The sequence below is a fragment of the Alligator mississippiensis genome, chromosome 13 (assembly GCF_030867095.1).
Source record: "Alligator mississippiensis isolate rAllMis1 chromosome 13, rAllMis1, whole genome shotgun sequence".
Classification (NCBI taxonomy): domain Eukaryota; kingdom Metazoa; phylum Chordata; order Crocodylia; family Alligatoridae; genus Alligator; species Alligator mississippiensis.
This window is the reverse complement of record NC_081836.1, coordinates 13,983,569-14,227,361: the sequence shown is the minus strand read 5'-3', so window position 1 is coordinate 14,227,361 and position 243,793 is coordinate 13,983,569. Positions and strand designations below refer to the sequence as shown.

At 43.7% G+C, this 243,793-nt stretch overlaps 2 protein-coding genes across 4 annotated transcripts; one reads left to right on the top strand and one right to left on the bottom strand.

Moving 5' to 3' along the window:
- Positions 1–1,024: 1,024 nt before the first annotated feature.
- RER1 (retention in endoplasmic reticulum sorting receptor 1) lies at positions 1,025–11,909 on the bottom strand. 2 transcript variants are annotated; one of them, XM_006268003.4, is made up of 7 exons: positions 11,817–11,909; positions 7,893–7,978; positions 7,003–7,107; positions 5,710–5,809; positions 3,771–3,849; positions 3,530–3,665; positions 1,025–2,126 (listed from the first exon to the last, which is right to left on the bottom strand). In XM_006268003.4, exons 2-7 carry the CDS (start codon positions 7,971–7,973, stop codon positions 2,037–2,039), a joined length of 591 nt encoding a protein of 196 aa, XP_006268065.1. In that variant the 5' UTR covers positions 7,974–7,978; positions 11,817–11,909; the 3' UTR covers positions 1,025–2,036. The 2 variants fall into 2 exon arrangements, with proteins under 2 accessions (XP_006268065.1, XP_014465914.1); XM_014610428.3 differs by lacking the exon at positions 11,817–11,909 and adding an exon at positions 11,717–11,807.
- Positions 11,910–12,074: 165 nt separating this feature from the next.
- MORN1 (MORN repeat containing 1) lies at positions 12,075–171,176 on the top strand. Of its 2 annotated transcripts, XM_006268004.4 has the most exons (14): positions 12,075–12,238; positions 14,309–14,380; positions 18,122–18,220; positions 19,520–19,630; positions 21,260–21,350; positions 24,145–24,232; positions 42,991–43,087; positions 48,268–48,378; positions 51,227–51,350; positions 53,358–53,548; positions 94,403–94,536; positions 98,605–98,690; positions 150,329–150,402; positions 170,068–171,176. In XM_006268004.4, the coding sequence occupies exons 1-14, from the start codon at positions 12,181–12,183 to the stop codon at positions 170,193–170,195; spliced, it is 1,464 nt and encodes a 487-aa protein (XP_006268066.3). In that variant the 5' UTR covers positions 12,075–12,180; the 3' UTR covers positions 170,196–171,176. The 2 variants fall into 2 exon arrangements, with proteins under 2 accessions (XP_006268066.3, XP_059572700.1); XM_059716717.1 differs by lacking the exon at positions 150,329–150,402 and having other exon boundaries at positions 170,068–170,180.
- Positions 171,177–243,793: the final 72,617 nt, after the last annotated feature.

Below are 243,793 nucleotides of genomic sequence, written 5' to 3'. Positions count from 1 at the left end.
CCCCCACACAGCACCCCCGCCTGCCCCCCCACACCACCCCCTCCCACCCCCCCCACACACAGCGCCCCCTCCAACCCCCACCCCCACACACACACCACCCCCGCCCCGGCTACCACCTATTGGAAGCAGCAGCTGCTGCAGCCAGAGCAGTGTGGGGGGCCTGACTCCCTGCCCTGGGGCAGCAATCAGAGCACAGCCCATTGGGGGTGCAGGGAAGGGAGGGGGATGCAGGCTGCCTGCTGCAGCCTTGGGGCTCCCTGCCTTCCTCAGGGCTCCATGGCCCAGCAGCCAGGACCTGGAGTGAGAGACAATGCCACGCTGCCATGGCCACCAACCTGAGGCACCCCCTACCTGCCCAGCAGCAGTGGGGACACAATTCACCACTGCTGCTGCTGTACCTCATGTTGGTGGCCATGATGGTGCGGCACTCCATCCTGCGCTGGGTCCTGCCTGCTGGGCTGCAGAGGCAACTCCTGCCTGAAGCTGGTCCAGCCCTGTTGTAACCCCACACTCTGCTGTGGGGCACAAAAAAAATTCCACAATCCCAACCGCTGATGCTGTGACCCCATTTAGGGTTGCAACCCAGTTTGGGAACTGCTGCTCTACCATTTGTATGAAACTTAAAGTTTCATGCTAGAAAGCACTAAAATTTCCATAAAACTAGTTGAAAAGTATAAGACTTTAAAATAAAAAAAAGAAACGAACTGGAATTACCTTTCAGTTTTCTACACTAAATACTGAATCTAATTCCTGATGTGCAGAATGAAAAGTTGCTAGAAGCCAGGCAGAAGCCAAGAACAAGGGTTCCTTTGAATATTTTAAATAGTGGCAGTTTTAACAGACGGTTGCTAAGTTTTACATAGTCCATTCAGGTGACCAGTCTTGTCTTTGCTGCTGAAATATACACTGACTGCTCTCTTAAGAGCTAAGTTATCAAGTTGTCTGAAGATGAAAGTGGAAATGTGACCACTATTTTATGATCCATAAATACTATTAGCTCAATATAAAAACTACTAGAACAAGATAGGGGACACTCTTTTAATAAATTCTGGAATTAAAAAGTCACTTAATAAAATTGTTTATAGCTGTATCACATCAAAAAGTTTTTACATGCAGGTCATTTATTTCTCTATTTTTTTTCATAGAAAATGAAAAGCTGTGTTAAAACCCACAAAATCTGTCTGTTATAGCCAGTTTGGGTATGTTTAAGGGGCTGCATGAAGTAAACTTAAATCAAAAAACTTTAAGTATCAAAGAAATGAGTCAAAATCTTCTTCAACTAATAACAATTAAAATATATATATATTTATAATTCCAGGCCCTCAAAAGAAATCATGATAGTTTAAGAACAAAGTTTTGAGTCATTATGAAAAAGCCCAATGTCAGCATCTGCTATAAGATGCAATAGTGAAACTGGCATTAAAACCTAACATAAATGAGTTCCCTTAGGAATCTACATTAATGTTCTCCTGCAAAACTCAGAATGAAAGGCAGTTTATTTTCCTTCCAATTCCTATCTATGCTAGCTTGTTTAAATCCTAGAAATACCATGCATGTGCCTAGTCAGCTTGAGTTCTATGTCTGTAAACTTGGCACATAATTATGAAGCAGAAAATAGCATCATGTGTGCCACATTACATTTTTCCTCCACAGCACTACAAGGCCATACTGAGCAGAACTAGAGTTTTCTTTTTGTTTAAAAACAAAACCATAACCCTAATATGTAGCCATTAACCTCCCAAGTGCCACAGTAGCTGCAATGGACTTTGAAAAGAATACATTATCTCACTGGATATCAAAGATTCTCCAACACCTTATTATCAAAAATAATAAATGCAATGCAGTTTGGTTAGAATGCCAGTTCCTTCATGAAACTGATACTTCAAATACAAATAGCAAGATAGTCTTAAATGAAAATTCAACGGCTTTGTCACCTCCCTCTTATTTACTTTATATGAAGAAAAAAGGCATTGTTACAATGGCTCAAAACTTCTTTTAGTTACATGTAGAGTCAGTCAACAGGCTCAGTTCAACTTCTAGCTAGCGAAGGTCTTTCCCATATCTTCCTTCCCTTTATATTTCCTCTTGCCGTGTGTGAAGGGTATATACCTGTACTTTATCATATGCTGCAAGGAAAAAAAAAACAAAAAAAACAAAACCATCGGTTTTATAAGGTAAAAACTAAACTGCATGATAAAGTTTATTCTATCAAGACACCATAAAACCCAGTTCAAGTCCAAGTTCTTTGCTACAGACAGTGCTTCTGTCATTTAAAATAAGTAAAATACCTACTATTCATTTAACTTTTGTAGCATTACATTTTTAAAAATTACAAATGGATTTGATCAGTTTTACTGCAACATATTAGTATATAGTGCTAAATACTTTAAAATGGGTTTGTTTGAGAGTTTCAATAACTAAGGTTTGGTTTTCTTAAAGCATATGTAATTTGATTTTCATGATAGTTTACACTGACAAAAATAAAGCAGACTAAAATCACTTGTAACCCCCCCAGGTGCATCTATATAAGATGCTTACTCCAGTTGCCTAATTAGCTCCATGATAAAGCATCTCAGTCTACACGTGCAGAGCTATTAATTTCAATGTAGGTTAGTACTGCTCAATACAAGTACTAACCTATAGCAGAGTTATTTACTCCACCGCAACACATGCGTAAAAGATGACCAGGGCTGGCTGGGGCACAAGGATGCTACAGGGCGGCAGACTGCCTGCCAGCTAGCCCCACACTGTAAGACCCATGTATCCTAGCCAGCCCCTCTGCAGGACATTGAGTCAAGTGAGAGCAGTCCTGGGCTGGCAGGTTGAACCTCCAGAGTCCCCTGCCAGCTGGGGCTGCTCTGCCCTGGCTCAACGTACGGTGGTCCTAGGTGTACATGATGATGCTGCACCTGGAGGCAAAAAATTCCAGCAAAATCTGCACCAGAGTTTATTTAGCCAACCTAATTTCATGTATAGATGTGCTCCCTGACCTTCATTTACAATCCTGATTCAACGTATCACATTCAAAATTTTGTAGTAAATTTGTACATAAATTGCTTTTCCTTTTATAAGGAAAAAGAATAGTAGAAATAATTTATCAAAACTATTTAAAATTACTTGGCTCTATTCTTTTTATTAAATATAAAGCTTTTGACTGCTACCCTGATCAAGATAAGATCTAAAAACCCAATCTGTTAATATATCCGTGTATGCAGAGAGGTCACATGCAGCTCAAATTCTTTCATAAAAATGGAGCTATTACATAAAAAGATTATGCTGATAAAACTACAGCCTTGGAAGAATGACTATAAAGTTAAATTTTGAAACTTAGGTGTCTACAGTAATTTGATTTTTATGACTGTTGAAGAAACTCCATTACCACCAGAAGATACAAGTATATCAATAAAGTGGCATGCACATTAGAAAACCTCGGTAGTGAAGATTGTAAGATAAATGTCTGAACTACTCATCTGGCAGAATGACTCTTAAGACAATGGTATTGTCTTCCAACAGTTTCAACGCAAATTACCTTGATTTGTCTCTTCATAGTGATACAGAACAGCATAATGAAGTACATCACAAGGATTGGCCAAAATACTGGAACGTTGAAAGCTTCAAAGAATGTACAAGTCATTGCAACCAGGATACCTTTAGTAGCAGAGTGCCTTTAGAATAAATTAAACAATTAATACCTTCCACAATACCAGGTTCTAATTAGATATAGTTGCTTAAATGCTTTTAAAACAGTAGTGGCTTATGGATGTACTAACCAGAACTTAAACTCTGGCAGCCTCCTAATGAAGGGACGAAATTCCTCGTTTTGTTTTGTGGGTAATGAAGGACCATCATCTGGAAAGCGCAACACAGATATTTTAAGTCATTTCTTAATTCTCAGACTAAGACAGTTTATTTTCTTTCCTACTGCTAGTCTTAAACATTGACTCAAGTTTTTTAACTTAGAAAAGTTAAAAAAACAAAACAAAACAAAAAAAACCCCCAACACTTCTACCATTTTCCCCTAATAGGAAACTAGTTATGTCTCCCTTCTTTGTGTCAGGCCAAATAACTTGCTTATTTTGTGAGCTAAGCTACATGAGAGGCCAGATCTTTAGAAATTTCCTACTTTGAGAAATAGGAGAAAGTTTAATATCTGAAAACAGATTTCTCTCTCAAAGTCAAGATACGAGGGCAAACTAAAGCCAGACCACACATTTGCTTGGAAATTTCAGTGGGTTTATTATAGCTGCCACCATTGGTTAATTGTCAGAGATGTCCAACAGTTAGAGTGGGAATCTATTATTTCTTTATAATCTTAGCAGAATACAACATAATTGGTTTCAAGCCATAGGCCACACTGATTGTTTGCAAAAGCTTTCACTGTCATGCGATTAAGTTTCTGACTCTCAGCCTTGCACTTTACTTGATATACTGGTTTTGTAACTTCAGCAAAGTGACATTTTTGCCTGTACCTGCAAGGAAAAAAGATTATTTCTATGGGTGTGCAAAACAGGCCCCATTCGATTCGGATTTGGCCCAAATCAGGGACAGCGATTTGATCTGCTGATTCGGATCACTGTCCTCGATTCAATTCAGCCGAATCCGAAGATTCAATGCCGATTCAGAGAATCGGCGATTCTACCACAGACATAGCTTTAAATGTTTTTTCTACATATCTTGAGGTACCAGGCAGAGCTCATGAACGCTGCAATGCTGGGGCAGATGGAGCATCCCACAGGAGCGCAGGGGAGTCCCCCGCGTGCTCAGTGGGAAGCCTGGAAGTAGACTGGAAATACTTCTGGTCCACTTCTGGGCCCACCAGGGAGCACGCAAGGGGCTCTCCCCCCCCTCCCGGGCTCAGCAACTGGCTGCAGAGTGACCCCAGGTACAGCCCCAGGACCAGGAGGCACCAGTCGCCAAGCCGGGGGAGGGCCCCCAGCATGCTCTCCAGCAGACTCGGAAGTGGACCAAAAGTGCTTCTGGTCCACTTCCGCATCTGCTGCCAAATGCGCTGGGGAGCTTCCCGCACTTCTGCGAGACACTCCATGCGCCCCAGCATCGAAGCATTTACAAACCACCTGCTACCTAGAGGTATGTAGAAAAAACATTTAAAGCTGTGTCTATGTCCAAATCTCTGAATTGATTTGGAGGGTTCTGATTCGATATGGAGAGATTAAAGGGTCTCCTGATTTGATTCGGAGATTTAGCCACCAAATCTCTGCCAAATCAAATCAGGGACTGAAGCTTTGCACAGTCCTAATTATTTCTAGAGAGTTAGCCTAACTTGATTACCCTGCAATGTCAACAGATATTGTGTCACTGTTCAACACCTTTAAGACTGCCTGAAGAGTTAAGCTGTAACTTCATGTTACCAGCTCAAACCATTCTGTTTTACTCTTGTGATGATGAATGCGAACATTCAGTTGAGTTAAGCTAATGCAACTAAAAATCCTTCTATGCACGCAGACTAAGCCCATCTTTATTTCTGCATTTTTGGGAGGATGATATCAAAGACTTAATTTACTATTTATAAAACGCTTTTAGATCCCTAAATGGAAACTACTACAAAAACAGCTTTTTGCACTGCTGTTTTTAAAATGATCCTCATGACACTATTAGTAGATATGGTTCTCACTTCTTTGAAAATGTTAAACTGTCAAGCGATTTGGAAATTCAGTTCAAAATGATGGCAATGAGTTGTGTCTACTATACCTGAGTCTTCCATTAGAGAAGGGTCTACCTTTGGGGACAAAAAAGCTATGAAGAGATTTAGGTGGTAGATTCCCAAGGCATATGTCACGATATACCAACCCTGGGAAAAAGAGAAAAATAAATCAGGCTGAAAAATATCAAAACAGCTCAACATATTTATTTGGTCAAGAACAAAACAAGTTTTTTTTAAAGCATCTCAGTTGCTTCCCTAAAAGAACTGCTTCCTTTGTAGGTGAAAAAATTCTGGACTAAATTCTAGAACATACTCATTTTTTTGAGCTGTCACCACAGGGCAATCAAAGAAAAAGAAAGTCATTATCCATCTATGATGAAAGGAAAGTACTCACAAACAATTCACATAGATTCAAGTGCTCCATCATATATACTGCTGTTACTTAATTTCACAGCCTGCTGCAATTTCTTTTAACTTTATCATCAAGTTTAAAGGTTTTAATCCTGGAAAAGTTCAACACTCAAATACGGACACTACTAAAGTAATGAAAGCCATAGTACTCCTTGAACATCACAAAGACAGAATTGCACTCTTGTTTAGAACAGCTTCAAGGAATATTAGTACTCCTGTTCTTAACTGAATTTTGGATGGACATGAAAAAGATAACTGATTAGTAAGGATGAAGTCTGTTGCATGCTTATAATGATAAGAGTGCCAATCCAGAAATTCTTTATAGGTTTCCTGGTAAAAGAGAATTGTTGGAACCTGAACAAGTTAAGCAGCTTTAAATTGGAAGATAAAACACCAATTAGAAAATTTTTCTAAAATGTATTGTGCCATTTCATTGGAACACTTCAGTGGACCTCTCCTCACCACCACCCGTCATGTAACAGCTAGCTTTAATCACAGCCACATTTCAACCTGAAGGTTCTAACAAGGACAAGGCAACTCAAACATTTTTCCTAACTAATGAAGAAAACAATTATGTATTTACATGGCATACAAAACATGAAATCCTAAGGATTTTGAAAAAAATGACAATCTACAACAAGAAAAAAGCAATTGACTACCATTTCTTTTTCAAACTACAAAAGGTAGCTGCATTAGGAATGTCTATTCTATCAAACTTTTTTCATAGTTTTCTTATTTAGTCCCGTATCTTATAGATTTAAACTTTTGAAACACTCTTGTTTGGCGCACAATTTATTTTTTCATATGTGCTTCAGTGAAACGGATTACTCATTCTAATAACCTGCATTTAAAGAATTACAAAATAGCCTGTTATATTAAACTTAATAGAATTATGTTAAAAAAGCTAGCAATACATTCAGCTTGTTTACCTGTAGTATATAAACTCTAATCATGTAGATAAAACATAACCCCAAAGTTACAATCCATCGCACTGCTGTGTAGGGAGTAGACTTGTCTAACCAGGATTGGTAGATCTAGACAGAAATTAACACAACATTGTTTATTATAGAAAACTATTAAATGCTGTAAGTACAGATGCACAAAATATTTTGGGATAAAAGATCAGTTAAATATTAAAAACATTTTCCAAGTCTAGTTTACTTTGCACTATATATGCTGTTTACATTTTTCTATTTTAATCAGACACACCTTCCTAGTAGGTTCTCTCTTCATTTCTAGGTTACTCATATTTTGGTTTTTAAATACTAAACACACCCACTGAAAACACTTAAGATTGAAAACAGCATGAAAGTTTTAAATCATAACTAGATAAATGTTAGTTTCATAAACACAGTGGGTGTGTCTACCCGTCATCCTATGGCAACATAGCTACATGCTACACCACTGTACAGCACAGTATGGAGACATAGCAACCATGCAGGTCTACATGTGATTGCCAGCTATGTCACCATAATGGCAACGTAGCAGGGAAATCTAAGCGTTATAGTAATCGCCCATACTGCGCTATGTTTTAGTACTTCCAAAAGAAAGTACTAAAGCACGGTGCTGTAGCAACATTGCAGTACGGTGACGTGTAGCCCTATTTCTACTAATTTATATCTAAAGCTTCTTTTGATAAAACCTAGCACAATGAGGGTATGAGTTGAAAAAAAACTCAGTAACATGCTATTACATATACATAAATATTAATATAACTAGCCAATTGCCTCCTTAAATTGAAACAAAAGGTCATAAGCTAAAGAAAAATGGCACTGAGTCCTATTATCAATAAATTGCTACAAGACCCTTTAAAACTAACCTGTCCAAGCCTTGTGAAAAATCTATAGACCACTGAAGGTTTGCCATGAACCGACTCACCAATGCTGTCCCCTTCTGACATTGTTGCTGTGGAAACAAAACATTTGTATAAATGACATTAAAATAAAATTTAATTTACTGAAGCTTAAGCATAGCTCGTGCCATTTTGATAGTGTTTGAAATGAGATAGCAGGTAACAGCAAATACCGTGTTTAAAAAAAAATGGATAAAAGTCCTCTATCTCCAGGGACAATTACGAAGCAAAAGAAAGAGGACGAATAAGATCCAAAACACGCAAGAAAAAAATCACAGGTAGGAATGGGGGCAAGAGTCCTTGGCTACTCTTCCTTTGATATGCTAGGAGCATCTCTATATACTGAGATGACATACTAGAGTGCCACATTCCTACCATGTTTAGACTGGAACTCAAATGGCAAAACCAAAAGAAGTCTATTTAAGGCTCCCAAATAGCATTTAAGTATATATTCAGTAGGACTGTCAAACGATTAAAAAATTTGATCGCGATTAGAAAAAAATTAGGCACAATTAGTTGCAATTTTAATCTCACAGCTAAAAACTCAACATTATACATGTATTTTGTATGGTTTGGGGTAGGTGTGAGGTGTGTGCGTGTGGAGGGAATCTGTGAAGGTGTGGGCAGCTGTGGGTGTGTGTGTGTGGGGTTTGGAGTCTGGGGAGGGGAGATCCCCACAGGGGGGTCTGGAGCCTGGGAAGGAAGTACCTCCACACACCCTGGCAGGATGTGGGGTACTGTGGGTCAGGAGTGAGGGGTGGGGGGCTGTGGTTTTGGAATGAGGGGCAGGGCAGCACACAGACATATCACTGCCCCTCCTCCCCAATCATATTAGGTATCCTCTTTTTTGAAACTGGAAATATGGTAACCCTACAGGAATGCAGCCTGGCAGTGTGTACAGGGGCAAGTCTATAGAGAGGGAGGGGAAGGGATGGTGGGACAGCACACGGAAGCCCCCATGGTGAGGATGGGAGTGGGGTAGGGGCAAATGGGACCCTGGGGCCAGGGCAGGTAATGGGACAGAGCTGCAGGTGGCTCATCCAGGGACGTGGAGAGGCAGTTCCCCACCACTGCACACACGCCCAGGGGAGGCATGAGGGACATGTGACCCCTGCATTTGTGTGTGGGGAGGATGTGGGCTGCCCGTTGTGGGCTGGGTCTCTGTGCCCTGCTGCCTTTGCCCCGGAAGCCACGCGCTGGCCGCATGTCCCCTGCCTGCCTGGTGGCAGGAGGCACAACATGGCATCGTGTGGTGACAGCTGAGAGGACAGCTCCAAAACCATGTGCACAATTAATACATCAAAAAAAATGAATGAATTGGTTCTTGCGTTAATCGTGCACATTAACACAGATTAATTGACAGCCCTAATATTTAGACAAGTTGGCTGCTGGGCTCATTCCAGAACTTGCATCATTAGCATCTATAACAAGTTACTTATATACTGTCTGAAGCATCTGATATAATCAACTGTTTCAGGAGCAACAGGAACACCTTAGAGATAGTGGGAAAATGCTTAGCTTCTTTCTCTCTACGCAAAGTCAGGCTTAGAGAGGGAGAGCACCTAGAATGCAGTTAAAAATATAATGGTAACAAATTCAATTCCTTTTAAGCAAACTCTGCTATTGATTTCAGAGATTTTTTTTTTAATTAAGAAAACTTAAGGTTTGTAGTTCACCTTAAGATACAAAACAAACAAAATAAAATGGAATCTGAGCACCACAAGTTGTGCCACATCACCGAAGGCAATACCTGACATTACTTCCTGGATTCTCATCTGGGGGCGGGACTATATTACTCTATGTGATAAATGCAAGCAATGTCAGCCTCTAATGTTAATGCAACATTAAGAAAAGTGCTCTAAAAGCCCCAGATAAAAAACAACACAGATTTGTAAAGCATTAGAAAAATGAAACCGAAAACATCAAAAAGACTGAACTACGTATTAGATGCTGCATTATGATGACAAATGCACACAAAAAAAATCAATCCTAAATAGAAGAGACGTGCACAGAATTTTAAAGTTCCATATTTCCATGAAGTTGGTAAGTCTGCAAGCTATGTACCATCCCTAGCAACACGGGGGGAAAAAAGGGGGAAGAGTTCCCATTACACTACCAGAGGAAACGGCAGAATTGATAGTGGGACTCTACAGCTTCAGCTCCACCTTAACCAAAGTATCCCAAAGACGCCCAGAATGTCAACTAATACAGAAGTGCACTTTGACACCAAGTGGCCAAAATGAGCAACACTATTCTGTCCCAGTAGGCCCACAGGGCAGGGGAGAAAAAGTCTATGGGTAACTGAAAGACCTACTATGCTTCTGTTCATAAAGAACTTCCTCTTTCTATTGCTATTATTTCTACTTTGGGACTTCCAAATCTTATTTTAAACCAGTAACAAAATGGTTACAAATAGCAAAGTGTTTCACCATAAGTCAATGTTTTCCTGTCTATAAAATATGATCTATAAATAGTTCTGAACACATATTAATGTAGCCGTTTTTCAGTAGGATAACTTAAAAATCTAAATAAGTATATGATCATGTTTTATCCCATTATGAAATTTGGTGATGAAGTTAAATAGCATCAATTACGAGTACAAACATAATCCTTGATAACAACCTGTAATACAAGTGGATGCACTTTGCAACTCAAAAGCACCATTTCTAAAGAACATGTCATTAGAGTACGATCACTCAAGAAGGGCATCTTTTGATACTTGCTTTAAAGAGAGTTTAAAGATCACAAATCTCAACCTGAACCTGTTTGTGAATTGGAAAAGAAGAGATTTTTGACAGCTGGGTGTTTTCATAATAAAAGTGTAAACTTTAACCATTTGTTAAAATGGTGTCTGATCAAACCTGAGACTAAGTCAATAGTCAAGGAAGCAGATTTAAATTGCTTGTTAGACTAATATCTAAAGTGAATGTTGGGAAGTTTACCAAGAGTGCTACTGAAGTTTACCAAGAGTGCTACTGAGTGCTATATTTGGTTTTATACAATGTATTTTCCACCTTAAAGTTGCACTTTGCTTAAAATACATTACTTAGGGCAAACTATACTTTCTAATTTAATAGACAAATGCTGGCCATGACTCTAAGAAATCAGGGTCTCTGGGAGGGTGTGGGGAGGGGGTGTCCATGCGTGTGTCCATCCAGGTCAGTATACAATTCAAGAGAGGATTTACGCATTTGGAACAAGCAAGATGATCAAAAAAGTCAGAACATGGAGGGGGTGAGGGGGAGGGGGCAGAATTTGAAGACAAAAGTCAACAAACCCAACAGATGCAAAGTAAGAAAGGGCTGCAGTCATTCATGAACCGGTCCCCTCCCAACAAACAGCGGTCCAAGCGACCAGGCTGTGGAGCTGCTACAGCCAACAGGCAACAGGACAGTCCTGCAGGTCTCCTGCAGTCTTTAAGGGCTTCATCCCCACGGCGGTTCTTGCTCCCCCCGGAGTGGCCTCTCTTTCCTAAGGACTGTTGCTCCTGCCCCTGCACTAGCTGCCTGTCAGCTGCCCGCGGCCCCGCACCTCCCCGGCCCGGGGAACCGCAGCTCCTGCCGGAGACCAGGTGCAGCCCAGCGCAGAGACACGGGCTCCCGGGGCGAAGGCGCGTCGGGGATGGGGACGAGGCAGGAAGGGGCCGCTCGACCCGGCGGTGACCTGGGCAGCGTGGGACGGCGGTGAGAACAAGGGAAGGGGAAGCCACATCCCCGCGGGCCGGGAGCTGACAGGCCCCGCCGCTCCCCCCCCGGGCACCGCCCCCTGCCCAGCCCAGTCACGTCACGCACCAGCACCCGCGGGCCCAGGCCGAGCTCCACGCGCGCTCCCGGGGAGGGGTCAACAGGCCCCGGCGCCCCGAGGGGGGACCCAGGCGCGCCCGCTACTCACGGGTGCCGGACCCAGGTCTCTCCTTCCGCTTCCCCCGCCCGCCTCCACAGCGCCCAATATGGCGGCGCCAGCAGCGGTGAGAAAGCGAGTTCCGGTTCCGGAGCAAGGGTCAGGGGTCGCGCGAGCGGCGGTGCGATGTGGGGGCAGGGCGGCTCACGCCCGGGGCCGGTGCAAGGCGAGGAGCGGGCGGGCTGTGAGCGGCCTGGGCTCAGCGAGCTGCCGGAGGTGGGGGCGGAGCCGGGCCGGGCCGGAGGCGCATGCGCGAAGTTGCGTTCACTCATGACGCGCTGGGGGCGGGCCCTGGTGGCGCCGAGCCAATGGGCGGCCGCAGGCGGTTGCCAGGGCCCGGCGTCCCGGCGACATCATGGCGGCGTCGCGGTCCGGCTCCTACTCCGGCGGCCTGAGGGCGCGGCGGCGGGACGGTGAGCGGGGGCGTGAGGGGCGGGCCCCGACCCTGCGCTGCTCTGCCCCGCCTCGCCCCTCCGCGGGCCCCGGCGCAGGGTCCGTGTGGGGCAAGGAGCTCGTCCCTGCAGTCGCCTTCCCCATGCGGGAGCTGGGCTCCCTCCCGGGCTGAGCCGCGTGGGGCTGCGGAGCCGCTGGGAGCGCAGCCCTGCCTCTCCGCTGCCTCCCTCCACCCGGCGGCTGCTTCCAAACTCGGAACGTTTTGAAACTTTCGAAGCGTTTCGACTGGCCTCCTTTCGTTTGGCGGCTGTTTCGAAGCCCTGCATTTCCTTTCGATTTTGCTGTTTCAAGCTCAGAGTGAGTTGAAATGAAACAGGTGGCGCAGGTTCGCACCGCCTAGCTGCCTGCACGCTAGATCCCAGGGGGTCAGTAGGTCTGCTTTGGTGAGTCTGGGATGGGGGTGAGCAAAGTCCCTGGCCCCAAGGCCAGATGGGGCCCATGGGAGAGTCCATTTCCCAGCAGCCCCCTGCCTGCATCCCCATGGCCGGTTTCAGTGGAGACCCCAGGAGCAGAGGAGCCATGACAGCAAAAGGCCTAGGTTTCCACGGAGACTGGCCCCAACAGCACTGGCAAGGTGCGTGGTTGGGGAAGGAGCTGCTCCGGGTCCAGGATCTTGCGGCAGTGGCAGCGTGGGCCAGAGCTGCAATCTGCCCACATGCCCTGGGCAGGGGCATGCAGGCAGCAGACCGTGGCTTTGCTCTGGCTCTGGACCACGCTGTCACTGCTGCACGATCCCAGCCCTGGCCCTGGAGCAGTTCCCCACCCAGCCAATGCTGCTGGGACTGATCTCCCTGGAAACCCTGGCCTGCGCTGTCATGGCTTTGCTGCTCCTGGGGTCTCCATGGAAACTGGCCGCAAGGACACGGGCAGAAGCTGCTGCAAAATGAAGTCTGGCCACTGGCTGGATTCGCCATTTTGCCCACCCCTGATCTACGAGGAACAAATTTCCCTTGCTTCCATATATGAAAAGGCAGCGTTGGATTCAAACTTAATGGAGCCACAACCCTAGAATCAAACAGGCCTGATTTTAGGAGCTCTGAATCTCAATTTTTCTATATTGGGGAGGGATGGGGAAAAGGAAAGAGGGTGATTTTATAGATACCATTGTTAAGTGCACATGTCTGCTCAGGTCTGCCCTCTGCAAAAAGTGCCAGCAAAGTACATTCAGCTAACTTGTGTTTGGGAAGAATGAAATATATTGTTGTCTTTGCAATATTTTAAATTCAACCTCAGATATGTTTCAGTTTAATGCTAGAAATAATCAGGCTTGCCAGTCTCTTCCGAATATCAAATGCACAGCTGAGTATAAAAAAAATAAAAATAAAAGTAACCCGCTTTGATTTTGTTAAATTTCCACATTTCTGAACTGCATCCAACGCAGCATGGTTTCCTGCCAGTTCACCTGCTAGGCTGTTTGCTAATCTCTGGCTCTTGCCACATAGAGTGCCCTGTAGGTGGGGAACCAAGGCTTCCCTGCTCCCTACAATGGAGCCCGGGGTCTGGAACTTGACACAAGGGTCTTAGGGCTTCTGAGCTCCCGGCTTCTTGATGGAGAATTAATGTTTGCCTCCCACTTCAGTGGAGCATATCAGCAAGGTTTCCCAAGAACTGTTGCATAGCCACATTCTGGGTCACCCAGCCACAGTGGCACTTCTCTATGCAAGACAAGCCTACCTTTCTGCTGCCACCATGACACAGCAGATGAACATGTACACCCAGACAGCATGGGCCCTAGAGGTGCTACGCAGTCATATAGTACTATACTGTTACGATTATAACAAGCCAACTGTGATCTTTTTATGGGAAAGTATGTAATAGTCAACAAAACCTGTGTCTATTTTGGTATACATATTTTTAACAGCAGAAGATTTAAAAATATGTTCAAAGCTACTTAAAAACCATACAGGAAGAAGACACCCCCTTTACACTTGTATTACCAGTCTATTCAGCATTCAAGCACAACTTTTTATTATTTAGCTACATATTTATAGGTATTTCACTCTTTTGTCCATTATCTTTTTTCATTTCAGGATATGGGCTATATGTTTATCCTAATACCTTTTTCCAATATGAAGGAGAATGGAGACAAGGAAAAAAACATGGTAAGGGGAGATTAGTTTTCCATATAGTACTGAAGTGAATATTTACGGTAATTTTTTATTTACTGCTGTAACTTGCTTAATTTTCAGAATGTCTTTACAAACATTAGTGTAAACTATAGCTGAAGCAATGTATATGTTGTGTGTGTGTGTGTCAATGTAGCAACTGAAGCATAAACAGCAAACTATTACTATACTTTATCATAGGCAATGAAGTGTAGAAATTAGAAGGAAAAACACTGATTAATTTTTATCTGAGTTTCTCATGCCTTTAAGAGAAAGCATGTTTGCAAAAATCCAGGTAAATTATTTTATCCCTTCATACACACACATACCTAAATCAGATGAATATCACCATGCATTCAATAAATATTAATGTTTCGTTTTTTCCAAAATTTGAAGATAATCCTAATTTCTAGTTGCAAATGTAAGTGTGATTCAGATTTTTTTAGGACTGTGATGAAATGGACTGTGAACCATCTTTTCCAGACCCCATTCCTTAAAATGAAGGCCATGTTGTACCTAGTAGATCATGGCCATCTCTTTCAAGTTCGTACGCATTTTAAGGCAGTTCTCTGATATTGCAGGGAGAAGCCTTTTGGAAGGCTGATTAATTCTTTGAAATTTTGAAAGGTTTCCATCCATTACAAAGGAATCAAAAAAAGGAAAATGTGAAGATTTCTAGGTCATACAAATGACAACATCTTTAAACAAATTGGGCATTAAGACTGTCACGGCGGGGGGTCCTCCAGGAGGGCCATGATCTCCTCGAGGCCCTTTCCTCCGTGCCAAGTCGGCCCAAGGGCACCCTCTGATTCTCGCCCGCCACGTCTTTGCTGTTAGGTAAGGTTGGGAGGCTGCCTTACGTCTTCTTGGACACGGTTCGTTGTGACCTCTGTCCCCTTGAACCCCCAAACCCCTTGTGGGTCTTGTCCTGCAAATGGGTGCCCTGGGCACCCCAGCCTTATGGGCTATGTGTGGCTCCAACCACCCCTTATACCACGCCCCAAGCCTCGCAGTTGGACTGGACGTTGTTCGGTCTCTTGGTCTGCTCTCACGCCGGTTCTCGGGCCTCCTCTATACTGCCGCCCGGCTCTCGGGCCTTCTCTGTACTGCTGCCCCCTCCTGGGGCTCTCTATGCCCACTCTGGGCCTTCTCTGTGCCGCCGCCCTCTCTCTGGGGGCGCTCCATGCCCCCTCTGGGCCTTCTTAAGAACACCGCCCCTCTCTTGGGGCTCTCCCTCTAATGCTGCCCCTTTCCTGGGGCTCTCTGTGCCCACCCTGGGCCTTCCCTGTGAAGCTGCCCTTCTCCTGGGGCCTTCTGTGCCTACTCTGGGACTTCTCGGTCAAGCCACCTGTCTCTCGGGCCTACCGCACTGCTACCCCCTTTCTCCAGGGCTCTCCGCACTACTACCCCCTCTCTCCGGGGTTTACCGCAGTGCTATGCTCTTTCTCAGGGGCTCACCATGCCCACACTGGGGCTTCTCAGTAGTGCCCCCTCTCTGGGCTCGCTACGCCCATCCTGGGCTTCTCAGTAGTGCCCCTCCTGGGGCTCGCCACGCCCACACTGGGGCTTCTCAGTAGCACCCCCTCTCTGGGGCTTGCCATGCCCACACTGGGCTTCTCAGTAGTGCCCCTCCTGGAGCTGGGGTCTATGCCCCCCGCACGCCGCGCCCTTACTGGCGCTGGGATCCCCACGCTACACTGGGTCCCACATGAGGCCTCCTCCAACCCCTAATAGCCTCACCTAAGCCACCGGTATAATAAATAACAACAAAGCAAAACACAAGCCTCTTGGCTACAACTTAGCCATAAGCCGCCTGGCTATAACAACATTGTTCGGACATCTTTGAGCTGCCGCCCTTTACTCTGCTTGAGGAGTACCTGCAGTTCTCACATCTTAACTCCAGGAGCCCGAGCCCGAGCCCCTGCCCCTGCCCCTGCCCCTGCCCCTGCCCCTGCCCCTGCCCCTGCCCTTGCCCTTGACCTTGCCCTTGCCCTTGCCCTTGCCCTTGCCCTTGCCCTTGCCCTTGCCCCTGCCCCTGCCCCTGCCCCTGCCCCTGCCCCTGCCCCTGCCCCTGCCCCTGCCCCTGCCCCTGCCCCTCTGGTTGCTGGCAGGGAACTACTAGCCTGGCCTCAGCCCCTGGGCCTTATGAGGGCCAGGCCCTGCCCCTTCCGGTCAGCTGACCTCCTGGTTGCCCTAGGCAACCCACAGCTGTGCTCCTTATTCCCTGCCAGGACTCTCTCCCTGGCAGTTTCCCCTCTCTAGGAGCAGGGCACCTTAGTGCTCTGCGACAAAGACGTTCCAGATTTGGCTAACATACTTGAAAATCATAGGCTCACTGACTTTTGTTCTGGAGTATAAGAAATATGCTCTATAGCTAGAGAAATACAGGCCTTACTCTCTGCCGTATTCATGCAAGCCAAGTCCTGAAGGAAAAGCTGCATGGAGTATCCATCACAAGGAGCTCAACTTACCTAGAATTACAACAGGAGAAAAGGCTTTTTTCTGCGTATTGTCTTTTCTCGCATACAACACGCCCCCAAATAAAATATGCACCTTGTTTTTAAAAGGCAGAACGAAGAACAAAAGATCTTTCTTGAGAGTCCCTGAAGAGGGGGAGGGAAGGGAAGGGAAGGGGAGCAGGAGAGAGAGAAAGTGTCCATAGTCAGTAGCTTGGGGAGTCTTGCCTACAGTCCATGCAGCTTTACTTTCATTTTGCCCTGGTAGAGACTTAAGTGACAGAAACTGCTGTTATCATATATCCTCAATTTTAATGTGCACTTCAATTTCTAGCAATTGAATTTTGGAAAAAGGTGCATTGTATATGCAAGAAAATATGGTATCAGTAGTCACACCCAAAGTAAAGATTTCATGAGGGTTTTTAAATAAATATATATGATATAGGATGCTGCAATGCCAACACAATAACTGAGAAACCGTCAGCCATCACTTAGTACATCTCTTCTTATATTCAGTCAGCCCCTTGGAGTTGATGCTATCTTTTCTCCTTCCTCAGTGTGTCATGTGTGACAAGTTGTGCTCACCTGCTCAAATGAAAACATCTTCTCTTCTTCTGAGTTAGATGCACCACACATACCTCAATAGGTGATTGACTTGCCAAAAGTGTGAGAGATAAGAACATCATTGTTTAAGCTTTTTTATCATCTTTAAGGAACAAGTAGCACTTGACTAGTCTCTAAAATATGTGTTATATTTTACTATGGCAACATAACAAGACAAAAACGGCGTTTTCTTACTTTTATCTTTGAACAAATAATGAACATTTGATGCGTAGCATCAATACCATACAGTTGCTTGCAGACTTGCATGGAAGTAAAGTTTTTGTCTTCAAAAGCTTACAAGAACTAAATGGAAAAAATATCCATTTCAGTAGGGCCAGGATTTTCCCCTATATGTAGGAGACTATTTTGCATTTATTTTGACACTTTCTTCAGGAGTCTCTTAGGTACAGTGTCAGTAAGTGCTAGGAATAGATTGAAGTTCTTCAAATACCATTACAAAACATATAATTTTATCTTCTTTTAACCGGTGTGTAAATTAAATAACAGAGGGGAAGAAATTTGGTCAAAATCTCATTGTGTTATGCCCAGAGTGGAGATCAGTATTCAGAGGTCCTGATTCTCCATATGCTTCTCAAACCATTATACACAGTATCTCTGAAGTCACTGTAATTTGAATTTGTTATTCAGGGAACATTTTAACTACTATATCATTTCCTAGGTCATGGCAAACTATTATTCAAGGATGGAAGTTATTATGAAGGCGAGTTTGTGGATGGTGAAATTTTGGGGAATGGATTGCGATATTGGGCATCTTCAGGTTAGCATTTTTCATCACAATACATTATGTTCTTTTAATACACCTTTATCTTCTTCATTTGGTACATAATGTACAGTAAAAAAATAATGTTTTGTAATTTACCACCCTGCTTTGATGTAATTGAGTTGTTCAGGGCTTGGAGTGTAAATTCATATTTTTCAGGCTTCCCCACATAAGCAGTTTCAAGATAGTGTTAATTTTTAATTTGCTCTTAAGAGGTGCCTTTGATAGTGGGTGACAGCAGGTAGTAGTGTAAACCAAAAGCATGTGATTTCTCTCTTACATTTGATATTAAAAGTCTCAGTCCAGAAAGGATCTCCACATAGGCAGATCTCCACACCCAAATGGAGTTACGTAGATTATCAGGGCTGAAGACTGCACAGGACTAAACCCACTGGAACCAGCTGTCCCCAATATTGACAAATCTTATGCCTGTTTCTTCACACAGCTTTGTCAATGGACATATACTTTGTTGGCATATTGCTGCTTTTCTAGTCTTGTGTCTTACTTGAGTAGAGGTATGCTTCTCTGTAAACAGCAGCTCATGAAAAATGACATAATTTCAGCTGTAAACATGGACTAGCTAGCATGTCCAGTACTGCACCAGGAGTTACTCTAGGAGTTGCTGTGGCTCCTTATGACTTGCTTATTGCTCTTATGGGTAAGTCAACAACTTCTTCCACATTCACCTAACCTGTAATGATTGGCAATCTTTGGTCAGTATGGAAAGGACAGGTATCACGTTTATGCAATAAATAGATCAGTTATATTAAAATATATAGTTATATATCATCATGTAGGCATATACACACTGGGAAATTAATTGTACAGAATTGTATTTTTAGCACTAGGCTTCTGATTTCCCAGGCTTCAGTACAGAAGATTTGAATGACTACATGCCATCAAAAAGCTGTTAAGTTGACTATGAAATTAAAGTACTTTTTATACATTCCTTAACCATAAAAGAACATATTATGAATCTTTTTTTAACACATCACTGACATCTTTTAAGGTGCTTCAATTTTAAAGACCTGAAGGAATATGGATTATAATTCATTAGTTTTAAGATAAAGATCTAATGAACAGGTTTCTTCTTCATTAGACTGTACGGATAATAAAAAGAACTTATTAATTATTCACTTTATGTCTTTTAAAATGCCTTCTACTACTGCTGTGCAAGTAAGTACAATAGGAACCATTATTAGTGTACTTTCACCTTAAAACTTACAAAACTACATTTGACAAAGATGTTGTTTCTGCTTCTTTTTTAATTTTACTTTCTTATGTGTCTAATTCAAGGAAACACTTACTCAGGTCAGTTCATGTTAGGAGAGCTCCATGGACATGGAGTCATGCAATACAGAGATGGTGGGAAATATGAAGGAGAATTCTCCTGTGGAATGAGAGAAGGTACGTTAGAAACTCTGAGCAAGCTTTGATTAAAATTCGTGCTAAATGTTACTGAAGTCCTGATAATTGCTATTACTAAAGAAGTGCCTATAAACCAACCTAGAACAGGCCATTGTTCTAGGCATCAGACAAACGCAGCATAGTATACTTTCTTTGGTTCCAGCAGAGGCATGTAATTTGTTCCCCTGACTTCAGTAGGACTATGCACATGCTTAACGTTGGGCATGTGATTAAGCATTTTTCTCTGAGTGACTTATGACTTATTTGGTATTGGAGTCAGCACCTTCAGTGTTTGTCTCTCCTTGACTTTTATGAAGAATGTTTCAAGCATAGCAAACTTCATTTAAAAATCATTTAGGAAATGTTATATTATATTTTAGGTTTTTTTGAGAGGTTAAGAACCAATGTAACTTGTCTGATTGGAGGCCTGCAGGGAAGGCCCTACAAGAAAAGGCTAAGGGACCTTAACCTCTTCACCTTCTCCAAGAGAAGGCTGAGAGGGGACCTTGTGGCAGCATACAAATCCATAAGGAGAGAGCAACATGAAGTAGGCAATGATCTGTTTACCAGGGCACGTCCTGGAACAACAGGAACAATGGCCATAAGCTACTGGAGAGTAGGTTTAGACTGGACATTAGAAAAAAGTTCTTTGCAGTCAGGGTTGCCAGGATTTGGAATGGGCTTCCAAGGGAGGTTGTGCTCACCCCATCCTTGGGGGTCTTCAAGAGGAGACTGGACAGGCACCTGGCTGGGATCATATGATCCCAGGTTTGGTGACCCTTTTCTTGCCTGCCAGGGGCAGCAGGTCAGACTAGATGGCCCACTGAGGTCCCTTCTGACCCTAGAATCTATGAATCTATGTAACCCAAACTGGAAAGCCCATTCGTATGTTTATTCATCTAGATACAGGTGGCATCACAAACTCTGCAGAAAAACCTATTTATAAGAGATTTTAAGGCCAGATCATACAATGAGTTACCCAAGTGAATAATTCTACACATTTAGTCATGCAGTTATTCTCACTGATACCTAGCTGCTCTCCTTTGTAAGTATTTGTTGAATGGGGTCCATTGAATATTCATATTTTTGGAGCTGCTGCCATTTACTGGAGGTTGCCCAGTCAGTTGATTTCAGTGAAAATAATTGCAATGTGTAAAATCAAGCATGTGTATCTTTGCCTATTAGATTGGAACTTTAGTTTGTACAGTACCTAGTACATTTTGAATGCTGTTGAAATTTAATAAATTGGATAAATAATATCCAACCTGATTTCTACATCAGCAAAGTTGGGAAAAGCTTTGTATAGTTTAAGTCCCAACCAATTTTTTGGATTTTCTCAGACTAGTATCGAATGGATGTGCCGTCCATTTGAAATGGGATTTCTTGTGTATTTGGGGAAAAAAAATTAAAACCCACAGACGTGGCTTCTGAGTTGTCAAGGGATTTTAATACAAGCAAATGAGAGGGTATTTCCTGCCTCTGACCGTGACATTTTGGTGGTAGTTGTGCTGAGGGATGGAGGAGGGTGGGTGTTAGGCCCTACTGTCATCCTTGTGTTAGGGATGAGAGGGGAGGGTGTTTGTCTTTTTTAAATGTCACCTGTTCATATCCTATTTCTTTTTTGTTCAGGATATGGGTTACTGGTTGACAGTGATGGACAAATTTATCAAGGATCTTTCCACAAAAATAAGAAGCATGGAGGAGGTAAAATGACCTTCAAGTAAGTTTTATGTTTCTGGCTTTGGTAGCCTGTTGCTCTTTTTTCAGAATATGGCAATGTACCATTCCAGGTTTTGATAAATGAACAAAAACTTAGTAACCTTCTTAGGTTAAAACTCACCCCATTGTGTCAACATCTACCAGTTCACCTGTTGCGGTATAAAAAATTACACTTTGATTTGGATCTTTCTTGGTACTGGCAGTCCTTCAATATGAGGTTAACAGTAGGATCTTACTGGAGATCATATACTTGCCTCTTGTTTTCTGAATCTTGTTATATTTGTGTTTAAAATTCAGACTCTTAATACCATGTTTTGTATTTTGTTGTGCTTATTTTATTCAGTCAAAAACAGGAAAAAAACTTTGGAAATTTGAGATTTTAGACAATTTTGAAAATACATTTGTTGGATCCATTTGAAGTCAGTGCCCATTGCCCTGATAACAAATAATTATACATAGATTATTAAAAAATTCCATGCAGGTTCATACACTATGAAAACTTGTGTGAAACTTTATTTCTGTCTCTTCTGAGGTGTATTGCTCGGACTTGAAACAGGGCATCATTTTGATCAATATGGTACAAAGTCTGTGTATTACTTAGATGCTGGAACATGGATACCAAGGCCACATGTACTACTAACAATCCTAAAATATATCCTTAAGAAATATATAATCTGCTAATCTAAGTTAAATAAATAGAAATAAAATGAATTCCTGAGAGAGATGGATTTATCCTAAAGCAGTTGCTTTTGCAATTACTTATAAGTCTTGCTTGTTTTTCTATTTTATTCCCTTCAGCTGTGCCCATAACAGAACTAGGCCAGTCTCTGGGGCTAGCTCCAGAGGCACATTATTCAGGCACATTTGTTTGTAGATGAAAATCTTAAAAAGTGCAATGATCTAAATATGATATATTTAAAATGAAGGCCACTCTGAAAAGTCAAACATGATTTTTTGTTAATGATATTCTTCAGGAAATACTAAGCTAAGCTTTTTTTGGTCAGAATTTTAAGTTCTGCTCTTTTATTTGCAGAAATTCTATAAGCCTTTGACTTTGTGGAGCCAAGAGATAGTTCAGCAACCAGATTAATTTACACTTTAGACATGATCTGTAGCCCTCTGAAATCACTAAGAGTCTTACCAGAGACTCCAGTGGATTTTGGATTAGGCTCTGTGCCTATGTTTTGCACTCTGTGAAGCTTGGCACGCCTCCCTAATTGCACTATGCATGGCCAATACTGACCATATACCTATGCATATATAAGTACACAAAAAATGAATAGCAATATCACAGGAGGCTTGACAGTAGAATAGCAGATGATCAATCACTTACTATGTAATAGAAAACTACAGAAGTCTCCCATTTTATGTGAGTGGTTAGAGTCTGTTAACAGGTGTCCATAGATCACCATGTTGAACTTGTCTTGTGTCTATTGTCTTACTCTTGATTGCAAAGCTAGCTGCAGCTTATCTTTTTCCTGTGACCCAAAAGTTGCTCTCCCCTTCATGCTGCTGAGTGCCTCTTTATATTAAGGGCTGTGTAAAGTTCCACCAGCTGTTTCATTTTCACGCTGTTTCAACTCGTTTTGAGCTCGAAACAGCAAAACCAAAATGAAACGAAGGGCTTCAAAACAGCCTTGAAACAAAACAAGGCCAGTCAAAACGTTTCAAAAGTTTTGAAACATTTCAAATTTTGGAGCAGCCATGTGGCTCAGCCTCACAGGGAGCGCAGCCCTGGCTCTCCCTGCCTCCTCAGCTGCGGTGTGGGGCCAGGGCAAATCAGCTTGTGCAGAGACCTGCCCCTGCCCCGATCCTGGGGTGGGTTCCTCTACCAGCTGATTTGCCCCATCCCACCTGCTGCTGACCCCAGCCGGCAGCACCAGCCTCCTGTCATTCAGCAGGCAAATCAGGAACTTGCCCACACCCCTGGGAGGGCTGTGGGGGCTGTGCTGGACTGCTCCCACCAGCATGGGTCAGCCAGAGTTTCAATGAAATGAAACAGAGGAGTGCTTTCGAAATAAAACAAACTCAGAATGAGACACGGTTCCGTCGAAATGGAAGTCGAAGTGGAACGATGCTGTTTCGCACAGCCCTAGTTTACATGACCAGACACCAACAAAGGGAGCGAAGAAAAAAGGTCTTATACAGAACTAGTCAGTGCATATTATAATCTTTTCCCAGGTACAAAGATGGGAATGAAGGTGTGGAGAATCATCCTAGGTCCTTGGCAAATTTTCAGTTAAAGACACAATGGGATGTAATGCAGGATCCCCACAATCCTGCTTCCTGCCATGATCTCAGGCTCCCCCTGAACCAGCAAGTAGCAAGCTCCCATGGCTGGAAGCCCCATCAGCTGATCCAGGCTCCCAGCCACTGGGACACATGGTACACCCTTGAGGCTGGGAGCCCCACACTAGCCACACATTAGTTAAAGACATGATAGGAACCAGCCTCAAAGTTATTGCACATGTTTTATGTAATAACTTTGTGGTTTATTCCTTGTTCTATCGCACCATTAATTTCATTAACATCTGTCTGGGTAACGAATTAAGATGTGATTAACTGGTTAATCATGTCTTAAGTGTAATGCATGCCAGGGGCCCTAGGGGCAGTGGCATTTGAAGACTGTGAGTTTTGTCTTCTTAACTTCGTTGTGACAATGTTTATCTGCTTCATCTGTTTATGTTAATGGCTTTTCCTGCCGCTTCACAAGCCCCAGCTTTTCATGGTAGTCCGATACGTTATCTGCAGTGTCAAAAACCTGCTTTCTTTTAAAACTTTTCTTTTTACTTTAGGAATGGTGATAAGTATGAAGGAGACTGGATTCTGGACCAGCGACAAGGTCATGGGGAACTGCACTGTGCTGATGGAAGTGTATATGAGGTATAAAAATAAAAGTTATGAGAATTGGTAACAGTGTAACTTAGGAAAGTCCAAAGGAATCCATTTTGAATATTTATCCTATCCTCCAAGGTGTCAGGGACTCTGATCAAGCAGGCCTGACTAAGTCAAACACTTGAGTAACCACACCTGGCCCTAATCCCTGGCTAATGTGGCTGCCCCAGTTTTCTGCACCAGATTGTCTGCTGAAAGTGACACTTACCCCTTTTAAATATACCTGCAGTGTCAGGCTGTAGGCATGCCTTGAAACAGCCACAGTCTGTTCTGTTAAGCCTCATATGCACTGTTCTCCTTGGTTCTCCTTACTTCTCACCTGACTTTGGCTTTTCCTGACCCTGAGCTTGAATCTTGCCTGAAATTCAGCACTGGTCTTGCTGTCTCTGGTGTTCCTTGCATCTTGATTTGGCTTGGCTTCCTAGACCCTGAACTCAGATCTTCCCTGGAATTTGGCACTGGTTCTCTGACCTCTGGCTCCTGACCTTGGTTTGTCTCTCAGATGTACCCTCTCAGCTCCCTTGAAACTTGGTCCCACACTCCCTGCTCAGGTAACCTGTGCCTGCTTCCTGCTGATCTCCTAATTGCCCCTCAGAGCCCATCTGCAGGCCTGGCTGCCTTCCTCTTGGCTGAACCCTCACAGCAAGGTGCACGTTACAACATATGGTGGTATGCGGGATCAGATCTACCACCAGGGCAGATTTCTGGGGGTGAGCTGATGGCTGCTTTACAGGGGCTGCAAACCCAGATTACAGCTTGGCAAACCCAATGCACCCAGCTTCTGCACTCACTGGGGGAACCCACCTGCTCAGCTCGGCCCAAACCCTGAGTCCTGCTGCCCAACAAATTTGATGGAGACCCTCACTGCTTCCAGTAGTTCATTAATCAGGGCCACCAGCAGTTCATTAATCAGTGCCACCTCACTTTTAGTCTCTGCCCTAGAACCTACCCTTCATATACAATCAAGGTGGAACTGATCATCAGTCTACTGAGTTGCAATACCCTGGCCTGGGCTTTCCCACTTTATCTGAGCCACGGCCAAAATTTTTGGCACCCTGTATTGGGTCTGTACTGCAGAGCGAGTGCTCCAGACCCTCAGACAAGGGCATCTTCCGGTATCAAGTTATGCAGCTGTGTTTAGACGGTTGGTAGCTGACAAGGAGTGCAATGAGGTCAGCATTTCCACTTCCACCATGGACTTCAGGGCCACATTCAGGATGAATTGACTTGGTGTGGAGCTCCCAGCTACCTTGGACAGACATGTTGATCTTAATATCCATATTGTTGCCCATCTGTCTGAGTGACAGCAGGAAGGTTGGGCTGAATCTCAGCCCTCGGAGCTGGCTAGGGCCCTGAAAGAGCCAACACAGCAAAGAAAAGACTCCCTCAGAAGAGAAGGTTTGTTATCATGTCCAGGGCCTCTGACTGTATTGTAGGGAGTCGAGGCATTTTGCCTGAGGAAAGGAATGCCTGCCTCCTTTTCAGGAAACTCCCCAGCCCAGCCTCAGTAGCGGGACATAGTCTGGGCCCATTGCTGACCATTTAACTGGCCTCTCTAATTCACAGTAAATTCTTGAGCACCACCAAACCCCAAGGCTTGTCCTTGCTCGTCACCCTTTACCTACATCACCTGCCTGAGGTGGATGTCTTTATGCTAGCTATCTTAGACACAGGAGCCTCCAGTAATTTTATGGACTCAACCCCTGCTGTCATGCTCTGACCTTGAACCTAGGGCTTCAGCCTGTCTGACACAGCTACTCATCCTGGTTTGCCACCTCCTCAGCAGAGCATTGGGCTGGACACAGGTGGCTAATATGCCCACTCCCTGCTGCTAGAGTAGCCAGCTGGAGGCATCTGACTCCTCATCCCTTCCAATATAAACCTTTGACTCAGAAGAGGAAGTGTCTGGGCAACAAGGCTCAACTTTGTACTTAGGCTGCTGCACCCTTGGCTCATGTTGCTACTTACTGACTGACAGATTCCTTAGATACTGGGCCCTGACTGACAGATTTCTTTATTCCCGGGCCCTGACTCCCTCCAAAGGAATTGCAGTATTTGGGACCTGGAACTCTTCGTGATCAAGGCAACCTTTGAGGACTGGTGGCATCTTCTGGAGGAGTTTACCACCACCTTGTCCAGGTAATGATGGACCATAAAAACTTGGAATATGTCTAGATGAGCCAGAAACTGAATTCACAACAGGTCTGCTGGTCACTCTTCTTTTCCCATTTTAATTTCATAATTGCATATCACCCAGGAACCAAGAACCAGAAGGTAGATATCCTATCCTTAAGGATGAACCCTCTGCACTAGACCCATTGCCACCATCTACCATTCTTCAGCCTAAGAACTTCATTTAGGGAACTACTCAGCTAAGCCTCCTTTCAGCCATCCAAAAAGGCTTCATAGATGACCCCCTTGCTAAAAAACTGCCACTTAATGGGGCCATCCCAACCCACTGTTCAGTGGCTCAGGAGGGTTCTTTTTCCTGACAGCACCTGTACATCCTGGACAGAATATTACAGCTTTGTCCTGACTTCCCTCCCATGGGAGGCTTTTTACTTACCAAGACCCAGTTCTTAGTCTCTCAGCAGTTCTGGTGGTCCTGAATGAGTCATAGTGTTAAACAGTATGTCTGTTCATGCACTACATGTGCCTGAACCAAGCAACCTGAAACCAGGCTGGATCATCTCCTCCAACCATTACCCACTCCCACACTACCATGGTTAGTGCTTTCAGTAGATTTCATTGTGGACCTCCTACATTCTGAGCACTGCTCCAAAATTATGGACATGGTGAATGTATTAACTAAGATGGCCCATTTTGTCCCCGTCTAGGCTGTCCCCACTGCCAGCAAAATGGCCCACCTATTTCTGAGAGATACATTTTGCCTACACAGCTGTCCATCTCAGGTGCTCTCTGATCATGGCCCATAGTTTATTTCACACTTCTGGCACAGGTTCTGTAATGCCTTGCGTGTGGAATCTCTTCACTTGTCCACGTATTACCCTCAAACTCACGGTCAAATTGAGTGCATAAATCAGACCCTTGAGCAATACCTCAGATGCTGTTTATATTTTCATCAGGATAATTGGGTATCCTTGCTTCCCCTAACAGAATTCTCATACAACAATACCATCCATACTTCCACAGGCTCAACCCTCTTTTTCTCCAACTACTGATACCATCCTCAGTTCCAACCAGCACTGCCTACTTTCTTATGGGTCCCCGCAGTGAATGGCCTTGTATTGCATCTCCCACAAGATCAGACAGAGCTAATGCAGCCAAGACCATGTATAAAAACCAAGCTGACTGACACCATTAGTCCAGCCCCACCATTTCAATCAGTGACAAGGTCTAGCTCTCTTCAAAGAATGTCAAGATCCTGAAACCATCAGCCAAACTGGATCACCATTATCTGGGCCCATTCAAGGTTGTGGAACAAATAAGCCCTGTTATATTCAAACTCCAGCCACCAGAGATATTGAATGTACCCCACTTTCTCTGTATCCCTACTCACACCTTTCATCGAGAATTCCTTTCCTGACCACCTAGCCCCTCTCCCCCACCCATGATAGTGAAAGGACTTGAAGAATACATGATAAAGCAAATTTTAGACTCCAAATGCATTTGAGGCAAGCTCCACTACTTGATAAATTGGGAGGGCTATGGCACAGAAGAATGATCTTGGGAACCAGCCTACCATGTTCACACCCCCAAACTAGTACACCCCCCCCCCCCCCAAACTAGTACAAGATTTCCATTAGAAGTATCCAGAAAAGCCAGGTCTCAGGCCTTCTGGAAAATAACCCTGTTAAGGGTGAACATACTGTCAGAGACTCTGATTTAGCAGGCCTGGCTGGGCCAAGCACTTGAGTTAATATACCTGCCCCTGATCCCTGGCAAATGCAACTGCTCCAGTTTTCTCCAACCCTGCCTGGCCGCTGAAAGCAACACGCACCCTTTTTAGACACACCTGCAGTGTCATGTTGTAGGCATGCCTTGAGACAGCTTCAGTCTTTTCTGGCAAGCCTTGTGTTCACTGCTTTTCCTAGTTGTCCTTCTGATTTGTCTTTGGCTTTTCCTGACCCTGATCTTGGATCTCACCTGAAATGGCACTGGCTCTGCCCTTTGGTTTTTCTAGCATCCTGACTTGGCTTGGCTTCCTAAACCCTGATCTTGGACCTTTCCTGGAACTTGGCACTAATTCTCTAACCTCTGGCTCCTGACCTTGGTTTGTGTCTCAGACTACGTTTCTCAGATCTCTTCTCTCAGCTCCCCTGGAACTTGATCCCATGCTCTCCATTCAAGCAAGCTGTGCTCCTGCTGTACTGACCTCCTAGTTGCCCCTCAGGTCCCATCCACAGGCCTGGCTGCCTATGTTCCAGCTGAACCCTCACACAAAGGCAACTATCTGCAATTTATATATGACATTCTTTTGCACTCTCATAATTTTGTTCATCAATAACAATTAACTAACAAATGCTGGCTAAAAGATACCAGAAAATGCCCAGTTCACTTCCTTTTAGAACAAAAATGGTATTCAGCTGCTTATGAATTCAGCACTCCAATACATAAAGGCAAAAGGGTAGATTTCCAGTGTAAATTAAGCAATAAGATATGGCAAGGTGTGAACTATTTCCTAATAATTCACAGCTAGATGCATTGTCAAGCATGAAGCTGAAGTTCTTGCGCCATCATATCCTGTAGGTATGAATTCTTATACCATAAATCAGACGGGGAGTACTTTTTACTGTAATCATTGGGTATTTGGGGGTTAAAAAAATAATCTCAAATTTTAAAGATGAGATTTAGCAACCTTGAACCAGGGCAATTCTTTGCCTGTATAGGGGGAGGTGGATTTGTTTTGTTTGCTTAACCATCAAATTTACTGATACTCTTGCAGCTAGGGTGCCTGCTGGGAGGCTGCTCTGACACGCTGTAATTACAGATTATTTGATTCTGCTGGAGTGTGCTAATTTGTGTGCTCCACCCAACCTCCGCGTCTCATGTATCAGCATCCCCGCACTTCAAAATGGCGACAGGGGCACTTTAACTAAAGCTCGTTTGACGAGCATTAGTTAAAGTGCCGCTGCCGCCATTTTTAAGCACTTTTTTACCTTTCAAGGTGTCATTAGAGCAGCATGCATAATGTTTGAAATCAAGCAGAATGAATGAAGCACTGTCCAGAAGAGTATAATAGTATTACATATATCAGTTATGTGGGGATAGTGCTGAATAATTAGAGGGAAATTACTAGGATGTCTTTTCTCCTTCAGGTCCCAATTCAACACAACGTTTAAGCATGTTTTTACCATTTGGGGGACATTATGCCAACAACAAAGCGGAGAGATGGAAAGTAATTGTAATTTGATACCTTGACATCCCAAGGAAATGGGTTTTTTAATGATTTTTTTCATCCTAACTTGAAGATGTTACATTGCAATAGTTCAATGTCATGATAAAGCATTACAATGTAATATCACACTTTCCAGTATGATTATTTTCTGGCTTTCTGTATCCTCCATATGATGTAAAGTTGCCTTCCAGTGCTTCAAGGCTAGAGTTTTTTTTAATCAGATTTACAGCTGGAAATGTTATTTATCTTTTTTTGATGGCGCGGAGTGGGCAGGAAGATTACAGTAAAGATATCATTAATCTTTCAATTTAGGAACTTTCAAGTTTTGAATGCTTGAGGTCAGAGTAATCTTTTCAAAGTGATTTTAGTGCCCTAACTTTAATCAATGCTGAACATTTGATCTCCTAAAACACTAACCCTAACAACACATGCACAAATAATAGGAAACAATTGTATATTTCTGATGATCTCATCTCAAGAAAGTGTGGAATTTAAGTACCAGAACAGTAATGGGTCAGGGGTAAGTTTGTGACTTGAGCTGTAATGCAAAGTTTATACAATACCTCTCCTTACTATGTGGGTTTACCTTGTAGTATTCTTGTCATATTTCCCTTGAGGACAAAATCTCCATCAGAGTTTAGTAAAGTAAAGCTTATAATGAACAAGTTCATAGAAGAGGAACATGGTCTATGGTAACCATTCTTTGCATACTGTTCTGTCTGGTATCAGTGCTCACAAATACATTTTTCCCAGGTGAACAGTAATGACTCATAGTCATTCTTCCAGCATTTCCGTTCACTCCCAAATATGCATTTTAAAAAGAAATTAATAATGATTATGCTAATAGGCATCAGTTTTTTAATATAATCAATAGGATCAGTAACAGTTGGAAGCCTACAGATAATACATGTTTGTTCAGTTTAGATGGGATAACCAATTACATTAAAATGTTTTTGAGGTCAGAAAAATACTAGCAATAATGTGTGTGGTTTGTCTATGTTGTTATGAAACACAGTTTAATTGCCAGTGAGAAGGCATAGCTTAGGTGGCCCGTCACTTTTCAGAAGTGGATTAGGCATTATTTAGCACCACTAGGTGGCTCTCTAGTATCTCTTTAGACATTGGTTTGTTACACTTCCCGGACTTCAATTAGCTTAGATTAGAGCAGATCTATCCCTGAAGAGTTGTAAATGTTTGTTACAGTACTTACATTTACAGTGGATCTGTGCTAAAAAATGGCAACATAGTTTGACAAGAAAAATTTCTAGCAGTCCTACCAGCACCACTTCGTTAATTTATTCAACATTTATCTTAATTCTCACAGGCATATGAAATGTGCAGAAAACAAATTTAAACTCCCCAAACTTGCTATTAATATTAATCAAACTTATACTTGTTTAAAGAGTATTTTAATGTTGTGACATATAATTAAGCTTCCTCTGCTTTTGTGGTTAACTGTCATGCATGTAATTGCTTCTGCTCTTGACCCCTTTGCCTTTTCATTAGCAATGAGTGGATCAGTTTTCTAGAAGTCTTGCCCAGGGGCAGATCCAGAAGGGGCACAGTGGTGCCTTTGTACCTCCCTTTCAGACCATGCCACAATAGCAGCAGCCAGAGACTTTCAGTCCCCAAAGCAGGTAAGAACCCCCTGTCCTTTCCCCTCCTGGCTGACTAGTACATCCCCCTCCCCTCCTAGCCCTTCTCCTCCTCCACTCTTCACTGCCAAGGGCAGGAGTGGAAGGGGTGAAATTCTTGCATGATTTGGGGACTGAAAGGCCCTGGCTGCTGCTCTCAAAGCATGGTCTGCCTGCCCTAGTGAGAAGGGGAAGCTGGGAGTAAGGGAGTGCAGCCATCCTTACAGTGCCAGTCGCTGCTTTTGCACCCCTCTTTACCAAGTCCTGCATCCATGCATGGGCTTGCCAAAGTCATCCTTGTGCTCTAGGTCTTATAGCTCAAATAGATAGTAAAATATTTCTGGAGTTGCTAGCTGAATTTTGTTCCACAGGTTTTTGCTAGAGCCTCGTTCCCACATACAACAGCAAAATAAATATGTGCTTTTCTGTGCGCTTGGCTTATGAATTAGGTTTTGACTTCTTTAGACTCAGCATTTCTCTAAACATTTAAGTGAACAGTGGGCATGATCTGTTCTTCCACTTCCAATTGGAAAAATCAAGAGATGATATATTTTAAGCATAATTATCTTGACCTTCTGCAGGTAAGAAGATAACTCATATCTCTCGCCTCTGTTGGCCAATGGTCAAGTATTAATGCAGGAATAGAAAAATAAGGAGAATTCACTACACATTTTGTTGATCTTGCATGTGTCAATTCTACCTCTTCCTAGGTCAGAGCTTAGCACAATATCTGTCTTAGAGTGCAGTATCTATATTAAGTGGGAAAAGAATTTTCCCATTTGTAGACCCGTTAGGAAACATCACAACCAGAAGTCTCTTTGCACATTGTGCACTGTCACTAAGTTCTGTAGATTGTCTACTTTGCTTTAACTTCACCATCCTGTTTATTCTATATTAAAAGTAACCTTTTTTACCTTGATGAGTGGGAGATGAAAATTCAATTAATCATGTAAAAAAGGTCTTTAAATTATTTAAATACATTATATATTTGTAAAAGAAAATGTGTTGTGACTGATTCTATCAAAGCTATACTGAAAATCTGCAATAAATATTTTTCCAGTGTTCAAATATGCTATTCGGTCAATTCAATTATTAAAATAGCAGGGCTGAGTGTTCTTACATCAGTTAGTCATCATATTCATCTCTATGACACCAGTTGTGCTTCACTGCCATCCAGGCAGAAAACTTCCACCAATTATATGGTTATCATTCCGGAAAGTGGATACATAAGTATCTCAAAATCAATTTTTTTCAGTTTCTGTTGACCTAAAGGATTTGGGGTCAAATATACTCTCAAACTATTAATATATCTAAAGGCTCTATCCCAATCATTTAAAGATATTATTGTGATATACGATAAGCACATATTAAACTCACTATGCACTTAGGAACCTAGGGTAAACAAGTTCGACAAGATGTAAAATGCTACCTTGTAAAAGTGAGCAATAAAAATTTAAAACCTAATTAGTCTGGTTATATACAAGGAATGGTAGTTTTCAAAGCTATCCTTAATAATGCAGCACCTTTTGTTTCTGTTAAGGATGTAGCCAAAAATTTAAGGGGACCTCAAACTGGGTACAGAAATACACCCCCCGCTTTATTCAGAAAAGCTGCTGCAGGTATATTTTTCTGGTTGAGATTTGTGCACTCAAAATTTTTGTGTGCACAAACTTCATTTTCTGCAGATCAGCTAAGGACTTTATCTGATTTATACCTAAGCCTTCCAGTCAAGAAAAAGTGTATACAGAATGGTGGACATGGGTTTGGATGTTGCTTTTGAAAAGATACAACTGTTATTTGGTCAGTATTTTATTAGAATACTGTCTAAAAGCTGTGGTTGCTAGATAATGGACTCCTGAAATCAGTATAGTCTTAAAATATTCACCAATTTAGACAATAAGGTCATGGACATGTGCTTCAACCTTTAGTATTCAAACAGTGACACTTAGTTGGTAGTATTTCTGAGATGGCAAAGAATAGACTGACAAATGACATGATGTTGAATTTTGTATTTGTGTTCTCTCAAGTTTTTGGATGTAATAAAAGATCTGAATTTAATTTGAGATCAACCTCTGAAAGGAGAGAAAATATTAGTAACTAGATTTGTTCAGGTGACTAACCACATATTAGGGCTTCTGAGAAACAATAACGTGATCCATCAGCTTGATTAAACTTCAGGTATAGAGGTGATAGCCGAGTCTTTACTACAGAGGAAGCAGATAATGGCAAATAACTGAGATTATTATTTGCATAACCATAAAACTAATTTCACACTGGGGGAAAAATATTGCCAAGACATGAAGGTCTGGGACCTGCAATAGAGTGAAAGAATTTGTGACATGGCTAAAGCTTTGACAGCTTCTAGATGATGATAATAAGAATCCTATCGCTGACCTGTAGTGGAATGATTGGAAACCTTCAGTTAGAACATTTAAATATGTCTACATGGTTGAGGTTGAGACAACAGAATGAAATGTAAATGAAATGCATGGATTAATGAAGTAAAACATTTATTTTCCACACAGAAAGTGTTTCCTACCTATGATTTTTCTGGCTGCTGCATAGGTCCCAGTAAGCAGATGCTGTGTTCCATTCTGTCCCTGTTGCTGCTTCTTTGTGTGTTTTGGCTGTCTTTAGTTTGTCTTCTTTCCCAGAGGAAGGCCTGCTGTTTGATACACCTGTTAACTGCACTAAACAGGTGGCCAGCCTTATGGGCTTCTTCACCTGCAATTTTTTTTAGGATCCATTTGATTTTTGTTACCTGTTTTGAAGAATAATTGTCTCAGTAATTATGCAAATTATTTGTTAAATTTAATATACCAGAATTTCAATAGCTCTAAATTATACTGCATACTTAATAGAAAATTGAGGAAAGAGAGATGTAGTAAAGCCTCATCTACAGTTCATGATACCTGGATAATATAATAATGAGTGCAGGACAAAAGTATAGATAGATCATTCCATCAGTTATACTGTAACAATGAATAAGACTCAGTGGGAGCGTCTGCGCAAGACACTAAATGTGCAGTAGTCTAATTCTACTGTGCATTAGAGCGTCATGTCAAAATCCGTGCTAATGCACTAATGCACAGTAGAATTAGTCTACTGAGCATTAGCATCACTAAAAAGGAATGTGCCAGTGCTACTGAGCAGTAGCATCAGTTACTGCACGTTGAGTTAGTACCTGTTATTACAGGCACTAAACTAATGCGCAGTAACTACAGCATATTAATGCACATATAGACGCGCCCACGGCTAACAATTGTATAGATCTTTCAATTGGTAGTTGATTGCATCATGGACTAGTGTTTTACTCATAGATCTTTTATGTATTGGTATTCTAGTTGTGCCTGCAATGTGCTAGGTGAATGCATGCAAATATGCCTTGCACTGAACTGCTGTTTATAGTGTTTCTCATGATCTGTGATTTTACCATATACATCTTAAATCTCTCTGCTTGTTTATTGTAAGATGCAATATTTAGCAACAGACAGTAAGAAGGCAAAATCAGTTCATGTAAAGATACAGAACAATAACGAAAGCAAAACTTTTAACTTACCCATTTAATTCAGTTTATCCAAGTTTGGACTTAACAACAGTGCAGGTGTTCTGTATATGTTTTTGCATTATAACATTATTAGGCTTTAAATAGGAAAGCAGAGGTACTCTGCTGACTCAGTCCAGCAACCAAAACAGGTGGTCTTGTTAGTTTCATCTGGAAGTTGCAGTGATTGGTGTTCATACCAGAGAAGGGCCATGGTGGGAGACAGGTAATCAGGCAGAGATAAATGCCAGAAACAAACAGCTGAGAATGAAAGTTAAGCCATGAGTCTGTAGTATATTGAGATTTGAGCCCAACAGCATGTCTATATTGCCCCAATATGGCACTACTAAGCACCTTATTGAGATATGACACCCCCACTCTTTGTGCACTATCTGACAAACTGAAAGCAATATAACTGACTAAGGCTTTACTGGTATATGCCCAGCACCTCACTAAGACAGTTACTCTACTTCTGTTTCCAGAGGTAGCTTGTGTGGAGTGAATGCATCATGTCTCTTTTGCCAACTGGGAATGAAATAGTCTTTTCCCTTATGTGTCTTGTATTTAATTTAAGTAGTACCTTGTACTTTGCTCCATTTATTAGAAAGCTGAAATGCACTGTAACCTTGTTATCTTGCCTGCATGTGGATTTACCATCGTTTGTGGGGTTATTTTACCCATGTTAAGCCTAGCAGAACTTTTAATGACTTTCCAGAGTATTGAAGGGTTGTTTGAAACTTTGGAGAAAAATTTAGAAGTTGTATATTTTATGGTATTGATCAATTATAACTGAGTGCAGGTCTTGGAATTGGTATGAAACATTCTACAACACTGAGCATGTAAACAGCAAATAGAGATAAAGTAAATTATAAAACAGCTAACATCTGGATAGAACCCAGTTGCTGTACACTGGAATAATACCATATACAGTACTTAAATATAGGTACAGGGATATACATTGATCTGGCCCATAGTGACAAGCATTCTGTAAAGGACTGCATCCTTCAGCCTTTCTTTGAAAGAATAAAGTAATATTAGCCTGCCAAATAAGAACATGCTAACAATACAAATGAAAATAAGTCTGATCAATGGATTGAAGCTTGATAACAGAGAAGTTTGGACTTCTGTCAATCAAGTTAGACCACATGGAAATAATATATCATGAGTAGCATGCAAAATGAAAGAAAAGTAACCAAAATTATTTGCAATAAAACGTAATAGCTACTCATTTGGAAATGGAAACACCATCAATTAACTGGAGGTAGCTTCTGGAAATAGTAATTATATAAGTAAGTACTTGTGTTTAATTTAAAACACTGTTTCCTTATTCATAAGCAGAAATCTTTCCACCAAGCACCCTAATAGAATCTTGACAGGAATTAGCATAATTAAAAAAAATAAATCCTTAGCTCAAAACAGAAAATCTTTGTATTCATCAAAATGTACTGTTGGTGAGAGTTGTTTAAAAACAACTGTCCCAAATAGGTTGCCTTAACTTTTAATAGTTGTTTTGCTGTTGATTAACTTTCAATGCAAGCTAGCTAGTGCAGTGGGACTTGGGGGTAGATATTGTAACACCTGTGTCTGTTTTCCCCTCTGTAACATGAGTGACCTATGTCGTATGTTTAACAAGCATGCTGCAATGATTAATGAGTTAATGTTATAACATGGTACTATGATTTAACATCGTGTATCAGCTAAGTGTTCTTATCTTTTTTTTCAGCTTAATGTCTAGCATCATAGGATCATAGAAAAGTAGGGCTGGAAGAGATCTCATGAGGTCATCTACTACAGCCTTCTGTTTAAGGCAGGATTATACCTGACTATTTCAGCCAAGTGTGTATCTAACCTACTCTTATGTAATATATATTACCAGCAGTGCTGAGTATATGGAAAGAGGGCTGTCACCTAAAATGAGTAAAACTTTCCATCATCGTAGCCCCATCCCCCCTGCAAAAATAAGTCAGCACCTATGTACAGGCAGTCCTTGGACTTATGACACAATTGGTTCCTGAAAAACGGGTCTTAAGTCAAAACGTTGCAACTCAGAACTAATTTTCTTGTAAGAAACAATGTTATAAATGGGGGATTGGTTCCTGAACCAAGGCCCAATACCCTATTTTCACCAAAAATACCCCAGAATTTTGTACTCGATCAGTTATAGATGAGTAATATAGCGACATTAATGTATTTATATTGTAAATAGCAATCATATTGATTTGGAAGGACTTCTTTGAGGAGACTTTGCTGGACTTTTTGAAAGGCTCTTGGTTGGACTTTTTGAAGGGTTCTTGGCTGGAGTCTTCTCAGGAGTCTTGGCTACAGGTTTTTCTGGAGTCTTGTCTACTTTCTTAAAGAAAGTGTCCAAGGAAGTTTGGACAGATGTTCTCCACGGAGATGGGCAACGCAGCAGACTTGTTTGCCGGCATGGTATCACATCGGGTCAAGCGTTGTAAAGTTAAAACTGATGTCATAAAGTTGAAACAGGGTGTCAGTTTATAAATGTTGTAAGTGTGAAACGTTGTAACTTGAAATGTAAGTCAAGGACTGCCTGTATATTACTTTAATATTTAAATAAATTTCCTATCAATTCCTTAAAAATTGCTAGTATTATAAAAATATCAGGGTGCATTTCTGGTCATTTCTGGTCATTCAATCAATGGCTAACTGTCCAGAAACACCTTAAACTTCCTTTATCATGTACTGATATATATTCTGGAATATGTGATGTGTTCTTTTTTTAACCCAAAGGAGGTCTAAAATTAAAGTGCATCTTACACACACAAAGTATATATTGACATCCACCATAATTTAATCCTTTTTTGGGAGGTGCATCTTATACAGGAGAAAATATGGTGTTTTATTCCCTTTTGGGTCTCATAGACTGATGGTTAGGGAGCCAAAATGGTAGAGACTGTTTCTTTCTCTAGTTCACCAGACAATGGGCTTCATCATGAGGGTGGTTTTTTTTTTTAAGCAGAATTTCCCATTTAAATCAATAAACAATGAGTTCTGCTTAAAACTCAGTTGTATGACATGGCTCATATCTCAAAGCTTTTAACTGTTTCTTTTGCTCATTGGCTAACTGGTGGCTCTTTTCTTGAGGGCCCCTCAGTTTCTCTGGCTGTTTGCTCTGGCTGTTCATGCTGGTGACTCTCCTTATCAACATGTGATGTATGAATGGTGCTTCTGTAGGCATCAGCATTTCCAAATCTTGTATGTGTTGCATTGCTAAGCAACTTTTAGCAACACTTATCCCCCATCCTTATGCCATCTGGAAAAGAAGATGAGACAGGAAAATGTGCCAAGGAGAAGCTAAAGGCAAATCATAAGGAGAGGTGATTTAATTGTATAGTAGATAAAGTGATGCAAATAGTGAGCAATTTTGAAAGCTGATAGAATGCGGACAGGTGCCTTTATGGATGAGGATAATTGGCCATAAAAAGGATAGCATATAGTGCTATTTTCATTGGCTTGTAAGTATTAAAAATCTTGGGGTTTGTCAGTTCCTGAAAAAAGCTGGAAAAGTAACAGAACTCTTTTATACATTTGCATATAGGGATGAGATGAAAGTCCCTCATTTCAGTATATCAATTAAAATTGCAGTTCAAGTTATAGTGAAACCTCTTAGACTTAAGATTTTCACCATTGCTATCATGAGTTCAGTTTTGCTGGCAGTAGAATTTGTTAGGTCTAACCTGGAGTAGTTGGCTGATTGACATTTTAATGACTGTCATCCATCCCTGGTCAGAACAAATGTGGATGACCGTGCTTGTGAAAAAGTCAGTGCTAGCTAGTATCTTGTGTACAATAGTTATCATGATTGTTTTCTCTGGAGTGCCTGGTGGTGATATTGAAAATTGTTTCAGAAGAGTCACTATCACACTTCCCAACTAAATTTGCTCTAAGAACACATTAGCAAAGAAAATAATGTTATTTTCTTTAAATTTATGTTTCAGTAATATTTTTTTCCTCTGAAAGCTAAAGCCTAACTCAGAGTCATTTTTCAAATTCCATAGGTCTATGTAATCAGGTAACCTTGTTTCCAGACTTTTCTATTTCATAGATTTCATAGACATTAGGGCTGGAAGGCACCTCGTGAGATCATTGGGCCCAGCCCCTTGCCCAAAGGGCAGGAAGTCAACTATTAAGCAGTTATGAATAAAAGTTGGTCCCAAACTACAAATCTAACAACCACATTAATGCACAATAAGCAGCTGTAGTTGCTATCTTGCTCTGTACATAAATGAGTACCTATACGTGCTTGGGGGTGCAGTGTGGGGCATGGGGGTGTTTTAATTAGAGCAGTTTCCAGAGAACCGTTCTATATAAAATGCCACAGCCTCACATGTATCATTCAATGAGCATTAGTTAATGTGCCCTTTTTTAAATCCACAGGGACTTACTCGATTAATCGAGTCTGTTCTGATGCGTTCTAATTAGAACACATCAGAGCACAAGTATAGGCACTCAATATGTATAGACTATATGTAGTCTAAAGTTACTCCTTTTCTGATATTTAGATTAATCAGTAACTCAAAAACCAGTGACTCCAACAAGTAAGTAAAACTAACTATGCTTTTCAAGAATGTCTGTTCTTATAGTTTCCCTGTCGAAACCACTCTGTACATAAATTTTCTCTATATGGGGCAGAGTTCATGACATGCGCTTGCCTCAACACATCAGCAGGATTAAGAAGGCATCTTCTTTCAGTGTTTCAAAATCTGCTGACAGAATGAGATGACAGGAGGTCTTGCTGCCCTTTTTTACCATGAAACATTAATTCTACTTACTAACAATCATACTCTGAAGCAAACACTTTTCAAATTCTTTCTATCAGATGCTTTAAAATGAAGTTGGAAAGACTAGAATAAGTCAATTGTGTCAGAAATACATTTCCAAAGAACCATTTTTTTTTAACAATGCTATCTCTCCTTCTCTAATCTGGATATTAGTTGCTAGGGGAGAATCTAAAATTCTAGCCTTTAAATCCTTTGGGAATTTCAAGGTGCTTTTGACAAATTTTAAGTTATAATAGTGCTTTATGTTATGAAGTTGCAACTTAATGTAGTGCAAATCCAGTTAGGGATTCATAGCTGTTTGGGTTGGAAAGGACCATAGCAGATCCTCAAGTCCAACCCCCTGCCCTGGGCAGGAAAGAGCACTGTGGCAGATGACCTCAGCCAGGTGCATGTCTAGCCTCCTCTTAAAGACCCCCAAGGTAGGGGAGAGCACCACCTCCCTTGGAAGCCCATTCCAGATTCTGGTAACCTTCACCGTGAAGATGTTCTTCCTGATGTTTAAATTAAATCTGCTGTCAGTCAGTTTGTGGCCATTGTTCCTGATTACTCCAAGGGGTGCCCTGGTAAACAGCATCTCCTATTCCTTGCTGTCCCCCTCGATGAATTTGTAGGCAATCACAAGATCACCTCTCAGCCTTCTCTTGTGGAGGCTGAAGAGATCCAGGGCCCTCAATCTCTCCTTGTAGGGTTTTGCCTGCAGGTCCCTAACCATAAGAGTGGTCCTCCTCTGAACCCTGTTGTCCACATCCCTCTTGAAGTGCGGCGCCCAAAACTGGACACAATACTCCAACTGCGGCCTGACCAATGCTGCATAAAGGGGAAGTATCACCTCCTTGGACTTGTTTGTCATGCACCTGCTAATGCATGATAAAGTGCGGTTAGCTTTACTGATCACTGTGTCACATTGACAACTCATGTTCATCTTGGAGTCAGCAGTGATTCCAAGATCCTTTCTGCTGCTGTGCTGCTGAGAAGGTCGTCCCCCAGCCTGTTAGCATGCTGGTGATTCCTTCTTCCTAGGTGCAGCACCTTGCATTTGTCCTTATTGAACTGCATCCTATTCCATTCCATCCATTTTTCCAACCTGTCCAGATCCACCTGGATTCATTCCCTACCCTCTAGTGTGTTAACTTTACCCCATAATTTGGTATCATCTACGAATGTGGACAAAGTGCTTTCCACGCCCTCATCTAAGTCACTAATGAAGACATTGAACAGCCTTGTGGGACTCCACTGCCCACATCTTTGCAGGTCAATACCGACCCATCCACCACCACTCTCTGGGTGTGACCCCTAAGCCAATTTGCCTGTGATGATCCTGTCTTGAGCAGAGGGTTGGACTAGATGACTTGTTGAGGACCCTTCCTATGTTGTTGTTCTGTGATTATATGAAATCTTGCAGACCACCCTAAATTTAATTTGCAATAAAGGAACATTGCACAACAAGATCACTTGAGCCTTTACACAATGCCCATTCTCTATCCTCCTACTGTTCTGCAAAATTTAAGGAATTGGTGTCAAAGAAATATATACCTTTCCTTTTAACACTTATGTAACTATTAGCAGATATTGTGGAAGCGTCACTTCACTTCCTGCACTTTGATTTTTGGTTGTCTTTGGCCAGCAAATTGTAAATATGAGTTACTTTCCCCTGCTTGAGACAGAATATTTCTTCAGTGACTTCCTTACCTAGTCCAATTCTAAATCATTTCCAGCATATGGAAACTGTTCAGACTGAAATTTTCCCTTCTTGGGTGTTTGCTTCAGGCTGAATTTTTTTGGAAAGTTCCAGTATAAATGTTTTGCCCATCTTAAAATTTTCACATCTGTTTCACTGAGAAGCTGAAGGCCTCTATCCTTGAATCTGGTACTCAACATTTGACAAAAAGGATTGTATTTGTCTCATGGGTTTGTCTTTTGCCAGCACTGTAAAAAGGTGTCCAAATTTGATCAAGATATAAGCATTTAAAAAGCTAAGTTTGTACCCAGTATGCAAACTTAGTTTTTTGCATTTTTCTAAGTTTGTTAGTATTCAACAGCTAAATTCTTCAAAGATTCTTTCAGCACTGAGCATGACAGTCCAATGCTGAAGAGCTCATACAGGATTTATTTTGCAGTTTCTGGTAGTAGGAGTCAAGGGTTGCTGTGATATCCAGTGAGGAAACTGAGAGCAGAGGGACTATTTGCTGTGCTCTCAATGATCTCACATCCCCACCTCTCTCCTTCCAATACCCACGTGATGACACTCAGGCAGTATAGTGGGTGAGACAACCTGACCCGAATTCAGAGGTCAGAAGAACTAGACCAGTGGAAATGGAGGAGAGAATAGATTGGGGACATGGAGCTGGGACAGGGGAGAAGGGGGAACTGTGGAAAAAGTCTGAAAATGGGTTGAGAACATTAAGGCCCGGATACTAGGACTGGCTGTGTAAAATGACTGAAAACTGAGAAGAGTTGCTGAGGGAGAAGACAGGACTTTGACCAAGGAAGGGATGGGTTAGGATGGGTCACTTTTGAAGGAAATGACTGGAGTGGTCTGTGCTGACCACAGCATAGTCTTCATTAGATTATGGAATTGAATGCAAGATTCCTGAGTCTCACCATTCATCTGCTGTCAGCAAATAACAGTAAAACCTACTAGAAAAATGTTTTCACCTTCACCTATAGACCAACAGTTTTGGTTGACGTACGGAATGACTGCTATTATTATTATTTACTCTGTTAGCTTGACAGATCCATATGTACCACAAATCTTGAGCTGCCAACCACTGAATGATGGGGTCTGTAGAAAAAATATTGTATGATTGCATAAATCAAGGCTTTACAATAAAGTTCATGCACAGAGGGCCAAACTAAGATTGTACAGGCAACCTTAAATCTGTCTGTTCCTGGCTGAGTACTTAACTTAGCAACCTTGGTGTTCTTTGAACATGGATTTGTTTTGTATGTATTATATGTCTTTGGTGAAATTCAACCCAAATGTAAGCCATTGAGGTCCTTGGTATTGAATTTGGTCCAATGTGTCACTCTTCACAACCTTCCAAAAAGGGAAATCATGCATCATTTTGCATGTGATAAAGCAGTAACCCATTATGTACATTTAAGTGCAATGTAATTTCTTAACAGAAGAACATCTGACAATTGTGCCCCACTGTAACAAATCTTGGGCAAGAACTACTTAATTTTCCCTTCCCCCCCCCTTAGAGGGTACATTGTGGAGTGCCACATAATTCTTCGTTGTTGTGTGGTCCCCATTCATCATGTTCACACAAATGTTGGAAGGGTATTTATAAAGAACCTTGCAGACCACCCACTCTGCTATTGAGGGCCCTCTAGAATAATCCCTTCTTTATAAAGTAACCTGTGTTGCGGCCAAATTTGAAATCAATGTGTATTTCTGTTTGAAGGGGCAGTGGAGAAATGACATGTTCAATGGACAGGGCACTATAATTCATTGTTCTGGTGTCATCTATGATGGACTGTGGATCAATGGCTACCCTGCTGGTACGTACATTCATTATGCTATCCAGTTATTAACAAGGCTTCAACATAATGCTCTAGCTGTCCTTCTGTTGATGAATATGATCTGGCTGTAGTATTAGCATCCTCTGTGCTCTCAGTTTGCTTAGAACTTGTAGCTCATAAGAGCAAAAGCAGTAGCTATTTAAGTGGGACATTTGCTGAGTAGGGGAGCTATTCATTCAAACAAAGGTAAAATAAAATAAGAAAAAGTTTCTGTTTATTTTTCTTTTTAAAGAAAACTGCATTTTCATGTTAAAGTAAATCACATCTATGTTTTTGGGGTTAACTATTATCTTTTTCAGAAAAATAATAACATAACAATTTCAAAAACAAAAAGGATTAATTTGTCCTGCTTAGAAAGCAGAGGTTACAACTTGAAAACCTTTGACTGATAAATCATCTCTTTCACAGTGAATTATTTAGTTTATTCCTGAGCAGCTGCTTGTACTGTTGCACATCCCATCCTAGGTGAAAGTGTAATTATAAGATGTCTTATTTCTTATAAATTCTGACTGTTTTTGGAACATAATCTAATATTTTGCATTCTAAATTGGAGATTGTGGTTAAAATATGTAAGGATATATATTTGCTGCACATTGTAATTTCATGTTAGGACAGAAAGATGAAAGAAACAGGCCTTAGAGATTTTCAGGAAGAGGAGACATCAAAGGTTCCTCCATTTTTCCCTTTCAAATTAAATGAATAAAGTCAACCAATTTTTCTAGCTGAGAACTGGGTGTAACACAGTAGACGCATGTCTTCCATTGTCAAGTCTCTAGAAGGAATTTCACAATTATTTCCATAATCCATTTTGCAAAGAAAAGGAGAGAAAGCCAAAGGCAAAAGGACCCCTGTCTGGTATGAAGCAGGCAGAAAGCAGGACAGGATGATATCTTAAGGCACTTTTACATGTGCTCTGGGGGTAGGGAGGATGGCAGTCTAATTAGAGTGGCTCCAAGAGCTGCTCTAGTTAAAGTGCCACCACGTCACATATATCAGTGTCCCCACACTTAAAAATGGTGGCGGGGGCGCTTGAACTAACGCTTATTTGATGAACTTTAGTTCAAACTCCCTGCTTCCATTTTTAAGTGCAGGGACACTGATACACGAGACATAGGAAGCTGCTGGAGCACGGCTATTGCCACAATCTAGCAGACTCAATTAATTAGTCTCCTCCAACACGCTGGAATTCCACTGCATTAGAGCAGCCTCTTCACTCACGTATACAGGCCCTTAGGGCACCAATACATGTGCAGCAAGGCTGCTCTGATGTGCTATAATTAATCGATTAATCGAGTCTGTTGTAGCATGGAAATTACCATGCTCTACCAGACTTCAGCATCATGTGTATCAGCATCCCTGTGCTGAAAAAGAGTAGTGGGGGCGTTTTAATTAAAGCTTGTTCAATGCCATTTTTCAGCATGGGAACACTGGTACACATAATGCTCCAGGGGCTTTAATTAGCACCGCTCTAATTAAAGCAGTCCCACCACACACACACTCCTGGAGCACATGTATAAATGCCCTTAAAGACTTTTTAAGAGGCATAAGCTTTCATAGGCATTAGCCTAGTTCATCAGATGTGAAGAAAGCATACATTGTTTCACAACTGTGGAAATACCTTCATTCAGCATATCTATCCTTGGACTTAACATTTTCAGAGGTACAGATTGTTTATATCTGATTGCTTTTCAACCTCTTTATGACTAGTTATTTGGTTTCTTATGGGCATCATGAAAGAGCCAGGATCCACAACAGTGACCATGTTTAGATGGGATTAGCAAGGGAAGAAGGAGAAGATAGGTATCCTAAAAGAAATGAGTTTCATAAAAGAGCTAGAAAAATGTCAGTGGCATTAGAGCAAGTTCAGATAACTCAAAAATAACTCCTAGATTACGGGTCTTAGCTACGGGGGGATGACCATGATGCCTCTTGTGGATTCTTGTACTTGTGATGGAAGATAACTTTTATCATTTGTCTTCACAGTGTCCTATTTTTTAAAAATATTCTTAAATCTTTTCATACTTTTGAAAGCGATTTTACCAGGTTAGTTCTATCCTTTGACAAGGGAAAGGGATAGAGATTTCATAACGTTCTGTCAGTGTTAAACCAGCTGACAAAACTTTTTCCTAGAACTCACCAGCAAATGACTTGGGTTCACAAATGTCTCCATTGGAAATATATTATAGAAAACATTAAGTGTTAAGATTATTAGAAATAATCACTAATTCCTGCCTAAGGGCAACTTCTATAACATAATAACCATGACTGGCCACATCAGAGGAATGCTCTCTGACAGAATGATGTCTCTCATCTTGATGTAATGATCAGAAGAACACTGAACAGCAATGTATTCTGAGAAATAGATTTTAGAAAATGATTCATTAACTAGCTAAAAAAAACGTTGTCTAAAAAGTAGATCTAAAATGAATAAGATATATGTAGCTCTCCATGGTAGAGGCAGAACCAATGATAATAAAATTAAATGCACATTTAGGACTCTTGTGTTTTGAAAGCAATATATAAACTTTAATTACCATAATTAATTAATTAAATGAGGCACTTCAAATGCTGTGTGTGAGATAACTCCTGGTCTAATTCCGTGTACACATAATTGATGCATCTTCACAGCTGTACCAAATATAACCAACTTAACTTTTCAGTAGCTACAACAGAACATTATGAAGATAATTATTTCAGTGAACTGAGGTCAAAATTGTACTTTTTATGAGTCTTTGTTAAATTGCTTTCTAAGAGGACAGAATGTTGTTAATATGTCAAACATTTATATACTTATAGCCATTTTTACTGTTACCATCAGTATATGCTACTTTTTTTGCAACTTTAGACTCATAGATTCAGTAATATTAAATTATTCCAGCAAACATTTCCTTCTACCTCTCCCAAGACTAATAATTTGCCTAGAATTAGCATTCATATATTGAGATTAGAAGAGTGAGAGAAAAGGATTGTTCAGTAGCCACGCTAGGGGCTAGTGGTGCAATGGATAGCGCATCTGACTACAGATCAGAAGATTGCAGGTTCAGCTCCTGCCTGGTTCGTGTTAAATTTCATTCTTAGCTAAGAGCTATCTTGTAGGGCTTGAAAGACCAGAATTAAGTGCCTGCTCCCCCATGAATTTTCCTGCTGACTTTGGGGAAGTTCCCATCTCAAAAAGGGAGATAACTGTACTGCATTAGGTTTTGGGAGGATACCTGAAAGATAGTGAGGTACTGACATGGGGTGATAATGGGAGTCATATGAGTACCTAAAATCAGTAGCTTAGTATAAAGGAAAGGAGATGGGGCTTTCACAAAAGGGGAAAAAGTGTTAATTTACAAACAAAGAACTGAAACAATTGGAACTTTTTTTTGTAAAGTCAGATGCATGAACTTCACCTGTATTAACCCCAACTTGACCACTGACCTCCCTGGGATTTTGTGGATGGATAAATCTTTTGAATGTATTAAGCCAAAACTTTTACCACTCTGGAATTAGCCAAGAGAAGACCTCACCCTCTCTTATGTGGGGCATAAATACATAAGCTAAGGTCTTTCTTCTGCAAATTACATGTGTTTTGTTTTTCACAAGTATGTAATACATAAGCAGATATTTTGCTCACTGCTAATGTCATTCTAAAGGAATTCAGTGCTCCTTAAAGGATTTTTTTGGCTTACAATCAGATGGCCTTTTCATATAGTTATATATTTTAGTACCTAAGTTATCCTGGATGTAGGTAAGCTGTAGAAAGAGTGTTTTGTTTTGTAATTTTGTGAAATGCATGTAAATATAGTTAATCTTTCTAGAAATCTGAAACAGAAACAAAATTAATTCACTTGCTAGTGGATTAATCCACTGACAATAAGCCCTAAGGGAAGGTTGTTCCATACTATGCATTCTCGGGGCAGCAGTCTTAAATAAAACAGTGCATACACAATTGTCATTCCAGATTGCAAACTGATATCGGTTCCACTGATGGACATTTGTTCACTAGTACAAACATCACACATCTGCTTGTTAATTATCTTATATAGTCTGAAAAGTCTTCAACACTTTTGCACAAATAACAGCATACTAACATACTGTGACCACTGTGATGAAGTTGATTTATTAGTGAAGGTAGGGAAGGGAAATCTTGACTTGGGACACAAGGATAAATCTATACACATTTCACATCCAGTAAACTTCATGGGACTCAATACAATTAATCCTGAAGGAGGGTTTGAATTAATGCTCCTATAATCTGAAGATCTGGTTCTAGGTATTCCTAACCAGATCATAAAGAGAATGATCCCAGAAGATTCCTATCCAAACCAGTACAGAGACTCCTGCTGAGCTCATTGGTCTAATCTGCCTCCATCCCACTTTCTGCCCCTTTGGTTTGTCCATGCTTTGTAAAAGGAATTGCTTGTATAGTGTAGGGATGTGATAGGTTAAAAGTTTAAATGATAAGTATATTTATACCGGTAATATATTACCAGTTAATGTTTAGCACTGGGTTCAGTCTGGCAAAGAAGGGAAGGGCATGTTGGCTCGGGAACAGGAAGGCAGCAGGGCAAGCAGGAGGGAGAGAGGAGGGAAGAGCAAGGGGGGACGGGGGGGGGGGGGGGGCGGCTAGTACCCCTAGCCTATGAGGGTAAAGAGGAAAACAGCGGGCTGTCTAATAACTCATCAATGAAGCAATTAGCTGCTCATTCACAGGTGCTCCTTCTCTCCCAGCACGCCAGCAGCTGCTGCAGGCTGGGAAAGCCCTCTGCCTGCTGCTGCCACCCTTGGTTTCATGTAGGCTGTGTTGTCTAGTGGGGGTTGCCACCATCTCCTCCCCCAGTGTCAGAGGACCTCAGCAGCAGTCTTGCCCGAAATGCTCTGTTATCAGTAAACAGTTTAACCAACGTAATTAGAGGAAGATAATTTTATAAACAGTATTTACGTCCTGAGTACAGTAGCTCATCTGTTATCACCTGAAAGAAGATCCAAAATGAAAGCATAAACACTTACCCAGGCTCTTGATGCCTGGGGTATGATATGAGCAATTCAGCAGTCACTGTTAGAGACGCAATCAGATAGGAGGCTCCTACTGTAAAGGTGGGTGGGGGAGATGAGGGAATTCATTTTGGATTTGTAAATAACAACAGAAAAACTAAAAATGTTTAATGTTACAGCTCAAGCAAAGAAGATAGTGATTTTGGGCCCAGAAGTTATTGATATAATTCAGGGATCTTCTATCACCCTTCATGTACAGCTTCAGAATGAAGAAGGAGAGGTTTGTGAATGTACGAACGTGTTTACAGATATTTTATGCCATACAAGTGTATTTCACAATTAAAAGGAGATACTTAAAATAGCGGAATATGACATGGAATTAATTTTACCTTCACAGAGGGCTATACGAGAGATTAAATGCTCAGTAGACTAATTCTACTGTGCATTAGCGCATCGCAGCAAAAACTGTGCCATTGTGCTAATGTACAGTAGAATTAGTCTACTGCACATTAGTATTACTTAAAAGGTGTGTGCCAGTGCTACTGCACAGTAGCGCCAGTTACTGCACATTTAGTACCTGTTATTACAGGTACTAAACTTAATGCACCGTAACCACGGTGCATTAACGCACATGTAGACATGCCCACTGAATATAAATGTTACTGAAGATGTTTTATGGTACCCACAATTTCAAGAGATGTAGGGCTTCTGTTTTGTGTTAACTATCAGGCCCCACATGTCCAGGCAACTTTATGTTCTACGTGATAAAAATACAGTTAAAATACAACTTGCTAGTGAATCAGCAGGCAAATAATGAGTCTTTTCTTGCAAAGCTCTGAATACGTTCTGAGAGGTGTTAAGGGTTAGCATTTCCCATCTTTGCTGAGGGTCATGTAGGATCAGGTTCATGTAGAGAAAATGCCATGCTTGTCCTGCTTTCAGCAGTTTCCTTTTGTTTTGTAATTGACAGGACCAGCAGAGCAAGTTTCTGGTTTCTGGTTAGTACAAGTAATGCAAGAAAGGTAGCAACAAAAAAACAAATATCCTCTGCGTGTACATAACAGAGTAAACTGAGGGAACTTGCTTAATAATATTCGTCATTTTATATAGTAAAAAAGAATTGATAAAGCTTCTCTTGTGTTGAGGGCAGATTAAATTACTTACCATATTTTCTTGCTTACAGTATGCCCCCGAAAAAGATATAAACCTTGTTTTTAAAAGACAAAATAAAGAAAAATATATCTCTCCTTGAAAATACTGGTAAACAGCAGTAAGTAGAGCTCTTGTCTCAGCTGTAGAAGTGTTTTAGTTAGGTTATTGTCAGGAAAAATGAAAAGGAATAAATTCTGTACTATATTCTTTAGATAGGCAGAAGATTTAATTTGCCAGTTCTGTCCATTTTACTCTTTACAAAATCAATATACTTATTTAAATTCCATATTCAGAAAAGAAAAGCTTTGTGTACAGTTAAACTCATTTGATTTTTGTAACCTTCTGTTTAAAACCATTTGTGTAGCAGTCAAGGCTATGCACAGTACTTGAAGTTAAAATGAATGTACCTAGATAAGTATCTCATAAAGTATTATAGCTTAGTTGTATCCTTTCAAAAATACAAGTTGAAGAGGATTACTTAAAATGTATCCTCTGGAAAGGTAAAAGTGTTCCTTTGTTCTTTTCTTCACAATTTGAGTAGAAAACATTCAAGGAAACAGAAATATTTTTCTCGGATTGCCTTTACTGAAAATAGTGATTACAAACCATCTTTGGTCCCCCAATTCTAAGTACAAAGTACAGTGTTAGGTCTGTTTTTTTTAGAAGACACAGTGGAAGAAGGCACTTCACAAGTTTTACCTATGAAAGGGTTGAAAGCTTTGATTACCCGAGGCATCAGCAAAATTGTTCATGTTTGCTAACTTCCCTTTGACATTTTGCAAAAGATTTAGTATCTTCCAGGGTTCATCTGATTATTTCCTATCTAAATCCATTTTATTTTTATCCTATGGTATAATTATTAGGGGTGTGCAAAAGTGGGCCCTATTTGACTCAGATTTGGCCCGAACTGGGGACAGTGATTTGATCCATTGATTTAGATCACTGTCCCTGATTTGATTCAGCCAAATCCAAACCTGAAGATTCGATGCTGATTCAGAGAATCAGCGATTCGGACACAGACACAGCTTTAAATGTTTTTTCTACACACCTTGAGGTACCAGCGTGGCTCATGAACGCTGCGATGCTGGGGTGGACAGAGCATCCCACAGGACTGCAGGGGAGCCCCCCCACATGCTTAGTGGCAAACTTGGAAGTGGACCAGAAGTACTTCCAGTTCACTTCTGGGAGCACACAGGGGGCTCCCCACAGCCATCTGGCTCGGCAACTGGTGTCTCCTGGGTCTGGGGGGGCACCCAGGGTCCCCCTGCAGCCAAATCTCTGCCAAATCGAATCGGGGACCAAAGCTTCGCGCAGCCCTAATAAATATATAACTATGCTACCCTACCCTTGGAAATATGAGTATAACTCAGCAGAGAATTTGGCCCTTAGGTTGTACTAAACTAAATTTTTTTCTGTCAGAAGAAAATTTTATGAAAAACCATTAAACACCCCCCCCAACCCAAAACAAGACAGCACAATGCAGCCACAGTATTGCAAAAAAAAATTCAATTTCTGGGAAATGGAACAGCACACTACTTTTTGTGCACTGCCAAATAAACAATATAATTATAAGTATAATAATTAAAATGAGCGAGCAAGCATGTTACTAGGGTATTAATCCAGGGTAATAATGAATTCATATAGTTTCTCACTGCGGTGAAATACAGTATACAACCATCATAATAATGCTAGATCATTCTCTCAAGTATTTTTCTGACTTCCTAGAGGTTTTGTTACATATTGATCTACATTTTTTAAATATCTTGTTCTTTTCCTACTATTTTTTCTTTATTAAAAACCCACTATTTTAGAAAAAAACATGGATTCTTCAATAAAGGTGGCAAGAGCACTATCTAGGTGGCTTATTCTGAAACTTTGGGTGAACTAATAGGATAATATAGTAACAATAACTATTTCTGATTAGTTTTGTTACACAGTTATGACATTTTACCAATTTATTTTGTCTGTTGCTCTTTATATGGGAAGCTGAGGAAGGCCGAGTTTTGGAGATCTGGGCAGGCATCAGAGATCATCAAATCCGAGCAAGTTCCCCTACCAATTTATTTGAGTTAATTGAAGAGATTGAAAGGAAGCCAGTCAAAACCCCTTTGTACGTAACTTGTTGATAAATCTATTTAATTAAATATTTTTCCATGAATAATATGTATGTATATATCTCCAAATAATAATATCCAAACTAAATTGTTTGCTGAGTGTATACTCACTGGTGTAAAGGCCCATCCTTTGTGTTACTGCATCCTTTCCTTTCCTATTCAGATAAGATTCTTGAATTTTCCTTCTGTAGTCACTTTTTATGAGTTTCTCTTTTTGCTTATGAGACAATGTAAATGCCCTTCCTGAGGGAGGCAGGGGTTCTTAAGTCCCATGATTGGTACAACTTTGAAATGACTTACCTAGGGCACTGGGAACCCAACAAAATTAGTGGAAAAAATCACATTCACTTCAATGAGCTCTGGATCTCTGGGAGATAAGGTTAACACTATTTACATAAAAGCTGACAGCGTCACCTCTTATATTACAATAGTTCTTATTAACCTTGACAGTAGACATCTAGCAGTCTTGTTTGTAGTCTCTTTTTTTTTTTCTTTTGTATCTGAATTATATTGCCAGTATTTCTTGAGTAGGATTTGGGAAAAAACTGTTTTTAGCTATGAAATACTATACATATTACTCTTTAGCTAGATAAAAAGAATAATATTTTTAAAAGTGAAATTGCTGGTATTTGGCACCAGATTTTTAAAGGCCCATAAGTGACTTAAGAGCCATATCTCTGTTTTCAAAAAATAATTAGGTACTTAGAAACTGGAAGTTTTTTCTACATGGGAAGGTTATACTGATAGAAATACAGCATAAAGTAAAAGTGTCCTTTTGGGGAGTTTTATCTCTTTAATTGTATTGGCATAACCTTATCATTTCCCTGTGTCGTTATACCATTAGTCCCACAGAAAGTCACTTTCAAAAGCTTTACTTATTTTGACAAGTTTTGTTTCATCTGAGCTGATAGTCTTGATTTTGTAGTTTTTCGTCATAAACAGATTTAAAATATATTTTACTGTCCTGTCCTATCAAAACCAGAAATTATAGTCATCACTTAGACATTTGTGTTCTTCAATTTATATGTGCAAGTCTTGTATTTTTTTTAAAGCAGTAAAACTGACAGTGGTTTTTAAATATGTTTCTTTCAAAACAGTTTGCAGTCCTCCTTTGACTTTTTTTGAGAAATAGTCAATTATAGCAGCTCAAAGAAGGCTGTCCATAAGTATGAAATATAACTGCTAATTCATTTCCGAAACAGGAGCTTAGAGTTAGGCCAATAGATCCTGATTTAGAATCCTCATTAAGTGAGCTTATTTTTCCAAAGTGCTGATAGATCAGCAGCTTCTGAAATGAGTGGAAGCTTCTTGAGTCTCAACCTAAGTATGGATTTCAAGGTTGGGATTTGCAAAGGTGTCTGAGGGAGGCTGACATTTAACCAGCTGAAATTTAATGGAGGGAGATCAAAATTAACTTCCTTGAAAATCTCGCTCAACGTTTGGTTACCCTGTGTGTTTTATTTAAGATGGCAATCTACCATATGAAATGGAACCTACAGTAAAAATTCTGTTTCAAGCTGCTAAACTAATCATTCCCTGATGACCAGGGATCATTGTTTTCTCTGATTAAAAAAAAAAAATCCCCAAGTTTTGGATTAAAAAAAGTAACCCAAATTCCATATATTTCCATGATTAAAATGAAACGCCACTAATATATTTTTTAAATCAGAGAAAACCAGGATCCCTGCTGAAGACTATTAATGCAGAGTATCGTTGTGAGTTTGTGCAACAGATCTATTTTTCTTATGTTTGCACAAAGTGTAGGGCTATGCAGTTTATTGAAGAAAATCCAATAAGCTCCAGTAGGTTATTGGAGATAAATATATCGGTACTATATGTTATGTTGCATATATTGGGATATATAAATGCAGCTCTAACCTTCAGACAGTGGGTATTTTGTGACTCTCATGGTGAGTTCCATATTATATCTGGATTATTTTCTTAAGACATTAAAACCTATCTTCACAAACAAAATAAAATATCAACTACATTTTCTTTCACAGTGGATTTGAATGTATTAGCTACCCTTTGATGGATGCCACATCTGAAAGCCAGAAACTGAAAGCTGCTTTTCCTATAGTTAGCAAATCTGGATTTGCATGGGCTGATTTATCAATTCCTAAGAGAGTTATAGAGCCAGAATCAGGATCAGACACCATGCATGGAGCTGGAGATGCCCCCAGCAATCAGGATGGTGAGTACAGATAATGGATTAGTCAACTGCTTACCTAGTTAACTGAGAAACAAAAGAGATCTTTACAGTATAACAACTCGAGAAAATAGGAGACTGCTTTTGTAATGCAAATGGGTGGCTCTCAAAGCATTTTTAACAGTAGAAGTGATTTCAACTGACTTTCTCATAATAAATGGAATAAATTTCATAAAAATATTTAACGTCTGTTTTATAAAAAAAAATAACCGCCCGCCTAGGCTTTCTCTTCAGTTATTTCAATCAGTCAAAACACACTGGTTCACAATGAATTAAATCAGGAGAGCTCAAGCAATTATGTATACAGTCTACATTCATTTACTGTAGTTGAATAAGATATAGGCCTAAACCAAGGGTGTCAGACATTCAACCAATGGGCCAAATTTGCCTTGCAGAACTGTTGCATCCAGCTCACCAGTAGTCTGGTGATTACTGAAAGCACACCCTGAGCTCTGCGCTGCCACATGTGTCTGGCACTCCCAATGACCAGAGCTCAGCACTTCCAGACGGTAGCATGGAGTCAAGGACACATGACAATATGGAGCTGCTTTAGGCAGCATGGAACCGGCAGCATTTTTTGGTTTAGAGCCAAGAGCATGCATCAGCACAGAGCTCTGGTCAGGCAGTGACAGCAGTGGGGGGCAGAGCTCTGTGCTGCTGTATGCCCCTGGCTTCACACCAACACATGCCGCTGAATCCACAGTGGTTTCATATGACCAGTCCTAAGCCACCAGTCAAGTCCCACCTCACAGCTATGAGCACTAGAAAATTCCCTTTTATCCCCTGTGATTTTTCACCCAATTCTAGGCTTTTAAGAAAAAATGCCCAACAATTTGTTTGATTTGATTAAGAGACTTTTGTTAGACTTGGTAAAAGTTGTCACATTGTTTGTCTGAAGAACTGATAGTTTCACTTACCACCTTGGATTGGGGTGGTAATGAAATCTGTGCTATGTCACATAAAAAGCATCACAAACTAGTCACTGCTTTACCCTTTCCCGTGAATGTATGCAATGTAATCAGTTAGGGGGAAAAAGTCTTTCTCCTGATACAGTACACTCTGCCACAAGAGCGGCATTTCAAGGAGAGCCATTTCAGTAGTATTTGGGAATGATAAAAGGGAGAAAAAAGCTTATCTATAAATATTGGGTTAATAAAACTACATTTTAAAAGTAAGTAATTGGAGTTACAGAACAATAACTGCACAACAGGTTCTGCTGAAAACATCAGGTATTCAAGTTTCTGTCTTGTGTTTTAAGGCACAAACGCTTCCTGCACCTATCAACCCATTAATTGGAGTTGCCTGTTCATCCTATGTATATACAATTCACTACCGAAATTGTTGTTTCATTTTCCTGCAGGACAGAGTAACAATTGAACTAACACTTTCTACATACACATACACATTAGGGTTGTGCAAAGCTTTGGTAGCCGATTTAATTCGAAGGAGATTCGGCCCAATTTGGGGACTGAATCTCTAAATCCGAATCAAATCAGGAGACCAATTAAAAACTCTGAATTGATTTGAACCATCCAAATCAATTCGGAAAAGCTTCGGAAAAGATTCAGCTGCTTCGGAGATTCATCCATAGATTTAACAGGCAGCTGACACAGCTGCCTCCAGCTGGTAAGTCTGTTGGGGTTGGGGGAGTGGGGAGGGAAGGGGCGTGTGGGAGGGAGAGATTGGGGCTGGGGCTGAGACAAGCTTTACTTGGGGGGGTGTTTAGCCGGAGGGTGCGGGATGCGGGCACACAAGCATTGGGAGCGGGGGTCCTGCCCTGCTGCTGCTTGCCTAGCTGGGGCGGGATGTGGACGCGGCTTGCTCCAGGCAGAAGGGGGCAAGCAGCAGCAGAGCCCCCCCACATAACCCCCACTCCCCAATATCCCCCCTGCCCAGCCCCGCCTCTGATAGCCCCCCCACTTTGCACAGCCCCAGCCTCCTGGCACTTAAAAAGAAAAAAAGCGCCCCGCACTCACCGGCTCTGGCAGCGGTGATTGGGGCCTCTGAGGGCTCATGGCAGAGCCCCCACCATGCAGTGTGGGGCAGAGGGGGTCAGTGAGGATCGCCCCACCCACTTGGCACCCTCTCAGCTGCTGCCCCATGGCACGGGTGCAACGCAGCTCGGCAGGGCACCCTGTGCTGTCTGGGAGCTGGGGCAGCTCCATGTGTCAGCTGAAGCCTGGCACCACTGAGCTCCAGCAGTCCCAGCTCCCAGAAAGCATGTTGCACCCTGCCGAGCCACACTGCACCCATGCCATGGGGCAGCTGACACACGGGTGCCAGGCAGGGGGGGCAATCCCTGCTACCCTGTGCTGTGCAGGGGGGCTCTGCTATGAGCTCTCAGAGGCCCTGATCTCCACTGCTGCAACCAGTGAGTGCAGGGCTTTTTTTTTTTTTTTTTTTTTTAAAGTGCTGGGAGGCTGCCTGGGCGGGGAATGGCCAGGCAAGGCAGCCATGGGGGCTTCTCCTGTGGTTCCCCCTGCCCGGGTAGAGGCAGGCACAGTTGGAGGAGCCCTGGGAGAACCTGTAGTCACCTGGCTGTGCCTGCCTCTCCTTGGCCAGTCCGAATCTCTGAATCAGCACCAAATCAGCGCCAAATCCCTGATTCTGATTTGGCCAAATCAAATGGGGATAATGATTCGAATCACCAAATCAAATCACTGTCCTCCGAATTGGCCAAATCCAAATCGAATACTTCTCTATTCGCACAGGCCTAATGCACATTCTCTCTCTCTCTATACTCTTTGTGTGTGCATGTATAATATGGTATCCATTCATCAGCGAGTGATAGCTATTATAGCTATTCTACTGACTGGTGGTGCATTTTCCCTTGTGGCTGTAGAGACCAATGTTAGACTTGCAGGTCCTGCCACAGTGGTCACAGGTATACATGGTTTTAGGGAATACTGTACTAACAGGCTGTTTTCTTTCATCACGTTTCTGTTGTAACTAGAGTAACCATTTCTTGTGATGTTGCACTCCATGATTGAGAAGGCAGCACCATTCTGTCTTGTCTACTACTAAAGCCTCCCAAAGGTTTCGGTTGATTCCAAAAGCTTTCGTGTCCTGCTTGCAGTTGTCTTTGAAGCACAATTTTGGGTGCCCTACTATTCTCTCCCCACCTGCAATTTGCCCATACAGGATGTCCTTTGGGTTGCACCCATCTTCCATCCTGCAGAGATAGCCAAGCCAGTGTAGGCACCGCTATTTAAGTAGTGCAGTGATGGTTGGCAGGTTGGCTTTGGCAATGACGTCTGTGTTGATGATTCTGTCTTGCCACTTGAGGTCAAGGATGCACCCTAAGCAGGTTAGGGGGAAGCTGTTCAGCTTCTTTTCTCGATATGCAAATGTTGACCATGTCTCACTGCTATACATAAGGACACTGAGGAAGCAGCCTTTGTACACAAGTAGCTTAGTTTTGATTGTCAGTTTTGTATTGTTCCAGACTCATTTGGAGAGCTTACTGAATTTGGTAGCTGCCTTTTCAATACACACATTTAGCTCTTCATCCAGTGATAGATGTGAAGAGGCAAGAAAAGACCCTTTTAAGCCCACAGCCACCGAGGGAACCAATTCAGCTGCCCCGCCAGAGCCAGTGACCACTAGAGACTGGAAGCCACTGCAGGAGCCCCGTTTTACCAGCAGCTGTTTTGTCCGGATTGAACTGCCTTGCAGCTGCTCTGGTATTTCTGGCCTACCACCAAGACCGGAAGGCGGGCAAGACAGACTCTGGAGGAAAGCCCCAATACTGGAACTTGTCTCCCTTGTTCTTGTAGAGAGGGATGATGTTAGCATCATGCATGTCCTGGGGTACTTGACTTTCCTTTCAGCAGCACACTAGGAGTTGATGAAGATGTTGTAGCAGGTTAGCCTTCCCACACTTAAGAACCTCAGCTGGGATGCCATCCTCCCTTGGTGCTTTTCCACCTTTTTCACCCCACGGCACACTTGACTAAATAAAAAAGCACTGCGACACATTGGATGTGCAGGCGGGGGGGGGGGGGGGGGGGGGGGGCGTGTGGCCAGCCGGACACCGATGGGGTGGGGTGGCGCCTTGCCAGCCAGACGGCATTTTCAGCTGGAGCCACACCCCTTGCTTGGCTGGAGCCATGCTCCCCGTCTGTCTGTGTCCGCAGCAGCAGCAGGCGGGGGGCATGGCTCCAGCCAGGCAGGAAGTGTGGCTCCAGCCCAAAATGCCATGGCACACCGGTTGGGAAATGCTGTGCTAGAGAGTCTATGGATTTGCTAAGTTCTTCAGCTGCAGGTTCTTTGTCTAGCTGTGCCAGTACACTTAGAGTTGGAAGTTGATTCAGTGCCTCTTCAGAAATTTTTGATTCATGGGAGTAAAGCTCTAAGTAATGTTCAACTTAGTGTAACATCTGCTTGTTCTTATCAGCGATTTTTACTTTGCTATCTCTAGACTTAAGGGGGGTGACTTTAGTGACAGATGGGCCAAGGGCTTTCTTTAAGCCGCCATACATAACTCTCAGGTTTCATGTGTCTGAGGCACACTGTACCTCTTGACATAGGTCAATCCAGTACTGGTTTGTTTTCTGTATGTTGCCCTGGTATGTTTCAGCTTAGCCTTGGAACCTTCTGTTGGATTCTGGTTGTATTTCAGTTAGTCTGCATTCTTGGCCTCAACAAGTGGTAGCATTTCTTCCAAATGTGCCTCAAGTCAGTCTTTATTTGACCATTTCCTTTTCCCCAAATACTTCTGTGGCTGTTTCTTGAATGGCTGCTCTTAGTCCACCCCAGGTTCCTTCGGCATTTGTAGTTGTTGCTTTCATAGCCATAGCTAGCTCAAAGGTCCTTTGAAAATGGAGGCACTTGCTTTGGACTTTTGTGCTATGTATGCTAATTCTTGGCTGACTTGTGCTTGGCTCTATGCAGCCTCTTTGGTATCACTTTCAGTTTGCTAACAATAAGAGAGTGGTCTTTGCCCACAAAGTAAGTGTTAGTGATACACAGGTAATACTTAAGGTCCAGGTTTGAGAAGACCTTGGCTATTTTCATTCATTTTCCCAATGCCATGTTGTCCCAGGCAGGTTGACCAAGAGTCATGATCTGCTCCTTCTCGGGCATTAAGGTCCCCCAAGAGGAAAAGCCTCTCATTTGATGATAGATGCTCACTGACTTGACACAGAACATCATAGAAGTTAACTTTTTCGTCTGAACTTGCCTGTAAAGTTGGTGCATAGGCGCTTATGAAGTTAACAAACCTGTCAGTTGACTATAGCCAGAATGAGATGATGCGATCTGCTGTTCTAGTGGGGGTCTCAATGGTTTTGATGAACCTGTTGCAGACTGCGAATCTGACCCAGCAAGTATCTTCTGCACTCCTGCCTTCTCGGAAAAAGGTGTAGTTGGCTCCATGAATGGAACCTGAGTTGGCCAATCATATCTCCTGCAAGGCTGCAATGTCAATGTTAAGTTTTTGCAGCTCTTGTTTAATCAGCATGGTCTTCCAGATGTTGTCCATCATCTGTAAATTGTAGAGGTGCACCGATATATATCAGTGGCATATCAGTTCAGCACTGATAAAAGGACATCTAACTTTATCAGCCATCTGCTTTTTTTGGCCGATGTAGCCAGCAATGTCACTGGTAAATACCACATGCATGTGCACAGCCACAGCATGCACACAGCCAGGTATACAGCCTGGCAGCTTGGAGAACAGCCTTCAGCTGGTAAGTCTATGGTGGTGGGGAATGGGCACTGGGGGAGCAGATTGAAGCCCCCATGGTGAGGGAGGGAGTAGGGCAGGGGCAGGTCCAACCAGGGTGGTGATTGCAACCCTGGAGCCGGTAGGAGGACAGAGCCACAGGTGGCTCATCTGGGGGGGCCTGGGCGTGGAGAGAGGGGGTGGGGGTGGCTCCTGCCCCTGCATACATCCACGGGGGAGGCTTGTGCCCCTCCAGATTTGTGCATGGGACAAAGGTGGGTTGCCCGTTGTGGGGTCAGGCCAGGGGTTGCACTTGCCTCTTCCTGGTGGGGGGTCTGGGCTGGGGCAGGCAGGGGTGGGGCAGGCTCAGCTGCATAAGACAGGTGGTGGTGGCACTGGGAGGGGTGACTATGGGGAATTTTGGGGTGACTATAGCCCCCCAAGCCCTCTAGCACCGCCTCTGCTCACAAGGCTCTCAAAGGAAAAGCAGCAGAGCAGAGTGCCTCAAGCAAGTGTGGTGCTAGGAGGGGCCTTGAGGGGCTATGGCCATGCCAAAATTCCCTGTAGCCACCCCACCCAGCACCACTGTTGCCCACCCCACCCAGCTGAGCCCACCCCACCCCAGCCCATGCCAAGAGCAGCCGTGACCCAGCCCCTCCCCCAGGAGGAGGCTGGCACTGCTCCTGGCCCCGAGCCCACAGTGGGCAGCCTGCTCTCACCCCGCACATAAATCTGGAGGGGGACATGCCTCCCCCAGGGGTGTGCACAGCATCAGGGAGAAGCCCTGTGCCCACAATTGATTCCTTTTACCAGCAAAGGTGACCCATGGCTTTACTGTACGCCAGTTGAGTTCAGTTTATAATCTATGACTGCCCCCTTCTGTGTTGTGCCCACGCAAGTAGCAAGGATGGAGTATCCTTTCCATTCAGTTTGGCTGCAATGGCCTGAGCACTTGATATGGAGGCACTTGAGTTGCCCATATATCAATGTCCCCTTCTTGGCCTAGCTGGTTGATCCCAAAGGAAAGGCAGAAGCCAGTACATCTGGAGCCAGGGTGGCTGCAGGAGCTGCTGGTATGAAGATCTTCAATCCATCTGCCTTTTGGGGCTCCACTCTTAGACTTGTTGCAAATCAAGGCTGCCATGGCATCCACCTTTGTTAACTCAAAGTCAGGTGAGACCAGGCTGGGTCTGCTACCGTTATGACAGTAGAGGGTACTATCTTCAGTTTTCAACACCTAGACCTGGGTGACAGGAAATAGCCCAGCAACCTCTATGCAATGTAGAGAGGGGTACTAGTCTTTATCCCCGGTGGAAGAAATGCAGATCTAGGTCTATAGATAGAAGTCTATCTCTATATATGCCGGCATTGCTTTTCTATGCTGTTATTCTTGGAATTATTCATGGGAGCCTAATGCTGAAGCTTGGGAGTTGAATCAAAGTTTAATCACTGCAGTTTATTGAGAACAATAATATTAAATCCTCCCATATAACTTGATATATTGTAAATACATAATTTGCATCTTAATGTGGTAAAATGCAGTAACAAAGCTGAGGATAGTTAGGAAAAAAATCAAAATAAACAATCTATTCTAGTAGGCAAAAAGGTTTATTTTGATAGCCACATCTTGTGACACACATTGTTTGCAAAAAGAACTAGGTTTTTTTGGTCATTTTTCATTTTAATAACCAAAGTAAATATTTATAATGAAGAAGAAACCTTGTTTAACATCTGAACTAATATTAAGTTGCCACAAGATTAGGGATATTAAATAAATGTGTCCTCCTTTGGTTGGCTCATTCTAGGGCATTTTATTAGTGAATTTCTAGGTCACAGATAAAAATAACTTTCTCCCTTTTATGGGACACTGAAACAGCAAGAGACTGAAGTTGAAATACCCATCTCAGTATTTGTAAGTGCCACATTTCCCTGTGCAACCCTAAACCAATGTGTCAGGTATTAGAAAGCGAGGGTCAGAGAGATGACTGACCTTTCATGTGTGCAAAGTAACAGTACTGTACTTAACTCCTTAGATTCTACTAACAGAGCATGCAGCAATTTTCATTCCATCTGGAATGGATGAAAATCTTACATATTCGGGGGTAGGTAGAAGCATCTGTGAAAGTGACAACTCATTTTTATGGAGAGAGTGGACTAAATGCTGTCCTTAAATATGATTCAACCTGCCTTGAGATGTGGGGAGACAAATGTATCTCCAACTGCCTTTCTGTGACGTGCCTCACATTCTGAGAGTGCACCTAGCCTGCAACTCAACTAAGAACATTCCAAGGGCTGCTTTAAATTTGCCAGTCTGTAGTGGTCTCTTAACTTGGTGATTACACCAGCAAAGAATGTCATAGCTGAGTGCACTTCAGCTCCACTCTGAAAACAACCACTGTTACCCTAATAATCCTCTCTACTGGGGGCTCTAGGATGGTTGCCTTTGGGTCAGCTGGAGAAGCGCCAAGAGATGAGTGGGCCAGTGCTCCCATTTCTTTGGCTCTCCCAGTGCTTGTGCTTTAATCTCTTCTATCCTAAAAATACACCCTTAACTCCACTGACCTCTCAAATATTGTGTCATCTGTAACCACAAATTTAACTACCATTTATCTGGGGTGAACTCATAAGCCTGTGTGTCTGAAGCTCTGTCTCTTGTTCAAACAGATATCTCAGGCTGTCTGTCTAAGATGTCCTTATGTATCTCTAGCCAACAGCTCAAGGTCAACGTTGCTAAACTAGGGTTCTTAATTTTTCCCCTTACCTCCTTTCTTCACTGGGGGCAGCATCATTACCCTGCCTGCCCCTCAGACCCATCACTTAGATCCTACCTTCAAATTGCATATTTCTTGCACCAAGACTGTCTAAATTTTGCAGATTCTGTCTCCATATCATCTTTAAGATTTGTTTTTCATACCCATCCATCCAGTTAAGTGTCATCTAAGATCATATTATAGTATGTCTCAATTACATTACCTTCTTTCCTGGACTTGTCAAGTGCAACCTTGTCCCTCTTGTATACATCTAGAATACTGCTACAAAAATCATTTTTCAGGTCTGTAGCTTTCATCATGTTGCTCCCTCTTTTTGCATCTCTGCACTGGCTTCTCCCTTCTGTCACGTCAGTCTTTACTTTCAAGGCCTCTCATGAATTATTCCAGCCTTACCCACCATGTCTTATACACTAATGAGATTCATTATCTTACTCCTCTATTTGTAAAGCACCTATCGTGGTGGAGCCTATTCCTGCTACTGCCAAGTGCTATAACAACACTAATAACAACAAATAACAGCTATAGAAATAATGGGCAGAAAGAACATATAGTGAAATTCACCCATGGTAGTATCCCTTTACAACAGAGATAGTTGTCTGGGCAGTGTGTGTTATAATAATTACTAGTACATCAGAAGTTTGCCCTGCCAAGAATTAATTACAAAGAAACATAAGTATTGCTAGACTGGATCAAACCAGTAGTCAGTTTAATCCTACATTCTGTTTCTAGCAATGACCTGCTGCCTTCAGTACGATGCAAAAAAACCTAGTGATAGGCAGTTATGAGATAACATGTCAGAAAGGAGGTTTCCTCCCACTTTCTAATAGATGAGTGGCTTACTCCCAAAAAAGGAGTGCTTTTGTTGGTTTCAGTAATTTAGTTTTTTTTTAAAGAGACTATAGGTTTATTCTTGTCATCAGTGCAAATGTTTAATTCCTGTTCTAAAACCTACTAAGGTCTTAGACTCATTTATGTCTTATGACATTGTGGTCCACTTTTATTGGTTTTGAGCTGCCTTCCCTTTGATACCTCAAATGTCTTTGTTCTTGTTTTTATATGATACGATGAACAGTGATCCAAAATTAGCTTCATTATTTTTGTACAATTTTATTATGGCTTCTTTTATTGGGGGTTATCTGTCATTGAACTAGGTGCCATCTAGCTACCTCTCTGTTCTTCTAGTTTTGTTGGAGCAGATCTATCTCAGGTTCACTCTCTTCTGAAATTGGCAAGGGATGAGGTAGCCATTATTTCTTCACCATAAGAGAAATTCATGCCATTAGCATAGACCCTGAATGATTAGGCTTTATTCAGATGGAGTGTGAAGGAGATGAGGAATTTAAATTAACCCATTTCTCAGAAAAGCAGCAGCAGCCCCTCCTTGCCAGTTGTGTTTGATGTTATGAGCCTTTGGACCCACCAGAATGCAAATCTATGGCACCTCCTGTAGCCTACCCACACTTTAACTTTTGTGCTAGTTTCTGTGGGGTGATAAAGATGCGCTCCTCTTCATATAGGAAACTCCATCTGCAGTTCTTTGTGCAGTCCCTGTATGGGATTTAGATAGTACCAAAAGCCTCCAGCTGTCTGTGAATTTTACATAAAATCAGTTAGGGATATTACACAACAATATTATACATAAAGATGCTGAGGATATAGCATGAGAGATGTGCTTTGACTGCACATCGTATTTGAAATATTTCTTCATAAAGTTAATTTGACAATTATATTTGCAACTTGCAGCAAATGGGATTTTTTTCCTAGAAGGCAGGATAGATATTGACCTTTATTGACTAACTATGATATATCTATATTGAGCACAAGCTTTCATGAACCCAAGTGTTTTTTCCTTGGCCATTATTATGTTGATGTGTGTTCTGCTTCTACTCAGTAGATTGTATGTCTGGTTTTAAGAGAGACACCAGTTAGCTCTCAAAATGCCTCAGGAATAACTTCTGTTGATGAGAATCTCATAATTTCCCCAAAGCTTTCATGCACCACAGTATGTATCGTGGATGCAATAATAGAAGTTCATCCAGTTTTACCTACTCTCGTGTCAATGAAATAGAATTCTAAAGGATTCTGTTTTTACTTATACATATATTATCTGTGTTTTTCTCAACTATGGATGTTTCTTTATGTTTCAAATAGATAGAGACGCAGACCTATGAAAGATAGTTTAGATATATTTACATTGGAGGATCTCTTCAGCTATACATTTATACATATCTCAGACTTACCTGTTAATTTCTAGCTTCTTCATAATGTAACTTAAGTAAAAACGTAAAAATGACTTTGTAAAAATGACTTTACTTTGGTTTTCATCATATAAGGTCAGTAATAGAAGCACATTTTATAGCTTTTTGTTGTTGAAATATAAATAATTTTCTAAGATTCTTTGTTAAGAGGTAACATTGTCTTTTTAAATAGCACTAAAAACATTACCAAATGGAATCAGAGCAGCAATACTAGTTTGTTTATTTCAGTTTATATAATGTTAATGGAACTGACACATGCACGTTGAGGGAGAGTATTCCCCTTTGCATTCTTGATGTTTTTACAAGACATCAAAGTAAAATAAAAGAGATTTCTAAGCATTGATAATAACAACATGATTTTGTTAGTTGTCCAGCTTCTCCTAATCCCTCTGGTTTAAATTTGGTTTATCTCATCACATTTTTCTGCCACATCAGCTAAAATATATTTCTCATATTTATGTATTGAGGAACACAATTTATTATGTTACATCTTAAAATTTGGGGGAATTTACAAGACTGACTAACACGTTTTCAATTGAAACCAGGGCTAGGAATGCATGGAGCGTTCATATTCAAGCCAAATCAAACATACCCCTGGTCAATTGTTTAGAAGATATAGGACCTTTAAAAAGTTTAGATTGTCCCATTCTGTGCTACCATTGCTTAATATTAATTATTCCATCTTTTAATTCATTTCTCATATTCTTTGGTGTTCAGTCCTCTTTTACCATGCTAACACCTTTAAGTGTGTGGGTCACAGAATGGAAAGTGATGACGGCTTGATAACATTCTAGGATTCTCTTCTTGTTCCACCAGCATGTCTGTTAACATGCTTATGTATGGAGCCTTAAGTAGAAAACAAAAAGACATTAAAATCAAATGCTAAGTCACCACTTGTGCCCCACCATTTTAAATAGGAAGATAGATGCAAGCCCAATGCTGCTAAAATAAAAGTTTCCACCTGTGACAGGTTTTGTCAAAGAGCAGCCATAGCACCCCCTTGTGACCAAGCTCACTTGCACCCCCCTTGTGACCAAGCTCACTTGCACCCCCTTGTGACCAAGCTCACTTGCTTCCCATTTCTCCAAATACCCTCCTCTCTATTTCACCTGCCACACCTTGATGGGGTAGCTATAGTACTGGAGGAGGCTACCCTAGTGATCCAGGAGTGATCTTTGCGGTGCTACCCTTGTTCTTTCTCACTTGACTCACCCCAGTGTAGCTATTTTTGCCCTACAGCTGTCACTGGTGGTCCTACTGCTTCGCTCATGACTTCAAGCCTCTAGCCAACCCATAGCCATGCCTGTGACTCACAGGTGTAAATCAATCCTTGTTCATAGCTTTCTGACTCATGGGTTTCCACCCCTTGGGCTCTGTGCACCATCTAGGCTTTAGCACTGCCAGCTTCAGCCCGCTTTTCTCTGGCTATAGCCTGGAGCCATAGCTCATTGGTTCTGGTCCAGATTCCTAGCCTCAGTCTATCCGTCTCCAGACCTGTAGGGTTAATGATTACAGCATGCTCTAGGGTATGCCACTGTGTGACCTCCAAACCATCCTTCTTTAGCCAGTCCTAGTCCTCTAGTAACTATACAACTAATTGTTAACAAAAATACAAACCGCACTGGGTAAAAAAACAAGCATGAACCAAAATTTTACCCCTTAGGCCCTCACCAACAAATGCGGAGACTCTTCCCTCTCTTCCCAACTCCTCTTCTCCTTGGGAACCTGGGTCCTCATACGTTACAGGGGAGTTTTGTCTTCCTCAGTCAGGCTACAGTTATTCTTTCTGCCCTGAGTCAAACCTATATACTGGCCAGACCCTCCCTTCTCAGTCAGCTGACTCCTGCCGCTCAGTCTTGGTATAGAGATTTCCATTATCCCTGCTGGAGCATCATAACTCGCAGTTGGTGCTGCCAGCAGTCTGTCTCTTCCCTAAGCTGGCAGCACTACTACTCTAGCAGCTTCTCTCCCAGGGCCGCTTACTACTGTAAGTCCCCACTTTTTCTTGTCCTTGTGGTCTACAGACTGGAGCCTTCTTCCCGGGAAGTCTTGGGGGAGCTGAGCTTCTGGTCTTTTCTGGAGCTACACTCTCCTCTTTCAAAGTCCTTTCCCTCTGGGCCACAACATTCCCCTTCTTAAAAGGGCCGCTTAGATTTTGCTTATTTTTCAGCCCTTTTACAGTCCCCTGTTCAAGCAGAATATATATAAAACCAAAGAAAAAGATTTAGCTGTTAGTTCAAATGCTTGGAATTCTTGCATTTCTCATTATTTTTATCAACAAAATCAAAGTGTAACAAAAAACCTGTTTTTTTCCAAAAAAGCATCCTCAGCCCTGATCTACTAAAATGCTTGAGCATGTGCTTAACATTTAAAAACATGCCAAAATGTCTAAAGGAATCAGGTATTAAAATAGTAGGACTCTGTTGTTAACCAGTATGTAAAATAGGATAGCCTGTAATGCTTTGCATTTAACAAACACTTTTTGTAGCAGTTTTTGTAATATCTTGACCTTCCTGAAGATATGGGGGGCAGTTGTGGTGATACTGTCTCATCTGCATTCATTCCTAAACTTCTAACTTACAGAGAGCCAATAACATGTATTAAAGGAGATACCATAACATCCTGAGAATATTTTCAATGAATGTGGGTGTGCTACTTTTTATAGTATCAGCATCTGATGACATATGAATAATTTGCACATCATATTCAGTAAAAAAAAGAAGAAGAAGAAACTGGGCAATTACTGAACAATTGACTCATCATTTTTATTACTTAGAGAGAAGATACAGTACCACAAAAGACAGTGCATGTAATGCACTCTATTGTGTTTTGTTTATCTCACTCATAATACGACAGTTACAATTTTGACAACCAAATTTACAGACTACACTTTTAATTTCCTCTCCACTATTAGAAGAAACACCAGGGCCAGGTACAAACATTACACTTTTACTAGTATAAGTGATTGGAAACTGGTCTATACCCATAACAGGCTGAAGTTTGGCACAAAAAGCCAGTCTGTACCTGTAACAGATTACAAGTTTGGCACACAGACTGGTTTAAAAGTGGCAGAACCTGGTCTAAGATTTGCACCCACCCCCCAATGTGCAAATGTGTGTTCTGTTTACTACTGATATAAAACACACTGCTTACAGAAAAACACATAATTTAGATTGATTCTGCCTTGGGATTTTTGAATGTCTGCATCTAGCCCAGAAGTTTATTTTAAGACCATCCTCAAGTGTCTGATCTCTATTCACAGTAGGGTCCCTCTGTCTAGACACCTGACCAGACAGGAGCCATACCAAACAGTAGTGTTAAATAATATTTAGGAATCCTTTCTTTGACTCAGAGTTTTTTTATGTTAAAATAGATTAATCTGAGCCTTCTATTTCCAGATTACCAGGAAGGGCCTAATCCAGCTCATATTTGAATTCAGTGTTTTACATTTAACTTCTATGTTAGCATGATCAGGCCCTTAATCTGGTTACTTTAATGCCTGCTGCCAGATCTTTTGAGCTAACATCAAAGCCCACTTCTCCCCATCAGTGCTTCCTCCTTCTCTATTGAAGTCCTCAGTGCTAACACTTTTGACATCATCAGTATAGGTAGCCTGAGGATCATCAAAGATTTCTTTGAAGATTTGATATTCATTTCCACTACAGACAAATGTTGGGCTGAAGAAAGTTTTCAGCTCCACCCCATCTTTTCCCTGGGCAATGATGAATAAAAAAATTCTGAAAAGTTAGATTATTTGAAATCTGAAACTCATGTGTCTCTTCATGTGAAGAAGCTCAAAATATTTTTAATTTCTCCCTTACTTGTTTTTTAATTTTTAATTTATTTATTATTTTTAGCTTTTCTTTCTAACTGACCTATGGTGTTCAACCAGCAGTTGCTACCTGTTTGGGCCAATTAGTATCTATTGCCATTTTGATTATTCTTCCCTCTCTCAAGGTCCTTATTTGGATTCATCATTGTAAAACCTGATTGTTTTTATAAATATGTTTTTGTATCAGTCCTTTCCATAAATAATTATCTTCCTGTGACTTCTGTGAACCAAATTCACCCCCTTTTTGTCCTTCCAAAACGCCCAGTGAAAAAAAGTTTGTGGGTGAATTCGTGGTGTCATTCAAGTCAATGGTAAAATGCCTGGTGCCTTCAAGCTTCTTTGAGTCAATGTGATATCTTTTATTAGACCAACTGAATAGTTGGAAAAAAGTTCTTAGCAAGCTTTCAGATACAATCACCCAAAAGCTTGCTAAGAACTTTCTTTCAGCTACTCAGTTGGTCTAATAAAAGATGCTACATCTGCTCCAAGAACCTTGCCTGCCTATGTCCTTAGACCAACATGGCTACAGTCAAAAACCTAGTGCCTTCAGTGAGTATCAGGATTGCACTGTGCATCTGTAAATTGAACAGGATTTAAGCACATTATAGTTTAGGTGTAACTCTTGAGGCCCTTTGAAAGGATTGTGCATTTGGGACTCTGAAGACAAAGGAAGTTTGCTAATTTTTAACTTCATTGGATTTGGAAATGGTAGCGCTGTCTTCCCATGCAAGTCTTCTTTCTACTCTAGCAATGTGAAGCTTTTTTTGTTTTTCTTGTAAATAAAGATTACAGCTGTGGAAGCTCAAGATTTATTCTAGTGAACAGGATGGGAAGCTAGCATTCAAAATGCCTACAGTAATCTTATTCTCTAAATATGTGCGCTCCTTCCCTTTAAAATGGGTTAGGGTTGTGGTAATGAAGAAATGTTGTAGTCCACATGTTGCATATCATTTACATTTCTGGTCCTTCCCAACAGTCATTGATTCCCAATTGATTGTTAGTGCCATGTGATTGATAACTGTTGGTTGAAGGGCCAAATGCACAACTGATGTATATGGGTGCTATGAATATAGAGAGATTCATTTAATTCCTTTCAGAAAATTGTGGATCCAAGGGAGTCAGTTCAATTACACAACAACTGCACAATATCTCATAAGATTTACTCTAGTATCTCAAGATATCTCTGTTTTACTCGTTAGAATAAAGCATGGCTAGTATAATATTTTACTGTTAATCTCTTGAGACTTCGTAGCAATTTTGGTAATAGTATTATGACATCTGTCTTTTCCATTGTAATTTCTTTTAATGTTGCCTAAAATGACACTGTCAAGGTTTATAAGTGCCAAAATTGACCTATCTTAATACTGTTACCATAGATGGGGGAAGTCTTCTGCATTCCAAATAGCTCCATGCTTTTTTTTAATCTACCACTCAGAAATAATGATAAAAAAGCATATTTTCGTGGGACTCACAAAAGGCATGTCGAATGCTCCCTCAATTCTCTCTGCAGCAGCTGGGACAAAATAGTATACACACTATTCCCAAACCTGTGCTCTGTTCCCAGAGTTAAGTGATTGGAAAGAAGTTTTGGCATTGGAAGCTATGTTGAAGGTATTTGAAGAGAGAAAAGTACAATGTTAGGTTTGAGTGCACTCACTGTAGGTACAGTGGTATTTGCAAAATAAAAGGAAGAAAATATTTACGTGCCTGAAATTGCAAGTAATTGGTGGAAGGGAAGTTATTCTTAGTGATACGCTTTGTGAAAAAGGTGAGTATCACATCTTATATATTTGGAGAAAGTAGGTTCAGAGAGATGAAGTAACTCACCTAGCAGGCAGAATTCGGGTTAAACCAAGCATCCTGAGTCTCAGTTCAGTGCTCTATCCAGCCAGCCACACTGCTTTTCCTTTTAAAATATTATCCCTGTGTTCTGTGTACACAAGAAAGTTTTGCATATTACATAAGGCAAAGATTTTAATGGGTGATCTCTTCTATTGGACCAACTGTATGGTTTGGATAGACTTATAAATTGCATTTGATGTAGTATATTAACTGGTACAGTGCCTATCACCCTGGCAGCTAGAAGTGTTTGCAAAATTTAAAACACAAATAACATGTGCCTCTTGCAATAGGAGATGTAAATAAAACTGAAACTACCAACACTTGCTTCCATCAAGAGTTGGCATTCTGATTATTGCAGAAAAGATGTCAGGCCTAGGAACGCAGCACTAAATAAAATAAATGAGCCTAAGCCTGATGCCCTATGGACACATGCTATAGCAGATGGCCAAGGGATTGAACACAGAGACCGAGAACTTCAATTGACAGAATTATGCCTTTGGACTTGAAATGATCAATGCAGCAAAGCAAGGCTCCAGTATCTAAACCTTTACTTAATCTGAAATCACACTTGTAAAACACTTTCTTCAAAGGAACAGTTCATATAAGATTTTGTAGGATCATGCTCCAGATTTGTAGCCACAAAAATGTTTTAGAGCAGGACACGCAATTATTTCGGCTGGAGGGCTGCTTAATGAGTTTTGGTGAGCTGTAGAGGGCTGCAAGGATAGTCCCACCCCTTGGCAGGTGCTCCACCCCTGGTCACCATCTTAGGACTGAAAGTCCCACCCCTAACCCCTGACCTTTGCCACTGGAAGTCCCTTCCCTTGCTCCTAGAAGTAGTCCTTGGGTGGAAGGTTGCCATCTTGGAACCAGAAAACTGCACATGGCAGCAGGGAGCAGGGCCAGGCCAGCCTGGCTTCATTGCACAGTGCTTCCTGCATCACACGTGAAGCTCCTGGGACCTGGCCAGAGCCATGCACCATGGGGAGGGGGGGTGGGGGCGGGGAGCCCTGCACAATAGAGCCGGCTGCCTAGTCCCTCTTCTTGCCACCATGTGCAGCTCCCACGTCTCCGGCAGGGAGTGGGACTGGCCTGGCTCCATCTCGCACGGCCCCCTGCCACTTCTGGCAGAGTCCCAGGATCTGCATGTGGTGTCAGGGAGCAGGGAAGGCTGCCAGCTCCATTGTGCGGGACTTCCCCCTCAAGGCGTACAAGTCCCAGGAGCTGCATGTGAGCCATGGGGAACCCTGCACAATGGAATTGGGCCGACCCGGGCTCTTTGCTCCCATCATGCTGCTGGGTGCGAGGCCCATACTGGGATCCACACTCCTGCCCAGCTGCAGCTTCCCCCCACCCTCCACCACTTCCCTACCTGCTGCCCAGAGTGCTGCAGCAGGGACACAAGGAGGAACCACTGGAGGCCAGGGGAGCTGAGCAGTTCCCCGGGCAGCTGCAGCAGAAGCAACCCTGCACAGCAGCTGTGTGCTGGCCAGGCCTGGGGCTGGGGCCCTCCCGCGCAAGAGGGTAAGAGTGCAGCACACCGCCCAGTGGGCATGGGCAGAGCTCAGCCCCACGTGGAGTGCAGCAGGTGCAGCTGCGGGCTGGGCTGGATATGATTAATTGGTGGGCACCTGTCCATGGGCCAGATTCAGCCCCTGGGCTGTATATATATTGCCTGCCCCTGTTCTAAATGGTAATATATATGATAGAATTACAGTTTTCCTAGGTAGCTTTCTTCATATTTATTTTAGACCAGAAGTAGAAAATTACAGGACAAGGGAGGTCGTTATTGCATTTTTGCGTGTGCATATTTATAAACATTGCAGATATCAGAGGAGAACCTTGGTAGCTGGAATCACCCCTGCATCAGTTGATAGTATCGAAGGAGGTTTATCTGAACATTTTAATTTTGTAGTAATGGACTTTATTCCATTACCCTGACCTGAAGAAGAGCAGTTTGTCTCAAAAACTTATCTTAAATCTCTCTCAACCATGCAGTTGGTCCAATAAAAAATATCACCCCCAAAAATATTCTTGCCTCTATGATGGCTACAACATCACTCTAACATTACCCTAAAACTCATTTTTACTGAATCCTAAGCCTTGGTTCACCAAAACACTTAAGCAAGTGTCTAAGACTCATTGAAGACAATGGAGCCATTCAATTGTTCTGAAATTGGAATCTGTTTTAGCAAGCAAAGGAGGACAGGTACAACTGTTAAATTGTAGGACTGGATAACTTCTGGTGAGAGTTTTCAGTGTCCCTTGAAATGTTGGAAGAGTTTGAGCTGTTCAGTCATGCAGAGGAATTACTGAATGTCCTGCTCTCTTAGATGCCCTAGCAGGGGGCAGGACCTTCAAGGGACAGTTTTGCAGACAATATAACAAAGATCAAAGGTAGGTAGCCTTTCTCCTGCCGGACAGAAAAATAATGCAGACTTTTACTAAAAACTAGCATTTTATATCTTTACTAGCAAAAACAGTTAATGGATCCTTTCTCTCCAGTATTTCACATGCAGGGAGTTCTAGGAAGAAAAAAAAAAAAAAAAAAAAAAAAAAAAATATATATATATATATATATATATATATATATATATATATAGTCCCTTACTGGTTGAGTGAAATGTGTTTTTCCTCTTCAATTGTCATTTCCAAGTTGTAGCCCTCACCACTCTCATTACAACTCCATAGTGAACCTTTGACAAGATGATAATTGTCCGTAGACTTATATTTGGAATGGGCAACACCCTTTGTTAAAATTTCATGTGTGTCAAGTGAATTACTTTGTCTATTTTATGCCAACATTGTGAAACGGTTATCACCAACAACTTTATTTTCCTTATTTTCCTGGCAAGCAAGATAAATTGGATTACATGCATCCAAACCCCTAGATAGTCTCAGCCTCAAGTTACTCTTAGCTGTTGGAATCTTTATATAAAACAGATAATTGAGCAAGTCAACACACTCTTAATGTATACACTATGTGCTTTATTTCTCCTTTTGAAAGAGTCAAGTTGCATAGAAATGGAGGAATTAGATGTGTATTTTATATAGGTAACTTCAGATTCAACCCTCACTTCTTCCAATGTTTAGAACCTTTGAGACAGAAAGAATATCGGTGAGGGAGTGGAAACATTATGTGCCCTCATTCAAGATAAATCTTGTTTCTAGTGCCCTAAATCTTTTCTGTGTACCTCTGTGTCAGGCAAAACATACCTGGCCTATGGATTTTTATTGCTTCAAAAGTGTCCGAGCCAGTAAATGCAGTGGCTGAGTGGAAGCATCTGTACAAACATGTAGATGTTAAAGGTTCAGTTCACATTAACCCTTTGTGACCAGCAGTCAGGCTTTCCTGGTTTGGGGGCCAACTTTGTTTCCTTTTATATCAGCAACTCCGTGCTTATTAACTTAGATGGAACAAAGATTTATCCCTTTACCCATTTCTGTACCTGCAGTGATTTGGTTAATGGTGGCTCCTGATTTCAAAGAGTGAATCTTTTCTGAATTATTTAAGGTTTATTTCCCCCCCCCCACTTTTTCCCTTAAGAGTTTAGAGGTTATGAGGTCACTCTCCATCTGTAGTTTTCTCAGTCTTAAGGTTCATTAAAAATAAGTGCACTATAATGTTGGGAAATCTTTGTAGCAGGCAAACCATCTGTACCAAGAGGAAGGGAAATCCTGCTTATACAGGTTTGTATCTGGAAAGCATATAAAATCTGTGACCTGGGTCCACATATGTCTAAAAGAATTAACTGTGAAAGGAGAGAGTGAACATCCTACAGTAATATGTGATGTGTCTATATTTCTTTTCTCCATGTTTGAGTTAAGTGTCTAAATCAGCTTCTGAGAGTTCCCTGTCTGTGACCTCTGGTACATGTCTGTAATCTCATTTCTTTCCCACAACAACAGAGCTATAAAGTGATGATTAATGTGTTTGCCGATTTTGCAATTAAAAACCCTGGGCTAGTCCTGAACATGCTGATTCTATTAGACTAACAGGGAGTGCTCGAGATGTGGCACTAATTGTGATAAAAGGGTCTTGGTGCGTCTCAAGCACATCCCCATTAACTCAGTTTAATGAGGCATCACTTTAGAATTAGAATCTCACTGTACAAATCTCTTCTCCACTTTCAGTTATACTGCTACTTTTATAACCTAAGATACATACTTTTTCTATCTAATATATTTGTCCGGAAAGCATTGCACAGTGTCTGTGTGATTAAGAACAATTTATAACAATGCATAATTATTTAATGTACACTGAGAAGGCTTTAGATAACTCAGTGATAATGCCTTCCATATGCCTTCTAGAGGTGGTCCTGGTCTTACTTTCATGTCCTGGTCTCATATTAGAAGTGGAGGGGGGGAGTTTGTGATACCTTTTATAGTATCATCTGTATGGTTGGGAGAGATGTTAGACAACTTTTCGACACACAGCACCTATACAGTTGGTCTAATATAACGTATTACCAAAATTTTTCTTCCTTATTGCGTATTTCTTGGACTGTGGTAGTTATACAACCACTTCAACCCTACTACTGATTTCATATTCTCGGAGGTAGCAGCTGCTTACCACAGTAGGTACTGGGTTGTTGGGGAGTCAGGAATAAAGCATTTTATGATAGTAACCAATTACCTCTTACACCAATGGATGATCATTGTGTCTCTGATGGGAGTCAGTCCAGTCTTCCTTATGCAGGAGAACTCTGACTGTAGCACAGAATTTAAAGTTATAAGAGGGGAAAGTTGGGGAAGGACGATGTACCATTGACATCCAAAGTCCAAGGTTCCCTCAGGATCATCTACCACACTATAGCCTACCAAATAAAATGACAACCTTGCCCTAATTTTTTATTGTTTCAGGTGCAGCTTTTACTCTCTCCTGAGGGTGTCCATATTACCTGTCTGTCTCACTATAGCCATCTTCAGAAATTTGAAAATTCAGTTTTAGTCATTTTAATAATCAACTTTTAACTTCCTTGTTCCCATCCTGCTCATAACTCCATTTGGGTTCACGCCTGAAAGTTGTGGGTTTTTAGCATTGCTAAAAAGATGTTAAATGCCTAAAGGTAAGCAGATAGAATTAATTGTCATTTTAAAACATTTTTACTATTGTGACTTGATGAAGGTCCCAGAGGAAGTTCTTTTAGCATTACATCTGAGTTATACCCAGAAAGTCCTGGCTTGTAGTACTCTAACCACTAGAATACAGTTTTCTGCTTGAATGGGCCAGGGTTGAATGGTTTTGAGTGTGATAACACAAAAGAAAAAATCTGACCCCTATCTAGAGATCTCCCTTAAGTTAGATACAATAGCAACTTTGATTATCTTATTAATATAAAACACTTCTTTTTTATTTTTACTTTCAGATAGGCTTTTCTTCTAAGCAAAATGCAAAACAGCCAGTCTCGCACATATGGAGGATTGCCAAATCTTCTAAACCATATTTTGGTTAAATTACAGTACCCAGATTTTAGTAACAAAGCACATTGATTTTATATTCAAAAAGATTTTTATATTTAGTCTGTTAACCTTTTGTAATTCCCACCCACAGCTCTAAACTGTAGAACATTTTTATGCTAATTATTGTCAGTAGGGTATCTGCCATGGCCCCTTAGTAATTTAAACCCATTGAATCGTAATGCAGGTGCTGATAATTGCAGAACTGCTATTGTCTTAGTGGTTGTAGCATATATGTTTCAAACAGTTCCTTGCAAATTGGATTTGAGAACATTAAAAAAATTGCACAACTAGAGATAACTTAACATTATGTTTAAAATAAAACCCAACAAACTGGAATTGTATTCTTATGATTTTCAAGAGTTGTCTCTCTCCTCGGCAAGACAGACAGTTTTGAAAACTTTTTTGTCTTTAAGCATTCATTAGTATGACAGGCACTAAGGTCTCAGCAGCTTATGTGTTTTGTAGGTCTATATTTGTTCCATTCCTCTTACAAATATACTGGAATTTGTAGCTGATAATTTTGGAAGGTACTATCATGTCTTGCCCATGAACATAATCCTACAAATAAAGCATTGGAACATGAGTCAGGAGATCTGAGTTCTAATCTTATATCTTCTGTTGGTGTTCTTTGTGACTTGAATAAAATCACTTCCCTTCCTGGTGTCTGTTTTCCAGATGTAAAATGGGAATAACAATTCATATCCTCCTTTGTAAAGCACTAACCAAAAGTCTCTTGAAGTAAGTGAAGAGCTTTCCACTGATCTTAATGGCCTTTCTGCCAGGCCTTATGAGAACTTAAAATAAGTAAATAAATGTGTGATTGTGGCACCATATACTTGAAGAATCCATTTATTGATGGACTAATAACTAGGCACTAAACATTTTGATGAGAAATTTCAGTATTCTAAGTTGCAGGACAGGGCAGTGTATAAAACTAGGTATCACGATAACTTTTTAAAAGAAACTAGTTAAATTTTGTAATAAGTTCTGTCTCAAAGAATTCTTGGATTTCACAAAATTCTTTACTGTGGGTGAAATTTGTCTATATTAGGGGGCTGTAGTAGAGAGAGCATACAGAGAAAAAAAATCAAAATTAAGATTTTTATGAGCCTCTCTTTACTGCCATAAGATATAACTTATTTTTTTTTTATTTTTTTATTTTTTATTAAAACATTTAAAATTCCTCAGCATCAAATAAAAAGATGCGGTCCCTCCCCCAAAGAGGTCCTGGTCTCATGTAGAGACAAGGGTGCAGAGCTTCAGCAATGACAAAACAATTCAAGATTCCTGGACAGGATGGTCAGCAGTATAAGCAAACATTTTTGCTATCATCCTATTCATTGGGTTTCAGTGCTGAGGTTTTGTGCAAAGTTGGGGCTTTCCAACCACTGCCATTAGAAGAGTGAATGGCAGTGACCATGTAGCAGGTGGCATACATGATAGTGGTAAGGAGTGATTGACTTTAGTGGGTTTGAGATTAAATGAAGGAGCACAGATCCAGGTATTGAAGTTGCAGGAGTCTGGAAGTATAAGAACTCCACCACTGATCTGGCATGGTAGTGTTTTCTTTAAATTTTTAGTTTCACATTTTTTGATGCAAATGCTGTCATTTTTTTCCCAAGCACTTTATGAAAACCCAATCCTGTGGCAATGAAATTTTCTGGTGCAGAACATTTACAACCTGAAGTACATGTTCACAAATGGCCATAAACCTTCATGCTGAGTGATGAATTGTGGATGCGGCCTTTGTTCTCCCCTTTTTCCATTCCTATTGTGTCACTTTGTGAGTATCTTCAAGGCCTCATCATACAAGAAAACGGTATTAAATTGGTGCCTATATTGTGTGGAAGTATATTTTCATTTAAGAATATCTCACCTTGGGTGCCTATACACATGCTTGGGGTGGAGAGGAGCCGTTTTAAGTAGAGCAGTTCCCCAGCAACAGCTGCTCTAATTAAAGCAGCTTACTGTCATATGTATTAAAGCCCCTGCATTTTTAAATGGCTGTGGGGGGCACTTTAAATCTCATTCAATTAGCTATAGTTAAAGTGGCCCCACAGCCATTTTAAAATACAGGGAGGCTTAATATACATGACGGTGAGGTGATGCTGTACCATTCTAATTAGAATGCAGAGCATACTCGATTAATTGATTAATTGTGTCTGCTCTGATACATTAGAACATGATCCAGCACGTCTGTAGGCAGCCACTGATTTGATAGTCAAGTACTTACCTATTTAAGTTAAATTAATACCATTCTTAAACCAGAATAAGATTGTCCATATGTGAGGGGTGAGCTAATTTTAACTAGTTAAATAAACCAGTTAAAGTTCATTTAAATACATTGGTCCAACTCTCATATATATATAATCCCTGGTTTCATCTCTTTAAAATACTTTAAGGCATTCTTAACGCACATCCTTCTGGCAATCGCTTGTTCTACAGTTTTCAAATCTCGTAGTGACTGAATTCTGAACACTTGTGACTCTTGCTCGCTGCGTCTCAGGATCAGGCTCTTAGTGTCCGTTTACCTCTGCAGTGATCACACTGCTGTCAGTGACACATACTTCATTTACTTTTGTTTGTAGGTTTTACAACACATACAGTAAATTTGTAAGATCTTCACCCTGTTGCAAGACATCTTGGACTCAAAGGCATGAATAATGGATAATATAGTAGCCATAGTTCTACATTTCTTTGCTTCTTTATCAAATTAAACTACAACCTGGCTTTGATGTACTATTGTGGGTTTTTTTGGTCTTAATTGATGTTAGTTTTGCAGGGTTCAAATGGAACATAATTTTGTAAGTTAATGGATGATTGAAATCACTGCCTTCATTGTTTCATGTTTTTTGAGCCGGCAATGAAAGCAGGCTATTAGTTAAATCTGCTGCCTGTGTTTTACATTAGGGAAGTTTGGGTTTTGCTATTGGAAACATGCAGTGTGTTTTCCTCATGGAAAATCTGGCAATTTAGCTCTGTGTGGCTCATTTTTATTATAGGTAATTTGAACAGTACTTTCTAACATCCGCTGTAGCTTTTAAAGCAGCACCAAGAGATAAATTCACTTAATTATAGTTTTACGTATATACATAATATCTAATATATAACATTTTTTAATTTAATAGAATACCTGTTTAGCGCTGTCAACAGTTTTCCAGACAGAATTTATGATGAACAAAATGAAACCAGTTTAAGCAGTACCAGCAAACTCGGCATTGATCCTAGCTAACGATACCAGTCCTGTGTAGTTTACACCAGATGGAGCCATTTCAAATGAAAAAAACAGACAGTGATTATCCACTAAGGAATCCTATGTGCCAGGTGCAAATTTTATTCTGGTGGCATCATATTAGATTGATGTAAACTGTTGTCTAGAAACTAAATCAGAAACAGACCCGTCATTTCTCAAAGCTTACATTAACAAACTTGGTCACTAGGTATCAAAGAGTTCTGTCCCAGAAGTAATCTACAGTTGAACTGTATTTGGGATATTGCCATTTCACAACATAAGCAATATACCAAATGTTTAAAAAATTGATAGTTTAAATTTATTTTAATACGTATCCTGGGCATGTATGTTCCATTATTTGACCCAAATGACATTAGCATTCCACATGTAAGTAACCAGACACAGACACAGACATTGTTTAACAAGGGGTTAAGACAGAATATTTGTATTTAATATATATTGCAAATCAGCGTGCAAAATACTGAATTACCCCTTTGGTTATTGCCTCCATTTTCTTATATGGTCTCCAAAGGATTTCTCTGGCATAGATTTCTCATTGTCTTTAACACTAACGATGCTGTCTTTGTGTGTTTCCATTTGGCACGTTTTCCACTCAGTACACTTTGGAATCATTATGTTGTCTATCCTTAGAAAGTATATGTTGCAGGGAGGGGTGTAATAGAAATACCAAATTATCATACACTTACAGACATATATTAGAAATGATTATCAACTTGTTTGTGAGAATAAGTCATCATGAAGACAGTGTAATATGAGGGCCAATGCCAATATGATCCCTATGTAACTTTCATGTTTGTTAAAAAAAGAGAATTGATTAGTGCATAGGCTGATTGGTTGAAGTAAGCTTCATGTGGACACTTAATTTTAGACTTCTGCAGTTTTCTAGTGCTTTGCTTATTCAGTGAGCACTGATCAATCTGGAGTCAAAATTTAGATACTACATTGAAAGCAGTGAAGAAAGATGGTAAATGGTAAATTTCAGGTAGGGGAAAGAAATAAATGGAGTATTTCGTCTCCATTTCCCATGACTGAAAGAAAATATACCGTGGACAAAGTGCTATTCATACGTGAGTAATACCGCTATGCATGCTTTCTCCTCGTGCTCATATGTCCCTAGTGATCGGAACAGATTTTCTATATTACTCAATTATAGTCAAATAGGGCTAGAAGGGACCTCAGGAGGTCTACTTCAGTGGGGGCCAAGCTTTTTGCATAAATTAAGCCTGCACCCTCCCCAAGTGCCACTCATATCCCCTTCCCCTGCTTTCTGCTCCTGATCGGCCATGTGTCATACACAGAGGCTGCCCATGCCACTTGTAGCATGCATGCCACAGGTTGGCCACCCCCCAATTTAGTCCAGTCCCCTGCTTAAGGCAGAAGCATCCCTGATTAAAAACCATCCCAGTCAAGTATTCATGAAATCTGATCTTGAAAATGTCCAAGAATGAAGATTCCAGAGCCTTTCTGGGTAGCATTTTCCACTGCTTAACCACCCTCATAGTGAGAAAGTTCTTCCTAGTATCCAACCTAAATTTCCCCTGCTGCAATTTGAGGCCATTGCTCCTACTCCTGTCTCTTAAAACCACAGATAGTCTGTCTCTGTTCTCTTTATAACCAACATTCTCTTCTAGTTCTTTCAGCCTTTCTTCATAAGTCATGTTTCCCAGGCCCCGAATATTATTTTCATTCTCTGCTGGACTTTTTCTATTTTTTCCACATCTTTCGTGCAGTGCAGGGCCAAAACTGGTTGCAGTACTCCAGGTAAGGCCTCATCAGTGCCAAACAGAGTCAAAGGATCACTCCCCTTGATTTGACACTTCTGTTAATGCAACCCAGTATGCTATTGGCTTTTTCTTTTAAGACACAAACGCACTGTTGGCTCATATTCACCATAAGGCCCGCTGTAAGTACCAGGTCCTTTTCTGCAGAATTGTAGCCTAGCCAGTCATTCCTAGGCCCTTGTTTGTGCATGTGATTGTTCCATCCCAAGTTCAGAACTTCGCATTTGCTGTTATTGAATTTTACTTGATTAATTTCAGACCATTTCTCCAGTTTCTCGTGTTTTTTTTTTATCATTAGTGCTAGCCTCCAGGGTGTTTGCAACTCTACCCAACTTGCTGTCATCTGCAAGTTTGCTAAATGTGGACTCAGTCTTAGTCTCAAAATCATAAATGAATATACTAAGAAAGATCAGACCGAGGACAGACCCCAGTGGAATCACACTTCGATACCTCCTGCTGATGAGACACCAAACGCTTGTTCAGCATGTATGACATGACTACTCACTGAGCACTTGCTATGTATCCATCTTACATACTTTCATCTAGTCTGTATTTCTTTAGCTGATTAATGAGGATGTTGTGGGAGACAGTGTCAAAAATCTTGCTAAAATTAAGGTATATCACATCCACCGCTTTCTTACTCTATCCACAAAGTCTGTCACCTTGTTATAGAAGAAAATCAAGCTGGTCAATCATGACCAGCTCTGGCATGACTTGTTCTTGATGAATCCATGTTGGCTGTTCCTGATCATTTTGCTCTCCTCTAAGTGATTAGAAATAGATTCCTTGATGACCTGTTCCATGATCTTTCCTGGTATTAAGGTCCGTGTGTTGATCCAGGATTGTGGCAACAAGGGTGTGGCCACACTTCATTCAGGGGTGGAGCACATAAGCAGCGAAGAGAAGTCATTGTGCAAGTGCCACACAGCTTTCAAACAGATCCAGAGCATGCTGCTCTTCAGTCATGCCCTGCCTTCTCCCCTTCCCACTGTTAAATTTAGCAGCAAAGAAAGGAGGAACAGCATGGAATCTTAAGAGCTAATTGAAAACAGAGACTGTATGTTGCTGGCCACTCTTCCCCTCTTTCCCCTGATGCTAAAGTCAACTCCTGGAGTGGGAGGAGGATAGGAGGGAAGAGAAGAGGGAAAAACAGCAACCTCTAGAGCTTCTTGAAAGCAGGGACTCTGTGCAGAGCCCATGCTGACCAGTGGTAAGTTCAGAGTGGAGCACATGTGGAGCTCTCAGCAGGAGCTCTTAGCAGGAGCTGGTCTGAAGTGGTGCTATGCTCTGAGAGCTCACTGCACATGCTGAGCACAGAGAAAGGCAGAGTGAGGCCATGTTACTGCACCACCCCTAGAACTGCCCGGTCTGTCAGATTGACTAGTTTGTCGTTCCCCAGGTCCTCCTCCTTCCCTTTCTTGAAGATGAGCACAATATTTGCCCTTTTCCGGTCATCTGGGACCTCAGTTGACCTCCACAAATTTTCAAAGATGATAGCCAGTGGCTCTGAAATTACCTTAGCCAACTTCTTCTGTACTCTAGTGTATATCCTGTCCAGCCCTGCTGACTTAAACTTCTAGCTTTTCTAAGTAATTCTTAACCTGTTCTTCCACTACTTCGGGATGTCTCCTTCCCTATTTTTGCAGCCCATTGCATTCACCACATGATAGCCAAACTTTTTTCTGAAGACTGAAGTAAAAAAAAGGCATTGAATGCATTAGCTTTCTCTGTATCATTCTCTTTATCACCTAGCTTCATTCTGAGGGGTGCTGAGCGGCTCTTACAAAAGGACTAATCGTCTTCAACTCTTGACATGCTGGGAATTAAGGGAGCTTTCCTGCTCAGGGTCCCATGGTAAAGGCAATCAGTTGTTCCCTTTAGATTTTGGTAGTCCTAAAACAGATCTTAAAGATGATTTTAAAACTTATTTCATAACAGTAGTTTCATTTGCAGTAGGAAAATTTGTGTACTGTAAAGCTCCATAACACCTTGTTTGCCTGCCTTTCAAAATCAGTGTGGGGACAGCAAAAAGAGATGTTTCTGTGACTATACTTTCTAGATAGAAATAGTACCTTTGGTTCAGAGGTTAATTCTGCGTACTTGATTCAAGAGATGTTACTTTTTTGTGTGTTCCATGTGCAATTCTGCTATATTGGAACTTTCTATGTAAAGCAAGTACAAACCAGCAGCATTCCATTAAGGCGCCAGAAAAAGGAAGGAGAAAGCACTGGTAAACAGAGCGTACAAGCATTTTTTGAAAACAACTGTATAATAGCAGTGTATCTCTGCAGTAATAGAATACTCAAAGAACAAACACTTAACAGATATTAGTCACATTGCCTAATGGACTCCTGGAAAGTGCTTATATACTGCAGTGATGATCATGGTATGGGAACCTATATGGAAGAGAATAGAAGTTTTAGTGGGATGCTCTTTCATATGTTCATAAGAGTGCAGGTGGAACAAACAGTGCTTTTCCTTTCAAAATACTTTTAAGTAGTTCTGTTCAACAACAGAGCTACTCCTTAGATGCAGCGTACTTGAGAATGTACTAGGAACAATGGTATAGAACAGAATAAGATGAACATTGGCTTCTGTCTTTTGCAGTGTTATAGATTTAAGTTTTCAGAGTTGAGAATCTTGTTTTATCTCCTGTGAGCCTGAGCTCTCTCCTGTTTCTTTCAAAGAACTGAGGAAAATCAGTAGAGCCTAAAATTCCTTACCAGTCACAATACAGTTCTTTAAGGTGCATAGGTGCTGAATGACCTCAAATCTGAGGCTGGGGAGCATTCAGTATTTTAGGGTTAATTAAATCCTTTGTCAATTTGTCTTTTTGAGACATCTTAATACTCCAATTTGTAACTCCAGGTATTCCACATTCTAGACAGAATTTTCAGAAGCAATATAGTGATTTCACACTATAAGTGGAGATTATTTTCAGTGATTTCTCCTTGTATGCTTATCTGTGCTTTATCTAGTACCCTTTTTTTTTTTTTACCAGAAGCTAAAACTCTCACTGATAAGATATTTGTTCTGAAAGTATTCGATGCTGCATCAGTGTTTGAGGCAGGTACAATTGACGTCACATTGCTGGCATTTACAGTAAATTGAAGATCTTTTCTTTGGTCTTTTATGTTGTTAGTGCCTACGCATGCCAAATAATTTTGTTCTGGTACAGTGGTGGTCAACACATTAGCTATTTTCATGAGCTGAGCCAACCTTTGCTTGAAATCTCATATTAGATAAAGTCCCTCCCCTGATGGTATCTGGCTGATGATACTGTCAAGTTGCCGTTAGAGCAAATGTTTATTTTCAGAGACTGATGAGAGCATTGACACATACATATGATGATAGCAAAGCCACTGATGCTAGATTGTCTTGTGATATCCATTCTACGATTGCAACAGGGCGTATAATATACCTCCTTGGTAGGGAGGGAATGACTAGATAACTCCATATCCTTTTCTTACTATCACTTATGCTGAAGGAAATGAAGCAAGACTGAAATTCATTTTAATGGAAATTCTGTGAAAAGAAATCTTTTAGCTAGTACCATTTTGCCATTTTATTTAATGAGTATTGTAAACAGAAGCAACTTCACATATACTTTTTGTTTCTCTGTGGATATTTAGACCTAAGTTGTTTGTACAAATTGAGTACATACACAACTTACTTGCATCTATAAATATGCACATTTGTGGCTAGTACTATTTGCATGTACTTTTACAAATTTTGCATATATATTTCACTATTTATATGAACACAAATAGATTTAGTAGGCATGCGGATGAGATCATAAATGTAACTTTTATAATTACATATACTATATACGTTTTTCGGATAATCTTACATTGTAAACTATATTGTATATGTGCTCAGAGAAATGATTGCACTAATGTGCTCTGTTACTGTTACTGTAGCGGTAATAGTTAACCAGCAGAATATAGTACTGGGTCATTTTGCCTGGGACAGTGCAGCATCTACCTGGTCCTCACTGCAAATAGAATTATTAGAAAGCTGCTATTTATTTTTCTATATTTTTTCTAAATCCCTCCATGTACTTATTTTTTCTTCTGCTGAATTTTTCTTCTCCCGCTTCCCTCTTTAATGAATGAAACTTCTTGGTTAATTGAATCTAGCATTAAAGACTAATGCAGTGTGTCTGGTCACCTTTAAATGAGACATATCTATTACCCCTAGGACCAATAGCATTTTATTTAAAAAAAAAAAAAAAGAGTTCATTTAAATGAACAAAATATTACAGCATTTAGATATCACCATAAACATGTAGTAGCTATTTACGTCCTGTTATTAGGCATCACATCTGCAGTTTTATGATAGCTGCCTTATCACTCTAAGTGAGGGTTGCTTATTGCTGATAATTTACTCCCTCCCCTCCCAATACCTTCAGCTTGATGTCCTACACAGGTGATTAGTGTGCTATAATTGACTTGGTTGTAAAAAGATAATTAATTGACATTTCACTCCCAGAGAGGTCAAGCTGCCCTATCTTCTATGGTCGTTATGAGACTAGTCATCCTGCTGGTTCTCACCCCCCTAAGGTGAAAGGATGACCTTTATCTTGCTGATCAAGTCATAATTGTTGTAATTAAAATAGACATGAAGGGAGAATTTAGGGAGTAACTCTCCGGTTCAGATGTATTGCCTGCATGTTGCTTAAATGGTGTAAAAATAGGATGTGTAGGTCTTACTAGGAAATCTAAGGTATTTTAATGCATCCAGTACAGTATTATCTCCACTGCAGCCTAAACCTGTTTTGCATAGTGGTTTCACCAATGTGGCTGACAGAAATATGAATAGAAATGCCTATAAATAAGCGAGGACACACGTTTCTGAGGCAACCAATGTGAGGAATTTTGCCAGGCAGCTTGAAATCATAAGCTTTAAGCACCTTTCTTGAACACTCAGTTACTTGATACTGTTTCAGTCACAGGTTCTCCAGCATTTTCTTGGCATGGACTACAGTTCAATACACAGTTTATTTAAATGTAGGGCTTCCACAAATGTGGAGGGGGCTCTGAAATATGTCAGGGAAGAGAATGCTACAGTTGGAGAACATTATAAAAAGATTAGAGGGGTTTGTGGAGGAGGAGGAAATTGGATTCACATAGCACCTAGGGAAGGCATAGTTAATTATTTCAATTTTGTGTACTTAGTACTAAAACTAGAAAAGGTTTATATGACTTATTAGGTCTCTTTAGCTAGCTTTCTTGGTAGTTTAAACCACTTTCTCTGTTCACAGCTCTGTGCTAATGATAATTAAATAATCCCTTGTGAGGCAAAGCAGAACTATTGTCCTGTTTTTCGAGATGAGAGAACTGAAGCACAGAGGGTGAAAAGACTTAGTCAAGGTCGCACAGCTAGTCATTGTCTCCATCAGGATTAGAATTCAGAGGTATGTGGCTTCTTGTGCTTGCTCAAAATGCAAGACTTTGCCCTCCACAGCGCTTAATGCATTTTGAAGGATAAATATTTGTTTTTTGCCAAACCTGGTTAGGCTTTATTCAAACAGAAGTTTGACTGTTTATCTACATTTGGGCCTTGTCTTATTTCTTCACTAAAAAGCTGCTGGTATCTTTTCCCTCCACATGGTCAACCACTCCAGAAAGGATGAGTTTGGTTCAGTCTTTTTTTTTCCTGAACTTGATTTCCCTTCCCTACTGATTGTTATGCCAATTCTCCCTTAAAAGAAAAGTAGTATCAAGACTGCTTTTTTCAGTGTTAGATACTTTACTGGAAAATGAACTGGACAACATTTATCAGTTAAAAAGGTGGTTGGTAATCATACCTAGTGGATACAGAGTCCCTATTGAAACTATTAGTGCATTAAGAAATTGAAATAAGGCTGTAAGCAATATGGTTCCTATTCATTGCCCAGAACATAAATACTGCTACTACAGCAAAAGCTAATGGAGAGAAAGATGTTCGTTAAAGAACGTCCTTGCAGAAGTAGACTTAACTTTTTATAATGCTATATAATGATAAAATTAAGGATCCATAGAGGTAACTACACTTCTTACAATTAGAGCTTCCTTCTTTTTACAGTTTTTACATAGGATAAAAGATTACAGTAACAGAATAATGTTTCTTCTTTTCCTTTCCCAGAAAAGTTGTGCCAAATTTTATTTTTTTCATCTTTGCCTAGGAGACTTAGGTAGCGTTACCGTATTTTCCATATACAACACATAGCTTTCTCCCCAAAATCACCCAACCCTCCAACCAAATTGGAATATGTTTCAAACAGGGAAGCTGTTTTCTTCACTGGAAAAGAAGTAAACCTGAAAACATGCCATGCGGCCCGCCAAGAAGACAGAAGCCCATGTTAACCTTCTCACAGCCATAGTTATTTGCTGAGGACTGTAACTTGTGCCTGAAGCAGCAAAAGAGCTGCTGGTAGTCTCTTGACAAGGTTTGTGATGGGGAAACACTTTGTTGACGAAAACTTATAAAAAAAAAAACCTACTTACAGTGAAAACTAGGTGTGACAGAGTAAGTCCACCTAGAAACATAGAGTGTCCAGGAAGGGTGACATCCTAGGAGACAACCTAGGTGAGGAGGTTCTGGGTGCCACTTTTCCTGGACACTTTGTGTTCCTAGGAGGACTCACACAGCTGGTTATGGCTCTGGAAATATGTTTTTTCTACAGTCTGCCTTCCAAAAACAAGTCATTTTATTTGGGGTTTGTGGCAGGGCACTGGTGGTGCCACTTTAAGGACTGGGCCAGGGAGAGGCAGGTGCCTGTTGAGGGCGGCCATTCTGAGACCCAGCTCCCTGAGCTGAAGGCAGTTTGTGATCAGCCGGCCGAGGAGAAACATCTCTCTGCTGAGCTCTGCCAGGAACACCTTGGAGGTAAGGGTGAGGCTTTGGGGATGGCTTGGAGGCCTCATTGGTCCTGAGCATGACCTAAAACTACACCCTACCAGGGCAGGAAGGCCTGGTGGGACTGCTGGTGGCACGGCAGTCCCCATGCAAATACCAGGAGTGATCACTTCCCTGGTGGAAAGTGGGCCGGGGCACCTTAACCTCAGCCCCCACCTTCAGGTTATATATTGCAGGGAAGGCCAGGTAAGCTTCTCGAAGCGCCTGAGCCTCTGGGGTGAGTGATCTCGCGGGGCCAGGCACACTTTGCAAATCACCCGAGCCAAGAATGGGAGACCCCTGAACCCTGTGAGCAGGCAAGCAACTTAGACCTGACACGAGGTACCCGACTGATCTAGGCTGGGACCAGGACCCAGAGAGGGGTCAAAAGGCCCAGGGGCCCACCGTGCGCGATGCCCAGAGAGCAAGAAGCTCGGGATCCCGACTAGCCTGAGATGGGGCCAGGGCCTAAGGGGAGCCAGAGTTCCCAGAGAGGGGACATAGGCGAAGAGTACAGCTGAGTTTAGCTGCCTGGGATGCCAACTGTGAGGCTTGGGCCACAGTGTAGGGATGGAACGGAGCTGCAGATATCCCCCTAAACATCAGGGTTCAAAATGGGCAGCTTCTTGCCCAAGTAATATCTTAATACTATTACAGCAGGGCGTGGCAGATGAGTGAGCTGGGCGGCTGGCCCATGGACAGGAGGCGGGTTGGTGCTTCCACTGGGCGTGAAAGCTTGCCCCTGTCACAGGGTTGTGTTTTATGTGAGAAAATATGATATTCCGTTCCACTTCCACGTACAGAACTCCCTGCCTAACCAAATTGGTTCTGCAGGGATGAGAAGTTGTGTGGGAGGCTATAACACCTTCGCTTATTCAACTACCGATCTCAAGAGTACCCAGAGCAGGGTCTCCTCCCTCAACTCACCTGCCATGCCTTGGTGTTAATGGACCTCTAAGGAGGGGTTCAGTGCTGTAATGTGGATTTCCCACTAGGGTCTAGACATGGTAGACAGTGGCGCTCCGCTCCCTTACCCCGCTGCCATAAGCCAACCATAGGTGTTGAGGCATTACGGTCGTGCGCTGTAGCTTCGGCTATATCCAATCTCAGCGTTCGTCGTCAGGATGTCCCGACTCCCGCTTCTTTAGTGGATTGGCAGTCGGGTCAGATAGCATTTCTCTGACCCGCTTGTGGCTGTTGGCCTGCTCCCTATTCTCTAGGCCCTGCGCACCCAGGTGGGCCTTAGGTAAAGGGCCACTGAGGTCCTGGCCTCTGTGGCCTCTCGAAATCAAAGCCAGTGTTATTAAAAAAAACAACCAACAACAACACAAAAGCCTCCACTGTAGAGGAACTAACAATTAAGGGCAAGTGCCTTGATTGAGTTTCTGTTGTCGTCTTCACTTCCTATGGGAGCTGGCTCCAAGCCAGGCTGGACCCATTACTCCATCTTCAGCCTGTTGGGGCCTTCTTGCCCTGTGCAAATGACTTCCTAGCGGCCCTAGCACCCTGCTCTCTCACTGCCCTGAGACCACCCTTGCCCTGGCCTCTGCTGACCCAGAGGCAGTTCCCTCTCTTCGCCTGCCGGCACTCTGCATGCCTTTTAAATTTCCCACGGTGGCACCTGTGGCTGATGTCATCAGCCGGGCACTGCCTAGATTGATTGACAGGGAGCTTTTAAATCATGGTGGTGGCGCTGTGCATCGCTGCAGCTCTGGCTCTCCTTGTTCTAAAGGTAAGTTCTCTTTTTTCCCTGGGGTTCTCTGCTCAACCCCTTCTGGGTCAGCCGGCAATTTGGGGATACTTAGGGAACATGCACCATCCCTTTTGACACAGAGGCTATCCCCCAACACCCTGGAATGTTCCTCAGGGGTCTCACTCTTTGAAGACTCCCCTCACAAACAGTTTTCTTGCTGGTTTTATTGGGGACAACCAGGATAGTATTAGAACATACCTACCTTGTTTTATTTTTTAGCTGCTGCTGACTATGTATGAATATAGATGTAACTGTCTGCACTTCAGCTCTTTTGTGATGAGGAGGGGAGCTACTGTGTACTTCATGTTTGTGTGCTTTAAAAAACAATGGCTATCATTTTCATAGCCATGAGTCTACAGTTAAGACTCCTAAGACCATATTTTGGCAACTGAATAAGTACCTTGAATTTCCAAGTTGAAATTATGCTGCAATCAATTGGAATTTGCCATTGAAAGTTAGTCCACTTTTATTTTGGTTCCTCCATATAAATTTAGAAGCTTAACTTCAGGTACCCAACTTTAAACATGTAGGTTAAAGGTTCTTGATTCTCCTCTCATGCTTCATATCTATTTAACTCCTTGATTGGGGTACAGTTACCACTAAATTTCAATAGTATAAAATTAGAAACAAGCTCAGTCTTTGGAATAAAGACAGAAAATTAAAACCTTTCTCACAGCTTCTCTAATTTTTGGGGGGTGTTTTCTCTGTGCATATTTAGGATTTAAAGAAGAAATTAAACTATGCAACTTTATGTAGGGGGCTCTATAGAAACTATCTGCTTTGACCAATTCCAATTAGAGTTCCATATATAAACAATATAAAATATCTTCTATTTTGAGTTCTGTAAGTTACATGTGGTTACAACAGATATACTGAATGTGTTATAAGACTTCAGGAAGGGATTACAAAAAAAGATGCAGTACCTATAAACCAAGATTTGCTACTTTGCATGAAAGTTATGTATCACTCAGTACATTTAATTCCTACAGTACCTTCAGTGTATTACTTTGCAACAAAAAATGCTGGAGTCTGGTTCTTTACCCTTATGCTTTTTTGTTTGCATCTAAATAAGATGCATTAATGTGTATTAGCCTAATTTAATGCGCAGTATGGGTGCACGTCTACATGTGCACTCCCTTACTATGCGGTAAAAATGGCTAATCACACCTAAATTTGATACCTGCAAATGCAAATGCAGGTATCAAATTTAGGTGTGATTACTTAAAGCGCATTAATGCACGTGTAGAAGTGACCCAGTACTAACTTTAGTGATGGATCTGCCAAGCCACTAGCGGGCCACCCTAAGCCCAACGCCAGGGCTCCTGGCTGGGTGCCTCTTCTGCCCCGGGGTAGGCACTCTGTGACAGCCCCTACCTGCAGGCTATAAAAGCCAGCAGCCATTTTGTGTCCTGGGGCACACACACGAGGACCCTGGAGCACTGCAGGCCCTGTGCCCCACTGTACAGGACCTAGGCTGCTTCTGCTAGTCCTGTCCCCTGGTCAGAGCTCCTGCTTGGCCACAGGTGTGGCAAAGGGCTGCAGCCTGCTGTACCCCCTGACATCTCCTCATGCTGCACCAAGCCCTGACATCTCCTCAGAGCTGTTGCCTGGCTGCCTCTGGTAGGAGGGGAACACCTGCTCCCTGCACCTGCTCCCCCCCAGCACTGTTACCTGTCCTTGCAGGTCCTGTGGTGAAGTGCCTCTGCCACGTGGCTCCCAGTCCCTGGCTCTGCCCCTCTGCTGAGCACTGCTGGCCACTGTTCAGGGCCAGCCACACAAGGACAGCTGCACGCGGGCCCAGAGAACCGGTGCAAGATGCACCACTGTGTCCTCCCTGTTGAGGACTATCCCCACCCATGTACACATACCTGAGCCTTCCACCCATGGTCCCAACTGGAGCCAGAAGGAGGCTGGCAACCTCATGGCCCTCTGGGAGGATACGGAGGTCCAGAGGCAGTTTGCATGTGGTGGGTGCTCAAACACCCATATTTATAAGGCCCTGTTGGGCGGGATGCATGCGTGAGGGCACTCCCAGATGGCATGGGAGTGCCACATAAAAGAGCAAGACACAGTGGCTGCAATGGGTGGCTGTGACCAACCATAGTCGTTGGTCCAGTCATGCCCACAAGACCATGCCCTTTATGCGAAAGTTGACCAACATTTTGGTGCCCGGGGACCCAGGCTGCAACCCATAAGTTTTCACCAGCCAGGGCAGCCTGGCCAAGGCCTCACCCCACCCTGAACCCTCTGGTGATGACACCTCCCTGGAGGAGGGACCCTCAGGTATTCAGTGCCCTGCCCACTTCCCTGGCTGCTGCACCCACTAGCAGTTTGCAGAGCCCGGGCCAGCGGCTGCCTCACCAGCTCCACACCCCCAGACCCTGCCACAAAGAGCAGCCAGCCATGACACCACCTGCCACTACCAGCACCAGCTCCTCCCCAGGTGCCTGCCCACTGCACACCATAGGCTGAGGACACTGGGCACAGCCAGACACTGTCGCTGCCAGGGAAGCCTGCACTGAGCCTCCAGCCTCACCAGCACTGGACACGTGGTAAGTCTTGCACTTTGGGGAGGGCCCTCCCAGTCCCTGGCCCTGGCCCCTGGCCCTGGCTGGCCTGCCTGTATTTCCCCTGACCCCGTGTTCCACTCCTACCACAGCATGCAGAGAGGAGGGACACAGTTCAGAACTTTATTAAGCAGTCCATGTCCCTGCAGCTAGGCAGGCATGGGCGTCTTACACCCAGAGGAAGGTGCTGATGCTGGCAGTGATGTCCTCCTCAGCAGTAGAAGGCAGGGACATGTAATGCTGCCACAAGTAGCCTTCCAGGTGGCAGCAGAGGTTGTGGGACAGCCCACACCATCATACCTCAAGGTCCCAAGCAAAGAGTACAGGTGTGCCTGGGACACCAAGAGAATCAGCAGCAGCAGGGCATAGTGGCTTGGGCACCTCTTCACCTGCATAAACAGCTCATCATGCACTGCCCAGAACACATGCAACAGAGGCACACTGGGCATGCAGTGGCAATGTAGGGGGGTGGTGGCCCTGGATTGCCTCCCCAGAGAGCAGAGCAGGGGCATAGCCAGCCCCTTGCCCCAGTTGTCCAGGAGCCCTCTGTGCCCTGAGCCTGGGTGCTGTGGGCTGGGTGGCAGCACAGCAATGCGATTGGCCTGCAGGGAGAGAGGGGAGCAGGGTCTGGAGTTGCGGCAGCAGGTGCTGCCAGCAGCCTGGCCTGTCCCACCCTGGGAATGAGGTGGGGGAGGCAGGCTGCCTGTGGCCAGCACCCAGTGGGCCACCGGTCCCAGAGGAGCAAGGGGAGACAGGGAGCTCGGGCAGCAGCCAGCTGGGCCCAGGCCTGCCCGGCTGACTTACCGTGCTCCCTGGGCACTTGTGTATGGCTGACCCCCAATCTGAGGCTAGGTAGCGCTCAGCCCCTGGTGCAGAGCATCTCATCTCTGGAATGTTGCAAACTTACAAAAGGCCTCTGTCTCTTGCCTTTGCAGGGCCAACATCTAGACATGGGGGATGCAGGCTCTGGGTCACTGCCACCCAGCGCTGGAACTCTTCACATGCGCTGGCTAAGCCAGCAGTGCACACAAGACTGGACCCTCCTGCTCCAGCAGCTGGTAGCAGTGGCAGAGGAGTGGGAGGCATGGGAGCAGGCATGGGAAGTGCAGGAGCAAGCCTGGCAGGCAGAGGACATTGCCTGGGAGATCACCCACGAGGAAGTAAAGGATCAGGCCCAGCGGGAGCACTAGGCACAGATGCAGACCCAAGAACGGGACTGCACTGAGCTGCTCTGGCAGCTGGTGGGCCTCCAGGCCTGGCAGTGGAGGTTGCAGACACCAACTGCTGGACCCTGAACACTCTCCTGGGCCTGGTGCTCACACCCATGACCCCCACTGCCTGGCCCTTGTCCATGGCCCTGCTGCCCCACAGCAGGCCCCCTCTGGGCCCTGGGAGGAGACCCTTCAGCACCTCCAGCCTGCCAGAGCCCTTGGCCCAACCCCTGCTCCAGGTCCCCAGCCACCCAGCCCCCTGCCTGGGCACAGGCCTGCCACTTGTTCCGGCTCCATGCGGGCATGGAGCCACAGCAGCCAGCAGTAGGAAGAGGACCCCACACCAGCCCCACTGGCCATGAACAGCTCCAAGCAGAGGGGGAGCCACCCATACTGGAGAACCTGTGGCTGCCATCCCCCTGGGGCATGTGCACCCATGGAAGCATGTGCATCCATGGAGGAACTGGCCAAGGCCAGGATATTGGGTGCCTGTGCCCATGCTCTGCCCTCTAGGTACCTCTACACCATGGCTGCCCACTCTGGGACTCCGAGACTAAGACTATTGTTAATAGTGTGCACTTTTGGAAGTAGGTTTTTATTGTTGGAGGGTGGTGGAGGGGCTCTATTGGTTGAGGGAGGAGGGGGCTCTGTGTGTTGCGGAGGGAGCGGGAGGAGGCTCTATGTGTTGAGGGGGGAGGGATGGGGGTCTATGTTGTGAGAGTAATAAAGCTTTTTTGTCTCAAACATGTGCCTGGCCTGAGAGTGATGTTGGAGGTGGGCAGGGGATAGGGGGTGTCTTGGCAGTGGGGCAGGTGTGCTGGAGCAGGGAGTGCAAGAGGGGGTCGGGCAGGCCTGCTGCAGCCAGTGCCCTGGCCCCCCCACTGGTGGGTGTGTGGCTGTCCTGTGGAGGGGGTGGGGGCTGCTACAACCAGCAGGGCCAGCAGGAGTATGGAGCACTGTTTGTTACTGGCAGGGGTGAGGGCTGGGACTGGAGCTGGAGCTGGAGCAGCCATGGCGTGGGGAGACAGGGTGGACAAGGAGGGAGCTGCCCTTGTGCTGGGCACGCTGCTCCTGGGCAGGGAAGGGGTCAGCCAGGGATCAGTGTGTGGACCTGGGTTTCCAAGATGGCTGCCAAGTGGTGGTAGGAGGTTTGGGCTTCAACGTGGCTGCCAATTGCTGGCAGCCAGGTGGCCGGGGGCTGGAGCTCCCCCCAGTGGCCACAGGGGCACATGATAGGGCTGGAGGGACTTGACCCTAGATTTTGTGCCAAGTTTCTCCACATGTAGACACCTGCCAAAATCGCTGCTAAATTTAAGCACTAAATTAGGCTGATGCACAGTAAATTTAGTTGCACTTAAATGTACGTATAGAATGCACCCTTTGCATTGTATTTTTATGCTTTGATAATTGATAAGATTGTTGATGGAGTAAAGTTTTATTCAATTTGAGCAAGGGTGGCCAAATCCAGCACACAGGAAAGACATTAGCATCTATTATAGCAGTTAATAGGCTGATAGCATTTTATCACTGTTTTCCTAAATGTGTTTCCTTTGCTACTTCTCAGTATTTGAAGATGAACGTCCCTGTCCTCCTGCCAGTCAGAGAGTGGAGCATGGCTGTGCAATTTTCAGAAACATCTTGCTTGCACCTCCTCCAGCTAATTATCTGTCCTTTCTGCTTGTGGATGAAGTAAGCAAAGTAAGAAGATGCCCTGGATAATATCTTTAATTTGTCTTAAGCAAGTGGGATATTTTTTCCATCAGTTCTCTGAGATACTTCTCTGTATCAGTGCTAGTAGTACATCTTTGCAAAATAATCATGTTTTATGAGCCTGCATACCAAATGTGCTACTCCATAGTGATGATGATAATGGAAAAAAACCCAAATGCCTAGCTGTCACATTACAAAATATAATTACTGGCTGCTGGCAATTAGAATTTGCCATGGCCATATTACTCAATGTTCATTAGTTAGGGTTGCAGTTACTGGCATATTTGTCCCTCCAAGAGACCATGTTAATCATCCACAGATGAAAGTAAATATGAATTCTTTCAAGACCTGAAGAAATACGGAATCCCACAAAATTGTTTTAGTATAAAGAAGAAAATAAATGGGGATATATGATCTCAAAATGCAGGGCGAGCCAGATCTTGTGCTTTATCTCAAGTGAGAACTTCCAAATGCTAATGGGAATGTTACTTACTGGGTGCATCTACGTGTACCCCTAGGGCACTGTTGTTACTGCGCCATCATTTAGTACATCCTTTTGGAAGTACTAAATGATGGTGCAGTGATAGACCATACTGCACTGTGCATTCGGCGCATGGTTATTTTTAGCCACTGTGTCGCCGTAGCAATGCACTATAGTGAGGTGTGTTGCTATGGTGATGTAGCTGCAACATCACAATTTGTGCCTGACGATGCTACACTGCTGTAGTGCATTGCTATGATGACATAGCGTCCTCTGTTGATGCTCCCACTGAGGAGCAGAACATAATCACTTCCAGGTTAATAGGAGATAATGTCATAACACTATGGTGACCTGCTGTTGGCTCTCATTTTTATAAAAAGTCACCTCAGAACTTTACATAACATCCTATGAAAGTCTATTACAGTAGCTAATTTTTAAATGTCTTTTTGACAGATTTTGGGGAGTGGATGGGGAAGGAACTGCACACAATCTCATGCTTGACATGAAATACACACATCTTACCACAGTTATAATGATATGAAAATTATAATAATATGATGATATTAATAATGTACTAATTTCTTCTGACACAAAATGGAGTTATTCAAACATCCATGATTGTTGTCCTGGGACAAACCTTAAAAAAGTTAGTGGGATAAAAAAATGCTAAGAGTTTGTCTTGGAAGATTGTGAAGTACATTTGAATGGTTGTCCCAGAACTGAATAATTTAGTCAATGGCAGTAAAGCAACAGTGCTTGGTACGGTGTTATGTGTTCAGGCCAATCTTGGGACTTTTCTGTTCCAGGATAAACACAGACACAACTTGTCCCAGGACAGATGCAGTATCTGTTCCTAGCCTGACTGATGACCATTTCTGTGATTCTTTGTAGCACTTTCAAAGCATGGGCAAAGGCACTTGTCACTGTAGATTATCATTATTCCTTGAATCAGACAGCAATAAGTTGGCTGTAGAGGCAGGTCCAGAATGCCAACAAAATATTTAATGGGTAAAATAGTGGGGCTCCTTTGTGTCCCATCTCAACAGTGCTTGAGGAAAAACAGCCTTGAAGAAAACACCTTAGGCTTAGGAGATCCAGGTTCTGTTCCCATTTCTGGTGCAAACTTTGACAAATTTCTTTATCCATCTGTGTTTTGGTTTCTTATGTGTAAAATGGAAATGATAATGATTACAAGTGCACCAATACATCGGTCCATATTGTATCAGCACCAGTAAAAGGAAAATTGACATTATTGGCAATCAACTTTTTTGGCTGATGTGGCCGATAAAGTTGCAGATAAATGTCACATGCATGCACACAGCCACAGCATGCACATGGCCAGCCTGGCAGCTTGGAAAGCAGCGTCTGGCTGGTAGGTCTGTTGGGGAGAAAGGGTGGTGGGAGGGAAGGGGTGTGGGGGGGAGGGCAGATCGAGGCCTCTGCAGTAAGGGAGGGAGTTGGACTGGGGAAGGGGCAGGTGCTGCCCAGCCAGAGCAGGGTACAGGACTCAGCCGTGCAGCTTGTCCAGGGGGCACAGGAAGTGGGAGGCAGATCCCACCACTACACACACCCCTGGGGGAGGCATTGGGTGCACGTACTCCCTGGATCTGTGTGTGGGGCACGGGTGGGTTGCCACTGCAGGCTGGGGCTGGGGGCAGTGCTGGGCTCTTCCTGGTGGGGGAGCTGAGCCAGGAATGTGCTTGGGGTGGGCAGCAGCACTAGGAGGGGGCAAATTCTGGGGGGCAGCCCACCTGGGCTGCCTCCCGCCCCAGCAGGTTGGCGATCCAGCATGGGGGATGGGGCAGCAGCCCAGCTGGGCTGCCTCCTGCCCTCCTATGCGATCTAGTGCTGGGCTGCCTTCCCATCCCCAGTGAAACGTCAAAACAGCATCGAAACAGCCTTTCTGTTTTGATGGAGCGGAACAGCTGTTTCAACTTGAAATGAAGTTCGAAACGGAGTACTGTTCCGTTGAAACTCAAGGCGAAACGGAACGGTGCCATTTTGCACAGCCCTACCAGGCAGTTGCTGTGACTGACTCCAGCTGTGACCCAGTATCAGGGTCAAAGCTGCTATCTGTCCCCCAACCCCCACAGTTTACCTTCACTCCAGCTCCAGCCTGCCCCAGCCTGGGACACAGAGCATGTGCTTGCTCCAGCCCCAGCCTGGCGCAGTAACTGTTGACGGCAGCAGCGGCAGCTCCAGTTGGAGCCTAGAGCCCAGGCTGGAGCTGCTGCCACTGCCACTTGTGGTGTCAGGCAGTCTGGGGCTGGAGTAAACACATGCTTTGTGTCCCAGGCTGGAGCGGGGCCAGGCCCAGGGCCAGAATGAGGGTAAGTGGCAGGGGATGGGGGGAGGCACAGGGGAGCAGAGGCTGTAGTGGTGTCAGGAGAGGTGGAGGGTAGGCAGAGGGCAGAGGCTGCAAGGGAGGCCATGTAGGGGGGCAGCATTAGGGGGAGGGCAGGTATTAGGGGTACAGAAATAGGGAGATGCAGGTGCCAAGGGGCAGGCAGCACAGGGGGCAAGTGGTTGGAGGTACAGGCGATAGGTACAATATGGCAGGGGGCAGGGGTCAAGCTGCTTGACTCCCCCAGCATCTGTCCCATGCCTTCCCCCCACTGCCTGCTTCCTTGCCATTGTTTTACCTACTGCAGCAAGCAGTTAGGGGAACAAATTTAGGACATCTCTCCAATAATTAGATTATATACATGGAAAATTGTAACAAATTTATAAATATACAATAAGCATTTATAAATTATAAATTTACAGAATCTAATTATTGTGATTCTTAAATTCAGAGTTGTCTTGGCTTTGGGCAAGTATGCTATTTATCTGGAAGGCTATTTAAAACAATGATTCATGTCCTTAGGACTTCCAAAAAATAATTGAAAAGTGATCTCTTCAACTCTCTTGAAGTTTAAAAATACTAATCTAATCAGATAATGGGGGCCAAATTCTATAATAATTTCTATGCGGAAACTAAAAGGAAGATGTTAATGTAAAATAAAGGTAGATTTTTTTAAGTGTTTTTCTTAAGATTTGTTAGGAGTTGATAGGGCAAAGACCAATGGCTTGAAGTTAACAATGAAAAATTCAGGGTAAAAGTCTTAACAGGTAGGGCAGCTGTGGTTGGGAGAACAGCAAAGTGAGTGGATGAGGCTTGATCACTACATTCAGATACAGATGAGATTAAACCTTACCGGGAATGAAGCAGCCAGTAATCCTATAAATGCAGGCACAGGTAAGAAGGATTGGATTGGATGGCCAAAATAGTCTGAGCTTTTTAAAATATAGAGCTGCATAAACTACCATATTCCTTATTATGATTTGGCCCAAGAAAATGTTAAGAAATTATGATTTTTGTAGTAGTGGGGGCTTAATTTTTCTTCAGGAATTAATGGTATGAAGGTATAGTGGGTTCTGAACCATATATACAAATCGAAAGCCACCAAATCCAAGTGGTGATGACTCTGCATTAGTAATTATTTTCACTTATCAATACAGAGGAAAACACTAGCACATCATAAATTACAACTCAATTTTTTGGCAGTTAATATATTTTCTTTTTTCTGCTCTAGAAAGGAGGCAGAAAGCCAAGTGACAGAATATCTGCTGAGAAAGCTGAGAAGATGACAGTCTTGCAAGAGAAAATTGGAGACAGCAGGTATGTGTGAATCAGTGTTCCTGCTGCTCAGCTGGAGGATGCTTTTCACTGCAAGCAGTGCTTACCTCCCTGAAAAAAGCCACTGCTAACCAGCTCTTTTCTTTTGGGTAATGACCTTGGTTTCTCTTAGTTGCCCACTGCCATAATTTTCATATAATATTGTCTTTCATGCTTTTATGTCAATACATTTCTGTGTCTTTAGCTTATTTTGGACTAGATACTTGTGTGAACTTGATTTGTACGTGATTTAACTAATGCATGCATATACCTGAAGAACTTAGTCAGGAAATGTGTATATAGCTTTGGTTTAATTCCTGTTTTAAAATCAGCTTTGCCTTTAGTTTTCCTCTATGAAATGCATAAGTAAAAGAAGATTAGATCATTTTCAAAATTGCCACCAGATTTGTAGGTTGCATATTTACCAAGCTTCCTGGGAGAATTTTGCAGCTGGCAAAGGTAGCTATCTTAAGTCTAGTTTGGATGTGTATACTCAAAAAGCAGTCAGGCATTGCCATCAGGATAGATATACATTGAGAATAAAAGGGAGGGGGATACTATTTATGAAGAAATAACTGCTCTCCTTGGGCTTCTGGGCAAGTAAAGTTTTGCAGAGCTGGTTTGGACAAATGTGATCATATAGGGATCATCTTTCTTATAGTGCACAGAAAATGAATATGGTTCTATGGGGAGATGGACTTTTTTCAGAAAATTCAGAATTGATCTAAAGAATGAAAAGGAGATATGCTGTATCAAGTTTTGTGCTCTTGATATGTCAAAAAAGACAGTGCTTACCACAGATCTTATGTGATTGTTCTTCTCTTTCCTTACCTTCTTTTGTTTTCTTGATGGGGCAGCTAAATGCTCTGTTATCAACTCCCTGCTGGGCTGGTCAGGAGCAGTGAGGGGGGGAACCCCTCCCTAATCAGAGCGTCCTGCTAGGTCCTGGCCACATCCCCCCCCAGCTCAGCACTGAGGAAGGGAAGGGAGGGCTGCTCTAGTGCCCTCTGGCTTCTAGCTTGAGCCACTGAAGGCATGTGCCTGCATTATCTCAGTTCAGAGGGGATGTCTGTCTGGTTACAAACTAGTTCAGCCTAGCCAGGTTAGACTAACCTGCAAAGATTGAATCAATTCATGTTCAGGCTTTTTTGAATGTCTGTCCTTAGCCTCAGAGTAATTGATTCAAGCAGACATTAGTATATCAGTTAACCTTGAAATGCTAAAACAAATGCTATTTTAATGTAAAGCAAGAAAAAAAAAATCGAAATGAAAATGTAGATCCTGCAGCCATAAAGGGTAGTTGGTAGATTCACAGCCTAGGGAATTGCTGAATATAGGTGACTACTATGATAGTTGCAGTCACAATAAACATAACTACTGCCAAAAGGAAAAGCTGCATCTATGTATCTCAGTGGACATATCTACACAAGAGGCTTTACTGCACAGTAGAGCTAATTACTACACAGTAAGTGTCACTGTCTACATGTGCAGACCCTTTCTGCATAGTAATTTGCTCTACTCAGCAGTTAATTTGCTTCCTGCAAATGCAGGTAGCAAATTAACTGCTGAGTAGTACTGCACAGCAAGGCATGTGTAGACAGCTGACCAGGAGCAAATTTGCTCCCAGGCAGCAGGGGATGGGAGATTGCTCCCTACCCCAGGAAGCTGTCCACTGCCAGGGTAGAAACCCGTGACAGAGCTCCCAGCCCATGCTCTGTGATTGTGGAGGAGCTGAAGCTGGGAGCTCCCTGCTGCCGGGGCAAAGGATCATTGTCCCGGCTTGGGCTCCGCCACCAGCGCCCAACTTGGCAGCAAGCAGCTCCTGGGGGCAGGGAGCAATCTCTCAGCCCCTGCTCCAATCGCGAAGCTGGGGCCAAGAGCTCTCTGCATAGGGAGAGTTTCCCACCCAACCTGGAGCTGCCTGGAACTGCCCCAGACTGGGACAGTTTCTGGGCAGCCGCAGGGTGCGTGGGGAGGTCTGCACATGCAGCCCGAAGCTGGCTGAAAGCTGTCCCGTTTCAGACAGTTCCCAGCCAGCTCTGGGCTGCATGTGCAGACTGGAACAGTTCCCAGCCAGCCCTGGGCTGTGCAGGGAAGCCTGTATATGCAGTCTGGAACTGGTAGGAAACTGCTTGATACTGGACAGTTCCCAGCCAGCTTCAGGCTGCATGTGCAGACTTCCCTGCGCAGTCTGGGCTGGCGAGGAACTGTCCCGGTCTGAGCCAGGTACCAGCCCCACAGCTTTTTCCCAGCCCCATGCCCTGATCAGGCTATGGAGGCATGAGGCTTTGAAAGAGCTGTGGGGGAGGGGCAGGTCCCAGCCCCCTGCTCCAATCTGCCGGTGGGGCAGCTAGCAGCAAGCCCCTGGCTGGGCAGGGAATCCTTGCCTAACCAGAAGCTCACCACTAGCTGCCCCACCGGCAGATCGGGGCAGGATGTTGGGACTTGCCCCTCCCTCAGAACTCTTTCCAAGCCCCCTGCCCCTGATCAGGGAGCTGGGGTCCAGAGCTCCCTGCTGCTGGGGCAGGGGGACTGCCAATGAAGCCTACCAGCAGGCAGCTCCTGGGAGCAGGGGGCAGATTCCCAGCCCCCACTGGGAGACAGCTTTTTCCTGGCCCTGTGCTCCCTGCCAGCCCCTGGGCTAACCTAGAGCTGAGCTAGTTTTGTGAACACACTAAAAAAAATTATGTTGGTAAGCAGAGTCCAAGTAAATGAACAACAGACACAAAGGATGAATTTAAGGGGCAGCCCACAAGTTTATTAATTTGACATGAAGGGTGACCACAGTGCACCTGTCCTCAATTCTCACAGACATTTAGCTAGGCTTTGTATGCTTTTACAGACCTTATAACCCATACTTTAGGTTATACCTTCTTTGGCCTTTCCCAGTGAGTTTGCTAGCTTGTGAATTCCCCTCCTTCAGTTGCAGGATGAAGTGGGATACATAGTCAAGAGGGGACATGAATCTGTGGATACTTCTGTGGCACAGAGTCCACCAGTGGAATCCTAAGTAAATCATTTGTCTCTAGGAGCCGGCTGCTTTAGCCTTTTACTGTCCTGAGCAACTGCTACAATTAGCAATGAGTGAAACGGTCTCATTTTTTCTGGTATAAATCTTCCAAGATCTGTTCTTTTAAATCCAGAAGGAAGCGTACAGTAGGGCTGTGTGAAGCTTCGGTCCTTGATTTGGTTCGGTGGAGATTCGACCCAATTTGGTGGCCAAATCTCTGAATCCGAATTGAATCAGAGGACCCTTTAATCTCTCCAAATCGATTTAGACAGATTCAGCAGTTCAGATGTAGGTACAGCTTTAAATTTTTTTTCTACGTACCTCTGGGTAGCAGAGGCTCTGAATGCTGTGGTGCTGGGGCAGATGCAGCGTTCCATAGAAGCACGGGGGCTCCAGCAGACCAGGAAGTGGACCAGAAGCACTTTCAGGTCCATCGGGGAGCATGCTGGGGGGCCCCCTGCACCCCACCGGCTTGGTGACTGGTGCCTCCTGGGTCTGGGGGCAGGGGCACCTGGGGTTCCCCTGCGGCTGATTGCCAGGCTGGGAGAATGCATGGGGTTCGCTGCCAAGCATGCTGGAAAGCCCCCCACACTGCTGTAGGACACTCCATGCACTTCAGCACCGCAGCAATCACAAGCTGCACTGCTACCTCAAGGTATGTCAAAAAAACTTTTAAAGCTGTGCCTGTGTCCGAATCGCTGATTCATTGAATCAGCATCAAATCATCAGATTTGGATTCAGCCAAATCGAATTGGGGAGAGTGATCCGAATCAACAAATCGAATCACTGTCCCTGATTCAGGCCGAATCCGAATTGAATAGGGCCCGTTTCGCACACCCCTAGCACACAGCTCTTCTACTACAGCTAACAGGTGGGAGAAAAAGGCAGCTACAGTAATAAGAAGCTATTGCAGAGTTTGAATTGTTTGGAGGGATGGAGGGAGTGGGCTGGGGATTGCAAGAGCTAATCAGCCTGTCTGGTCCCTCTAGCCCAGTCAATTAGAGCTGAAGGATTCAAAGAAACTCAGAAACCTTGTTCCTGATTTGCCAAGCATGTCTTGTTACCTCCTCCCTTTCCTTCCAGGTTCTATGTCCTACTCTTGCACATCCGACTAAGAGCTCTCCCTCCTCCTCCTTTTCCCCCATTATGAAAGGAAGGGGTATTTTTTAATTGAATAGTCAATACGTAGCTCCAAGTGGTATTTTTCTCTTCTCAAAACTAAGATTTAACAACCATAAAACAAGTCTCTATCCAAAGCATTCCCCTCCTTAGAGAATCTGTTTTTCTTGAAAACTTGGTTTCTACCACAGCCTTGATGGTTTCAATCAGCCTGACAAGTAATTATGACACAGACAAGCCAACAGAAGAAATGAATCACTCCTCACAGCTTCTCTGCTCTGAAGGCATCAGCCTTTGTTCTGTCCCATTGGTCTTCTCTCACTCTTACCCTCTTTGGAGTTGTTTTGAGATTTAGGAATGTCAGAAAAAGCAGAAGAGACAAAAGAGTAGAAGTGCCAGGCTTAATATGCAACTATTGAGGCAGTCATTGTAGGATCCTATTTCTGTTTGTGTCAGTCAGACTTGGCAGTCTTCTGTTTATGATAATTCCATTTTTCTCTCTAATTCTATCCCTAGAAGACATACTCTAGACAAGCCGTGAAGAGCTTTTGCACGCTTATAGCTATGTGAATCTTTTGTGCTGCTTTGTTTAGATATAAAGTGGAGATCTTGATTTATGATTTTCAGAAGCTAAATGTAACCTTCATCTATACTCTTACACTCTTTGTCCTGAGAGAGTACAACAATCCTCTGTATTATGTGTTATCAATAAGTATTTTATGTAGGAACTTAAAAATGTGGTGATAAAATTTATTTAACTGAAACACTGGCTCTTAACAAAAAACACATTATATCTGCCTCTTTTTTAGATCAAGGTAATTCATTCCAGTACAATTAAATTATGGAGTCTTACCGGTGATACATTTGAATCACGTTTAAATTACTTGATGCATTGAAATATTGAGACTCTAGTAGAAATTGATTCTATTCAATAACAAGATTGTCTTCAAAATACAAAGCTATAGATCTGCTTTTTGTTTTTGCCTATATGGGAATTTTAAATACACACACACACACACACACTCTCTTCTGGCTTGTGTATAGTGCTGTGCTCTTAGAAGTTGCTTTTTGAAAGGAGCATCAGGATGCTATCTGTGACAAGTAAAAGTAAAAACAATTGTTTAATAGACAATTTATTGTATTTCGCACTTTTCTTATTCAAGAGAAAAATAATAATGCAATATGCCATGGACATTTCTCTTCAGTAGCCTCATAATATAAATATTCTTGCCCAGATGACCCAGTGGAAAAAATGTATTTAAATGCTATGGTGATTTGCACTGGAATAATCACATCCTAAGTTCAGTATAATAGATCAAACTTCCCTTTTGGCTTCCTTTTGAAAATGTAACAGATCAAAAGTCTAGTTTTTCAGAGCCATCTAATCCTTGTGCAACCCTGAAGGCAAATACTAAGCCTTTTCCAAGTTCCATCCACAGATGTGCCTGTGTAAAGGCTGGGGTATGAAATGACAGCAAATAAAATTTCAGCCGAAGTTGCAAATATTAGAGGGAAGTGAAAACTACTGACTCAGAGGATCAGGGCAATGACAGAAAGGCTTCTCATTATAGTTCTTTTCATATGGAGAAGAATGACTGATAAATGAGGTTTCCGTGACATAAAGAGGATGAGAACACAGTTGGATGTTCGTGCAGAAATTATGCTCTCTGTATAAAACAAATAGAAGAATAGGGGATATCTAATTTGCATCTCTTCTTACAGCAAACTGAATAGAGAGACATCCTCTGGAGCAGATGGCAGAGTTGTCATCTGCAAGAGGAAGGTACCATGTGCACCTTTAGCATTATGTTGGTTGTGACAGAGGTGACATTAGCTATAACCGATGTATGGATCATGTGTTGCTGTTTTCCTGCATCTTATTTTGCATTTAATGCTGATAGCATTCTTTAAAATCTTGATATGAAGGAAGTCTATCATGGAACCTATTTTTCCTATCTTTTTCTATTAGGTATAGTATGCTTTACTATTATTCTTTATTGTAGGACCTAGTTCTGCATTTTTAATAGTTTTTCATGTGAACACCCACACTAACTTAACTGTCTATGAAATGTGATTCTTTTTATGATTAATCATGGTTTCTAGATTATAAAAAAAAAACTTTGTCATCTTCAAGAAATTTGAAAAGTCATGAAATGCACAAGGCAGTGTTATATGGAAAACAACACTAAGTAGAGACATAGGAAGACTTCCATCTGAAAAGAAACAGAAAGGTCTTTGGGATTGTTAGTTTAAAGAGGATGCGAGTAAAAGGAGACAATAAACATAAACTAAATAATAAATGGTACTAAGAAGGTAAATCAGAGGTGCCTATTTATTGCTCCTTATAATATTAGAAAAACATGGAATGAAATTTGAAAGCAACTAAGTTAAAGTAATAAAGGGTTTATTTTTATTTATTTTATACAACGTATAAAGAGACTTCTTTGTCACTGGGCATTACTGACGGCAAAAATTTACTGGAGTTAGATGGTTGTGTAGGAGATTCACAATTACATTTAATAAATTGAAAATAAATTGTACTTGGGATTAACACCCACCTAATTTTGGGTAATTAATCAATCTGCTCGCTGGTAGGCATTAGGAAGAAACCTCCCATATTGGCAGGTTATTTTCTATTATTGTCTGTTGTCCACTTTTACCTTTCTCTGAAACATCTAGTTCATAGATTCATAGATGCTAGGTTAGGAAGGGACCTCAACAGATCATCGAGTCCAACCCCCTGCCTAGGCAGGAAAGAGTGCTGGGGTCAGATGACTATCCAGCCTTCTCTTAAAGACCCCCAAGTTAGGGGAGAGCACCACCTCCCTTGGAAGCAGGCCTGTGCAAAGCAGCTAGTATTTGCTTCGGATTTGGCTGATTCAGGGGACAGTGATTCAATCTGGTGATTCGGATCACTGGCCTGATTCAATTCGGCCAAATCTCCAAATTAGCCAGGCCAGGCCCATTCCCGGCCCCTTTCCCGGCCTAGCAATGGCTGCCCCACCTGCGCCAGCTCTCAGCACTTGGGGGCAAATCCCGCCCCCTGCCAAATCAGTGGGTGCTGCCGGGCGGGGAGCAATCCCTGCTCCCCCCCACTGCCCCACACTGCATGGGGGGCTCTGTACGAGCCCCCAGTCCCCCCCGCCCCGGCTCCCCCTCACAGCTGCCCTGCACAAGCCAGCTCTAGCCCTTTCAGAGAAAAAAAACCCTGAAGAAACCCAGGACTCACCAATCCAGGGGGTGATCCCCGGTACCCCCCACCACTTGGGGAGCTCTGCACAAGGCCCTGAAGCTCGGAGGCTGCACCAGGAATAGTGAGTCACGGGGCTTTTCTCGGCTTTTTTTTCCTTAAAGGGCCAGAGCCTTGGCAGGCGGGGTATCTGTGGGGGGGCTGGGGGAACACGGGGGGGTCAAGGGGGCTTGTGTAGAGCCCCCCATGTAGCATGGGGCAGTGGGGCTCGCCCCCTGCCCTGCAGCACCTGGTGAGCACCAGGGCTTTTTTTTAAAGTACCGAGCTGGGGCAGGTGGGGGCAGCCATTGAGGGACTGGGGGAGCAGGCGGAGGTCAGGGGGGCTGGCAGGGGTCCCCCCATGGTTCCCTCCCTCCTCCACCAGCCTCCCCCCTTCCACTGCCAGTACTTACCAGCTCAGCGTGGCTTGGAGCCACCGGGGACTCTTCGAATCATCAAAGCTCTCCAAATCTTTGCCAAAGATTTGGAGAGCTTTGAATCAATTCGGACATTTAAACTGGTCCCCTGATTCGAATCGAGCCGAATCTCCTCTGAATCAAATCACCACCCAGTGCTTCGCACAGCCCTGCTTGGAAGCCCATTCCAAATTTTGGCCACCCTTACCGTGAAGAAGTTTTTCCTGATATCTAGCCTAAATCTGCTCTCTGTCAGTTTGGTACCATTGTTCCTTGTTACCCCAAGAGGCGCCCTGGTGAACAGAGCAACTCCGATTACCTTGCTGCATCCCCCTAATGAATTTGTAGGCAGCCACAAGATCACCTCTCAGCCTTCTCTTGTGGAAGCTGAAGAGGTCCAGGTCCATCAGTGTCTCTTCATAGGGCTTGTCCTGTAAGCCCCTAACCATACAAGCAGCCCTCCTCTGGACTGTCTTGAGTCTATCAACATCCTTCTTGAAGTGCGGCGCCCAAAACTGGACACAGTACTCCAATCGCGGTCTGACCAATGCCGCATACAGGGGAAGAATCACCTCCTTGGTTCTATCTGTCATGCATCTGCTGATGCATAATAAAGTGTGGTTAGCTTTGCTGATTATTTTGTCACGGTGACAACTCATGTTCATCTTGCAGTCCACTATGACTCTGAGATCCGTTTCCGCTTCTGTGCCTCTGAGAGTGTCATTTCCTAGCCAGTAGGTGTGCTGGATATTTTTGCGTCCTAGGTGCAGCACTCTGCAGTTGTACTGCATTGTATTGTGTACTGCCCACTTTTCTAGTCTGTCCAGGTCTGCCTGCAGTCGTTCCCTACCCTCCAGAGTGTGCATTTCACCCCACAATCGTCCGCAAACTTGGACAGAGTACACTTCACCCCCACATCCAAGTCACTGATGATATTGAAGAGCACAGGTCCAAGGACCAAACCCTGAGGGACCCCACTACCCACATCCTTCCAGGTCAATACAGACCTGTCTACTACCACTTTTTGGGTGTGACCGTTAACCCAATTTGCCACCCACTGGACCATGTAAACAACTACATCACAGCCTCTTAATTTATTTATGAGACTGGGATGAGATACTGTATCGAAGACCTTGCTAAAATCCAAGAAAACAACATCCACCTCTACTCCTGCATCTAAGCATTTTGTGACCCTGTCATAAAATGAAACCAGATTGGTCAGGCATGATCTACCTGCTATGGATCCATGCTGGCTTCCCTGCTGCATTATTTTTCCTGCTAGACTCCCACAAATAGGATCCTTCGTAATCTTTTCAAAGACCTTTCCAAGGATAGAGGTGAGACTGACTGGCCTATAATTACTCGGATCCTCCTTCTTCCCCTTCTTGAAAATAGGGACCACATTGGCCCTTTTCCAGTCCTCTGGGACCTGACCCGAGCACCACGAGCACTCAAACCACCATGCCACTGGTTCTGCAGTGACACTGGCCAATTTCTTTAGTACTCTTGGATGCAGCTCATCCAGGCTTGCTGACTTAAATACATCCAGGCCATTCAGATGACTCTGCACCAAGTCAGCGTTGACAGTTGGTGGGCTGATGTCCCTGTAATGCCCATGTAAGAACCTGTTAGGAGACTTACCTTGACCCCTGTTCAAGAACACCGAGGCAAAAAAACTAATTGAATAACTTAGCCTTGTCCCCCTGTCTGTCACTAATTGCTCCTTCTTGTTCAGTAGGGGTCCTATGCTGCCCTGTGCCTTCTTTTTTTAGGTATGTAGGGAGTAAAAAGACTTTTTGTTGTTTTAATTTGTGTTGCCAGCCTCAGCTCTGTAGTTCTTTGGCTTTTCTAACTGCCTCCCTGCAAGTGTGGGCCAAGTAGGTGTACTCTTCCTTGGAAGCTTCCTGAAGTTAGCCTTCCTAAAATCAAGCACTTCCATTCTACTCATTATCTTACCCACCCTACACCGTATGGTGAATTCAGTTGATTGGTGGTCACTGTCCCCAAGGTGACCACGAATCTGCAGCTCCCCTATCAGGTCCTCCCCTGTAGCCAACACCAAGTCCAGTAAGGCATTCCCCCTAGTGGGACCGCATACCCACTGTGTTAGGTGAAGGTCTTGCATGCAGGTTAAGAACCGTGAATGGTTGGATTTGGCTGACTGCTCCTCCCAGCAGATGTCAGGGTAGTTTAGGTCCTCCGTGACAACCACAGCCCTAGATTTTACGGCCTCTGAGAGCTGCCTCCAGAATTCCAAGTGTAACTTTTCCTCTTGGTGTGGTGGTGTGTAGCAGACTCCCATCACCAAGTCCCTTTCCCCTCAACCTCCATGTATCCTAGCCCACAATGCCTCAACTTTCTCCTCCTCTGATCCAATTTTGATTAGGGCAGATGTATAAAGCTCCTTTACATAGAAAGCAACCCCTTACCCTTTCCTCCCTACTCTGTCCCTTCTGTACAATTTGTAGCCCTCAATGTGTACCACCCAGTCATGGGTAGGGTCCCACCAGGTTTCCATTAGCCCCACTAAATCAAAGTTATTGCCTGCAGGCAGGAGTGCGAGTTCCCCGTGCTCCTAGCATTAGTATAGAGGCACTTGAGCCCTCCAAATAGTGCCTTTGGTGCCCCCCCCCCCCTTCTGATGGCCAAAGGGCCCCTTGGTACTTACCTGGGGTGTACTACCGCATGTCTCACGGTCTGTAGGTTCTAGACTCTCTCCACCTCCTGCCTCCCCATCCCCCGTCGTACTTAGTTTAAAGCCTGATGTAGAAGGTAAGCCAACCTGTAAGAAAAGAGACTTAACTTTTTCAGAGAAATGAAGCCCGTTGTGCCCAAGGAGGTCCCTTGCATGGAAGTGCAGATCGTGGTCCAGGAAACCAAAACCCGCACGATGGCACCAACTCTGGAGCCATGGCTTGACTTCTCTGACACAGGTGATGTGATGCCTACTGCAACCACTGACCAGGAGGATCGACGAGAAGACCACCTGCACCCTTGTCTTCCTAAGCCTGGTCCTCAGAGCCCTGTAGTCACTCATGATATGGTCTGGACTACTTCTGGCCGCATCATTTGTTCCCATGTGGATGGGGACCATGGGATAGGTGTCAGAGGGCCAGATGAAGTCAAGAATTCTCACTGTGATGTCCCCGATCCTGGCTTTGGGCAGGCAGCAGACCTCGCGAGCTGTGGGACCCGGACAACAGATGGATCCCCCTGTTCCTTTCAGCGAGGAGTCGCTCACGATGATGACGCAGCATCTCTTCTTCAGATTACCTGGCCGGTCCTCACCTCACTCAGTGATGGCGTCAGGCCTTTCCAGTGCACTTTCCCCCACTGCACACTCCTCCAGTGCAGCCAGGGCCTCATATTTGTTCCCCAACTGCACTGTCTCTGCAGTGAGAGGTCTGGCCCCTGAGGTGACCATCCTCCACACACCAGCATCTGCTTCAGGGCATTCCCTTGCAGCTTCTCCGCCAGACGTCTTCTCCTGCAGAGAATGAAAGTAACCATCAATCTCTTCTTCAATTGCCCTGATCCCCCACAGCCTGCTCACTTCTGCCAGGATTTCCCTCACCTGCCCCTCCAGCGCCTCAATCTGGGCACATGTGGAACAGGCAATGGAGCCTCCGGCCCCCATGCTACCCCCAGACCTCAGGGGCCTCGCCAGGCAACCCCTGCAGACAGGGGGGCAGGGCACTGTCGACCCATCCACAGGACCTGTCTGGGTGGAGGCCTCACAGGAGCTCTGGGCTGGAGGCAGCAGCAGGGCAGGGTCCCTGGCTGCGCTCCGTGTCACCACCCCCATAGTAGCTCCCCTCCTCATTCACCTACCTGAAGTCTCTCAGCAGCTCCCGTGTACTTCTACACGATGTGTGAACTGCCTGCAAACTGCTCCCCTGTTGGTAGTCCCCGTACACTGGCTCCCTGGTCGCCTGGGGAGTCTCTTTTTATACCCGTCTGAGCCTGGGCTGACTCAAACCCAGGCAGCAATCACACAGTCAGAAATCAACAGTCACTCAGCACTCACTCCCAGCTTCTCAGAGCACACACCTACCAAACAAACAGACAGTCAGCTAAACCAAAGGTACAGGCAGCTGGATCACTTACCTTTCCTGGGCAGGATCTAGTGTCTGGCCTGGCTTCTCTCCTTCCTCCCTCCTCTTGCCTCCAGCAGCTGCCTGCAAACTGCTCCCCTGTTAGCATTCCCTGTTCGCTGGCTCCCTGGTCACCTAGTTCTGGCCATCCAGCTATTTAAGCACCTTTGAATCTAAAGTTAACCATAAACATCCACCTCAGCTTTTAAAATATCGGTATGTAAATCAGAGAGATCTCTTGTCCAGGTGAGAAGTAATGCCGGGACTGAACAGGCATTATTATTTTGGAAGCCCTTATCATCATAGGTGAAACAATAGCATTTCACACAACTTCACATATAGGGAATTGAGATCTGCTTTAAAAGTTTTTATATCTTTAGGGTGACTGAGATAAAAGTAAGTCTAGCTCCAAAAAGATTTTAATCATGCCTCTGCTACCAGAGATAATGGCTGATGGTAGACATTAGGGTTCAGACTGGTATGTTCAACATCATATTTCTTGCTTCATGCTTTTCTGTATAATTCATGCTACCTCATGAGAGAAAAAAAAGATTCAGTCTAATTTTTTTTATGGTGGGTCTACAGAACTTCTGTTAGAGCGGTGTTTGGAAAGAAAAGTGTCAGAAATAGAGGTCTTGCCAAGACACTCTAGAGTTTTACATAAACTATTGTACAGGTTCCTAATACTATAAATGAATGTGGAGAATTGATAAAAGAGCCAAAAACTTGGACTGAAAATGGAAATAAAATTCAAGAGGCAGAGAAGAAAAATTAGGGTTAGTGGGAGTGAGTGAATGAATCAATCAATTAGGGACCAAATTGTGTGAAGAATTAGGGAGCATTGGAACATATTCAGAAGGGTGAGACATTGGAAGGCCTATCATCTATCTACTTTATCCAGAAGATGGATATCAACATCTGGATCTTAAAGGTAATGACATTTACCTTAGAGACAGTCATCCCTAAGAAAATGGATCAGAAACATACAATATTAATGGCAACTTTGGAGAGATGAATATGGAGACAATATGTTTGTTTTGTACAATTATTTATATAACAGATCAACATTTAAAGATTAAAGTATGGAAACTGGAATATCAGGAAGTAGATAGTTTAAATATTCTTTATCTGGCTCTCTGCCTTTTTTATATTAAGAAACATATTTTCAGAAGTGGCAGGAACTGACAGTTCAAACTGAAGTCCGTGGGATTTCTGGGTGCTCTGCATCTCTGAAATCTGTCATTTCTACCATTATTTATTCATATTGTATTAGTGCTAGGGACCCCATGCCTGGACTAGGGCTCCATTATGCTGGGGACTATACAAACAAAGAACAAAAGAAGGTCTCTGCTACAAACTGTAAAATTAGACCCCACAGTGTTTCTAAACACGTTTTTAAACACAAAGTCAAAAAAGGGAAAATAAACCATAGAATGTAATACTTATCATCTGACTGGAAATTAATCTGTTACATTTATTTTCAGAAGCTAGGATTAATATACTAGCAGTGATCTTTTTTAAGTGATACAAGTCTTGCAGTTTTGTTAATTAGGAAGTACTAGTTAATATGAAAAATATACTTCTAGGGTAATCACCATTTAATTCAGAGAATTTGTGGACAGTCATTGGATACACAAGCCTGGAAAAGGCTTAAGAAATATGATTGTTATCATGCCTGTGCTTTATAAAATTCAAGCAGTATCTTGTTACACTTATTCAAGAATATAAATCAATGTAAGCTTTATGCAGTGTTCAACCTCAGATATACTTGAAGGCAGAGATCTGTTTAACAATGCCCAACATTTTTTCATATAAATGTGTGTACATGCAGGTATCACAGAAAATGGCTAATAGATTCATGTGTAGTAGATTTGACTCTATTTTTCCTTGCATTTTTTAAAACTGCAATAAAATAAAACTTCAACTGTATTTATCATAGTTTAAGTTTGAAGGCAGAATCTTTTTCTTTAATTTCAGTAGGGTTGCATGAAACGTAAGTGCGAACAGAATTTAGCTTCAAATAAAATAATACCATATTTTCACACATACAACACACTCCCATATACAATATACACCTCATTTTTGAGGAGCAGGATGAAGTAAAACAAATATTCCTGTAGAAATCAATTTGGCCCTTGGTGATGAAAGCCTTACACCTTTGTTTAATTCTTTTTGAATTGTCAGTACCGAGTAACCTATATAATCAATGCATGTATGAAAAGAGGCTGTACTGGAGATTGACAATTGGGTCACCTAATGTACTTGCCACTGGTCCATACATTGATCTTCTCCAATGTCTGGTAATTCCTCATAACCTACAGCAAATCATACATTAACTCAGTTATTAGCTTCACCTAAGAATCAATCTCTGCCCACAATGGCAGCCACTCCATTATCATCTGGTATATTTCAAACAATAGAAGTGATTGAAACAGGAACTCCTACATTTCTGTGAAGATTAAGAATGACACACCACCCTGTAATTTAGGCAGCTCGGCAATAGTTTTTCATTTGCATTAGAAGGGTAGTGCAGATTGTGCTGAATTGTTCCCTTTTTAAAAAAAAACAAAACTTTTGCTTCAGGTTTTGAAAGATCTTTTCTGACTAATGTTACTTATTTTTGGAGTGTGCTGGTATTCTATATTTTTTAAAAATGCAAGTATTTTTTCTCAAAATGAAAAGGAAAAGCACGTTTATCAGTAAAATGGAAAAAATGATTCATCTTTCAGGTTAGTTGTTCTTTTTAAAAACTAAAAGCCAAATTAATCCCCCACATTATACCTGCTAATGCCAGGGCTAAATTTAACCCCAAAGCTATCCAATATTAAATTCCAGGTCCTTAATTTAAATAAACCTCTTTCATATATGAAGTGTTCATCAGAGGCAGGGATATGTGGTCACAGATTTTAGCCTTCTTCAGTTTGACTACAGTTTAAAGTCTTAATTAATTTAAAATAATTGAAATCTGTTTTTGTTTGAGATATGGTCAAAGCTGGCTGATGTAGCTAAATTTCTCAAATGATTCTGAAAGTTATGTTTTACATATACATTTCCTCTAGCTTACATGACTTTGAAGAGTTTAGACAGGATAGGATTTAATCAAGCCAAAAGTATAATCAGAAATTACATAGTCATGACTAAGATTCTTTTCATCATTTTTGTCCCTCTAATGTCTTTGTCCATATTCTGAGCAATATTCTTTAATCAATTGGGTATGCTCTAAACTGACATGCAGTGCTTTCACAGGCGGATGTGCATATTGTGAATGTCATCTCAGATTTCTTCCCAGTCAGCATTATTGGCTGGACTATCAGAATTTTTTTAAAGGTAGTTAAGTAGTTATAATTTGAGAAGAAGTCTTAATTCAAAATAACTGGTTAGTTTTATTTTAGAGGAACTAAATTTACTTTGGGCCTAATTCTGTAATGCCAATGTCTGTAAGTAGTCCCAAGTTGATATCAGTATGACTTTCATGGGTATAATATTGCAAGACTTGACATTTTATTGTTACTGGAGTGACACAGCTATATGCTATAATGTGCTGTACTCTCCATTGTCAGCAACTTTCTTATTCTAGATATATTCACTTTTACAGTAGCTTTATTGATTTCCTTTATTTTACAAACAATACATTACTATGTCATCTTTGGCATACAGAAATGGTTTAGAAGTAGTGCTATAATGGATTTTTTCCATGGGTGGGGAAAATGTTAGAAATTTCAGGATAACAGTCAGAGCAAAGAATGCATTTTTATGTTACAGTTGTACTTTGGGTTTCTCCCTTTCATTGACACAGCTGTAGCATTTTATATGCAGACTGTTTCATTAAAATACATATATCCTAGCATGAGTTACATGCTAGTGGAAAGTTGACTTATTTAATGCTTAAGGTGTACCTTTTATTCTGTGACTTATTTTAATATATTGTTTTAAATAGATTGGACTCAGCTGTTGAGACAGAAGCAGTTTGTTATTTTTCCATAGCAAAGGTCACTAAGCATTGGGCTGTCAAGTGACTATCTAATAAAATCTAAAATCATCCCTTAATTTTATACTGCCATCTTTCTTTACTTAAAAAGGACTCTGTTTGTTTAATAGCCTGGTTATTTGATTCATGCAGAGACATTCCTTGCATATCATAGAATTTCATAATGTGACAGTGATCCCTGTCAGCTCCTGAATAATGTTAAATTGTGTCAGCTGCTGAGGATGGGCTCAGTTTAGTAAATGTGGCTAGGGGTCCAAAATACCCAAAATACATGAAAGCCCTTTTGGAATCTTTTGGCTAGACTGGGGGAGGTGGAGTGGCAGCGGAAATGTCAACCTCTTTTATTGCTTATTCTCACCAATCTTAATCACCTGTTTTGTGATGGAAAAATGCAGCCATATGCAGAACCCAATCGAGCACCCAAGCCTAATCCAATCAGTCTGATGATGTATGCAAAAAGTTTACATAAAATGACCTTGTGCATAATTACTCATTTGACGGCTGTTAGTAAATGACACAAACGGAATCTGACACACATTGTAACACATTAATGAGCGCCTTCCTCCCCCCATCTTCTTCTGTACAGAAAAATGGTTTTAATTAAGACTTCCGTGATTAGTCATTTAATCAGTCATTAGGCCAATACAGATGGAGTCAATTAATTTTTTTTACACTTCAATAGACACTTGATGCTACTACAAACTATACAATCTATTTTTTAACATTGTATCATGGGCAATTGCCTTGCAATCTATCTAGCCAGTATATGTCACTCTTTTATATAGAGATTGGGCAGACATCATAGTGTATCGGCATTATGCCTAATTTATGAGTGTCTTATTGCACACCATCCAGACTACATAGACATGGTTCAGTTGTGAACTCTGTGGTGTAGGTTGTTTTTTTTCCCCCAGGGGACATCATTAGTCCTATCAGAGGCATAACAGTCAGGGTCTGCACCCTGGGTGGTAGCAGTGGCTGCCATTCATGTGCCCCCTGTAATTTGGTACCCCAGTCTGGTGCCCTATGTGCCCAATACTCATTATGCTGTTAAGTCTTATTAACATTAGAGGAACAGAATCATCTCTTGATTCAAGAGCTTAGGGTACCTCCTGATGTATTTTATTGATAATATCTTGCATTTGCATAGTGCCTTTAATTCAAGGATCTCAAATTCTTTCATTATCATTAAGTAAATCTCACATTGTCCCTTTAATGTAGTTAGATTTCATCTCTCTCTTTCAAACAGTAAAATAAGGCACAGAAAGGTAAAATTACTGACTGAAGTTTGCACAGAGCTAACGATGTGGTGATAAAGTAGATAAGGTATCTCTCTGTGTCTCCACGGAGGTAAATTTAAGCCTTATTTTGGACTTGTACTGAAAGCTGCTCCTAGTCAAACCAGATATAAGTGGGTAAGTGGGTCAGGTTGAAAAATCAAAAACTGCTGGACATGGTGATAGCCACATCACTCTACTGTGTACTATTCATATAGAAAGTAGGGCATGGGACCTTGTCCTTAATGCTGTTAAAGTGGCTGAGCAGTTTTTGATCCAGTTCATAGTGACTCTGGGATAGAGAACCCAGAGATCGTATCTGTTCTTCTTCTATAGAGCCTGTAGCTATCATTCCTATGCCAGAAAAAAAAAGAGATGGATATTTCATACAAAGGTGTCCATTATTCCATTTTATACGAGTCAGCAGTTAAAATCTCACAAAATGTGATCATTCTATTGGGTACTTTCTATTAAACTCATGAAAAAATATCAAGTATTCTTTGTCCATCTGTTTGTGTTCTTATTTCTCTCAGAAACCTCAAGAAATTAGAAAATTCTTCATGTTTCTAGGTTTTCTTTCTGAGGATAGATGGTAGACAAAACTAAGTATAAAGCAAGGTGTAAATATGTAAAAGTTAAGGTTGTAATAATCATATTTTCCTCTAGAGCAGAGCCCTTGACACATGAGTTAAGTAATAATGGATTAATGATCATGACTGACTCAGACCAGTAACAAACTATGTTCGGATCTATAGCTGGGATGATGAGAGCAAAGGCTTAATGATGGGAGGGTATGTAAGTGTCTTATATGAGATGTTATCTGCAAATAAGAAGCAAGATCTATCATAATTAATTAAAAACTCTTTCTTCTGGGAAATAGCATTATGATGGAATGCCAGCGTGCAAATAGTTTATGGTGCAACTGGCAACAGCCATCCTATATCCTCTAACTCACTGGTTATTTTCATTTTTTTAAAACCTGTATGTTTCTTCAAAAAAGGAGGAGTCAGCCTGTTAAATAGGACTGATTGGATATTGTGCAATTTCTATCTGCCAGTCCTTTTGCATGACTCTTGATCTATACCGAACATGCATTGTGGAGCTGAGTAAAAGAGACTGTCTGGGAGCATGATGAAACCTCCCAAAGTAAATAGATCAGATTAAGACCAATTTCTTAAACCATGGATGGATCTGCCCTCATCCACTTAGAAAGAAATATGGACTTGTGCCATCCGTTCTTTCCTTTGCTGCTTTAGAATGCTCCTCTACACATCCCCCATTTATCTATCTCACATCCCTGTGAGACCTTGAAGTGTTAAGACAGCCTCAGAGTCAGAAAGAATCTGCTTTGGAATTAATACATTTTTTAAAGAAGGATTCCAGGGCTGGTGTTCTGCACAGAAAGTACTGTGAGCACAGTAAAGACCCACAAAAGCTAAGTATTTGGGGCTGAATTTCCTGCTCCTTCTCTAACTGAAGTAGTAATAAAAATCCCTCCTTAATATTAACAAAGATCCACAATAAATCTTTTGTGTTTTTGTTTCATGCTGAGAAGTATGGTATAAGGTTCTCAATTTTGTGCTTGCTTTTAAGCTTCAGGTCTTTGTAGCTAATATACTACAGCACTTTACTAAAGAGGCTAAAAAAATCAGAGTGACATTTCCGAAGTAACTATCAGAGGTAGACTCCCCAATTCTCACTGACTTTAAATGCATGTTGGGCATCTGCCTTCCCTCTATGCTTTTGAAAACCCCACCCTGGGTTTTCAGCTCTCAATAATTGCTTGATAAATTAGCACAGTTCTTTGGTGAGGGAGGCAGTCCAGCTACTGAAGTGATCCAGAGCGCCAGATTGCAGGGGGGGGGGAGTAGTCAGAATTTCTCCCACACAACAACTGAATGGACTGCCAACAAGATACAAGTTTGTGCCATGCAATGAAAGGTGGTATGTTAGGCGTATGCCACAAAAGCAACTGCAGATGGGAGCATGCGGGCGTTTGTACAAGCAGCACAGGTGCTTTTGTGCATCTGATACATGCTGTAAGCGTTGCCGAGTAGTAACTGTAGAGCCATTAAGGAAAATGATTGTAAGTACCAAAAAGACCAAAAAAGGGGATATCCCGGTAGCAGGCTAGACAGCAACAACAGCGGAGAGTTGCGACTAGGAAGGCTCGTCAATCATTGTCTGAAAAATTAGAAGAGTTATTTGGTGAGTGACACCATCCAACTACTGAGGAGATGTGGAGCTTCTGATTGAGAGGAAGGAAGTAACTGGAATGGATTTCCAGCAAGCATGCACCATGAAGTGATAAGCAAGGACAACTGAAAATGGAGAGACCTATAGGAGCCAAGAAGCATCTGAACTAGAGTGAAAACTTTCTCCCCCACCTCTCAAATCCCTTGTGCCTCTTTGCACATGCAGTGAAAACATGACAAATCAATTTGAATTTCCATAAGAAAACTTTACACAGATTCTTGTTTCAACAGCAAATCTTTGCCATTGATTGTTCCCACTCCCTCCTGAAGTCCTCACTATGCTGGAGATACGCTTTAGGGAGCTGTCCAGCCTCAATATTTGCGTGGCTTCCCATTAGGTCAGAGCCCCACCATGTCAATAGTTTGTTTAATCTCTTCTTGGTGGGCTTTTACAGAGACAAAAAGGGAAAGGGAATAGATTGATTTCTTTTTCTTTGTGAGTTTTTTTTTCCTTAAGAAAAGGTTTAAAGATTGAAAAATGAGCCCTGTCTTGTCTAAGCAAGGAATAATAAATAAAAGCAGGTGTGAAGGGTTGGAATTGAAAACAGCTGGATATGACGGATGTGATCTGACTTCTCTGGAGCTTCAGTCTTTAATCCCTGTGGCTCAGTGTGAATATTTCCCTCCTGATGCAATGCAGAAATAATAAATGGAACACAGCATATGGAGGGGTTCCTAGGGCTGAGGAAAGAGACGGGAGGGAACAAACCACAGTTAACCCTTTATAAGTACACCTTCCAGCCCCACTCTTCCTACACATACCTCCATCTGCCATTGTGTATATTTCCAAGTCTAAACATGTTAGAGCCTAAGAAAGTGATGGCTAATAGAGGAAAAGAAGACTAAAGATGTACAATGCATTGTCCAAAGTTGTCCAACAGAAAACCAAGGAAATTCTGTGTTGAAGTTGGAATTCTGTGTTGAAGTATATCTTTTTCAAGTCTGTTGTTTTATTAGAAGTAATTAAAATATATATAATGGCTCCCCATGGCCTCCACACCTGGGCACTTTTTACCAGTTAAAACCAGCACTGCATCAACAGTACAAATCTGAACAACAACCCCCCTATTCTCTGCTATTAAAAATGATCTAATAGTCAATTAAAAACTTGAACAAACAGATATTTCTGTGCCTTAAAGCTTGCCAAACCCTGGCTTTGGCAGACAGCCGGAGGAAGCAGATTTCAGAGGACTAGGTCATCAGTTGGAGACCTAGAGAGTTTGATTTCGGGAATCAAGGGCAGTTCAGAAGCTCAGAAACATCATGGTGATGCTTAGGAAGGAAATCTCAGGGCTCAAGGCTTAGGGTTTGACGTATTTTAACCATTTATTAAACTGTGTCCAGAAGTGATGAGATAACACAAATTCCTAGTTTACTAAGTTTACACTTTTATGATGGTCCATCCCTGCAGGACACAGACCAGTTAGTGCAGGCTTGTCCAACATATGGCCCGCGGGCCACCATGTGGCCCGCCAAGCTGTTTTCTGTGGCCCACGGTGCTACAATGTGAAATGAAGGTAAACATGATTTACTTTCGTTCCCACCCCTTGTCCCTCCCCCAACCCCATAGCAGCTTCCTAATAGCGGCTGAAGGGCTGGGGAAGGGACAAGGTTCCCACACGCACTGCGTCAACTTGACATTGCTGACGTGGTGTGCGTGGGAAGAGGAGTAGCCATGTGCTGCTTGGGACAGGATGAGCCCAGCCCGAGAAGCAGGGGCTCAGCTGCACTTTCCCCCTACCTGCGCTGGTCAGTCCCGAGTGGCACACGGCTTTGCCGCCGCTTCTGCTGGCTTTGACCTGGCCAGGTATGTCCCATCCGGAGCAGCATGCAGCTGAAGCTGGATTCCCACGTGCTGCTGGGGTCGGGAGGAGCCTGGCGGGGTCTGCACCGGCCAGCAGAAGTGGCAGTGGAGCCATGTGCCACTCAGGACTGACCGGCGCAGGCAGGGGGAAAATGCAGCTCAGCCCTTGCTGCTCTGGCCAGGCTCGTCCCATCCCAAGTGGCACACAGCTCCACCGCCGCTTCTGTTGGCCGGTGCAGACCCCGCCGGGCTCCTCCCGTCCCCAGTAGCTTGTGGGAAGCTGGCTTCAGCTGCAGTTAGCTCTGGATGGGACGGACCCAGCCAGGTCAGCACCGGCCAGGAAAAGCGGCGTGCAGCTGAAGCTGGCTTCTCACGTGCTGCTGGGGATGGGAGGAGCCCAGCCAGGTCTGCACCGGCCAACAGATTGGTATAACGTGACAAGCCTATGGCTGGGAAGGGGTCAGGCTCCCTAGATCTGAGACTTGATGTAGGCTATGTCACAGAGACTCACTCTGGAACAATGTGCTAATAAACTTGTGTCTATACCTGCCAGGAACCCAAGTAGCAGGTGGTTGATACCTGGTAAGCTCATGTGAGTAAAGACTGCTTATTGCTTTCTGTGTGGCCTTCAAAATGTTTTTATCCTACTAAAATATGCCATACTTTGTGAGAGTCATTGCCTCTGCATGAGAAAGCAGAATCATAGCCACTGAACTAAATTCATGCCCCATGGGAATAATCACAATTCAGCAAAATGGGCAGGAAGGAAAAGCCAGAGTTCTAAGTGTGCACCCTAAAAGAGGCCATGAAAGAGTCAGAAGCACAACCTTAGAACCAGGACAGCTATCCAGTGACGGCAGTCCAGGAGGCATGATGGGAATCCTCTACTCTAATGAGATTTAGGAAAGCAAGAGGACATGAAAACAACATGTAGGCAGAGACAGTGTAGGGCCTTGGAGCCATGTTAATAAGTGAGGACAACTGTGTTCCCACTCTGGTCAGTGACTAATTGTGGGTACATCTTCACTAGCTTCAAGCCACTCAAATCTGCTGCCAAAAAATAAGCCCTTCCTACCCACTTACACTTTACCTGCTCTGAACTGGAAATGAGGCAGTAAGGGCCCTTCTAGGGTGGTCCAAGGACAGTAGAAGCAGATCACACACAGAAGGTGAGAGATGTTCCCAGAATGGCCTCACCACCACATTTCTTCTGAAAAGCAGGGATGTCCTGAGGTTCATTTAATGTTTGTAAAATGCTTGGAGAGCCCCACATAGATGCACTGCATAGAAATGCAAAATATATTTTGACTTATTTGGTTGGCACCTTGGGCTGAGATTTTCAAAGCTGAGTCAAAAGGCCAACTTCCATTAAAATGAATGGGATTTAGAGGGCTCCAAATCTTTTATGACAACATTGTAACATGCCTATCTACCCCTTTTTGCAAATCTCAGCCATAGTTTGGAAGCTCAGCCAAAGAATGTAAGAGCATAAAAAGTGCCATGCTTGGTCAGCCCAATGGTCCATCTAGCTCAGCATCCTGTCCTGAACAGTGGCAGAGGTGGATGCTATAGAGGGAGAGTTTTGAACTGGTTAGACCCATTTCATTGTCACTTCTTGCAACTTCATTGGTGTCAGAGGTCACGTGACATCACTTCCTGATGTGATGCCGCTTCCTGTGAGGTCTTTGAATGTAGCTCGCCGGCCCACTGGGTGATAAAAAATTCATGATCTGGGCCCACATTCAAAAAGGTTGGACACCCCTGAGTTAGTGTAAAGTCTGCTGAAGTTTCCATGTGGATAACAGTAGCCTCAAGTACAGACTGCAGTAATGTAACAGTTACAGTTACAGAGGAGTAGGTCATTATAGCAAAACTAGCCAACTGCCTGTCAAGAATGATGGTAGGGGGAAGGGGAGGAGTGGGTGGGGATGGAGCCCCGTCCCCTCCCCCGTCCAGGCCCACTCCCCTTTCCCTTCTGCTGCTTGGGGTCTGGGCCCACCTTCCCCCCCCCCCCATGTTACCTGCAGGGAGCAGGGCGTTACCTGCTGGCCTCGTCCCCACCTTCCGTGAGCTCTGCTGCTGCCTCCAGGGAGCAGGGCGAGGGGAGGCGAGGCCAGCTGAACTTCCCCCTGCTCCATCCCCTGTGTCCCCACCATCATGGTGGCAGGCTGCCTTCTATCAGAGTGCTTCTTCAGTTATTGGCTGTTTGTCAGCCAATCAGAGCGCAACTAAAGTATTACGGACAGACAGACAGACTTAGGATTTTATATTAGAATCAACATGATATATGAATTCTTTCTTGTCTGTCTGATTTTGGCATGATTCCTGTCACAGTGATAACTAAGCACTAGTGCTTCCCATTTCTCATAAAACCACAAATGGATAAAATAAGGAATTCTGTCATAGAAAGCTATCAATCTGGTCTTTTCTTTGTATTTGGACATATCAATGAATTACATCGCAATATTGTTGCAATTGTCATGTTGTTAAAACTAGTCTTGTCAACTCATTTCTCCTGGATATCACTGCTGGGTCTGCCAACTCAACACATTTTAAAATCAATGGCAGATCAAAGACCATATCTTTGATACCATTTGCTCACATAAAAAAACAGATCCAGTGCCACGCTGATATGCTCCACAAAGGATTTTGTTTTGTTTTGTTTTTTTTAATTGTCTGGTATCTAAGAAATGCTTTGAATCCCATGATGAAAAATTTTGGGTGAATGCAAAATATATTTTGTTGCAAGAGGTACAACCGTTGCCCATTCAAAGAAATGGTATTTGAAATCCCTCCTGAGCATTCTGTTCCCACAACCGCAGTTGGTTTTTTTCATGGATAGTCTTTTTTAAGTTCGGTAGTAAAATAGAACATTTTGATGGACATTCTGGCTCTTAGCAGTTTTGTTATACATTCCAAGCAGGTTCTGCCAAAAGAAAATTATAGGAACCACTGCTGTAGACTGCACAATCATTGGCTTATAAGAGGAAGCCAGTAGCAAGGATTCATTATACATTCACACAGCTGCAGATAAAGAGCACCTAAAATCAGATGCCTTATTCCAGACATCTGTGATCCTGATATTATTAGATGACATTAGTACCGTCCTCTGCTAGCCTCTGGAATTACTGCAGACATTAGTGCAACCAATTTTTTCCCTACAAATCACTGGTTTTATACAGCAGTGGTATCTAGCTGTTGGAACAGTGAACCTGGAAGTCAAGACTCTTCAGTTCTACTCTCAGCTCTATTATTGATTTACTGTGGCACCTTGAGTAAGTTGTTTAACCTCTCTCACTCTCCACTTTCTTTTTTGAAAGTTATACTGTAATAAATATTCACCTTATACAGAGGATGAGGCTTATGTAATTATCTGTATTTCATTAATAAATGTATATATGTATGTTTTTCATACTTTAACTCCAAAAATAATGAACAGTGGGCGTGTTGACACGAGATGCTTTACTCAACATTAGAGCAAATTACTGCTCAGTGGGCACTTCTACATGAGATACTTACTAGGCGTATGCGAAGTGGGCTCTATTCGATTCGGATTCAGATTTGAATTTGGCCCAAATCAGGGACAGCGATTCATTGATTCGTATCACTGTCCCGGATTCGATTCAGCCAAATCCAAATCTAAAGATTTGATGCTGATTCGAAGAATCAGCGATTCAGACATAGACACAGCTTTAAAAGTTTTTTCTACATATCTCGAGGTACCAGTGTGGCTCATGAATGCTGCAATCATGGGGCGCATGGAGCGTCTCACAGGAGTGCGGGGAGGCCCCCGGGTGCTTGGAGGCGAACCCAAGAAGTGGACCGGAGGTACTTCTGGGTCTGCCAGGGAGTGCGCTGGCCCCCCCCGTGACGTCCCCCAGCTCAGCAATCAGCCACGGGGGGAATCTGGATGCACCCCCCAGGCCCAGGAGACACCAGTTGCCAAGCTCCCCGGCGTACCCAGAAGTGGACCAGAAGTGCTTCTGGTCCACTTCCGGGTCTGCTGCCGAGCGTGGAGGGGAGCCCCCTGTGCTTCTGTGCGTCACTCCATGTGCAGCAGCATTCACGAGCTGTTTGCTACCTAGAGGTATGTAGAAAAAACATTTAAAGCTGTGTCTATGTCCGAATTGCCAAATCTTTCCAAATCTCTCCAAATCATTTTGGAGGGTTCTGATTTGATTCGGAGAGATTAAAGGGTTGTCTGATTTGATTTGGATTTGGAGATTCGGACACCGAATTGGGCAGAATCTCCGCCAAATCGAATCAAGGACCAAAGCTTCGCACAGCCCTAATGCTTACTGCTCAGTAGCCTAATACTGTGCAGTAGCATGCCAGTCAAAAGCTGTGCTAATATACCACAGCACCGTGTTATTAGGCTACTGCACAGCAAGTGTCACAGAAAAACTGCACTGGCACTACTGCACAGTAGTGTGAGTTACTGCGCATTTAGTTAGCACTTCATTAAGCAAGTACTAAACTAAATGCGTAGTAACTACTGCACATTAACGAAGATGTAGACGCACCCAATAAGCATCGCCATCTACATGTGAAGATGCTTACTGCACAGTAATTTGCTCTAATCAGGAGTAAATTTGCTACCTGTAAATACAAGTAGCAGATTTACTCAGGAGTAATTACTGTCTAGTACAGCATGTAGATGGAAGCAAATGTTTTGCTCCTGCCCCCAGGAGTTGTTTGCTGCCAGGGTGGGCTCCGCCCCCAGAGCCTAGGTAGGGACAATGTTCCCTTGCCCCGGCAGCAGGGAGCTCCCAGCCCCCACTCCATGATTGCAGAATTGGTTGTAGTTATTTTCCCATGCTGGTTGTGGTTTTATCATCTCTCTCAGAAATAAACAAACCAGTCAACCCCATACAAATAACTTTAGTGGCCCAGGAGGAGATTGTCAAATGCATTAAAAAGTGTGGCCTTACTAGACTGAGTCCCTGAAAATGCCTCAGATTCAGGAGTGTAATAACATGGCCAGGTGCCCAGGGTTGCTGTGGCACACAGGGGCAATGGCAACTTCCACTTGCCACTGCCACTACAATCACATGGCTGCAGCAAAAGTAATTTTTTTTGCCCCTCCTCCCCTTCAGTGTCTGGAAAGATTGCTCCTGTCACCCTACCCCTGTTACACCACTGTTCAGATACTACAGGATCTTAAGAAAGTGATAATTGTTTCAAATATTGTAAATGAGAATGATTAGGTTACATTTTTAACAACCTTTTATCTCTTTTGGAATATCATGAAAGTCTTAAAAGGTGAACAGTTAAAATTTCTCAAGGATTACAATGATGAGGAATACTACCCCTTAAACCTTTCAGAAAGTGAAGTGCTGTAGCTCTGGAGAGTAGCAGTGATGTGTTAGCGCTGTCTCAGAAGTACCAACTCTATGCCAAAGGATTATGTTTGAGGAAGAGAGCCAGTAGATGCACTCTCCAATGCTAATGTGCTGTACAATCTGCAGTGTACTTTTTCTTTATTCTTTTAAAAAGTCTGACTTTTTAAAAAATGCTCGTCATTGGCTTAATTCTGCTCCAACTGACATCAGTGAAACTTTTTGCCATCGACTTCAATGGAAGCGGATTTAGGCCAACATTGAGCACTTTTGAAAATTCTACCCTGATGGTCTATAATCAATAAAAATAGCCTTCTGAAATACAAGCTACATTTTTTTTGTTTTTATAATGTGTTCCCTAAGATGTCTTGCTTATATTCCCTACCACTCCCTATCATTTGGCTCCCACTATGCCTATTGTCTACTTAGAATCTTAAAGTACTTTATGGATGTGGCCCAGCTGAAACAGTTCAAGTGTACTAATGTGCACCTATCTATGAAGCGCTAAAAAATTTCTCAAGTTGCAAACCTCCAGCTTCTGTTGCAACCATCATTGATGGGAATTGTAAGGTTTGGGATATAATACATGCTGTATTTTCCATTCATATGCACTTTTGTTTCTCTGCATGGCAGAAACAGAGATCATCATGTAAAAACAGAATTTTCCATTTCAAATTCTTTACATTTCACTCAGCAATCAAGGTGTGACAACTTGAGCATTTTGAATATTCTGGCAAAAGCTTCAGAAGTAGGAACAAGTGTGAAATGAGCATACATAGGCACATCTCCTTTTCCCAATCAGGAAGTGCAAAAAGAGGCTCGACTGCAAGGGTGGGCAAAATACAGATTGTTGGCCAGATCTGACCTGCCAAGTGATTCCATCTGGCCTGCCGCAGGTCCCTTGGCCCCAACTGGCCCAGGTGCAGGGGTGACAGCCCTGGCTGTGTGGCCAGTCCTGCCACCCTTGGGCGCAGAGGTGCCACCTGGCACTGAACACAGCCTGCCCTATTCACATGTGTGGCTCTCAGGCATGCTGGGAGCTCTAGTCCATGTGTCTGGGCAGTGTGGCAGTAGGGCAGAGGTTGCATGGAGGCCAGACTCGGCTTCCCTGCAGCCCCCATGGTGGTGGCTCTTTCTCACTGCTGCTGCCAGTGTCTCCACTCCCTCTGTTTGACCTAGCCCCACTGCCTGGACTATCTGTCCTTCACCCATCTCCAAGGGACCCATATGGAGCAGATGGGTAGGGTCTCCATGAAGACCAGCCTGGGCCCCCATGGGCGGGGCACACACCGCTGGGCAGATGGGATGGGGTCACAGACAGGTGGGGATCGGCATCTGGGAGCAGGACGGATGGGGGGGGCTTGGGTCAGGATCGTGAGGTAGTTACAGCACAGGGCCTGAGGCAGAGCCATGATCCACTTCCCACATGTCCCTATGATGGGCACTGGTTCTACAGGCAGCAGCGGGCTGCTGTGGAAACTGCCCCATATTAATCCGTCTCTCAGATGTACTTGAGGCAGTTAATTTTCCCATTGATGTCATCTCTAACTTGAATGGACCACTCCTTCTCAAATGCCATCCTTACTAATGGAGATTTCTAAGGAAAATGAATAATGTTCAACTAAAAGTGTGTTCATAATATTCTGAGAAGTGCAGTCTGTTCAACCAGGAACATACTAGGCTCAAACTAATTTGGTTAGTCAAAAACAAGGTCAACTAGTAAAAAATACGTGAGTTTTTTATGCCTCTCTTCCTTTTCAAATTCAGATTGGCTACCTTCTGATCTGATCATTTCAAGTTCAGTCTCCTGCATTATTTAGCAGTGATTTGACATTTGATATATTTATCCATATTACAGCAACAGCTAGAGGCCCCTACTGGGGCACAAATGTACTAACTGACTCCCTGCCTTGTAGAATTTACAGTCAAAGTAGGCAAGAGGGGATGGGGTAAACGCTGTTACTATGACCCTCTTTTTACAGTGTAGGTTACAGAGAGATTGAAGGACTTAGAATCACAGAAGCATAAAAAGGACATAGACTCATAGAAAATTAGGATTGGAAGGGACCTCAGGAGGTCATCTAGTCCAAGCCCCTGCTCAAAACAAGGCCATCCCCAACTATATCTATGTGAGTCTTAAAAACCTCTAAGGATGGAGATTCCACAGTCTCTCTGCTTAGCCTGTTCCAGTGTTCACTGCCCTCTTCATGAGAGTTTTTCCTAATATCTAACCTAAACTTCCCTTGCTGCAACTTGTGAACATTGTTCCCTGTTCTGTAATCTGCCACCACTGAGAACAGTCCAGCTCCATCCCCTTTGGAGCCACCCTTCAGGTAGTTGAAGGCTGTTATTGAATCTCCCCTCAATCTTCTCTTCTCCAGACTAGATAAGTCCAGTTTCCTCAGGCTCTCTTCATAAGTTATTAGTCCCCAGCTCTCTGACCATTTTTGTTGCCCTCTGCTGGACTCCCTCCAATTTTCCCACATCCTTTCTGTAGTGGGGGGCCCAAAACTGGACACAGTACTCCAGATATGACCTCATCAGTGCTGAATAAAGGAGATAAACACTTCCCTCAATCTGCTGGCAATGCTTCTATTAATGCAGTATGCTGCTAGCCTTCTTCACAAAAAGGGCACAAAGTTGGCTCATATTCATCTTATTGTCCACAGTAACCCCCAGGTCCTTTTCTGCAGAGCTGCTGCTTAGCCAGTCAGCCCATAGCCTTTACTTGTACATGGGATTGTTCCATCCTAAGTTCAGGATTTTGCATTTGTCCTTATTGAACCTCATGAGATTTCTTCTGGTCCAGTCCTCCAAATTGTCTAGGTCTCTCTGAATTCTAGCCCTACTTTCCAGCATGTCTACTATTCTGCCCAGCTGGGTGTTATCTGCAAACTTGCTGTGTGCACTCCATACCATCTTCCAGATTGTTAATGAAGTCATTGATGATCATTGGTGACTTGCCCAATGTCATACAAGGAGTCTGTGATAGAGCCAGGAATTGAAGCTCTATCCATACAGTGACTTAACTGTAAGAGCATTCATTATTAGATTTTTCTGAGGCCCCTGCACACATTGCAGCTATGGTACACTTAATGTGTTAATTGCACCATAAATAGTAACAGTGCTACGCATTCAGCCAAGTTATAGTGCCATAAAGTGGCAGACCAGCCACAAAGATATTCCAGAAAATATGTGGAATGTCTTTGTGGCCTGTTTGTATAGCTCTATAAATTGAAAGTGTAGCACCCCTATGTCAGTGAGGACAATCAGCTGATTGTCAGCATCAACAAGGTGGATGGAAGTCAGCATTGGGACTAGGACAGGAGAGGAGTTTCAAGGTTCTCTGGTGGGAGGAGCCGAGGGGCTTTGGCTACCTGAAACATACTAACCCCAAAGCCCATCAGCCCCTTTAGGGGCTACAGGGCAAAGTGCTTTAAAACATTTGGTCGGGGACATCCTGGTTGAACCCATAGTTTTTAGATGTCCTGGTGTATTGTTTTAATGCGTGCTGGGGCCTCACATTTTTCATGATCACCACTTAACAACTATGCCAAACTAAACTGGTAAACAAGCTGTTCCATTTCTCTGAACAGAAGGACTTTTCCTCTTCCTAAAGTATACTGCATCATTTTGTTAGGTTGCAGCTATAAATGCCATATCATTTCCTGGAACCCTTTATTTTAGTTTTTCTTTGCTTATTTGTAGATGTACCTGTATACAGCTCTGGGCATAAATATCAAAATTAAGTCATACAAACTAGGTCTCATGTCTAGAATATCCTCTCTATCTCCCTTACACTACATGAGCCTAATTCTTTGCTACAGCAGAGTAGGGTAAGAGAAGAGTAGCAATTGCTTAATTCAGAGCTTCCTGGTCCCATATTTAAAGCTTAAGATCAGTGCCTTGGTTCCAGATTTATTGTGCTTGGACTTACTCCTTTCCTCAATGTACAATCAAGAAACAAATTAATTTCTGTTTATGAAGCACTGTTCATACTGAGATACTGTAAGCAGCTCCACAAAAGTTGGCCCAAATCCTCAGCTGGTGTAAACTGACAAAACCCCATGGAAATCAGTGGAATTATGGTGACCAATAGCAGCTGAGAATCTTACCTGTTGAGTCTTGTTAAGACAGACAAATAGTTACTATGCAGAATAGTGGCCAATCAGATTTGCATTTAGATATGTCTGAGGGCTAAATAATTAAGCAGTACATAGGGAATTATTTGTGCAACTCTTGTTCTCTGTAAATAGGGCAGAAAATGTACCCTTAAGTGTTTCAGTAGCCATCATCTGTGACAACCTGGAGTGCCAGAAAGAGAGGTCATAACAAAATATAATAAAAGTCTGCCCCCTGAAAGATTTAATTTGCAGCCTGGGGAAAGTTAAAAGAGAAATGCAGATTTTTGTCTGTTGTCATAAGGGAATTGATAGTTTACTCAGACAAGTTAAGGCAATATTATTCAAAGCTTTATAGGAAAGTACTGTACAAACATTCTGAAAGCAATTAAATCTCTAATAGCAGCCCAATTAAGTTATTTTTATTTCTAGATGAGATACTAATAGAGTTTATTTGTAGCCAATGTTTAAGTACATCCTAAAGGTTACATACTGTAGCAAAGAATCTAAATAATCCAGAGGGCCTGCAATCCACAGTTATAAATAGTTATTCAATCTGGACTTTTTTAAGAGGCATGCATAAAAGCTCTGCATTCAGCTGAGAAATTGGCAATATGTTGACTCTGTCTAAATTTCCAAAGCTGAAACTATGTTTTTATCTACAGTGCAAAACCCAGTCAAAATTAACATTGACACTATGAGTTGGCTGAAGAAATAAATAGTTTTGATTTTTTCACAAGGTTCCACAAGAGTTCAGTGGCATATACTTCTCTGTTCATATAAGTATATGTCAGTGGCAATGGCAGTCCCTTGATTCGAGGATGATCTCCACCACAGCTCATTGATGGGTCTTGAGGTGACTTATTAAGAGTCCAATCCTTGAGCCACGGACTCTTCCTCAGAGGCTGCAGTTCTTCCTGTAGGGGAGGATAGTCCATAGGCCAGGATTTGCCTCTTTCTCTTTCTTCTGCTCTCTCTTCTCTGCTGCAAGGGCAAGACACTTTACTTCAAAACAAGCAGTCACTTGATTGAAGTTCTGGTGCCACTGGTCTTGGTCAGCAGCCAGGTCCTCTGAGGTCTTAACGTCGGCATCTGTTTTCTTAAGGTCTGCCTTCAATGTGACCTTGTAGTGTTTCCTCTGGCCACCGTGAGATCTCAGGCCATTATCAAGCTGGGAATAGAGCACTTGGTTTGGGAGTCAAGAGTCAGGCATCTACACACAATGTCCGGTTCAGTGAAGTTGGTGCTTGAGGATCACTGCCTCAGTGCTGGTAATATTGGCTTTAACAAGGATGCTGTTGTTTGTGTAAAGATATTCCCATTTGATGTGGAAGATTTTCTAGAGGCATCACTGGTGATACCTCTCCAGGTTCTGCAGATTACTATGATAGGTCATCCATGTTTCACATCTGTAGAAGAAAATGGGGATAATGACTGCATTGTAGACCTGGGTCTTCTTGTCTTTCTGTAGATTGTGATGAGTAAAGATACACCAAACCAATTTCTTGGGAGACACCTGCACATCAATGTCAATTCCAGAAGGAACGGTGGTCCTTAGTGAGAACCAAGATGACTGTCCAAAAATGGAGAACAGAGTTGGGGTGATGACACAATCCTTGCTTGGCCCTAGTTCAGATGACAAAAAGGATCTGTCTCCAATCTTCTCCATAGAATGCTCACAGTCATCTGTTCATGGAGATGCCACAGGCCCTTGATGTACTTTTCTGGGCATCCAAATCTGGCTAGTACTTTCCACAAGGCTTCACAAATATGGAATCAAAAGTCTTAGTGAGGTCAGTGATGGCCATATAAAGGTCCTGGTGCTATTCTCAACCCCTTTCTTGGACCTGGTGGGCAACAAAGATCATGTCATTTGCCCCATGGCAAGATGGAAGATAGATGGAAAAAACATTTTGAGGTCCTCCTGAATGGTGAGTTCACTGTGGTGGATTCCACCATTAAATCCATCCCCCAACAGCCTGAAAAGGGATCCTTCACCAACCCTGAATCTTAGAAGAAGTCTAGTGTGCTGCAACGAAACCAAGAACAATGTGGCTACTGGACTGAATGGCATACCTGCTGAAATCATAGAATCATAGAAAATGAGGGTTGGAAGGGACCTCAGGAGATCATCCAGGCAGGAAGCAAGGAACTGGTACTGAGACTCCATGAACTCATTCTATGCATTTAGAACAACAAAGAGATCCCTGGGGATCTGAGGAATGGTAACATCATGACCATCTTCAAGAAAGGAGATAAGTCTGCATGTGGGAACTATTGTGGTATCTCCCTCCTTTCCATAGCAGTGCAAATCATTGCCCACATCCTCCTGAACTGTCTCTGGCCTCTTGCTGAGGAGGTCCTGCTGGAATTTCAGTGTGGTTTCAGACTATCTTGTGGGGCAACTGATAAGAAAATATGTAGTTTTCTTGCTAACATTCATATTCATTTCCAAAAAAGTTTGTCATTGTTCAATTTGGTCTCTATTTTTTGAAGAAGTCACAGCTTTTGCAGTGTATGCTTAATGATAATCAGATGGCATCATTTAGAAAATGGATTGTTGAGTTTTGAGTCTTCTGGTATTCAAAATACTCTCCTATGTTTTTCTTGTAAAACACCTCAGCAGTCCAAAGATAACTCCTTGTAGATCAGCAGGAATTTTTTTGCACATCCAGGGCAGATCTAGGATTTAGAAAAGTAGGATGCAGATAGTTGGTCTATGTTCCAGTGTCACATAATTTTCTCCAGTTAAAGAGAATTTAGAAGATTTACTGATATGCTAGGGACCCAGTGGTATATTATTCAATTTAAGATCAAAGCAAAAACAAATATAATATTATTGGAATATACACTATTATGCTAGCATATATATTAAGTTTAAAAAACACAACAAACAAGGTAAAATAGTTCAGAGATATTACTTTATTAGTCCTGTAAGCAGTGTAGCTAAATATTCATAAAACAAAACCTAGTCTTCCTGAGCATCTTGACAGTGCATCCAACTCTTCACTGTCAGTCATTTTCACACCTGAGTTAATTTCACTTGAGTTACTATAACCACACCTGAGTTAAAGTTTTCAGCTAAAGCTAAAAATGGTCTACAGGGCTGTGAAATGGAAGAGAGAGATTACCAGGAATGGCTAGCAAACAGCTAATCACAGAAGAAAGAGTAGATTTATTAATGGAACATCAAAACCATTAAAAAGGATAGAGTCATTAACACCTGTGGAGTGGAGAGAGATTATCTGGAATCAGGCATATGATAATGACCCATGAAACCAATTCACTCTCTCTGCACTGCTTGAATATAAATGTTGCTGCCTCTCCTAGGCAGCTGGTTTTAAAGTTTGGGTGGAGCAGAAATCAGGAGGGCGGGGGGAGTGGGTAGTTGTAGCTGCATCACTGCACCCCCCCTGGACCTGCCCTGTGCACAGCAGTGATAATTAAGATCATGCTTGCAAATTAAAACATCCCAGAGGATGGGTTGAAATGATGAAAATGCATGGAGGAAATAGGGTACCCTTTGGGAATCCAGATTATTTGTGAAAGGCATCAGAGGAATACCTACCAATGGTTGCAAACCAAGAACCGGATTCCATAGTCTTCACTAGGCACCAGGAGGAACTGTGCTATGTAAGTTCACCCCATTGCACAGAGGCCCTCAAACAACACAAAAAGCACAGCGGGTGACTGATGCATAAACTTATATGTCAAAAGCTGCCAAGAAATTTTAGAGGTACATTTTCAGTGAAATATGCAAGAATAGCACGCACATGTCCTTAACAAGTCAAAGAAGCTACTATGTATGTTTTTGAGTTTTCCTAGTAACAACAGTGAAGGCAATTCCTTCTTTACAAAATAGTACATCAGTTATAGTTGATCTCTTACTGAGAGAAATCTCTATGCATAACAGAGCGCTAACAACTTCTGTTGGTGATTTCTTTTATTCTTTTTTTTTACTTTTTTAATCTTCAAATATAAATACAGTCATGGAAGTAGTGAGCAAATATAGCAAGGGCATATACAAAGGCAGATGCAGAATAAGTATGTATTGTGTGTTTATGGTGGACCAGAATCTGTCGATGCTTTCATTTGAAGTTAATGCTACCGTGAAATTGGAACATTAAATCCAAGAGGAAAATGGCAGATTTAACAGGTTTAACATTAGTCACATCACCAGGGAACAGGAAATGTTTTGGGTTTTTTTCCCCCCAAAACCATCATGGCCCAGTATTTGATCCATCTGGATATAAAAATATACTTTCACACCAGTGTACAGGTGTATGCATAAGCTCCACATTATCATTTGTTGCTATGATTTGTATATATACATTCTGAACACTTAGGAGAATTTAACCCATGATAGCCAAACTCCATCTCTCTTACAAGAGAAATGAACAAATAATCTGAATCACCTTGATATATGGGGTGTATATAGGGACAGCAGCAAAAGCTGTACCTAGCTCTTCAGCATCTTGTGCATATATCAAGGCCTCCCCTGATTCTTAAAATGCATGGTGATGATAGTAGGTAATGGAACAGAATAGTGTTGATGGACTATGTACTTCTGGGAATTTAGGGATGCAGTCATTTCTCTGTAACAGGATTGATGGGAGAAATGATTCTAGTTTTCAAGAGGAAGATGACTCAGATTTCCTAAGATGACCTCTGCATTTATAAGAAGTAAGAGCATTCATTGCTTTTGCTCCAGAACGACTCCATTGATATAAAGGGAGATTTATCTGATTTAACTCTAAGTGGAGGAGAAGCAGGCAAATTATCTAGAGGACTACATGAATTTCTGTGGTAATACGTATATTTGGAGAAGAATTATGTTACTGGTGTTTTCCAAAGAAAAGATCTTGCCCTTTGTAGGGTTTACAAGTTTAATTGCTTAACTTCAAGTTTCTGCATACTAATAGGGAATTCTCCAATATGAGGCATAGGGAGAATTTAGGAAATAGTTTGTGTTGAACATTGTCCCAGGCAAACTTAGGATGTTTATCTACTTAAAGAATATCTGTAAGCAAATTGTGATTTTCACACATATATTGGCTAATTGATAGTATTCATAGAATTTATTTCTTTTTTGTTTTAATTTTCTATAGTCTTTGGTTAGTTATGATTGGTCAGACTGATCACGCATATCTTTATATTTGCTTTCTTAATATTAATGTGGAAACACAATGCAAATTGTTTCACAGTAAAAATTCTAGTTCCACAAATGTTTGGTAAATGTGGCTTCAATTCACTTTTGGCAAATAGTTATGGTCAGTTTGTGCATGTACAACTGAGTTGCTTGCACTTGAAAAAATAAGTCCAAAGGAATATGGTGTTGGCCATGGTGAATTCATTGAAAAATCTGAACATGATTTTACAGAACATTCATTGGTAGTTTTCAGCTGTACCCAGCCATAGGACTAGGCCTGAAGTAAAAGTGACCCTGTCCCCTGACCTCCTGTTAAGGGAGTCCACAGAGAGAAAAAGCACCCCACTTTAGAAAAGTTCTCTTCAACCATCCGAGAGATGGGGGCAGTGCGTCCATCTTTTTTCCACCCAGCAGTCACCTGTGCATTTCTCATGAATTATTTATTATGAAAATGATTTCAATCAAACTTGATGGCAGGTTCTTAATACCTTTCCCATACTATATATGATGAATAGCTGCGAGAGTATTCTCTCAAAAGAAAAGGGTTCTAATTAAAGTAAAAAGTTTCCATTGCAAACAGGCTCTTTCCCTCAGCTACAAAATTAAGGATCAATGGGCTGTCACATGCATGTCTTTTTAATACATGGCAGCTGAGATGACATTAAAGTGATAGACTGATCACTATAATCAATGCAATTCAAAAGAGCTTTGTAGCTTAAACCTGAACTTGACTTCTTTCTGCAGTTGTCTCTTTACAGTTAAGATTGTCTGAGCAACAAAATACAAGGTTACATCTTGTTTTCAAAAAAACAATCCTGGGGGGATAGAATTTAAAAAAAATACTCTAAGTAGCTGTAGTTTCTTTGACTAATTTTTATGTGATTCAAAGGACCTCAATATTTGTTACTGCAAAACTGAACTGAATAAAAAAATATTCAAGTAAAAGAAAAAGCACACTGAGCTGCCCAAACAGCTAATGGAGGAGGCATGTTCAGATTTTCCATAGTTGTGGTATATTAAACCATGCAAATTGACACCACCTTACATAAAAATATTGTACAACTCAGAAGCAAATGTAATTGATCTTTGCATTTAAACATGAAAGTATGGGTAGCCTGAAGAGAATGAACATGTGGGGATTGCTGAATGCCAGTACACATCATACCAAGCATAGACTTATCCATGTCTCTTAAAATGATAGGCTAATATTTTTTGGCCTCCCATAAGCACATTCTCTTTGACCTCTCACAAGCAGATGCATCTATTAAAGAGGCAGCCCTGTGGATGCTGCAGTATACAGTTACAGCAGGGAAAAACAAAACACCAAAGGAACAGTCTAATTTGGGGCTAATGGAATTCATATATACCATTGTTTTCACATTTTAATCACTGCCTTTAAAATCTACTTATGCACAATACTTTTGAACTCTTTTCTTGTTCTGGGTTTATTTTTTCAATGCCCTAGGGGTTCTGTAAAAACTCTTAAGATTCTTGTAAACCCTTTTATTTCTCTTATAGCTGGCAGACTGACAGGCTTTAGTTATTCTTAGTGCTAAATTATTTATCTTTCTTTCCCCTTCTAGCCCTGACTTCTGAATCTTTAACTTGACTCTTGGGACATATCTGGGGCCTTTTTTCCATTTAAAATGAAGCAGTTTTTATCTTTTCTATTAAATTTTTTATTATGAAAATTATACATACAAAGTTTAAATATCTAAATATAATAAAGGGACAGTATCTGGGGTTTTTGTAAATTGACATTTTTAATGAATAACCTTCCTAGATAATAACACTTTTGATTTTAGTTTGGTTATGGTGCCTGTTTACCATCTGAGATAATTACAGTAGTAGGAGGCATGTATGATAGAGGAGACTTCCCACAGGTAAAAAAAAATGCCTTGACAGATATGTAGCTTTATGTTAAATGATAAGACAATGGGATTTGCCACATTAGAGCATCCATTTGGTCCTTCAGCACTACGTCTTGCCAAATGTAGTTTTACACCAGAATCATCAAAATAAAAAATGCACTTTAATGGTGTGTAAGTGTTTTGCTAAACAGAGATGGTGTTACATGTTTAAAATGATGTATGATCTCATGATTTCAAGAAGGGAGGCGCTACTTCACAGTCAGGGCGGCTAGGACCTGGAACCAACTTCCAAGTGAAGTGGTGCTGGCTCCTACCCTGGGGGTCTTTAAGAGGAGGTTAGACGAACACCTTGCGGGGGTCATTTGACCCCAGTGCTCTTTCCTGCCATGGCAGGGGGTCGGATTTGATGATCTGCTCAGGTCCCTTCCGACCCTACCAACTATGAAACTATGAAACATGTGATGACAAAAGTCACAAGAAGTACAGAAAATATGTAAGCATCTTTTTCATAGTTTACTATAGACCTTGACTGATTTGATTGCATGCAACTCTTGGAATACAAAAATGGGAATATTGTGTACTCCTTAAAAACTAAATAGGTATACTACTTTGGTGTAAACCAATGATTCTCAGCCAAGGTGCTGTTGCTCCCTGGGGTGCCTTAAGAACCTTTCAAGAGTGCTGTGGGGTGCCATACAATGTTAGCACTTTTAGGTGTGCAACCATGATTCACAAGATAAACTAAGAATAGGAATTCATAGTATTAAATACAATCTGACCTGCCGTGACCTTTGCAACAGAACAATTGCTCTATTATGCTTCTGTAGTCAAAAAATGAGTGAAAACTGAGAGCTGACATTTTCTGAGGGGTGCCTCAAGTCTAAAAAGGTTGAAACCACTGATATAGACAGCTTTGTAGTCTACAGTGTCATACATTTAATCTTTACAGGACCTAGTAGTTAGGTAGATAGTTCGAAGAATTGCCTTATAATGATAAAATTACTAGCTAATTGCCTGTCAAGAATGGCAGATTTCAGGGAGTGTTTACATGGCCCCCCTCACCCCCCACTCACCCTTCGGAGCTGGCCATGCAAAGACTCCTTCTGCTGCCTCCTTCTTCACCCTCCCCTTGCCCGCCTCCACCTCTCAGCAGGGCTTCCCCTGCACCTCCTCTCCTCTCCCTGCTCCCCTCCCTCCCTCCCTCTCAGCTGTTGTCAGGGTTGGGTGGCAGGGGGGTGCCGCCACCACAGCCTCCCCTTCCCTCCCATCCCCTCTTCCATCCCTTCCTTCCTTCCCTGCCATCTGGCCCCGACAACAGCCACCACCATGACCCCCCACTTCGCCTCCCCTGTCCCGTACCTGCCCAGGCCCACGCAGCCTCCCTCCATCCCCGCTGCCTCCCCCTCCCTGCCAGCTGTTGTTGGGGCCCTGTTCCCACTCCCCTCCCTCCCTCCTTCTCTCCCTGCCACCCAGCCCCGATAACAGCCACCACTGTGACCCCGCCCTTTGCCACCCCCACTCCACACCCTCCCTCCCCACTGCCTCCCTGCCAGCTGTTCTGCGGGGCATCAGGGATAGGTAGCAGTGGGGCGCCACCACCGTGACTCTCCCTTTGCCCTCAGGCAGGAAGGCGTGTGGAAGCCCCAGTGCTTGGGTGGCCAGGGCGTGTTTGCCGCCACCACAAACTTCCCCGGCAGCAGCTCAAACTTGGACCTGCGCAGTCAATTGCTACTCACCCTCTCAGCAGCACATGCGCAGTTGGCCAAATGCATTATGGATAAACAGACAGACAGACAAAGTCCTTTATTATATTAGAATAAGTATATATGTGTGTATATACATGTATACTCAGAAGTACACACACACAGAGACACACTTTAAGGCCCCCTTTCCACGTTCCAGGTATTGTGCAATTAACTGGTTAATCTCTGAGGATTGCAGCTGCTGTGGTCTCCAAGGCTCGAGGGGTGGGGGGTGTAAAACCCCCAGGCCTACACAAGGGTCTTGGTTCTGGCTGCTGCTCACCTGCAGCTGGGATAGAGAGTTCTGCACCTGATGTCAGCTGCACCTGATGTCAGGGACTCTCAGGTTCCAGCTATGTATGACTCCCACAGCTGGGAGACCCCTCAGCACAGTGACCCCCAGCCATGGGTGTCTGCTTTTTGCAGATGCAGGGGAAGCCTGGGGTTGGGCTCGCCCTACACCAGCAATAAGGCGTGATTGGTAGGCTTGTACGAAGCAGCAAGTATTCGCTTCAGATTTGGCCAATTTGGAGGGACAGTAATTCAATTCAGTGATTTGAATCACTGTCCAAATTTGATTCGGATTCAGAGATTCGGCGCCGATTCGGAGATTTGGCCATAGACTATTATGGGGAATCACTAAAATGGCTATAACTTTGTCATTTGTTTGCAGATTCAGATGAAAACAGTAGGGATGGTAGCCCCTTCTGAGGGCATGAAGCCTGCCAAAATTCAAGGAGATAGGTGCAGGGCTTTCTGTGAAAGAGCACCTCAAACTGTTGAAAGCAAAACTTGTATCACTTGTGTGTGTTAAGGCAGAGAAAGGGAACTCAGAGAAAGATCACAGTCACTGGACAGATACACATGTTAATATCAGAGCAGTGTCCCCCCCCCCCGCCTTTTCCATATATGGAAGATCACCCCATCCCCCCCCTCTTTTCAGTTTTTGTTTGCTGCCTTCCAAATCTCTGACTCTCTCTGAATCGATTCAGAGGCTTCTGATTCGATTTGAACCTTTTAATGGGTTTCCTGATTTGATTCAGATTCAAAGATTCGGCTGCCAAATCATGCTAAATCTCCTCCAAATCAAATTGGCTACTGCAGCTTTGCATAGCCCTAGTGATTGGTTCTAATATACTTTCACACAATCATGCCACCTGCTATGCACGTGTGGTATGGCAAGAGGCGCAATTGCGTGGATCATATAAACATAGAAAATGAGGGTTGGAAGGGACCTCAAGAGGTCCAACCCCTTGCTCCTCCAGCTATATCATCCCCGTCAAGGCTTTGTTTAGTCAGGTCTTAAAAAACTACAAGAATGAAGACTCCACAATCTCTCTGGGTAGCCGGTTCCAGTGTTTTTTTAAGTGCATTTGCTTATTAAAATAATTTTACATTAATGAATATTTGACTGATCTTGGCAAACCAGATAAAAAGGTGGAAAAAGGCAGGAATTTTCACTGACTTATAAGGGATTCTGCCATTCAAATTCCTTTAAATAACCAACCAAAGGAATGAAACTTTTATGCTAATTTTGACTTCTAAGCATTGTGTGAAGACTACCCATAAAATACACAGAAATGTGTTATTACCTATACTGTCTGAGGGAATGGTAATTAAAGAATAAGAAACAAGAAAATAAGAGATCTAATTTTTACTCTAAAAGTAAGAGTTGCCAACAAATACTATTTGAAGAATTCTTAAAATCACAACAAGAAATTATCCAAACTACTAGAAAGAAATGGATTATTTCATGAGTTATTAACCTGCTTTTTTATATTCACAATCACCTTAAAATACTGTTACCTTTATTACAAACAAACTGGTGATGAGATCCTAAGATGTCTGCTTTGAGAACTGAGTCCTTTCTAAAGGTGCTTGCTTTTGGTAGCTGCTTATACTTAGATGATGCTGGGGTTAGTTCAGATTCTAGGTTGTTTGTTTTTTTTTAATTAACACAAGTTGTATATTTAAGCATGCAATTTCTACTTATATAATTTAGCTTAGAGTCAGTCCCATAGCTAAGGGGATGCCAGATTAGAGTGGGGGTTGGAAAAACATCAGCCACTGCAAAGCTCAAGCACTACTACTGCCCTGCAGAGAATTATGTTGTATATCAGGAGCGGGCAATTATTTTGGGCAGAGGGCTGCTTACCCAGTTTTGGCAAGCTGTCAAGGGCCGCATGGGTAGCCCCGCCCCTTGACAAGTGCCCCACCCCCTGGTCACCATCTTGGGACTAATGTCTCAGGGCCAGCATTGGTGGGGCCCAGAGTGGGGTGCAGGCTGGCAGAGGACTGTGGAGCTGGGTTGGGCTGCACCAGCAGGGAGAGGGGGGAGCTGGCCCAGCTCCATAGAGCCCCTGCCAGCTGGGACCCTGTACTCATGCTGCCCTGCCCTGGCCCCGGGACCCTGGTGTGGGCCCCATGCACCCACTCACTCCCAGTGCCGCCCCAGCCCCGTGGTACAGGCAGGGGGCAGTGCACAGCCTGGACCCCCTGCTCCATGGCAGGGAACGAGCTGGTGCTGAGTGCAGGGGAAAAGCAGCCCTCCCCTGCCCCGTGGCTGGCGCTCCCTGCTACAGCCGCTTGCAGCCCACGTGGGGCTGTCCTGAGCAGGCACAGGCAGGAGCCGGGGTGGAGAGGCAGCAGATGTTTGCAGCTGGCCCAGGTTCTGGGTAGCTGCTGACAGCTACAGAGCCTGGGCTGGGGGGCAGGGGCTTTGGATGGGGGGCAAGGGGCAGCAGGGGTGGGGGGCAAAGGGCACAAGCAGGGCATCCTGCCATGTATGCCCTGCCCTCATTTTGTTTTGAGCAGGCACAGGCAACCCCAGGCAGGCTGTGAGTGGCTGCTGTGTGGGGCACCGGCCACAGGGCAGGCGAGGAGCCACTCCTCCCCCCCTCCCCCCCCACACTCAGCACCAGCTTGTAACCCACCACCTGGGGCTGCCTGTGCCTGCTCGGGACAGCCCTGCATGGGCTGCGAGCGGCTGCAGCAGGGAGCACTAGCCACAGGTACTCCCCCCATGCTTCGCACCAGCTCCGTCCCTGCCCTTCCTCCCCCTACTTATCTGAGGTTCCGATGCCAGAAGAGCCACATGGCTTTGGCTGGGGGGGGCGGGGCTGGGCGGGCCCTGCTGTTGTGGGTGCCAGATGTGGCCCGCCGGGCCATATTTTGCCTATCCCTGCTGTATATACTACTTAGCAGCTTGCTGCCTTAACCACTGCAGTATTTTACTACAGATTGCCTAACTACTGATCTCCAACTTCTGCAGGTGGAATGCACGTCAGTAGATAAAACCCCAGTATAGAAAAGCATTTACCATATTTCACAGTGTATAATTCAACATGGTGTAGAAGTCAGCCCCATTTTTCTGATGCAAAAAGTTAGGAATTTCGTAGATCCGGTGTATAAGTCAACCTAATGTTTTGGATCAGAAATATGGGTTTGACTTATACTGGCTCACTGTGAGCCAGGCATCCATGCCACAGCACTGCTCACAGGGGATGGGGACGGACTCAGTGCTCGGCTGGCACAGCCCCACCCCTGTGCACAGCGCTGCCTGGGCCATGCCAGCTGAGCACCAAGCCTGATGACACTCGCAGGGGATGGTGATACGATGCATAAGTTGAGGTTGAATTTTAAGAGTTAAAAATTGGGCTTCAAAACTTGACTTATACACTGTGAAATATGGTATGCATATTCTTTTCTTTTCATGTGTACTAAAGTTTATCTCTTGTAAGCAATGCAAAGTTCCACTGGCTTGTGTAACTTCAGCTCATGCTTGAATATGTTGCAGAATTACAGTTCATATTATTTTATATTTCTAGGACTTTTCAATTATGTTATCCAATTTTGTTCTGTCTTGTCAGAGTGTAACAGGTCCAGACCTATTACTATTTATGCTCAGATTCAGCAAAATATGCAAGAACTTACCCAACTTTAAGCACATGTATAATCTCATTCTTTGGCTTCAGTTCAGGACTTCATGTAATAGTGCTTTCCTGAATAAAAATACATCCCTAATCAGGTTATATGTTTAAAAGTAAGCATATGCATAAATGTACACTGAATTGGAGTTAGGAGGATAACATATATTTGCAAATCATAGGTTAGATCTTCATATTGCAGAAGTCAACTTAACTATATTGACTTGTGTTATGAGGGTAGTAAATGCTAACAAACTAAAGTAACAACATTATTGTAGCAGGTTTGGGGCCCAGGGGTGGCCATGGCCACGATACCCTGTGGTGGCTACGTGGCTCCTGCCCCACTCTGGCTCTGTGGGTGCCCTCCCTTTCCTCTCGTCTGCCACATCTTGGTGTAATTAGTTAACTGTTAAAAGGCAGGCTGCCCTTGGGTCCTCAGTACAAGCCCTCATATGTCTTTTGTCCACCTGTTCCCTCTTGGTCTCCGCTGGTCCCAATTCTGCCCCTCTAGGACTAAGTGGGCCCTCCTGGCTTGTCCATGCTGCCTAGGACACCTATTGCCTTAAGGGCTGTTTGTGACCTCCTTCTGCCCCTACAGCCATACCCATGCCTTGCAGATATTACCAGTTACCAGTTATCTACCTGGGCAGCTAGTTACCAGTTATCTGCCTGGGCCCCTCTCAGCCTAGGCTCACTGCTCTGGCCCTGGCTTCCAGGCTCTAGCCCCTGTCTCACCTTCCCTCAGGCTTTGGACCCATGGCCCTGGTCTTGCCTTTCTTGGGCTGTGGGGCCCTGGCCCCGGTCTTGCCTCTCTTTGGCTTTGGGCCCCTGGCTCTGGTCTCACCTTTCTTGGGCTGTGGGCCCCTTGCCTCATCTCATCCCTCTTAGGCTGTGGGCCTCTGGCCCTGATTTCACCTCTCCGAGCTGTGGGCCCTTGGCCACAGTTTCACCTCTCTAGGTTCTGGGCACTTGACCCTGGTTTCATTTCTCTCTTGATTTTGGGCCGTTGGCCCCACAGCCTTTGCCCTTCTCTGTCTTCTGCCTATCTGGTCTTAGGCCCTGGGCCCTAGCACATGTCTCTCCAAAACTGCACATGTCTCTCAGGCATCATTGTGTGCATGATGTACCTCTCAGGCACCCCACTGTGAGCTAAACCTCAGTGTACCTTCAGACACCCATCTGTGGCCTCCTAATCACCCTGTGTAGCCACATCTGGTTCAGTGGTATAAAAACACCAAAAACATAATCCCACTGGCTATAACTAAAATGCCCCCATACTGGGTCCTACTGCCTTCAAGCTGCAAGCCTCTTACTTGTAGTCCTCAGGGCAGCTCAAGTGCCAGACTGTCCCTCTCCCATAGTCATTCATAGATTCATAGATGCTAGGGTCGGAAGGGACCTCAATGGATCATTAAGTCCGACCCCCTGCCCATGGCAGGAAAAAGTGCTGGGGTCATGTGACCCCAGCTAGGTGCTTTTCCAGTCTCTTCTTGAGGACCCCCAAGGTAGGAGAGAACACCACCTGCCTTGGAAGCCCATTCCAGATTCTGGTAACCTTAACTGTGAAGAAGTTATTTCTAATGACCAACCTAAATCTACTCTCTCAGCTTGTGGCCATTGTTCCTGGTTATTCCAAGGGGTGACCTGGTAAACGGAGCATCTCCTATTCCCTGTTGCCCCCTCCCCTGTGAATTTGTATACTGCCACAAGATCCCCCCTCAGCCTTCTTTTGCAGAGGCTGAAAAGGTCCACATCCCTCAGCCTTTCCTCATGGGGCCTTCCCTGAAGGCCTCTAACCATATGAGTGGCCCTCCTCTGAACCCTGTCAAGGTTGTCCACATCCCTCTTGAATTGTGGCACCCAGAATTGCACGCAGTACTCCAGCTGTGTCTTAACTAGTGCCACATAGAGGGGAAGCATCACCTCCCTGGACCTGTTCATGATGCACCTACTAATGCATGACAAAGTGTGGTTAGCTCTGCTAAGTACTTCGTCACATTGACAGCTCTTATTCATCTTGGAGTCAACAACAACTCCAAGATCTCTTTCCATCGCTGTGCTGCTGAGAAGGTCATCCCCCAGCCTATAGGTGTGCTGGTGATGCCCTTCCCCTAGGTGCAGCACCTTTTACTTGTCCTTGTTGAACTACATCCTACTGTTCTCTGCCCTCTTCTCTAACCTGTCCAGGTTCACCTGGATTCGGTTTCTTCCCATCAGTGTGTTTGCTTCTCCCCATAGTTTTCTGTCATCTGCAAATTTGGACAGAGTGCTTTCCACGCCCTCATCCAGGTCGCTGATGAAGATATTGAACAGCACTGGCCCAAGGACCAAGCTTTGGGGGACCTCACTGCCCACATCTTTCCAGGTCAATACTGACCCATCCACCACCACTCTCTGGGTATGACCCTTAAGCCAATTTGCCACCCACATAACTGTGTAATCGTCTGTGGCATGGTTTAATTTGTTTATGAGAATAGGATGGGATACCGTGTTGAAGGCCTTCTTAAAGTCCAAGTAGATGACATCTATCTTGACTCCTGCGTCTAAGCATTTAGTGACCTGGTCATAGAAAGAAACAAGGTTAGTCAGGCAGGATCTACCAGGATCTATTGGCCCTTTTCCAGTCCTCTGGGACCTCACCTGAGCACCATGAGGGCTCAAACAGCCATGCCAGTGGCTCTGCTACGTCATTGCCTAATTCTTTCAGCACCTTTCAATGGCACTCATCCAGTCCCACTGACTTAAACACATACAGGCCCTCCAAGTGTCTCTTTACTAGGTCAGTGATGAAAGCAGGTGGACTGGTGTTCCTCCTGCTTCTATCTGTAATGCATTTGGGATGTTTGTCTAGATCCATGCTCAAGAATACAGTGGCAGAAAACTCATTGAAGAACTCTTCTTTGTCCCTCCTATCTGTCACTAACTGCCCTAGTCTATCCTGTAGGGGTCCTGTGCTCCCCTGCACCTTCTTTTTGCTCCTTGGCCTTCTTTTTGCTCATTGCGAATTGGACCAAATCTCCTCCAAATCGAATCAGCACCCAAAGCTTTGCACTGCCCTATTGTTTACTTTTCCCACCCTTCGCTGGATAGTGAATTCAGTCAATTGATGGTCACTATTCCCTAGGTTACCTTGTACTTGCAGATCCCCCATCAGGTTGCCTCCTGTAGCCACCACCAAGTCCAGCAAGGCATTCCCCCAGTGGGATCGTATACCTCCTGCGTTAGGTGGAGGTCCTGTATGCAGGTTAAGAACCTACATGAGCAGTTAGTCCTGGCTGACTGATCCTCCCAGCAGATGTCAGGGTAGTTTAGGTCACCCATGACAACAGTATCTCTTGACTGTACAGCCTCTGAGAGTTGCCCAGAGAATTCCAGGTCTAGCTCGGCCTTTTGGTGTGGCGGTCTATAGTACACCCCCACTACCAAGTCCCTTTCCCCCCAGCCCCCTTGTATCCTAACCCACAGTACCTCAGTTTGGCCCCCATCCTACCTTGGATCCCATCTTGATTATAGAAGATGCATATTGCTCCTTAGCATAGAGATCAATACCCTTCCCTTTTTCCCCCACTCTAGCCCATCTGTATAACCTGTAACCTTCAATGCCTACTGCCCAATTGTGAGTAGGGTCCCTCCAGGTTTCAGTTAGCCCAACCACGTCAAAGTTGTTGCTTGCAAGCAGGAGTGCAAGTTCCTCCTGCTTGTTCCCCATGCTCCTAGCATTAGTGTAGAGGCATCTAAGCACACCAATGGGTGCACTTGGTACCCCCCTGTCCTGATGTCTGTCTGGCCCATTAGTGCTTGCCTGGGCTGATCCAGCGCATGGCTCTTGGCTCTCTGATCACCATCCTGTCAGGAGCTCCTCTCCCTGCCACCTGCGTGGCCACACTGCCCGCTCTGGTTTTATATGCCTCTCAAGCCCTGTTCCCTCCCAGTTAGGTGGCTTGCTAGCCCTGGCACAGTTGCCTCTCTGTTATTCTAATGTGCAGCTTACTGTTGCTACTCTGACTGCCATAGCAGTGTCTTTGTTGTTTCAATAGGGCTCTCCCCTATCATTGAATCATAGAAAATTAGGATCGGAAAGGACTTCAGGAGATCATCTAGTCCAACCCCCTGCTTAAAGCAGAGCCATCACCAACAAGATCATCTCAGCAAAAGCTTTGTCTAGCTGGGTCTTAAACATGGGTGACTGGCGCTGCCTTAGTTGGGGGGGGGCATGTGCCCCCCCCTGCAACCAGAGCTGCTGACCGGGGGTGGGGCTCCCCTGCAGCCAATCTTGCTGCCCAAGGGGACCCCTGCAGCCAATCCTGCAACAGCCAATTGCTGCAGCCACTTCCAGGAGTGGCTGCGGCTGCTTCTGGGAGCGGTTGCAGCAATCCACTGGTGCTTACGGGGGGACACTGGCACTCCCGCCTACCCCCCCGCCCATCACCTAAGCAGTGAGCGAGGCCAGTCAGGGGGTTCACATGCACCCCCTATGCATTGCCACTGATCTTAAAAATCTCTAAGAATAGAGATTCAACAACACAACTGGGCAATCTGTTCCAGTGTTCTACTACCCTCTTCATGAGAAAGATTTCCCTAATATCTCACCTAAATTTCCCTTGCTGCAACTTGAGGCCATTGCTCCTTATTCTGTCATCTGCTACCTCTGAGAACAGCCTAGCTCCAACCTCTTTGGAATACTCTTCAGGTAGTTGAAGGCTGCTATTTAATCTTCCTTCAGGCTTCTCTTTTCTAGACTAAATAAGGTCAGTCCCCTTTGCCTCTTTTCAGAAGTCATTAGTCCCTAGTCCTCTAACCACTTTTTGCTGTCCGCTGGACTCTTTCCAATTTTACCACATCCTTTCTGTAGTGGAGGGTCCAAAACTGGACACAGTATTCCAGATGTGGCCTCACCAGTGCCAAATAGAGGGGAATAATCACTTCCCTTGATCTGCTGGCAGCACTCCTACAAATGCAACCCAGTATGCTATTAGCCTTCTTGGCAACAAGGGCATACTGTTGGCTTATATTCATGTTATTGTCCACAGTAATCTCAAGGTCCTTTCCCAGTCAGTTCCCAGCCTATATTAGTGCATGGGATTTTTCTGTACTAAGTGCAGGACTTTGCAGTTGTTGTTATTGAACCTTATGAGATTTCTTTTGGTCCAATCCTCCAATTTGTTGAAGTTTTTCTGAATTCTAGCCATACCCTCCAACATATCTACTACTGCCTACAGCTTGGTGTTATCTGCAAATTTGCTGAGGCTGTACTCCATCCCGTTTTCCTGGTCATTGTTGAAGATATTGAACAAATCCGGCCCCAGGATCGACCCCTGGGGCATTCCACGTGATACTGTCTGCCAGCTAGACATAGAACCATTGATTACTACCCTTTGGCCATGTCTTCACAAGATGCTGACTGTGCAGTAGCCCAAGATTACTGTGTCATGGGGCAGCAACTGTGATGTTATGCATCCAGATTTTCTAAATAGTCCCTAACCTGTTCTTTTCCACTGTTGGCTGCTCACCTCCTCCCCAAGCTCTGCTGCCTAGTGCAGTAGTCTGGGAGCTAACCTTGCCTATGAAAACTGAGATAATAAAGGCATTGAATACTTTAGCCTTTTGCATATCATCTGTCACAAGGTTTCCTTCCCCTGTTCAGTAAGGGACCCATACTTTCCCTGATCTTCCTCTTGTTGCTGACATGCTTGTAGAAATGCTTCTTATTACCCTTCATGTCCCTTGCTAGCTGTAACTCCAGTTGCACTTTGGCCTTCCTGATTTCATCCGTGCATGCTTGAGCAGTGCTTTCATACTCCTTCCTAGTTGTTTTTCCAAGTTTCCACTTCTTGTAAGCTTCTTTTTTGTGTTTTAGCTCACTGAAGTGTTTCCTGCTAAGCCAAGCTGGTCTTCTGCCATACTTGCTACACTTCCTGCATATCAGGATGATTTATTCCTGCGCCCTTAGTAAGGCTTCTTTAAAATACAGCCAGCTCTCCTGGACTCCTTCCTCCCTCAGACTAGCTTCCTAGAGGATCTTGCCCATCAGTTCCCTGAGTTAGTCAAAGTCTGCTTTTCTGAAGTCCAGGGTCCTTACTCTGCTGCTCTCCTTCCTGCCTTTCTTCAAGATGTTGAACTCAGTCATCCTGAGGTCACTGCTTCCCAAATTGTCATCCACTTCTACATTCCCCACCAATTCTTCCCTATTTGTGAGCATCTGGTCAAGAAGAGCACAGTCCCTAGTTGGCCTGTTCAACACTTGTACAAGGAAGTTGTTCCCAACACACTCCAAAAACTTCCTGGATTGCCTGTGCACTGTTGTACTTTCCTCCCAACAGATATCCAGGTGATTTAAGTCCCCCAAGAGAGTCAGGGCCTGTGACTGGAAAACTTCTGCTAGCTGTTTGAAGAAAGCTTCTTTCATCTCATCCATTTGGTCTGGTGGTCTGGTGGTCTGTTGTCCTGTTGCTGGGTAGCTAGCAGTAGGTACTCACAGAAAATGAGTTCCTGGCTCTCTTTTTCCCTGCAGCCAGCCCATGATCAGCAGTCTTCCCCCCACCTGGGGGCCTTCCTGCTGCTACTTCTGCCTTCAAGCAACAGGAGCCCTCTGACTCCCTGTTACAATCATACACCCACTTTGAATGGATGTAAGTGATTGTAATAGAGAGCAGTAATCAGGCATAGGTCCTTTGTAGAGGTGCACCGATATATTGGTCCATATCATATCAACACTGATAAAAGGAAAATTGACATCGGCAATCACCTTTTTTTGGCCAGTGTGGCTGATAATGTCACAAATACATGCTACATGCATGCGCACAGCCGCAGCATGCATGTGGCCAGGAATGCAACCTGTCAGCTTGGAGAGCAGTGTCAAACTGGTAAGTCTGTCGGGGGAAGGGGTGTGGGGGAGGAAAAGAGCATGGAGAGGCCAGTTTGAGGTCCCCAAGGTGAAGGAGGGAGTGAGGCTGAAGTAAGGGCAGGAGCAGGGGCAGGGACAGGTGCTGCCTAGCATGTCAGGGCGGGGCACAGGACAGAGCCATGGGAGGGTTATCTGGGAGGCACAGGAGAGCAGGGAGGGGGGCACTGCATTCACCCCCCAGGGGAGGCACAGGGGGCACATGCTACCCTGGATTTGTGCGTGGGGCAAGGACAGGCTGCCTGCTGTGGGCTTGGGGCCGAGGGCTGAGCTGGCCTCTTCCCAGTGGGGATGGGGGGTGGGCCAGGGCTGCACTCAGGGTGGGTGTGGGTGGGTTGGGCAACAGCAGCACTGAGAGAGGGATTACTGGGGGGCTACGGAGAATCTTGGGGTGGCTGTAGCCTATCCCATAGCCCTTCCTCCCAGCGCTGCCCTTACATGCCCCACGCACAGACCTGGCCCAGCCCCCACTGGGAAGAGGCTGGTGCAGCCCCTGGCCCTGAGCCCACAGCAGGCAGCCTGCCTTAACCCCTTCCTCACCATGGCGGGCTCAATCTGTCCCCCCAATGCCCCTTCCCTCCCCAATGCTGCTTCCCCCCACACTTACTGGCTGGGCACTGCTCTCCAAGCTGCTGGACTGCATACCGGCAATCAGACCGGTATCGGCCGATATGTCTGGTTAATAATTAGCCATTGGCATCAGCCGAAAAGATCTTCATTGGTGCTCTCCTAGTCGTTTGACTTCACTGTGGAGTTTATTTCTTTGGATAATACAATACTGGAATCATTACTTAGTTTTAAATCCAGCCTTGAAAAGTGAACAAAGTAAAACTCAGTTTATCAACATTTAAACCCTACAGTTTATATGAGGGATAAGTTTTGCTATCAGGTAACTGTAGAGTGATAAAAGTATTCTGGATACCACCATACCTATAAGCACATAGGTGTGTAGGATTGGAGCTTAGTTTAAAGCACATCTTTACTTCAGATTTTCTCTAGCCAGTACCTTACTCAAGCACAGTAGAGTATATATGGCTTACTTTAAAACTCATTTGTTAAATCTAGGTTTATTGCATCCTTTTCATAAGCATATTTTTTTCAAAATCTTGAAAAGGGATTCTGAAATGTAGGTTTAGTTGATGGTTTTATTGATTAGTCTATACATGGAGATAGTTAAAATGGAGATATCTGGATGCTTAGTAAAAACCCTGCTAGGAAATATGCTATAATAAGGTTATAAACTAATTTAAATGCTAGAAAATACCATTGTATTGTAGGGTACAGTCCTGAATTGTCACATGAGCTCTTTGCACTATATTTCTATAATTTTGGTGCCATTATCATGTTTTTTTATATCCTAAAGATCTGAGACAATATTATCACGTTTTAATATTCTACAGATCTGAGATGACACCCAAACGGCGTGAGTTAAAAAATGATCAGTGCTCCATGAAGAACTGTAGCGTTTTGCCAGGTAAGGATTGCTTACAGTCTGCATTGCTGTACACATCAAGTGAAATATTTTGGGAGTTGATTACCAAAAAGTAAATAGAGTCATATCTGGAAGGAAGTTTTTGTAGTAAGAACTTACTTTTAAATGCTTCAACATGCATAGTGATTTGGCAGTAGCAAGGTGACAAATCAGGAAACCCTGAATGTGAGTAGATGCTTGCTATCTCCTGACCTGACCTTTCCTCTTGGGACCAGACCTTTAACTCAGCTGTGTTGATTTACATGAGCCAAGATACTGAAGCCATATCAAATTATACCAGACATAGAACTGACCCTCTGTGTCTAAGTGGCATTGAGGAAAGGAGCAGATCATTCTGACCTCCTTACTGGAGGGTAGAGATTGAGTAAGTGTCCTGCTGAAAATACAAGGGATGCCAGAAACTTATTTCATGTGCTGTAGTTTGTTATATTATTATTATATCATTTAAAAAAACACAATTATTTACTTTCATGTCCATTTTTAAAAATTCTTGTGAGTGGCTGCAGAAAAGATCGTCGTATGGTATCATGGTACTCTCATTTCCCTGCATAAGGTGGAAGATGTTTCTGCTGTTCTATGCCAGAAACTTCCCAGACATAGAGGCTCAAGAGTGAAGGAAAAGATGTGCATGTTGAACACATCTGTGCCACTGAAACAGATGACCAAGGAATGTGAACAATTTTGTCACAACCCCATCTACAGGTGCCCCCAGAGCCACACATTTCTTCCTAGTGTCCTGCCACTTGTACCAAGAAACAGAACAAGGTTTGCCCTGAGATAACTGCCTTCCCCTGCAGATCTCAGCTCCACTGTCCTTATACCAGAGCTCACAGATGCAGCAGGAAAATCTGCCTTTCCCAAGTGGTCTCCCTTTTGGGTTGTAGAGACAGAACAAAAAGACAAATAAAGTTGCTTACCCTCATACCTGGCCCTCCTGAGAATGCTACCAGTATCTCCAGAACTCAGCCTTCCTGATAGTTTTGCCAGTCCTGGCTGTGAGTGCTGGGGCCTTGAACCTTTCTCCAACCAGGAAAAAGTCCAAAGCCCCTGGCTGCCTTACAAACAGCCCTTATAGTATCGCCAAGCCACACCTCCCTCAGCATTGCCCCAATTCCTTGTGCATCTCCATAATCCTCCAGAAAGTCTCTCCCTAGGACACCTGACATTTTCTGGCTCATGGGAAAAAAACCAAAGGTGAGTAAGGGGGACTCTACAATAGTAGTAATTCAAGGTAGAAAAGAGGCTGTCTGTGAAAAGGGAAATAGCTGGAAATTACAAAGATAAAGGGCAGAAAAGGAGGGGAGGGGAGGAAAAAATGTAAGAGGTCAGGTCTGGCAGGTACCTAGTGATTCAGATGTCAGGCAGGCCATAATGTTTTATAAATCCAATGTCTACATTGAGTCCATGAATTTTTGTATCCAGTAGATTTACGAAGTGAAGTTTGTAGGCTCATCTACAAAAGGTGTTTTGTAAATTCCCTTTGAGGATTAGAACTGAGAGACCAGAGAGGGAGTGGTTGTCTTGTGAGAAGTGTGCCCCCACCGGTACTTGGGTATTCTTGTCTTTGATAGATTTTCAGTGTGCGTTCATTCTGGTGCACAGTTGTTGTTTAGATCCATTTGGTGTGGTTTGGGTCATAGAGAAGTTGATTTGCCCATTACAGACAGACAATAACTTGGGTGCCCATTCTACCTGCCTCTTCTGTCTATGCTTGGGAGTGGCAAATGTACTTGCCCTAGTATCACAATAGTAAGAGAGATTTAGCAGTTGTACCCACTCCCCTTCCTTGATTAAACCATATCCAGAATAATAAAGATATATGCAGATGGCATAACATAACCAATACAGTGATAAAACTGACATAACTGGATAAAGCATAACATTGGCTCTCCAATGAGACCATACATGCCAGTGAAATCAACACCAAAAAATCTTCATGACACCCCACAAACATTCTAGTCTAGGGTCGGGTTCATGACACTCTCCCATCAGTTAAGAGAAAAAGCTGTTTCAAAACTTGTCTTATTTATCTTGAACATTTTGATTCTGACTCTTGATACTATGGGGCTGAAGAGTCAGAGATCAGTTTCTTATTTTACTGGTCTACTTAAAGAATCATTGTCATATGTGATATTTGCTTTCATGCTTGTGCTTCTTTTTTATTCTCATTAGTATAAAGCTATAACTTCCTTTTTCATTTTTGAAGTTGGTGACCTCTGAAGGTTTTTGTATCTCTGGAAGTTTCATTGGTTGAAAAATATCTGGTATCATATTCTGGAAAGCCTATGGCCCATTAACTTACGTCCATTAATGACTGCAAAATTCATAAACCTTTACATAATGATTTTCTTTAAGTACAGTAGTATTAGCTTTTATGGTAATTTTACTGTTATTTATGATCCCCAAAAAATGTCTATCGAAAAGTGAGATAATCACATAGGGAATGTAATTTGTAGATAGTTTAATACCTTATAGTAATTGTTGCAGGCTCTATTAAAGATTAAGGAGGTTACAAGGCCTGTCTTTGAAGCCAAGTGTAATTCTTTGTAAGGAAAGTTATATTCTTAATGGTGGTTGGGAGTGATTACTTGGGGAGCTGCAATAAATCATTAATGAATTTCATTGAGCTTTATTTCTTCCTGATTTGAAAACGTGTGTCCCAATATCTAGCTAAGAGATCCTTATTCCCTTTGCATCTGTTTACATTTCGGTTATACTGTTCTTCACACTTATTCTTTTCAAGTTAACAGAAAATGCAGTGTAGGAAATCAACATGGAGAACTCCTCAGCTTGAGTTGATCTGATCTGATATATATGGAAGTTAATAGCACTTGACTGTTAGCAGAATTGGATTCTTTGCAGCTAATCCTGCATGTGCTAATTTATCTTTTTTTAGTAGTCTCACACAGATTTAAGGGACTGTTCTTGCAAATGAAGCCTTGCACATGGTTAAGTCTTTTCAGAATCAGGTAAAGTATTATAAAAATATGATGCAAAGAACAACTCTGTTCTTACTATAATAGGCAGAATGACTAGGTTGCCAAATAATACTATAGTTTTAGATCTCTAATTTATATATAAGCAGTGAAAAACTAAGGACCAAGGGTGGAGGGAAGCACACTTGTGCCAAAGAAATTTTGAGAGAAATATTTAAAATAGTCTTTAAGGAACTTGTCACCCTAAAGGCTTAGGTGCTTCTGAATATTACTAATATCTACTGTCAACTTTTGAGACTATCTTAAGATTCTTTTAAGTTTAGAAATAACATGTCCATCTGTATGGCATCTAGAGACACTGCACATGTCTACACAAGATGCTAACTGAGCAATAGCCTAATAACTGCAGTAGCACGTCACAGCATGGACAATGCTGATATGCTACTGTGCAGTATTATTAGGCTATTGGTCAGTAAGTCTCACTAAAAAGGCATTTGCTGGCGCTACTGCGCTGTAACTCTGGTTACTGCACATTTTATTAGTGCTTGATTATACAAGTACTAAATTAAATGTGCAATAGCCACTGCACATTAATGAATGTGTAGATGCGCCCACCATGTATGGAAGGAAAATGTCAGTGTTTAAATGCCCACAGTTTGCAACACAGTTAACCCTCTTCTGACCTTCCTTTGAGCCACCTGCCCAACCAGAAAAAGAGGGGAAAACATAAAACAAACCAATGTACGAAGGGAAAATATCTTTATAGTTTTTGATCTAGCTGTTCAAAGGTTTATCCAAATTTTTTGAGTCAAGCACCATGTACCAAACTAAGTAACTGGGTTCTTTGATGCACCAGCAGGGGGAGTGAGTTTCACAGCCAATGACTTTCCGCTGAATTTAACCATGCTTTTCAAACTCAAGGGCCATCAACAAAAGTAGGTCATCTGGTTCTGTTGCCACAACAGTGGACACAAAGATAAATACAAGGAAGGATCCTGGCTGCTTTGAAAGGAATGGAAGTTTTGCCATTCGCTTGGACTGAGCTGGGATTTAATCTTCAGTTCCTGTTATAGCCAAGTTCACTATCAAATATGGCTTTATGTGTTCAAATTAATTCTTGGCATTGAACACTGTGGGGAGGTGGGGCAGTGCCCATGTGTGGCAATTTTGTACTAGTTTACTACATGAAGCAGGCAAGCCAATGCCTTCTGCACAAGTTATAGCTTTTGAATGGTCTTCAGGGGACACCCACATTTCAGTAATCTAACCTGGAAATACAGCACTCCATTTAAAAAGTATTGCATTACTGGCACTCCTTTTATGTGAGAAAGTTCTCCTTCAGAGGAAAAGGGCTTGTCTTCACTGCAAAGTTAACTTATAATTCATGTGTTTCCCCAACATATCCTGTCCACAAACAAAAACCCTTAACTTGAATATGCTGGTGCTTTTAACTCAATCTGGCTAGCCTTTCAAGTGGCACCATGAGCTATTACCACTCATCAGCTGCTAACATGTTACAAGCAGCACATGCAAACCTTTAGGTCATTAGGTTGTTGTTAAAGTTAACATGTGCTGCAAGCACTTGAATGTTTAGGGTTAAAACCTTCTGTAATGTACACAGCTCTGACCTGTTGCAAGGGAGCTGGTGAGCAGGGGCATGGCTAATAGCTGGCAAGTTTGCTCCATTACTGCGCTGCTCAACTGGCTCTCTAGCAGCAACAAGCCCCTCCCCAGCCTCCAGCCCAGCACACAGATACACACGCACATACCCCTGCACCCCACACCAGCCCCAGCACACACACCCACCTATACCCACACCCCCTCCCAGCCCAGCACACACACATGCACCCAGCCAGCCCCAGCACATGTACACACACATGCACATGCGTTTCTGGCTGCTGCTGCTGCTGTCAGCAGCAATAAGGGTGCTTCTTGCATGCACCTGGGCTCTGCAAGGCTCTTTGCAGTCGGGAATGACCCCCCATTGCCACTGCCAGTGCTTCCCTCATGGTCCAGTTATGCTGCTCAGTGGTTATGGCAGCCAATGGCAAAGTCTGGAGATAGTGTGTGTGTACATGTATATATGCATCTGTGCTGGGGCTGTGTGTGTAACTGTGTGAGTGCGTGTGCTGAGGTTGTATGTGTGTGTATGCATCCTGCTGGGCCACAGCAGCCTGGCAGCTCCCTGCCCCACTTCACCTGCTGGGGCCTCCACAGCCCAGCAGCTCCCCTCTCCCCTCCCTCACTTCACCTCTTTCCTCATTCATCAACCAGTGCTATCCAGCCTGTCTGGGGGGGCATCAGAGTCCAGGAGGACAGATAATCTGCCTTGGAGTGGTGACTCCTGGGTTACTGGAGGACTGCAGATTGGTTTTTTTTTTATCTCCATGGAACATTTAGAAGTTATGCTAAGTCAATCTGCCTGGCACAGCTCAAAGATAACCCTCGCCTCAAGTGGCCTAACTTCAAGATGCCTAAAGAGCACTTAGCTCTAGTTAATGAGCCTTTAACAAGAGCTAATTGTAATGTAGAATCTCACCCGCAGTGTTCAGTAATCTATTCACTCTACAGCTTCACTGTTATTACACAGTTTGGCTGTCCTCAGTTGAGCCCAAAAAGAGGTATCAACACTGCAGTAAAGGCACAGAAGACTAAGACTACCCCAAAGATTGAATGAGCATAGCTCATATTCTGATACTCACTGGAGAGTTCTGTTGAAAAGTGAACATTATGATCTGGCCTATTTTTCTTACCTGAGTGCCACAGTGGGCCAAATCCTCTCTTTTGCTATTCTGCATGTACTCGGAGAGTAAAGAGAGGAGTTTAATCCAGTGTTTCAAATAAGGAGAATCTCTAGGTAAGATATTCAGGAAAAATGATGTAAATAAAAAATATTGTTTCAGATTAACATTTGTAAAAGACAGTTTTGATTAGGCATCTTAAAACAACATAATGTTTTAATGTAAAGATCAACCCAAGTGTCCTAGTCTCTGGACTGAAAAAAAAGCTTTGACCAACTCTTCATTGCCAATTAGCGATCTTTTGCAAAAATTCTGTCTGTTTTCTAAGACTTGTGCTGAGCACTTTTCCAGAGCTGATTTTAATTATTCTTCAGAAAGCTTCAGCTGAAAGAAACTATGACCTCTCCCTTCTCCCTCAGAATACTCTTAGTGCAGTCTATTCAGGGATCATTTGACATTAGTTCAAGAATAGTCTCCTGGTTCTGTTAAAACCTTTAGCATGACAACCCATAGCTCTGAGTATCAGAACTAATCACATCACATGCCATAAAGAAAAAATTCTACTTGTTTGCTCCACCACAAAATCTTCCTTAATTAAGGCAAGGTGTGCTGAGCTAATTCTTACAGACAGTTCTGTACTTGTTGGAATGTGCCTAACTGATACCTTGTAAAAATAATCATCTCATTCCAATGGCTGTAGAGAATAAGCAGTAAAATGTAAAGAGATCTCAAGGACACAAATTACTAAAATAGCAAACACACACTTTATGCATCCTATACATATGTATATATTTATTTTGGGCTCTCTGCAACACTGTTGTCAAGAAAACACTCCACAACACAGAACTGACCCTTCCTGACATTTGTTGTCAAGAAATCACTCTGCAGCATGTATAAATCATGTATAGAATTCAATTCAAATGCATGTGACTGATTTTTGCATGGCATTACAGCATGCATTGCTAGCTATATTTTCTCTTTCTGTGCTACAGCATTATTAAGTAGCATTGGTGCAAAAAGCATTTTATTTAGGGAAGAGAGAGAGAGTGTGTGATATTTCTTTTTCTCTGTTTTAAATGTCATTGTATTATTTAGAACATATGGGGAGGGAAATAAAGAAGTTGAAGATTTTTATTTACAGATAACTGAACAGCATCTTGTACGTTCATATGTCATAGATTTTAAGGCAAAACGAGAGTATTATGCTCATCTGGTCTGCCCTTCTCGATAACACAGACCAGAGAATTTTCCCAAGTGATTCCTGCATTAAGGTCTTTTACAAAGATACTTTAGAGTCTTTGAGTGTGGGAGACTACCACATCCTTTAATAAGTTTTCTAGTGATTAGTGACCCTAACTGTTAAAATGTGTGTCTTCTCAGACTGCGGTCCAGAACATCATTTCTGGATGTTGGATCCAGTACTCCAGTGGTGTGGAGGGGAGCATTTCTTTTGCCCTCAATCTTGGTGCCTAAAAATCTCCTAAACACGTCTGGTTATTCCAAATCTTCACCGGGATAACAGTTCTGAAGTCCTTTATGAGGTTTGCATTTTGGAGAAAAGGAATGTTAAGAGGGATAAAGAGCAAAAGTAACATAATACATGGCGGTATGTAAGCAATAAAGGAGAAATAATGAAGTTTGCAAAGAGAAGCATGGAAACAGTATCTTGATGAAATCAGAAGTGATTGAAGGCCTTCCTTAACCATGGAAGAATGCATTCTAGCAGTCTAAATGTTATTCATTTACAATTAATACCATACCAGAGAAAAAGAAGGATAGTTTCCCAAGTTTGAAAATAGCATTGTCCTCATAATTATGCATATGAAAACAGCATGCAATTCCAATACCAGCATAAGAGAAAGAGAGGGCTGAGGCCCTAACCCACACTAGCCTATCCCCAGAAAAGTGATGGTTGCTGCTCTTTTGTTGCTGTTTTAGTTTTAATGTTTGTTAGTTTCAGTTAATAGGAGCTGAACATTTGAAATAAGGTAATCATAGCTGGAATGTTTTCTAAAGCCGAAGGAGGAAAAACAATTGGCTGTGCTGTTGTAGTGTTAAACTATGATCTCAAAAAGATTACTGGATATGGCTAATTTTATAAATTGAGAATAGCCATATTGAAATGAATGAGAATATGAATTTAAGAATGCACATAAGTCTTTGCAGCATCACAACAAAATATGCTTTACTGTTAAATTAAAGATGAGCTTTTCCAAGAAAAGGACATTCTAGTATACTGGGACAGTCCGTCACCATGTAAAATTGGTCATTTGGCATACACAGAATTATTGGATCAGGGTAAACATGATTTTAAAAAAATAGTTTAGGGACAAGCTGTGGTGGTGATTACAGATTAGTGCAAAGCTGTTGCATTTTGGGGAGAATATTTTATATTCATGTACTATGTAAAGTGTTTTGTCAAAACTGGAGTCTTACCACTTCTCCAAAGCTGGAATGAAAAGGTTTTTATTAAAGTTTGATATTGGAGACTGGAAAATGGAAAAACACCTTTGAAATATTTATTCTTGGGAATAGGTGGTAAACAGAATCAATAATTTTAAATATTTGGAGGTTACTCCAGAAACATGGCATGGGAAACCATGTAGGAACCAGCTTTAAGTATTTATAACATTGAGAGTCATATTTTCTGATGTGAGTTTTAGATTTGACTTTAACTAGGAATCCCAGCGTGGGGGCTATACTCAGTCATCTTAACCAAGAGTAGCTTTTTCAAGAAAAGCCCTATAACCACTAGGACAAATGAGCTTCTACTCAGATTGAGTCCTAGCTTTGTCTCCCTTCCCTTCTATTTAAACCAGGGATCATACCTTGTCTTGATTTTATATAGCACACAAAGACCTCTAATGGCTGAATATTGTAAAAAAAAAAAATCGAGATAGGGGCTTGCAAGGAGCAAAGGTTTTTTCATGATATCTTTTATTAGCCCCACTGCAGAGCTGGGAGAGATGTTAGATGAGCTTTTGGGCACAAAATGCCCTTCTCCAGGTTCTGAGGAAACCCTTGAAAAAAAATCCATGCTTTTCACATATCTCTTGGACCATCATTGCCACAACAACATTCCCTCCCTATTTATAGGGGTCCAACAGTGCCTGGTTTCAGGCTGGCTGGAAATTTGGTCCTTAACATCTTACACCTGTTTTAGAAGTAGAAGAGTGCACAAATACCTTTTCACACCCACATGCATGTTGTGCAGTTTCATAACAGTCTCAAACACCATTCATTGCAGATAAAATACCTTATTTCAAATACCTCTTGCTCTCTGCTGTGCTCTTCAACATCTTTTATCCTTTGCCCTAGCCTTCCCTTGGGAGCTGTCCAAAATATTCCTGAGCTAGGAACTCTGACCTCTTCACGGACCAGACTACAACTGCCTCTTGCCTTGGGTTCTTCAGCTCTTGTAGTGACTGGCAGGGCAGAGCCAGAGCGGGTGTACCCATAACCTTCAGGGCAGTCTGCTACCTCAGCACCCAAGAAATGGGGAAGGGAGCCCTTTACAGCCATATTCTTCTTCCCACCACCACCCCACCCAGATCTACTGCAGAAGAGGAGGCTGGAGTTGTAGCAATCAAAAACAGGTTCTTCAAGTTATTCTTCCTGCTCTAACAGAAAGACTGGATTAAGAGATTAATCTAAAGCAGTGATTCTCAACCAGGGTGTCACAGCACCTTAAGGTGCCCTGAAATTCTTTAAGGGGTGCTGTGGGGTATAAGACAATGTTAGCACTGTTTGGTGTACAAACATGATTGACAAAGTAAACCCAGAGATTTTAAATAGGAATCCACAGTGTTAAAAACATTATGACTTATATTCTTTCTGAGTTCTTTGCAACATAAGAATTGTTGTACTATGTTCCTGTAATCAAAAAACGAGTGAAAAGTAAGAGCTGGCATTTTCCAAGGTGTGTCTTGCATCTAACAAGGGGTGCCTTAAGTTTTAAAAAGGTTGCAAACCACTGACTTTATTTAGCAACAGGTTTTGTAGTTGCTCCACAAATCAGCAAAGTGTATGTTTTCTTCTCATCAGGTAGCAGGTCCTTGGGCAAAGGTTGGTCATTAGCCAGCCAGCCCTTTTTTCAGGACAGGCTTGTGACAGTATTCTGTGTGGAACTTAAGCACTTGTACTGAGTTATAGAGAAGAGTTTCCCTGGTGGCTCAGAGCACAGTACCACTTATTCGTATTTATGAATGTTAATGCCCAAATGCTTCACAATGTGGTATTAAATGTGACTTTTGGTAAGGAAAGTAAGAAATATGTATTATACAGGAATCTGCAGCTAAGTGTAAATATCTAGGTTTTCAGGGCATGATGCATCTGCTATTGAATGTGTGCTGGGTCTACCCTGACTAGTGGGCTTTGGTCTTTTCAGTTGTAACATGCACTGACTTAATAGATAAGGGATAGGTTATGTTGTGTTTTCTGCTTCCTTGTATTTTGCCTTCAGACTACATGTCTGCATATTGGGCTCTGATTCTGTTGAGTTTCATGATCTAGTGATAATGGAGCAGGATTCTTGAACTTGTTTTAAATATCAAGCAATTATAATAAGCAGCAGAAGGGTAGAATCTGCAGGACAGACTTGTGCTGCTAAGTTCTACAGTCATCCTGACATTTTGTGTGAAAAGACATTTCATTCCATGGCAATGTGAAATCTGTGTACACTTGGTGCTGGATCACACAGCAGCTCTGCATGTTAGAATATTTAAGTGCTCTATTTCATTGCTACACGATACTATCTTGTATAGCAGGATCCTTTTAGTGATTGGATTGAAAGGTATCTCCCCTGGCTTTCTGTGGTGTGACAATATACTTCATTGTATCCTGAGAATCAAGAACTGAAAGGAAAATTAAAACTATAAATAAGAAGCTGAACTACCCCATTTTTGTTTTTAACTCTTACTCATCTTTAATACAAATTAGCAGAAGTTTCAAAGTGCTTCTTCCAAGAGTATAGTGTTAACCCAGGTGCCCTGGCTATATTCCAGGTTCGATAATAACATCCTGCCCAGCCATATAACCCTTGTAATTTTTATTGCATGTAGTATTCTTCACTTCCACTCCTAAATTATCATATGATGCTACATTTTGCACCAGAAGAAGCTTCATGTCAGATGTGATCCTATATCATTTGTAACATGTTTTGAGATTCATCAGTATAAAAATCACTATATGTAAAATCCTTACCATTGCACTTTTATTTCCACATCAGGTCTATTGGCTATACTTTTACATCTTTTTCCTGTTAATACATTAAATTTAATACAACACAAGGAGGCAGTTTTAGTGTGCTTTTGCAGATCACCAGACAAAATGCTTTGTCAGCCAGGGTGTCATAAATAAGCACTTATTTAGTTGAAAATCCATTACTATTGAGTCTCAGTTAAAACTCCATTTCTTTCAAGTATCTTACCATTTTCTCAACAGTTTAAACAACTTGCATTATGCTTTGCCTTTTATACAGAGATTTCACAGGGATCTGTTAGAAAGATTTGTCTAGTTACTGGTCCAAAAGCCAACTTAAACTGATTTTATAATTCTCATATCTTTAAGAAAGAGATTCAGCTAGGCAGAATAAAATTCCCTGTCCACAATCCCAAAGGCTTTGTTCTATTTCACAAGAATACACTGGAGTCAGATTCTGACTTTTGATATGCACCAAGTGCATGACTTCTATTGTTATCAATGGGAGTCCCTTGCATCTGCAGCCAGAAAACACACTCCCCTGATAAGAGACTTTTAGGATTAATTGCTGTAGACAAAATAAAATCAAATATTTAAGAAACTTGGTTCTGTTTTCTTGCTGCTTTTTTACAGTGTAACTCATTCCTGCAGATATTTTTCACTATGTAGAGAAATTCCCAGTCTGTGCAAAAAAGAAGGAAAAAACTTGTTTTAATATATTTTCTGGTGCCAAAATATACAGAATGCTAATGTGTCACAAAGGAAAGGTATGGAGAATAGGAGTGTTTCTAAGGCAACAAAACATTTTTATTTTAGTTCCCATTCACTTTTATAATGGTTCCTGTTGCTTTGAAACTCTCCAGGCATATTTAGGCAATAAAAGGAGCAAATAACTTTCTTTCCTCAAAGTCTTTTATTTGTGGTTCTCCATATCTAAACCAAAAATGTAACTGCTTGGATGGTTGATGAAGTCACCCTCTGTTTACACAGCACCTTGGTGACTGCTTTAAAAGCATGTACCAATTTTATTACTATTATTAATCCCAATTATATGGCATGGCATTTCATTTTGTATGGCATTTTTCATGCAAAACGTCTCCCAAATGCTTAAGAAAGTTAATAATACAATGTTAAGTACTAGCACAAGGAGGGAGAAATTAAGAGGTGGGCAAGGGCTGAGAGAAGTTTTCAGTTAAATTTTGAAAACAGATTGGACCTATTTTCATCTATGTGAAGGCCCCTTAATACTTTCACTGCATTACATTTCAATCCACTTTAAACTCCCTCTTAGAGTATAATTGAGAACCAGGCCTGTTATACCTATATGGCAGAGGTATATGTGAAGGCAGGAGCTCTAGAGAAGGTCCCCCTCCTTCCCCCCCCCCACCAGAAAGGGTGATTTTCTTTAGGCTTAAAGAGGACTGTTTTGTAGAATCCATGAAGAATTTTAAAATGAAAGGAACTGGATTGAACTGGATCCTGAACTAAACTAGGAGCCAGAGGAGTTGGCTAAGTGTATGGGTAATCTGGATCATGCTTTTTTGTATAGTTGCAGAAGTGGCAGCAATGTTTTGCAGATGCCTGATTCTGAAAAACTGAGCTTAGGTAAGGCCACTGAGAAATGTGCTGCCATAGGTAGGATGAAGGGAATGAAGGCATAAGTCAAGATTTATGCAAAGTGCTTACTAAGCCTTCACTTGTATGATCTTTACAGCTTGTCAAACTTACCCCAAATTTGTATACATTTTCAAACATGAATACATTGCATCGGGGTGCTCAAACCTCAGCTGCTGGCTAGATTCAGCCCCTGGCACTTTGTCATCTGGCCTGAGGGGCTCCTACCCTCAGACTGGCCCTGTGTATGTTCATTCAGCCCACAGGGCCAACACTGAGCACCACTGCATTACACAGTTAAAACTATAGGTCTTTTCTATTATTAATTAGAAAAAATATTGTCCCAAACTCGACTATCTATATTTCTTCTTCCTTTCTCCTATCACCAGTCATGGTTCTTGCACACTTCCGAAGTTTCATTCTGAAGTGTACTTTTCTTACAATAAAGCAGAATCAAAAGCATAGTTCCTTTAATGCATTTAAACTTAGACTGACAGGGCCTGTGCAATTGTTATTGTAACATACAAATACCAACATACTCATTGACTCCTACAGAATCTCTTGTCTGGGGATTTAGTCTTAGTAACAGGAGAATTTGTTAGTTGTAGGTAGCTGTTCTGGCCTTTGAGTACAGAAAATGGTAGGGGTATCTATGTATGACCACATATACTTCTAGATCAGTGGTTCTCAACCTTTTTAGATTTGAGGCACCCTTTGTTAACCTCAAGCATGTCTACACAGGGATGTATGCATGCCTAAACTTAATGCACCTTAGCAGCAGGTGCTGTTCTGCAAGTGCAGACACTGCAGCTGGAGTGGCGATTCCAGCAGAGGGGGCAGGAGGTGCGAGGGCTCCTATCAAAGCATAGGGGAAAGGTGCCCCACAACTCCCTTCAGAGAGAGGGGACAGGGCAGCATGGGCAGGGCCTTTGCTAGCAGCTCCCTCACGCCTCTCTTTTGGAGCAGGGCTGCTGGCCAGGCAGTGCAGCCCTGCAGGGGCTGGTTGCTTCACTGCCCACTTTCTAAGGGATAAAGACGCCCTTAGAAGCCTGTTCTGGGGCTCCCACCTGGGACAGCAGACAGGCTGGGACTGCATCTGCCCCCAGTGCCCGGCACAGCTTTCCCTGCTCCACCCAGCTCTGTCCTGCGCAAGCACCTGGCCTCCATGCCAGACACTACAGGTGGGAGTGGTGGTATCAGCTCCTGGGGGCTCTGCGCAGTTCAGCCCACAGGCTAGGTACAATGCGGCTGGGAGCTTGACCTTGGATCAGGCAGGCCAAGGAGAGAGCTGAGCCCCCGGCTGCCTTGCGCACAGCCCTCAGGAGCTGACACTGCCTCTCCCGCCTCCAGTGTCCAGCATGGAGGCCAAGTGCTTGCCCAGGGCAGATGTGGGTGGAGCAGGGAAAGCTGTGCCAGGCACTGGGGGCAGATGTAGTCCCAGCCCGCCTGTTGTCCTGGGAGGAAGCCCCAGTGCAGGCTTCTAAGGGCACCTGAATCCTGGGCAGGCAGTGAGACGTCTTGCCCTTTCAGGGCTGCATTGCCCAGCCAGTAAAACCTACCCCGAGGCAGAGGCATAGGGGAGCTGCTAAAGCTCTGTCCGCACTGCACTGCCCCCTTCCCCTACAGGGAGTTGTGGGGGGACCTGTCCTTTGTGCTTTGACAGGAGCCCTCATGCCTGCTGCCCCCTCTGCTGACTTGACACTGACAGGGACCTCTGCTGCTAAGAGCTGCTCCAGCATCTGTGTCTTGGAGAACAACACCCACTGCTTCTTCGTGTTGGCAGTGCAGAGCCCTGTGGGCTTGGCTCTGGCCCGCTCAGTTGACATAGCATTAAGGTTAGGGTTAACATGGGTTAAGGCGCCTTAACTAATTATGCCTAAATTGATACTTGCTTTATGCAGGTGTCAAAGTTAGGCATGATTAGCCTAGGGTTGCCATTTTTAAGATGCATTAAGGACACACATGTGTAGATCCATGTCTTTAATGTGCCTTAAAAATGGCTAATTAGCCTTAAATCGCCACGTGTAGACGTGCCCCTCAAGATACGCCACTCCTGAGAAAATGCTAGCCCTTAGTTTTCACTTACTTGTTGACTGCTGAAACATAGTATAGCATTTTTTGTTGTTGCAAAGATCTCAGAAAGACCACAACAGGTCAGAACATATTTAACACTATGAATTGTTTTTAAATCTCTCACTTTATCTTGTGAATCATGTTTGAACACTTAACAGTGCTAACTTTGTATGACACCCTTCAGAGATTCTAGAGGCACCCTAAGCTGCCTAGAATAAGTGTTCTAGATAAAGGAAAAACTCCTTGTAACTGGGGAAAGAAGTTCACTTCTAAATAAGTAATGTAATTCTGTATAAGATTACAACATCCAAAAGTACTTACTGGAATTCTTAAGGACCCATGCAGTCACAGCTCCCTTGCCTCCTTATGCTTTTACAGAAATGGTTAATTCTAAGATTTAATTACTTTTTAGATCCAGAAATACTTCCCTTAAAATTAAAAAGTTAGACAATCAGACAGCATTGTTATTTTTGTCACTGGAGTATATTTCTCCCTGTAGCAGGAACTGCAGGCTTTATTAATCTCATTCAAGGCACATACTATGAGTAGCACAGAAAATTTAAAAAGAAGACTCTAATACTATAGTGGAAGGTAATAGACCAGAACCAGAATATGTAGTAGATATTTCCCTTGACATTTAATTGGATCCTGCTAACAAATGCTCCCTTCACATACAGACGTAGAGGTAGGTGAAGTATAGTGAATGGGAGAAGAAAAGGGGACCCTTAACCCAAGTCACAATTTAGAGTTCTGTAGGATTTTGTTTCAATATCCTTGGCATGTTTGGCTGTACAAATAGGATGCTTTTAAAAAAAACCCTTTGCTTACCATGACTTCAAGGCCCAAAGATTTAGTAACAAGCTATGAGGTTCATCCCCTCTAGCTTGTTACTTGGGATCACGCTTTAATCCAATTCTTGAAGTCATGCATCCATATTGCAGGGGTATGCTTCTATAACTGACACTAAAAATCTTGTTTTGCTCCATGTGTGAATCTCCACTGATGCGTGTAGGAGATTTGCATGAAAAAGAACCACAGTCTCACACCCTGATTATTCTGTAAATAAAAAGTGCCTTTCTTTCCCAGCTGCCCATGCAAGACATATAGTAGCTAACAAGCATTTATTTCCTAAATGTATCCAGCCTCACAGTCTGTAGGAGAAAACAATCTGAAAATTTTTTTTGGTACTTAACATCTGCTTTGACTTCCACAGATTTTCCAGCAAAGCTTTTCATGGTACACAAAAGACATCATACTTGTTTTTTACAGGGTCAACTCAACCTCCCTTTCTTTTGAGGTGGAAAAATTGAACTTTCATGAGGTTACTTTGTATCACAGTTGTTATGGAGATTTTCACCGTGTAGGTCTTCTTTGCTCTGTATGGATGACAAAGATAAAAAGGTCCTTTTCACAATAAACACAGCTTGACCCTATGTCCTTGGTCAAAATTTCCCTCTTCTTCTCTAACTTCCTTTGAACATGCAATGTTTTATAGACTAGCCTAGCCATGTCATCAATCTATCCCAGAGATGGCTACATCTGATTGGTCCAGTATATACATAGGTCCTGATCTAACTTTACACATGAGTATTTGCATTGAAATTGTTGATAATCGTGTGCATAAACACAAGCATATTGTAAGTATTTACAGAACTGAGGCTATAGTGTTTTACAGTCTCTGACATTAAGATTGAAGGGGTTGGGGGGATTAACGCCACTGCAAGCCCGCTGGGCAACCTTCGTAAATTCTGCAAGCTAAGGCACCCCTACCCTAGCCCCAGAACGATCTGTGGGGAAAACAGGTGCCCCCAGTGGGACACTTGCCTGCCTATACACCAATGCTAGGAGCTTGGGGAGTAAACAGGAGGAACTGGTCCTCCTGCTAAATAAGAATGACTACGACATCATAGGGATAACAGAGACCTGGTCGGACTCCACCTATGACTGGGCCACAGGTATAGATGGCTATACCCTGTACAGGCAAGATCGTGCAGATAAAAGGGGTGGGGGTGTAGCTCTCTATGTCAAGGACAGCTACACACCCCTGCAAATTAACATTGGCACCCAGGAAGGACGACTGGAGTCTCTCTGGTTTAAAATACATGGGGAATGTGGCACAGGGGACATCATGGTAGGAGTCTACTACAAACCTCCTAACCAGAAACAGGAGCTGGACCAGGAATTCGCCAGGGAACTGGCTGAGGCTGCATGCTCTCGATGCATGGTTGTCATGGGAGACTTTAACTACCTGGACATCTCATGGGACGAGCATTCGACCAAATCCGATGGGTCACAAAGCTTCCTCACGTGAATGAATGAGCTCTGCCTTACTCAAGAAGTCTGTGGGCCCACAAGACATAAAGCATTGCTGGACCTGGTACTGGCCAAAGGGGATGACCTAGTCAGTGACCTAAGAATCAATGGGAAGCTGGGTGATAGGGACCACGAGCTGATCACCTTTACTATCCATTGCAAAGCTGGCAAGTCGCTCAGCAATACAGAAGTCCTTGACTTCAGGAAAGCTGACTTCGACAAGCTCAGGAGGCTCATTGTCAAGGCCCTAAGGGACCACGACTCAACAGGAAGAGGAGTAAAAAGAGGAGTGCTTGCTCCTCAAGGGAGCAATCCTGACAGCTCAAGGGCCATCCCATCTCGGAGGAAGGGTAGCAAAAGGGCGCAGCAACCCCCTTGGCTCAGCAGGGAACTAGAGGACCTCCTACACTTCATAAGAAAGACTTATAAAGGATGGAAGGCTGGAATTACCATCAAGGAGGAGTACTCAGCACTGATCCGTACCTGCAGGGAGCAGATCAGGAAAGCCAAGGCTGCAACCGAGCTCCACCTGGCTTCACATATCATAAACAACAAAATGTCCTTTTTCAGATATGTAGGGAGTCAGAAAAAAAAGCAAGGGTAAGACTGGACCCCTACTGAACCAAATGGGACAGCTGATACCCGACATCCAGGAAAAGGCCAATCTACTTAATGGGTACTTCGCTTTGGTCTTTCATCAGTCTAATGGGACCGCCCTGCCTAGCAAGATGCAGGATGGCTAGGGTAAGGGTGTATTTATACCCAGCATCGGTGTTGATCTAGTAAAGGATCACCTTGAGAGGCTGGACACCTTCAAGTCAGCTGGTCCTGACAGATTACACCCTGGAGTACTCAAGGAGCTGGTGGGTGTCACAGCCCAACCATTGGCAAAAATATTTGAAAACTCATGGCACCCAGGTGAAGTACCTGAAGACTGGAAGAAGGCCAATGTGGTACCCATTTTCAAGAAAGGGTGGAAAGTAGATCCTGGGAATTACAGGCCAATCAGCTTGACTTCAATCCCTGGTAAAATTCTGGAGAAAATTATCAAAGAGACCCTACTGGATAAGCTGGCTGAGGGCAACATCCTGAGGGATAGCCAGCATGGGGTTTTCATGGGTAGGTTTTGCCTGACCAATCTCATCTCCTTCTATGACCAGGTAACATACCACCTGGACAAGGGAGAAGAGATTGATGTCATATATCTGGATTTTAAAAAATCCTTTGATCTGGTGTCCCATGACCTTCTCATGGAAAAATTGGCCAACTGTGGCCTCAGCTACACCACAGTCCAATGGCTGGGAAATTGGCTCTGAGGTCGGACCCAGAGAGTAGTGGTCTATGGTAGCGAATCATTATGGCACTCCATGACCAGTGGCGTCCCCCAAGGCTCTGTCCTCGGACTGGTTCTCTTTAACATCTTTATCAACGATGTGGACATTGGTGACAGAAGTGCACTGGCTAAGTTCACCGATGACACTAAACTTTGGGGCATAGCATCCTCACCTGAGGACAGGCTAGTGATCCAGGCCGACTTGGATAAACTTAGTAAATGGGTGGATACAAACCTGATGACATCCAATACTGATAAATGTAAGGTACTCCACCTCGGGGGGAAAAAACCCCGCAGCATGCTTATAGGCTTGGCAGTGCTACACTTGCTAACACCACTGCTGAAAGAGACTTGGGGGTCATGATTGGCCAAGATGAACATGAGCCACCAGTGCGATGTCGCAGCTGGTAAAGCTAACCAAACTCTGGCTTGCATCCATAGATGCTTCTCAAGTAAATCTCAGGATGTCATCCTCCTGCTGTACTCGGCCTTGGTGCAGCTGCAGCTGGAGTACTGCATCCAGTTCTGGGCTCCTTAATTCAAGAAAGATGTCAAGAAGCTTGAGAGAGTCCAGAGGAGAACCACATGCATGATCAGAGGACAAGAGAAAAGGCCTTATGATGAGAGGCTGAGATCCTTGGGACTCTTCAGCCTGGAAAAGCACAGGCTCAGGAGTGACCTGGTGGCAGCCTATAAGTACATAAGGGATGTACATCATGACCTGGGAGAACATCTGTTCACCAGAGCGCCCCAAGATAAAACAAGGACCAATGGTCATAAACTCCTCCAAGACGGTTTTAGGTTGGACGTAAGAAACAATTACTTTACGGTCCGAGTACCCAAAACCTGGAACAGATTCCCTCCAGAAATGGTGCAGGCACCTACTCTGAACTCTTTCGAGAAACATTTGGATGCTTATCTTGCTTGGGATCCTTTGACCCTAGCTGACTTCCTGCCCCTGGGGCATGGGGCTGGACTTGTTGATCTTCAAGGTCCCTTCCAGCCCTAACATCTATGAAATCTATGATTCTATAGGAATGTAGAATATTATGAATGTATATTATCATAAATAATCAACTAAATTACCTTTGTGGTGGTAGTGGTGGTTTTGCTATTTTAACTCCATACTCTTTTGAGAGATTACTATACATGCTAATTGACAGTTCCGTTAAATGTCAGCACAGATTGTCATACTCTCCATTAAATGATGAAATCATCTCATATTTTTGCTTTAACAAGAATAGAAAACAAGCAGAAACATTTGTTTTTGCTTCTGATCTTTCATGTGTATTGCACATTATATTTCATATATAAAAATTAATACATGTGATGTTAGAGTAATTTAGATACAGTAACAGTTCTACCATTATTCCCTGTTTTATTTATTTATGTATTTATTTAAAATGTTTAATTCCCACATTTCCCTTATCTCTTTCAGGCAAGTATGTGCTTATGGTCCATGAAGTGACCATACCCCCATTTTTGGGCAAGACTCTCCCACCAGCCTTCAAACTCTTAAGGGTTTTGCCAGAGAAAACCAAAAACAAGAAAGCGACCAGCAAGTAAAGAAGGAACATAAACATACAGGAATTCACAGGCTCTGTCCAATGCACACTGTAGTTTGTGAAGATTTTACCACTGAGTACAATAGGAGTTGGACTGATCCCTTGGGCCTCAGTTGCATGTAGGTTTTGCAAAAAGGGGTATACTAACAGCAAAGAAACAATTGACCAACAGAGATCCATTTCACACAGTGTCCTACCTAGTCACATTTTAGATGATACTAAATCTTACATTTTAGATGGTATTTATGAGATGGAGAGAAATGTCTTTGATTAATCCTATTTTTCATCATTATATAAGTTGTATGTATTTTTAACAAAATTCTATTAAAATAAACTGAAAATTCAGGCCACAGTTTGATCAGATAATGATGCCATAAAAACTGGTGAACCATCTGAACAGCTAATGGATAAAATAATATATAGCAAATTAACTTTTATGACCATGGTGATCACCTCTCTAATAACACATTTATGAATATATTGTTTTGTGGATAAAAAGTCTTGTTCAGCTAATTCACATGAAAAACACCCATTGACTAAAAGATGACAACCAGACAGCTGTCTTGTCTCTTGAAACTGGCTTCTGTCTTCAGTGAAGGAGGATCAAAGTTAGATTAATTATTCCAGAAAAGCCATTGCCAAATAGTCCATAAATGAAGCTAAACAATGGTAGAGAAGTGTTGAGTTCATGTGATTGGAACATATTTGGGTTTGATGAGAGTTGCCACTGAACATACAAAGTGTTTTCACGCCAGCTAAACAATCAAGATTCAATTGTAGAACACCTGAAAGTTGGCAAGCAAAGAGAAAAGGACTGCGTTCTGATCAGAAAAGGGACAATCAAAACAGAAAAAGATTTGAAGAACATCTCTAGAAAATCAATACAATTAGTATTTGACTAGGGCTTTTCAGTGTTGAAAATGAAACTTTAACTGGAAAAAGTATGATGGGAGAATGTATATTAAAAAGGCAAATAGGATGAGTTTTTTGATGTGTCTATTCCTTGATCCAGAATGCTTAATTTCCAGACATCAGTTCAGCTTTCCAAAAATTATTTATCAAGATTAAATCCCTAGCTGATATCTGTACTAAGTGCAGTGACTGACTACAAACTGCATAGAGCCTTGATAAGGAAAAACGATCTACTGGCTTTATATGCTGCCAAATACTGGAATGTTCATATATTCCCTGTCTCAAAGACTTTCATTATTTCACTTGAAGAATAAGCCAGAGATCCTCTGTTGGTTTCCACAGTTTAATCTGTTGCCTTTGTGTGCACAAGGGAACCTGGCAACTTCTGAAAATGGATGGACAAAATGAATCCTTACAGATAGGTTCAGATTCCAATCACAACACTAAGTCAAGATCATCCTGGTGGCCTTATCTTAATCACTCTCATTGAAGTCAATGGTAAAACTCCTATTAACTTCACAGGGAGCCAGATGAAGCCCTATATCTAACTCAAAACAAGATGGGCAAGCTCACCCTGAGGAGTCTGTATTGGATAGACAGCACCTTGGAAACACAGATGAGGCAGTAAATATGTGCTGCAAGGGATCTCGGTAGCCTTTAATGACTTGATTTTTTTCCCTTTTGGGACATGTCAGGACTTCATGACTCAGTTCTTTCACTGTTGTCCATTTTGGGACTTTGTGTTTGAAGTCCAAAACTTCATATTTCTCATCCTTGCTTTGCTACAGTTTTTTTATATTATTTTGTGACAATAATAGTCATTATTACAGGTAATAGAAATTAGCCACTTTCTCACATTTTACCTCCAAAAACCCTCAGTCAGTGCATCTCATGAAGTTGTATCAAATCTCAACCAGGTAGCTTTGTGAAAGAGATTTAGGCTGGGTAGCTTCGTGAGAGAGAGTCACTAAGCCATCCAAAAGTGCTAATGTTTGATGCAAAAATTACTGGCTGAAAATTTGTCACCTAAATTACACAGAAGTTTAAATTATATGATCACAATGGTTCCTTCTTGCCCGATTTTATGAATCTTAGACCATTAGTGAACTATGCTTAGTTCACTAAACATAGTGAACCATAGTGGAACATAGTGGACCATTAGACCACTGTGAACCATTAGTGAATAGGCCCTATGAGGAGAGATTCAGGACCTGGGACTGGGACTGTTCAGCCTGAGCAAAAGAAGGCTGAGAGGCGACTTGATAGCCACCTACAAATATGTCAAGGGAGAACACCAGGACTTGGGTAAACAACTTTTAAGAAAAGCGCCCCCAGGAAGATGCAGACCAATGGACACAAGTTAGTCAAGGAAAAGTTTTGGCTGGACACAAGAAAAATCTTCTTTTCTGTATGGGTAACTAGAATCTGGAACACACTTCCAGCAGAGGTGGTACAATCACCATCTCTGGTGGTCTTTAATAGGCTGGATAAATTCCTTGATGAGCTCATTTGAACCCAATTACCTCCTGCCCATGGCAGGGGACCGGACTTGATGATCTTATAGGTCACTTCCAGTCCTTCTTTCTATGATTCTACATAGCCACGTCAACATGAGACACTGACTGCACAGCAGCCCAAACTAATGCGCAGTAGCGTTGTGTGGCAGCAACCATGGCACAATGCTGCAGCACAGTAGTTTTAGGCTACTGCTTAGTCAGTGTCACAAAACTGAGAGTCAGCGCTACTGTGCAGTAACTTGGGTTAATCCACAGTCATTTAGCACTTGTTTATACAATTACTAAATGACTGTGCAGTAATGACTGTGCAGTAACAACTGCACAATTAGCATGTGTAAACTTGGGTAGGGTGTAGCATCTAGGGCTGTGCAAAGCTTCGGTCGCTGATTCGATTCAGTGGATATTTGGCTCGATTCGGTGGCCGAATCTCCTAATCCAAATTGAATCAGAGAACACTTTAATCTCTCCGAATCGAATCGGAACCCTACAAATTGATTCAGAGAGATTCGGAAACATTTGGCGATTTGGACATAGACACAGCTCTAGGTAGCAGGCGGCTCGGGAGTGCTGCGATACTGGGGTGCATGGAGCGTCCCACAGAAGCACGGGGGGCTCCCCAGCGCGCTTGGCAGCAGACCCAGAAATGGACCAGGCACTTCTGGTCCACTTCCGGGTCCGCCAGGGAGTGCGCATGGGGGCTGACCCCTGCACTGCTGGCTCAGCGATTGGTGCCTCCTGGGTTTGGGGGGGCACCCGGGGTCCCCCTGTGGCCGATCACTGAGCCAGAGAGGCGTGGGGGGGGGGGGGTGTCCCGAAAGTGGACCAGAAATACTGGAGGAATGCTCCACTGGAGCATGTGGAGGAACCCCCCCCTCCCCCACACACACTCCTGTGGGACGCTCCATCTGCCCCAGCATTGCAGCGTTCACAAACCACGCTGGTACCTCAAGGTATGTAGAAAAAACTTTTTTAAAATGTGTCTGTGTCCGAATCGCTGATTCTCTGAATCAGCATCGAATCTTCAGATTTGGATTCGGCCGAATCAAATCAGGGACAGTGATCTGAATCAACAAATCGAATTACCGTCCCTGATTCGAGCCAAATCCATATCCAAATCGAATAGGGCCTGCTTTGCACACCCCTAGTAGCATCTCTATAAAGTAAGCATATGGTAGCCTCATGTTTTAAATGTAGAAACAGGTATGGAGCAGTGACACTTGGCAAGAATGTCATAGTACAGTTTGAGAATAGAAACCAGGTATCCTAACACCTAGTCAGTCATATGTTACAAGCACTAGCCGTATAACGTAAATTTCATAGATTTCATAGGCATTAGGGGTTGGAAGGGACCTCGTGAGATCATCCACTCCAGCCCCCTTTCATAGGCAGGAAGTCTGCTGGGGCCAAATGATCTCAGCAAGATATGCATCCAAATGCCTTAGGTGCTTGCACCACCTCTGGAGGGAGTCTGTTCCAGACCCTGGACACTCGGACTGTAAAGAAGTTTTTCTTTATGTCCAGTCTAAATCGGCCTTCCAGAAGTTTGTGGCTGTTAGACCTAGTTATCCCTTAGGGAGTCCTGGCGAACAACTGTTCTCCCAGGTCCTGGTGCACACACCCCTTATATCCTTATAAGCTGCCACCGAATTCCCCCTGAGCCTTCTCTTCTCTAGGCTGAAGAGTACCATGTCCCTCAAATTTTGCCTTTCCACATCTGATACCCAAATCCAGATAATTTATGAAGATGATGAAGAGTACTGGCCCAAGCACTGAGCCCTGCGGGACACCACTGGTCACCTTGTGCCAAGTTGATTTGCTCCCATCAACTAATACTCTTTGGGTCTGACCCCGGAGCCAGTTCCCCAGCCATCAGACCGTGAGATGGTTGAGGCTGCAGTTCTCCAGCCTAGTCATGAGGACATCATGGGAGACCAAGTCAAAGGCCTTCTTGAAATCCAGATATATGACATCAACCTCATCTCCGTTGTCCAGGCAATGCATCACCTGGTCATAGGAGGAGATGAGGTTGGTCATGCAGGACATTCCAGCAACAAAACCATGTTGGTTGGCACTCAGAAAGTTGCCTTCTGTTAGCCTGCGGCTGATGGAACCCTTGATAACTTTGTCCAGGATCTGTCCAGGGATGGATGTCCATTTCTTGAAGACTGGGACCATGTTGGCTCTTTTCCAGTCCTCCAGTACCTCTCCCAAGTCCCACAAGTCCTCAAATATCTTTGCCATAGGGCATACTATGATGTCCACTAGCTCCTTCAAGACTCGGGTGCATTCTGCCTGGGCCCGTGGACTTGTGGATGTTGAGCCTCTTGAGGTGTTCCCTTACTTGATCCACATCAATGTGGGCCCATCTCCTGTCCCCTGGATGCTTTGCATCCTGTCTGACAAAGTGGCCCCTTTGGACGGGTGGAAGACCTACTCAAAGTAATCATTTAGGAGATTGGCCTTTTCCTGAGCGTCAAACGTCAGCTGCCCCAATTGATTTAGCAGGGGTCCAATGTTGCCTTTGTTTTTCCTCTGACTTTCCACATATCTGAAGAAGGACTTTTTGTTTTCCTTGATTCCCATGGCCTGAGTTTGGTTTCTGCCTTGGTTTTTCTGGTCTGCTGTCTGCAGGCGCGGGCTAGTTCTGTGTAATCCTCCTTAGTGATAAGTCCCATTTTCCATCTGGTGTAAGCTTTTCTTTTTAGTTTCAGGAGGTCCAAAAGTTCTCTATTGAGCCAAAGGGGCTTTCCAGGCCACTGACTGCATTACCTGAAGGATAGAATGGACTTCCCTTGTGCTTTGAGGATTTCATTCTTAAGGAACAACCATTCCTCATGGACTCCGTTTTCTAAGGGGTCACAGTCTCTTAGCACCTGGCTGACTAGTCTCTTGAGTTTCTGAAAGTCAGCCTTCCCAAAGTTGAGGATTTCTGTTTTACTGAGACATTTGCCTGCCCTGCATTGGACAGAGAAAGTGATCAGCTCATGGTCACTGTCACCAAGCTTCCCCTCTATATTCAGCTCGCTCACAAGATCATCCCCTTTGGCCATAACCAGATCCAGCAGTACCTCTCCCCTAGTCAGCCCATGGACCTCTTGCATTAGGTAGAGCTCATCAATGCAAGTGAGGAAGCTATGCGATTGGTCAGATTTGGCCATGTTCCCTGCCCATGAGATATCGGGGAGGTTGAAGTCCCCCATGATGACCAAGCATCAGGAGCATGCAGCTTCAGCCAGTTCCCTATTGAATTCTCGATCCAGCTCTTCATTTTGGTTGGGTGGTCTGTAATAGACTCCTACAGTTATATCCCCTTCCCCATGCTTCCCCTGTATTTTAACCCAGAGGGTCTCAAGGCTCCCTCCTGGGTTGCTAAACTTGGTTTGAAGGGAAGTGTACTGCTCCTTCACATAGAGAGCTACACTCCCACCCTTCTACTTAACACGGTCTCTCCTGTACAAGGTATAGCTTTCTATACCTACAGACCAGTTGTAGGTGGAGTCCCACCAGGTCTCCGTTATCCCTACGAGATCATAATGATTGTCACTCAGGAAGAATGCCAGTTCCTCCTGTTTGTTTCCCAAACTCCTGGTGTGTGTGTATAGGAAGCTGAGCCTGCCATGGGAAGCCCTAGGCTTCCCTGCATGCTGGGACGTGACCTTTCCTTGGGCTGTTTTCGGAGTTGGTTTCCTTGGGCTATCTAACCTGTTAAAACTGTGGTTGTTATAACCTGGGATAGAACTGTTTATTGACCACCTGTCCCCCAGCGATCCTCGTTTAAAGCCCTGTCAAGTAGGTCAGCCGTCCTGGCCGAGAAGAGCTTCTTCCCTTTCAGAGTGAGGTGGAAGCCATCCCTTCCCAAGAAGCCACTGCCTCTGTCCCTGAAGTGTGGAACATGGTTGAAGAAGCAAAACCCCTTGCAGTGGCACCATTGCCGGTGTCTTCTGTTGACCTCTCCAATGCACCTCTCCCTTCATGGCCCTCTTACTCAGCACTTCATACTTTGTACTAAGTCTTCTAATAGGTCTTCTCTTTAACCCCTGAGAAAATTATTTTAAATTATTAACATTTTTTTCATGGCTATGCCTATCTTAGAGTACTGTTCAAAGCAAGAGCTTTTAAATGCCATCTCTCTCTTGTTTTGTTATATATAAATATACAACAAACCAGCTGTTATTTTCTGTAGGAGTAACCAACAGAGTCATACAGTATTTCATATCAACTAGATGATTTACTGCTATGTCCCAAACAGAACATAAATCAGACATTGCAATCAAGCACATTTTTCTCTCTCTCTCGGTATGTCTACACAAGATGCTTTACTGCGCAGTAGACTAATCTACTGTGCAGTAAAGCATCAGTGTGTAATCCTGAGCAACAGCTACTGCACAGTAAAATAAGCTAATGCGCGGTTTTCTAGATTTAGTCCACATTAGCTATTGCTCAGTAGTGCACGTGTAGAAACTGACCAGGAGCTATTTTGCTTCTGGTCAGCCAGACCAGCAGGTGGCCAGCCTCCTGCCTGGGGCAGAGCAACATGGCTGGGAGTCCCTCCAGCCACATGTCAGGGACTTCAGCTGTCCCTGGCTGGCCTCCAGACCCCTGGCTTGACTCCTTATGCCAGCTGCTGCCTGCCCCTGGGCACTGTGTGTTTGTGTTGTGGGTACATACTGGCTGCACCAGTGCTGCAGAGCCCTGGCCTGACCCCCAGGCCTGTGCCAACTGCTCCCTGGCCCCTGGGCACCATGCCCCTGCACTGCAGCAGTCCCTCAGGCCCCTGACGTGATCTCCAAGGTCTGTGCCAGCTGGTCCTTGGCCCCTGGACATCATGCCCCTGTCCTGTGGGCACATGCTGCAGCAGCACCACAGGCCCCTGGTCAGCCCCCAGGGTCTGTACCTGAAGCTGCCTGGCCTTCAGGCAATGTGCCTCTCAGCTGTGGGCACACGTCAGGACCCAACAGCACCTGGAGTCCCTGCTGGAGCTAGTACCTGTGATGGCAGCGTCCCTGACCCCAGGGAGAATGTCCCTGGGCCCAAACTGGGCAGCAGATGAGGCCGCTGACCTCATAGCAGTCTGGGGCAAGGCTGAAGTCCAGAGACAGTTTGGCCAGGCCACCCGGGCAAACAGCTATATTTATGAGGATATGGCAGCCCACATGCAGGATTAGGGCCATAATTGGTCCAGGCAGCAGTGCCGCATAAAGGTGAAGGCTTTGTGGGCTCAGTGGGTCCGCATCATGGACCATAACCTCCAGTCCGGGGTTACTTTCAGGAGCATGTCTTGCATGCAGGAGCTGGACTGCATCCTGGCTCCCAGGGACCCAGGCCATTGGTGATACGTGTACTCCAGCACAGGCAAGCTGATGAGGACTCTCCAGAGGAGGGCCCCTTGGGCCACCAGCAGCAGGAATTGGTATGCTTCCTGACTTCAGCCTCAGCCTTCAGCATGGGCATTCCAGTCCACCTGCCTCAGCATCTCTGGGCACACACCTGCAGCAGAGAGGACAGGCCAGGGATGGCCCCACCTACAGGCAGTGCAGGACTTTATTGAGCCCTCCTGGCTAGGCATCCAGGGGCCTGTCACATGCAGAGAAACTCATCGATGGCAGCAGCAATCTCCTCAGCTGTGGACCCAGGGACTAGCATAGGCAAAGGTACCCCTACAGGCAGTGGCACAGAGAGTTATGTTGTTGGGGAGGGAAATAAAGATTGTTGAGTGAAAACTATCCAGTGTGTGTGGTTTTGGAGGTGTGCTGTGGGCCTGGGGTTGGGCAGCTGCCCAGGCACCCTAATGTGGGGGTTGGAGGGGGAAGTGGTCTGTGATCATGTCACAAACATGGTGCCCTCTCCACCACTGCTGGGGGGAGGGGAGGGAGTGTTCATGGCTCCTGGGACAGCATGCCCAGCCAGGCTTAGCCTGCCCCCCAGAAACCCCTGCTAGGCCAAGCCTGCCCCGCTGGAGACCCCTGCTAGGTTGCCCTCCCTCCCTCCCCGCCAGAGGCCCCTTACAGCCTGACAGCCTCCCCTGGAGACCCAGGCTGAGACTATACCCCCAGAAAACCCTGCCAGCCTGAGAGTGCTCCCCAGGCTGGATGCAAACATGCAGGTATGTGTGGTTTGTGGTGCCACAAACCACATGCATTGCACGTTAAACTATGTGTGGTGCTACTAATTTGCAGCGTCAGGGCAAAATTTACTATTGGACCCAGAAGAAAAAAGCGGCACAAAACATGCCAAAGTGGCGTGCACCTGGATAACTGTGGAGACTCTCAGTGTGCTGTGGGGCACCCACGTGGAGGCACATGGAGCCCCTGTTCTGAGGCACACTGCACACCAGCCAGCCACAGAGCAGCCTGCTCCCTCATCTCCATGTGCTACTCCCTGGATGGCTGGGCCACAGGTGCCTCAATGTGGGGGCTGCCTACCACCTAGCCCTGAACTGAGGCACCCTGTGCCCCATCCAGCCCCCTTGCAGCACATGAAGCAGTGCAACAGTGTGTCCTGCTGTAAAGTGCACATGCAGGAATGTGCACTGCAGCACAAAGTGGCTTAAATTTGTGCTATTTCTGCTGCTGCAAATGCACATCTCTGCTCATGTGGACATGCCCCAGAGACCCCTGCCAGGCTGAGTCTGTCCCTCCAGAACCCCCAGCCAGCCTGAGACTACCCCTCTGGGAGCCCCCTGGCACCCAGGCAGCTGCAGCTGGAGCCTGCATGTCCTCCTAGCTGCTGCAAAGGGGGCAGAGCAGGGCAGGAGCAGGCCTGGATCTGCTTACCCCTATAAGGAGTGAATCTGCTCCCAACAGGGTGCACATGTAGATGCGTTCCCAGGGCTGGCTTACTGTGCAGTAACTTACTAATCACATTAATAGCATGTGTAGATGTACCCTCTCTTTTTTTTCACTTCCAAAGTATGCTTTGTAGTGAACAAACTCCTGGAGTGCAGGGTCTCAATGTCAGTGGACTTTGTTAACTGGCCACTCTCAGTTTCTTGCCAGACATCAAAATAATGATCTACACGTGCTATTGATTTAATGATATCTCTTGCTACTAGGAAATGATCTTATGCTTTCAGTTCACTAAAGCAAATTTAACACTAGGTTTATTCAGGGTTAGCTAACACTGAAGATCTACACCCTCCAAGATATAATGTAAGTCTTTTAAAAGATTTGGATTTTCTCCCTCTCAAATGATCAGTTAAGTCTAATTTCCAAATACATAACTCTTTCACAGGCAGTCTAGAATCCCATCTCCCATTACAGGGCAGTCTCTGCTGTTGTGAAGCAAGAGAAGCAGTCGTCCTTGAAACCTCTTTTTCTTTCACTATTAAGACTTGCTGGGTTGTTTGTTAGAATTATAGGATAGGACACATACATGGTTTTGTTCTTCAATAAATTGTCCAAATGTAAAAACAAATTCTTTGTGATGGTGACATTCTGTTGTTCCTCCTTGGGGGGTTCCTTGCTATAGAAGCTGTTCATGCTGCCGTACATTAAACAAACATCAACACATAGCATGTGGTGTTGACCAAAGTCCTACAGAGAAGAATTCTTAGTGGCCTTTGCTATACACAGTTTACCAACATATGGCACCCTGTGGAACTCGTTTTTGGAAAATTGCTAAAATACAGACAATTCCAGCAACAGGTTTTGGGTTTTGTTTCCTTTTCAAAGCTGCACTCACTTTGTTCAGAACAGTATCCTGAGAGATTGCCTGGTGAGAAACGCCAACTGCCAAGAGTATCTGAAAATAAAGTTTTTAATTAAAATTGGCATTTCTGAGTCTCCTGCTGCCTACCATCTTATTGTGAATTTGATATTGTTTGTGGCACCAACCAAATTTTGAGATCATAAACCAGTTTTTGTTCTGTTTGGGATTATTTAATGGGATATTTTTGAAGATTTAACATCTGAAGAATATTTTTTTCTTTGAAGTTTCAAGTAAATGTAAAGTGTTTACAGACTGCAAGATTCTTCTGATTCTTAACCCAGTTGATAAATATTGTGGAACATTATAGTATGTTTTAGGTTTCATTTTAAAATTGGGTTAAAAACCACAGAGGACAAGATGAACACTGCTATAGTCAATGTGACTATATTAAAATGGGTTTGATTCAGGTGATAGATGATTTAGGCTAATGCACTATTAGGGCACAAGCATGCAAACATTTATTCATTCAGTGAAGCTTTTTACATCAAAATAGATACAATTCATTTATATGTAGACATGCATTCCTTTTCTTCTCCCTTGTCATCATTGAAGGAAAAGATGAGGGTAGAAGGGGTATTTAACAAATGATCTCTAATGAACTTTTAAGATGACTGGCCATCCTATTTTACAGTGCTTTTATAGGATTAAATAATGTAAAAGTGAAGCCAAAAGCCCTCTTTATGCATACATACCCCAGTGCTGGCAAAATAGCAGACCACAGTTGCTAAGAAAGGACTTATTCTACTCTGGCAAAGCATTTGTGGGTTGTGGTGGCCCACAAAAGACAGGTAGCACTAGCTGCATTTTTATCCTTGAAAGAAAGGGAAAATTTATAACACTGTTAGGTACAGTCTTCCTAGAGTCTCCTGACGAGATGTAACTTATACTGCATACTGGTAGCTCATTAACATATATCTGGACCAAATACTGACCCCAACCCCCTATTAATGTTCTCTTTGCTGTTTATATTTAGTCAGGAGGTAAAGTAAGAGCATTGCTTTTCAGGCTGTGGTTTTCTCATTTGAAATGTTAACCAATTTTATGCAGACAGAAGTAAGTTTTCAGTTAGGCAGAAAAGTGTGTCTATAAGAACTCAGCACAAACTTTTGGCAGACCCATTAAAAGTTGGTTTCACAAACCATTAGTATTATTTAGCAGTCATATTGTAGTCACCTTCCTTCTGTCCTCTTCTTTAAAACTGGGGTATTTTCCCTTGTTCGTTTTGTCTGTTTAGTTTGCCTCTTGGTAGGGGGGCTGCCTATTACTGTGTTTTTATATATAACACTCAGTGCAACATGGCCAAATCTCTCTAAGCATCACAGTAATATTAATGGGTTTTTAAAAGTACTGCTTATTATATACGTACTGCACATTCAATGTAGAAAATGTTCTTGATATTGCTAAAATTAAAACAAAATAATAATTGCAAATTAGCTTCCTTTTCATGGCTTTTTGGAGGTTTTGCAGGGATAAGGCAGTTTCCATGCACACAGCCACAACTGATATTTGTTCTCTCTTTTTTCCAGTTCCAAGTGGTTTGAATAGCTAAACTAACCTAAGGAATTCTGAGCCCCAAATGTGATATGTATATCACAAGGTCAGATCCTCAGCTAGTGTAAACTGACATAGTTCTGTGAAAATCAGTGTCAAAATGCATACAGACTTCAGTGAATCCAGCATTTAGTTCTACTTTATGTTCAACAGGCAACTAATATATGAAGTCAGTGGAACTAGGTTGATTTATGCCACCTGAAAATCTGGCCAAATATTTTACACACTCACAAAATCCACATACTATTAACATAAAAACTTTTTAAAAGAATGTCAGGTGATAAACCTAGGTGGGGAAGGTTTGATCATATTTGGATGGTTAGGGCAGTGAAAAATATAAAAAGGGCCACACAAAAATGAAATGGATGTCTATATAAATGCTTTTATGTTTTTTAAGTATTAGCCTTCACTATTCCTTCTCTTAGCATTACCACTCTTTCTTTTTTCCTTTCCTTCTCCCCATCTCTCTCTCTCTTTTTCCTGGCTCCTCCAGTTTTGTTCAGTAACATTGCAGAAGTTGGCTTGACTTTGCATTCCCAGCACAAAGAGTGCTCTGTTAACCAGAAAAGAAGCAAAAGGTCTGGCACTGCACTGGAGGCTGTCCAGCCTAATCCATGCCAGATACTGGATAGTTGTTAATTTCCAGCAAAGCTAGTATCACTTCACTAATATAAAGCTGCTGTGGGAGATACCAACTGCAAACATATATTATTAGGTTTTGCACCACGGTTAGGTCTGTCCAGTATTTTGAACTATTGCCTAGAGAATTCAGTTACATCTTGAGCTGTGTTTCATTGACCATTTTTTTCTTTATTGGCAGGACATATAGTTTCAGAGAAGGAGAAGAGAGTTCTAAATGGCAAACAGTGCCTTGAATTCTGAGTAGTTTTGCATTTTTATGAGTATTATTAGTACTAAGTCCTAGATGAATGGTGGAGAAACAAAACAAGGACAGCACCCTTTGGTTTCACTTAAACAGGGTGATGGGGCAAGAGTAGGGGTAGCACTCTTTAGCCACTCCCAGATGATAATTTCCCCTTATTAATACTAGTGGGTGAGGTCCCCATGGCCTCTAAACCCATCAGGGTCATGGTCAGGATAGTAAGGGAAGCAGTTGTCATTTCGATTTCCTACACTTCTACCAATTGCTGTGAAAAGTCCCATCATATTCATGTGCCTGTAGAACAGCAACATTCAGTCCTAAGTGACTCAGGAGCCTGAGCACCCAGTGTTAACACAGACCACAACAACAAGCCACCAGCTAATTATTACAAACCCTGTTGTTCAACTGAAAAGATTACAATGCAATAATTAGCATTTCAGAAATGTGCTGCATTATTCATTGTTGCAGAAATACATATGCAGTGCATGCAGCTTGCAAAAAAAAAAAAAAATACATGGAGAGTTGTAGGTGATGAGTTAAAGAACCATTGGGAGCCATGGCCTGAGTATCTCTGCAATGTAGATGTTGATGTCTATTATAGATTCATAGATTCATAGATGTTTGAGTTGGAAGGAACCTTAGCAGATCATTGTGTCCAACCCCCTGCCCTGGGCAAGAAAGAGTGCTGGGGTCAGACAACCCCAGCTAGGTGCATGTCTATCCTCCTCTTAAAGACCCCCAGAGTAGGGGAGAGTACCACCTCCCTTGGAAGCTAGGGGTGTGCGAAGCGGGCATTATTCGATTCGGATTCGGCCCAATTTGGGGTACAGTAATTCAATTCACTGATTTGGATCACTGTCCCTATTTGATTCGGCCGAATCTGAATCTGAAGATTTGATTCTGATTCAGAGAATCAGCAATTTGGCCATAGACACAGCTTTATACGTCTTTTTCTACATGCCTCAAGATACCATGCGCAGCTCGTGTATGCTGAGATGGTGGGGCGGACGGAGCATCCCACAGGAGCACAGGGGGGTCCTCCATGCACTTGGCAGTGGACACCCCACCCCACCCCCCATTAAAAGCTGTGTCTATGGCTGAATCGTCGAATCTCTCTGAAATTGATTTGGAGGCTTCTGATTCAATTCAGAGAGATTAATGGGTCTCCTGATTCAATTTGGATTTGGAGATTTGGCTGCTGAATTGCGCCGAATCTTCTCCAAATCGAATCAGTGACTGAAGCTTTGCACAACCCTATTGGAAGCCCATTCCCTATTCTGGCAACCCTCACTGTAAAGAAGTTCCTCCTGATGTCTAACCTAAACCTGTTTCCATCAGTTTGTGGCCGTTGTTCCTAGTTACTCCAAGGGGTGCCCTGGTAAACAGAGAATCTCCTATTCCTTGCTGCCCCCTGATGAATTTGTAGACAGCCACAAGATCACCTCTCAGCCTTCTCTTGCAGAAGCTGAAGAGATCCAACCCCTCCAAACCCCCACCAACCCTGAGCTGTCATCTTTATGAACTTTATAGTACAGCTACCCAAATTTAATGGATTTACCTCCATGCTGACTGTAGTAGACCATTTTATGACAATGGCACACTTGATTCCCTGCACAGGGTTGTCTACCACCAAAAAGACATCACAGCTCTGGGTAACCCACACAGTCTACTTCCATGGGTTCCTTGAACAGGAAATATCAGACAAGGGATTTCAGTTCACCTCCTGGTTTTGGAACGAGGCCTTGTGCCTACTTGGGGTACAATGCCACCTGTCATTTGCATATCACCCCCAATCCAATGGCCAGGCAGAGAGAGTCAATCAGATTCTGGAGCAGTGCCTCCAGTGCTATAGCAGTTACCACCAGGATAATAGGTCCTCTTTGCTTCATCTGGCAAAGTTCACTTACAACAACACTGACTACATTTCTACTGGCTGGAGTCCATTTTTTGCAAATTATGGTTTTCATAAGAGGTTCCATAAGTGGCTCGACTCTACATCGAACTGCCCTCAATGTCTCTCAACCCTGTAGCTTCCGAATGGGTGTCATACATCCATCAGATAGAGGAGGATTTAAAGAAAGAAGTAAACTAAGCCAAAGAAACCTATAAATTATTTAATGACCACTGGCATCAGCCAAGCTCAACCTACCCCAAAGGCCATAAAGTATGATTATCCACCAAGGACATGCACACAAAAAGACCCTCCCCAAATTGGAACACCAGTGTCTCAGTCCCTACCCAATAGGCCTCTGGATCAACTCAGTCACCTATGAACTGAGGTTGCCCTGTGTAACAGGGGGTGCAGACAGAAATGCAGCTCCCAGGTCTAACTCATGGTGATTCATAGAAAGCTTTGTAAATTAGGCCGATCCTCCTGACCCAACAGATGTTAGCTGCTGGATAAGGAAAGTGGAGGATCAGCTCCAATTTGGAGCCAATCTAGGGAGAGAGGCTGCATCTGTGCAGCCTCTCCCCCTAGCTCTGCCCACCACCCTAACTCTGCTGCTGTCTCTAGATGGGAGCAGGGAGAAGGGAGGGGAGGGAGATCCATTCTGGGCTTTTCTCAGCCCCACTGCAGTGGAGTGGGAGGCGGGATAGATTGCAGCCCCCCGAGGTGAGGGGCTCCAGTCCAATCCCCTGACACTCTAGTGGGGCTGAGAAAGAGAAAACCTCAGAATGGAATTCCCTCCTCTGCCTTCTCCCACTCCCTCCAGAGACAGTAGCTGGGGCCAAGCTGTGCTGCAACCAGAGCAAACAGAAATTAATGATGGTGCTCCATTTTGGAGCATCTTCATTAGAACCCTTATGCAATGAGGGGTAATTTGTCATGCAATTAGAGTGCTCTACAGTCATGCTCTTCTGTTTGGGCACAGCTTTAGAGTGCTTTCAAGGGGCCAATCATGTGACAAATGTCATTTCTGTTTGTGCCCAGTCAAATCCCTATTACTGAAAATGGGCAGAAAAGCCTGGAAAGCCAACATGGCCCCCTTAAGACTCAAACTTTCTGGGCCAAGAAGAGCCAGAGGCCTGTAAGGGACCTTAAGGGGAGGCAGGGGGAGCTGAGTAGCAAGTTCACCACTGGCACAGAGACTGCAGAGGCAGTCAGGGACTCCTCCACCAGGTAGAGTGGAGCGGGTCATGTGACTGGAAAAGGGGAAGGGCTAGTGATGACAAAGGTCTACCCCACAGGAGAGGGGGGCAGACAAGGCCAGGCTGTGGAAAAGTATCCACAGTCTTTGTCAGACTGAGGGAAGGCCACTATGAACAAAGTGAGTAGACCCAAGGTGGGGAATAAGCCTCAATTAGGGATGTGCAAAACGGGCCCTATTCAATTCGGATTTGGATTCGGCCTGAATCAAGGACAGTGATTTGATCCGTTGATTTGGATCACTGTCCCTGAATTGATTTGGCCGAATCCGAATCTGACAATTCGATGCTGGTTCGGCAAATCAGCGATTTGGACACAGGCACAACTTTAAAATTTTTTTCTACATATCTTGAGGTAGCAGCGTGGCTCATCGCTGCGGTGCTGGGGCAGATGGAGCATCCCACAGGAGTGCGGGGGTGCTCTCCAGCATGCTCAACAGCAAACCCGGAAGTGGACCAGAAGCACTTCTGGGTCTGCCAGGGAGCATGCTAGGGGGCCCTTCCATGCCCCTCAGCCCAGGGATTGGCCGTAGGAGGACCCCAGGTACCCCCCCACCCCAGACCCAGGAGGCACCAGTCGCTGAGCTGGAGGGGTGCGGGGGGGGGGCCCGCAGCACACTCCCCAGTGGACCCGGAAGTGCTTCTGGCTCACTTCCGGGTCTGCTGCTGAGCGCACTGGGGAGTCCCCTGTGCTTCTGTGGGACACTGCATCTGCCCCAGCACCACAGCGATCACGAGCCCCTGCTACCTAGAGGTATGTAGAAAAAACATTTAAAGCTGTATCTACATCCGAATCACCGAATCTGTCCGAATCTCTCTGAATTGATTTGCGGGGTTCCGAATTGATTCAGAGAGATTAAAGGGTCCGCTGATATGATTCGGATTCAGAGCTTTGGCCACTGAATCGGGTCAAATCTCTGCCAAATTGAATCAGGGACTGAAGCTTCACACAGCCCTGGCCTCAGTTGGTATTTTTGGTTTGAGTAGCAAACCCAAGGGGCAAAACCTTGTGTTATAGACTGTGCCTGTTAATCCGAAGGTGGGGATGAGCCTAAATTGGAATTTCAGTTCAACAGACACACAGCGGACCAGGAATGGCTACAAGGCAGGGGCGGGCAATTATTTCAGATGAGGGGCTGCTTACCGAGTTTTAGCAATCTGTCAAGGGCTGCAAGGGTAGCCCGGCCCCTTATAAGGTACCCTGACCTTTGGTAACCATCTTAGGACTGGAAGTCCCGACCCTTAACCCCTGACGTTTGCCACCAGAAGTCCCTCCCCTTGTCCACCCAGAAGTACTCATTTCAGCAAAGGGGTTTCCCATCTTGGAACCAGAAAAATACCAAATTATATTCTAAAAATCAAACATCTACAACAACATTAATTAATTTGATTTCAAAAAATATTTTTGTCCTGATTTACATGCGTTTGTGTAGTGTACATACAGGTGATTGTAATATAGCTCAAAATGAAGTGTTACTCTTGTATATTGTGGAGGAGGGTGTGGGTGTGTTGGGGGGTGGATAGGTGTGGGGGGTTGTGTATGTGGAGTGAGGGAGCGTGTGAGGGGGTGTGTGGCTGAGACCACAGATGCAGCAGGAGCCAGCCAAGAATCACGGAGGTTGGGTCGGGCCAGCTCCTGCTGCATCCTGTGGTCCCAGTGCTGCAGCTGGGAACCACATGGTGCCGGAGTGGCTGGTGGGTAGGTGAGGAGAAGCAGTGGTGGGCTGGAAAGTGCAGAAATGGTGGTGGCAGTGGTGGCAGGTGGGGGGGGGGGGTGAGTGGCAGCAACCAGGCGGGTGGGCGGAAGCACAGTGACATCTGGGTGGGAGCGCGGGGTCCGTGCTGGTACCCCAGGGCCAGGGCCGGCAGGTGCACAGCGGGACAGCAGGAGCTTGGGGCCTGGACTGGCAGGAAATCTATGGACCTGGGCCAGCTCCCCCTTCTCCCTGCTGGCATAGCCCAGCCTGGCTCCATAGAGTCCTTGCCAGTCTGGGCCCTGCGCTTCTGCCACCCTGCTCTGGGCCCCCACCAGCCCTGCCCCGGGGCACCAGTGTGGGCCCCATGCTCCCACCCAGCTGTCACTGCACTAACATGCACCTGCCTGCTTGCTACCACTCACCCCCCTGCCTGCCACCGCTTACCACCATTTCTCCACTTTCCCACCCACCACTGCTTCTCCCCAGCCTGCAGCCCACTCGCCCACCTGCCAGCCACTCCAACACCACATGGTTCCTGGCTGCATCACCAGGGCTGCAGGACGCAGCAGGAGCTGGCCCGGCCTGGCCCTGAGGACTGGGGAGATTGCTGGTGGTCCTCCCAGAGTGCTTGACATCCTGCTGGAGATACTTGCATCAGATGGATAGGACAGAATATGCAGGCATAAAACCCCAAGGCTGGAACCTGAGGTACAAATCTGGAGCCTGCTGCTGTGGCCAAGAGGGTAGGTTGTGGGTTTGCCAAACCTGGGACTATGGGCTCTAGACTCCAGAGGGGCACAATCAAGAAAGGAATTTGATAGACTGGGAGAAGGGATTGAGGGCACAAGGACCCAGAGAGCCTAAGGGCCCAGAATGGGGTGGACGCTTGAATTGAACTGTATAATTATAATGACCTGGGGACCAGCCCTGCTGGTCCAGTGGGACATGGTCATATGGTTTCTCCCCCCAGTGGAGATGCAGGACACCTCCTAGATACCTTATAACATCAAAGTTTAGCAGGCAAATGCGGCCCAGGAGAGTGTGTGAGAAGACAGAGCATGACAGAGCTGGCTGTAGCAAGACAGAACCCCTCCCACTCAAGTCCTGTCATACCTCCTTCTCAAAATTCACCGAGCATTGCACATATCATTGCTGAAACCATAGCAGAAAACTCCCTTCTGCTCAAGGGCTTAGGGACTGAGCACCAAGTCACAGCTCATGAAGGAACGCAGAGTGGCAAGGAAAGGAGCTATGCTGAGGAAAGGCTGGGTTTCCCTGCCACTGATTGGGTTCTCCCACCTATATATGGCTTCCTGTCTCCTCGCAGAGCTGTCTGGACTGCTCTGCTCTTTCCCTGCCTTTCCACCCTGGTTCTAGATCTGACCACTGATTACTGACCCTGCTGGAACTTCAACCAACTCCTCTGCCTTGCATCTTGGATTGTTGGAACTTGATTCTCACAGGTATCCGGCCCTACTTGCTCCCTGACCTTGCTCTGTCTAGCATTTCAGCCCTGGCTCAGACCGACCCTCTGGCTTTGACCCCAGATATATCCCTCAGACCTCAGCTAATGGCTTGTGCAAGCTACCTATGCCTCAGTTACACAAATCCACAAACAGATTTTGCACTGAATCTATAAATTGCGTATAACTGAATTACTAACTGCAGAAACTACTGTAACAACTACTGTAACAACATATCAAAAATATCTATGGGCCTGGATGGGGGTCACTGGGCTAGTCTGCAGGTCATGCATGCACCCTGTGCTGGCCCCCTATGCGACATGCAGAATGAGCCCCAGAGCGGGGCTGGCCATGTGCCCTGCATGCAGCATAAGATCAACAAAGGGTGTGCAATGCATGCTGGAGCCCCAGAGCCAGTGTTTGGAGCCGGTCTGGCATAGGCGCTACATGCAGATTGCACCCTGAACCAGCCCCTGAGCTATATACATCACCCATGGTATTATGTTCAGCCTGTGCACCAGACCAATTCCACACACTGGATGCAGTGAACAAGGTCAGTCCAAGACCCATGGGCTGGATCATACTTAAGGTTTTGTGGGTCGGATTTGGCCTGTGGGCATTATGGTTGATGCCCCTGTTTTAGAGCATGACTTCAATCTATCACAGTTAGTAAATTTGTATTGGCCTGATCTGAGGGGACAGAGAAGTAAGAAATCCTGTGATTGTATAGTCAAATATTATAAAACTAAAATGATTTAATGTATAAAGTAGGAGACTTATAAGGAGCTTAGATGAGCTGCTATTAGGGGTGTACCAATAGTGATTTTGTGGGCCAATACCGATAGCCAATATTTAAGGAGGCATATCGGCCAATACCCATCTGATTTCTGATTCAGCTGTGTGTAGCTGCTAAGTCTGTTGTGGTGGAAGGGGAGGGTGGAGGAAAGGGACGGGGGGACAGATCAATGCCCCCCGCAGTGAGGGAGGGAGGGGGCAGGCCCAGGTGGGGTGGGCAGGCGTGGGATGGAGCAGCGGCTCATCAGGGTGGGGGGGCAACTTCCAACCCTGCACGCACCACAGGACAGCAATGGGGGGTGGGACATGTGCCCCAAGATCTGCATGGGGCAGGGCAGGTGGGCTGCAGCTGTGGGCTGCAGCTGCGGGCTGCACCAGGCTCTTCTTGGTGGGGGCTGGGCTTGGGGCGGATGGCGGTGCCGCTGGGAGGGGGGCTGCAACCACCCCAAATTTCACTGTAGTTCCCCCGTAGCACCATGCCCAGCACCACCACCACCTGCCCGGAGCAGCCCCGGCTCTACCATCCATTCCTAATGAACTTGTCAGGAGTTGAGGATGTTCGAGAAGGAGTTGAGGACGTTCAGCATCAGATCCCTGGAAAGCAGATGTTTTGGAGTTTCCGCAGTGCTGGCTCAGGGGCTTCTGGGTAGGCTCTCAGTCCCAGAAACATGTTTGATTATATCAGCAGTGGAAATAGAAGTTAACCTGCCTAGCTACTGCAAGATTGGATATGGCTATCCTTCTGCCAACCAGAAGGCCTTCTAAGAAATGTGAGGAGGGCAGAGCAGCCACTCATATGCGGCAACCAAAGTTCAGGGGTGAGAGAATGAATGGCTGAGCAAATGACACTGAATTGGGTTGGAGGAGGACAAGTGAACCACTCTGTCTGAAGGAGACTGACCGTGACAGGAGTCACATGCCAATTTATTTCAGAACTAAACGTCTCAACTGGTGTCTACAAAGCCAATCCCAACCAACAGCATTTGGCAAAAGCAGAAACAATTTTGCTTTCTCAGCAACTCTGTTATTTACCAGGCAGTTGAAGATGTTCATGCAATGATTTCCATAACTAGAGCCTCACTTTCTTAAACATAATGTTGCCTTCCTTCTTCACTTGCCAACCCTGGGGTTCTGAGAAAATGACATCATTATGCAATTCACCCAATACTTAGATGCTAAATTGGGGATTAATCCCTTAAAGAGCCCTTTGAGGGAAATTCCCTTAATATTGCATCAGAAAGTTTTCTGCAGGTTGTTAGCACAGAGTATCAGCACCAACTCTCTTTTGTACTTGATGAATCAGAAACTTAATCCTCCCCACCTCCCAACTTTGTAACAATTTCCAAAGCCAGGAAGTGACAGCATCTTTTCTGTTATTGTTGTTTTTCCACACATCTATAATTTTCCCCCACTCCCCTTTAAATTGGCATTGCTCTTTCAGATTAAACCATTGTTTTATCGCTAAGCCTCATCATAACACTTAAAACCTATAAAACACAGCTTTATTCTTCCTGGCTTCTTCATATCATCGCATCATCTATTGAATATCAAGATTCCTTTGTCCTTTATGTGTAATTATTATTTTGTACTATGGTACTTAGACACTAGGCACTATACACAGAGAATGGGGAGTAGTAGTGACCTCCAAAGGGCAATTCAGAAAGCCTGGAAGTACCTAGAGGTAGCCAATACAAAATGCTAACATGCTAAGCCTATGGGTGTTTCTGAACACTTATGCAGGTGTTATGCACCTGGTTTATGGTACATGTTAAGCATCTAGGTTCAGCTGTGATTCACAACATCTAGTCTTACTTCTGAGGACAGCCACCTAACAATTTCTGAGTTCTGGACAGGGGTGACCAATAGCCTAGTAATTAGATCACTTTCCCAGGAAGCTGAAGATGGACTCCACTCCGCATTTCCTGCTTTGCAGCAGTGTGTTCTCACCACCAGGCAGTGGACTAGGTTGCGTGAAAGCATCCCTCCTACCTCCTGTTGAAGTCAGGCTACTAACAGCGCAAGAGCCCTAGGGTCAGTAGGAGAGCAAGAAAGAATGTAACTCTGTGGGAAGTACATATTATAGTCTGGTGATTAGAGTGCTTTTTCCTAGGAAGTGGGAGATTTAGGTTCAAATCCCATCAGGGTGAGGAGGGCCTATAATCTAGGTCTACTTTCTGGGTTAGTGCTTTAACAATTAGATTACTGAGCAAAGGTGAATACCATTGCTTTTCAGTTGAATTCAATGTTGTACATGTGAGTTGCATCTGGTTTTAGGATGCTTGCCATTGGAGATCTTTGGTGACTTGGTTAAAGTTTAGGGGCTTCTTCGCAACAGTTTAAATAGCAAAAGAGCCTAGGGAGGAATTAGGCATTTCTGAGGCACTTCTGAGCATTCATGGTGACCCCAGTGTAGCTATCCAGAGAACTTTGCAGGCTTAAATGGAGGCACCTAATTCATTCAGAGGCCTATGAGTCTCATGGCAAATGATTTGGCCTTTGGAACTTAGGCCACTGACAGACAGTAAATTAAAGGCGGGATGGGGTCTGATGCATGATCCCGACAATCACGCTTTCTGCAATGCCACATGTGCATGGCAGAAGGTGTGATTGTAGGATCAAGCATCAAATCTAATCACACCATATTTCCAGTGCACGCGGAGCCTGGGATTATAATCATCATGATCATCATAATCATGATCCCAGGCTCCCTCTGTAATGACAAGTAGCAAGCTTGGCTTCCTGCTCTTCACCTATTGGGAGCCCTGAGCAGCTGTCCAGCGCTCCCAGCTGGGGGAATGCAGGGGTGCCCTTGGCTCCAAAGTTGTCCCCTGGTTGGAAGCATCCTTCAGCTGCTTGGAGCTCTCATCCATGGGAGTTAATAGAAACCTTGGCTCTGACGCACTCCTGTGACTGGGAGCCCCAGTCAGCTGTTTGGGGCTCCAGCCTGGGGAGTACACCATGCACTTCTTGGGCTGGGAGCCCTGATCAGCTGACAGGCACTGCCAGCTGGGGGAGTGCAAGAGAGCCTTTGGGTCCACATGCTTCCTCAGCTGGGAGCACCTGTCAGCTGATCAGGGCTCCCAGCTGGGGGAGTGCATAGAGCCCTTGGCTCCCTGTGCTTCTGTGGCTGGGAGCCCCATCAGCTGATGGGAGTTCCCAGCCAGGGGAGTGTCCATCAGCTGATCAGGGCTTCCAGTCTCGGGTGCACATAGGAATCTGGAAAGGCTCCAGTGTGATCCAGAGTCTGGGAGCACCGGCCATACATTCAACTAAAGGTGTGAAAGGAGCCATCCCCAAAGTTATTATACGTTACACATATCTCAGCATTAACTGAATGAATGTGTGGCCAGGTCACTACTTACAACACAATTAACCCATTAATCATGTCTTAAGTATAACATTTGTCAGGGGTCATGGGCATTTCAGCTTCACCTAAGTCTCATTTACGTGCCTAGGGAACTGATTTGAATCTGCCCCTTGGCCTGTTACCACTGTTCTATAATGGCTGGACCACACTGACAATATATAGCTTTGAGTCATCCACATTCCAGATCAGTGTTTGAATCACAGCAACACAGCTCAGGACCAGGGGGGGAACACATTCCCCCCAAATAAAATAAAATAAAAATGAAGAGTAGTATCTTATCAACCATTCAGAGCACAGACTGCCAGGTCTCCGTGTCTCTCACTTCTGTCACCAAATAGGAGCTCTGTCAGAGTATTCAGATGCTCCATTTCCTAGGAAATGTAGTGGTTGTTTTGTTTTTTCCCTAGAACCTTTTGAGTTCAATCAATGCTGGAAGGGTAAGCAGGGAGTCAGATTTGCAACAACCTGTGCAATACCATTGATTTCACTGCAAGAGAAATGAATGAGAGCAGTCTCTGTCCCCATACAACTTTTGTCTGCACGTATTACTCATTCAGCTTGAAAACCAAATACCACTGAAGAAAACAGTATCTTTCGACTGTTTGGTGAAAGAGGATGGATGGATGTGTGGGTGTGTGTATAATTAAATGTTTTCTCAGTGTTAAATACATCACCATTTTTAAATATATATCGAAAGAATACTTTATTCCAGCAGCAAATTGTTTGCACTGTAAATGTTTCTTGAGAGGTCTCTACTTGCTCCCTCGCAATGTGGTAGCGTTTATCTTTTCATAGTGATTTCTGGTGTACTTTATTTTTTGTTAACAATATGCAGTGGTACTGTATTTCAGAGTAATCGTGTGTCCTGTGTTCTGTCTATGAGAGTAATTAAATCAGTTGCACTAGGATTGTTATTTGTTACATAGTTTAACCAGAGTTATGGCAGAGAGTAAGGCTGAAAAAATGCAGTGAACTTTTCTCTTTTGACCTAGTGTTTGCCATGGTAGGGATAGAAAGAGCAAAGTTTAATAATTATTCACATAATTTTGCCCAATAAAATGACATAATATATGGAGCTGCATGGCAATCGAATAGGAAGAAACATTGAACATTTGAAGTACAAAATTCTAGGACATGGATAAAAACCACAAAATAGAAACCCAAAGTAGAAAAATAAGAATGAAAATGAAGGGGCAGCTGATATATGCTGGTGTGGCTTAGTCGACTTCAGTAGAGCTAACCTGATTTACACCAGCCGGGGTTCTGGCCCAAAAGTTGGAAAATGCAGAACTCCCTTGGCCAGTAAACTTGCAGCCTCAGCAATCCTCCTTAATTCCTATTTGGAACTGGTGCACCAGAGTTGATCAACTGGCTCGCCAAATGGAAACCATCACCCCTACTTTTCTAATCCACTTTTTTAATATTATAAGAGGAAAAAAGTCAAGAGACAAATGTGCAACAGAGGAAAGAGATAAATAATGCAACATAATGATCAATGATGAGGAAAATGCACTTGGAAACTGGAAAACAAATTGTTCCAGAAGCACAAGTTGACATCAGTTAGTGTTTTTCTATAAGGCAATGCTTTTTGTTTCTGCAGTAGCACATGGGTGCTGTGGTTGCCATGGTAAGGTACATGTTTTGTTATGAATACTATAAATAGTCATGTCATTGGCCAAGAGCATAAGTGAGAGATACTCTGGTCAGGTTTAGCATGGCTTCTGGTCATGACCACAGTGGGGGTTATGGCTGTTTACATGGCAAAGTCAATGAGTGCAGGAGAATTATCACTCAGTGGTTCTTTCTGAGAGTCATTCTCATGCAAATGTTACCACCATGTACTGCCAGGTCTTCTGAATGTATGGTCCTTTTTTTTTCAAATGTGAACTTCTGGATCTGAGAGGAACATGGATATAAGGGATTTATTCAGAGCCCCGTGCTGGTCAAAACGGCTTCTAAAAGGAATTGAAAATGCTATAATCCCAAAGATAATCCCTTTGGCAAACCATTGCGTATCATTTGAATATGGTTATTCTGGGTAAGATGGTAAGTGGTCCTTTCAAGATGCTCCTACATCTCATGGTGTTTTACCTGCCTTTGTTCTGTATACCTGTGCTGTGGCTGCTTAGATGAACCGGTTTTATTGAGTATTTCTGACAGTTTGAGAAGATTTGCACCTTGCCTACATTTATCTTTAGGAGGTAACTGCCGTTCAGAAAGAGGATGGTGCATACGTGTGTAACAGGGAACCACTGCCCCGCTAACTAGGGATGTTGCTAGTCAGAGAAGCCCAAGGAGCTTATTGGGCTTTGCCCCAGGCCTGAGGCAGGAGACTATGCTAGGGTAAAAGAAGCCATCCTTAAACAGTTGGGCATTTCTGAAGAGACATATAGGCAACAGTTTCAGGCCAAGAAAGAGCCAGGGACTTTTAGTCCTCGCAGACTGGGCTGGCTCCTCCTAAATGAGGCAATCAAGAGGCTCCATCCCATGGAGAAGTTGTCTGAGGCGATTCAGGGACAAACAGTCCTGGCACAATTTATGAGGGACCTAGCAAGCGAAGTTAGACTGGGTGAGGTGCTATCATCCCCAGCCCCCTGATGAAGCGGTAAGCCTGGCCAAAGATTTTGTGGTGGCTGAAAGTACTTCCGGTCCACTTCTGGGTCCGCCGCCGAGCACGCTGCCCTCCCCGCCCCCCCGCTTGGCTCAGTGATCAGCTGAGGGGAGGCCACAGGTGCGCCCCCAGACCTAGGAGGCACCAGTCGCTGAGCCGGGGGAGCTGGGATAAGACAGCTCGTATAGAGGTAGGACCTGTGGGCAACATTTACCCTGAGGAGGAAGGGTGTTTTTGTGAAGCACCTGGCTAGTGTTTTTGTTCTCTCTGAGCTTGAGACCAGAGTACCTGGTTGTGCTTACAGGGGTGGAGGAGGCCATGAACAGGGGTGCCTGGGTGGCACTCCCCTGCTATTTGCCACCGAAGCTAGCCCTGGGCTAGAGGGGCAGAGGTTGGTGTGGTGAGGTTGGAACCGCAGGAGGGGCTGCCCCCACCAGTACCCAGAGCCAGGCAGGAGGTGTGGACGGAGAAAAAGAGGCCAAGGCTATGACAGGTGAGGCCCCGAGAAACCCTCAGAAACCTATGGGAGCACTCCCTTAAAGGGGAAGGGCTGCGAGAGACCAAAGGCAGACAGTTCTTCCCACATGGTTACTCCTGGCCTCGGAGACCTCTCCCCACAACAAACAGCATCAGAGTTGAGGCAGTCAAGACACGGGAGGTGAGGTGGGACCAGGGAGGAGCTGGCAAGCAGGGGGGACCAGGTACTGGGGTGGCTACCCTCTCTGCCTCACAGGGCCAACAACATGTAATTACCTTTCAGAGTCCTGTGTGTGCCCCTATAAATGGCACTGGTGTTTGATATGTGTCAGACCTTGTCCTGACGGCTACATGCGCTGTTTCAGTGACTTAACTGTGACTACGCATATGAGTAAAGGTGCTCGGGTTAGGTCTGTGGGTTAATCCATGTTCCCTGCTCTAAATTGTGATGTAAGGGTTTTTTTCACTGTGGCTGTCAATCTGGCTCTTTTCATCAGCATTAAATTCTCATATAACAAGAATAATATGAATGCAAGGAGCAGGAAGAGTAGGATACAGTTTGTGTGCAATGCACGCTGTCTTGTATATTGGAGTAAGGGGGCAATGATGCAAGTAGACTTCTTAAGAGGCTTCTTGATTTTTAACCACACGGCATCTTAAAAACCATCCAAAATCCTAGCACATACATAGATTTCATAGATTTCATAGACATTAGGGCTGGAAGGGACCTCGGAAGATCATCGAGTCCAGCCCCCCGCCCAAAGGGCAGGACGTCAGCTGGGGTCATAGGATCCCAGCAAGATAAGCATCCAGTTTCATCTTGAAGGTGTTCAATGAAGGCGCTTGAACAACCTCCGGCGGCAGGCTGTTCCAGACCTTGGGGGCTCGGACAGTAAAGAAATTCTTCCTTATGTCCAGCCTGAAACGATCTTGTAGTAGTTTGTGACCATTCGTCCTCGTCATCCCTTGGGGTGCTCTGGTGAACAAACGTTCCCCTAGATACTGGTGATCACCCCTGATAAACTTGTAGGTGGCCATCAGATCACCCCTGAGCCTGCGCTTTTCCAGGCTAAAGAGCCCCAGGGCTCTCAGCCTGTCATCGTAGGGTCTGCTTCCCTGACCCCTGATCATGCGCGTGGCTCTTCTCTGGACTCTCTCAAGCTTCTCCACATCCTTTTTGAATTGTGGAGCCCAAAACTGGACGCAGTACTCCAGCTGCGGCCTCACTAAGGCCGAGTACAGGGGGAGAATGACGTCCCGGGATTTGCTTGAGAAGCATCTATGGATGCAAGCCAGCGTTTTGGTCGCTTTACTAGCCACAGCATCGCATTGCAGGCTCATGTTCATCTTGTGGTCAATGATGACCCCCAAGTCTCTTTCTTCCATAGTGCTAACCAACATAGCACTGCCGAGCCTATAAGGATGCTGCGGGTTTTTCTTCCCAAGGTGGAGAACCTTGCATTTATCGGCGTTGAACACCATCAGATTCTCATCCGCCCACTTGCTGAGCCTGTCCAGGTCAGCCTGGATCACCCGCCTGTCTTCTGGCGTGGATGCTTTGCCCCAAAGTTTGGTGTCATCGGCGAACTTGGCCAGTCCGCTTCTGACTCCAGTGTCCACATCGTTAATGAAGATGTTGAACAGTATGGGTCCAAGGACAGAGCCCTGGGGGACCCCACTGGTCACAGGACACCACAATGAGTGACTTCCATCAATTACTACCCTCTGGGTCCGACCCCGGAGCCAATTTTCCAGCCAGTGGATCGTGGGGGACCCAAGGCGACAATTGGCCAGTTTCTCCAAGACACGATCATGGGACACCAGATCGAAGGCTTTTTTGAAGTCAAGATATATGACATCAATCTCATCTCCCTTGTCCAGGTGATAGGTCACCTGGTCGTAGAAGGAAATGAGATTGGTCAAGCAAGACCTACCCGCAACAAACCCGTGCTGGCTATCCCTTAAGATGTTGGCGTCAGCCAGTCCATTAAGGATGGCCTCCTTAATAAACTTTTCTAAGATCTTCCCCGGGATAGAAGTCAGGCTGATGGGCCTATAGTTAGCCGGATCCACTTTCCTCCCTTTCTTGAAGATAGGCACCACGTTGGCCTTCTTCCAGTCTTCGGGCACTACACCAGAGCGCCAAGAGTTTTCAAAGATCCGCGCTAGAGGCTGGGCTATGATGCTCGCCAGCTCCTCGAGTACCCTGGGGTGAAGATTGTCAGGGCCGGCTGACTTGAAGGTATCCAGCTTCTCAAGATGTTCCTTCACAAAGTCAGCATTAATGGAGGGCAGGGGATCACCCTCACCCGGACTTCCCGGCCCTGTAGCGGGCACGGCCGTCCCATGGGGCTGATGAAAGACCGACGCAAAGTACCTATTTAATAGGTTGGCTTTTTCCTGGGCGTCAGTTGTCAGTTGCCCCATCTGGTTCAGCAGGGGTCCAACGTTGCCCCTGCTTTTCCTCCAGCTCCCCACATATCTGAAAAAGGACTTTTTATTGTCCTTGATGCTCAAAGCTAGCTGGAGTTCAGTTGCAGCCTTGGCTTTCCTGGTCTGCTCCCTACAGGACCGGACCAGTGCAGAATAATCCTCCTTGGAGGTGACTCCCATCCTCCATCCTTTGTAGGCCTTTCTTTTTAGCCTCAGGAGGTCTGCTAGGTCCCTGGAGAGCCAGGGGGGCTGCTGTGCCCTCTTGCTGCCTTTCCTCCGAGATGGAATAGACTTAGTTTGTGCATTGAGGATCGCTCCCTTGAGGAGCAACCACTCTTCTTGAACTCCCCTCTCCCTGCGGTCACAGTCCCTTAGGGCCTCACTGACAAGCCTCCTGAGCTTGTCAAAGTCGGCTTTCCTGAAGTCAAGGACTTGCGTGTTGCTGACCGACTTGCCAGCTTTTCGGCGGATGGTGAAGGTGATCAGCTCGTGGTCGCTGTCACCCAGCTTCCCATCGATCACTAGGTCGCCGACTAGGTCCTCCCCAGTAGCCAGCACCAGGTCGAGCAGCGCTTTGCCTCTCGTTGGCCCATAGACTTCTTGAGTCAGGTAGAGGTCATCCACGCACGAGAGGAAGCTCTGCGACTGTTCAGATTTTGCTGAGCGATCCTCCCACGAGATGTACGGGTAATTGAAGTCACCCATGACAACCATGGTCCTGGAGCAAGCTGCCTCAGCCAGTTCCTGGGCAAACTCCTGGTCTAGCTCAGGACTTTGGGTGGGAGGTCTGTAATAGACTCCCACCATTGTGTCCCCTGTGCCGTGTTCCCCACGGATTTTAACCCAGAGGGTCTCCAGCCGTCCACCCTGGTCGCCAATATCGGCTTGCAGGGACGCGTAGCTTTCCTTAACATAGAGAGCTACACCCCCGCCCCTTTTCTCTACACGATCCCTCCTGTACAGGGTATAGCCATCTATTCCCGTGGTCCAGTCATGGGTGGAGTCCCACCAGGTCTCCGTGATCCCTATGACATCGTAATTGTTTGCACTGAGCAGGAGGATGAGCTCCTCCTGCTTATTCCCCAAGCTACACTTCAGGCAGAGATCGGGCCCTAAATCTTCCAGTGTCAGTTGTAAGCATATCTGATTTGCTTTTCTGCAAACATGTTTGGGCCACAACATCTTCAGGAAATGTTATAAACTATTTGTTACGGAAACATTTGTCTAATCATTCTCTAAAATATTTGTGAGAAGTTAAGAAAACAGCCTTCCACTTAATGCGTGACATTGCAATATAGGCAGCCACAACAGGAGTGATATACAGTGCTCAATATGACTCAAATTTCTGCTATGAAACACATGTTCACAAGAAAGCACACATAGCAGGATTCTGTCCTTCTTTGGTCATAGAGGACTCTCAGGATGGACTTCCTTGTTAACCCTTCGGTGCTGATTTGTGGGACTAATTCTGGCCTGGCATTAAGCCCAAAAACATTTTACTAGGTACACTCTCCCCAAGTCAGTTCTTATTTTATACTAGTCTGAGTAACTCCAAAGTAACACCATTAGTTTGGAGACTACTTCCTGGTGTAAGTGACCAGAATTTGGCCCATAGTTTTAAGAAATACGTATCACACCATTATAAGGGTAAGTGATGTATACAAAGGTTTCCTGTAGTTCAGCTTAGTCTATATTAAAAATAAAAAGCTCTCCCCCAGCTTGTGCATTTCTGGGCACCTATAGCAGAACTTGGGTGCTGAGAGAAGGCTAAAGAGACATTTGTGTCCCCAGAGGTTCAGTAACCACATACTGCCTTGGCTGTCTCATTGCTATTATAAAATAGAATTTACATATAAAAATAAGGGGAAGAGAGCTGTGCCCTTACTGGGGGTGGGACCTGCCACAGGACAATAGATGAATCATTAGCAGTTGAACCAGAAAAATCTCACTGAGGCCAGAGCAGCCCAAGGGAAGCAATCTTCACATGGAACATCACATTACTGCTTAGCTTCTAGAAATCACAGAGGCATCTTTTCCCCAAATGTTAAGGAAGAGTATGCTGTAATGAAACATAACCATGATCGCCCTTTGACTGAGGCTCAAAGGAGTTTTGCACTACCACAATGAGAACAATTAATGGGACAGATGAGATGGATGAATAAATTAAGTCTTTATGGGAATAAGGTGAATGAGATAAATTCTAACCCTATTAGCAGCTATGTAATTGTGCACTTTGGCATTGGGGTAGACCTAAATGCCAAACATTTGGGGTGGAGCCTAAAATATTTGTCAGACTTCTTTTACTCAATACTTTTTTCAGTGATCCCACTAGGTACAAGAGAAACAGAATCTGTAAGATCAATAAGATAAACAGATGTTCCCTTGGATGATGAAAGACTAGGCTCTGCCTCTCTGCACATATCTTCCAACCAGGTACATCATGGGCAGCAGCTGGGCAAGCTTCCCCCATGCTGCCTTACCAATGTGCCTCACAGAGTAATCTACAGAGTTAGAGTTCATTCATTCCTTGCTCTTGTTGGTGAGCTGGCTAGTTAAAGTGCAAATTGTACCTGGTGAGCTGGCTAGTTAAAGTCAACTGGGAAATGGACTGAATTGCTGGAAATGTGCCACTGAATATTCATCAGTAGCCAGTCTGTTCTGGTTGTTCCTTGGCCCCCTTGAAACTGGCAAACTAGAGATGGAAGGTTTTGAGTCCCGGTTATCCAAGCCATACCCCTTGGGCTCTAAGCTACCTTTCCACCTCCATCAATTCCGGATCTGCCACCAACCTAAAAGCTGTTCTTAGATATGCCAAGTAGAGTAGTTGCAAAAGGACTACTAAGTTAGGTGAGAATGGGTACATCTACATGTGCATGTAAGTGTGACTAGATTTACTGCACATTAAGCTAATGTGTAGTAAGTCATTTTGGGCAGGTGTCTACACATGCAGGGAGCTGCCACTAAATTTAGTGCCAGGTAACTCCAGTCCTGCCATATGCCCCTGTGGCCACTGGGGGGGACTCCAGCCTCTGGCCCCAGCTGCCAGCACTTGGTAGCATGCACAGAGGCAGCACTTGGCAGCTCTGTTTGTGCCTCTCTGCATTCCTAAGCTATGGCTGTCCCAGCCCCTGGCCCTGGCAGTGAGGGACAGGGTCCCAATTCTGGCCAGCTGCACACATGGTGTCCCACGCTGATTCTTTGGGCCCCTGTGTGGCTGTTCCAGTGTTGCCAGCCCTAGGCAGCTGCCAGCAGTGCCCAGTGCAGGAGCACAGCAAGGCACTGGGAGCTATGCAGCAGAGGCTGTACCCCACAGCACCTGCAGTGGCAGGCTGCTGGGCGTGAGCAGCAGGGAGCTGGTGCTGGCCCTGCTGCCAGAAGCAGCCACAAGCAGCCCTTAGGAGCTATCAGGGCTGGCCAAGGGGTGCAGCAGGCTGCAGCTCTTTTCAGCACCCACCTGGCCCAACAGGAGTGCCCTGGCACCTGTGTGGTTCTGCGGTGGCCTGGCAGCAGCTCTGGCTCCTAGCCAAGGCAGGCAGAAGCAAGCTGTGTCCTGTCCAGGGGGGCACACAGGGCCTGCGGATCTTCTGTGGAACGAACAGGCTCCTTCAGGCTCCTGGTGTGTGTGCCCCAGGACACAAAGTGGTGCAGACTTTTATAGCCTGTGGCTGGGGGCTGCCACAAAGGCAGCCCAGCCCTGGGGCAAGAGAGGCTCCCGGCCAGGAGCTCTGGGGCTGGGCTCAGGCTGGTCCCCTAGTGCTTGGGCAAACCCTCACTCAACTTAGTGCTGGGTCGCATCTACACATGTGTTACTCCACATTAGTTAATCGTGACTAAATTTGATACCTGCATTTGCCAGCATCAAATTTAGTCATGATTAGCCATTTTTACTGTGCAGTACTGTAGACACATGCCTGAACTTTGCAGTAAATTAAGCTAATGTGCATTAACATGTCTTGTGTAGACATGCCCAATGAGACAGAATTCCATATAATGGCCCCACTCTTCTGCTTTATCCTTTCCCCTAGCTTAGGCATTCTTTTGCTCCCCAAATACCTACACAGAAGGAAGAACACATTGTGTACAGCTAGTTGTAGCTTTATGATGTCTAAGGATTCCTCCCTGTTAGATTGAGCCTAAACTATGAATGGGGGTGGGGGAGATGTTAATGAGTGGGAAACTTCCCAGTACAATGAGAAATACAAAGCAGCCTTATCCTTACCAGTTCAAATATTGCCACTGTTAATGTAAGAAAGTTACAGGCAAATAGAAAAGGTTTTTTGCTGGATGCACACCAGTAGAATTATTAGGTCTCATGTCTCATACTCTTCCCCATGGACTGAGACCTTGTAGTGGTGGAGAGGCATGTATGTCCCAATGATCCTCTAAGGTATGTTTCCTGGAGTCTCCCACTCCTAGCAGGGTCACCAATGGTGAATAGGCCTAAGGAGAGGTTCCAGACAACCCACGGTCCAACCCCAAGTCCTCAATTGTGGATCGGGTGAAGAAGATGTCAGGATCTCAATGGCTGTAAAGGTGGAAGAAGTCTGGAGCAAGATGGAGGTCTCCTGTCATATAGGGTTCTCCCTTGCCACTGGGCCCAGATCTCCACCTTGTCAAGATTGTTTGGTTGCTGTTTTCTCATGTCAAACCAAGTCATGTACCAGAGACAACAATGTGATGATGATAATGATATCCCATATTACTTTTCATTGTTTGCAGAGAGTTAAGGGCAAAAGCAGTTGCTAGAGAAACTTGTAAAAAATGAGGTAACAGTGAGCCTATCTGGAATATATTTTTTCAGAACTTTGGCACATTCCCACTAGTATATAAGTACCAAGAAATATATAATAAAAGAGCCACTTGGCTTCACAAACCTTAAATCTAATACCAGTTAATAGTATCAGATTTCAGTTGTTTTAATGTTTTGTATGTAAAGGGTCAAAGTTCTAGCAAACATGTTCCTGGAGTTGTTGGCAGCTCTGAAAGAAACTGTGCTTTATTGCACTTACATAACCATTCTGATTCCCCTAGCCAAGAAAGCACCATTAGAGTTTTTATTATTTTTAATTTTAAAAACACTTTTGAAAAATATATTGCGCAAAGACACCTGCAGGAGCTGAAAAGCCTGAAAAATCTTTGGAAACCAACTCTACTTTGGACCTTTTTATGCTAAGAAAAATATTAAAGAAAAAAATCTTAGCTGTCGCTTTATAGCAGCCATAAATTTTATTTAATAAGCCATCTTTCCTCTTTATACCCTCCTGTTTTTGTCTTTACTGAGTTTGCAAGAATGAGAGAAACCTTTTTTATTTTTATTACTTCTTCATTCACAGTTCCACCTTTTAAAAAATGTTATCATCCTGAACTGGACTCCCAAAACAGTCCCCCAGCACACATGAAGTTATGCCTGTTGGATCTTAAATCCATTCCATGGGTGGAGGACACTCTTCCCATAGCAAACCAATCCAAAAGGAACAAAACAGCCTTGATGGAACTGAGTCAATATCTTTACAAGAGAGGCTTCAGATGGAACTGTCAACTTTCCGGTTACATACCAAGTTGGAAATATGGAATCACAGAATTTAAGGATGGAAAACACCTATTAGGTCATCTTCTCCATTTCCTCTGCCAGTTCATAATTGCTCTCTGCATTAAGTTCTCCAGTGCTTGTGTAGCTTAGTTCAGAAAAAGTTTTCAAATTTTTTCCTGGGAGGCCTTACCCATTATTGTCTACCTATGTGCTCATACAGCACTTTAACAAGGCCTAACTGGCCCATAATATTCCTGTAAGGCAAATATTAAATAAGAATAATGACAATTGGCATTGATGTTAGAGAAACTGACTGGGTAGAACCAAACATACTTTATACGTGTTTATGGTATCTAGGGCTAAGTAGATTCATAGATTCATAGATGTTAGGGTCGGCATCTCACAATTTATTCAGTAAATTTTACCTACCTTTAAGTCTCCTGCAAATAGCTTATGAATTCATTTCATTGGCAATTTGAGAGATCATTTCGAGAAAATGTTATTGGACTGGGCTCATTTGCAAATAGCTCTTCGTGAGTGTTCCAGATTTGAAATGATAATCCGTTTCATTAGATGCCTTGGTCACATGGTATTTTTCTGTGTCCTAATTGGATTCAAGAAAATTTGGCCCAGTCTTCAGAACAGCCAGGATGCAGAGGAAGGAGTATGTCCATCAACTAGAACAAAGACTAGGACTCTAAATTTTAACTCTACTTCTGCTACTGGTGAACATGGACTTTATGTAATTTCACCATGCCTTAGGGTACCAAGTTTACCTACCATCAGCAGGGTAGGCCACCTACCTCATCATGGTTTTGTGTGGGCTTCTATTAATACAAAGTACTAATCAGATTCCCAAATGGATGGTGCTAGAGAAGGGCAATTGTCACCACAACTGCCTGCAGGCCCTGTTTCATGATTTGATCAAACCCAACTGCATTTGGAAAACTCTGTTTCCACTAAACATTACAGTCTCCTCTTTAGACTTCCAAAGGACAAGTTTAATGCTTTATGATGTCATTCCCCATGCATTTATTGCATGACTTTCTGCTCCCCAGAGTCGCAAGTGAATTTCAGTGAATACTCACTCTTTGTTCAAATGTTCCTCTATACTGCATCAACTCTGTTTGCCCTTGTGTTAGGCAGCATTTTTATATTCATAGAAACATAGAAAATTAGGGTTGGAAGGGGCCTCAGGAAGTCATCTAATTCAACCCCCTGCTCAAAGCAGCACCATCCCCAACTAGATCATCTCAGCCAAGGCTTTGTCTAGCTGGGTCTAAAAAACCTCCAAGGGTAGAGATTCCACAACCTCTCTGGGTAACAGGTTCCAGTGCTTTACCACCCTCCAAGTGAGAGAGTTTTTTCCTAATATCCAACCTAAACTTCCCTTGCTGCAACTTGAGACCATTGCTCCTTGTTCTGCCATCTGCCACCACTGAGAACAGTCTAGCAGCTCCATCCTCTTTGGAAACACCATTCAGGTAGTTAAAGTCTGCTATTAAATCCCCCTTTAGTCTCTTCTGCAGATTAAACAAGCCCAGTTCTCTCAGCCTCTCCTCAGAAATCAAGTTCCCCAGCCCTCTAACCTTTTCTGTTGCCCTCTGCTGGACTCTCTCCAATTAGTCTATATCCTTTATGTAGTAGGTGGCCCAAAACTGGATACAGTACTCCAGATGTGGCCTTACCAGTGCCAAATAGAGGGGAATAATCACTTCTCTTGCTCTGCTGGAAATACTCCTACTAAAGTGGGAATGCACATTCCCTGGGAACAAGTAGCAGTGGTACATATTTGTGCCACTGTTAGTTGTTTCTGGGGAATGCCCCTGGACACATGCTCTGGCTCACAGCAAGTTGCCCCAGGTGGGGTAGGGGAGACTGGGGCCAGCACCTGGGCTGGCCTCAGCAACCTTACCTGGGTTCCCGGGGGCCTCCTGGGGCTCCACCAGCAGCAATCTGGGTGCACAGATCCTGGCCAGCAGCTGGAGCGTGGCTCTGGCCAGCCAGGCTCCTGTTTTGGGCAAGGCATACTGCTGCCACATGTGCTACCCCACTTTTTTCTGGCACAGGTTTTTTTGACACTGGTATCTCCCAGTGTCAAAAAACCCACCAAACTGCAAATTAGCAGTGCAGTGAGTGCCTGCACCTGCATACTCATCTGGACACGCCCCATGAGATTTCTTTTGCTCCAACCCTCCAATTTGTCAAGGCGTCTCTGAATCCTAGCCCTACCCTCCAGTGCATCTACTAATCCTCTCAGCTTAGTATTATCAGCAAACTTGCTGAGGGTGCACTCTATCCCACCTTCCAGATGGTAGATGAAGATATTGAACAAAAGTGGCCCCAGAACTGACCCCTGGGACATTTCACTTGACACCAGCTGCCAACTAGACATCAAGCCATTGATTACTACCCTTTGAGCCTGGTGATCTAACCAGTGTTCTATCCACCTTCCAGTCAGTTCATCTAACCTGGACTTCTTTAACTTGCTTGCAAGAATGCTGTGGGAGACCATATCAAAAGCCTTGCTAAAGTCAAGGTATATCATCTCCACTGCTCTTCTCTTATCCACAGTGCCAGTCATCTCATCATAGAAAGCAACCAGATTGTTCAGGCATGATTTGCCCTTGGTAAATCCATACTGACTCTTCCTAATCACGTCCTTCTTCTCCAAGTGCTTAGAAATGGATTCCTTGAAGACCTGCTCCATGATTTTTCCAAAGACTGAGGTGAGGCTGACTGGTTTGTAGGTCCCTAGATCCTCCTTCTTCCCTTTCTTAAAGATGGACACTATATTTGCCCTTTTCTGATCATCTGGGACCTCTCCCAGTCACCACAAGTTTTCAAAGATAATGGCCAGCGGCTTTGCAATCACACTGGCCCACTTGTTCAGCACCCTTAGGTGCATCATGTCCAGCCCCATGGATTTGTACATGTCCAGCTTTTCTAAATAGTCCCTAACCTATTATTTTGCCACTGTTGGCTGCTTACCTTCTCCCCAAATTGTGCTCCCAGGTGCAGTAGTCTGGGAGCTGACCCTGTCTGTGAAGACTGAGGTAAAAAAGGCACTGAGTACTTCAAGCTTTTCCGCATCATCTGTCACTAGGTTGCCTTCCCCATTTAGTAAGGAACCCACACTTAGTAAAGCACCCATACTTTCTCTGATCTTTCTCTTGTTGCTATTATTGCACTTTGCTGCTATCTAGAGGTCTGCACATACTTGGGGTACAGGCTTTATGACACAAGTAGCTGTTGTAGGACTGCACTGTTATAGCTATAATGGTCCAGGAAACGTCAGAAGCAAGGAGTTTTTTATGATATTTTTTATTGAACCAGCTGTAGTTGGGACCCTAGGCATGAAGAAGGGCATTTTGTTCCTGAAAGTTTGTCTAACATCTTTTCCAACTATACCGTTGGTCCAGTAAAATATATCACAAAAAACCTCCCTTGCTTATAATTGTGCAAGGCCAGTTTCAGAAGCTAGTGTTCAGCTGCAACTATGGGATGCATTACAGGTGAAAGGAAGAGAGGGGGTCAACCGCCAAAACGTTTCTTATGCTCACGTCCATATAGGTGTAGAAGACTGAGAGACTGAGTTCAACCAGGAGCTCAGGCTAGAAGCCTTGTCAAAGGAGTTTCTATCCAATCAGACATGAGCAGTCTACAGCCTGCAAGGCCAGTTTCTGTAACAGATGGAGAGGCTTGAGCCCAAATGAGCCTGCAAACTTCATTGTTTTGGTCTGAAATGACAAGTGTATTCACACGTTGTGGACCATTATTGGCAGTCCTTCGATACAAGGTTGACAGTCTCCTAGTACAAAGGGAAGTCAATGGTGAGTCTGAAGATGACTGAAGAGGCTAATCCAAGATCTGCATGTTTAGCTGCAGACATGGATACAGTTCCAGAAGGAAGGAGTGGATCCTGGTGATGTTGGGTCATAGCTCTTTCCCTTTGTGCCTATTTACCTCCATAATGAGGAGAATTTGCTCGAAGAGGTCAATGCCCTGTTATACTTCATGGTGGCATTTGGAACTGTTCAGTGCTTGAGTCTACCAGGTATTGATGTTAATATTGCATTTCTCCTGATTGGCTTTCAAAGTGTCCTTGAATCTTTTATTTTGCTCACCTCTAGAGATCTCACTGTCGGCAAGTTGGGAGTATAGGGCCTGATCTGGGAGCCAGTTGTTAGGCATCCTTCTGACACGTCCTATCCAATGGAGCTGGCACAGTATAAACATGGCTTCAGTGTTGGTGATGTTTGCTTGAGTCAGAATTTTGGTATTCATTCTTCTGTTCTCCTGTTTGATATGGAGGATTTTCTAAAGACGTCCCTGATGAGGGCATTCCAAGGCTTTCCAAGTGTTTCCGATATATTGTCCAGGTTTCACACCCGTAGAACAAGGTAGTGATGACAACAGTAAATGAAAAGTTTGGTTTGGGTACTGATGTCATGATCATCAAAGAAATGATTTTTAGAGATTTCCAGAGGCAGCACTGCCAGATTTTATGCAGTGTTGAATGGAATCATCCATGTTTACTTTTTGAGAAAGGTGACTACCCAGGTAGAGGAAATGCTCATCATTGTCTAAGGCTGCTCTCTAATTGTAATGCATGGGGGAGCAGCTGGTTGATTTGGGGTAGGTTGGTAAAGTATCTTAGTTTTCATGAAGTTGACAGTGAGTCCAAGCATTTCATATCCTTCACAAAAAGTTGAAAGTAACCTGGAACTTTTCAATTAAGTGGACACACACAACACAATAGTCAATATGCTAAAGAGCAGTAATGGAGCTGTTGGTTATCTTGGATTTGGAACATGACCAGTTGATGTTAAAAAGATTCTCATCCATGCTATACTGGATGCTGACTGCAGATGGAAGTCTGTCAGCAGTGAGGTGAGGAATAGCTGCAATACAGATAGAAAAAAAGTGTTGATGCAATTATGCATCCTTGCTTGACTCCAGTTCTAATGGTGAGAAAGTCCATTTCTGAAACATTTCTTAGGATGGTTGCTGTCATGTCATCATAAAGAAGGCTGATGATGGTAACAAATGTTGGCAGGCATCCAGATCTCATCAGAATCTTCCATAGTGCCTCTTTGTTGATTGAAATAAAGGCTTTAGGTCAATGAAAGTCATGTTGTTGCTCACAGTACTTTTCCTGCAGCTGTCTAGCAACAAAGATCATGTCTACTGTACCTCTGAATGGTCCAAAACCACATTGGGAGTCAGATACAATCTCCTTAGCAAGGGGACTGAGTCTATTGAGTAGAATGTGGGCAAGGATCCTCCCAGCTATGGACAGGAGTGCAATGCCACATTAATTGCTGCAATCCAGTTTATTTCCTTTCTTGAATATGGTTAGAGTTCTTGCATCTCTCAAGTCCCTGGGTATTTGTTTATGCTTCCAGATTTCCAGAATGACAGCTGGTATTCAGCTGGTACTCCATCAGGACCACATGCTTTGTTTTTCTTCATATGCTCAATAGCTTTTAGAGCCTCTGATAGGTTGGTGGGTCTGCAAGGTAGTCCTTACTAGTGTGTTGTGGAATGGCTTTGATGGTGTTATCTTCAGTGTTAGAATCTCTGTTCAGAAGCTCTCGACAGTGTTCTTTCCATTGTACATTGATGGTGGAACTGTCTTTAAAGAGTGTTGCTCCATCTTCAGACCTTGAGAGAGGGCTCTTTGTATGTTTGGCCCATAGATAGTTTTGACTGCACTGAAAAAATATGAATATTTTTCTGTTAGCAAACTTTTGGATATTTTCTAGTTTGTCCTCCCACCACTTGTTCCTTCACTTTCAAATTTTCCTCTGGGTCTCTGCTTTAATGTGTCAGTAAGTGTTTTGCTTCTGTTTGGAGTTGATGTCATTCTGCCAACCTCTGAAGGCTCTCCTTTTTCTGTCAATGAGAGCTTGAATTTCCTTATTCTTATCAAACCAGCACTGATGTTTCTTTGTGGAGAAGCCTAGAAATTATTCGCATGCCTCATGGATGCCTTTTTTTGAGGCTCACCCAGCGGTCAGTGATATCAAGATCATCATGGAGGTTGGAGAGTTTACTTCTGAATATGATAGCTTTTAGCTGGGTCTTTCAAGCACTTAATATTGAACCTCTTCCTTGGTTACTTCTTTTGCTTATGCCATTTTGGGGCAATAAGAAAGGACACGATGGAATGTATCAAATGATGATCAGTCCAGCAGTCATCTGTGCAGGTCATAACTCTAGCGATATGTGAGTGTGTCTACACATGCATTTACTCCAGCCTAGATTTACTGTGCAGTAAGCTAGTGTACAGTAGGCTCGTATACACATGCCACTATGGTGCCATTGGTACTGTGCCATCATTTAGTACAGCTGGTACTACACTCTGCATGCCACACACTCTTATTTTAAGGCACTATGCTTTTGGGTAGGTGTCCACACATGCGGGGATTAGGGAGCAGATTTACTCCCAGGTCTCTGCAGCCCTGCAATGCACCACTGCTGCCAAATTGCACACCTGTCTTAGTTCCAAGTACAAAACCACTGAGTTGGGGTGAGATCTCTACTCTGAGCTCTATAGCATGGAGCATGGTGGGAAGGAGACCCTCGTGCTGTAAGCAGGATTCTGTCATGCTCAGCCCTGCCCTATCCACAGGGTCCTCCCAAGGATTGCAACCTTGATGTGGTGGAGAGGGTTGTGTTCCACCAATAACCTTAAAAGTGGTGGTGTCTGGAGTTTTATACTCCAAGTAGGGTCACCCATGGCATCAAGATCAAGAGTGAGGTTTGCAGAACAACAGCAATCCAAAAACAAAAATGAAAGTCCTTTACAGTGGAGGAGGCAGATGAAGAAGGAATACTTCACAATGGCTGCAAAAGTGAATGAAAGCTACAGGGAAAGAGAAAACTCCAGTCATCTGTTTTTCTTACCATTGGATTAAGGTTTTAATCCCCCTCAAAAATGCCAGTTCTTAGTTTTCACTGGTTTTTTTGCTACAGAAAAATAATAGAGCAATTCTATTGCAAAGAGCTCAGAAAGACCACAAGTCAGAATGTTTCTAATGCCATAGATTCCTATTTGAAGTCTCTGGGTTGACGTTTTTGAATCATGTTTGCACACTTAAGTGTGCACATGTTTCCACTTATCAAGCAGAACCCCACGACACCCTTCAAAGTATTTCAAGGCACCTCAGAGTGCCACGGCACCTTGGTTGAGAATCAGTGATCTGTTTTATCAGAAAGGGGCCATACGCAGAAGGGAATTGCAACCCACAGAGAGGATTACCAAAAAATGAATCTGAACCGCAAAGCCAAAGCCAAATATAAGACGTTTCATATGTCTCTGAATTTTAGATTTCGGAGAGAACCACTCCCTGTTGGTACTATCTCCATTTCTTAGCCTTCTTCCTGCCACAGCCCAGATTGAGCTGCCTCTTCCTGGCTTCCATTTCAAAAGTTGCCTTTAAACTTCCAGACAAAAGGAAACAGGAGCTGCCCACATACTGGGGCCACATGACCCCAGGTCTCCCTGCATCTGTCATTCCCAGGGAGGGCCTTAGGACTGCTAAGTAATTGCAAATCCACAGGAGCCTGCTCACCTCTCTGTGGTGCAGCTGGTGATGTGAGACCATAATCACCACTGCCTGCCTTTCCATGAAGTCTTGTGTTCATAGTTACAGGGAATAGAGTCTGTCATGAAGCAAAACTTGTAGTCCTCCCCAGAAGCAACTGTATTTCCATGAAGCTTGTGTGTCCTCTACAGAGAGCTTTGGCATATTGCAGGATGAAAAGAAAGCATATGTGTGTGTCTAAATACATGCACATGTGCACACACGTGTGTGTATATGTATGTACATGTATGTACATGTATGCATACATAGATACAAGTATAGACATGTATTAAAGACTTTCATTCTGGAGTTTAGGACTAGAATTCAGAAGAATCTCAATTTACTCAAAAATTAGGCTAGAGAAAACAGGATGGAGGTCAAAGCAGACAAATGCAAGGTGCTATTGTCTAGGAAAACATCAAAAACAAATACAGAATGGGAGATAATTGGTAGGGGTGTGCAAAGCGGGCCCTATTTGATTCAGATTCAGCCCAAATCAGGGACAGTGATTCAATTTGTTTATTCAGATCACTGTCCTTCATTCAATTCAGCCGAATCCGAATCTGAAGATTCGATGCTAATTCAGAGAATCAGCGATTCGGACATAGACACAGCTTTAAAAGTTTTTTGTACATAACTTGAGGTAGCAGGCACGGCTTGTGATTGCTGCGATGCTGGGGCTCATGGAGCATCCCACAGGAGTTCAGGGTGGGGGCCCTCCATGTGAGGTGAACCTGGAAGTGGACCGGAAGTGCTTCTGGTCCACTTCTGGGTCTACTGCTGAGCATACTGTGGACGCCCCTCCCACCCCCATCTGCGCTTCTGTACAATACTCCATGTGCCCCAGCATCGCAGCACTCACAAGCCCCTGTTATCTAGAGCTATGTAGAAAAAACATTTAAAGCTGTGTCTATGTCCAAATCTCCAGATCTTTCCAAATCTCTCTGAATGGATTCACAGGGTTTCAATATGATTCAGAGAGATTAAAGGGTCCTCTGATTCGAATCGGAGATTCGGCCACCAAATCGGGCCAAATCTCCGCCAAATTGAATCAGGGACCAAAGCTTTGCACAGCCCTAATAATTGGCTGGGTGGCAGCCCTGCTAAGAAATATCTTGGGGTTTTTATGGATCATAGATTTGACATGAATCAGCAACCTCATACAGCTAAAAAAAAGTAAATGTGGTTTTGGGCTTCAGGAGTGGGAGCATTAGGAGTGTTATGTGTAAGACACTCTACTTGATGTTGGTTAGGCCTCCTCTAGAGCCATGTTTCCCACTTGGTGTGTTGCAGCACAATGGTGTGCCATCAGAAATGAACAGGTGTGCTGCTGAATTTTGCCACGGCAATGAGCTATAATTAGGTCATGAGTCTAGGAATGGGGAATCCCTTAACACAGTGGTTGTCAACCAGGGGTATGTGTACCTCTAGAAGTACTTAAAAGGCTTGTAGGGGGGATGCAGAATTCCCTGTGTATGCAGCTGCAACACAGCACACAGTGACCAGGAGTGCAGCTTAGCCATGTGGAGAGCAGCCAAGTCTGGCTGGTAAGTTTGTTGTGGGGCTGGGACAGGGGTTGCCCAGCTGGGGTGGCGCCAGACTGAGTCACATGGGGGAGGCAGCACCTGCTGCTGTGCATACCCTGGGAGGGCATGGGGGGCATGTGCCACCGGATCTGTGTGTGGGGCGGCGCAGGCTGGGGCCAGGGCAGTACTGGGTTCTTCCTGGCAGGGGGCTGGGCTGGGTTGCACTCAGGGCAGGTGGCAGTGGCATTGGGAGGAGGGTTGGGGGGCTACAGTGAATTCTAGTGTGGCTGCAGCCCTCCCATAGCCCTGCTCCCGTAGGCCCCCGCGGTGAGAGAGGGAGTGGGGCTGGGGCTGGGGCAGAGGCAGGCACTGCCCAGCCAGGGTGGAATGCAGGTCAGAACCATGAGCAGCTCGTTCGGGGGGCATGGGAGGGTGGTGGCTCCTGCTGCTACATGCACCCCAGGAGGGCATGTGGGGTACGAGCCCCTGGATCTGCACACAGGGCATAGCAGGCTGGGGCCAGGGCAGGGCCAGGCTGTTCCTGGCAGGGGTGTTGGGCGGGGTTACACTGGGAGGCAAGGTTGAGGAGGGGGCTACGGCTGCAGCCTCTCCTGTAACCCCCTTCCCAGTGCCGTCATTGCCCACCTTGAGCACAGCCACCCCAGCCCCCACTGGGAAGAGTGTAGCACAGTTGCAGCCACAGCCCCTTGCACCCTACATGCAGATCCGGGGGCATGCACCCCCCATGCCTTCCTGGGGTGCATGGAGCAGCAGAAGCCACCACCCCCTGCGCCTCCCAGATGAGCTGTTCACAGCTTTGTCCCACACTCTGCCCTGGCTGGGCAGCACCTGCCTCTGCTTTAGCCCCAGCCCTACTCCTCCCCTCGCTGTGGGGGCCTATGGGAGCAGGGCTGTGGGTGGGGGTCACTCCAGAATTCACTGTACCCCCCCAACCCTGCTCCCAGCACCTCTGCTGCCACCCTCCCTGAGCACAGCCTGGCCCAGGCCCAGGCCCTGCTGGGAAAAGCCCAGTGCCTCAGCCTGCAGTGACAGCCCGCACACCCCCCACGTGCAGATCTAGGGGCACTGGCCCCCCCCATGCCCTTCCTGGGTGCACATAGTGGCGGGAGCTGCTCCTCCCTCCACGTGGCTCAGTCCCACACCCCACCCTGGCTGGGCAGCCCCAGCCCCACTCTCTCCCCCACTAGTGGGGTCTTGATCTGCCTCCTGTACCCCGCAGCAGCAGCCTGCCTTGCCTCACATGCAGATCCAGGAGCACACCCCCCATGCCTTCCCAGGGTGTGTGCAGTGGTGGGAGCCACCCCCCTCTCCACACCCCCTGGACAAGCTGCTTGCTTTTCTGTCCCATGTCCTGCCCTGCCCCAGCTGAGCAGCACCTGCCCCTGCCCCACTCCCTCCCTCACTGCGGGGCCTCAATCTGCACCCCCCCCACCCTTAAAAACAAAACAAAAAAAATTAAGCTGGAACTGAGACAGAAGGAGTACACTTGTTAAAAAAGGTTGAATAACCCTGCCTTAACAGGTGTGCCATGGAAAATTTTTATTAATGTAAGTGTGCCTTGGGCTGGAAAAGGTTTGGAAACTCTGCTCTAGAAAATTGTATGCAGTTCTGGGCTCCACATTTTATAAAAGATATGAAGAAGTTAGAGTGAGTTCAAAGACAAGTGACAAAAATAAAGGAGTTGGAAGACAAGCCATGCAAGGAGAGACTGAGAGAAGTACCATAAGTATGTTTAGCTTGCAGAAAGGGCAGTTAGGGGTGGGGAAGATACCAGTCTTCAAATGTCTGAAAGCTTGCCATAAAGAAGAAGGAAAACAACTTTTCTCTCTCACTGCAGAGGGCAGGATGCATGGCAGTGGCTTTCAATTACAGCAAAGTAGATTTAGATGGATACCATGAAAAGCTTCTTCACTGTTAATGCAATGAAGCAGTCAAATAGACTGCATAAGGAAGGTGCAGAATCTCCTTCATTGGAGGTTTTCAGAAAGAGATTGGATAAGCATTGGTCAGGGATGATTTAGGTATAGTAATGCCTGGAGTATGTTGTAAAGAGCAATGGTTGAAAGCCCAGGAGATTCCTGCACATGCACACACAAGAGACCTCCTAGAGCACTGCTCAGAGACCAGAAAAGCTCTGCAGCCAATAGCAGGTAGAAACTGGAGAGGACCACGCTCAGCAGCAGAAAAATGAAGCAGAGCTCTACAACAAGTTGGTTATAAAAGAAGATTAAAGGAGCTGGAATAAGTTTATGGATGGATAGGATGATAAAAGAGGGAGTTTTCTGGCTCTCCAGTTAGGGTATATGATGCATGGAATCGCGTTTTCAGTGTAGAGTATGTCAGGACATTAACAGTGCCCTCATCTCCTGCTTTGCCTGTGGCAAGTAGAAGGGTGTTTTTGATGTTTTGGGCATTAGGCCTGTTAGTTGTTCATGAAGGTTGTTCCCAACATTTTTAGACAGATTAGACAGACACTTATCTAAGGTGGTTTGGACAGAGCCAGCTCAAGGAGTTTAACTTCATGCTTTCATAGATTTCATAGACATTAGGGCTAGAAGGGACCTCATAAGATCACTGAGTCCAGCCCCCTGCCCAAAGGGGGGTCAAAGGATCCCAGCAAGATAAGTGTCCAAATGTTTCTTAAAAGTGTCCAGAGGAGGTGCTTGCACCACTTCGGGGAGGGGAGTCTGTTCTAGGCCTTGGGGGCTCAGACAGTAAAGAAGTTTTTCCTTATATCCAGTCTAAAATGGTCTTGGAGGAGTTTGTGACCATTAGACCTTGACATCCCTTGGGGTGCTCTGGTGAACAGGTGTTCCCCCTGATCCTGATGCACACTCCTTATGTACTTACAGGCTGCCACCAGGTCACCCCTGAGCCTGTGCTTCTCCAGGCTGAAGAGTCCCATGGCTCTCATCCTCTCATCATAAGGCCTGCTCTCTTACCCCCTGATCATGCACGTGGCTCTCCTCTGGACTCTTTCGAGCTTCTCCACGTCCTTCCTGAATTGTGGAGCCCGGAATTGGATATAGTACTCAAGCTGCGGCCAGTGTGGTGCCTATCTTCAAAAAAGGAAAGGAAAGAAGACCCAGGACACTACAGGCCAATCAGTTTGACCTCAATCTCTGGGTAGATCTTGGGAAAAATTATCAAAGAAACCATTCTTGACAGGCTAAGAGAAGGCAACATCCTGAGGGACAGCCAGCATGGATTTGTTGCAGGTAACTCTTGCCTGACTGATCTCATTTCCTTCTATGAGCAGGTGACGTATCACCTGGACAAAAGAAAAGAGGTTGATACCATATATTTGGACTTTAAAAAAGCCCTTGACCTGGTGTCCCATGATGTTCTCATGGAAAAATTGGGCAACTGTGGCCTCGACTACTCCACAGTCCGATGGCTGGAGAACTGGCTCTGAGGTCGGACCCAGAGAGTGGTAGCTGATGGACTCGAATCAACACGGCACTCAGTGACTAGTGGTGTCCCCAAAGGCTCCATTTTCAGACCTGTACTCTTTAATGTCTTTCTTTCTAATGTCTAAGCTGGGTTTAGTGAGAGTGAAACAGTGTCTACAGCAAGAAAGTTTTTCCTTAAAGAAAATGTTTCCAGTAGAAAAGAGAGAGACCTATAAAATCACAGAGACATTTCCTGTGACTATCCTTCTATTTCCCTACCTTAATTAGGCCAGTCCACTTTCTAGTCACTGATGAAAAGGCCTCATTCAGATTGCAGCCAACATCTCTCAGCACAGGGAGATTTCCTATTCTATGGGTGCATCTACACATCACCCTGTGGTGACATAGCAATGCACTGTGTCATCATATAGCACGCTACAGTGACATAGCAATTGCACAGGTCTACACATGATCGCCAGCTACGTTGCTGTAGTGGCATGCTCCCCTGGAATAGCGCGCCGCTACGCAAACATAGCAGCAAAATCTACCCATGCACTACATTCATGGCGTAGTAACTGCCTGTACTGTGCCATGCTTTAGTACTTCCAAAAGGAAGTACTAAAGCAGTGCTGTAGCAACGTCACCATACAGCAATGTGTAAATGCCCCCTATGTGTACAAAGCAAGTGCCCTATATGTACAAAGCATGAGCTATTCATGTCTTTCCCATTCCTTTCTTTCTGGTGAAGGAAAAGGGAGTGAGATTATAACAGGTACTAGAGAGCAAACACACAAGTGATGGAGCATTGCATTCCTCCCGGGAGAGGGCCTCATGGTCTGTACTAAATTCCAACTCCAAAGGACTTCCCTTGAAATCAACACTGGCAGCTCTTCCCATCTCTCAGGACAAAATAGGCTGCTGTGTTTCTGCTGTGTGCAACCCCTGCAATGGGTTCGCCTTCATTAACCAGTTTTCTAAGTAAGAAATTTGTCTTCACCAAACCTGCACATCTCTCTCCTGCCTTGGTGACTTCAGTTCCACCTTCCTCACATTTACCTAATAATGCAAATGAGAAAGGACAAGAAGGATTGATGGGGTTAAATTGGAAAAGCTCTAATTAGTGCCTGCAGGGGAAAGGAGCATGGATGAGAGTGAGTGTGTGTAAGATCAATTCACCATTTGGCTGCCTCCCAATGCAGAGAGGGTGCAGGGCTCCATTTCCTGCAGAGGGTGGGGTCACCTCCTATTCCTTCTCCCCCACAACCCTCCCCCGCAGATTGCTTTTAGCACTGCATTGTTAACATCTGGAACTAAAAAAAAAAAAAAACCAGCATTGTTTCCTTAGCTGGAGCAGAACATTTTCATGACTGGGGAATTCCTGAAGTTTGAATCAGCCAAAAAAAAGTCAAAGGGGCTTTAGCTTCATTTCCCCTGTTTCCCCTGCCATTCAGAAGTGGGACAAAATATCTCTTAAATGTGTGTTAAACCCACCCTCGCCCCAGTGAAAAATTCTTATGTGGAGAGAAGCCTAAGGAATAAAGTCTGGGTCGAAACATTGCAGAAATCCAGGGGTATGCTGGGATAAAAGGATTCAGCTTCAGACTCTTTAACATGGAGCTTAGTGCTATAGTAATACAGAGAGAGAGACATATTTTGAGGGGTGATATATTTTATTGGACCAACTGCATGGTGGGGAGAGATTTTTAGACAAGCTTTCTGGCACAAAGTAATGATATTTTTTACAGCTGTAGCAGTTTTAATCTGATGACTTGAAGTATCTTATGAACTCTCCTTGTGCCCCCTTGGGAAACATGTAAACATTTCTCAGGGACCATCCATCGGTGGGGATGAGAGTTGGCAGCTTTTGAACTGCACACACAACAATTCTGAATAGGCAGGAAAGACCCCTCTCTCGCAGTTAGACTGCACAGGAAGTTTGGGGAGATGAAATATAGTTGCCCAATTTGCAATTGGACGAGAATGCTCACATGAACACCCCAACCCTGCCATGGGATCTTCAGTGACCTCCAGAGGTCATGATTCTCCTCCATGTTGCACCCAAAAGCTAATCATTAATAACCTCATTTCCTGGTAACATGGTGGGACTTTGGTCAGGAAGGAGTGCCGTGCACCAAACATCAATTACAGTCCCATCCAAACACCAGTATTCCTCCCTTCGGAGAACTGACCCACACCAGTCCTGCTTAGTTCATGGGATCTGGCAGGATCAAATAGCACATGATGGCCTGACTGCTGACAATCTAATTAACATTAGATGCCTCTCAAGGAAAATCTGGCTTTGTACCTCTAATTAAAGGTTTAAGCAAATATATAGTGATTTCTGGGCTCATTTGCAGTTGCTGCAGTCTGAAAAAAAGAACATACATACTCATCTGCTTGGTGTAGTACAGTAGGGCTTGGGGAGATAGTAGGACTAGGGCAGCTATCCAGGTATTCCTATTAAACAGCAAGTCGTGCTAAAGCTCAGTGGAATGGCAATAACAGATAGCTGTTCCAGTTTAGGAGCATGGGAATTGCCAACCAGGATCAGACCCAGTGGGGATGAGAGTAACCAGACTCTGACAGTGGCCAACAGCAAGTTCTTCAAAGGAAAGGAATGTGTAAGAAACTTGCAGCAAGCAGATGTGGGATAATTCATTAGAATTAGGGTGGCTGGCAATGGTAGATGAATGAGAGAACTAGGCATTGTCAACCATCCAACAAGTTAACTTCAACAGAACCAAGCGCACTAACAGGTCACAGCCCAAATCGGACTGGTTCCCATGATATCCTAATCCATGGTTGTACCCCCAGATACTTTTTAAAATAAACTTTCACATAAATCACAAATACCTTAAAAGAAAGCTTAAAAGAAACCCTAAATACTGAGAGAGATGAAAAATGTGTGTTTGTCAGATCAATAATTTTGTGCAAAATTTGTGACATGACATTTACATGGTATCAGATGATTGACAGCCCTTAACTCCAAAGTGGAAAGTGCTCTAGCAATTCTTAGTAACATGTGTTTTTGACATTATTTTGAGGTATAATCATCAATTGTGTTCTCCTTCCCACACATTGATGCCTGGGTGTGATATTGTTGCAATTTTGCCCACTCATTGGCAGACTGTGATGACACACAAAGCTGATGGAATATGGATGAGGAAGAGTACTGGGTATTTCTGGAAATACCATTCTGTGATTTTTTTCAACTGTTCCTTTGGGGAGGGAGAGAGAGATTGGAGCTGATGTGGGTGAATTAGTGCTACCCAACAAGAAGGATCAGCCATGTTTGAAGTACACACTGGGAGTGTTTATGCATGCAATTAATTCAAAGCAATAAACTCCAGACTTTATTGCTCCTGGGTGCACCGTTTGAATGAGTGCCTGGGACTGCAGCACATTGAGCTGGGTCAGAGTAGTCCCGACTGGTAGAGGGTCTGGGGGGTTTGGGGCTGCTCACCTGGCTCAGCCTGCTGCAGAGGGGCTGGCTAGGGCATGAGGGTAATCCAGTGTAGAGCTAGCCGGAGGTCAGCCCCCACACTGAAGCACCCTCATGCCCCAGCCAGCCGTGTCAGTGTCTACACATGCATTGCAGCAGAATAAAAAACTCTGCAGCAGGATAGATCTGTATTTTTAAGTAAATCCTTCTGCTGAGTGTATTAGTTTACTCCAGCCTAGGCTGGGTGCATGGGTAGACTCACAACCTTTTACTGCAAAGCTAATCAGCTCACAGTAAATGCCTCATGTAGATACACCCACTAAGCTGTATCAAATGGAGAAGCTCTCTCCTCTGCAGACCCTCTGCTTCCAAGCACCATTTACAAGTATTTCTTTTTACCCTTGCTCTAATTCCTTTCTTTTTCTCCAACTAGCAGTTTTCCTATAATTGTGCTATTTAAGGGCCTAATGTGGTTGGCTGCTGAGAGACCCTTGCTCCCACCTTCCTCTTTCTACAAGCTGGGGGATGGGAAGCACTCTCCACACTTGGTTCATAAAAGATCAGTCAACACACACATTTGGTGTTTGGAATAAATTACAAGGGCAGCTGCTTCCTTCTGCCATATTGCAAGCTGCTGCCTCAGGCTGAGGTCACTAGTCCTTCTTCAGCACTTACCCTCTTCAAGATCCATCACTCACTAAAGCTTGATCTATGAGCACAATCTCTAATTCTTTGGAGCAGTCATTTCACTGAGGAACCTGCCTCTGACAGTAGTTCTTCATTTTGTCTGCAATCTCCTGGTGAAGTACAAATTGTTGTCATTGTGATAGTTGCTGTGTGGAGGTGCTGTGACACACAGATAGTCCTGTGTAGGATCTGTTTTGTCATGTTGGATTATTTCCTGCAAATAGTAGATGGTTTCTATCTAATCCAATTGCTTTGGAAAATCCATTAACCCTCATCACACACACTTTTAAATACAATATTTAGTTTCACAGCAACCTGCAAAAAGCCAGGGAAATGCAATGAAATCTCAGATTAGGAGACCTACAAATATAATTTTGTATCTCATTAGGAAACCACTAGTATTGTACATGGCCCTGAAATACTACTTATTATTGTCAGTGTGTTTAGTGTACCATATGCAATTAGCTCTCACTACATCCTTACCAAGTTAAAGTTGAGTTATATGACTTCAGCAGATGGGGAAATGGTGGCAGAGAGGTTAAATGACATTCACAAAGTTACCAAGGGTGTCACTGGCAGAGCTAGCACTGGAACTCAGTATTATTACCCTCATTTTACAGTTGAGGACCTGAGGCCCAGAATAATTAAATGTTTTGCCTAAATTCATATGTACAACGTGACACAGCTGAGAATGGAAAACACGTCTTTTGAATTTGTGTTTAGTGCCTTTTCCATATGACCATCCTACTTCTTTGTGCCATCTGTATGTAACAATAGCACTTCATACTACCCGCTGGTAGTACTAATACTCTTGGCACTGTCTTTGAGTATCAGTGGTACTTTTAATACTCTGTTAGCATATAGCAAGTAGCTTAATAAATACCTGCACACTTCTGAAAAGAATTCTGAATCCTCTTGATTCAATGAACCCTTTGTTGGGAGCTACAGTGAAATTATCTTAATACTTCTTGCCAAATGCTTTTAGACTCAATTCCTCCTTGGCCTTCCTCAATTGTGAAAAGCTGTTTTCAGTTTCTTGGCCTGGTTTTTTACATAGTTAATCTTCCTTTGACTTCTGATAAAGTGCCAGGGAGTCTAAAATCTGCCTTGGTAACTCCCTTGCAAAGAGATTTAAACTTACCAGAGGTCATCACTGCAAATTATTTCTCAATTTCCATTCTTTTTTACTTTGCTGTAAGATCTCTCTTTAAAAAAAAAAAAGCAAGCTGGTAGGCATTTTTTGTCAGGACCACGAACTATCATCAGCTTCTTTAATGGATTCAATCCTTATTTCCTGTAGTATAGACATTGCTCTCCTCGTCTCTAATGATCTTGCCCAGACACAGTGGGACTCATATCTCTGCATTTTCGCAGCTATTGGCTGCTTTTGATATCTTATCTCATCAAATGTTACTAGACAGGCTACATACTTTATGTAGGTCATTCTGCAATTGCTTTGGATGAATTTGCTTTATAACTTAGTCAGCAAACTTAATTCATCACTTCAGAGCAGGATTCTTCAGAGTGTGTTCACATGCTGGGAAGGATCTGTAACAGTCCATTTCAGCTAAGTCTTCAGTATTTACTGTATACAGACTTAGCAGCATTAGCTGACAATATTGGCAGACAGTGTTTTACCCACTATACATTAGATAAATGATACACTGATCCGGTTTACTGCAGGCATGTGCTACTCAAATGCTCCCGTAAATCTCTCTGCTTAAATTTGGAAATATTAATGCCAGAAGGGAACTCCAGGACCATCAGGCCAGAGCATTACATTTAGCTGCTCCTTAAAGAGACATTTTCTGAAAATGAATCTGGGCAAGACTGGAAACGCTTCATCAGATTTCATTAAATGGCTAGTCACTAGTCACTCATCATTCTGAAACAGCACCAGATCCACAGGTGGAAAATATTGGTATTAGGGTGGCAGAGTCTATGTTGCCATTCATGAATGATAATATCCGTACAGCACGCTCATTAGGTGCATCGTATATTAGGTGAATATAAGGCTTTGTGTTGGGCTTGATGCCCATAGTATTTTCTACACAGCTGTATGGCCTATGTCCTTGCACTTCAAGTAGTATTTTCTTTTAATCAGGCACAGTTGTTTTAGCATGTGGTACAGGTATCACTGAGATTCATCTCTGGTAGCCTGTCATCCTTACAGGCTGGAGAATTTATACAACTACCCAATAAATGACTGGACTCGCTAGCTAACAGTGTAGACTGACATTTTCAAAACTGCCTGGAGGATTTGGATGCCTAATTGAGAAGTGAGCATTTCAATCCTTTAGTAAGCCTATTCCCATACCATTTCCATTTAGAGCTCTCCATGGATTAGTTTCTCATTGAATGTGTCTACACAAGACACTAAATGCGCAGTAGACCAATTCTATTGCACGTTAGCATGTCATGGCGAAAGCCATGCTAATACACTAATGTACAGTAGAAGTAGTTTAGTGTGCATTAATGCCACTTAAAAGATGTGCGCCAGTGCTACTGTGCAGTAGCGCCAACTACCATACACTAAGTTTAGTACCTATTATTACAGGTACTAAACTTAATGTACAGCAATTACAGTGCATTAATGCACGTATAGATGTGTCCACCGTCTTCAAGTATAGGACTCTTTACTCATATTACAGGCAGCAAGTTTTGCCTGCACAACATATAGGATCAGGATCTCTAGAGACAGGAGCTTGCTCAAGCTGTTGGTTCTTCTAGCCATGTATCTTCCAGCCCCTTGCAGTGGTGGTTATCCACACACATACACACACTCCACGCAGCCATGCTTCGTTGGGCAAATCATGTCACCACTCAGGAAAAAAAATCTTTCCCAACATTCTAGAAATAGTCAGTTAATGCCCCAAAGTGTGCAATTATAAACCAATCACCAGGGATCCTGTTTTTGTCTGATAAAAAAGAATCCCCAATTTTTGGATTAAAAAAAGTAACCCAAAATCCATTTTACCCAGATTAAAATAAAACACCACTATATATTATTCATTTTAATCATGGAAAAATGTGGATTTGGGGTTACTTTTTTAAATCTGAAAATTGGGGATTTTTTTTAAATCAGAGAAAACCAGGATCCCTGCCAACCACACTTTTTAATTGTTTTCCCTCACAAAAGACTTTAGGTGCTTTCAGAGTTTAGACAGAACAGCCAGGTGTCCTACAGACTAACTCATGAGATCTGGACAAGGATTATTTTGTTACACCACTGGGTATTTTGGGTTTCCTGAAACATCCAGGACTTTTTAAAACAATTTTTGAGTTTTATTAAACATATTTTGTCTTCAGTGTAAGCCACTTGGTTCCTGTAGGGATGTTTCCTAGAAGAACAGGCCTTTCTAACTAAGTGGAAGCCTGTTCTATGAGAACAATAGATAATCTGCATGGGAAGCCACTCTTGCCCGGTTTCTAAGAAAGCCATATATTTTATGACCATGTGTACTTAATATAAGACAAGGTTCTTTTGCTCCAATACTCATAGGCAAAATGTTTATTTCCCCAATAAGCATGGAGGGGAATAGCTCCTCATCTTACATTCACATACAAGGAAACCTCATTATCTATCATTAAGCTGCTGCCAAAAGCACCATGTGCTCAGTAATTTGCCTATAGGCAAATTGTAATATTTTACAAATATAAATTACAAATATGTGACTTGCCTATAGGTAAATTACTCCAGGCATATTTCTTTCAGAGTCAGTGTTTTCAAATTTGACCCTCACTTCCATGTGCTCAGGGAGAGCAGAGTCTGACAGTAAGGGGGGGACAAGAGGCTGCAAGGGGAAGAAGGTAGGGGGCAGAGGGCAAAGAGGCCACATAACACCCCCCCCCCCCAATTTATTTTCCCTGTTGTAGTAGTGGGAAGGGGACAAGTTTAAGGCAAACCTTCAATAATCAGATTCTATACCTGGAAAATTATAACAGATTTATATATATTCCATATATAGAATCTAATTATCAGGAGATCATCTTCTAGTCCGGATCATCTTACATGTGAACAAATATGGTAAATAAACATGCAGCAGACAGCATCCCAGAACTTGTCTTTGACCAAACCCAAATGTAGCCTGGACTTTGAGTTGTAATTCTGTGTAAATACATTTCTTAGGCCCATGTTTACTTGAGTCAGACAAGGTTTCCTCTTCCCCCCGCCTTCCAAGTTGGCATGGAGGAAAAAGTCCCTCATCTTATAATCGCATACAAGGAAATCTCCCTAAATACATTGTCTATCATTAAACTCCTGTCAAAAACAGCACGTGCTCAGTAATGGAAACCAACTATGAAGTTGATTAAATGCAGCCAACACTGAGCATCACTATAAAACGCATGGCCCATGTTAGGCAAATATGCTGATGGGAAGCTTCCCCCCCAACCCAACACACCTTTTTATGGTCCTTAAAAAAAATCAGCAGATCTTCCCTCCACAGGGAACTGGCACGAGGCCTGGAGTTATTCCAATACTAGGCCAGCACGAGGAGGACCAGAGTCAGCCCTGACACTCTCCCCTTGGGGCCAAATTTTAATTTATTAGAAAATGTTAAAACTCACAATGACAAAGTTCAAGGCATAAGGAAGTACAGAAGACTCAAGCAAGGGGTTACATAATAGAGGGTGGGGGTAGGGGTGTGAGAGCAATTAAGTTACATATGAAACATGCAGCCAATGAAGCCCAGGGATTAGGAAGTGGGAGGGGACGAGGGGACACGATGCTTATACATCAAAGATTATATAGAAGACCCCAAACAATATTGCATTCAAATAGGGAGATGGTTTGTAGGCACACATACAGTTACAAATAGTGACATGCAGCATACAGTTATGGTGGTGGGGAGGGGCCAGGATTTTAAAAGTCCTTAGAGTCCTTTAGGTATACTAGCGGGGGGCGGTCAGGCAGTCCCCTCTGCATTACTTCTGGTCGGCATGGGGTCCACATACTGCTGCTATCCCGAGATGTGCTCCATGTAAATATTCCTGGACCAGTGGATGGTGTCATATACCATGATGCACTACATCAGTTTGGTTTAGCAGTGGAATATATGGCAGGTGCGCAGGACACTCTCATTGCTGTGCTACATTTGATCTTAGCCAAAAAGTCAAGATGCTGATGGAAACCTACCACAAAGACAAGTTAGTGCAGCACATCTGAATAAGACATATAACATTGCTCATTAAGCGCAGTCCTCCTCACTGCTGACTTTTTTTCAAGTCATGCTGAGCCCCCGCACTGCATACCCAGAATCCCTCTGTTGGCCCATCTCTCAGGCTGGCCCTTCTCTCAGGCTGGCACACAAGTGAAGCAGGACCAGGTTGCCCTGTGCCTCATCTGCACAATTTTTGGAGCATCCCAGGGCTTGTGACAAGAACACGTGGTTCCAGTCATGAGTGGGGGCTAATTAGCACATGGATCCTTTTGTGGGGGTGTAATTGGGGTGAGAGTTAGGCCCTTCAGTGGCAGAGGTATTAACCACCAGCCCCACACTCAATTCCCATCTACCCTAGGTTCGCCTCCCCTACATTCTTCCCACAGCTCTTCAGAAGCAGCGTTTGTAGCAGATATTGAAAGCCTTTCTTTCAAGATTCTGTGGCCTTGTACCATAGTCTGTGAGGTTTCCCTTCCCCTTTGCCTTCTTCATTGCCCCTTTAAGAAACACTGGACCCTGTTCCAAAGTGTTACCCCTTCAAGGGTCACCAGTCCAAGCCAATTAACAAAACCTGGGCTTACTTTGCACACTTGGTGTGTCAATCCAACAAGGACAGTATCCTTTCTGGAAGCCCGAGGGGTCTGGCTGCTGTAGCTGTTCCCCTCTTCCTTGTTCCTTGGCTCTGGCTACTCCCCTCCTGATTCCCTGGGTGCTGCCCAGCTGCCCAGCTGGGGCCAGCCTACCTACTTATGTCCTTCCGACCAAGCTGCTTACTGCCTGCCATCCTCTGCATTGCCTGTCTGATGAGGGAAGGGGGTTCCAGTATGGCTTCATCCTTTGGAGCTTCTCTGGTGTTTCTCCTCTATGTGCCACCTCCAGCAGCTTCAAATGTGATATGCATGGCCTCACCAGCCAATCTGGGCTCTCTGCCTGCTTCCTGTGACTCTCTTGGTTCTCCCAGCTGTTCCCTATTCCTTGCATGGCCCAGCCATCTTCTCAACTCAACTGCACAATTTTGTGGTAACGGGAGTTATTTTCTCACTTAAGCGAAACTAGGGGGCGTCTGAACCTCAAGGTCTCCAGGCCTGGAGCTTGCACATAGAATGCCTACCATGGATTTGAGGAGTATCCAAAGCCTCAGACTAATGGGTTTGGGAAGGAGGATACTTGCCCGGTGGTAGAGCCACACAGACTTGAATGATTGAGCTCTGCTCAGTTGCATTTTGGAACTTGACTCTTGGGATTTGCCCAAGTGAAAGTGGAACTGATTTGACCCTTGAAGTGAAAATATATATATGAGTAGGTGCCAAATATATATATATATATATATATATATATATATATATATATATATATATATAAAATAGATGTAAGAAGGTGCCAAAGTGCTGCTCAAAAGTGTGTTTATGAAACACCTATGCTAAAACTCGCAAGTTTAAAATAAAGGAGACATGCATCTATTCTTGATGAACAAAGTCCATAAGTACTATATACAAACTGCTACAGCCATGTTTTATTTCAAAGTTATTGTTTATAAATTTGCTTCTCACTTCTATGTGCTCAGGGATATAGCAGGGTCTGATAGTAAAGAGAGGGGGAAAGAGCTTCCAGGGAAAAAGTTGAGGGGAAGCAGAGCGCAAAGGACTACTTGATTCCCCAGATTTATTTTCCCTGCTGTAGCAGTGGAAGGGGGACAAAGTCAAGACAAACCTCCAATAATTATACTCGATACCTGGAAACTTTTAACAAATTTATAAATTTTCTCTATATAGAATCTTACTATGCGGGGGTTGTCTTACAATCAGGATCATCTTCTATTCAAGTAAATATGGGAATTCTATTGGATTGGAGTTTCTGCATGAAAATCCATTTCCTGCTTGCTCATGCTCCTTCTAGCCAACACCTTTATCCTTTATCACCTTTATATACAGGCACTACTGCACTAAAGTACAGGCGCACCAGAATTGAGCGTGTACAGTTGAAGATCAGGTCCTGATTTCGAGTCCTCTAAAATTATCTTGGATCTCCATTGTGAGTTGACTAGGAGGCGGGCCAAGACCAGTGGCTCATTAGGAGCCAGTCCTGTTCACCATCACATAAACAGCCTTCATGCATGACAGCAATCATCTTGAAGTCAGTGCAGCTGTCCATATGAGTAAGGATGCTTGTGTGAATCTGTGTTTGCATGTTTAAGGAGTTGCACAGTCACTAACCAAATGCACAATCATTTTTACTTGGAGAACACAGGACATGTCTACATGAGATGCTGACTGTGCAGTAGACAAAAAATACTGTGCAGTAGTGCATCACAGCACAGACAGTGCTAATATGCTACTGTTCAGTATTATTAGACTACAGCACAGTAAAGAAGTTTGCCAGCACTTCTCCAGTTACTGCACATTTATTTAGTACTTGCTAATACAAATACTAAATAATTGTGCAGTAACAACTGCACAGTAGTGTCTCACGTAGACGTGCCCACAGTCAAGAAAATATGCACAAACAGAACAAGTAGGTTAAATGTCTTTCAGATCTCCTCTGGCATCACTTCCTTCCCTGAGAGTAACAACTGAAAAGCAAATTGCCAATATCAAGAACTGGTGGAGAAAAGTCCTAATTGTTATCATTATAAATTATGTGTATTACAGACCCCAAATTAAGTTGAAATTTTCTTCTGTTGGCACTGAAAAGACACGCAAGAGACAAAAGTAACAATCAAAAGAGATAAAACAGAAAGGAAATATTTTATCCCTACTCTACAGGGGAGTGTCTGAGAAACAGAGAGATTAAAGGACTTACCTGAAATCACACTGAAGAAATTGTAGTACTGGGCATTCTATAAGGTGCTCGGGTGGAGGGAGGGAGCACTTTAATTAAAGTGGCTCCTGGAGAGCCAGTTTAATTAAAAAGGCTCACCATCATGTGTCTAAGCACCCACATGTTTCAAAATGGCTGCAGGGGCGCTTTATCTAAAGCTTGTCAAATGAACTTTAGTTAAAGCACCCCACAACCATTCTGAAACACACAGGGGCTTTTACACGTGACAGTGAGGCATGCTGGAGCAGTCTAAAAAACATGTGGATGTATTTCTTGCTGGGGTCACTTGATCCCAGCTGACTTCCTGCCTATGGCGGTGGGGCTGGACTCGATGCAGTCCCTTCCAGCCCCTAATGTCTATGAAATCTATGAAGATGACATCCATGTTAATGTCTTTCTTGTGTGTGGGTGTATGAAAGAAAATAATACTGCACAGTAGCATTGAGTGTTGCCATTGTTCATTCTCATACAACCCGATGCCAGCTCCTTCTAGCATTTCCTGTGCAGTAGAGAATTTTAAAAAGTATTTGTTGTACACTCAGGCTGGGAGTTGCTTTCTTCTGCTTGTCCTGATGATGTATGAACATGGGAAAAGGCTTCTGCTGCCATTGTTCACTCTTTCTCCTCTCTCCCTCTGACATCTTTAACCTTTCATCCTCAGGAGGGAGGACAAGTTCCATCATGTTTAAAATATCCTCATATAATTCCCATACACAGCTCTGATGATAAAGACTCTGGTTTTAATTAGCAATCTATTTACTTACCAACCATTGTTTCTAAGGTTTTTAAATGTCCTGGGTTGTTTATTTTTAAATTCTCTCTGCAAGATTTGTTCAGTCCACTGCTGTTCTTTACCAAAAAAGAGGAACAGGCAATTTCATTAGGAGTTTGGATTTCATGGAAACTCAAAGCCTTTTTTGCAAGTTATAGGTTTCATGAGACTTTTTTTGTCTTTTATAGAACTCTTCCCCACTCCCACTTCATTTAAAATGTTGTTTTCCCAGGAAAACTTAAATGCTAAAAGTTACTTTTCACCTGCACGTCCTGCCCTTGATAAACAATAAATATTTTGTTCTGAAATGACTTTTGCCCTCCTTATAAGCTGTTTGAAGGGACACATATAAAAATGATGCTATTCCCAGAATTCATTCTCCTAAAACCAAATCCAGAACCCAGTTTTTCAAAGCTGTGTTTTGACCTGGAAAAAAAAGTCTCCATTTCATACCTTCCCTCAGAAGGCAGGTTATATTTGCACCTTATAGACTAACCAAAGTGTGTGGGTGTATGGGTGTGTGTATGTGTGTACAGATAGATATAGATACAGATATAGATGCAGGTAGCACGAACTTTCATAAGCCAAAAGCTCACTTCAGCCCACAAAAGCTTGTGATCTGTGTGTGTATATGAGTGTATGTGTATATCTACTTTTGTTAGTCAGTGGGTGTGTCTAGACATGAATTTAAGTGGGCTTAAATTTAATGCGCATTAAGCAAATGCACATTAAGCATTTTTGGCAGGTGTCTATACATTGTGGGATTTAGGACTAATTTTAGTCCCAGGTCAGTCCTGCCCTGCTATGTGCCCCTATGGCCACCAGGGGGAGCTCCAGGCTCCGGACACATGGCTGCTAGGCCTGTGCGAATAGGGAAGTATTCAATTTAGATTCGGATTCAGCTGATTAAGAGGACAGTGATTTGATTCAGAGATTTGGATCACTGTCCTGAATCAATTCAGCTGAATTCGCTTTGGAAGATTTGCTGATGATTCAGAGAGATTCAGTGATTCGGATCAGCCAGGGAGAAGCAGGCACAGCCGGGCAGCTGCAGGTTCTCCCACAACTCCTCCAGCTGTGTCTGTCTCTCCCCAGGTGGAGGGAGCCATGGGAGAAGCCCCCATGGCTGCCCTGCCTGGCCCAACCCCCGCCTGGCCCCAGCCTAGCCCCGGCACTTTAAATTTAAAAAAAAAAAAGCCCTGCACTCACCAGCTGCAGATGCAGCAATTGGGGCCTCTGGGTGCTTGTGGCAGAGCCCCCCCGTGCAGCATGGGGCAGTGGGGGACAGCGGGGATTGCCCCCTCCCTCCCCTGGCACCTGTATGGCAGTTGCCTTATGACGCACAACCCTTCTGGCACCCTCCAGGCTCCATGGCCTGTTTTTTTCAGTGAAAGAGTAACCATCTTTAATTGGGAATCCCAAAACAGTTGTCATTTTTGAAAATAGAAGCGAACACTTTCTCTAATCACCATGCCATTGTTTTTTTTGTATAAGCCCTGGAATTACTCCATTGAAAGTAAAGTTGTTCAAGTTCCCTTGATCCAGTTAAACCTTTTTAATTAACTATTCAATTAGTTTGAGGAATATACTTACTTGCACAGGTGTGTACATGCACATCCTGCCCGTAGCATCAGTAACCTTATAGGGGATCAGCTGCAGGACTAAAATTGTTTCAGTTGTCACAGGATTTAAACAAACATGGACAACCTTCTCAAATCACTCCCCAGGTTGGGGAAATATAGATAAAATAATTAACCTGAACTTCCTCTGAAGATCAAACCAAACCTGCTTGAGCCTGTTTTGAACATTCGGTAAGTTGGGCTGGAGTCTCTTTCATGTTCCTGTGCACCTTCTGAATAGTGCACAGAACTAATGGGAGTGCTTCAGTATCACTGCTGCTCTTGTGAGATTACCAGCCTAAACTCAACATCCACAAGAGTCAAAGTAGTATCCAGACTTTTAGATGTTTCCCCAAACCAAGCCTCTGACCCTTTTGATTTGCCCATTGCTAGCCTAAATCCATGGACACATCCCCTTTGACAACATGCTTATTGCATCTTGTGACTCTCAAACAAAGTGGATGTCCGCTTCTCCATACATATCCCTGTTATTAAAATATGGGTGCTTTTGTTGCTTTGTAAAAAGTAGCATGTCCCTTTCCTGGAGCAAGGATGTTTCATAACAACAAACAGACAGAAGATATTAAACTTCAGACTCCTTGGAGATAGTGCACATGAAAATGGGCAGACAACCTAAAATGTTAATAAGACATAAGGAATCCCTGAGATAAAGGACAGACAGAACATGCCCTAACTTGTAGTCATTTCATTCTGCTCATCTTGGAATATAACTCTCTAGCTTGGGAGCCACCACAATAGCAACTATCGCTCCTGTTGGAGCTGGCAGAAAAATGTACCTTGAGAATCATGCTTCAGATACGGAATGTAAACTCTTCTTCATTCTCTGCTGGGCACCTGGTGGCCTGACACAGAGATCAGATTTTGCTGTCTATGTATCCCATATTTAGTAAGCACCATATAATATTATATGAAAACTGAATTGCTCTTCTAGGACCCCGACTACAATAAAAAATCTTTTCCTCCCTATTACTGTTAGACTAGGTAATACTCTTTGCTTTGTTTAATTTGAACTGAGTATTTCAGCTTTATCTCAGCTCTACTTATATTGCTAGGTAAATAATATGCAGCACTCTGACAATATAAAGCTCCATGGAAGCACTAAGTGCTATTGTTGTTGTAGCTTTTGTTAATGTGAGCCTACCTTTCTTCAGCTGCACACACTTTCTTCAAGATTAGTGCTGGCGAGGCTCTGCAGAGTGCTCAGTGCTGGATTCACTCTTGATAGAGCATATAAGAAGGAAGAAATTAAAACCCTCGAAATTCTGGCACCTTGAACAAGAACTGTGCTATGTCTTTGGAGCCAGATCCAGAGTGCAGTGAAATCAGTAAAAAATATTGTACTGAGTCTAGTGACCTTTGTACAGAAGGATGATGCAGTAGAGCTACAGTTTTGTGTGATGTCAATCATGGTATTGATGCTAATGGATTGTATTTTAATGATGGAGATAATGCCATTTCTAACCTGGACGCAATGGATGAAAACTCATGGAAATACCAAGATTTACAGATACATGTTTGATGGCAAAAACAAAAGTGTGTGTGTCTATGAGGAAAAAAAGCAGAAAGGGACACAGGCAGGCCTACAGAGTATTTAAGTAGAATATTTTGTACATGTAGGAGTGGGAGCGAGAGTCTAGAGAACTGACCTCTAATGCTGGCCAAACCCTAGGATCATCTGAATCCAAATCTTGGAGCAGACATAGTCATCCTATGTCTAAAATTCTTTTTAGCAATTTATGAAACTAAATAGCATCTAAAAAGTCTAAAACTGAAATTTGATGCTATTTTTAGAGATTTGATGATATGTGGGCACATCTACATGAGACACTGAATATGCAGTAGCTGAATAATACTGCACAGTAGTACGTCATAACACCAACAATGCTAATATGCTACTGTAAAGTATTACTGGGCTACTGCGCAGTAGTGTCACTTAAAAGGTGTTCCTCAGCACTATTGTACAGTAACTCCAGTTACTGCACATTTATTAGTACTTGATTATACAAGTACTAAACAAATACGCAGTAACCACTGTGCAGTAGCATCTTGTGTTGATGTGCCCTATGTGTAGGTACTCTGTAGAAAGCTAATAGATTTTTTTCTCTTTTCTCATTGATCACTCTATGCATCTGGCAGCATTTTAGGTTCAGTCAGTTTCAATATTTCCCTTGTTTAGTTAGTCAATTTTCCCTGTTATTTCACACAGTAGCAAGAGTGATAAAACATTTTTTTAAAAGGAAAATGTGAATGTAAATAATGAAAATCACCAGGGGGGTTAAGTAGCTGGTGTCAAATCAAAATATTGTTTAAATTCATATTTTGACACTCACTAAGTTTGTCTGCATGTGCCCCTGACTGTGCATTTGGTATGACGAAGCCATTTAGTACTTGCTAACAAAATGACTGCGCAGTACCTGCTGGAACTGTGCAGTCCTGGTGGTGCATGGTTATTTTTAGACACTACATCACCATAGCAATGAGCTACAGCAATGTAGCATCGGCATCATGGTCTGTATCTGCCAATGCGACTTTGCTGTAGTTCGTCGCTAGGGCAATGTAGCGTCTCGTGTAGATGCGCCCACTGGGCACATCCAAATGAGACGCTTTACTACGCAGTAGACTAACCTACTGCACGGTAAATGTCACTGGGCTTATCTACACGAGACATTTAATGCGCAGTAGCCTAATAACACTGCGCAGTGGCATGTCACAGCACAGACAGTGCTAGTACTCTACTACACAGTATTATTAGGCTACTGTGCAGTGACGTCACTAAAAAGGCATTTGCTGGCGCTACTGCACAGTAACTCTGCTACTGCACAGTACTTCATTAAGTAAGTACTAAATTAAATGTGCAGTAACTACTGCACATAAATGAACATGTAGATGCGCCCAGCATGTAACCATGCTCAGTAGTTCCTGCACAATAGATTAGTCTATTGCATGGTTTTCTATTACCTGTAAGTACAGGTAGTAGATTTAGTATGCATTAGCTACTGTACAGCAGCGCACAGGTAGACAGCTGGCCAGGAGCAAATTGCCCCAATCAGCCCAGGTAGCAGGGGGCAGGAGAACTGCCTAGGCTGTTTCCCAGATGCCTGCTGTGGACAGATCAATAAACTGATTGGAGCCAGAGCTGGGACATCATCCTCTGCCCTGAAAGCTACCTGCTGCCAGCTCCCTGTTATGAGCTTGGCATGGGGGTTGGGGCATTGTTTCCTGCCCCAGCAGCAGGCAGCTGCCAGGCCCTGGCTCTGAGATTGGAGCTGGGGATGTTGTCTCCTACCCTGGTAGCAGGCAGTTGCCAGGCCTGCCTCTGAGATAAGAATGGGGGTTGAGCAGCAAGCAGCTGCCTAGGGCCGGGAGGGGACAGATGCCCCAGAGGCAGGACAGCTTCTCCTGCCCCCTTTCCCACCCCCGCCCCTGAGCCCAGGCTTGACCCTGATGCCCCTGGCCAGTGAAGGGCTGGCACCCAGGGGAGCCTAGAGCTCCTTTTGGCTGCCATAGGGGAGCACAGCAGGGCAGGAACAGCCCTACACAGAACTGCTCCCATTGGGAGTAAATTTGCTCCCAAAGGGCACACATGTAGACACACTCTCAGGTATTTTACTGCACAGTAAGCTTTCAGTGCATTAGTAGCACATATAGACATGCCCACTAAGTGTCAAGTGGATGCTAGGCCCTTTAAGTTTTGAAAAAAAAAATCTGTAAATGTTTGTATGGGGTTTGCAGTTCCTGGATCTCCCTGGTTTCCAGAAGCAGAAATATTAAGGTATCATGGGAAAGGATAACTTCTAGGCCTTTCCAGCTTCCAAATACAACTTTCACCACTGCCAAATCACTTTCTTCAAGATATTTCATCTACCCAACAGTTCTATTTTGCCACCCAAGAGCAGACATCAATCAAATCTATACGAGAACCCTTATTTATGAGTGATGAGATGCACCCAATGCAGAGGGAGACTAAGTGGTGCACTGATCTTTGTGCCAGTCCTTTCATACAGAGGTGAATTTCAGCCTCAGTGCTTTACTTTAGCATCAGTAATGTGGGACCCAGCGTGGCAGCAAATACATGAAGGAGACTTTGAGATGCTGCTGGGGGAAAAAAAAAAGAACCAGTGCAACTGTTTCCTTCCCCTCTTTATTTACCAATTAAAAATAGTTACACCAGATAGGCTCCCCGAGATAAAAAACATCTGGTTGGCAGAAGTGCCCTGTCAGCAGACAGCAGCAATTATACTGAGGCTGAACAACAGCTTAATTACTTACAAGGCAGCTCTACTGACAAAGTGAGCCGCTCTAAGCTAAACAAATCCTCAGCTAAAATCATCTCTTCAATTAGAAGTATTTAAAAAAAAAAATCTCAGACCACAAGAAGTCGAGTGAAATCAGGGCTAAGCCCACTGTGAGCAACAGAGTGGGCCCCGAAACGAAAGATTCATTTACATTATGTTCTTGTATTTTATTCCTTCATTCCCCTCCTGCCATAAATTGCATGGTTTGGATCTAGTTGATGAGGCAGCAAGCCCTGGTTACTTGGAGGAGTTTTAAAGAGGGACTTTGATAGGGCAGGAAACAAGGAAGCCACTAGCTACATAAAGGCATGTTTACTTGGCCCAACACTGTTTCAATTCCCCTTTTCTCTAACTTCCAGTAGCTTACATTTAAGTAGGAACTTTTGATCTCTCTTCTCCTCTGGCTCTGCCTCCAGCCTGCTGTCTTATCTAGCTTGGATACCTGGATAGCCCTTATCTCTAATCGTTTAAGCACCTCAGTATCTTGTAAATGAAAAGATGTATTTATCCTCCTTATGCCCCAGTTACCCTCAGAAAAACTAAGTGAGGTGCACAAAGTCAGTGGCAGGGCAGAGAACTGGACCCACATTTCTTTCCCAATCACAGGGTAGTATCCTAAATCCTGGACCATCCTTCCTCACACTGTTCCTGTGTTAACATCATCTTATTCCATACTGATTAGTGCATCATTACTTGCTTAGGCTGAAGAGTGATGAGGGACCACATAGGAAGGCCAGGCAGGCTGGGTCAGGAAAAAGCCTTTCTTTGATCTCCACCATTTCAGATTTCCCTTTCCCCAAAGCCAGTGAGATTGTCCCGGTGTAACAGGATGCAGAGTTGCTCTGCTTGTATAGAACAAACAAGAGAGTTAAGTGGTGACTCAGCCAGGTTCCTAGTGGACACTTACCCATGGCACAAAATTTGTTCTGTGAATAGACTAATGAAATAAGATATAGAGGGAGAGCATGTTTTCACCAACTCAAGTTCACTTCATCAGATGTAGTGAAAGGACCTGCAGAAAGCGGAGTATAAGAAGGAGAGAGAAATTAGAATACAAAAGACAAGAGAAGGGGGAGAGAGAGAAAGAGAGATAAGGGAAGGGGGGCAGTGCTAGGAGAGAAAAGCAAATGAACAATAAACACATAGGAACAAAGCAGGTCACAAAAGCTAATCCAGGCAATGTGATAAAATCCATTGTCCCTCTTTAAACCATTCTTAACAGCCCCATTTGTGGATGATTTCTTGTTCCATAATTCTCTGTTCAAACTGGTTTTTAATTTTTTTTTGCCTGAGAACAGCAATCCTGAGGTCAGCAATGCAGTGTCCAGGAAGGTTGAAGTGTTCTGCCACAGGCTTTCTGCAGCTGATGTCAGATCAGTATTCATTCATTCTTCCACATAAAAATTGCCCTGTCTGTCCAATGTAGGCAGCAGTGGAGAGTTGTAAGCAGGTGATGGTGTATATGATTTTGGTAGAGTTGAAGGTGGATGAACCTTGGATGTTGTACTCCTTGTTATTAGGCCCAGTGATGATGTGATCTGTATTGATGTGGGGACACAGCAGGCATTCGGGACCATTCCTTGCTGAGGATGGGAGTTCATTAGTCTGTTGTTTGAGAGATGCCATTTGAAGTTGGGGGCTGTCCGTAAGCCAGGACCACCTTGTCCCTAAAGGACACCTTAAGATGGTCATCATTTTCCTGGAGGGGTTGGAGGTCATTAATGATGTATCTTAGGTGTTCATACTGAGGGCTGTAGGTGACAACCAGAGGGATTCTTCTGTCCTTGTCCTGGGGTAGGTATTGTAGCGAGGTCTCAGTCTGTAGCTACTCAAATCAACAAAGCCAGACTTGGACACAAATCTCTCTCTCTCTTTCTCTCTCTCTCCCACATTTCTCTCTCTCTCTCTCCCTTGTCTTTTGTATTCTAATTACTCTCTCCTTACATTCTGCACATCCTTTCACAACATCTGATGAAGTGAACTTGGATTTATGAAAGCTTGTGTTCTCTCTCTCTCTCTCTCTCTCTCTTATTTAGTTAATCTGTGAAGGTGCATTAGCTACCCTGCCTTCTGACTGACTTCAGACTAACACAGCTAACTACCTCTCACAAAATCTTGTCTCCTTTATTGTTGTTATCAGCAGAGGCCAAGGATTGGCAGACCATGAAAGCTGAACACTACCCACTCACTTTTAACACAGTCTGTGCCTTCCTTGAGTAATCAACATTTTAGTCTCCAGGGATGTAGGCCTGGCATGTTTCCATACAGCTAAAATTTTCCAGATTTTTTAAAACTATCTAAGTGCCTAATACCCATTGATATCAGGGGAAATTAACTGAGGAATTGTTGAAACTGACCTGTTTACCATTAAAAATTTGGGGTTAAATCTCCTTCACAAAAAACAAATTATTGCAAACCATTATTAGACATATAAACAAATGAGGGGAAAGTCATCCAAAGTCTTTCATAGATTCATAGATTGTGAGGCTGGAAGGTACCTCAGAAGATCATCAAGTCCAGCCCCAGTGCACCAAACAGGAAAGACAACTGGGGCCAGGTGACCCCAGCAAGGTGTCCGTCCAGTCTCCTCTTGAAGATTTCCAGAGTAGGTGATTGCACCACCTCTGGAGGGAGCTCATTCCACAGTTTGGACACCCTAGCTGTGAAGACGTTTTTCCTAATGTTGAACCTGAAACAGTCTTCTAGGAGTTTGTGACCATTACTCCTGGTTTTCCCCTCGGGTGCCCTGGTGAACAGTTGTTCACTGAGCCCTTGATGCACACCCCTAATGTAGCGGTAAGCTGCTACCAAGTCCTCTCTCAGCTTTCTCTTTTCAGGCTGAAGAGTCCCAGATCCCTCAGCCTTTCCTCGTATAGCTTGCAGTGCAAGTCTCTGATCATGTGGGTGGCTCTTCTCTGGACTCTCTCAAGCTTTACCACATCCTTGTTAAAGTGCAGCGCCCAGAATTGGACGCAATACTCCAGCTGCAATCTCACCAAAGCCGAGTAGAGTGGAAGAATCACTTCCTTGGTTTTGCTAGAGATGCATCGATTGATGCATGCCAGAGTATTATTTGCCCTGTTGGCTACAGCATTGCATTGACGACTCCTGTTAATACTGTGGTCTATTATTACCCCCAGGTCCCTTTCATTCGTGGTGCTAGTCAGTTTGTCACCGCCGAGCCCGTAGGTGTGTAGGGGATTGTTCATCCCCAGATGGAGCACTTCACATTTCTCAGTGTTGACCTTCATCTGGCTCTGATCTGCCCAACTTGCCAGCCTGCTAGGTCCACCTGTATCTTCAGCCTATCTTCAAGCGCGACCACACTTCTCCATAACTTGGTATCATCCATGAACTTGGCCATCCATGAGCTACCCCCACATCCAAATCATTGATGAAGATGTTGAATAGCACTGGACCAAGCACCGACCCCTGAGGGACACTACTGGCCACTTCTCACCAAGACGACACAGATCTGTTCATTAGAACTCTCTGGGTCCTACCCTGCAGCCAGCTTCATACCCACCTAACTATCCCACAGTTAAGCCCAGAATCCTCCAATTTTGTTGCGAGAACATCATGGCATACCAGATCAAAAGCTTTTTGGAAGTCAAGGTATACAATGTCAACCTTCTCTCTCTTATCCAGGTGGCGAGTTACCTGACCATAAAAGGAGAGGAGGTTGGGAAGACAAGACCTGCCCACAATGAAGCCGGTCTGGCTGTCGTTCAGAATCCTACCTTCTGCAAGCTTATTGCACATAGACTCCTTAGTGAATTTTCCCAGGATTTTCCCTGGGATAGAAGTTAGGTTAATTGGCTTATAGTTATCTGGGTCCTCCCTTCTCCCCTTCTTGAAGATGAGCACCATTTTGGCCCTCTTCTAGTCATCAGGGATTTCTCCAGAGCACCACGAGTTTTGGAAGAGTTTCACCAGGGGTTCTGCAATGACTTTGGCCAGTTCCTTCAGCACTCTCGGATGAAATTCATCTGGTCCTACTGACTTAAAAAATATGTCTAATGTTTTGAATTGGTCACACACCATTTCTACAGAAATAGTAGGAAGGCAGTCATTCTTGATTGACAAAATCAGTTTAATACCACACTCACCATTCTGAGGCAGGGATTGTCTCTTATGACATGTTTGTACTGCACCTGGCACAATGGAGCCATATTTCCTCTTAGCACTACAGCAATCTTAGCACAGAAGGGCTTGTGGGAAGGGCACCGGACTGGGAATCAGGAGATCTGAGTTCAGATTCCAGCTTTGTCATAGACTGTGTGCATCCTTAGGCAATATGCTCAAGTCTTTCTGTGCATTACATTCTCATCTGTAAATCTGGAATAATAACTTTTTTCTCTCATTCTTTGTCTGTTTAGACTGAATGCTCCCCCAGGATGGGGGATTTCATTTATGTGGTATTTGTATAGCACCTAAGAACTAAGGCTCCTATCTCTGTGGGAGACATCCTGCATCACTAAAGTATTAGGAAGTAAGAATATTAATAATATTTTTAAATATGACAAGGGGAAAATGACAAATCAATGTAAGGCAGGCAGGGATTTGAAATATTATTGCAAATATACCTTAGAATCAGTCCCTTTGGTGGGATTGCAATTAGGAATGGGAGACTGAAGCATTTTGAAGTCATGAACTGAAGCCAAAGAAACACCCCACTCAGCGAGGTTGGGGTGAGAGATATTTAGAAAAACTTGGCATTTTGTAGCTAGGAAAAATATTAGAAGAGATGTATGGCAGGCAGCTAGGAAACAAAGCAACAAAGAAGCATTGCACTATCTGGCATTGCACAGTTGTGGTATTTCTGGGAATGCAGCCTTCAACCCAAACCTCCCTTACATTTGTGAGCACTCAGGATATAGGTCCAATACAAATGCAAAAGAATGATTTACCTCTGTGTAATATAAACACCACCACAGAACATTTCAAAAACAGTGTGCTGACATCACTTTAGAGATCTGAATGGGGTCCCTCAGAGGCAATTAAAAATAAACTCCATCTCCCCTTCCAACTTTTATATCATCACAGTACAGTGAGGAGCATGGAAAGGAACTTAAACAACAACTAGCAGCTCAGCTGTGCCCTGGAAACCGAGAGGGAAAGAACCCACATGTGGAAAGGGTTCTAGGATCTCCTGGAATGTATCACCTTCCAGCCCAGCCCCACAGTGATGATGCAGGAGATGATGTTTAAATGATCCTTTGTTTGGCCCTCACTTTTGTACAGTGCAAGCAGGACACACAGTTTTTTGTCCTCGGTTTTTAAAGTACAGAGAACAGATGGGCCACGTCCACACGAGCAGGGTCGTGCATTTGCAGCAGCACAAATAGTAGTGGCTCAAATTTGTGCCACTACTTTGTGCTGCCAGTGATGGAAAGGAATAAAATGCCACAATAGTTGCCACAATCATGTCTGTCTCCTTTGCTCTTGTAGATTGTTATGATTTTGGCATCTTTAAAATCCTGGGGTAAAGCCTTGTTTTCCCAGCAGAAAGTAAATAGGTCTAGCAAAGCTTTGTGAAGTGTAGGACCAGCACTGGTAAGACCCTTGGTAAGCTGTTGCTGAGAAGGCTCCAGGTTATTGCAGATGATGTACTCCCCGAATCCCAGTGTGGTTTTCATTTATCATGCAGTGCTGCCGTCATGATATTTACCCTATGCCAGTTACAGGAGAAAGCTGCCAAGCAACAAATGCCTCTGTACATTGTCTCCATATGTGGCATTCGACTCTGTTGAACACTCCATTGGACGCTCTGCTCTCTGGTGCCTCTTGCAAAGTTTGGCTGCCCAGACAAACTAACTAACTTCATACGCTGCTTCCATGACAACATGCAGGTCCATGTATCATAGATGCATAGATGTTAGGGTTGGAAGAGGCCTCAGTAGGTCATCGAGTCTGACCTCCTACCCTGAGCAGGAAAGAGCGCTGGGGTCAGATGACCCTAGCTAGGTGCTTGTCCAGTCTCCTCTTGAAGACCCCCAAGGTAGGGGAGAACACCACCTCCCTTGGAAGCCCATTCCAGATTCCGGCAACCCTCACCATAGAGAAGTTCTTTCTGATGTCCAACCCAAATTTGCTTTCCATTAATTTGTGGCCATTGTTCCTAATTACTGCAGGAGGTGCCCTAGTAAATAGAGCATCTCCAATTCCCTGCTGCCCTCCCCTGATAAATTTATAGGCAGCCATGAGATCACCTCTTGGCCTTCTCTTGCGAAGGCTGAAGAGATCTAGGTCCCTCAGTCTCTCCTTGCAGGGCCATGCCTGCAGGCCCCTGGCCATACAAGTGGCCTTCCTCTGAACCCTCTCAAGATTCTCTGCATCCCTCTTGAAGTGCGGCGCCCAAAACTGGATGCAGTACTCCAACTGTGGCTTGACCAGTGCCGTATAGAGGGGAAGCATCACCTCCCTGGACCTGTTCGTCATGCATCTGCTAATGCATGATAAAGTGTGGTTAGCCTTGTTGACCACTTCGTCACATTGACAACTCATGTTCATCTTGGAGTCAACTATGACTCCAAGTTCCCTTTCCACGGCTGTGCTGCTGAGAAGGTCGTGCCCCTAGCCTGTAAGTGTGCTGGTGGTTCTTTTTGCCCAGGTGCAGCACTTTGCACTTGTCTTTGTTGAACTGCATTGTATTTCGTTCTGCCCATTTTTCCAACTTGTCCAGATCCACCTGAATCCATTCTCTGGCCTCTGCTGTGTTAACACTGCCCCATAATTTGGTATCATCTGCAAACTTGGACAGGGTGCTCTCCATGCCCTCATCCAAGTCACTGATGAAGACATTGAATAGCACCGGTTCAAGGACTGAGCCTTGTGGGACTCCACTGTTCATATCTTTCTAGGTTGATATCAACCTGTCCACCACGACTCTCTGGGTGCGACCCCTAAGCCAATTTACCACCCACCTGACCGTGTAATCATCTACATCACAGCCTGTCAGTTTATTTACCAGAACAGAATGAGATACTGTATCGAAGACCTTCTTAAAGTCTAGGTAGATGACATCTACCTTGATTCCTGCATCTAAGCACTTTGTGACCTGGTCATAAAAAGAAACAAGGTTAGTCAGGCAGGATCTACCTGCAATGAATCTGTGCTGATTTCCTTTCAGCATTATTTTCCCTGCTGGGCTCCCACAAATGTGATCCTTAATGATTTTTTCCAGAGTTTTCCCAAGGATAGAGGTGAGACTAACTGGCCTATAGTTTCCAAGTTCCTCTGTCCTCTCCGTATTGAAAATAGGGACCACATTGGCCCTTTTCCAGTTCCCTGGGACCTGACCAGAGCACCATGAGTGCTCAAACAGCTGTGCCAATAGCTCTGCTATGACACTGGCCAATTCGTTCATCACCCTTGGATGAAGTTCATCTGGGCCCACTGATTTGAACACATCCAGCCCCTCCAAATGCCCCTTCACTAAGTCTGAGCTAACAGTTGGTGAACTGGTGTCCATCCTGGGTCTATCTATGATTCAACTGGGAGATTTGTCTTGGTCTGTGTCTAGGAATACAGATGCAAAGAACTCATTGAAGAGCTCAGCTTTGTACCCCCTCTCTGTCACCAATTGCCCTAGTTTGTCCTGTAGGCTATCCTGTGCTTTCCTTTTGCTCCCTGTATACCTGAAGAAGGACTTTTTGTTGTCCTTAATTTTTGTTGCCAGCCTAAATTCTAATCCTGCTTTGGCTTTTCTAACTAATTCCCTGCAAGTGCAAGCCAGGGAAGTATACTCCTCCTTGGTAGCTAGCTTGATTCAGATCACTGTCCCTGATTTGATTTGGCCAAATCCGAAACTGAAGACTCGATGCTGATTCAGAGAGGCAGCAGGCATGGCTCATGATTGCTACGATGCTGGGGCTCATGGATGCTGGGGTTCATGGAAGGGGTGTGGGATTACCCCCCCATGCATTCCCCAGAGGACCCGGAAGTGCTTCTGGTCCACTTTTGGATCTGCTGCCGAGCACCCTGGGGAGTCCCCCATGCTTCTGTGGGACACTCCATGTGCCCCAGCATCACAGCGATCATGAGCCCCTGCTACCTAGAGGTATGTAGAAAAAACATTTTAAAGCTGTGTCTACGCCCAAATCTCCAAGTCTTTCCAAATCTCTCTGAATCAATTCAGAGGGTTCCAATTTGATTAAGAGA

Excerpts from the sequence above, each read along its gene's own strand:
- MORN1 (XM_006268004.4), top strand. The coding sequence starts at position 12,181 with ATGGCGGCGTCGCGGTCCGGCTCCTACTCCGGCGGCCTGAGGGCGCGG. Across the intron at positions 48,379-51,226 it reads AGAAGGAGAGGTTTGTGAAT|CTGAGGAAGGCCGAGTTTTG; the intron begins GTACGAACGTGT and ends TTATATGGGAAG. Across the intron at positions 94,537-98,604 it reads TTGTGGATGAAGTAAGCAAA|AAAGGAGGCAGAAAGCCAAG; the intron begins GTAAGAAGATGC and ends TTTCTGCTCTAG.
- RER1 (XM_006268003.4), bottom strand. The coding sequence starts at position 7,973 with ATGTCAGAAGGGGACAGCATTGGTGAGTCGGTTCATGGCAAACCTTCA. Across the intron at positions 3,850-5,709 it reads TTCTCTAATGGAAGACTCAG|ATGATGGTCCTTCATTACCC; the intron begins GTATAGTAGACA and ends TGCGCTTTCCAG. Across the intron at positions 2,127-3,529 it reads CTATGAAGAGACAAATCAAG|CATATGATAAAGTACAGGTA; the intron begins GTAATTTGCGTT and ends TTTTCCTTGCAG.